Source organism: Zalophus californianus, chromosome X (assembly GCF_009762305.2).
Source record: "Zalophus californianus isolate mZalCal1 chromosome X, mZalCal1.pri.v2, whole genome shotgun sequence".
Classification (NCBI taxonomy): domain Eukaryota; kingdom Metazoa; phylum Chordata; class Mammalia; order Carnivora; family Otariidae; genus Zalophus; species Zalophus californianus.
This window is the reverse complement of record NC_045612.1, coordinates 107,418,603-107,706,960: the sequence shown is the minus strand read 5'-3', so window position 1 is coordinate 107,706,960 and position 288,358 is coordinate 107,418,603. Positions and strand designations below refer to the sequence as shown.

The window sequence follows — 288,358 nt, the reverse complement described above, 5'->3', positions numbered from 1 at the left end:
TATGTCATTCCTACTGCTGAGGTTCCAATTTATCTGGGCATGCTTTGTGATCCGATTGGCTCTGCAGCTATCTGTTGAGAGCAGGACTCTAGTGGACAATTATTACTGCCCAGCTTATTATTTTTTTTTATTTTTTTAGTTTTCGTAAACTATCCTCCTGCTAACTGCTAGGGATGTTAATTACATGGTTTGCCCTGCTTAGTAGCAAGGGTTGGCAACCAGAATTCTCCATCTCTCGGGCCACAGTGGCTGGCTGAGCTATGGGCCCAGTTCCTCAAGCTACAGCAATCAAATGCATACCAATGACTTTTTCTGGAACCAAGAAGGAGGAAGTGCTATCCCCCTTTTTGTTGGGGGAGAGAGGGGCTTACCTGAGACCAAAGCCAACATAAAGAGTAACAGATTGAAAAAAAGAGAGATAACGTCAAAGATATTATTTTTTTAAAAGATTTTATTTATTTATTTGACAGAGAGAGACACAGCGAGAGAGGGAACACAAGCAGCGGGAGAGGGAGAGGGAGAAGCAGGCTTCCCGCCGAGCAGGGAGCCCGATGCGGGGCTCGATCCCAGGACCCTGGGATCATGACCTGAGCCGAAGGCAGATGCTTAATGACTGAGCCACCCAGGTGCCCCAACGTTGAAGATATTATTGAAGTCCTTGGACAAGGCTGTGCCTAAAGACAAAACTACCCCTGGGATTTGAATTTGTTGAGCCAGTAAGTTTTCTCCACCATCCCCTAACAGTTCAATATTGAATTAGATTTCTGTTACTTAAAACCAAGTAATTTCTGACTTAGGGGTTGAGAGGATTTTGAGGAGAGCTAGTTCTAAGAGCTAGTTCTTAGGAGCTAAGTAAGATCAACTTGACACAGTAAGCAAGCCTTGGTTATTAGAAAGAATAGTCTAATAGTAGGCGTGCCTGGGTGGCTCAGTCGGTTAAACGTCTGCCTTCAGCTCAGGTCATGATCTCAGGGTCCTGGGATTGAGCCCCACATTGAGCCCTGTGTCCAACTGCCCGTGTGCTCAGCGGGGGAGTTTGCTTTTCCCTTTCCCTTTGCCCCTGCGCCCCCCCCATGTTCTCTTTCTCTCAAATAAATAAAATAATTTAAAAAAGAAGAGTCAATAGTAAATTAAACATGACATCCCTCTTTGAGATTTGTCATCCAATGCAATTTCTCCACCTTCCCTTCTCCCTGTCGAAGTCCTGTGGAATACTGGCATAAAAATATCAGGGTGGAGGGATTAAATTTAAAAACCAAAACCAGAAGGAACACTTCCAATAAAAATTTTGTAAAGCATTAAGACCTGCAAAGATGTTTTGGGATATGAGGAGAGGGAAGCACTTGGCACACCACTTCACCACACCACTCCTGACTAGCTTTGCCAACAGAAGTGTGCCCATGCTTCATTTGTAGTGTTTGGCAACAGCACTAGATGTCTGACCTAACTGAAGATGGACCCGATGGCACTTAGAGAACGACTAGCAGAGACTGAGATGTCTCTGGATGTCTGGCAGAGTAACAGCGTGTCCAGCCGTGAGTGGAAATGAATAGAAGTTTCCATTGTGCATCCACTGCCTGTGGATATAATGGTACTTAGGCACGTATGTGAACACACATAAGTTAACACCTGCAGACTCTCAGATATAACCGAGTGTGACTTTTGCAAGCAAGTAGAGGTTCTTTGTCAGTACCTGGGATAAGAGCCACTGAAATCTAGGTTTTTCCTTTTAATATGATACCATTTCAACTCATGGTTTCGTGGGGTCTGAGGAAATTCTGATAATAAATAAGAAAGCATATATGAAACTACTTGGTATATTCCTAGTAAGCATTTATTAAATATATGCTTATTGTCAACATCATCAAGAACATTGTCAACAACAATCAAGAAAATTGTGAAGAAATTATAATAGACTATGAAAGAACATGGCTTAAGAAAGCAAATAATTTACATCAAAAACTAATGATGTAATGTATGGTGATTAACGTAACAATAAAAAATTTTTTAAAAAAGCAAATAATTAAAATATTCAACTTTGAATCTTTTGCAGTTTTTTTTTTTAAAGATTTTATTTATTTTAGAGAGAGAGAGAGCACATGCGGGAGAACCGGTGGAGCGGGGGAAGGGCAGAGGGAGAGAGAGAGAATCCCAAGCAGACCCCGAGCTGAGCATGGAGTCCACATGCACCTGGATCTCAGAGCCCTGAGATCATGACCTGAGCCGAAATCAAGAGTCAGCAGGCGCCCCTAATCTTTCGCAGTTCTAAAGGATGATGTTCTAATATACTGATACTTTTGAATATATACTTTTTAAAAAAGATTTTATTTATTTATTTGACAGAGAGAGAGCGAGAGAGGGAACACAAGCAGGGGGAGCGGGAGAGGGAGAAGCAGGCTTCCCGCCGAGCAGGGAGCCCTACGCGGGGCTCAATCCCAGAACCATGGGATCATGACCTGAGTCCAAGAGAGACGCTTAACCAACTGAGCCACCCAGCTGCCCTGAATATATGCTTTTCATCTTCCTGATTCATAAAAAAGTTGTGCCCAGAATATATCACATGACCCTGTAATGTTTGCTTGTATTAGTTCAAGTCTGATTTCCAGTCTGTGGTCTATCTGTATGTATTTCATTAATACTTTTCTGTTAGCCAGTAAGACAAGAAATATTTTATTGCTGTTTGTGCTGCTGCCTTTTTTACTTTCTATTTCTTTCCATGTGAATATCTAATGCCCCATCCCAAATGCCAAGTAGTAGTATTCTCACCTAATAATAAGAGAAATTGTCCAGTTTTGTATCTTTTTAAAAAGTGTTCATCTCATATGAATGAAATGCATTACAAAAGGTTTCTTTTAGCAGCACTCACCTTGTCTTTTTCTTAGTAGTTTTGGGAAAACTTTTTTTTTTTTTTTCTAATAAGATTAAATGGCAAAACCTGCCCCATACTAGTCCTGTCTCAGATAGTAGCCATGATCTTTATCTCCGGTCTGCTCAGACTGGATCCAAGGAGAATTTTTCAGCACAATCAGGAAGTAGTTTTCTTAAATATCAAGTTTCGTCTTTGGTCTGGTCTCTGGCTGATCTGCTTCTGCCTCTGTCTCTTGGATGACCTAGGGTTTCTCCATCCCTACTGTGATTCTAGTGCCTTTGAGAAGCCAAGCACCATGTCTCTGCCCACCTTTCCCAGGAATGGAGCCTGGTGCAGCAGTTCATCGTTGCTTCACGCTAGACCGTTCTTCTGTGCCAGGGGATATCATGAGTGTCTAATTCTCCAGAAGGGGTTAACCCACCCCCTCCCCAGCCTTAGCCCTCATCAGTCAGGCCAGCTCTTTCAGTCACGGACACACCTCCACGGTGGCTCTCCACTGGCATATGCTTCCCATGACTATTGCTTGTAGCTTTTGCTCTTTCCGTTTAAACAGCTTGTCTTTTCATTTTCATCTCCCCTCCCACTTCATTCCCTGGATTAGTCAGGAATCTTGCAAACTTGGCTTAACAGACACCAAATTTGAACAGATTTACTAACTTCTGTTTTTGAAAATTCCAGACTCCAGTTTCTGCCCCCTTTTCATCTTTTGTAATGGCTTTGCTCTCTGCATCCCATGTTCTCGGGCAGGCTTTGTCCATTCGGGGCCTGGCCACTGAGGCTCACCTCAGAAGCGCTAGCGGGATAAGCTAGTGGCTGAGCAAACATACCTCTTTTGAAATAACTCAGGTGAAAATCTAAGGTGACCGTCAGTGGCCTAACTTGAATTAGATGACAATCTTGAATTACTCTCGGGGGCACAAGCCTGCAATGCAAGTCCTACCCTTAGACACAGGGGTGGGCCATCGCCACCAGAACTATGGGAGATTGGGGTAAGAATGGACCTCCCAAAGAAAAACTGGAATACTTACTAGAATAAGGGGGGAAACAGATAACTTAGCGGGCAAAAGGGGCGTTCTTACTACTCTCAGCATATGCTGACTGTCTCAATACTCAGTGGATACTTTAAATTCATCTGGCAGTCTTCGCTTTCATGTATTATTGACAGTACCTTCATTGATAGTGAGACTGTGCAGTAACTGACACAGAATATTACCTTTCTGCTAATTGGAAGACTAACAGGTAACATTTTAGAGCACTTTCTACATGACAGACTGAGTAAGTGAGGTCTGCGTTGATGCAGACCTCACTGAGACTGACACAGGGCTCTGCAGCGTTGTTGCCCTGGAAACAGTAAATAAAAACGAGGAATGTTGGGTCCGCCTCCTTTGTCCGGTGGAACTGCACCCCTGTTAAGGGAGCTTTGCCTTGGTGTGCAGGACTCTGGCCTGTGTGATAAGGACAGTATAAAATAGTAACAGGAGGATGGGTTTGTAGATTCTATATGTTCAGGTGGCCCACAGGTACCTCAGTGCTTATGCTCTGGATGGGTGATGGGGCAAAATAACATGTGTACTTGGGCGGATGCTGGGACTGCTGATGACACACTGCTAATGTCCCTGTTGTCACCCCTGCCTTGAATTGTTCTATAAAGTTAAGTAAATGTAGCACCAGATCGAAGCCTATTTTTGTCTTACAAGTCTTGGTGCCATCTCAAACCCATAACTCCAGCTTTCCTGCAGCATAGACACTGTTCTAAGAGCTTTATATACCACTACTTCTTGACTCTTTCTGGAGAATTCTATTAATTTGGAATGACTTAGACATGAACAAATTGAGACCTGAAAGGCTGCACAATTTACTCATGCATGAGTAAAAACCATGATCATCCTGACAGTCTGACCCAAGATTCTGTACCCTCAGCCCATATACTGTACTGGCCTATCTGTCCCAAATGAACTTTCATCTCTTTCATGGTAATGACCTCAATATTGTTGAAAGTTTTTCCCGCTTCTATCTGAAGAAACAGTGTCATCTCATCTTCAGGTGTGAATTTTACTAACTTAGGTCAGATCACTGGGACATGTTAAAAAGGTGTTTTCTTACTGACTTTTTGATAGGGGCACACAGCCTGTTTGTCCTATAATCTGCTGACACACATTTGTTTATGTCAAGTTTTGGAAGACTACTGCATTTCTCCTTCCTGTAGCATTAAACAAAGTTTGTTCTTTTTAATATTGTTCTTACAAGATTGTTTTTCTCTTGACTGAAGTTTCCACCCACAAAGGATTAGCTAAAATCCTTGGTTGGGCTTTTTTCTTACTACCTGTGAAAGCATTCTGTACTACCTCTTGCTAATTGGAAACCATCCATCTGGAAGTTTTGAGCTCAAATATTTTAATGGTGGAAGCTCCTTTTTAGAGAGTAAGTATGTCTTTGCTGATATAGGTGATTGGTTGTTTGAGGCACAATTTGAAAAGCAAGCAGTAAAAGTAACATTTAACCTATTAAAATGATATTTTTACCTAATACTCAAATTGTACTTAATGAAGTCTAACTTTATGTTGTAATTAAGGTGAAACAGACATTTTGTAATATTGAAGTTTTAAAAAAACTTTTTAAAGTGTATAAGGATGATGACCCTGGAGCGCCTGGGTGGCTCAGTTGGTTAAGTGTCTGCCTTCGGCTCAGGTCATGATCCCAGGGTCCTGGGATCGAGCCCCGCATCGGGCTCCTTGCTCAGCAGGGAGCCTGCTTCTCCCTCTCCCTTGGCCCCCCATTCGTGCTTGTTCTCTCTCTCTAGTGCTCTCTCTCTCTCAAAGAAATAAATAAAATCTTAAAAAAAAAAGATGAAGACCCACATATCAGAGGTCTAAATGGAAGGGCTAGGAATAAAAATAAAAATGTATTCCTTATTGAATTTAAGTTCATAGGAAATCAACCACACCCTCTTTATTTACCTTAGGACCTTATTGGCTGAGTTAATCTGAATTAGATTCCAGCTACAACTGTCAGTCTTAAAGCTAGAAGTTGTAAAGGACCTGCGTAGTTTAACCAAAGTTCTGGGTTACATTAAAATGGCCTCAAATAAAATCAGAAGATTGACTGGATTGAAATTGTTCTTTTGGACATAGGAAAAGTAGTCATGAATGTTGTTTGAAGGCCAAAAAATCAGCATATAAAGTGGTTTGGTTTGGGGATTTTTGTTTATGTGATACTACTCAATATTCAACGAATACTTCTTGAGTAGCTGTACGCGGTCACATGGGAAAGGAGTGACAGCAGAGCAAAGTGAAAAACAGTTCAGAGAAGGGTAGAAAATGGGGAACAGCCAGCCAGGTATTTGCATTAGAATGAACACTAGGAACTATGAATTTACTTAAAACACATAGAAAAATGTAGACTCACATCTATCTCTAGATGTAAGGAAAACACAATGATTGGACCTTCCCTAAGTAGATGGCAAGATCCAACCTATATTCTTTCTTTCTAGGGGTGCATGTCTTTGCCAGTCCAAAGGATGCTAAACCATAAGAAATAATGATGTCTCCAGAGAAATTGTAGTTAGAACATGGGTTCAAGAAGTAATGGTTTGCATTCATGATTAGAAAGACTATCAATATGCTTAGATTTTTATTTGGACTTCAGTAAAATAGTTACAGTACTATAAAGGGTGATTTGTTTTTACTCATAAAACCTTTATCAATGAATTGTTATTCTTCGTAATTGTAATTATTCCTTTTCTTTGTAAGCTGCATTTACAGCATAGAATTGATCCAAGGGACATATTTTGTTGATTGGTGCATTATTTTCTCATGTAGTGTTAGATTAAAAAATGCTTCTACAGGTTTTTCTTTTTTTCTGCATTATTATTTCATGTTCAGTTACTTTGCTTTGGGATTATGTTTCTTAAATGGATAGTTGATATTCAGCATCTCATATGTGCATATAAGAAGTCTCATGCCCAGCAGGACAAAAAGGGAAATCATTTGTGTAGATAAAGGTTGTTAGTTGTCATATACCTGGCCCTGGGTACTGTGATGGAGAGATTGTACATACAGACTCTGGAGCCAGCTTGCCTGGGTTCAAATTCCAGCCCTGACACTAGCTGTGTGATGTCAGGCAAGTTACTTATCTTCTCATGACATTTTTTTCATCTGTAAAATAGGGATAAGAATAGTACTTACCTCATAGGATTGTTTTAAGTAGTTAATAAATGTCAGCATTATCCAGTATTATACTGTTTTCCTCTGGGTCTATATTTTTCCAAGTCAATCCTTAAAATTCAATGGATTAGATAAGAAAAAATTTATTTCTCATTTTATTAGATCTCCTATGTGTCATGACTCTTACACTACTTTTCCTGTTCCTGTTTTCTTTTTAAGGTAAGACAGTCTAACTCTATTTTGATTTAGTATAATACAAAAGTATAGTATTCATATTCCCTAATGTTAGGTATCTGTTTACACTTAATGTCCTGTTGGATGTCAATATGATCTGGTGGGAAAGTAGTCATGGGTGGTTTTTGAGTTAACTTATTCCTCCTTTCACAATATTGTGCAGTGAAATGTGCTAATATTCTGAGGGATTCAAAAAGAGAAAAATGTCTAGAATCTGACTAGTAGGAAGAGATAAAAAATTAGGCAAATAACTACTGAAATTATTCCATAGATGGTAAACAGTAAAGTTATGATTCATGTATTAACACCAGCACTTGGTAAATATTAATTCATTCTAAAATGTAGACAATAATCTTAACTCTTCATGACAGATTGGAGATTCCAGAATTCATTTGGGAGATAGAGATTTTATTCTTATCCCAGGAGACTGAAGTCAATTTAACATGAAGGTTAGATTTAAAGTCAGCGTATACAATATCATTTGAAATCAAAATTACCTTTCATCATTTTTTTAAGTCTTTATTGAAATTCCAGTTAACATGCAGTGTACTATTAGTTTTAGGTGTATAATATAGTGTTTCAACACTTTCATACATCACCTAGTGCTCATTGCAGGTGCCCTCCTTAGTGCCCATCACCTGTTTCCCCATCCCCCCACCCACCTCCCCTCTGGTAACCAGCAGTGTGTTCTCTAGAGTTAAGAGTCTCTTTCGTGGCTTGCCTCTCTGCCTCTCTTTTTGTTCCTTTATTCATTTGTTTTATTTCTTTTTTTAAAAGATTTTATTATTTATTTGACAGAGAGAAAGAAAAAGAGCACGAGAGTGGGGTGAGGGGCAGAGGGAGAAGCAGACTGCCTGCTGAGCAGGGAGCCCGATGCAGGACTCCATCCTGGGACTCCAGGATCATGACCTGAGCCGAAGGCAGATGCTTAATCGACTGAGCCACCCAGGCACCCCATTTGTTTTTTTTTTCTTAATTTCCACATAGGAGGGAAATCATATGGGTGTTGATGAGGGATGTGGAGAAAGGGGAACCCTCCTGCACTGTTGATGAGAATGCAAGCTGGTGCAGCCACTGCAGAAAACAGGTGATGTATGGGAGTGTTGAATAACTATATTGTACACCTGAAACTAATATTGCACTGTATGTTCACTAACTGGAATTCAGATAAAAACTTAAAAAAAAATACAATGAGATAGCACCTCACACCTGTCTGAATGGCTAAAACAACAACAGGAGAAACAACAGGTGTTGGCAAGGATGTGGACAAATGGGAACTCTCTTGCACTGTTGGTGAAAAGGCACTCTGGAGACCAGTATGGAAGTTCCTCAAAAAGTTAAAAATAGAGCTACCCTATGACCCAGCAGTTGTACTACTAGGTATTTACTCAAAGAATACAAAAATACTAATTCAAAGGGATATATGCACCCTGATGTTTATAGCAGCATTATCTGCAGTAGCCAAATTATGGAAATAGTCCAAGTGTCCATCGATTGATGGATGGATAAAGAAGAAGTGGTATATGTGTGTGTGTGTGTGTGTGTATACACACACATATACATATATATGTACACACACACACACACACACACACACACACACACACTGGAATATTACTCAGCCATAAAAAAGAATGAAGTCTTGCCATTTGCAGTGACATTGATGAAGCTAGAGAATATTTTGCTAAGCAAAATAAGTCAGAGAGACTTTTGTTCATTCTTAAGATTACAGGGGTTGGTTTTGTCTGGACACCTCATCTCATTGGCAGCTTTTCCTCCAGCTTGAGAAGAGCTCTCTTTCTTCAGTTTGGCAACAGATTAGGCAGTTGGCTTATGTTTAAAAGTGCTACTGTATGAAAAAGATGTGTATTTTTATTTATTTATTTTTAAAGATTTTATTTATTTATTTGACAGAGAGAGACACAGCGAGAGAGGGAACACAAGCAGGGGGAGTGGGAGAGGGAGAAGCAGGCTTCCCGCGGAGCAGGGAGCCCGATGTGGGGCTCGATCCCAGGACCCTGGGATCATGACCTGAGCCGAAGGCAGTTGCTTAACCGACTGAGCCACCCAGGCACCCAAAGATGTGCATTTTTAAACACTGGAATCACTCTCATAACAGCAAGAAGCTTACACAAATAGAGGAATTCAGAGATGGGGTGAGGTGGATTAAAGGGAGAATAGAATTATAACTCCTAGGGCACCTTTATTTTGTGGCCCATTTGGTGGGATGGAATAACTAACAGAATATTGCCAGTGCCCCACTGGCACTATTTTCATTCTTTTTCTGCCTCTCATTCCTCAATTCTTTTCAGTTAGCCTGAGTGTATATACTTGAATTAGTATGAGTTAAATGCATGTTTGTGGTTCTCCAACGATATCATATAAGGATAGGGATGCATAGCATGGAAGAGGTGCACAGCGTGCTGAGGGATTCATCCATCCCAATTGTATTCCCTCCACTTCATAATTTATTTACATTGCTTCATACACATGAACGTCTTTATTGCTAGACATGTGAGTCAGGTGGAGTGGTAAGCTCTGAAATTTAAATTATTTCGTCCCCTTCATCATGATCCTTCTAAATTCTAGTCCAAGTCTGGAAGAGGCCTATGTCTAGAGGAAGGCTGAGGAATGGCTAGACTAGCCTAGTTCCACTTCGTGGAAGAGGATCCCATCTTCCTTGCATGAAAATTATTAATTTGGGCCTTTCTTAGGAGAACTGTGCCAGTACAGATAGTGAATGGCAGAAACCATTCTTGCCAAACTGTACTGTTAGTTATATCATGCATATGATTTAGATTTGGTTGTGTAATTTGTCTTAGTCATTTCTTTCTTTTTTTTTTTTTGATCAAGGGCTTTTTTTTATTTTTATTTTTTTTGTCTTAGTCATTTCAATTGATCTTTCTATAATCCTGATAGAGAATACATGCAGCAGTCATCCTTCAGTGCACTAGTGTTAATCTATTTCTCTTCTGCGTCATTAGGAAATATAAGAAAAAAAGATGGGCACCTGGGTGGCTCAGTCATTAAGCATATGCCTTTGGCTCAGGTCGTGATCCCAGGGTGCTGGGATGGAGTCCCACATCGGGCTCCTTGCTCAGCGGGAAGCCTGCTTCTCCCTCTCCCACTCCCCCCGCTTGTGTTCCCTCTCTCACTGTGTCTCTGTCGAATAAATAAATAAAATCTTTAAAAAAGAAAAAAAGGATGATATAACTACAATTTATGAAGAAACAGTACATGACTGTTTTGCTAGATTCTTCGGTTATAGCTAGATTCTTTAGTTAGCCAGTTTTGTTCAGTTACTGAAAATGACATCTGAAAGTTAATGCTGAGTTTGCAAATTGAGGTGATGGCTATATGGATGTTCCCTGAACAACTCTTTGAAATTTTCTGTTTTAAAATTTTCATAATAAAATACTGAAAAGAAAAGTCCTTAAAGTTAAGAGTTTCAAAATAGATCTTTTCAAACATTTCATCCCATAGTCATTTATTGGTTGCCTACTATGTATTTGCACTTGGATAAGTGCTATGGACAAACTTGAATTCAATGTGGTGTCTGCCTTTAAGAATTATATCAATCATCTATTGCTACAACAATGCTGAATAACCTGCTTGGTAGCATGTGATCATAAGTGTTTATTTTCACACTCATGAGTATGCAGGTTAACTGCGAATTGGGTGATCTCTCCTGACTGTTTCAAATTGAAAATTCCATTGGGTGTGGTTCCTTGCTGCATTTAGGCAACACAGATTCATTCTGAGACCCTGTGTCTTCTTAAGATGATGGCAGAATTGCAAAACGGTAAACCCTACCAAGGAACTAGATTTCATGCCTTTGGTTACATCACTACTCCTAAAACATACTGGCCAAAGCGAGTCACATGGTTGAACCCAAAGTCAAGGAGAGGGAAAGTACACTTTGCCTCTAGTGGGAAGAACTATAAAGTCATGTGGGGAAAGGCATGGTACCGAAAGGAAAGCATTGGGACCAAACTTAAGTCTGTCCCAAAAGGCTTGGATCTAATTCTTGACAAACCAGACAAAATATTGTACTGCCAGCAGTAAGATGGTCATCTTGAACACAGTGATAATGGATTGCTCCATTTGTTCAAAGGATAAATTAATATTATTGAGTACTAATCTGCAGGTCCATGTTTCATATTCAGTGATCCTCACCTTAGATCATTTGAGAGCTGTATAGATTAGTCTACTTTATTATCAGACTGTTTTTATAACAGAGAATAAAAGCAATTCAAAAAGCACTTGTTAAGCCCTTATTATTTTTAAGATTCTTTTCTAGACCCATGGAAACAGTGATAATTCATGTCCAGTTCCCTTCTTTCAAGGAGGTCTCCAGGAAGTGAAATATAAGGACATTTTAATTCTTGTGCCACCTGCTTCTTTAGCAGTAAATCTATGGGTGATAAATTACAGACTTGACTTAGTTTCTGAACAATTTTTAGGAATAAACTGAATTTTCCTTGTGTTTTGATGAAAGGTTTACATCCACTTAAAATTATACCCTTGTTGTATAGATCAACATGGAAGGAAATCAACCATGACATTTTATAATTAAAAATAATGCAGGGGTATAAGATCTTTATTGCTTGCAGAACTTTAAAAATCTATTAATTTCCCATTAGTTGCAGCATAATAACCCAAATCCTTAAATGGAAAGGAGAATAAACTTCTTGAACCAAAGTTTGTGATAGAGACCCAGCATGTACTATTAATTTAAACTGTTTCTCTGAATAATTTGATTATATTTTATGATACAACCAATTCAGTGAATTGGAAATGTAGAAAATGTTTCATTTGGTTCCCAAATGAGGGATAATGAAAGTCATAAAATGTTTACTAAAATGAATAAATTGCTATTAAGATAAAGTATGTAAATAAGTCCAACCAAAATCAGTCTCTTTCTCTTCATATATGTTGAGAGAGAGAATATATGAATATATATATATATATATAGAGAGAGAGAGAGAGAGAGAGAATATATATGAGGTATGTATATATATATATAACAGAATACTTAAAATTTGCAGTGATCGATTATATTTATTTACTTTATGTAATTAATTCACTGCCCCTAAATGGTAGATAACCTATTCTTACATGCTTAAATGCAAATTTTTTGAGAATTTAAAAGCAAAAAGGGTTAGAAACACATGCCAATCAGAATGCATAAAACTAAGATGCCTGACAGTTTGAAGGATTGTCGAGGATGTGGGAGTAACTGGAACCATCATATCCTACTGGAAGGAGTTTATACTGAGAAAATTGCTTTGGAAATTTCCTTGAAAATATCTTCTAAATCTGAACATATATACACTCTGTGATATAGGAATTCAACTCCTAAGTATATAACCCAAAGTTATGTATGTATGTGCATGCATCAAAAGATAAAAAAGATAATATACAAAGGTGTATATAGCGGCATTATTCATATGATCTCTAAACTGGAGTTTCAGGGGTGCCTGGCTGGCTTAGCAGAAGAGCATGTGGCTCTTTATCTCGAGGACATGAGTTCGGACCCCACATGGGGTGTAGAGTTTACTTAAATAAATAAAACTTTAAAAAATAAAAAATATACTGGAGTTTCAATGCACATCACCTCTAGAAAGAATGAACAAATTAAGAACTATTCACAGTTGAACATTATCCAGCAATGAGAAGGATTAAATTATTGCTATCAACTATAACATGTATGAGCATCAGTATAATATTTAGCCATAGAAGCTAGGAAAAGAGTATACAGTCTACAATTGCATTTATATAAAGTTCAAGACAAGGTAACACTAAGGTATCAGAAATCAGGGTAGTGGTTGCTTTTATGATGGCACTTAGTAGAAGTGGGCCTGATGGGGCCGTAAAGGTGTTGGTAAATATTGTACTTTTTCATCTCGGTGGCGCTTAGATGGGTGTGTCTACTTGATGAAAATGTCATGCTGTATAATTAAGATTTGTGTGCTTTTTTTTGCATGTATGTTTTGAATTGCTTTATTGAAGTAGAACTGATAAAGAATTGCACGCACTTAATGTGGACATAGACAAACACCTGTGATACCATCCCCACAAACATGGGACTACACATACCTAACACCTCCCAGAGGTTTCTTGTGTCCTTTTGTTTTGTTTTTTCAATATGTTTTATTTCTCTAAGACTTAAAAAAAAAAGCCTATGTCTGATTTCTCAATCTGCTGACTTCCTGCCACCCTTATTTTTCACAATTTCTGAAACAGCTGCTTAATGACTAACATATTTTTACAACTTCCTGTTATTTTTCATTCTTCAAATCATAGAGGAATTATTGTAATCTTTTCAAGTCACTCGTTCTGTTCACTTACTATTAATTCCTTTTGTGGGGATCAGACAGGAGAACTTAGAGAATTTTATAGACTCTCTTCATTCTTGTATCTGCCAAAAGAAACTTTATGTTACAAACCTTTATTATTGATTCTCTCCATGACATTTAAAATTATATCTTTCATAGGAATTTTGTCTGCTACCACCTTTCTGCCCAAAGTAATTTACAGCAGCCGTGGAAATTCTGAAATTAGATCGGAGACCTTCTGTCCCAAACCACATGCTTCTTGAAACAGAGGGAGTTTTGAATAGCGTGAGGTTATTCCTAATCCTGGCAATAATACTTGAGAATAACGAAAGACTTAATGGGTTGATCTATTAAATCCATTTTCATATCAAAGGTGAGCGTTTTTTGTTTTGTTTTGTTTTGTTTCCTTGAGAAATCGAGGTTAGGTCTGTCTCCAGACATGCTTTAAGCAATGAACTTGAGTTCCTAGGAAAGGAAGACCTCCTAAGGTAAGCAGAGGGCACACTCATTCAGTTGGAAAGCCCTTTAACAAAGGAATTGCTTCCTTGTGAACAGTATTAAAGCAACCTCCCCATTACTGAGGCATGTTAAACCACCCCTGGGGCATTTGGCCAGATCTTTAAGCTGCATTACAGGCTTTTCATATAAAATGTGTTTTTCTCTGAAATAGCTCAAACACTCTCCTCTCTCTCTCTGTCTCTCTTTTCCTATACCTAACAGACTCTATCAAAGTTCCCCAACTTCAAACCCTAATTTCCTTTATAACTCTCATGAAGTTCCACATAGGGAGCTCTTGAGAAACAAGAAATCTGGTGATGGGACAGAGTTCTTTTGTGAGTAGAAGAGGAGAAACCCTTGTAAAATGTACGACTTGTCAAAATTATTCTTTTTGTCTTATGCTAAAGTATAGCTTGTAGAATAAAGAAAATCGGTACATAGTGAAAGATAAACAGCATGACTTAGGCACTAAGCACATTTAATCATGAATTCCCGGAAATTCCTTCAAGTTTTATTACTGGATGCTGTGGTTTTAAGTGGCCACATGTGCTTTGTAAGGAGATGTATTTGACTGCTAGTTGCCCCTCCAAATCTGTTATACATTTATCCCTAATTATATAGGGCACCCCAACTGGAGACCATAGTCCCCAGCCTCCTTTGCAGCTACATATGGCCATTTAGCCCAATTCTTGCTAATGAAATAAGAGCACAAGCAATTTTTGCTTGATCTGGCTTTCTTTTATTGTCTCCTCACACCAGCTGGACGCCAAATGCGGGAGAGGAGCTGGCTATGACTGTGCAGAGGAGGGCTGTGTGCTGGAGTGGGGGCTGGGGGTGCACCAGTGCCCAAGGTGCCTTCACCATCGAGCATCTTGATGGCTCTGAGCCAGACCACACCTGCGGTCTAGATATGGAACTAGCATGAGAAAGAAATAGACTTCTATCGCTTTTGTATGTTTTTATCTTTGTTATGGAGGTGAATCTTTTTCCTAACTCATCCAGATAGGGTTCTTTTCGTTCTTGATTAATAATTTTTGGTATGCTTTCAATTTTTTTAAGATGATAGAACACATATGTGATGATTTCCGTGATAAAAATGCTTTCTATTTCCGAAGGCTATTGGTTTTCTCAGGACCTTTGTCTGTATTCTGTGATATTCAAAACAATCCTGTGGTGGCACTTAACAGGATTCCTTATCCCTAGTTTACACATAAGGAAACAAGTTTATTGGCATTTGCTCCTTGATCTTTCCAAACGGTCTCAGGAACCTGTACAAGTTTAGAGGAAATGTAAGTGGATGACAATTTATTCAAGTCAATCCAAGATCTTTTATTGAATTAAATTCCACGAGTATAATAAGGTGTCTCAGCATTTTGGATTGCAGTGTATATGGCTTTTTTATTGTATTCATTTGAATGCAGTTTATCTCTTTATCTCTTTAATAAAATAAAAATATAAATTAAGTGACTTTTCAAATGAAGTTTTTAAAATATTAAGAAATTTCCTATTTACTCTTTCTTTTTATAAATATAGCTAATTGGGAAAATACAAAGGAAATGTTATACATTTCTCATAGTCCCCGGTACTCCAAATTAAACACTCTTAATAATCGTCATGGAAATTATTTTAGTCATTTTACAAAAGTCTCCATTTTCATGAGTTTCCAAATGAATTTTTAAATGATGTATTTTATTCTTACGTACTGTAAAATTAAGTAACAGGAAAGAAAAATCTGAAAATTACCTGTAACTCCAAGACTCAGAGATAACTACTTTTTATGTATGTGAATGCTTTTATTTTTTTGTATGTGAATACTTTTTTACAAAAATGAAATATGCTCTTTAAAACATTTTCACTTAATGACAGTGGCTAGTTTTCGTGATCCCCATTAGGGCCAGCCATTGCACTGCCAATGTTGTATCCATTACCTTCTTTAGCATTCAGAAGAAAGCCTGTAAGATAAGTGTTATCATTATCACCATCTTTCCACCAGAAGGCACTGAGACTTGGTTAAACAACTTAAGCATCATAAGGAAGGTAGGAAAGTATTCAGTACAGCCACAGGTTGTCTCTATTGAAAGGCTGTACTGCAAACATTTTACTCTGTCAAGAAACACGAGACTGTGAGATACTCCATCCTATACAGGCACCCCACCTGTCCCAGTCAATGTTTTACTTTGGGATATATGTTTCCTAATATTGACAGCATTGTATTTGTTTTTAAGTCTTTGTACGTGGACATTTAGATGGAGTTCATGTTTTTAATTGGGGAAATTTTATATTCTGTCCAGGAAAGGAGAGAAATGGAAAGAATCTGGTTATGTGGCATCTAAGCCCAGTGAAATATTCAAAAAACATCGTACGTAGAAGCCCCTTGGGAGCATGTTTATCAAAGTTATTCAGTATGGGTGCAAAAATAAAACATTTGAAATTAAATATTTACACCTTGCATTATGAAAAAATGGTCCCTGGAATATGCTCCATTTAGCAGAATTAGCTCAAGCTTAGCAGACACCTCGCCACCTGTACAGAGACACTCTCCTAAGTTAACATTATTAATGCCTGAAGAGAAGAGGCTTTTGAAGTCGTCAACAAGTTAATTAGCCATCAAATGCAACTTTAAGGAAGTTGCAAATGATTTTTTGAAAAAAAAAATTAAAAGCAAGTCAACATTGGAAAAATACCTTCTTTAGGATAATACTAATGGTACATTACTAGAAACGTATATAAATATCTGATAAAAGTATATGGATATATAATAATAATCGTACCTATCTTAAATTTTAATGTTCAGAATATGAATAAAAGGATTGTTTGGTTTGATATATGCAGACACGTGATTTCTTAGAAATTATTTTGGAAGATAATTTTTGAGCAGGACTCTTTCTTAGGTTCACTGACATAAATAAATCAAATGTTTAAAAATTTATATTTTTTGTTATTTTAACATCCCTTTTGAATTTAACATTTTCCCAGTTAGGACAATAAATTATATGGTCTCCCTGCCCATAAACATTTCTTATCCATTTCTCAGTGATATATGCTCCTTTATTAGCTCAGTCACTATCCTTTTATGGTATCTTTTTAACATTTCAAATAATAAGGTAAATCATTAAATACTTTATATATAAACTAGTAAAAGAAGAAGAAGATGAAATCTTTGCTACGACTAGTCATGAAATTGTATATAGTATTGATTTAAGCTTGTTTCATTACACAGTTTATTTTCCCTTTACCTTCAGATAAAACCTCAATTAGTCACAGTAATTTGCTTGGTAGCATAATTCAAAACTTCATTTCTGAGGTTTCTGAGCCTAGTGGTCCTGCTTGTATTCACTTGATGTCTTGTGCTATTAATTTTTACCATCACACAGAATGATGCAAGGCACCTTTGTGTCCTTGATTTTCTCAGGTAGGTAACTGTCCCAGTATCAGTGAGGGATGCAGTCTGTGCCTCTACAGCTAATTATTACCCCACTCCTGGAAGTGAAGTTGCAGTCCTATTCAATCTCTGCTCCTTTCTTCCATCTTGGATAATCCCTTAGCCTTGACTCCACCGATTTTTAGCTACCTTCACTTTACCATATGTTTGTGCCAATATTTTTTCCAGCTTGGGTCATAGTTAATGCCTCTTGGATTATGGGAGTTAAGAGCAATTTTAGTTATTTAAAATAAGCTGACATGCCAAACACATTTGTTTTCCTACTTTGTAAATTTTGAAAAACTGTGTTCAGTTTTAAATTAGAAGTAGACATATTAACAAATTTATAAAATTTAGTTTTGGGAAGGAACTTATTTATATATTCCATAATACAATTTATTACTTGATTTTTGTCTTATATGAATTTCTCAGGGAAAATCATTTTTATTCTTTGTTTGTTTATATTATTTATATTAACCTATCAAAAAGCTGTTTTTTTATCTGTAACTAAGAGAATTGCATCTTAAAATAAACAAAGTTCCAATATTACAAAATAGGAGTTTTGTTAATGAAAACTCATCACAGTGTAATGGCTCTTTTAGGAAATAAGGGCAAACTGTTGTTCATAATTTCACTTGTAGTTTGGAGGAATTTTACCATCTTCTTGAGCATATTAAAAGAAAAAAATCCATCATTGTCTAGCAGCCTTGTAATCTCTATGATGAGCATCATTTCAAGAAAAGACTAAAACTTTGTGAGGTTTTTTTTTTTTTTTTTGAAATTATTTTCTCCTTGCCTTACAGTACATTCAAGGTTTTTTAAATTTTTCTTTTCATTTATAAAGCAACAACAAAACAATACCTAGAGCAGTAAACAATGAAAGACTGAACTTGAAAGAACAATGTGTTCTTCTGTTAAGTTTGCTAGCTTTATCTTGTCACTACAATAACCTCTTAAATTTATTTAGTGCTTTATGGTTTATACTTTCACATGCTGTAATCTTAAATTTGATCCTCATAAATAACTCTGAGATATCTACTGTGGGTAATTTTTTATGAAACAGAGATGCGCTGGCTTATACATAATTTTTCCAGCTCTCCCCAAGACCAGTGATATACACAGCTAAGATTATTGACTGTGTCCCTGAATTAACCCTGAGAAATATTAAACCTATCAGCTCAATCTCATTAGCATCATGGTTGACCACCAACCAATGTTACCCAATTTGTTTAATGCTGTTGTTGCAAAAAATGTTACAAAAACACCACTGAGCTGAATGAATGTAGAACTTAGCAATCACAATCACAGAATTCAATTACCACAATTAAGATGCTTTAAAGTAAATTAAAGGGTTTTGCTATATTTATGCTACAATCCTCAACAGAAAAATAAAGGGATTTTCAAAGAGAACTAGAAGGGCATGAACTCTCTAGAGAACCACACTACAATGAAAGATTTATTACTTTGTGTCATTGGGTAAAAGAATTTGAAGATAGTACTCCGTTTTATGGCTTGGAATGGAGATCGTCCATTCTAGGTTATGTTTTTATGGCTTATGTTGGCCATGACTACTGTCATTTTCAGTTTTGGTGTGCCCGGGTATAGAATCTATTTAAAAATTCAAAGTTTTTTTACATGTTTCATGTAGAGCTTTGGCTTTAGCATTTTTAGGGGTTTTAGGATTGGATCTACATGGCTTGTGTGAACATATAATACAATCAAAATAATTTTTGGCTGAACACAAGGTAATCAATATATTTTGGTTAAAATCATGGTAAAAAATATTAATTAGTCCTGAGTATTTTGGCTATTGGTTATTTTGGTGTAGCCTGCGACCATTTTGTAACCCTTAATATTTTACAGATATATTGTATTTTGTAGAATTTTTCAGGTTTTTTGCACTACCTATTTCCTTTCACTATAATTCATGGTCTGTTGCTCCAGCTTTGTCCTGTCATGGGCAACATAAGAGAATCACTTGAAATAATCAATTGAAATAATGTATCTTACAACTGCATAGATAAATGTACTTTGTATGTTTCTGTTTTTATAGTATTAATATCTCTGTATATGAGGCTGAAATAAGTGTTGTTTTTAGGTCAAAACGATTGGATAGCAGTAGTTTCATAGGGTTTAAACTAATATATATATGTAATATCTATATACATCTGTACAATTTGGAAATATATACATCCAGATGTTGGCAGTGGTTACCTTTGAAAAGATTAGATGATAGTAATATTTGGTTTCCTTTTCTATGTATGTTTTATTTTATTTTATTATTTTATTTATATATTAGACAGGGAGAGAGAGAGCACAAATAGGCAGAGTGAGAGGGAGAAGCAGGCTCCTCGCTGAGCAGGGAGCCCAATGCGGGGCTCGATCCCAGAACCCTGGGATCATGACCTGAGCCAAAGGCAGATGCTTAACAAACTGAGCCATGCAGGTGCCCCTGTATGTTTTATTTTTGAAGAATGAGCAGCCCTTGGAACGCCTGAGTGGCTCATTCAGTTAGGTGTCTGCTTTCAGCTCAGGTCATGATCCTGGAGTCCTGGGGTCAAGAGCCCTCTTGGGCTCCCTGCTCAGCCGGGATTCTGCTTCTCCCTCCCCCTCTGCCCCTCCTCCCACTTGTTCTCTCAATCTCTCTCTCTCTCAAATAAATAAATAAAATATTTTTTTAAGATTTTTATTTATTTGAGAGAGAGAGGGAACACAAGTAGGGGGAGTGGGAGAGGGAGACGCTGGCTCCTCGCTGAGCAGGGAGCCCGACGCAGGGCTCGATCCCAGGCCCCGGGATCATGACCTGAGCCAAAGGCAGACGCTTAACGACTGAGCCACCCAGGTGCCCCATAAATAAATAAAATCTTTTAAAAAAACGAGCAGCCCTTGATTTGTAATATGGACAGTAATATTGAACAACACTGTACAACAAGATGTGTGATTCTAGACAAGAATGTGACTTGAGATAAATGTTTTTAAATCTCCCACCTGAATTGATGACTCCAAAAAATTACTACTTTTTTTTAACTTTGATTTCTAGATATCTGAGAAAGGAAATCCAAAGCTAATCTCTTATTTTCCCCAACCTCATCAACCCCTATCCCCACTGAATTTTCTCTTTGTGGCCTTCCCTTTCTCAGTAAAATGTAATTCCATCTTTAATTCCCTTAGGCCTAAAACCATTGTGTTTATCTTGAGATCCTTCCTTTCTCTCACTCCCCACATTCAGTCTAATAGAAAATACCACCATCTCCACCTCTATCACCCTGGTTCATAACTTCATCAAATCTTACCAGGGTTTATTGCAAATTGTCTCCTAACTGGTCTCCTTGCTTCAATTCCTGGTAATTAGGGTCATCGTTTTAAAATATCAGTCGCAGTATGTCACCTCTCTTCTCAAAACCTTTAAGAGCTTCTCATTTCAATTAAAATAAAATCTATATTCCTTACTATAATCTGCATGGTCCCTGGTGATCTGTACCTGGCTACCTCGGACCTCATTTTCTCCACCCTCTCCACCCCCCCACCCCCGACGCCAAGCTTCCTTACCCTCTCCAGTTACACCAGCCTCCTCTGTTTCCTCAGTTGACTGCAATTGCTATATTGGAACACTGTTTCCTGATGTAGCAATATGGCTTCCTCAATCACTTCATTCATGTCTTTGTCCAAATGTTGCAACATCAGAGGACTTCCTTGACCATTCTGTCTAAAATAGCCAGATAGATGGATAGCTAGATACACATATAGATGGATGTAACTATAGATATAGATACAATGTTTCAAAATTCGTCATTTAATGATAGCAAGCAAAGTCTCTGTTGTTTTTTTTTTTTTAAGATTTTATTTATTTATTTGACAGAGAGAGACACAGCAAGAGAGGGAACACAAGCAGGGGGAGAGGGAGAGGGAGAAGCAGGCTTCCCGCTGAGCAGGGAGCCCGATGCGGGGCTCGATCCCAGGACCCTGGGATCATGACCCGAGCCGAAGGCAAACCGCTTAACGACTGAGCCACCCAGGCGTCCCGGGCAGTGGAGGTTTTTAAAAGAACAGAAACACCACTGTCCACCACTAGTTCGTTTTTCCATTCAGCTCATTTAGGATTACAGGAGCAAGAAGTGCTTGAAATCACTTTAGAAGCTAGAATGACAATTAGCTACTGCGAAAGAATTGGCTTGTTATAGATACGCTAATCCTTTCTGTGTCCCTGAATTTAGAGTCATCCTGTTGAAAGATGATTAGCATCTGAGTTGCTGTAGTGGCAAAGGAATCAAAATGAGAAGGTGAGTGGAAGAGGCTGAGAAAGAATTTGTGGAAGCTGATAACAGATCAGGTGTGGAAGGTGAGGGAAAGAGGGGAAAGTAGCCGCACTTTCTAGCCTGGGCAGTTGGGACAGTAAGGATAAAGTTCTGCCATTAGCCTCATTCGGGAACTCCTACTTCTCCTTTACTAGCAGTCTTCCCTTGGTGTCACAACTAGCAATTCTCCTGACAAATTCGCCTTATCTGGAAGAAATAACACCCACATTGTAAAACCACAGTAGCAACTGTGCTCGTCGAGATGACTAACATAAGATAGGGACAAGGGAACAAAACCCTTCAAGTAAATCAACTCTTTTAAAGATAAAGCAATATCTCAAGAATGAATATAATGGCATTTAAAACTACCGAGTACTTTCTTTCACTGGGAGCCTTTGTTCAAACAAGTACTGCCACCTTTCAGCCGGCATTTCCTCCCTTTTGGATCTACTAAGATAATTAGTCATTTTTGTGCCAAACAGACCTCCATGCTGTGTCATGAAATAAAACATTGATGGAGACCTGTGACCTTGAAATAGTCTGTTTAACTTCTGAAGGTGATGATTTCAGATTTATATTACTAATCACAAATTAAACCTAAGTCTTCTTGTATCACTAAATAATATATTCACCTGCAACAGTGAGGGAGTTGCATATAGACCAATGGTTCTCAAACTTTATCCATCATCAGATTCACTTTGGGGGTTTATTAAAATACAGGTGACTGGGCCCTAGCTCCAAAGATTCTGATTCAGTAAGTCTGGAAGGAGGCTTACTAATTTGCATTTTGAACAAGTTCCTGAATGACAGTGAGGCTACTGATCTGAAGACCACACTTTGAGAGTCACTGTCATAGAATAATATTTCTCTCTTCCCGGAGAAAGTGTTCTTCAAAATACTGCATTTTAAATCCAGATGTAGAGTAATAGCTATGAGACTGGGGTATTTCTTCAACCTTGTCATTGCCAGTAGGGCAATTTCACACTCCTCTGAACCTCTAAGAGATGTAATCCTTGGGTGAAGTGTTAATTAACCAAATCGCTAGCGAAAAAGAGAAAATAGGGAAAGGAGAAACAAAGAAATGCAGTTTCTAGGTCTGTGTCCTGGAAATGTAGTTCTGGCCTTTATGAAAGGAGTATTTTTAGACTCCCCACTAAACTCTTATTTTCCACATCTATTGTTATTCACTAAGATGGTCAGGTCCGGCCTGATTCTTTAACCTTAGGGGAGTCAGGGAAGAGAACAGAAGAACTGTCTGCCAGCAATTTCTCCAAATGTTTATGTAAATCATGAGCTGTTTGCCCTTATATTTAAATATCATTTCAAATTTAACTTTTTTCTAATACCAAGGGCTTTTTTAAAAATACATATTTTTATAGGGAAGCACATCTCAAAATCTAAGACCTCTTTCTGTAATTTACCAGTCCATCATATGATATGAAAGATTGTTCTGGCCTGAGATGCTTTTTCCATGCTAAATGCTTTATACTACAATAATATTTTCACATCAACCTATTAAGGATTATTTTCCACTAAAATAGTTTCTGTAATATATTTGTGAACACCATCTCTGCAAGCAAAACCAAACCAAAAAAGTCCTCTTCTCCAAAGAAGTTTTTTGATGATGAAACTTTCACGAGTCCCTCGTCAATGACAAGAACAGTGCCTGGAACACAGCAGGTGTTTTATATCCTTGCCCAGTGATTGGCTGCATGTTTCAAATGAGTCCATAGTACATGAACCACTGTTGCTCTAACCCTCACGCATTTTGCCTTCCCAGAAGAAATGAATGAATTAATACAAAGTTTGAATTTGGAAAATGGCTACACAAAATGCTCAGGCAATTGGTGAGCATATCTGCAGAGGATGAATTTCAGTGGTATAGGTGATCATCATAAAAGTGGAAACAGAATATAAGATGGGTTTCTACTCACAAAAATATATTGATCAACATCCTTGATAAAATTTCTTTTTTTCTCTTTTATTTAAATTCAATTAATTAACATATAATGTATTATTGGTTTTAGAGGTATAGGTCTGTGATTCACCAGTCTTATATAATACCTAGGGCTCATTACATCACATACCCTCCCCAATGTCCATCCCCCAGTTACCCCATCCCTCCAACCCCCTCCCCTCCAGCAACCCTCAGTTTGTTTCCTATGATTAAGAGTCTCTTATGGTTTGTCTCCCTCTTTGTTTTCATCTTGTTTCATTTTTTCCTCTCTTCCCCTATGATCCTCTGCCTTGTTTCTTAAATTCCACATATCAGTGAGATCATATGATAATTGTCTTTCTCTGATTGACTTACTTTGATTAGCATAATACCCTCTAGTTCCATCCACATTGTTCCAAATGGCAAGATTTCAATTTTTTGATGGTTGTGTAACATTCCAGTGTGTGTGTGTGTGTGTGTGTGTGTGTGTGTGTGTGTGTGTGTGTGTGTATCACATCTTCTTTATACATTTATCTGTTGATGGACATCTGGGCTCTTTCCACAGTTTGGCTATTGTGGACATTGCTGCTATAAACATTGGGGTGCATGTGCCCATTCGGATCACTACATTTGTATCTTTGGGGTAAATAACCAAGAGTGCAATTCCTGGGTCGTAAGGTAGCTCTATTTTCAACTTTTATTTTTTTAAAGATTTTTATTTATTTATTTATTTGACAGGGAGAGAGACAGGGAGAGAGGGAACACAAGCAGGGTGAGTGGGAGAGGGAGAAGCAGGCTTCCCGCTGAGCAGGGATCCCGATGCGGGGCTCGATCCCAGGACTCTGGGATCATGACCTGAGCCGAAGGCAGATGCTTAAACCGAGCCACCCAGGCACCCCTATTTTCAACTTTTTGAGGAACCTCCATACTGTTTTCCAGAGTGGCTGCACCAGCTTGCATTCCCACCAACAGTGTAGGAGGGTCCCCCTTTCTCTGCATCCTTGCCAACATTTGTTGTTTCCTGAGTTGTTCATTTTAGCCATTCTGACTGCTGTGAGGTTGTATCTCATTGTGGTTTTGATTTGTATTTCCCTGATGCCAAGTGATGTGGAGCAATTTTTGTGTGTCTTTTGGACATTTGTATGTCTTCTTTGCAGAAATGTCTGTTCATGTCTTCTGCCCATTTCTTGATTGGATTATTTGTTCTTTGGATGTTGAGTTTGATAAGTTCTTTATAGATCTTGGATACCAGCTCTTTATCTGATATGACATTTGCAGATATCTTCTCCCATTCTGTCTGTTGTCGTTTGGTTTTGTAGATTGTTTCCTTTGCTGTGCAAAAGGGTTTTATCTTGATGAAGTCCCAATAGTTCATTTTTGCTTCTGCTTCCCTTGCCTTTGGAGATGTATCTAGAAAGAAGTTGCTGCAGATGAGGTTGAAGAGGTTGCTGCCTGTGTTCTCCTCTAGGATTTTGATGGATTCCTATCTCACATTGAGATTTTTCATCCATTTTGAGTCTATTTTTGTATATGGTGTAAGGAAATGCTCCAGTTTCATTCTTCTGTGTGTGGCTGTCCAATTTTTGCAACACCATTTGTTGTACAGACTGTCTTTTTCCCATTGGATATTCTTTCCTGCTTTGTCAAAGATGAGTTGACCATAGAGTTGAGGGTCCATTTTTGGGTTCTCTATTCTGTTCCATTGATCTATGTGTCTGTTTTTGTGCCAGTACCATACCGTCTTGATGATTACAGCTTTGTAATAGAGCATGAAGTCCAGGATTGTGATGCCACCAGTTTTGGTTTTCTTTTTCAACATTCCTCTGGCTATTCGGGGTCTTTTCTGGTTCCATACAAATTTTAGGATTAAGTTGATGGTATTTTGATAGGGATTGCATTGAATATATAGATTGCTCTAGGTAGCATAGACATTTCAACAATATTTGATGAGCATGAAATGTTTTTCTATTTCTTAGTGTCTTCCTCAATTTCTTTCATGAGTATTCTATAGTTTTCTGAGTACAGATCCTTTGCCTCGTTGTTAGGTTTTTTCCTAGGTATCTTATGGCTTGGGGTGCAATTGTAAGTGGGATCGACTCCTTAATTTCTCTTTCTTCTGTCTCTTTGTTGGTATATAGAAATGCAACTGATTTCTGTGCATTGACTTTATATCCTGCCACTTTACTGAATTCCTACATGGGTTCTAGCAATTTTGGGGTAGAGTCTTTTGGGTTTTCCACATAAAGTGTCATGTCATCAGCGAAGAGTGAGAGTTGGACTTCTTTGCTGATTCGGATGCCTTTTATTTCTTTTTGTTGTCTGATTGCTGAGGCTAGTACTTCTAGTACCATGTTGAATAGCAGTAGTGATGATGGACACCCCTGCCGTGTTCCTGACCTTAGGGGAAAAGCTCTCAGTTTTTCCCTATTAGGAATGATATTTGCTGTGGGTTTTTCACAGATGGCTTTTATAAGATTGAGATATATTTCCTCTATCCTTACACTCTGAAGAGTTTTAATCAAGAAAGGATGCTGTACTTTGTCAAATGCTTTTTCTGCATCTTTTGAGAGGATTGTATGGTTCTTGTCCTTTCTTTTATTAATGTAGTGTATCATACTGATTTGTACATGTTGAACGAACCTTGCAGCCCAGGGATAAATCCCACTTGGTCGTGGTGAATAACGCTTTAATGTACTGTTGGATCGTATTGGCTAGTATTTTGGTGGGAATTTTTGCATCCATGTTCATCAGGGATATTGGTCTCTAATTCTCCTTTTTGGTGGGGTCTTTGTCTGGTTTGAGGATTAAGTAATGCTGGCCTCGTACAATGACTTTGGAAATTTTCCTTCCATTTCTGTTTTTCTAAGAGATATATTTCTGTAGTTTTAATTTAGCAGGTTAAAGTACAACAAGATACCACCTAAAAATGATCAGTGGACATTTTTCTCTACTGCCTTGGACTTCACTATCCCTTTTAGCATTTTGCATTACCAACTGTAGGGGAGAAAAAAGTTTTCCTCCACCCTTTAAGGGCCTCTGGGTGGGTCTGAAAATTAAACCGACAAAGACTGTTTAACAGGAGAAAAGCATACAATTTTTATTGAATCTTTACATGTACATGGGAGCTTTCACAAGAGAATGAAGACCTGGAGAAGTGACCAGAGCAGAAAGCTTTTACACTTTTTAGACAGAGAAACAGTACATTTGTGAAGAATTGACAAGACAGGCAGTTGGGCTGGGGTAGTAAATGGTGAAATAATAACAAAGGTAAGAATGATGAGAATTAGTTTAACAAGGTTTCCTTATACAGGTTTCTCGGCCCCCAGTTCCCTGTCTCTGGTGATAAGAATGTCTTCTTTCCCCCTGATACAGGGAGGGTGTGTTTCACATGGGAGTTTTATGACCTCTTCCTGAGAAGGGCAAGAGGTGACGTCAGAGATACCTTCCTGCCTGTGCCATTTTCTAGAATTCCTTCAGCTTAAGATCTTTAGTGTGCCTGTGTGCCATATTGGGGGGGATGGGCGCTGGGGGTCATGTCCTGAAGCCCATCACAGTATTTCCTTATTTCACATTTGGTGACTGGGCAGGAGACTACTGCACACTGAAGGCACACTTCATAAGCCTTTTTAGATTTTAAGTAGATGAAGATGAGAAAGATGGAGAGAATGCTAAGGGGCCTGTGCTTCTACTAAGTGACTATTAAAGCTGATTTAGAATTACTATTATCTTAAGACTCCAGAGGTGGACTCCCAGTGTAATTCATGGCATAAAAAAGGCTTTAGCTGAAGACCATGGGGAAAATCTAACTTTTTAGATATAACCAAAGTACAAAATTGGACTTTTGGGTGATAAAAGCTTAAATTAGACTAAATGAGCATAAATATCAAAAAAAATCTTGGAAATTTATGAGAAACCAGGGTAAGATAAGTCAAAAGAATTAATTTGGAGTCTAAATAAGGACGAGCTTGAAATGTTTGTGATATAGGTAACAAGATATAAAAGCATGTGATTGACCAAGATGTATCATGAATCTACTGTATAATTCAGGTTGTTTGGAAATCCTATTAAAATTAACTCCTCATAATTAAAACTGACTTCCTTAGTCACAGAGAAATTTTCACATTATCTTTAATCTGGCTAATTAGTACAGTATTGGTCTTGATATTGGTGTCCAACTAAATTGTGTATGTAAAGTTAGGGAATATATTTATCAAGAAGGTTGTCTAATTTCAATGGGTTTGGCTTTAAATTTTTTTTTCCTATTTACTTGGGATTCTTATAAAGTCTACTCTTGAGACTTCATGTTAGTCACCCCCTCCTGATTGGAAAAGACAGGACTAGAGACTGTCATTCGTATTCACTGCCTTATATTTCAGAAGAGTGCCATGTAGCTTGAATACAGGTAACACACAGTTTGCTCTGTGGGCTTTTTCTCCAAAGATAACTGTGCAAATAAAAAATGAAAAAAAAAAAAAACCCTATCGACTGATCAAACCAGAATTTATTTCTTGTTAAACTATGTTTCCAAGAGGATAGGAAGAACCAAGGGGTGCATGAAAGCAAGATTCACTGTATACCAACATGGTGCCTATGAATCAAAATGACAGATATATAGAACCTCCATAATTATTTGTTCCTGTATTGAATCAATGGTGTGACTTAAGGGGACACTATCCAGTAAGCATCCTGCCTGCTAAAGTCATATTAAAATGGGATTTGTAGTTTCCTCAGTACCCAAAAGTAACACTGTCACTACTTTTTAACTCTGATATTTAAATACAGTATCTTTCTTTCTCTAACCCCTTCCCCCAGTACTGAACAACAAGTACTGAACAAACAGGACTTGTGCTGCCTGCCTTATCACAGTGGTTTCTTTATTTATTTTTGTTTGTTTTAATGTGAGTTCCTCTGCCTCTAAATTGTAAATTTTCCAAGGACAATAACTGTGCCTCAGTACTTGGCATATCATGCACGCTAAATAAATGCTTATTGATTAAAGATATTTTGGGCAGTGTGAGCATAAACATAATTATTCGAATAATCCAGCCAGCCTTTATTGAGTGCGGGCTATGCACAAAATATGTGGCTTGACATTAAGATACAAACATAAAGGGGATACCTCTTTAAGGATCTTACAGTCTAGTTTGGGATGCAGATACATAAAGAGGCACCTTTTGTACAGCATGGTTAGAGAAGGATAAGCTAGACATAAGGCAGTATGGGAACCTGGACTGGGAATACTCATAGTTTGGTTTTAGAAACATTCTTTTGAGGGACACCTGGGTGGCTCAGTCATTAAGCGTCTGCCTTCGGGTCAGGACATGATCTTGGGGTCCTGGGATCGAGCCCCGCATCGGGCTCTCTGCTCGGTGGGAAGCCCGCTTCTCCCTCTCCCACTCCCCCTGCTTGTGTTCCCTCTCTCGCTGTGTCTCTCTCTGTCAAATAAATAAAATCTTAAAAAAAAGAAACATTATTTTGAAATGTGGTTCATATATACAATGGAGTATTATTCAGCCATCAGCCACCATTTGCATCGACATGGATGGGACTGGAGGAGATTATGCTAAGTGAAATAAGTCAAGCAGAGAAAGTCAATTATCGTATGGTTTCACTCATATGAGGAACATAAGGAACAGCATGGAGGACATTAGGAGAAGGAAGGGAAAAATGAAGGGGGGGGAATCGGAGGAAGAGAGGAAACATGAGAGACTTATGGACTATGGGAAACAAACTGAGGGTTTTAGAGGGGAGGAGGGTGGGGGACGGGTTAGCCCGGTGATGGGTATTAAGGAGGGTACGTATTGCAATGAGCACTAGGTGTTCTACACAAATAACGAACCATGGAATAATACATCAAAAACTAATGAAGTACTGTATGGTGAATAACATAACATAATAAAAAAAAAGATTCTTTTGGTAGGAGGTATGCAAAGAATTCAGGGAAAAGGAAGGAGGACATGTGAGTGCTAGTCATGATTTTCCCCAGAACTTTCCATCCTTTACAACTTTTTAAAACTGCTCCCTCTTTCTAGGCCTTATGCCCCTTTCCCAGTTTTCTTTTCAAGGCGATAGATTCAGAACATCTGCTCTATGTTCACATATAGGTATTTGATTCTTTAGTCTGTCGTTTAGTACCTATGAGCCCTGGACAAGTTACAAAATAACATCTTTGAAGATAGAATGTATTGATTCATATGAAAGGTTTCCCGTGCTGCTTGGCATTTTGAATGATCAAATGTTCTTTTTATGAATGATCCTAGCTGGATGATATACATGACTTCTAGTCACCGTCAGAAAGCAGAGGACAGGGCGCCTGGGTGGCTCAGTTGGTTAAGCGACTGCCTTCAGCTCAGGTCATGATCCTGGAGTCCCAGAATCAAGTCCCGCATTGGGCTCCCAGCTCAGCAGGGAGTCTGCTTCTCCTTCTGACCCTCTCCCCTCTCATGCTCTCTCACTCTCACTCTCTCTCAAATAAAATAAAATAAAATAAAATAAAGCAGAGGACAACTCTGGTAATCAGCTCTTCAATAATAGGAAACAAAAGTTTTACATAAAGAAAATGAGGATTTATAGCCTTTTTTGATGCTTTGTTTAGTTTTCTCAAAAATAAATTATTTTATTCATTTTTAGAAAAATGACTTTTTAAAAATTTTGCCACAGTTATACATGTATATGTTTTAAAACCAAGTTATATATGTATATGTTTTAAAACCAATCTGCTGGACAGATAGGTTTATAATATAATCACTGATCTCCTGCCCTCGATCACCCCTTCTTTGTCTTACCCCCTCGCCCCCCCATAAAGAGTTTGAAAAAATTCTGCTTTCATTTCTTTTTATGGCTACTGTACTATTTCTAAATGCTATTATTATATGATAATTTTTTACTTATTAAATGTATGGTTTAGCTACAGCTTTCCTGATTGATGATGCAGTCAGCTTATTATCAATATCTCATTACCTCTTTCTGCTCCTGCCAAGTCAGTTTTATATCAGTAATGTAAATTCTTCCACTTGTTTTTTCCTCCCTCTGAAACATTTTTAACCTCCATTTTTTTTGTTCCATTATTCTAAGTAAATTTTTGGATCACTTGTTGTATTAGGGTTTTTAGAGAAACAGAACCAATAGATATATAATAAAATGTATAATAATATAATAGATTATGTATATATGTGTGTGTGTATGTAAAAGAGATTAATTATAAGGAATAAGCTTATGCCTTATGGAGTCTGGCAAATTCTAAGATCTACAGAGTAAATTGGCAAGCTGGAGATCTAGGAGAGTTAATGGTGCAGTTCCAATCTGAAGGCCTATTAGGCTTAAGACCCCGGAAGAGTCGATGTTTCAGTTTGAGTCTGAAAACAGGAAAAATTTTTTTTTTTTTTTTTAAAGATTTTATTTATTTATTCATGAGAGACAGAGGAGGAGAGAGAGAGAGGGAGAGGGAGAAGCAGGCTCCCAAGGAGCAGGGAGCCCGATGCGGGACTCGATCCCAGGACCCTGGGATCATGACCTGAGCCAAAGGCAGACGCTTAACCATCTGAGCCACCCAGGCGCCCTGAAAACAGGAAAAATTCTAATGTCCAAGTTCAAAAGCTATCAGGCAGGAAGAATTCTCTCTTACTCTGGGAAGGGTCAGCATTTTTGTTCTATTCAGACCTTCAATGGATTGAAAGAGGTACATCCACATTATGGAGGGCAATTTGCTTTACACAGTCTATCAATTGAAGTGTGAATCTCAGCCAAAATCACCGTCATAGACTCGCCCAGGGTAATGTTTGACCAAATTTCTAGGTACCTCATGGCCCAGCCAAGTTGACACATAAAATTAACCACCATAGTTACTCTGGGCAGAAGCCAGGCACCACATCAAGAAGATAGTCAAGCAGCCTTGGAGAGAGGTGCATGTGGGGAGGGACTGAGGCCTCTAGCCATTATTCATACCAGTTTGTCAGCCATGTGAGTGAGTTGTCTTTGAATTGAATTCTCCAACTCCAGTCAAGTTTAGATGACTGTAGCCCTGGCCAACATTTTGATAGCAACTTCATGGCAAACGGCAAGCCAGAACCTCTCACCCAGCTATTCCCAAATTCCAGAGCTGCAGAGACTCTGGGAGATAATCAGTGTTTATTGTTGTTGAAATCACTGATTTTAGGGGTAATTTGTTATGCATCCATAGATGTCTCATACACAGTATTTTGGTTAGGTGATTATTATTTGCTACTGATTCTAGCGGCGTGATAGAATAATAGTTTGTTCTCTAACTGGCTCAGTGTTATGGCCCCTATGACAGTGAGCTAAGTTTCCAATGTCAAATTCAAATGGATTTTTTTTAAATCCGGAAAATTATCTTATCATACTTTCAGTATTGTCTGAAGACTCATTCTTAATGTCTTTTCCTTCCATTGGACTCTCTCCACCGCCTGAGGACCTCTCTTCTTTTGTTCTAGTACAAACTGATTCTTCACTTGCAGGGCTGTTTGGCTATCATGCTGGGTGTTTGGCTGGGGTGTAGTCACTCTTTCCAGGGAAGAAAAGAGTTGGGAAGGTGTGGTAAATACCTGAGTACCATGGTTTGTTTGTTTGTTTGTTCAATGAGAATCAAAAGGAGGCTGCTATAGGAGTAGGGAGAAATACTGGCTACAATTAATCAGTTATCAGCACAAATTCTCATTCTTGCCCTCCTATTTCACTTGGTCTTTCTGAGTTACACGTTTCTTCAGGGTCATTGACTATACCCATTCCGTGGGTATTCTTGGTTGCAAATGGTTTTGCTGAGTTATTAACAATACTCCTGGATATGCTGACCTTTTTACAGATATTTGTTATCATTGTTTGTCTGTTGATAGCACTACTCCCATGGTTTGGGAGCCTTAGGCCTTTCTATTCTATGTATTATAATTTTAATGAAGTGTCCGGAGAACTAAGGAAGACATGTCTGTATTTTTTTTAATTTTTTATTGTTATGTTAATCACCATACATTACATCATTAATTTTTGATGTACTGTTCCATGATTCATTGTTTGTTCATAACACCCAGTGCTCCACGCAGAACGTGCCCTCTTTAATACCCATCACCAGGCTAACCCATCCCCCCACCCCCCTCCCCTCTAGAACCCTCAGTTTGTTTTTCAGAGTTCATCGTCTTTCATGGTTCGTCTCCCCCTCTGATTTCCCCCCTTCATTCTTCCTCTCCTGCTATCTTCTTCTTCTTTTTTTTTTTCTTAACATATATTGCATTATTTGTTTCAGAAGTACAGATCTGTGATTCAACCGTCTTGCACAATTCACAGCATTCACCATAGCACATACCCTACCCAGTGTCTATCACCCAGCCACCTGATCCCTCCCACACCCCCACCACTCCAGCAACCCTCAGTTTGTTTCCTGAGATTAAGAATTCCTCATATCAGTGAGGTCATATGATACATGTCTTTCTCTGATTGACTTATTTCACTCAGCATAACACCCTCCAGTTCCATCCACGTCGTTGCAAATGGCAAGATCTCATTCCTTTTGATGGCTGCATAATATTCCATTGTGTATATATATACCACCTGTTCTTTATCCATTCATCTGTCAATGGACATCTTGGCTCTTTCCACAGTTTGGCTATTGTGGACATTGCTGCTATAAATATCGGGGTGCACGTACCCCTTCGGATCCCTACATTTGTATCTTTGTGGTAAATACCCAGTAGTGCAATTCCTGGATCGTACGGTAGCTCTATTTTCAACTGTTTGAGGAACCTCCATACTGTTTTCCAGAGTGGCTGCACCAGCTTGCATTCCCACCAACAGTGTAGGAGGGTTCCCCTTTCTCCACATCCCCGCCAACATCTGTCGTTTCCTGACTTGTTAATTTCAGCCATTCTGACGGGTGTGAGGTGGCATCTCATTGAGGTTTTGATTTGGATTTCCCTGATGCTGAGCGATGTCGAGCACTTTTTCATGTGTCTGTTGGCCACTTGGATGTCTTCTTTGGAAAAATGTCTGTTCATGTCTTCTGCCCATTTCTTGATTGGATTATTTGTTCTTTGGATGTTGAGTTTGATAAGTTCTTTAGAGATTTTGGATACTAGCCCTTTATCGGATATGTCATTTGCAAATATTTTCTCCCATTCTGTCGGTTGTCTTTTGGTTTTCTGGACTGTTTCTTTTGCTGTGCAAAAGCTTTTTATCTTGAGGAAATCCCAATAGTTCATTTTTGCCCTGGCTTCCCTTGCCTTTGGCGATGTTTCTAGGAAGAAGTTGCTGCGGCTGAGGTGGAAGAGGTTGCTGCCTGTGTTCTCCTTTAGGATGTTGATGGACTCCTGTCGCACGTTTAGGTCTTTCAACCATTTGGAGTCTATTTTTGTGTGTGGTGTAAGGAAATGGTCCGGTTTCATTCTTCTGCATGTGGCTGTCCAATTTTCCCAACACCATTTGTTGAAGAGACCATCTTTTTTCCATTGGACATTCTTCCCTGCTTTGTCAAAGATGAGTTGACCATAGAGTTGAGGGTCCATTTCTGGGCTCTCTATTCTGTTCCATTGATCAATGTGTCTGTTTTTGTGCCAGTACCATACTGTCTTGATGATGACAGCTTTGTAATAGAGCTGGACGTCCGGAATTGTGATGCCACCAGCTTTGCTTTTTTTTTTTTTTCAACATTTCTCTGGCTATTTGGGGTCTCTTCTGGTTCCATACAAATTTTAGGATTATTTGTTCCATTTCTTTGAAAAAAGTGGATGGTATTTTGATGGGGATTGCATTGAATGTGTAGATTGCTCTAGGTAGCATTGACATCTTCACAATGTTTGTTCTTCCAATCCATGAGCATGGAACGTTTTTCCATTTCTTTGTGTCTTCCTCAATTTCTTTCATGAGTATTTTATAGTTTTCTGAGTACAGATCCTTTGCCTCTTTGGTTAGATTTATTCCTAGGTATCTTATGGTTTTGGGTGCAATTGTAGATGGGATCGACTCCTTAATTTTCTCTCTTCTGTCTTGTTGTTGGTGTATAGGAATGCCACTGATTTCTGTGCATTGATTTTATGTCCTGCCACTTTACTGAATTCCTGTATGAGTTCTAGCAGTTTTGGGGGGGAGTCTTTTGGGTTTTCCACATAAAGTATCATATCGTCTGCAGAGAGTGAGTTTGACTTCCTCTTTTCCGATTTGGATGCCTTTGATTTCTTTTTGTTGTCTGATTGCTGTGGCGAGGACTTCTAATACTATGTTGAATAGCAGTGGTGAGAGTGGACCTCCCTGCCGCGTTCCTGACCTTAGGGGGAAAGCTCTCAGCTTTTCCTCATTGAGAATGATATTTGCTGTAGGTTTTTCATAGATGGCTTTTATGATATTGAGGTATGTACCCTCTATCCCTATACTCTGAAGAGTTTTGATCAAGAAGGTTTGCTGTACTTTGTCAAATGGAAAACATGTCTGTATTTAAAGTGCCAGAAGCCCAGCTTATTCTATTTTGAAATATCTATTTTATACTATCTCAGAAGCCATCTGATTGAAAAATATTCCTAGATTTAAACCACAAAGCCTACTTGGATTTGGGGAGCAATAACAGATTTGGAAGAAAATAATGTGGTTCCCTATGAAGCAAAGTCAGTTTGAAAAGTAGTGAATCACAGAACTTAAGTATAAGAGATGCTTTAGAGGATACTGACAATATGCTTTATACTTTCATTCATTCTTTCAGCTGATTCACTCTGTGACTATGTAATAGGTGATGTCTTTTGTTACACAGGGGCCTCTGATGAGGGGATGAAAAAAAAGCAAGGTGTGTTTTCTGGCCCCAAGGAATTGATGAAATGAAAACTGATCATTTGAACAAATAATTCCAATTAAGTATAGAATGTAACATCTAGAAAATTAAATGAAAGAAAGAGACATAGAGGGCAAGAATGACACCATCTAGGCAGGAATATGTTTTTTTTTTTTAAGATTTTATTTATTTGACAGAGAGAGACACAGCGAGAGAGGGAACACAAGCAGGGGGAGTGGGAGAGGGAGAAGCAGGCTCTCCGTGGAGCAGGGAGCCCGATGCAGGGCTTGATCCCAGGACCCTGGGATCATGACCTGAGCCGAAGGCAGACGCTTAACGACTGAGCCACCCAGGTGTCCCTAGGCAGGAATATGTTCTTATTCACTTCAAATATCCTACATCTTAATCCAAGTCTTTGCATAGAGTTGATGCCTGTATTCATTGCATGGATGGATATGTGATTGGGCTGAAGTCAAAAGGATCTACAAAGCTTCATGATAGCAGAATTTGGTCTGGGTCTTAAAGAATTGGCAGGATTTTGGCGGGTGAGGTTTGAAGATAAATAACATTCCCAAAATATCTCTATCAAGCTTTGAAGAGCTGTGATAGCATGGAGTACACTTTAGAAACTCAGTTGAATCCCTTCAGTGACCCTTGAAAAGCATTGTGACATTGGAACATAGAGCCATTTGAATGCATGATTAGAAATAGGAAGTCTGTTTGGCAAAAAACTGGGCAGAGATTGCTAGTCTCCCCCATATCAGTTATAACCTTCTTCCCTTTAGTGATAGAATCCCCTGGGCTTAAGCTGGGTTGGGGACACTTGATAACTTCAGGTCAGTGGGACATGAGTAGAAGTACAGAAGCTGAGGTTAGTTTTCGACATGCTCAGTTTAGAATGCCCATAGTAATCTAAGTACAAAGTTCACTTTGTCATTTGGACTTAAATTTTTCAAACTCCAGAGTGAGATTTGGGCAGGAGACCATTCTAAACACTGCTGCCAAATAAATCTTCCCCAAACTCAATAATGTTCAGCCTCTAATAGAATAATATTCACCATTTAACAGTTTCATATAAAGGTTGGTTTTCATGGGGTACCTGGGTGGCTCCATCATTAAGCGTCTGCCTTCAGCTCAAGTCATGATCCCAGGGTCCTGGGTTTGAGCCCCACCTTAGGCTCCATGCTCAGCGGGAAGCTTGCTTCTCCCTCTCCCATTCCCCTTGCTTGTGTTCCCTCTCTCGCTGTGTCTCTCTCTGTCAAATAAATAAATAAAATCTTAAAAAAAATAAATCAGCTAAAAAAAAAAGGTTGGTTTTCCTAAAAAAAAAGTGCTGGATTGAGCTGTGTTTATCATGGTATTGTTCTCCTGAAAATAACTTTTTCTGTGCATTAGATAAGGCACAGATTAAACTATTCTAACAAAGAGACCTCCTCAAAACCATTGTTATACAGAGAAGTCCAGGAAAAGTAGATGAGAATGGCTCCATGAGGATATCCAGGACTGAGGTTTGTGAGGCATCTCAGCCATCCTAAATCCACATTTTTGAAGGTCCTTAGTGTCACTGTCATTTCCATCTGGTGGGATAGAAGGAAATCCAAGGCAAGTAGCTTAATCGTAGTCGGGAAACCCTTAAGCTGTATAGTTCACTTCCACTCCATGGCATAGACAGGACACATAGGGTATATGAATTAAATGGTGTTGAAAGAAGTAATATTTTAGGAGGAAAAATGGTTGATTGCCACATAAACAGACAAGTATGACTGTCTGTGAGAAAACATATCCTAGCCTGATTTGGAGCAGTAGCAGTGCATAGAAGAAAAAGGCGACCAATTAAAGAAATACTGCATTAGAGGATTTGTTTGTGAAGGAAAAGTCACAAGTCTCTCTGGAATTTTGGAATTGAATGACTGGGACGATAATGTTATTAAAGAGAGAGCAAAGTCAAAATTATAGTGAATTTATGGAGGAAATTAATTAGTATAATATGATGTTGGAATTGAGTGTTCATGAGACATCTAAATGGAGTTCATCTCAAGAGGACAAATCTGATTTTTATAAAGTTCCATGTTTATTTTCTTTTGTCAATAAAAATGATCGAGGAGAGGCTTCTCCCTCCTCCCCCTGTCCTGGCTTCTCTATGAATTAATTCGCAAAGCAAACATATATTGAATATTTGCATTGTTTTTTTTGGGGGGGGGGGAGAAGCAATTTTATTTTAATTTCATGCTTGAAATTCACGTATGTACATTAAGTACTATGTAAACTTGAATTTAGGATAGCATTATTTGACTTGAGCAATATTATTACCTCATCTAAGTTTACTTGGAGAAATACTACTTGGCCATTCTGCTTTAAAATGTCAAAAAGCTGCCAAATTAGAATAGGGCACTTAGAAATTTTAAATTGACTCGCCCACACACGTTTGTAATTTACCGTTGGGTTAGCTGTTATACTTAGGTAAAACATGGTATCAACAAGGTATTATGCAAGAAATTACATCTTTTGCATAAATGGTCCCCTGGGTTGCACTTTGACTAGTAACAAAAAATATATATACTGACATATGCTAAACTATATTTGTTATAGATTACAAAAGTTATTGAAAGCCAAAATGAATCTTTAAGGTTGGAGGGACCCTTTAATAGTTAATCTTTGGGCTTAAGGAAGAAAAATTAAAACAGTCCCACACTGCATTTCACATCTCTTAAAAATAGGAAGTGTTTTAGCAGCTTAAAACCTTTACAGTTATATAAAACTTATTACACTAGGATTTACTTTGAAATATAGTTTACAACCAGATTAATTATACATACACTGGCACTTTAGCACAAGGGCAAACTTTAAAAACAAATTATCTTGGACCTTTAAAATCAGGCCATAGTATAAAAACAGAGTCCATGGTCTTACATTCAGCAAATTCATACTAAAATATTCTATTTTCGTAGGATAAATGCCAACAAAACTTTACATATGCTATAAGTTTATTAATATATTTACATGGCTCTTTCCTAGGTACTTAAAACTTTCACATTATATAGCTCCCCACTTTTAAGCTTTGCAGGGAATGAGTTGAGACCAGATCACTGTCAGAATAGCTTATGCAGTGCTATAATACAAAAATGTATTTTGAAAGCTACCCAGTGACCACCAAATACTGTCTCTAAAAAATTGTTTTGGTGCTTTAGTTGGCAGATACTGCATGAAAGAAAACGGCCACTGGGGTATATGGTCTCATTCTAAATTAGATAGCCCCTAGTGCCCTTTCCACATTCACCAGCACACAGTTTACTAAAATGCAACTATTCTCTTAAGAAAAATTCACATTTTCTTTTTGGCAGTGCATCAGGTTGTTGGTGTATTACTGGTTTGGGTGGTTCTAGGACTTAAAACTCAAATATTCAACTACTTTTCAATCCCTGTATGTCTTTTAACTGGATGCTTATAATCAGATTGACTCATTTTCAACAAGTAAATCTGATCCATGAATGATATTCTTAAATTAGTATTTTTGCCCAACCAATAGGAAAAGCTTATTACCATTCCCCAAATCTAAACTTGACAGGTTTAAGAGTTACTCAGTTGAGAACACAATATCAAGTACAATTACCAATAATTTAGTTAATTTTAAGTTGCACTGATACTACCATTACAACACAGTGCACACAACAGGTAAAACAGGTTAAGATGATGTCTGTATTTTCTACATTAATTAGCAGTTTTACAGATAAATTCCCTAGTGAATTTGGTCTGAACAATGGACAACTACCCTTAAATATAACTAAATTTAAACATTAGTATCTTACTTTATACCTGTACTTTAAGTAAGGTTTTAAGTTGAAATGTCATTATTTCCTTATCAGAAGGATTAAAAGAAACTGGAACCCAGTGGCTTGGTGGTTTAGGAAGAACACTTGGTGATGGTGGCTCACTAAACTTGGCTCCAGCGTAGTTCTGATTAGTCTGAGACTTAAAAAGTAAGCTAGGACTTGATAAGCTAGAGTTCCAGTTTTGATTATTTGGGAAATTTTTGTTTTTCCCCCCATTTTGCATGGCCTGCCGTGCAGCTGCTGATGAGGTATAAGTATGTCCTCTTTCTTTCTTCTTATGAACGATCTTCATTTGGGAATTCTGATCCTTGGTCTTCTGTCTGTTAAGCTGTTGCTGGTTCTTACTAACGTTTCTTGATTGAGGGGCTGGAATGTTATACCTCTCTCCGCCACCCATCTTCAGCTTCTTTGTCACCTTTCAGTCTGCTTTTCGGATTGCAGGATTTCCACTACCTGTCCCCTTCCTTGCTGCCAAGCCCAGGATAATAGGTGTTGCTTTCTGCCGGATCCTTTCCTTTGTCTCAATACAGAAGTTTTCATGGGCCGATCTGCTGAGTTCAGCCTAGGAGCTGAGGCCAACATCTGAGTCTCCTCAGCACACAAGTTTGAGAGAAGTCCTAGCCACTTCAAGCTCGGACGGCGGCGGCGGTGGCTCCTGCTCAGTGTCGAAGCCTCCCTCCCCTTCCAGGGAGAGACGAGGCACGGAACGAACAAAGCGCACGGGCACCGATGAGCTAGCTGCTGGCCACCTTGGCGTCCCGACCCGACCTCCTCCTTCCGCCTCTACCCTGTTTTTTTTTTTAATAACCCCATGTTTTATCTTTATAGCCACAGTAGACCTATACATGAATTGCATTTTTGTATAAATGTTTTCATTTATGAGTTTGATTTTCCTTCTTCCGTTTAATTGAGCAAATGGAATTTTATCGTCTGATTGTGTGTAGAAATCCTTGTGTCTCTGTCTCCCAGTCTTTGTAACTGAGAAGGGACAGGAATTAGATCAGGCCCCTGATTTCCTTTAGGTAGAACAGGCACTGAAGACACCAGGCTGCCCTTCATATAGTTAGTGTGAAAAAGAACAGGGAGAAAACAGGCTCTGCTCTAGCTCCAAGAGTTAATTTAATTCCTCTTGCTGACTTTGTTGACAGTTGGAATCCCATGATTCTGGACCTTGCTGACCTATCCATAACTGTTGATTACTCTGTGTTTATCTGCCTGAGTGGCAGTCTCTGGAATCATCCTCTTTTCCGTCTAGAATTGTTCCCTGCCTGCTAGACTACCCGTTGAAATCTTTACTTTTAAAAAGACAGTTTATTATTGAAATTTTCAAATATCTCCAACCCTGGAAAGAATAATATAATGAGCCCAGGTATCCATCAACCGAATTCAACATCTGTGAATATTAAGCCAATCTTTTATTGCTTCATTTAATCCCCCCATTTTTTTAAAGATTTTATTTGTTTACCGAGAGAGAGAGAATGGTAGAGAGAGAGCACGAGAGGGAAGAGGGTCAGAGGGAGAAGCAGACTCCGTGCCGAGCAGGGAGCCCGACGCGGGACTCGATCCCGGGACTCCAGGATCATGACCTGAGCCGAAGGCAGTCGCCCAACCAACTGAGCCACCCAGGCGCCCTAATCCCCCTTTTTTTATAATTAATTTTGCTGGACTCTTTTAAGGTAAATCTCAGACGTCATATCATTTTACCCAAAAATACTTAAGTATGTATCTCTGATCAGTATATGAATATATACACATAGATGGATACCTGTGTGTATATATATATATCTTCACATATATTATTATTACACTGAATACATTTAACAATAAGTCTTTAATACTTACTCCATACTGGATTTTTTAATTAATTTATTTTTTTAAAGATTTTATTTATTTTTGAGAGAGGGGGGTAGAGAGAGGGAGAGAGACCGAGAGCACCTGCAAATCAGGGGGAGGAGCAGAGGGAGAGGGATAAGCGGACTCCGTGCTGAGCATGGAGCCTGATGTGGGGCTTGAGCCCAGGACCCTGAGTTCATGACCTGAGCTGAAATCAAGAATCAGATGCTTAACTGACTGAGCTACCCAGGCATCCCCATACTGGATTTTTATTAGATTTCCATGATGGTTTCAGAGATGTCTTTTTATAGTTGGGTTTGTTTAAATCAGGATCCATATAAAGCCCACATATTAAATGTGGGTGCTAAATCTCTAGTCTTTTTTATTACCTAATAGTTCCTGTATGCTTTTGTGTCTTTGAGAAAGAAGGTCACACTCATATATATGGTACTTCCGAGCATGTATTTTTCTTTCCAGAACTTTCTGGAACCAACCTCTTTCTTGCCTAGCCATCTAGTAACTATTCTTGCTTTGTCAGATTCTACATACTGCCTCTTTGTGATAAGCCCTGTTCTGTTGCCAACAATAGCCTTGAGGGACAGGAACTCTTTCCCCTAGACGTACTCATCTGCCTCCTGGTAGTTTTGTCTTTGTTTTAAAACAATGCTGATGGGATCTCACATAGACACTCTCTTAGACAAGGATAAATGGTATTTGTATATGCTGTCCCTCACTTCATTATTTTAAGACTTTGTATTAATTTTATTGGAAATCAAAAAATATAACCATTGCATCACTGAAGAAATAACAATATTAAAAACAAAAGACGGTTTTTATTTTAATTTTTAAAAATATTTTATTTATTTATTTGACAGAGCAAGAGAGGGAGAGAGAGACCACAAGTAGGGGGAGCAGCAGAGGGAGAGAGACAAGCAGGCTCCCCACTGAGGAGGGAGCCTGATGTGGGGCTTGATCCCAGGACCCCAAGATCATGACCTGAGCCAAAGGCAGGTGCTTAACCGACCGAGCCACCCAGGTGCCCCAAAAGGTGGTTTTTATGAACAGAGACAGGGAGTAAAAGAGTTATAATATGAAAGAATCACCCATATTTGTCAGATTTGGAACTAGACCACCAGATGTAATTTTTTTTGTGGATTTTTGCTCCTCTCACCAGAATGCTATTTTATAATAGACTCAAATGGTTTACATATTAGTATTCTAAATTATGTCACTGCATATGATGTTGAGCTTTCAAGATCTACATCTATCTAATGAACACAGCCTTCAACTTTTAAGTACAGATCTTTATTTGCTATCAAGTCACTGTTTCATTTCTCTTTATTTCTGTGAAAAAAAATTATATACTTTGATTTGTTCGTTTGTGTCTTGCCACTCTTACAAATTCTGGTGAGGATATAATAGGATGTTAGCACAGTATTTTAAATGCTTTCAAAGATGGGGGCTTGTGCAGTTGTCACCAAAGCAAATGCAGCTGGAAAAAAATGATATGTCTAATATCAAATACAATTAATGTAGTGATTAAGTAGACTGATGGACTATCTGGAATCTACAAAATATAAGAATCTCTAATCAGTAATGTTATAGTGAATTTCAAGAGCACCTAGAGGGCAGTGTCCTAGCATCTGTGTGTGTAGAAGAACACTGATATTTCTAGGTGAAATATAAACTATTATATCAAATCACACCATGAGCAGTGGAGACTGTATGTAAGAGACAACTTCTGTTTTTAGATGGACAGTTTTAGATTAGCAACTGAGAGATTATTTATGCCTTTGAAATATAACTGATTTTTATGGGACAAATTCTCAGAGTCACTTGAATCCATTAGCCTCTATAGCATACTAAAGGAATGGCAACTTAAATCAGAGAGGGAGGCCTAATTAAATTAATGGTTAGATATTCCGTATTTCAGAAATATCAACTCAGGAAGAAACTGCAGTGACTACTCATGGTAGGAAAAGAAGATCAATTTGGAACTTATATTTTTGAGTAAATGAATGAATAATCTCTTTTGAGCCAAGGCATCTTTTCTACAATATCTATATATGGGAACGAGGTCATGCCTCCTCATGGATCTTTGGAAGAAAAATCAATATTAAAAGCTAAGGTAGGGACACCTGGATGGCTCAGTCAGTTAAGCATCCCACTGTTGATTTTGGCTCGGGTCATGATCTCAGGGTCATGGGATTTAGCCCTGCATGGGCATCTGTGCTCTGTGCGGAGTCTGCTTCTCTCTCTCTCTGTCTCTTTCAAATAAATAAATAAACAAATAAATAAAATTATTTAAAAAAAAAAACTAAGGGAATTAGGATATTCTGAAGTTAAGAATGGTACCCACTTGGAGAAACAAATTTTTCCTTTTAACTTGCTGGGCAGACCAGTGACCAATGGATAACACCACTTCTGGTCCTCTCCTCTGGGAAAATGTGCATCCTGGAAGTTGTATGGATTGGGGCTGCACTTACACTTCTCCAACATTGCATTAAAAACTGAAACAATTTTTCAGTCAAGTTCCTTTTCTTAATTGTTTTCATTGCAAAACCCTGCACCTTTTAAGTTTCATTCTAAAATTCTGCTTTATTGACCTGAGGAGTAAGCTGAATTTTCCCACTTGGGATGTAGGAGAGATTCCTTAGTAAAGATATTCCACCATAGTTTCTCACTGTTATTTTACTTCCCTCATTTTGCAGCAAGGAAATTAAAGTAAAACCATTAAATTTTTAAAAACCTATTTTCCAATAAAGATAAATGTACATTTTCATTCTTTTTGTGTTACTGAAGTTCATAAACCTCAACTACTTTTTAGAAGTTATCTATATTGATAGGGATGAGAAATATTTCTCCAGACGAGACACATTTTAAAGATTTATTTATTTATTTTAGAGAGAGAGAGCACACGAGTTGGGGGGAGGGGCGGAGGGAGAGAATCTTCAAGCACACTCCCTGCTGAGCATGTAGACCGATGTGGGGCTCAGTCTCACGACCCATGACATCACAACCTGAGCTGAAACCAAGAGTCAGATGCTTCACTGACTGAGCCACCCAGGTGCCAGAAGAGACCCGTTTTATTTTTTTTTAATAATTTTTTATTGTTATGTTAATCACCATACATTACATCATTAGTTTTTGATGTAGTGTTCCATGATTCATTGTTTGTGCATAACACCCAGTGCTCCACGCAGAATGTGCCCTCTTTAATACCCATCACCAGGCTAACCCATTCCCCCCACCCCCCTCCCCTCTAGAACCCTCAGTTTGTTTTTCAGAGTCCATCGTCTCTAATGCTTCGAGAAGAGACCCATTTTAAATGAAGAGTGGAAAGCCCAATATAATATATGTTGTGATATTTATTATTGCATTTTTGAAAATCACATCTGAATTACAGTACATTAATGTCCCTGCATGTGTTCATTCACTTATGGTGAAATCTGCAAGTGAGTGGGATAAGTTGAGGTAAAACATAATAATTTATGCAACTATTTTCTTCTTGTGAACATATGTATGATAATTTTCCATAGCCCTTACATTATTTTCTGGAATAGCTCTCAGATCTGACATTTTCTGGCCTTGATTCTAATTCCTAATAATAGTTACCTACAGACACAGTAGCTGTGGAAACATCTGGAGATGGTGTGTACATACCTGCGAGTGAGAGAACAAGTTTTCTTTTGATAGATCTTTGAAATACGACAGTACTGCCATATGTAGGTTCGATCTGTTAGGTATATTTTTAAATAACACTAATACATAGTTTGGGAGACCAGTATGTTTGGGGAGGAGGGGTAGGTGGTGAATACATAAGGAAAGCCACTTATTGTATTATCAGGGGACTTTAATTGAAGTTCTTCAAATCAGTTGTCTCTTCCCATTTAATTTTAACTCTTTCCAAATTGTCCTGTTGCTTAATGTTATTTACCATTTCTTAATTGTACAGTTCATGTAATTTTCAAGCATTGCAACATAGAGGGAAAAATAAATTCTAACTAGTCAGTGGTTCCAACTGTTAGTATTTCATGTCTTCCCATGCAAGTTTTGGTACACTTTTCATTAACATTGTTGTCATCTTAACTGTACATGTGTTTTTGGATTTTGTGTTTTTTATAAGTGTAACTTTCTTTTTAAAATAGTTTTACATTAGTTTCGGGTATACAGTATAGTGATTCAGCACTTCCATACATTACCCAGTGCTCATTATGACAAGTGCCCTCCTTAATCCCCATCCTGTATTTCATCCATCTCCCCACCCAGCTCCTCTCTGGTAGCCATCAGTGTGTTCTCTATATTTCAGAGTCTGTTTCTTGGTTTGCCTCTCTCTGTTTTTCCCTTTATTCATTTGTTTTGTTTCTTAAATTCTACAAATGGGTGAAATCATATGGTATTTGTCTTTCTCTGACTTATTTCACTTAGCATCATACCCTCTAGCTCCATCCATGTTGTTGCAAATGGCAAGATTTAATTCTTTTTTATGGCTGAGTAGTATATCTATATCAATATCTATCTCTCTCTATATATCTATATATATGACCTCTTCTTTATCCATTCACCTCTTGATGGACACTTGGGCTGCTTCCATAATTGGCTATTATAAATAATGCTGCTATAAACATAGGGATGCATGTATCCCTTTAAATTAGTTTTCTTGTATTCTTTGGGTAAATACCCAGTAGTATGATTGTTGGATCATAGGGTAGTTCTTTTTTTTTTTTTAAAGATTTTATTTATTTATTTGACAGAGAGAGACAAAGTGAGAGAAGGAACACAAGCAGGGGGAGTGGGAGAGGGAGAAGTAGGCTTCTCGCTGAGCAGGGAGCCCTATGTGGGGCTCGATCCCAGGACCCTGGGATCATGACCTGAGCCTGGGATCATGACCTGAGCCGATGGCAGGCACGTAATGACTGAGCCACACAGGTGCCCTGGTAGTTCTTTTTTTTAACTCCTTGAGGAACCTCCATTCTGTTTTCCACAGTGGCTGCACCAGTTTGCATTCCCACCAACAGTACATGAGTGTTCTTTTTTTTCCATATCCTCACCAACACCTGTTGTTTCCTGTGTCATTGATTTTAGCCATTCTGACAGGTATGAGGTGATATCCCATTACAGTTTTGCATTTCCTTGATGGTAAATGATGTTGAGCATCATTTCATGTGTCTGTTAGCCACCTAGATGTCTTCTCTGGAGAAATGTCTGTTCATGTGTCCTGCCCATTTTTTAATTGGGTTGGTTTTTGGGTGTTGAGTTGTATAAATTCTTTATATGTTTTGGATACTAACCCTTTATCAGTTATGTCATTTGCAAATATCTTCTCCCATTCCATAGGTTGTACATATGTTTTTTGAATCAGCTGTACCTTCTGAACCAAAGAGTATGTCAAAGCACTTCGTTGTGTTATTATTGGCTTCCTAACAGTTGTTTCCAGTGGCTGGGTAATATTCTGTTGAGTTTCTTTATCTATATTTCTATCCTTAGATATTTAAGTAGTTTTTATTTTTCCTATTCCATAACTAACACTAGGAAGTCTATCTTAATGTGTAGAGGTTTTTTATATTTTAAATTTGCCTTAGGATATAACACTAGTATGTATTGAATATGTAAAAGAAAAAACAAACGCAAGTGCTCCTTCTGGTTAGGGCTCTCTGTTCCAGATTTTCTCTTAGTCCATTCCTTGTGTCATTCTTCCCAGGCATACACATTCTTATTTTAGTGTTCCTTCACATCAGGAAAAACCTTTTCCAAATTGAGCTCTCTCTAGAGCATTATTATCTCTCATGCTGGTTCTTGGGGATTGTCCTCGAATATGTTTTATTCTTTGAGGCACTATGCTATGGTGAAAGAGCATGAATGAACTTGTCATTTACTCTTGTGTTATACCCTGCTTTGGTTTTCTCATCTCTAAAATGAGAAGAATATGTATCCATTAGGATTGTTGTGACCCTTGACAAAGAATAACATCTATGAATCCATAATGGAGATACACCCAAGACTCTAATAAAATGTAAGTTGAATCTTGATCAAGGCCCAAGGTCTTAACCAGATACTCTATAGACTTTTTAGAGCAGTACTGTCCAAGAGAACTTTTCACTGTGACAAAATGATGTGCTTTGTTCAGCATGGGAGCCACCAACCACTTGTGGATATTGAACACTTGAAATGGGGATACTACAACTGAAGAACTGAATTTTTTTTAAAGATTTACTTATTTATTTTAGAGAGAGAGTATGCACAAGTGGGAGGGGCAGGGAGAGGGAGAGAGAAGAACCTCAAGCAGACTCCATGCTGAGTGTAGAGCCCCTCATGGGACTCGATCTCATGACCTCGAGCTCATGAGCTGAGTGAAAACCAGGAGTCGGATGCTCAACAGACTTTGCCACCCAGGTGCCCCTAAAGAACTGAATTTTTAATAAGTTCAATGAATTAAAACTTAACCAGCCATATGTGGCTAGCGCCTACTGTAATTCAGTAACACACTTCTGGAGAATATGTCCTTGCTTTTGTTACCAAATAATGAATACTGTCCTAATGATGGGAAATTCTGTGTAGGTAAAGCCAGGACTACACCATGAAAACTGATGAATGAAATACTCTGAGACTTAGAAGACTTTGTGAAATTTTTCAGTCATAGTTCTTCAGGCAGATATGTACTCTTAGCCCTCATAAGGCTGGGACTGGCTTTATGAGGACAGCTAACCAGGCCACATTGATCTTGTTAGAGCCATAATGCATTCCTACAACCAAGAGGATTGTCTGGAAAGATTGTGAGTAATCCATGAGTAGTTTATTGCAGGGTCAAAACTAAATATATTAATGAATCAACTTTGGCTTACTGAATATGAAACCACATTTTCAAAAAATATTAAGCACTAAACAAATTTTAGCAATAATGAGCCTTTCAGTTGGTGCCTTGTTTGCTCAGTGAGGCATTCTCTTGAAGTTAAATTGGTGGGCGAGATTTAGTTTTCATTGTGAAGAATACAAAAAAAGGAACAATTTTTGAACCTGATTGCTAATAAAGTGAATGAATAATGGTTTATAAATGTTAACATGTGATTGTGCAGTATTTAGTGTGTAAATGCTTAAGAGTTCATTTTCAGACATTCACATTTACTAATTAGTAGTGTTGCACTTACAAATGTTGGAAGTTATTCCTTTAAATTTCAGTGGTGTAGTTACTATAGTGCTATCAACTTTATACTTGCAGTTGTCAGAGGCATAGGGAAAAAAAGCAGGCATTACATTTTATATAATTATTATAAAATATTGACTTGGATTTGTGAAATTTATCACAAAGCTTTGTTAACTGTATGTAAACTGCTGATAATGTATATTAAATTATCAATTCTAAACCTATTAATATGACAAATTATAATACAGATTATCAGTGAAAGGGGAAAATGTACCTAATAAGAACACTTTTTAATAGAACTTGAAGTCTGGAATTGTGATGCCACCAGCTTTGCTTTTCTTTTTCAACATTCCTCTGGCTATTTGGGGTCTTTTCTGGTTCCATACAAATTTTAGAATTATTTGTTCCATTTCTTTGAAAAAAGTTGATAGTATTTTGATAGGGATTGCATTAAATGTGTAGATTGCTCTAAGTAGCATTGACATCTTCACAATATCTGTTCTTCCAATCCATGAGCATGGAACATTTTTCCATTTCTTTGTGTCTTCCTCAATTTCTCTCATGAGTATTTTATAGTTTTCTGAGTACAGGTTCTTTGCCTCTTTGGTTAGATTTATTCCTAGGTATCTTATGGTTTTGGGTGCAATTGTAAATGGGATCGACTCCTTAATTTCCCTCTCTTCTGTCTTGTTGTTGGTGTATAGGAATGCCACTGATTTCTGTGCATTGCTTTTATATCCTGCCACTTTACTGAATTCCTGTATGAGTTCCAGCAGTTTTGGGTGGAGTCTTTCGGGTTTTCCACATAAAGTATCATATCATCTGCAAAGAGTGAGAGTTTGACTTTTTCTTTGCTGATTTGGATGCCTTTTGTTTCTTTTTGTTGTCTGATTGCTGTGGCTAGGACTTCCAGTACTATGTGGAATAGCAGTGGTGATAGTGGACATCCCTGCCATGTTCCTGACCTTAGGGGGAAAGCTCTCAGTTTTTTTCCATTGAGAATGATATTCGCTGTGGATTTTTCATAGATGGCTTTTATGATATTGAGGTATGTACCCTCTATCCCTACACTCTGAAGAGTTTTAATCAAGAAAGGATGCTGTACTTTGTCAAATGCTTTTTCTGCATCTATTGAGAGGATCATATGGTTCTTGTTCTTTCTTTTATTAATGTATTATATCACATTGATTATTTGTGGATGTTGAACCAACCTTGCAGCCCAGGAATAAATCCCGCTTGGTCGTGGGGAATAATCCTTTTAGTGTACTGTTGGATCCTATTGGCTAGTGTTTTGGTGAGAATTTTTGCATCCATGTTTATCAGGGCTATTGGTCTGTAATTCTCCTTTTTGATGGGGTCTTTGTCTGATTTTTGGGATCAAGGTAATGGTGGCCTCATAAAATGAGTTTGGAAGTTTTCCTTCCATTTCTATTTTTTTGAACAGTTTCAGAAGAATAGGTATTAATTCTTCTTGAAATGTTTGGTAGAATTCCCCTGGGAAGCCATCTGGCCCTGGGCTCTAGTTTGTTGGGAGATTTTTGATGACTGCTTCAATTTCCTTAGTGGTTATGGGTCTGTTCAGGTTTTCTATTTCTTTCTGGTTCAGATTTGGTAGTTTATACATCTCTAGGAATGTATCCATTTCTTCCAGATTATCTAATTTGCTGGCATATAGTTGTGGGTGATAGACGTTGGGGAGGGTATGTGCTATGGTGAGCGCTGTGAATTGTGTAAGACTGATGAATCACCGACCTGTACCCCTGAAACAAATAATTTATTATATGTAAAAAAAAAAAAAAGATAATAGGAAGGGAAAAAAGAATGGGGGGAATCAGAGGGGGAGATGAACCATGAGAGATTCTGGACTCTGAGAAACAAACTGAAGGTGCTAGAGGGGAGGGGGGTGGGGGGATGGGTTAGCCTGGTGATGGGTATTAAGGAGGGCACATATTGAATGGAGCACTGGGTGTTATACACAAACAATGAATCATGGAACACTACATCAAAAAAAATAAAAAGAAAAACTTTCTGACCGTATTCTAACTTTAGTAACGCATTATAAGAGCAAAAATAAGTCATTTATTTCAGAACAATGACATCCTCAATGGAGTGTTTTCCTTATTAGAGTCACTGTCCTAACGTACTGTTTTACTGTCTGATACTGACTACCCACTGGAGGAATCACGCTTGGACAGAAGTAGCTTGCCTCTAATACCCTGGACATGAATGTCAGTTTTTATGTGTCAAATTGATGAGGTCACAGTACCCAGTTATTCAAACACTAATCTAAGTGTTGCTGTGAAGGTGTTTTGTAGATGTTATCAACATCTACAATCACTTGACTTTCCGTGGGGGAGGTTAGCCTTCATAATGTGGGCGGGCCTCATCGATTCAAGGGATGGGCCTTAAAAGTGGAAATGAGGTTTCCCTGAGGAAGAGGAAATTCTGCCTGTGAACTGTGCCTTCAGCTGGTGCCCAAGAGTTCCATCCTGCCCTTCCTGAGGGCTTGCGCTGTGATTTTGAACTTGCTTAGGCAGCCCACACAGTTGTGTAAACCAGTTCCTGCTGATTATGTTTCTCTGGTGGAACCCTGACTGGTAGACCTGCCATGCTCAGTCGCTGCCAGGGAGCTCCCCAGGGAGATTTTGGCCTTGGCAACAGTGCTGTGCAGGATCCCAAAGCGATGACACCTGGAGGCTATTGTTCCCCTATACTGTTTTCAGCAGCTTCTCTCTTGAAAGGAGGTCAGAGCGGCAGATGCTAATGGTTACCACATACTTTTACAAGGATTACCTAGAATCTACAAAATGTTAAATCCAGGGATTTCATTGCAGGATTTATTTGAATTCTTTCTCAAACTCTTTCATCTTCAGAATCACTACTGTCCCTAGTTCTCTGAGTATTCTTTGCAAATCTCTTAATCATTGTTTTAATCATCATTATATTATATTTTAGTTGCTTTAATCATTGTTTTATTATATTTTAGTTTGGGATCCCCCAGAAGCAGACCATGAGAGAAGGATTTGAGTGCAGGTAGTTTGTTTACAAGGCGAGCACAGATGCTAACCAGTAGCAAGGTGAGAAAGTGAGATTTGGATGGAAGGAAATTTTTAAAGGAACAAAAAGGTAGTTTTTTTTTTTTTAAGCTAATTATCACAGTGGATAAATGAAGTTTAATCTAGCCGGAGAGGTCTGGGGGACTGTGTAACACAACACCTCAGAGTTACCCCATCCAAAGACATTAGGGAAATGGAGTATTTATCCATCAGTTTCCTAGAAGTCATGGTAAATTGCTGCTTTTAGGGTAGGTGCCTGATTATCAGCACCTTATACCTCCATCATTTTTTGCATGCAAACAGAGTGGGCTCCAGGGGTCAGAGAGAGCTCTCAAAATCACAGGCACTGGCAGCTGGAAACCTGTTGATATGCACTGAAATGTCACATGCCATAGGGATATGGGTGGAACACTATCGGCATCTGCTACACCTTACCAACACATGGCCCAGAGTGATGCTGAAGTTTGTTTATTGAATTACTGAATGACTTTGTAGACCTGGAAAATAACTTCCATATTTGTTTGAGGGTTTATCTGATGTCCCATATAGAATGGGAGTTAGCTCTTTGTCATTCTGACTTTCAAGTGGAATGATGGATCCAGACATGGGATTCTCAATCTCCTGGGTTTTGCTAGTTCATAGTCACCCTCACATTTCCCTTACTTTAAAAAATGTACACCTTGAGGAAAATTGTTCCTTCCTGCCCTCAACTTTCTGAAATACTCCAAAGAATGTGCAATAAAGCTCTCACCATTTTATGATAGTGATAAAGTAAAAAGTTATATTCTGTCAATGATCATAGTAAGTGCAAGCTATTTTAAGACAAAGTATAAAAAAGGGCAAACAAAAGTATGCAGTTTTGGTCACTTCTTCCATAAAATTTCCAAAAGGGAGAATAAATGACACCTGGGCCAACTATTCTAAGACTGCAGGGTTCTGGGGCACCTGGGTGGTTCAGTCAGCTGAACATCCAGTTCTTGGTTTCAGCTCAGGTCATGATCTCATGGGTCATGGGATTGAGCCCCTTGTCAGGCTCCATACTCAATGGGGAGTCTGCTTGAAGAGTCTCTCCCTCTGCCCCCTCCCCAACTTGTACCCATGCACATGTGCTTTCTCTAAAATAAATAAGTCTTTAGGGGAAAAAAAAAAAGACTGCAGGGTTCTTCCAGCGCACATTAATACTACCTTGCCATCATGCTGACAAAATTTGCTAAATAAGTACTGCTTAAGAGGATTGCACATTACTAAGAGAAAAGGGCAACCTATAATATAAAACATTAAATTGCCTGTTGGTAATATTTACAAAATTGATTTGTGTTGCTTGATATCCTAGAGGCAATATGGAAACTTTGTAGCACTCAGCTACAAAATAAACATTTTATCTTGATGCTCTGCGTATTTCTTTCCCTACAGTCGACAGAGATTTTTTTTTTGAATAGTTGAATTCTTCATATTTCCCAGCATACAGAGATCTTAGAAGAGTGTGTAAGTCCTTCAATAAATATTATCTGTTATTATTGCAAATTGATTGGATCCATTTCAACCATATAGAATTAATAAGGGTGGTCCTAAGATTGTGTTCATGGTAAATATGGCAGTGAATATACTTTTTGTTCCTGAAACCAGATTGTAGGTATTAAGACAATTACCATGCATGAAACAACAGTGGAGACTTCTAATTTCTAAACAAGTGTGTCCTTTAGCAGTACCTTTCAACAGATCCCCGAAGAAAACACTGATCTTGAAAAAACCGTAATATCCGCTATGTCCTGTTTCCATTTTAGTTGCTTCAGTTTTAGTTAAAGAAATGGCCATAGGCTCTCTCCCCAAATGGGGAGAAAGATACAAGGTTATCTTGTCCAGTACAATCACATGCACATAGGTTAAGGAGAATAAACAAAGAAATTCTGACCAAATAAGAGCTCCCTTCCTTGCCTTTTTTCTGAAAATGGCTGATCAGACTCACAGTGTTTCTGTCCATCAAGTTCCTTTAAAAAGCCTGGTGTATTCACATGACTTTTGCCCTGATGGTCAAGAATGAAGGGTCTGGATATAAGCAGGTCTGATTTCAAACCCTAACTCTGCCAAGTTTATCATCTGAGTCACCAAGAGAATGTAACTGAAGTTCTCTGAGTCTCAGTTTCTTAATCTACAAAATGCACATAATACTAGTATGGAATCAATAATAGGGTTGCTGTTGGGATAAGGGAAGTTACTTATGGTAACATCTGGCTTACATTAAATTTTAACACTGATGATTAATTTTTAAAGCTTTATGTTTTTCCTATTGTCTTCAGTGACTACGTGTGACATCTCTATACCGTGCTTAGGAAAATAATCCTTATTATTTTTAACCATATAATTTAAAAACTTGGAATCTGAAATTCTTTTAAAAAAAAAGACAAAGAATTAGGACAACCCTTCATTAGGAAAATAATGCAAGTCATCTTCCTTTACCTTAATGACCAGTAGTAAAATATTAATTTCCTTCAAGAAAACTTAGATAAAAAAGAAACCCATATTTCTATGACTGCACATATTCTGTTGGGATTTCATATTAAGTTATTAAGTATTTCCTGTTAAGTTGAGAAATTTAAATTGACTATCTGGCAATACTCTTGACTATTCATTTAGTAAAAGCTTTGCTCTATCTCTGTAAAAATATAATTCCATTTCAATGTCAATTGTTGTGAGATATTTAATTTCTTATCCTCCCAAAAGACAACATTATAGATCTAGTGGACAGAAAGCCTCATTAAACTCTGAAATTAAATCTCAGCTGTGAACAAGTCAGCTTAATCCCATCTCTATAGCATTTTCATTTTCAAGGGTTTTATAAATAAGTTTTCATCTTAGCAGTGACTTAAATATACTTAGTGTATGATTATTCAAATGAGAATAAATATTAATGAATGGTATTAACAGAAAATGTGTACCAAATACTAAAGGTGAAAACAATCATTATTTCAAAACAGGGGTTCTCAGAGTCTAACCCATGAAGAGATATAGTTTACTTCCACCAGTAATCATGACTCAACAACAGCATTTATTTTACTTGGCAGGGGCAAGAAGGAAGGGTAGGAAGGTTCCCCGGAAAGGGTGTAACAGAATGTCTGTGGGGTTGTAAATTAAAATCTTTCACTAGGGTCTTCTGGCATGATCTCCTGGGTGGCTGGGTTTGGGCATCATTGTCAAATTCTTCCAACTGTTTTCAATAATTGTAATTGTGTAGCACATTTAGACTTTAAATCACATGATTTGTTCATGTCTCTAGTTATGAGTATTTTTTGTTTTGTTTCATCTGGTTATTATGATCTAGGAGAGGGCATATTTATATTGCTGGAGGGATTAAACAGTACAGAATTGGCTACTGAGATCATTGTTACACATGAATAGAACAGATTAGTGTTTGTGGCGTATGGCTTCTTATATACCTCAAATACCCCCCATTCAGCTCACTGTTGCTTATAAAATATAATCCCTCTAATATTAATCATAATGGCATTTACAGTGATTAACATATGTATTTACTTATTTATTTAGTGCTATGTGATTTACATATATTAACTCAATTAACCCTCAGGTTACCCAGTGAATAGATAATGTTTTTATCCCCATTTTACATATTTGGAGACTGTGTCAAGAAGAGAATCTGCAACTTGCCCAAGGTTGCATTAACGAAAGACAAAAATATATAGTAAAAATAAAGGCAACAGTAATATTAGTAAGACAATATCAATAGCTACCATTTACTGAATTTTTATCTAAGAATTCCCTATTCAGTATTATGCTCCCAATATTGCTCTAAAGCAGACCTTATTTCCTTTTCTTTTCCAGAAAATAAGTTCAGAGAAGCAAATAAATTTTCTCCAGGTCTCACAGCTAAGTTTGTGACATAATTGGAATTAAAATGCATGTTTTTCTGACTCTAAGGCTGGTGCTCTTTCAATTATAAGGCATTATATCTCAAGAAATAATATCAGGAAGGGCAATAACATCTTAACATAATTTACAGCTTAAGTAACCAAAATGGAGTATTTTTTTGGGAATCAGATTTCATAGTAGTGTGGGGAGATAACTCACAGAGTCCTGATACTCTGAATTTTGTGGCCATAAAAAAAAATTTGACCTTTTTTTTCACTAATGTTTAGTTCAACTCTGGTCTACTTTATGCATATTTAGATAGGAAGTGGTTTTTAAAATGAAACACACTGTTGAAGTTTTTGACTTATTCTCCTGCTTGTATTTTTAGATTTCTCATTTATTTTTCTTGACATGAATGAATGTCTTTTGCCTACTTCAAAATCAGTTTATGTTTTCAATTTAATGCTACTAACTGCCATTTGTTGTAGCATTGAACCAGGAGTCAAGAGATGTGTTCATCGATCACTATTGACTTATTGGCTACATGATGCCAAACCCTCCAAATGACAAGTAAATAATAGTTTTTAAATTGTGCCAATATTTTATCCACACTATGACATTTATCTAATTATTTAAGACATGCTAAACAATTGATAGGTTTTCATTTTTATCTGATTGACAATATGTCATTTGAGATAGTGAAAGACTAATTTCCATCTATTTAATCTGCAGTAAACAGGTATGAAATTCACACACAGAATACTTTCAAGAGCTTTGGCTCTAAGATTCCATATAAGTAGAAAAATAGTGAATGTGGTTTACTGTACTAATTCTAAACAGATATATATATTATCATGTAAAAATGCATGCTCTGAAGACCTAACATTTTGTGCTATAAACAATAAAGCAAAAAATAATATTGCCTGGAGTTTTAACTTTCATTCGATATTGATGTGAATTCACTTCCAGTGTTAAAATATCCAATATTTGGTACTCAGCATTTTGCCAGAAGAGAGGGACAAACAATGAGTGAGAAATGTCTAACTTATCAATGAGATGTACTTACTAATTTCACCTCCAAATCTGTCCTTTTTAAACTGCCTAATCTTCCTCCTGTTGTAAGTAACCCTTCCACACCCTAACCCACAAAGTGCTCCAAGTTTTTATTTTATCTGCTTCCTCCAGGAAAGTGTGACAGAATAGCTCTCTTTGAGGGAGGAGTGGCCTTGGCATTTTGTTTACTAATTGATTCACAAATGATCAGTAATCAATTTCTTCCCTCCCTCCCTCGCTCAGTTAAACTAAATCCAGGTAAATTGTATATGCAGACATTAATGTTTGTATTAATAACATGATGGCAAATTTAATTTAAAATTATAAAATAGAGACTTGTCACATTTATCATTGGTGATTTCAAATTTTTGTATAGAACGGTGTTAGGAAAGAAGCCCTTCTCGGTGTTCAAAATAAAAATGCTATGTTGTCTTAAGTAGCTGCTTTTAGGTAGGCATATATCTTGTTAAAGACAAAACAAATAAACAACAAAAAACCAAGGTAAAAAACTTAAAAAGGAAATGCGCCTGCAGAGAAAGAGTAAGGTGATCGTTACTTGGCTAAGTGACAGTGCTTAGCTGCATTTCCTTATAAGTACATCCAGATAAGCTTGAAACAGAACAGGTGACAAAAGAAGGCCAGACAGGTGATTTTGCCAAGCTGATAGTGGAACCAAACCAAAGGGAGTTGGCTCCTTGGTGAGTCAGAAACTGCAACAGGTTGAGTTGTCCCGCAAAGAAACTTTTATTTGCAGCAAATAAGGAGATCACAGGGAATGGCTTCCAAAGCCAGTGACTTCCTGAGAGAGGGGTAATGGATTCCTTTGTTTAGGGTTAAGATGAATATTTGACTAGAGAAGCCTTGTCTTGGAATGTAGAGGCAGGCATAAGACCGTCAGTGCCTTAAGGACACATGCCTATACTTACATTGTATGTTGTAGATGATGCTGAAGCTCCTCTTTGGGTGGAGATTTTCATGTTATTATGAGGTAAAGGTGATTGTAGGTCATACCAGAGGTCGAAATGTTACAGGGTTACAGGGTTCTTGCAGAGCTGAAGAATGAATTTTGCGGACATGGGAGGGTGAAGTGATAGTTTATCAAGTGAAGGTGAGGACAGAAAGAAAGCTCTCTAGAGTGAGAGGGGTCTTGAATGAGTTGCCAGTGAAGGCTTTTATGGTTGATCTTAAGTGACCAGGGAACTTAAATCTTGATGTCACCACTGATAGCACCAAGGTTACTTCTCCTTTGGATATCTCTCTCTGATGTTTAAGACAGACAGGGTGGTCTGGTTATGTTCCCTTATTTCTGGTTTCATTATGCCTCAGCATCTCTGGGATTTTTGGTGAGTGTGATCATGTTGCCCCCTACCCATCTCTCTCCTTACCTAGCCCCTCCTTTCCCTTATTCAATGAGACCCTTCCAATGTATATTGCTGAGTCATATGCTTGGGGATGATTGCCAACATGTATCTTGGGGGGTAGAGGTACAGGAAGTTTCCAAAGGAATTTTTATATGTTAAAGGAGACTTACAGGATCCTGGGAGTTGGGCTAAGCTTGCCTTTTGCCCTTAGCATCTAGGCAGCTGAGTCCCTAGGGGAATGTCACTCTGCCTGTTTCATGGACTAGTAAGTGGGCTGTAGGTAGTAAAGAAATTTAATTTTTCTTTTGCCTTTGTTTCCCACGTGAACTCCAAAGTCCATCTGCACAGACACAAGTTGGGTTTAGTTCAACTGGTCTGGGTGGTCTGGGCCAGCAGAGGTCATGTCAGGGCAGTTGCCATCACCTGAGGCGGGGTGTAGAGTTTCATTTGCCTGAGTCAAGAGGAAAGCCGAAGAAGGAGCTTAGGGGAAAATATAAGATAAAGGTTAGTGAGTACAAGCAGGTGGGCAGTAGATGCCAGGTCTTGGGGTCTTGCTGGTGACAGTGGGACAGTTCAAAAGAAGTTTGGACATTATGCCACACTGAACACAGGATTCGCCTATTTCAGAAGGGAAGTTCTCCACCTCCCAACGGAAAATAAATATTCAGACTTGATTTCATTAAATACTATCACGTTGTTGTCGAAAACCGACCTCCGTCCTTCACAGCCAAAATGTAACAGAGTTTGGGATAAGGAGGAACAACAGGTTTATTGCTTTGCTGGGCAAAAGAGGCTAGAGCAAGCTATGGCCTTCAAAAATTGCAAGCCTGTGCAGGGGAAGGGGCTGGAGGGGGTGGGAGAGGGTGAGTGTTTAATAGGGAAATACAGGATCTAGCTGGTTTTGACAGGAACTGTGTACTTGTTGCCAGCCTCCTTTGTCATGTCTTTAGGCTGGTACGGGTGGTACGGGTGGTACGGGTTCCCGAAACAAAAGGCTAAGAAGGGAGGAGGGGGGTTGCCAAAGAGAGGAAAAGGTTACTTGAAAATTGAGCTTTGCTGAACAAAACCCATTTTGAGTTTTGTTCAACTTTATGCTTTGAAGCAGTTTCCAGATTACCCTTCCAAAAGCCTTTACCACTTAGACGTAACAGGTGCCTGTTTCTCCTCATTCTTGGAAAACCTTGATATTATGAACTTCTGATTTTTTTTTTTTACCTGTTGTTTGTTGAGTATCATCTCCTTCCCCCTCCCCCAAGTTTGAGTATTTTAGTTATTAGCGGTGGTTACCAAATAAACTGAAGATTAATTTCTTCCAAGGAGCTGCTCATAATATGCTTTGTTAAGAAGAGGCAGTGATGTAGTTTTGGAATGCTGGTGAGGCCCGCAGCGGGCAGCCAGGATAGACTTCTTGAGGCATCTTTGGTGCAAAATGGGGATTTGATTAAAGCCGGGGGACAGGAGCCCTGGGCAGAAAGAGCTGCTGCGCTGGGGTTGTGAGGACGGGCTGAGTATATCCTTTGGAGTTGAGGGAGGTAAGGAAAAAGGGAGGAAGGGAGGTGTACAAAAGGACTTTGAGGTGCTAAGGATGACTTTCAGGATACCGGAGGCCTTGCTATTGTCAAGCTAACGTTCTTCCCTCTAGCAAAGCATTAACATTAAGACAGTTGGGAGTTTCCTGGAGGAACGGTGTATTCGGCCTGCCTCAAGTACTAGTCAATGGGCTGCAGGTTCTAAGGAAATTTAATTTTACCCACATTTCCTTCTACCTTTGTTTTTCACATCACTGGGGGGGGGGGCGGGGGAGGATGATGTTAGGGCTCCAGGAAATTGAGTCTGTGGGTCTCTGGAAGTTAGGTTATTGATAAAAATGCTTTTTCTTGTAAATCACTAAGACTTTTTTAAACTGAGGGAGACTCCTGCCCTGCAGGACTGTGATCTCTATAAGTTAACCATTTGTTTTTCCCTTCCCTTAGTTTTAGGGCAACTGGGCACGCCTGAGGAATGTCACAGGTATCCCACCTGGGAGTGTGGGGGCAGGGCAGTGTAGGGTGTCAGCCTGTGCTTTGTCCTCAGCTTACCTTCTGCTCCCTCATCGTTTCCTCCCTGACCAATTTTGACCCTTTAATCTTTGAGGTTGTTGAAGGCACAAGGTCTCATCCTCTGTAACTTCTTCCTGCTGAGTAGGGGTGTAGAGATGTCCCTACCTATGGGTCATTATTGGTCAGTCAGGGAACATAAAGGGGAGTTACGAAAGGTGGACGCAGCTGAATCCAACATGGACAACATATATGAACCTCCTTGAGTAGAAAGGATCATCTGTGAGCTGGAAGTTATGGCAGTGAAGGGGTCTTGGCACCAGGCAGGGAGGTACCGGAAGTGGCAACAAAACGAGGTTACTGCTATTATGAGGGAGAGGAGCCTGAATAAAAAGACTTTTGATAGTTGACCACAATTTTCCTTCACTCCAGGAGTTTAAAGCAATCACTAAAGGAAAGAGAGGGATCATTTAAAGCGCCAATTTGATTATTCATGTCTGTTAGAAGCACGAATGTTCTGTGGTAATCTGGAATGTGTACACAGTATTCTGTTTTTATGATAGCACAAGTTCTACCTCGTACGGCAGTTAAAACATCTAACGCCATTCTATTTTATAGAACTGCTTTACACATTTGTGATACTAAAGTATTTAATGGAGAAATACTATTTTGAGTGTCATTTAGGGCTTTGACTGTGTACTTATTAAGAGTTTCCATGTGCCAAACAACAACCTCCAGTCCCAAAGAGGGAACAAAGATGGATGCTAGGTGGTCAGACCAGTGAAACATAGACCATATCCACCATTGTTTTTAAATTTCGAAGGTTGGTTGGTTTGGTGATGGTTTTAATAATGTGTCTGTGTATGCAGGCAAAACCCAGAGTACAGTGGCCTATATCCGGCCTGGGGGAAGCCATGGCCACAGGTTAGAGCCACATAGGCACTGGGTCCCCTTAGGACCCAGCCGTCTGGTTCTAGGCCTCCTTGAACTGCATTTAGGCTATCAAGGGCTATTCAGTTTTAGAGGGCTACCTTTTGAATTTGTTGATGACTGCATGGCAAGCTTAGTTAAAGGTGGTTACTGTATGCTTGGCTAAAGCCTCTATTTGCAATTTTACATTAATAGAGGTAGTTCCTGGGACAAATATGACTAAGGAATAAAACCATGGAAAAGACCTCTTTGTTTGAAGTCTAACCTTAACAATGTTGTAACTATGAGGAATCATTGGCAAGTGCGAAAAGACTTCTCAGGGGATAAGGGCAACCCCAGCGCAGCAGCTCTTTCGGCCCACGGGTCCTGTCGCTGTGCTTTAAGAAAATCACCTTTTTGCATCAAATACGTGTCAAGAACTCTTTCTTGGCCATTGGCTGCAGGCAACAGCAACATTCCAAAAGTACATCGGGCAGCATCTCTCTCTCTCTCTCTCTCTTTTTAATTTAAATTTTAGGTAGTGAACATAAAATGCAGTATTGGTTTCAGTAGTACAGTTCAGCGATCCAACACTTCCATGCAACCCCCAGGGCTCATCACAAGTGCGCTCCTGCTACCCATCCCCCATCCAGCCCGCCCCCCACCCGCCTCCTTCCATCAACCCTCAGTCTGTTCTCTATCATTAAGAGGGCACTGTGGCTTCTTTCCCTCTCTCCTTTTTTTTTGTTTTCCCCCTTCCCCTATGTTCATCTGTTTTCTTTCTTAAATTCCACGAGTGAGCATCTCCTTTTTTAATATGCATTCTTGTTGATTGGTAACAGTGATGAGCATCTTTTAATATACTAACTGTTCTTTTCCCGTTTTCCTGTTGATACCTAGGCATTGACTGTTCTGCATCTTAACATCTCGATGTCCTGAGCATTGTAAATAACATCATACTGATATATATCGATGTGATTTCAAGTGGGGTTTGGGAGTGAATGGTCGAGAAAAAAATTCTTGAGACATTTTCAGTGTTAAAAAAAAAAAAAGAGGTGCTTTTCTTAAAGCACAGGGACAGTACCCGTGGGCAGAAAGAGCTGCCCCGGGATTGAGAAGCAATTGATTATATACTTGGAATTGGGGGAAGTAAAGCCAAGGGAAGTTGCCAAAAGGATCTTCATATGTTAAAGAGGACCTACAGGATCCGGGAGGCCTGACTATTGTTAAGCGAAGGTTGTTTTTCCCTCTAGCAAGGCATTAACATTAAGACCCCTGGGAGTTCCTGGAGGAATGTCATACTCCTCCTGTCTCAAGTGTTTGCCAGTGGGCTGCAAGTTATAAGGAGATTTAATTTTATCTACATTCCCTTTTGCCCTTGTTCTCCACATCATATATAATGTCGGGGAGGAAGACATTCCTCTGCCCTCTGGTCCTTCTCACTGGACCTAGAATCAAATTGACATGAGACAAATTAACAAGAGAAAATCAAATTTAGTTTTGTACCTATGGGTAATCCACACAGACATGAAATTCCAGGCAGTGAAGCAACAGAAAGCTTCTGTGAGCTAAGGAGAGGGCTAGGGCCTGAGGACACAAAGGGGAGAAGGCCCCTGGCAGGAAGGAAAGGAGATGTGTAGAAACACAAGATTGTTGTCTTATGCAGACGAGTTCCTTCAGTAAAGGGGGCCTCTGTTCATAGCTTTCTTCCTGGGGCAGGCTCTCCTTTCCAATGTAAATTTAGACAATTAGGAGGGAGGCAGAGTGCCTTTCCTGCATCTGCTGGGTTTTTATGACTTTTAACTCAAAATAGTCTTTATGCCAAAGTAGCACGTTTTGGGGTATCTCATCCTGTACCCCTTCAATGCTGTTCTTAGAAAATAAATATTTACTTTTTAAATAATTACATCTATGTTAACTTGATGATGCAAGCTGTGTTTTCATCTTAAGTCTTAATGTTAACACACACCACTCACCGCAACACAAGAGTGATGAGTCACAGACCTGTACCCCGAAACAAATAATACAGTATATGTTAATAATATACAAATAAATAGAAAATAAAAATGCTTTTAGATTAAAAAAAAAAAGTCTTGATGCATTCCCCCAAACAAAAAGTATTCTCTTACAGTTTCTTCTGTTCTTTTCAGAAGTTTAACTTTCACATTTAGGTCTCATATCCATCTAGAGTTGTTTGTATACGCATTTGATTGTCAACATTTCTGGATCCATACTGGTAGACATTTTTGGACCTTTTAAATATTTCAGTCATAGGGCGCTGTGTTTAGAAGTGCTAGTAATGTGGAAATGTTGGGGTTTGGAGCCAACAGTCAAGAAAGAATTCTTGAGATATCTTCATTGCAGAAAGGCGGTTTTATTAAAAGCTTGGGGACAGGACCCATGGGAAAAAGAGCTGCACTGGGGTCCTGAGGGGTGGTGGACTATATACTTTAAAGTTGGGAGGGGGTTAGGGATATTGTAGGTCTCCAAAGAATTCGGAAGCAAGGTTTGCAGGACCTTGAGGGGGCTTAACTATTGTTAGGAAAAGGTCATTTATTACTGTCTAATAAAACCTTAGTCATGAGACCCCTCCGAGGTATATCGGTGGGCCATGTGCCTGGAAGATGATTGCTAACATATGTCTTGGGGAATAAAGAAAAAGCAGGTTTCCAAAGGAACTTTTCTATGTTAAAGTAGACTTACGGAATCCTGGAAGTTGGAATAATGTTAAGCTAAGATTGCCTTTTGCCCTCGATGGGGTTTTGGAATATAGGTGAGGTTCCGTGGGGGTGGAGTCCAGAGCGACGACCAAGAAAGAATTCTTGAGAGGTCTTTGGTGCAAAATGGTGGTTTATTAAAGTACAGGGACGGGACACGTGCTGTAGAGGGAGCTGCTGCCCGGGGATGGTGAGGAGTGGCTGATTATATACTATGGGGTTGGGGGAGGTAAGGAAAGACAGAGGTTTCCAAAGAACTTCCATATGCTAAAGAGGACCTACAAGATACCCGAGGCCTTGCCATTGTCAAGTTAAAGTTGTTTACCCTTCTAGTAAGGCATTAACATTAAAATAGTTGGGAACTTCCTGGAGAAACATTGCGCTCTGCCCGCTTCACTTAAATGTCAATGGGCTGCAGGTTCTAAGGGCATTTAATTGTGTGTACATTTCCTTCTGGAAGCTAGGTTATGATGATAGGATGCTTTGTTCTTGTAGATTGCTAAGACATTTGTAAACTGAGGGAGACTCAAGTCTTGCAGAATTGTGATCTCTACAAGTTAACTATTTGTTTTCCCTTTCCTTCTCTTTAGGGCAGCCAGGAGTGCCTGAGGATGTCACATATATACCATATGGCGCGGGGGGTGGATTGTGGGGTGTCAGCTTCTGCTTTGTTCTCAGCTTGCCTTCTGTTCCCTCATCACCCTTAGAAAGTATAACATCGAGGCAGTTGAGTTCCTAGTGGAAGGTTACTCTGCCTGTTGCAAGCGCTAGTCAGTGGGCTGTAAGTTGTAAAGAAATTTAATTCTTTTCTTTTGCCTTTGTTCCCCACATCACTAGGAAAAAAATATTTACTTTTATTTCAAACACTGTCATATTTGGATTGTTTTGTCATTATTTAATTTTTTTCTGCATTACTTTTCTCATTTTCCTTTAATTGCACAGGTTTACAGAATTACATGCCCTTTCTTAGGTTAATGTCTCTGATTCATCACCGTTGTTTCTGCGGCATATTCTGAGTGGAACTTGGGGTAAGAAGACGTAAGTTAGTTTGCTATGTAGTCAGGAAAAAGGTGTAGTTGGCACCCTTCTGGATCCCCCTTTAGACCTGAAGCTCTCGTCCCCTCGATGGCTGGGAATGTTGGCTCTTGACAGTTTACAACTGAGTTCCTCCATCCCTGGGAATTGTCAGAGGCCAAAGGGAACTGCTTCTCCAAGATCATGTCCCAACAGAGGACAACCTAGTGGCATATCGTAAAAATTAATTTACATGAACGTTACGTACTAAGGTTATCAAAACTTAGTTTTCTCTATTTGTTGTGAGCATTTACTGGCTGGGCGTCTTCTACTTTTAAGATATTTTGGGCAGATTAGAAATATTGAATATGTTTTAAGATATTTGATACATTCAAGAGAATATATACCTGTATGTGCCCGTGTGTTTCTAAGTTTTAATCATAATAATATAATGAATATTCATGAGCTTGAGACCCAAATCCAAAATGAGAATTTGTTGGGAAAATGTAACTAAAAACAAAATCTCCTACCAACCCAGAATACCTCTCCAACAGGGTAGAAGAGAAAGAAAGCAGTTTTACTACCGAATAAGCGTTACACCAGAACGTGATTTGCGTCACAGGCCACCCACTAAAGAGATTGCAAAGACAGAAAGAAATCTCACCCTCTTATATAACCAAGTAGCTACAACCCATTACATCCATGTTCTCAAGTGAAAAATTAACTAGTCCTTAGGTAAGAGGACTTGACAGCAACGTTTGTCACACATAGTTCATCCTAAATTCACTTGGTAGCTGGGAGTAACCATCTGTGTTAGCTAATTGGTTTTATCCAAAGGACAAATAAATTTCTCATATCTTTATTACAGGTAGTTTTGGAGCAAGGCTCCTGCTGAAGTTAGGCTTCTTTCTGTTCTCCCACAGGAAATGGGAGATAGTGACGCTATTTTCTTTGATGATTATATTTCAACCAGGTCTCAGAAGGAAGATATTCCTGGATTGTAAAGCTGTAAAGAAGCTTATTTAGATTTTTAAAAGATTTACATACATCTCAATGAAACAGGGAAAGAATTTACAATGAAAACTTTACTAAAGAAAATGCTTTCAAAGATGATGGGAAGTTATTTTTTTTCTTTTTCGATTAGTATGTACCCTTACAAACATACGTAATGTGATACCTACCAGCAATATACAATTCCATTTTTCATATCCTTTACAATAACTGATGTAGTCAGACTTCTTAATTTCTGCACATACAACAGGTAGCAAATGGTATCTTTTTTCTTTGAAGTAAACTCTACACCCAACGTGGGGCTCAAATTCACAACCCCCAAATCAAGAGTCGCATGCTCTACGGACTGAGCCAGCCAGGTGTCCCTAGCAAATGGTATCTTGTATCTTTAACAGATACTTATTGTGGTGTCTAAGTGGGGTGTCTCTCAATCAGATGGGGGCCCCCAAATGTGGGGCAATGATCAGGTGGAAGCCGGTGAAAGAATTCACCTGAAGCAGAACAAAGGAGATACACTGAATACACTGCAAGGGAGCTGCACGCAGGACAGCAGAGGAGAGGTTGTCTGCAGTGAGGCAGTGGGTGGGGGTGTTTTTAAAGGGGGAAGATGAGGAGGTATGGTAACCTATGGAATCTTCCCTTTTTGTTTGGGAACTGTCTGTGCCTGGCTGTAAGTTGCCCATTGGTTAGTTAGGGCCTATGGCTATTTTGGGGTGGGTCCCCTGATGGGCCTGTCTGTATTTAGCCAGGTGGTCACTGTGGCCCTTTCTGCATTCCATTTCTCAAGCCCATTTGCCTAAAAACGGCCTCTACACTTCTTATAAAGCCACTTGAGATTTTTTTCAACCTCATCATCTTTTTTTTTTCCGTTGCTGCATAACCACTGTAGTCCTGTAGCTTTTTCAAGCAGGCACAAAGTAATAGCACTTGCCTCATGCCCTTGCTGAGCCTGGGGATTCTAAGTTAATGCCAAGATGGGGGATACTCTGAAATTCTGCTCTATGGCCATGCAAATGCCCCATGGGATGTACTTTGATTAGGGGATATGGGAAATGGAGAGTACATTTTTTCACTTCCAGTCCCCTCTCCTCCAAGTTGGATTGACCTAAGATGTGATTAAACACCTTCTCTGAAGATAATCCTAAAGGATAGCTGCAACCAGGTCATCCATACACCCTCATCTGGGCTCTCCTTCCTTCCCCCTTCCATTCTGTTTGTCCTTCACTCCTGCTCCGGGGGATTGTGTTCTCTCATAAAGTAGTAGCTATCTGGGGAACTCAGGTTAAGATAGGATCTTAATTTTCATTTTGCTGATTACATAGTATGTATTGGGCCATAATTATGAAATGGCCATTCATGTGTTTTGTTTTTATTGAGAGGAGGTAGGATGTTTATTGTTTTCTCCTAAAAAAGTCGGATTTCTTCATACATTCTAAAGAATAATGGTTAGTAAGTTATGTGTTAAGGTTTTTCTTCTGTTTGTTGCTTGTATTTTCTTTTTACTTTACTGATTTGATTTCATTGACAGAAATTCTTAATTTTTATTTGGCTGAATTGAGCAAACTTGTTTATCTAAGTAAATTATTTCTTTTTTTTAAAAGATTTTATTTATTTATTTGAGAGAGAGAGAGAATGAAGAGAGAGAAAATGAGAGGGGAGAGGGTCAGAGGGAGAAGCAGACTCCCTGCTGAGCAGGGGAGCCCGATACGGGACTTGATCCCAGGACTCCAGGATCATGACCTGAGCCGAAGGCGGTAGTTTAACCAACTGAGCCAGCCAGGCGCCCCTAAGTAAATTATTTCTTATCCCCAGGTCAGAAATGTATCATTCTGTATTTTCTTCTAAAGACTTACAAGATTGCTTTTTTTTTTCCACATTTACATCTCAGTACATATTTTGCTAGATTTTTTTCCCTATGAATCTCATAGTAATTGTAATTCTTTAAATTATGCTTTCATCTGTTTCTGGATTATGTTGATCTTATAGAAAGCAAACCTGCTAAATTTTTATTATTTATGATATTTGTAACACTTCTGGGTTTTCTAAGTTAACAATACTCATCTCTGCTTAATGACTTTTTTTTTTTACATTCTAGTACACACACACACACACACACACACACACACACACACACACACACACTTAAATTTCTTTTTCTATTGCATTGGCCAGAATCACCAGCACAATGACTGGAATCAGTGCTTAACTGGCTTTCTTACTTGTTTATGAATTTTAAGAGGATGCTTCTAATATTTTTTATTGTAAGGGATGTTTGCTCAAGTGTTTTGGTTGATTCTATTTGTTGGGTTCAGGAAGTTCACTTGTATTCCTGGCTTACTGATTTCTCTAATCAAAGGGTGTCAAATTTTATCACATTTTCTGCATTATGAGGTTGAATTACTGCTTTTCTCCTTCCGTCTACTGTTGTAGAGTATGGTCTTTATATATATTCTAATGTTAAGCTACCATTGTGATCTTGCAATACACTCATTTTGGTTATATTGTATTAGAATTAATTTATTCTCTATACAGTATGGTTTTCTAATATTTTGCTTGTGATTTCTTGCATGTACATTCATGAATGAGCTTCCCTAAATGAATTTTGGTGGGAATGAAAATAAAGCAGTAAATTAATTTATAAAGAATCAATTGCAGTATTCTATCTTTCCACTGAACAGAAGATTTACTCTTTTTTTGTCTATCAGCAGAAGTTTTTCATGTTATTCAAAGATTTCTCCTTTTAGATCCTAATTTTTTTGCTGTCAAAATAATTCTTTAGCATAGCATGTGCTGTTGTGCTTGCTGATGCTGCTAATACTGTTATGATTTTGTTTGGTTTTGTGTTTCCTACTTTGAAGGGAATTTTTTTTCTTTTTATAACTTATAGATTATTGAAATTAAACTCGGAATCTATTTATTATTTAAGCCTTTTGTAAGCATCTTTTCTTGATTAGTTTGTATTTCTAGGTGTGAAACTGTCATTGGCAAGTGATAATGATTTACTGCTTCTTTCCAGCATCGGAAAATATTTTAGCTTTGTGTCTTATGTCTACCAGCACTTAAACCAGCTTTCCATAGTGACTTGGAAGGGTTGCCTTTGTTTTTATTATTTTTGATATTCATGATTTTTAAAATAATATACTTGAATATATTCCTCTAATTATCTAAGTTAAAGTTGAATGATTCCTTTGGGGTTGGGCCTATATAAAACACAAATTGCGATACTCTTTCACCTCCATTTCTTGTTCTGTCCACTTTTTGCCACAGATTATATAATGGGTGATTTGAAACTATATTGTTAACATCATCAAAATTCTGAAATTTGCACTCCATCTGGCAACTATATTTGCTTAACAACTTGATGTGACAACATAGGATGAACAGAGCATTGTGTACACAAAAGTAAATAGCAACGGGCTTAAGTGAATCCCACAAACAAACTAGAAGAAAAAGCAGGGCACCTATAGGGTAACTTCTGAAGTAGAGCTGCAGACAAGAGAGATGACATCTCCTACGTAGAACTAATAATCATGTTAAGGAAATGTAATTGTAGCATTCTAAAACAAAACATTTCTGGAACTAAAAAAGAATAACAATGCAGTTTTCTTAATTTTAAAATTCAGTAGATAAATTGAAGAAGAGAATAGCCACCTTTGAGAAGCTAACTATTGTCCTGAAAAATTAAGGGAATGAAACACAGTACAAAGTATGAATACACATGATTTGCAGAAAAATTAAAAGGAATACAGGAATGATGTCAAGGAAAATTTTCTTGGTATGAAAAAAGATGCTTGCAGATTCAAAGGACTCACTAAATTTTATGGAGAATTGATGGAAAATGACATGTATTTAGATAAAATTCCTAAATTCAATGTGAGAAAAAATTTATAAGTTTTTAGAGAGAAAGACAATTTACTTAAAAGGAAAAAGAATCAGACTGTCACTAAGATTTCTCATATGCAATCTGGAAACTTCAGACAGGGAAAAATAATATGCACAGAAAGTGGAGAAAAAAAAATGATCGTAACGCAGAAAAATTTACCCCTAGCTACAATGTAATTCACTTCCAAAGGGTGAGCAATGGACATTTGTGGTTATACAGAAAATCATGGAACATATTACCCATCTACCTTATCTCAGGAAACTACTCGAGAGACTATTCTAACCAAGGAACAAATAAATCAGAACAGAGCCTTCAAAACAGGGAGTGAGAAATAGGAGAGGAAGCAGTGAAGAGTAAAAAAAAACCATGACCTAGCCATTATTTATATCTAATTGGATTTTGATGTCAGGAATGAAGATTTGAAATATAAATACTAAGTAATGAGACCTAATAGTAATGATTCTTGTAAAAGAGAGAAATGCTGCAAGGAAGAGACTAATCATAGTCAGGTATCAAAAGTACTAAACTATCTCATTAAAACCTAGGAGTGAGTAGAAAAGCAAAGGAATCAAGTGATAGCACTGTAAGTAGGAGCAGTGAAGAAAGTGAAGAAAATAAAGATGTTTAAAATGTTTCCTCACACTGGAGTAGGGAGTAAAGTCAAGAAGCATGGTCAGCATTTTCTTTTGGGGTGTGTGTGTGTGTGTGTGTGTGTGTGTGTGTGTGTGTGTGTATTTATTTATATTTAAAAGTTTTATTTAACTGATCTCTACACCCCACGTGGGGCTCAAACTCACAACCCTGAGATCAAGGGTCACATGCTCTACCAACTGAGCCAACTGAGCATCCCTTCTTTTTGTATATTTTAAGATAAATAGGTGTTTGATTCTGAGTACGGAAGACAGAAAACTAATACTAGTAGAATGATGAAAAGAGCCAGTATAATATACAATTAAGAATGGAAAGAAACAGAATTAATAGTAATGTAGCCAATTCAGCAAAAGTTAAGAAAAGAATAAAGAAAGAGAAGCGAAGAATGTATAAAAATAAAATGAGATGGATGGAACAAAACCCAGAACATAAATTGTTGAACTCTGGGTATGGGGGATAAATTCTCCTATTAAAAGAGAAACTTGAAGTTGGACTGAAAAGCAAGTCCTTAGATGTATGTCATGCTGGACTTAATTTCCTCTTCCATTCATGTGTCTGCCTCTAAACTTATAAAATCATTTTTTGCCTTACTCTTTTTTTTATGTTTCTGCAGCACATTCTTGAATGATAGATTTTCTAGAATAACTTTCTATCATTTTTTTAACTTAATCATTTGGTGGTTTTAATTGTAATATATTTTAATTAAGAAGAATAGAGATATTCACTATTTAGATTTTTACAGGAACTTAGTATTTCTATCAGTTTACCTAAATTTTTTTATATCTTCCAAAAAAAAATTTTTAATGAAATTTAGTTTTTTTATATGTGTTGTACTTCTCTTGATAAATTTATTTCTTGAGGCATTATATTATGGATTGCTATTTATTTGTTTTAAAATTGCATTTTTTTCTTTTTTTATGGCAAAATATGTATGACATAAAACTTAGAATTTTATCCATTTTTAAGTGTACAGTTCAGTGGTCTTAATTACATTAATTACATTGAACCATCACCACCAGTGGTTTGCAACCATCACCACCGATGGATTACTATTTAAAAATTAATCTTAAACAGCTTAACAATAACCCACAACCCTCGGACCAACTTAAAAATTAATCTTTTCAGTTATATTTTTGAATGATCTTTTCGTTGTATGGGTCAAAATTATTGATTCTATATTAATTTAATAACCAGCAGCCATAATTCATTTGGTAAGTTTTTAAGCATTTTTCGTTTGATTCTCATAAATATTCTAAGTACGTACTGAAAATATACAATGTCTCTTTTCCACTACTTAGATTGTTAGGAAAGGCAGTCTCCTCCATGCTGTCTTTCCACTCCCACTCAGCTGCATGAGAATGGGCCTTGGGTCTGAAACATTTCCTTTCCAAGAGATAGAGTCCACAGAACCCGTGCCCAGCTTATCACCTTGTGTGGGGATATTTTATCTTGTTTCAGACTCGATGAGTACTCTTTTGTCTCTTGCTGAAAGTGTGTGCGTCATATGGCACCTGGCCAACCCCACTGTTATATCTAAGAAAAGGGGACAGGGTTCCCTCTCCTGTGGCACCAGAAGTTTGTGCATAGGTGAAATACCTGAATCCGGCCACAGGGAGAGACCTGCTGGCTATGGGGGACTGACACCCACCACTGAAGCTGACCTTGCTCTCTCTCTTCTCCATGTAAGTAAAGTGTTCCATCCAGGGTTTGACTGCAGTGTTTTCCTTGGCAACTCTGAAACCAAGGTGCAATGGGCAGAAGTGTTTAGAGTACTCCCCTGGGATTGCATGGCGGTCTACACCTTTGGGATTGATAACTGGGGCATGGTACTCTGGCGAACAAAGAGCTCTCCTGCATTTTTGAATTAGCTGCATTTGGTGATATTTGGTGATGATAGTAAGCATTGTCCTCTCCACCTGAGAGCAATCGAAAAACATCCAGGATTCCAACCAAGGTTATTGCCTTTGTTTCATTTGCCCTCATTTCTTTTATAGATATTCCATTTATTTATAGATTATTGCTTAGACTCCAGTCTTCACATCAATCATCTCTTTCTCTCTCTTTATTTTTTTGCATCTTTGATTTTTTTCCTGACTTACTTTTTGGGAGAACATCTATGCCTTATCCTCTACATCAATCCTAATTTGCATTTTGTAATATGAGTTTTGATTTTGCTTTTCCCCTTTTTGGTTTTCTCATTGGCTTTCCTTATTTTTATTATTTCATTTTTCTCTTAGAGTATTTTCTCAACTTACTGTCTCTTCATCTTAGTCTGTTAAGATTCCTGGTTCCCCTTTGATGGAGAGTAATGTCAGGTGTAGTAACTTAGGGACTTCTTAAAAATACCCGAACTGAGGCCCCTACATAGACCTCTTAAAATCATAATCCATTCCATAAAGTTCCCCAGTTAATTAATATGCACTTTATTTTTTTTTTAAGATTTTATTTATTTATTTGACAGAGAGAGACAGTGAGAGCAGGAACACAGCAGGGGGAGTGGGAGAGGGAGAAGCAGGCTTCCCGCTGAGCGGGGAGCCCGACGCGGGACTCGATCCCAGGACCCTGGGATCATGACCTGAGCCGAAGGCAGACGCTCAACGACTGAGCCACCCAGGCGCCCTAATATGCACTTTAGAGTTTGAGAGGCACCACCTTCCTATTTTATCCATAGTACATATCATCTTTTAACATATTATGCAACTTACTATTATTTTATTTTCTAGCCTCATTAAGATGAAAACTTCATGAAGGCAGCAATTTTTAAAAATTTTGTTCACTGATGCATCCCTTTTCCCTAGGATGGCACCTGGTTCATAGTAGATACTTGACAACTATCTGATAAATTAATGAACATTTTTAAATAAGCCATAAAACTATTGGGTTTTTTTTTTAAGATCTTATTTATTTATTTTGAGAGAGAGAATGAGAGCATGTGGGCACGTGAGCTGGGGGAGGGTCAGAGGGAGAGAGAGAGAGAATCTCAAGCAGACTCCACATTGAGTGCAGATTCTGACTTGGGGCTTGATCTCACAACCCTGAGATCATGACCTGAGCCGAAATCAAGAGTTGGATGCTTAACTGACTGAGGCACCCAGGTGCCCCTAAAACTCTATTTTTTATAAATATAATTATCTTTATTTCTCATGCTTTCGGTATAAGATGTGGGGGAGGAAAAATTATTTTTCCTCTACCTCTTCTAGGTTCTTGGCTCAGATGCCCCTTAAAATAAAAGACAGATTAACAGGAGAAAGAGAAATAGAAGTTCAAAAACATATATACCTCCTATATACATGGGAGAGCCCGGGAAAACTGAGTTAAGTCCCTGAAATGGCCCAAGTATCACCTTAAATACTATCTCTAGCTAAAGAGAAAAGATATGTGTTGGGGGGGGTCGTATGGGAGGTTACCAGGAAAAGCCCAATAAACAAAAGTAAAGTTGTTATGCAGATTTAAATCTTTGCCTTTTAGGTAGAGAATGGGGTAGATGGCAGAGCAGTAGGGGAACCCTAGGCTCCCCTTGTCCCACGAATACAGCTAGGTAACTATGAAATCATGCTAAATACCCCAGAAATCAACCTAAATCCTTGCCTTTTCCATTGATAAGGTTTCTGGAGATTTAGAGTCATCCTTTCTTCCTATTACAGAGAAAGACATAGCCTTATAAGTGATTTCCTTTATAAATGTAAATGTCTCTTAAAAAGGGTAACTTCTCAGTTTTCAGAGCTTTTTCATTGTCTAATGTATCTTAAAAAGTAATCAGCCTAAAATAATCCTTATGCCAAAGAGGCATACTTTGGGGTGGTATATTCTGCCTCCCTTCAAAGCAATACTTTAAATAGATATTGATAAAATAGAGGGGCACCTGGCTGGCTCAGTTGGTAGAGTGTGCAACTCTTGATCTCAGGGTTGTGAGTTCAAGCCCCACGTTGGGCTTGGAGCCTACTTAAATAAAATAAAAGGAAGTAAAATATAATTAATACTGTATTCAATGGCAAACCAGTTATCAAAATACTCCATTTACCTAAACTTTGACTTCAAATTCATCATTAAGTTCTATGAGTTTTATATTTAGAATATTTCTTGAGTATGGTCACGTCCTACAAAGACACCTCTAATGCTACCACTTTAGTCAAGCCATCATCAATTCCCACAGGAAGTATTGTCATAGTCCCCTACCTAATCTCCCTTGGTCAGTCTTTGCCATGGATAGTTATTCTCCATATGGAAATAAGAATGATCATACCTGATCATGTCTCTTTCCTGATCAAAATCTTGGAATTGTTTCCCACCCACTTACAATTAAAACTCTTTACCTCGACCTACTAAGGTGTATCTCCTGCCTCATTTTTTTTTTAAAGATTTTATTTATTCATGAGAGACAGAGGAGGAGAGAGAGAGAAGCAGAGAGAGAAGCAGGCTCCCCAAAGGAGCAGGGAGCCCAATGCGGGACTCGATCCCAGGATCCCGGGATCATGACCTGAGCTGAAGGCAGACGCTTAACCATCTGAGCCACCCAGGCGCCCCTGCCTCATTTTTCAACCTCACCTTTTGATCTATGATAGTGTATTTTATAGTAAGAAATTTGTTTTTGATCTTTGTCTCTGCTTCTGGCACAGAGCTCCTAATACCCTTGAAATTTCTTGTGATGAGAGCCAGAAAGGTGTCTTTTGTTGTGTTACTGAAGTGACTTTTGGACCAGCACCTAAGGATAGGGGCGAGTTGCCAGGAGAGCCAACCTTGTGATTAGAGGGTTGGAATTTATAGTCCAGGGAGGGGAGAGTGGCTGGAGATTGAACTGCCAATGGCCATTGATCTAATCAATCATGCCTTTGTAACGAAGCCTCTCTAAAAACCCGAAGGACAGTATTCAGAGAGCTTTCAGGTTGCTGAGTATGTGGAGATTGAGGGAGAGTGGTGCACTGTAGGTAGCATGGAAGCTCCTTGCCTTTACCCCATATTTTGCCCTATGTATCTCTTCTATCTGGCCATTCCTGAGTTATATCCTTTTATTATAAACTAGTGATCTATTAAGTAAAAGGTTTCTCTGAGTTCTGTCAACTGCTCTAGCAAATTAATTGGACCAAGGAATGGGTCATGGGAACCTCTGACTTATAGAGCCAGTCATTCAGAAGCATAGGTGACAACCTGGACTTGTGACTGGCATCTCAAGTCCAAGGAGGGAGGGGGTGTGTGTCATTGGAACTTTTAATCTATAGCCAGTTGGTCAGAATCACAGGTGATAATCTGGGTTTATGATTGGTATCTGAAGTGGAGGGGGAGGCAGTCTTATAGGACCGAACCCATAAAATGTGGGATCTGATGCTCTCTCCAGGTGGACAGTGTCTGAGTTGAGTTTAATTCTAGAACACCCAGCTGGTGTCTGGAGAATTGTTGATGGTGTGGGAGGAACCCCCCTTCCTCCATGGTGGAATTGGGTGCAGAACCCTTTACTGCCTCTCTCTTTTGCTCACTCCACTCAAGCCACAGTGGCCTTCTTGCCCATTTGTCATTGCTTATTGGTCAGTCATGCCAAGCTAATTCCAACTAGGAGTTTTACCACTTGATGTTCCCTCTTCTTCACGTATTCTTTCCCTCGGTCTGCATATGGCTTGCTCCTTCCCATTCCTGAAGTTTCTGCTCAAATGTCACATCTTCAGAGAATCCTTCACTGACCATATCTCTAGCACATCCTATTCTTTATCTCTTCATATGACTAATAAAAAACTGAAATTATTTGTTTACATTGCAATGTAAGCTCCAGAAAAGCTGAAATACCATATATCTTGTTCACAATTCTATTTCTGATATCTAGAGTAGTACCTAACATATAATAGGCACTTGGTAAAAAACAAAGACCATATTAAATAAATGATAAAAGGATGAATGAATGAAGTTGTATAAGAATTAAATATCTTTATAGAATATGTCAAATATGATTCCATACAGTTTACCTGCTAAATTATGGAAGATCATACTTTCTGTATAAATACCTGTCCATACCCAGTTGAAGGTAATTGTGTCAAACCTATACACAAGCACAGTAGAGTAAGATTTTACTACCCTTATTTCTAGGTTCTGTTTCCTGTTTTCTTAACCCTAGCAAACAATATCCCCTTCCATAGTCCTCGATTTACTACCTTGCACATAATCAGTTTGAGTCACCTAGGAGACTTCTGTTCTCCCACTGTCCCTTCCTGTCAAAATAAGACTGTTGTTTACATCTTCTGATTGAGATGCCATGCCTATTTTTATGAAAAAACTTACTCATTGGTTTGCCTTTGCTAGATTTTTGTTCATTATTTTTATCTTGCATATAAGACTTGGCTCAGTAAAAATATTTTAGGCAATAAAAACAATGAGAGGACTTCTTTCCGATCCAACACGTAAAGAGCTTAGAAGTCTTCATTCCAAACCTTACTACAAGAAAAATGTGAACAAACTGAAAATCAGTTTTTCTTGGCCTCATCAGAGAAATATCACAGGGAAAACTTCCATCAACAAACTGGAGGCACAAGCATATCAAAAGATTCAAAGTCAAGCTCTGCTTCCCTAGAGCAGAAGTCACTAGAGCCTTAAAATGCTAGGAACACATAAGTGCCAATTTTGAGGAATTGCTGGAGGCTGAGTATAGATCGGTTTGAGAGGGAGAAAGTCCCAGGGACTATAGTCTTGGGGACTTCCCATATTTTTATAGGTTTGACCTGTCAGAATCCCACCGGGTTTTCACAGTAAAAATCCAAGTTAGATACATTCTGGGCTATGGAAAGGGTAGGGGGAGAATAATCAGAGTGACACAATGGGGTTTAGGACAGGCTGCCTGAAAATATGCTACTTTGACATATGGATTATTTTGAATTAAAATTATATGAGGAACAGCTAATATAAGAAGGACACTCTGACCATTCTTTGTTTCCCTAAAAGCAGGAAATAAATCCCCCATATGAAAGGTACCTGCCCTGTACTAGGAGAAAAGGAGACCCCCTAATTGCCAGAGATAGGGAGTTCAAAGCCAAGAAAGCCATGTAAAATCTTGTTACTTAATTACCAGTTTACTATCCCAAGCCCAAACTTGTTTGGCTTGCCAGTTCTTTACAAATTTGTTTCCTTGTCAAAAAGGTATAAAAACTGCCTGCTTTGGTCACTTCTTTGGGTCCCATATCTGTGAGTTTCCCATAGTAAAAAATTTTTTTCTCCTCCTAATCTATCTTATGTCAATTTAATTATGAGACCAAGCAAAAGAATCAGGAGGAATAGATGGAAAATTTCCCTTCCCCAACACATACTTGAAAGCATCTAGAGTAAAAGACTTTTAAGGACCTTATCCCAGATGGGGGGCATTGTATGTCTTTCACTCTGGCCTCTTCTAGACTTCTTTTTTTTATAATTTAAAGATTTTATTTATTTATTTGACAGAGAGAGACACAGCGAGAGAGGGAACACAAGCAGGGGGAGTGGGAGAGGGAGAAGCAGGCTTCCCACTGAGTAGGGAGCCCGATGTGGGGCTCGATCCCAGGACCCTGGGATCATGACCTGAGCCGAAGGCAGATGCTTAACGACTGAGCTGCCCAGGCTGCCCCCCTTCTAGACTTCTTGTCTCACCTAAGGGGAGCATAGAAGCTATACCACCAAGAAACTCTTAGAAGGAACACATCCCAGAGACCCAGTCCCACTAAATGAGGGGGATTTATTTATTTATTTTTATTTTTTTAGATTTTATTTTATTTATTAGAGAGAGAGAGTCAGAGACAGTGACAGAGAGCATGAGTGGAGAGGAGAGGGAGAAACAGACTCCCCGCGAGCAGGGAGCCCAACATGGGGCTGGATCCCAGGACCCTGAGGTCATGACCTGAGCTGAAGGCCGACGCCTAACTGACTGAGCCACACAGATGCCCTAAATTTTAATCATACTATAGAACACTTCTCCTCTCCCATGCCTTGTGAGCATACCAACAGAGCTCCAATATAGTAATAGTGGATTACCAATAAGAAAGTTGCAAGATGCAGATTCTATCTGAGGAGGAGTTATTAAGGAAATTCTAAAGTAAAAAACAAGGGCATTTAGAGGAATTTTAGCCTCTGGTATCTTTGACTCATATTAAATACAGCCTGATTCATAGGTTGATATGTATCCATATACTGAAGTTCTGCTTACCTCAGTTCCTATTACCTGATATAACGTGTCTGGCTATCAAAAAGAATTACAAGGTATGCCAAGAGACAGGGACCAAATAACATAGTCTGAAGAGACAAAGGAAACATTAGCACCAGAATCACATATGACACATAGTTAGAATGATCAGATTGGGAATTTAAATAACTGATTAATATGTTGAGCACCCTAATGAAAACACTAGACATCATACAAAAAAAAAAAAAAAAGATGGGTAATATAAGCACAGAGATGGAAACTAAGAAATAATCAGAAGGAAATATAAAAAATAAAAACACTGTACAGAAATGAAGAATATTCTTGATGGGCTCATCAGTAGAATGGACATGCCTAAGGAAAGAATCAGTGATCTTGAGGATAATTCGGTAGTACTTGCCAAACTAAAATGCAAAGAGAAAAAATAATTTTAAAAAAGAGAATACCCAAGAACTATAGGGGAATTTCTCCTGGTGTAACATAATTTTATGCATAATTTTAATATCAGAAGATGAAAGAAGAAATTTTTGAAGTTATAACAGCTGAGAAGTTTTGAAATTAATGACAGACACCAACTTTCCCGTCCCCAAAAGTACCCTGCATTACATTAGTTTAAAATATATATTGGAAATCCTAGCACAGCTACAAAAAAAAAAAAACAAAAACAAACAACTTTTAGAAGAAGTATAATGGATATACTAAGAGAGGAGATAAAATGGGGTTTATATAAAGGGCTCATTTAAAACCAGACAAGGCAGGGAAAAAAGGCAGGGGATGAGGGTATTATAAAAGAAATGAAAAAAGATGCAGTGAACGGAAAAGTTATAAACATGGTAGATATTAATCCAACTATATGAGTAATTATTTAAAATCTTACTCATCTAAATATGCCAATAAAAAAAAAAGATTCTCAGAGTGGATAAAAAGAAAAGATACAACACAACTGTATGTTGTCTACAGGTATTTTATTTAAAATATAAAGATCCAGGTAAGTTAATGGAATGGAGACATATATACCATTTGAATACTTATCAAAAGAAAGCTGGAGCAGTTATATTAATTTCAAACAAAGTAAACTTCAGACCAAGAAAAATGATCAGAGATAAAGAGTTAGCTTACATAATGACAGAGGGGTCAATTCTCAAAGACCTAACAACCTGAAATGTGAATGTACCTTACAAGAGAGTGCAAAAATATGTGATATAAAAACTGATAGAACTAAAAGGAGAAATAAACAAATCCACTATTAAAGTTGGAGGCTTCAACACCCTTCTTACAATAATTGATAGGTCAGGTAGACAGAAAATCAGTACAAATATAGTTGACCTGAATATCACCAACAATTCACTCAATCTGATATTTATAGGATACTCCATCTAACAACAGCAGAATACATGTTTTTCTTAAGCTGACTTGAAACATTTATTAAGATAAACCACATTCTGGGTCATAAAACTTCCCTTAAGAAATTTAAAAGAATAGAAATCACAGAGAGTATATGTGCTCAGACTACAGTGTAATTAAAATAGAATTCTTTAACAGAAGATAACTGGAAAATGCCCAATTACTTGGAAATTAAACAACATGCTTCTAAATAACACATGGCTCAAAGAAGATGTATCAAGAGAAATTTAAACATATTTTGAACTAAATGAAAATTCAATTTGTGGGATGAAGTGAAAGCTGAACTTACTCTGCCCTCCCCCCCCCCCCCCAGATGGAAACTTACTTCTTACTCCATAGGTGTGGGCTAAGCATAGTGTGTTCCTTTCAAACTTAAGTATAATATGGAAAGGGGAGGAAAAGAGTAATTATTCAGTGGAGAAACCTCAGCAACACTACCTCAACCAGGCAGTCAAGGTTAACATCAATGGTGATAAGTCATGTTGATATGAAGAAAATGACCTTTTATCTTCAGGGTCTTTCTCCCCCAAACATGTAACTCCAGTCTAATCATGAGAAACACATCACACAAATCCCGAATGAATGAAATTCTATGAAATACCTGACCAGTAATCTTGAAACTGTCAAGGTAATAAAAAATGAGAAATGTCTGAGAAACTATCACAGCTGAGAAGAACCTAAAGAGATGACTAAATGTAATCTGACACCCTGCAGCAAAAAAAAAAAAAAAAAAAAAGAAAACAAAAAACAGTGTGAGGTCCTAGGAAATCTGAAAGATTAAAGAACTTTTGTTTATAATAATAATGGGTCACCGTTGGTTAATGAGTTGTAACGAATACACTGCACTAATGTCACCTAAAATACAATAGGAGAGATGTGTGGTATGTGAGAAATCTGTAATTTTTGATAAAAACTGTTCTAAAATTTCAAAAATTATTTATTTATTTTTAAAGATTTTATTTACTTATTTGACAGAGACACAGCGAGAGAGGGCACACAAGCAGGGGGTAGTGGGAGAGGGAGAAGCAGGCTTCCCGCTGAGCAGAGAGCCGATGTGGGGCTCGATCCCAGGACCCTGGGATCCCGACATAAGCTGAAGGCAGACGCTTAAGAACTGAGCCACCCAGGTGCCCCCCCCAAAAAACATTTTTTTTTTTTTAAAGCAGTGGGGAATTGTTTCCATGTATAGGTAAGTCCTGACTTTATCCTCTCAGGATAATGAAGTTCTATAGTCCCCACTTCCACATAAACTCTCTACTCATTTTGAGGTTAGTAGGAAGTCGAACAGCTGAAGACCTATTTTAGGAGGCTCTGTGACTAAAGGGGATTATAAACATCTCCTTCAGGGACCTGGAGTGTGTCCTGCTTTTAACCCAGGTCTGCTCAGCCAAAGCTCTTCTCTGCACTGTCCATCTCACCTCGTCTTCCTGTCACATAACAACTCAAATATATATGGAATTATTAGCACAGTATTTTCCTTGTATATAAAGGAAACTAATGCACACATCGATTTTTATCTATGAAAGGCAAAAATAGGATGTAAGTACGAGAACGAGAAGAAAAAAACTGCAAAGTTGTTTTCCTCTTCTTGAGTCATTTGCTGGTTGCCTGGCAGCCCACACTGGTTGGGGTATTCTGCCCTTTTAATGGGTCATCAAAGGAGGTAGTTGGTTGTTCATGGCTTCTCCAAAAGACCTTGGGGGTGTAACTGCTGTACATGTGACAGGCTGTCTTTCACTGTCCTTCTTAGCACTTCCATCTTAGTTATTCCAAGTCTACATCTTTGCCCTTCCAGAATTTTTCTCCCTTCCCTGTCTCAGCACAACTTTGTGTTTCCTTTCCCTCAAGCCTGAAACCCCATTTCCTTCTTAAGACATTGCAGTCATCAATTCAGGTAGTTGTGTTCCGTCTTCCCATCATCATCCAACTTTCCTGACATCCTGAAGCATTTTTGTATGCCTCCTTTATTTCTTTGCAAATTATTGCAGTGTGTACTCTTAATATCACTGTTACTGTGCTGCAGAAAGTTGTGGCTGCAAGTATTAGTTCTGTCCACTTCCCACTCATTATAAGGCGAGTCCTCTATATGTCATTTCCACATGAATCCTGTGTGTAAAAATACTAGCATTGGTATCACATTGACGGTCTTGGAGCATAATTCTAAGAGTCCATATTTATTCTTTTACACCTTGAGAAGATCCTGATTTTACGTGGTTATTTAATTACAGGTAGATTTTTCTTTGAACCAGAGCAAGCTGAACTAGCGATTTCTCCTTGGAGTAGAAGTTATGGTTGTTGATGTGCTAATGATCCCATTTCCTCTTCCTCAAGGAGGGAAGGAAGACTGTGCATGTGTGCATTTGTGTGTGTGCATGCACGCACATTTATTCTTGTTTAATTTACAATGACTGCTTCCAGTCTGGGATTTTGATTCTTTCTTGCTGGATTTTTGTTGTCTCTGTTTAGAATTTTTCAAAAGTGCTTTGCCCCTCTTAAATGTTAGTTGTATGTTCCTGTTATCTCCTGATTTTCCAGATACTGATTTGTTTTTTGCCAAAGCAGAGAGTCATTATCATTTATGCTCTAGGGTTCTTCTTTAGGCTTTTCTAAGTTAAAAAAAAATGAAATTATAAGCAGTATAAATGTGTTGTCAATTTTAAGATTTCACTGTCCATTCTGGAAAAGGACAGTTGTGTGATATTTTATGGTCAAATTTAAAAAGAAAAAAGATGCTCAGAAACACCATACAAATGGAAATATTCTGTAATCCACATCTTCCACTGTGGTAGCCATTATGCATCCATAGCTACTGAGCCTGTAAGATGTGGCTAGTGCAACTGGGGAATTGAAGTTTGAACTTTACTTAGTTTTTTGTTTGTTTACTTTATTCAGTTTTAATTAATTTAAATTTGAGTGGACATAGCCACATGTGGCTACCAGGTTGGACATCTCAGCTCTGAGGCTGGCAAGTACTCTTGTGTAACTTTATTGTGTGCTTTATTACATTTTAGTATGGCATGATTTAGTTCCTTCATCCAGAAAACAAATTGAAAACAGTAAAAAAACAAAAAAACAAAAAAACAAAAAAAACCCCTGTGTGAATTAATGGTTGTGGTTAATGTATGGTTGACTGCTTTCCAAAGACAGGATATATCAATGCAGATACAATAACTTTCTTCAAAATAATTTAACTACAGTGTCATCTGTCATAAATGATAATGCTGTTTACGAGTTGTATTAGTTTACTATTGTTGCTCTAACAAATATAAAAAACTTAGTGGCATGAAACAACACAGATTTGTTATTCTATAGTTTTGGAAGTCTGAAGTCTGAAATCAGTTTCACTGGGCTAAAATGAAGATGCTGACAGACCTGAAGTCCATCTGGAAACTTTAGGGGAAAATCCATTTCTTTGTCTTTTCCAGCTACTAGAAGCCATCACGCTTATTGACTCGTGGCCCTTTCCTCCATCTTCAAAACCAGAAGTGTAGCATCTTTTCTCCTCTCTAACCTCTGCTTCCATCCTTAACACTTTCTCTTCTGACTCTGTTCCTCCTGCCTCCCTCTTATAAGGATACTTGTGGTTAGATTGAGTCCTAGAATAATCTCCCCCGTCAAGATCCTCAATCATATCTTCAAAGTCCTTTTTGCCATTTAAGGTATCATATTTACAGATATGGAGTATCAGGATATCTTTCAGGGACCATTATTCTGTCTTCCACAGTAGTATAGTAAACGATTTGCCTAGGAGTTAATTGATAATGGATTTTGAGGTTGAATTTTGAAAAGCGATTGTTTCTAGGGTTGCTCAGGCCTAAAATTTATGCTATGGTGGACATGACCCAAATAGCTATTCTGGTCTTTTATCTCACCACATCTAGAAATGCTCCCTAGGTCTCTGCGCTGACATTTAGGACTTTCCTCAGAGTATGAAAACCCAGGTCCTGAGAGTAATATCTCAGCACACACCTCACTGATGAGAAAACTCTGTATCTCTACTAATGAGAATCATATTTCCAGGAATAAACTCTAAATGTTCTAGTACGTTACGATAGAGTAGGCTGGCAGATACTTCTTCCCATGATTTCTACCTCAAGTATACTTAAAGACTTCTGAGAGGCTTCTGCCCTGTATTTGTCCGTATCTGACTGGCATTTTAAACGTTCCTATGACATGTGAACTAGTATTTTTAATGTCAGTGGAGAAGGGAGGAGCAGAGGGAGAAAGTGATGGATGGCCACACTGGATTTTATTAAACTCTATACGTTTAACACTATTTAGAGATTTTTGAGGTGGGTGGGTGCCCTTAAATTTGAAATGAGTTACGTCAGATTGTAACATGCTAAAAACTGAGAGAAGCAGCTTCCCACAGGTAAATGTGTAAATACAGTTCAGATATATGTAGGATAGGGATGGATGTAGACAGCATGTCCTCAGTTTTCATTTCTGAGCTTCCTTCAGTGATCATGTCCTGGGACTGAGTTTGATGCCAAGTGTATTTACCTCATGTTAGTGTATTTTACTGCACATTATAACTGATTGTTTACCTGTACTTCTTAAGTAAACCCAAATCCCCTCCTAAAGTAGTTTCTTTTCCTTTCTCCTGCATATCAGTAACTGTAACTTCTACTGCCTGGTCACTTAAGTCAGAAACCTAGAAGGTCTGAGGCCATTCTCTCCCCCTCATCAATACTTACCATACGTCACTAAATACAAGTAATACTATCTGCGATATGTCTCTAAAACACATCTTCCCATTCCCATTGTCACTTCTCTAGGAAAGTTAACCATTCCGGAAATTATTACAACAGTCTCTAACTAATCTCCTATTGCCTCCCTCACGTGATCTTCCAACAGTCCAGATTCATCCTAATCTTAGCCCCATCCCCACCCCCACCCCCCAAAAAGTTTCTTAAATCATTCTTCTTTCCTTTTACAGAAAAAAATCCCCCACATTATTTAAAGGTTTACAAGGCCAAATTAGTTTTCACTAATTTCTCTACCTAGACTCTTGCTTTTTTTTTTCATTGTGATAGCTGAAAGAAAATATTATGCAATGACTCAAGACTTCAGGGCTCTGGAATTAGAATTCTTGTTGATCTCTGTACAAGTCTGTGTGATTTGACAAGTTGCTTCCTTTCTGTGATTCAGGTATATCATCTGTTAAATTAGGATGATAATAATATCTTCTCAGTTGACTCATGAGAATGCATAAAAAGGGCCTCATTACTGTGTCTCATGTACTTTTAAGTGCTCAATTAATTATGTTATAATTTTTATTATTCATAGTTACAGGTGTTTTAGTTTGCGTTCCTCCAGAATTGAGCTTGAAATAAGGATTCAAATGTAAATACTTTATTTGGGAGGTGATCCCACCCAGTGACCAAGTGGAGAACAGAGAACTCAAATAGGGAAGGGAAGGAAGCCATTAAAAAGTGTGTTAATAGTGGCGCCTGGGTGGCTCAGTCATTAAGCATCTGCCTTCGGCTCAGGTCCTGATTCCAGGGTCCTGGGATCGAGCCCCGCATCGGGCTCCCTGCTCCGCAGGAGGCCTACTTCTCCCTCTCCCACTCCCCCTGCTTGTGTTCCCTCTCTCACTGTGTCTCTCTCTGTCGAATAAATACAATCTTAAAAAAAAAAAAAGTGTGTTAATAAGCTGGTCACCACTATAGGGAACCGAGGCTCAATCTCAGTGTGAATACTCTAAGATTTTGTCGAATATGCCTCATGGTGACTACATCCAAGGAATAAGGAATTCAGGTCTTAGTCTCCAACTTGCATCTAGTATTTTTTTCACGGCTGCTTTCAGGGACTTCAACAACCCAGCTCCTCACACAGGTCAAAGATACTCCTCTAGTCCAAGAAAGCTGTCAGGCACAGAGTTATAGGCACTTGAAATGGGAAGTTGTATGACATGTACATGATCTACCAGTCAGGGATTATGTAGCAGACAGTATCTGCTACAACAGGTAAGGTAGCTGAGGCTCAGTGAGGTGAAATGACTAGTCCAAGATCATTGCTAGAACATGTTTGAGTCAGGATTTGAACCCAGGGACATCATACTCCAAAGCACTTGGAGTTTTCACTAAATGATGGTGATGATCAGGTTAGAAGTAGAGACTATGTGACTAAATATGAGGGAACCAGTGAAAGAGGTTGAAGAGGACTAAAGACAGTGAGCTAGGCTGGTCATTATAATTCAATAGTCTCCCACTGTTGGAAGCAGAGATTCATGAAAATAATCCTAAGCTATCAATTTACCATTTAGTAAATACTTACTGGTGGGAAGCATTACATTAGAGTATAGTGTATTTTAATATAAATTATATATCATAAAATATACTTTATATTAAGGTCATAATTTGTTTTTTTTTTTAAAGATTTTTTGATTTATTTGACAGAGAGACAGTGAAAGAGGGAACACAAGCAGGGCGGGTGGAAGAGGGAGAAGCAGGCTCCCCGCTGAGCAGAAAGCCCGATATGAGGCTCCATCCCAGGACCCTGGGATCACGACCTGAGCTGAAGGCAGCCCCTTAACTGACTGAGCCACCCAGGCACCCCTAAGGTCATAATCTGAGTCAGGAAGTATGACTTTATAATTTGTTCTCTTAGACTAAATTGCTTTTTATACTGCAAGTATTTAAGATTTCACATTAAGAGACCTGCTTCTGAATTTTGATTGTGCCCCTAATTAAATACATACCCTTTGGGAAAATTATTTGGTCTATCAATTCCTTAATTTAATTTTACATCAATGAATCTCATATAAGTACCTACCTCATATGGTAGGTGTAATAACTAATGTAAGGATTCATTGAAAGTGATTAGTATAAAGAACATGAAAAATAGGCTTAAGAAAAATCACACCAAATATATTTGCAAACGGCAGATCTAAAAGGGAGAAAGTAGGGCAGAAATGAAGAGTAAGACACTGCAGAGCAAGCAGGCAAGATTCCCAAAATTCTGAAGGAAAAAAAAAAATTCTAATACAGTAGAGGACAGATATCCTGAAATAAAGGGAGACTTGATTTTGTAGTTTAAAACCATCAGCATGTTTCATGTTCCAGAAATAATGAACAGATTAAGGCATAAATATATTCTGTAAAAATGTCTATAATTGCAGGATAAAGAGAAATTCTTAAAGCATCCTTTTAGAGAAGCAAGGGGAAATAAATCAGGTTTGCCTTTGAATTCTGGCTGTATCATTAAAGACAAGTGGGGCTGTATTAGTTTAAATAATTTCTGCCTGCAAATTACAAGAACCTTCACTTAACTAGTTATAAACAATAAAGAAAATACATAAAATGATAGGAAGTCCATAGATAAATTGGCTTACTCATTGGTTCACTAATCTCATTGAAGACCCACATAATTTTGAATATTCTTCTTTGCTCTTCTCATTGTTGGCTTAATTATTGGTTTAACTGCAAAATGGCTGCATGTTGATGAGTGTACAGACATGATGATATTCAGAGGAATATAAAAGACTGTCTATTACTGGCATTCTATCTTAGTAGTGAAAAAAACTTTCCTAGGAGTCATCAGTAAATTCCATTTATGAATTATTACTTATAGTTGATTCACATGCTGAATCCTGAACCAGTACCTGGCAATGAGGATAAGATAAGCATAGAACAATATGGAACTCAGGATAAGATCAGCATCCCCTGAGTCATTTATGGGGGACAGAGGAAGGAAGATTGAGATAACTGATAACAGGGTTGAGAAGAAAAGAAAGTAACGGATCTTAGGAAGGCAACTGACAATGTACACTGCAAAGACAGTGGATTAAGAGGAGCAAATCCTAAATAAATTAGAAGGAAAAATGCCGTGACTACTACTACATGAAAATAAAATTACAGACCAATACCACTTATGAGTATCAATGCAAAAATCATCAACAGAATACAAGCAAGCCAAATTCAACAGCACATTAACAGAATTACACACCGTGACCCAGTGGGATTTAGTCCTAGAATGCAAGGATGGTACAACACATGAAAATCAATCAATGCAATGCACCACATTCACAGAATTAAGGAGAAACCATGTGATCATCTCCATTGATGCAAAAAAAGCATTTGACAAAATTTAATGCCCTTTTATGATGAAAACATTCAGTAGCTAGAAATACAAGAAAACTACTTCAGCGTAATACAGGGCATACATGAAGAACCCACAGCTAACATCATACTCATTGGTGAGAGACAGAATGCTTTTCCGTCAAGATCAGGAACTGGACGGGGATGTCTGCTTTTACCAATTATATTCAACAATGTATTGAGTGTTACAGTCAGAATCAGGCAAGAAAAATAAATAAAATGCATCTGTTGGGAACGAAGGAGTAAAATTATTTGTTTGCAGATGACATGATCTTACATGTAGAAAACCCTGAGGATTACACACACACACACACACACACACACACACACACACACACACACACACAACTGTTAAAACTAATAAATAAATTCAGGCAGCTTGCTGGACACAAAGTGAACATACAACATTCAGTTTCATTTCCATACACTAACAGTAAAAAATACAAAAAGGAAATGAAGAAAACTGTTTTATTTACAGTAGCCTCAAAAGAAAAAAAGATTTAAGAATAAACTTAATCAGGGAGGTGAAAGACTTGTACACTGAAAGCCAAAGCTGGGGTACCTGGATGACTCAGTCAATTAAGCATCCGACTCTTGGTTTCAGCTCAGGTCATGATCTCAGGGTCATGAGATCAAGCCCCATGGCGGCTCCATGCTCCGTGAGGAGCCTGCTTGGAATTCTCTCCCTCTTCTTCTCCCTCCCTCTGTGCCCCTCGCCCCACTGGCATGCACTCTCTCCCTCTCAAATAAATAAAATCTTTAAAAAGAAAAACTACAAAGCTACACTGCTGAAAGATATTAAAGAAGACACAAACAGATAAAAAGACATCTTGTGTTCATGGATTGGAAGATTTAGCAATGTTAAGTTGTCGGTATTATCCCATGCACTCTAGATTTAATGTAATCCTTATCAATATCCCAATGACTTTTTCTGCAGAAAGAGAAAACTCCATCTTAAAATTCATATGGAATAACAAGAGATCACAAATGGCCAAAACACTCTTGAAAAAGAACAAAGTTGGTAGTTTCCCACTTCCAGATTTCAAAACTTACTGCAAAGCTACAGTAATCAAAACAATGTGGTACTGGCATGAAGACAGACATAACGATCTACAGAATAGAATAGAGAGTCCAGAAATAAACTCTCACATACACAGTAAAATGATTTTTAACAAGGTTGCCAAGACCAGTAATGGGGAAAGGACAGGCTTTTCAACAGATAGTGTTGGGAAGACTGTATATCTACCTAAGAAAAACAAAAACAAAAACAAAAAACAAAAAACTGAGGTCAGACTCTTAATCCATATACAAAAAAGTTAACTCAAAATTGATCAAAGATCTAAATGTGAGAGCTAAAACAATGAAACTCTGAGAGCGAGCATAGGGGGAAATGCTCCATGACCTAGAATTTGGCAATTATTTCCAGGATATCACATCAAGAGCACAAACAGTAAAAGGAATTGGATTTCATCAAGATTGATTAAAGAAAAAAACAACTTTTATACATCACAGGAAAAGACAAAAAAGTGAAAAGGCAACCCATGGAATAGAAGAAAATCTCTGCAAATCATAAAGCTGATAAAGGATTAATATTTAGAATATTTAAAGAACTCTCAAAATTCAGCAACAACAAAAAACCCAACCCAACTGATAAATGAGCAAATGGCTTGAATAGACATTTCTCCAAAAAAGATATACAGAAGGCTAATAAATACATGAAAAGATGCTCAACATTACTAACCATTAGGGAAATCCAGATGAGAACCACAATGAGACACCACTTCACACACATTAGGATGATGGTTATCAAAAGCAGAAAATAACAAGTATTTGGAATCATGGGGATGAAATGGAACTACTATGCGTTGCTGTTAGAAATATTAAATTGTACAGGTGCTATGGAAAATGGTATGGTGATTCCTCAAGAAATTAAACATGGAATTTCCACATGGTTCAGCAGTTCTTCTTCTGAGAATTCCTTATTAAAGAAGGAACTCAAATATTTGTACACTCATGTTTATAACAGCATTATTCACAATAGTCAAAAGGTGGATGTATGCCATCTAAGTGTCCTTGGATGGATGAATGTGTTAACAAAATAAGGTACATATATGGGCAGTGGAATATTATTCTGCCTTAAAAAGGAAGACAATTCTGACATATGCCACAACTTGGGTGAATCTTGTACACATTATTCTCATTGAAATAAGCCAGTCACAGGAGGGCAAATGTCATATGATTCCATTTAAAGGGGTACCCAGCGGTTGAATAAGGATTAAAACTATTCCTAAATTACTGTGTAGGCTTAATGCAATAGCAGTACGAATCTATTAATTTTGTTTTAATTATTGATAACACAATTCTAAAGTTTTTCTGGAAAAAACCCCACCAAAAAATATCTGAGTTTTTGAAAAAGAATAAAATGTGGTGAAATTTTCATATCAATTATTATAATTGCTTGTAAAGTTATAATGTTGAAAAGTTTGGCACTAGAGGCACCTGGGTGTTAAGCGTCTGACTGCTGCTCAGGTCATGATCTCAGGGGCCTGGGATTGAGCCTGGTCTCAGGCTCTGCCCTCAGCGGGGAGTCATCTTCTCCTTCTCCCTCTGTCTTTCCCCCCCCAACTCGTGCTCCCCTCCTCCCCCAAATAAATAAAATAAAATAAAATCATTTAAAAAAGAGCTTGGCACTAATTCCATAACCAAATTAAGAGAACCCAGAGATATATTCGGGCATATATAAAAAAAATAACTCTACGGTTTTTTAAAAAGATTTTATTTAATTTGAGAGAGAGAAAGAGAGATGGGGCAGGAGGGATGGAGCAAAGGGAGAGGGACAAGCAGACTCTGCACTGAGCATGAGCTTCATGCAGGGCTCAGTCTCACAACCCTAAGATCACAACCTGAGCTGAAATCAAGAGTCAGGTGCTCAATCGACGGAGCCACCCAGGCACTCCAACTATATGTTGTTTTTCTTTTTTAAGATTTTTTGGGTCCCCTGGGTGACTTAAGTTGGTTAAGCGTCTGCCTTTGGCTCAGGTCATGATCCCAGGGTCCTGGGATTGAGTCCTGTGTTGGGCTCCTTGCTCCTCAGGGGAGCCTGCTTCTCCCTCTCCCTCTGCCTGCCGCTCCCCCTGCTTGTGCACACGTGCTCTCTCTCTCTCTGTCAAATAAATAAATAAATAAATAAATAAATAAATAAATAAATAAAACCTTTTAAAAAAAGATTTTGTTTATTCATTTTTAGAGAGACAGGGCAAGGGGAGGGGCAGAGGGGGAGGGAGAGGTACAAGCAGACTCTGGTACAGAACCTGACATGGGGCTGGATCTTACAACCTTGAGATCATGACTTGAGCTGATATCAAGAGTCTGACACTTAACTGACTGAGGAACCCAGGTATCCCTCCAAGTATATGGTTTTAAATAACTTAAAAATAAGTTATGACCAGTAACAAAAGTGAATTATTATTGAATAAATATTTTGAGATAAATGGTTACTCTTGAAAAATGCATATATTCAAATAAATGAATACATTTTTCTCATACAATTCTCAAAATTCTCACGCAATTCACAAAAACTAAAAATTAATGAGAAAATGATGAGCATACCAAGAGACATGTGGGAAAAGGAAATGGATACTCCATTAGAAGGAAAAAAATTCTAGAGTATAAAAATTACAGAGCATTATAGAAGTTGCCCAGGTTTCAGTAGTATCGAAAAAAGGTCTTAAGATTCTTATTTCCCCCATGAAATTGGCAGTCATGTTGATGACATGTATATGGTGTGTGTGTGTACATGACAAGAGTCCTGGGATTAATGAAAATGCAGGAAAAAATAATTGTTTTTGGACGTATAAACCTTTACAAAACCTGTCTGTAATTCATTTTAGCAATATGATAACAAATCCTAAAATAGATTCAGTGAAAAAAAATTTCAAAGGCCTTATGCTTAGGAAATCTTCAGTGATGTGTGCAAAGTTTAGTGTGTAAAGATGTTCACCATAGCATTCATTCATTCATTCATTAAACAAATATATATTGAGCATGATCATTTACAAATCACTCTTCTGGACCCTATTTTAATTCCATGTTTCAGAGAGTTTACTTTTTAAAGAAGACACACAATGAAAAAATGCAATGAATAAAAAATGACAACTACATAAAGTGATAAGGGCTATGAAAATCCTAAAATGGGGGTAGTATGTTAGATAGTTAAAAGAAGCAAAGGGCTCCCTAAGGTAATGAAGTTCCAGGTGAGATCTGACTATATTATAAAGGAGTCCCTATTGCTTTGGGGACAGAATACTTTACAAGCAGAGGAACCAGCAAAGACAAGTAGAGAATGAAATTGAAATGTTTGAGCAATAGAAACAAGGGAATGTATAAGTAAGGCCAGCTAGAAGAGAAAGAGAGGAAGAGAGGTAGAAGCCAAAAAAGACAGGTAGGCAGGGAGACGTCTAAACCCTACAAGAGAATTTGGATTTTGTTCTAGGCCCACTGTGAGTTATCGCAGTTTTTGGCAGGGAAGCACTGATACCTGATTTAACTCGTTAGAAGAATCACTTTGGTCAAGGACAGGATGGAGTATAGTATGGGAAAAGAAGTAGTAGAGGGACCAGCTAGGCATCTAATGTGAGAGATGATAGCAGTTTTCACTATATCCGTTCTTCTCCGCCTTTCTTGTCCATATGTTTCTCTTGTGACTCTTGTTGAAGTTCAGATTCTGATTCAGTAAGTTTGAGGTAGGGCCTGAGATCCTCCACCCCATCAGCCTCTGAGGCCCACAGACCACACGTTAAGCAGTAAGGCTGTAGTCTAGATGGTATAGTTTAAAGTCAGGGAAGGAAGAAAGAATACAATTTCCATTTCCATTTGGATTTAAAACTGGTAGGTACTATTGTAGGGATGGATTTGGGGAGTAAGAGAAAGAAATGAATGTTCTGCCTGCTAGAATTCTTTATGGTAGTGAAATATAAAAACAGCTTAATTATCCAATAGTCTAGTGAAAGCAGATAGATAGAATAGTATATGAAATCTGAAAATCATGCTTTTAAACAGTCTTTTTCGTATGAGCAAACAAGATTTACGATATGATCCCAACTGTAGAACAGGTATAGCACACACACGGAGAGATCGATATCAACATAAGACCATCGTTAGGATTTTTCTTCTTGGTATTTTTCTTTTTCTTAAATTTTTAATAACCAACGTGGATTAGTTTTATAATCAGAAATACGTACTATTCCTTTTCTGTAAAGATCTAAAGCTTCTATAGCAAGAGGGCACATCTGTTTAATCTAGAGGGCACACAGATTTCTGTTCTCTCTCTCTCCTATGCTATTGGTATATTTGAGGTATTTTATAATTTAAAGCCACATATAAATAAATCCAAAATTAAATCACTATTTAAAAAGATCTCTTATTCTTATTTTTATAAAAAGTCAAATGTAACCTGTAGCTACACAAACACATCTTTTTGAGGATGTGAGCCATCTCAGTTAGTCTTACGATTTATTTTTATATCTCTACAGTGTGAATTGTTTGCCTAGGGAGTTCATAGTATTTGTGGACCAAGTTTCAGTGTTTTTAGCGTAGAAAATTTATTCTTTAGTCAGGGCATCATCTTTTATATATATATATATATATATATGTTTTAAGGTGTAGCCATGACTTTCAACTTTAGGCTTCTACCTTTCTATCCAGTATTCCTGCTGGAAGTGCCAATGGTCCAAGGTCTGCTGATTCGGAAGTGGTGCCTGGCTGAGCAATGGGTTCTTGGGGGCATGGAGACTGGTGGATCTGACCCTGGTAGGTGGTGTGCAGTGGGGGTGAGAATGAGTGGAGGTGTCTGGCATGGCATTATGGGGGAGCATCTCTGTACCCCTGCAGAGCCAACAGGAGTGAGGAAGCACGATTATGCTAATAAGTGAAAGCCTGATTCCATTGCTGTCAGGATGTGACACAAAAAGAATGGATTTAGGTCTAGACCTGTGCTTTTCAAACAACATCCGCAGACATTAGGAGGCAGCAGCGTCCTTAGTCCTGTGGGAGGCAAAAGCAGATTTTAAGTCCTGTGCCTTACCCTGCAGGAGTTTAAAACCTACAGAAAAGATAACATCTACATATCTAGACTAACTTGAATATATGTGCATTTTTCCCATTTGCGTAAAATACTATGTACATGATTTCACATCATAGCAGGAGTGAATTTTGCATGTGCTGTGTATCTGTGCAGCAGTTTATCACTGTTTCATTTTCAAGTAAAGGCATATTTAATGAACACCTAAAAGAAGGTCAGCAACTTTCCTTTGTTGCATTCTCAGCCTTCGTTTATTTCCTCAATAGAGTGGAATAGGAGGACAGTTAAATCTGGGCAACGGTGTGACAGGAGGGACAATGAGGGTCAAGGTTGTCACAAAAAAGAGACTGAGGCAGAGACTGGAAGAAGAAAAGCAGAGAGTTGCCACTTGCAGTTCCCACTGGTTTCCTAAGTGTTTGGTAGCTCATGGACCCCGGGTGGGGACTAAACATTGGAAGGAAGTTATGGAGGGTTCTTCCACACATTAACCTGTGTGTCTCCATTTGCACAAGCCCACGGTGATCTCCCTTCCCCTGTGACACGTGCACTGTCAATTGTCAACTCTGCAGACTAAGCAAATTAGTTGAAATTCTACAGACCCTACAGATCTAAATCTTCAATTTAGCTGAAGTAGGAATTGGTGGTGCTCTTTCAAGAAAATGTAGCTTCTGAAGGTTTAAATAAAACCTCTTTTACTAGTGTAATAGCTTCACATATAAGGTGAATCTTTACTCCAGAGGATGAAATTCTGGTGAAATAAAAGATCAGTATGGTACTGTTGCTTTCACATAGATGCCAGTCCTGGTTGTTGTTCATGGTTTTATTTATAAATGCAAGATTCCCCCACAAAATTCCCCGGATCACTGCAGTCTACTGTTGGTATTTACTTTCTGGGCTTATTATCTGGGAATGTCCATAAATGATTAACTACAGCTTATTTTGTTTTAGCCATGGCATTGGATAGACGGCATTTCTCACTTTGTCTTCTCAGCAGTTGTGTGGATTATGGAGATGAGCTGTGGTCCTGGCAGAAGATGTATCATTTATATGTGTCAGTTGGATGGCATCTCTGTACATGCCCGCTCTGTACTTTTTCTCAGAGGCTGTGAGATTTATGACCATCATAAAGCTTTTTTTCCCCCATAGATCATGTTGGTAGAATACGTGTACCTTTTCTGGACTTCGCCCTTTCAGAAACTAGCCAGGATCAGAAAGAGTAAGATGATGTTTTGGTAATTTTCACCCCCCGAGTGGGAGAAAATGAACACCCCTCCCTTAAAACTTCCCCTCACACTACTAATTAGAGTAAATAGAGAAATCTAGTGAATTATTTTTCCTTTTCATCATGTTTTGTTTGTGGGAAAAAAGCATATATTTATTTTTATGAAAATGTTTTTAGAGCAAAAGGTATAACTCGCTTAGCTTGGCAGAGATATTAGGGTAAAATCCAGGCATACACAGGACTGTTTTCACTAATGTTTCTCCACAGTTCTCAGCATTGTGTCCCATCCAAATTATTGCCTGTCATTGGTATCATGTAATCAGAAAATAATTTTCGTAATTGGACAGCACTCCTGAAGCAGTCATATGGTTGCAGGCAATGTGAACCTTAACCCTGTAAAGCTCCCATTCATGAAAAGGGAGGACAGTAGTTGATTTCTCCTTCTCTCGGTTTAACCTGCCTCTGTCCCTGCCTCCCAGCAATGCAAAGAGGAATAAAAATTGACTGCTGTCTTCCAGAGTGGCACCAATTAGCGAAAAGAAAAACATAAACAAAAATGATACATACCATAATAGATAATTGATTATGATTATAGCAAAATGATGTGATTATATAAGAAAATGGACATGAACTTCATAGAAGAGGTAATACTTAAACAGGTTTTGGACATATACTTCCCTTCTGGCTGGGATCTTTTCTATCAGTAGGAAAAAGGAAAATCCACAAACTCAAAGTATTAAAAAAATACATAATGGAGCATGTAGAATCAGAATAGTAACATAGTTTTAAAATATATACACACGCATATATATTGTTTGAACCACTCTGTTATATTAACAGGTGCTAATTATATCTACACATCTATATTATATTTATCTATATCTAGAAACACACAAATACACATACAACATACACACGAGCAAAGACAAAGGCCAGGAAGCAAAACTTGTTTTTGAATGAGTGAATCATCCATGAGCAAATACTCCTGTATCATTCATTTTTATTTGTTCTTTCTTGCAACATCCTCGCAATTAAAAAGAAAATCTCTTTCTCTACCAATTTTCATCTTTTTAAAACATTTTCTTCATTGATTTTCCCCCTTTCCTCGCATCAGACCTTGAAATTAGTAAAAATGGGGTTTATTTGCCTTTCTGCATTCATTTCATAAGCATGCATTAAAGGGTTACTGTATGATATGGAAATAAGACTATAAAAGGCTTAAGCTGAATATATTCCAACTCTAGGAAAATCAAAAGTTAGTAACAAACAAAAGTGTTAGTATGAGCTACTTTGTTGGTGATTTATCTCTTTTGCCTAAACATTCAATTCATCAAAGATTTATAATATTTAGTCTTGTTCTCCCTTGGAAAACCAAGATTTGTTTGGGTGTTGCTGAATTATATTCAAGAAAAGGTTATACAATCATCTAAGTTCTGTAGTAGAGAGACCACATGTTATCCTGACAGCTTGTAAAATAGAGCCTGAATTCACAGATTCAAGGAATAGTCAAGATGAGAAGATCATAGAAATGTTGGAATACATCTTAGCCATACAGATGGAGAACTTGAGATATAGGGAAAAATGAGGTCAGAGTTCTCCCTTACATGTTGCTGATTATACCGGTTTAGTAATATGGATCTGGGTATTTTAAAATGGGTTATTTTTTAGCAAGTAAAGCAGCTTTTACTGAGTGTGTGTCTATATGCAGTAAAGCTAACAGTCCGTTTTAGTGAACATTTATATTTTTCAGTGCTGTTAATCCTTTAGTTATTTCAAAAGTTCTTTATGTAATAGCTAATGGAATTTTTCAAATATTTTATTTTTAGCTAAACTCTTTATGATATCTTTGTGAGGAACTGGAGAAGCCTTCTGTATATTCTTGTGTGTCCTGAATTAAACAAGAAGGCCCCAATTTGAGTTTTTCACTTTATAGTGTAATGGGAGTGATCTCTTCTCAGGAAAATTAGCCTTCCACTTAAATGTCTGTCTACCTTTGACAGGAAAGGAAGTGAGGGATGTGTGAGAATAGATATGCACTTTCACAGTCGTGATATTCTCCCATCAGAAGGTGCCAGAATATCTGCAAAGAAAACTCTTTTGTCAAAATCAATTTTATATGAAGCGTGATTTAATGAGCAGTTTTTACAGGGCATAGAAATCTCTGGCACTTTCTTTTTTGTTGCCGACCAGTTTTATTAATCACAGAGCAGCTACCTGTCCATTAGGATTGATTTCCAGGACTTTGGCAGAACTTAACTCCAAAAATTCTTTCAGCAGCAGAGAATCAATTTCTCCAAAAATGTAATGTATTGAACTTAAAATCCTGTAGGGTGAAATGGGCATTCTAATTAAGAGGGGTTGGTGATAGGATACATGTTGTATGTTCTAATATTAACTGGAACAAAATGTCACCCTTCTATCATTCTAGCACAAACCTTACACTAAGTCCTTACTACCTGCTTAGTAGTAGAAGGGGATTAGCCATGAGGTGACCTTAATCACAAAGACTGGACAAATCTACAAAAGCCTCCTCAATTCCGGAGCAAGCGTCAGTCCGAAAGACACAATTATAATCTCCCCAGTCCACATGGTTGATTTCAATTTTGTCAAGGAAGGCTGCCTTGTAGTAATTCCAGTGGTTCCTGGGCTGCTGTGTCTTCTTAGATCGTCAACTTTTACTTTCTGGGTTCTAACTTTCATAAATAGGTCTTTCGTTTTTCTGACTCTCCCTGGAATCAGAAGGGGCATTCATGGTCACAGAAGAGTTGAAACAAGAGATTCTGTTTTCCTGGAGGATTCAGCAATATATTACCTCACTCGTTGCTAGACAAGCTCAAAGCAAATATTTTATAATAGATCCTTTGAGAAGTTATAATTTGTGAATGTTTGTATTTCAAAGTCGAGATAAAAGAGATCTTTGAAGAGATTATATTGGAAATTTTAAATATATCTGCCCCCATTCTCACAGACACAGAGGTTTTCTTCTTTTTTTTTTTAGTTTATAGGCATTTTAATACATAGATTGAAGCAGAAATTAGGGAATATAGAGATGGATGTTACTTAATTATGACAATTTGATCATAATATTTATAAAAATAATATAATTGTCATCTCAAATTATTTTGACTATTCATATAATGTTTAGAAATATGGGTTGCCTTTTTCCTTTATACTTTCTACTTCCTAAGTAATTTTTTATTTATTCATTTGAGAGAGAGCGTGAGTGAGAGCATGAGTGAGAGCATGAGGCAGGGCGGGGAGAGGGCGGTCAGAGGGAGAGGGAGAAGCAGATGCCCTGCTGATCAGGGAAGCCTGACACGGGGCTCCATCCCAGGACCCTGGGATCATGACCTGAGCTGAAGGCAGATGCTTAACTGACTGAGCCACCCAGGTGCCCCTCGGTTTCCTAAGTAATTTGAATTAGGTAACTTTGGAATAAGTTATTTGTTTTAGTAACGTTTTGCTCAGTAACTATGTTACTTTTACTTATTTATTTTTAAAGATCTTATTTATTTTAGAGAGAGAGAGAGAATGAGCAGGGGGAGGGGCAAAGGAAGAGGGGGAGGGAGAAGCAGACTCCATGGTGAGAGCGGAGCCCGATGAGGCTTGATCTCAGGACCCTGAAATCATGACCTGAGCTGAAATTAAAGAGTCAGATGCTTAACCAGCTGTGCCACCCCAGTGTCCCTCTTTTTTTAATTGAACTATAGTTGGCAGACAATGTTACATAGTGATTCAACAAATCTATACATTATGCTCAAATAGTGATTCAACAAGTCTACACATTACACTATGCTCACAAGTATAGCTACTATTTGTCACCATACAACACTATTACAATAGCATGAATTGTATTTTCTATTCTGTACCTTTCATCCCCATGACTTAATCCATTCCCCAACTGAAAGTCTTTATCACCCACTCCTCTTCACCCATTTTGCCCCCTCCCACACTCCTCCCCTCTGGTAACCATCAGTTTGTTCTCTGTATTTATGGGTCTATTTCTGCTTTTTGTTTGTTTGCTTACTTTTTTATTTTTGCTTTTGAGATTCCATGTATAAGTTAAATCATATGATATTTGTCTTTCTCTGACTTATTTCATTTAGCATAATACACTCTAGCTCCATCCATATTGTGACAAATAGCAAAATCCCATTCTTTTTAATGGTGGAGTAACACTCCATTGTGTATGCATGTGTGTGTATATATGTATACACACACACACACACACAACACACCTTCTTTATTCATTCATCTATCAATGGACACTTGGGTTGCTTCCACACCTTGGCTGTTGTAAGTAATGCTTCATTAAACATAAGGAGTACATACATCTTTTTGAATTAGTGTTTTCACTTTCTTTTGGTAAATACTCTGTAGTGGAATTACTGGATCTCATAGTATTTCTCTTTTTAGTTTTTTGAGGAACCTCCATACTGTTTTCCTCAGTGTCTGCACCAAATTGTATTTTCACTGACAGTGCACAAGGGTTTCCTTTTCTCCACATCCTCAACGTTTGTTATTTCTTGTCTTTTTTTTTATTCTAGCCATCTGACAGGTATAAGGGGATATCTCATGGTGGTTTTGATTTCCATTTCCCTGATGATTAGTGATGTTGAGCATCTTTTCATTTGTCTGTTTGCCATTTGTATGTCTTCTTTGGAAATGTCTATTCAAGTTCTCTGCCCATTTCTTTTTTTTTTTTAATTTTATTTATTTATTTGAGAGAGAGAGAATGAGAGATAGAGAGCACGAGAGGGAAGAGGGTCAGCGGGAGAAGCAGACTCCCCGCTGAGCAGGGAGCCCAATGCGGGACTCGATCCCGGGACTCCAGGATCATGACCTGAGCCGAAGGCAGTCGCTTAACCAACTGAGCCACCCAGGCACCCTCTCTGCCCATTTCTAATCATTGTTTTTTGGTGTTGAGTTTAATGAGCTCTTTATTTATTTTGGATATTAAGCCCTTATCAGATAAATCATTTGCAAATATCTTTTCCCATTCAGTAGATTGCTTTGTCATTTTGTTGATGGTTTCCTTCACTGCAAAAGCTTGTTTTGATGTAGTCCCCAAAATTTATTTTTACTTTTGTCTCCTGTGCTTGAGGAGACAAGTCTAGAAAAATGTTGCTAAGGTGGATGTCAAAGAGATTATTGTGGGGTGCCTGGGTGGCTCAGTTGTTAAGCATTTGCCTTTGGCTCAGGTCATGATCCCAGAGTCCTGGGATGGAGCCCTGCATGGGGCTCCCTACTCAGCAGGGAGCCTGCTTCTCCCTCTGCTGCTCCCCCTGCTTGTGCTCTCTCTGTCAAATAAATAAAATCTTAAGAAAAAAAAAAAAGAGAGAGAGATTATTGCCTGTTTTCTTCCAGGAGTTTTATGTTTTCAGGTCTCACATTTGGACCTTTAATTCATTTTGAGTTTATTGTGTGTGGTGTAAGAAAGTGGTGCACGTGTCATTCTTTGCATGTTGCTGTCCAGTTTCCCCAGCACTATTTATTGAAGAAACTGTCCTTTCCCCATTGTATATTCTTGTGTCCTTTGTTTTAGATTGCCCATGTAAGTGTGGGTTTATTTCTAGGCTCTCTATTCTGTTCCATTAATTGGTTTCATTGTGTCTTTTTTTTTTTTTTTTTTTTTGCCAGTATCATACTGTTTGATTACTACCACTTTGTAGTATACCGTGAAATCTTGGGACTGTGATACCTCCAGCTTTATTTTTCTTTATCAAGATTGCTTTGGCTAACCAGGGTCTCTGTGGTGCCCTATAAATTTTAGTATTATTTGTTCTAGTTCTGTGAAAAATGCTGTTGGTATTTTGAGAGGGATTGCACTGAATCTGTAGATTCTAAGCACAGAGATTTAAAAAATTCTTCTGAGGGGCTTTAGTTGCTGCGGATATGATGGGTTAGATAACCTAAACAACTCTGACCAGCTTAAAAAAAATCTGTATGAAATACATGAAAATAATTTAATGCATCCCTGAGCTGGCAAGAAAAAAATTCCAACTTCAAAACAAAGTGCAAACAGAAAAACTGGAAGATGAGTGTTGAAATAAGTTTTTGAGGTGAGGGTAACTGCAGATGCATAGTGAATATGAGCTTTATTTCTGTTGCCTGATCAGGATTAGAAGATAGGAGAAAGAGTTATGGTCTGCTCACACCAGAGTCTAAAAAGAGAGCTACTTCCTCACTCTGTCTGATGTTAAATGAAAAGAAGAGCATGACACCACACAGGCAAAAATGTACCTACCTTGACTTTAAAAGAGATTATTATATAGAGTGTAAATTGTAATCTATTAGAAGAAAATAATTGAATGATAGAAAAGAAAGAAAAAGAACCTTAATCAAAAACAAGACAGAAAGGAAAGGACAAAAAAATGACCCAAGGAAGATATATAGAAAATGTAATAATTAAGAGAAGTAAATTCAATTGAGTAGACAATCATAATAAGTACATATGGACAAAAGTATTCATTTAAAAGTAAAAGAAAATCAATTCTGAATTTATTACATCTAGCCATTTGTTATGTATAAAAGGCATCCTCAAAACATTAGGATACAGAAGTTTGAAAATCAGAGGGTGGAATCATACATACCAGGGCAATGCTAATAAAAGTAAAAGCTAGTTTATATAAACCAATAATAAACAAAATAGACTTGAACACAAAAATGTATGTATTACTTATAATGAAGAGGATCATGTTTTAATGATAAAAGCTTAAATGTACCAAGAAGATATGCAAATTCTAGAATTATGTGCATACAGTACATGGTATCAAACCAACTACACCACAAATTTACAGTCATAAAAGAGGAAATAATCAAATATGTCAACATAGTGGAAGGTTTCAACACATTTTTCTCAATCACGGATAGATCAAGGGTATTAAAAAATGTGTAAATACAAGAGATTAATATGCTTCATCTAATTAACCTATATAGGGCATTAAACCAAAAAAAAATTGTTCTCATTTCTTTTCAAGAACACATGGGATATTTAAGGAAATTGATCATGTGTTAGATGATAAACAAGTCTCAACAAGATTCAAGAGAATGCTATAATTCAGATTATGTTCTTTGACCGCAATCCATTTATATTTTAAGTGAATAAAAATAAAAGTTAATTTTAAATATTTGTATCCTTGGAAATTAAAAAAAATGCAAACAACCATGGATTAAATAAAAATAAAAATAATAGTAGGTATGAGAAAATATTCAGTTGATGTGTGAAATGTTATACCTCAGTAAAGCTGTTCAATACAGTTAAGATCTAAATACAAACCTAAACCATCTTTAGATTCCAATTATTTTTTTTTGTTTTTTTAAGATTTTATTTATTTATTTGAGAGAGAGAGCATGAGAGGGGGGAGGGTCAGAGGGAGAAGCAGACTCCCTGCTGAGCAGGGAGCCCGATGTGGGCCTCGATCCTGGGACTCCGGGATCATGACCTGAGCTGAAGGCAGTCGCTTAACCAACTGAGCCACCCAGGCGCCCAGATTCCAATTATTCTAATCAAAATCCTAATAGTGATCCTCATGGTAATGCTTAAACTGATTCTTACATGTAAATGTAAGAGAAGAAGACAATACTCTGTAGAAGAACAGAACAGAGATTTGGCCCAATCACATGTCAGAACATTAAAAGCAATAGTTGTAATTAAGGCACAGATCTGGTATTGCAACAAACATGCTGACTAAAAGATGGGAAAACATAGAAATTTGGGAGGGGTGGATTATTCAACAAGGCATTGAGACAATTTGTGATCTCTGTGGAAAAGCAAGTCAGATCCCTACCCTCATATAGTATAAAAATTGAGTTGGATTAGATACTTAAGTACAAAAATAAAAAATTAAAACTTTTAGAAGTATAAAAAACTATCTTTATGAACGCTGGGTAGGGAAGAATTTATTAAGACTAAAAATCCAGAAGTATAAATAGAAGAAATTGTTACCTGAAAATTAAGAATATTTGATTAACGAGAGACACTGGGAAAAGAATGAAAATTCAGAGTACATATTTGGAGAAGTCATTTCCAATTTATTTATGTACCAATCATTTATCTAAAGATTGATATATAATCAATAAGAAAAAATAGAAAAATAGATAAGGAAAGAACCATGAAGATTAGTTCCCAGAAGAAGAAAATCCAACAAATATTAAGGAAAAAAACTGCTCAAACTTATTAATAATAAAGGAAAGTTTGAGAAATCAAGTGAAAACCCTGAAAAGGGGAATTGCCTACCACACGAAGTAGGGAGTTCCCCACTATGGTCAGTGTTTGGAAATAAATTTGACTGCAGTCCGAAAGAAGGATGTAAGGGAAATAAATTTAAATGGATAGAGTGATGATTGGTGTTAGGTGATACATAAATCCCTTTAAATGTTGCCATCTTGGGATTTTCAGAGTTGTAGTTTTCAACCTAAAAACAGGAAACCAGTTCAAGAGGCAAAGTGTTTATGTGGGATCAAAGAAATCTAATTTGGGGTACAAGGACTTAGGTGGAAACCCAAATCGTATCCTGATTACAAGAGGTGGACTCAGAGTTTTTATGGGGAAAAGAAGGAAGATTAGGTAAGTTGTTTTTAAGAAGGGTTCATTGGTGCTGACAAGCAGGGCTAGATTTGCCCAGGTGAAGGGGCCATGAGCCAAAGTTCACTTTTATCAGTATTTTATATATAAACATATATACATTATATATATATAACATATAAAACATATATACATATAGTTTTATATATACATATGTGTATCTCTCTATATATTTTTAAGTAATCTCTATGCCTTGTGTGGGGCTTGAACCCATGACCTTGACACCAAGAGTTGTACACTCCACTGACTGAGGTACCCTATGTATGTGTGTGTGTATGTATATATATATATATATATGTGTGTGTGTGTGTGTGTGTGTGTGTGTGTACATATACATATATACACATATATATATAAAATTAGGACCATTTAATTACCAATTAACATTTGTCCCAAATAAGAGTTATCAGTATGTTTTCAATATTGTTAATAGCCAAGGAAAAGGGCGCCTGGGTGGCTCGGTCGGTTAAGCATCTGCCTTCGACTCAGGTCATGATCCCAGGATCCTGGGATCGAGCCCCACGTCGGGCTCCCTGCTCAGCAGGGGGCCTGCTTCTCCCTCTCCCTCAGCCTGCTGCCCCCCCCCGCTTGTGCTCTCTCTCTCTCTCTCTCTCTGTCAAATAAATAAATAAAATCTTTTGAAAAAATAGCCAAGAAAAAACAAAGAAAAATGAAATATAAAGATAATTACCCATATTGTTTGGGCAAAATCATTTACTGAGAAAAACATTCAGATTTTTTTTACAAGAAAAAAACCCAATTATTCAAGTGGTTTACACATCCAAGGGCTTATACTCACATAGTCAGCAAGAATTTAGTGATTAGGGGTGCCTGGGTGGCTCAGTCGGTTAAGCATCTGCCTTCGGCTCAGGTCATGATCCCAGGGTCCTGGGATCGAGCCCCGCAATGGGCTCCCTGCTCGGCGGGGAGCCTGCTTCTCTGTCTCTCTCTGCCTGCCGCTCTGCCTACTTGTATTCTCTCTCTCTGTAAAATAAATAAATAAAATCTTAAAAAATAAAAGAATTCAGTGATTATTTTTATTGAGTTCCTAGATTTATTTTTCTATAAGAGGGACTCAACAAATAGAAAACTCTGTGGAAGTTTCCACAGTTTCAGAAGTACTTTCAAACAAACACTTGTTAAAAAGTCTTATACTCCATGAGGCAAATAAAAGGATGCCCTCCATTTTAGGGATGAATCACTTGAGGCATAGTGATTGAATGACCTGCCTCTGGTCAAACAAGTAATTAAGCCTCAGAGCCATATTTAAAGCCTGGCCTTCTAACTTGAAATCCTGCGCACTATACCACATCTTCCCCGCTAAGTAGTGTTAATCACTGCTATAAAAAATACGTCAGTCAGTGTCTTCCTATTGTGGGTTATTTTGTATTCGTATTTTGTGATATTGGAGATTAAAAAACAATTAAAATCAGCAAATGCCATAAAAAAATCCCTCACTCCACTACTCACCACCTGAGCCTGTGACGCAGAGCACTTCTTTCTCATCCACTCACATTCAGTATTTGAAGCACAGAGAAGCCCACAAGGAAATCCTCTGACTTTGGATGAGAACCGGAGGTGTTCCTAAGACCAGCCGCCCCCTGCTTCCTGTGTCTTCCCTCTCTTGTCCGAACCAGGCTCTAATTAGGGATGCAAACTGTGGCCGAGCCACCAGTGAGCTGATCCATTAAAAGACATTTTGTTGTTAAATATTTCATTGCTATGAGCTCACATTGACATCTAAAGAGCAATTTGTGAAGGAATGAAGTATTCAAAGAATTTATAGCCCATAAAACAACACGGAAATGACTTTTAAGAGAACTACCACATGGAGGCACTGCCTTTTTGCATTTCCCTCTTTCTGGCTGATTTTTTGCCTCTGTTTTTCTCTACACAACCACAGTACATCTGATCTCAACCACAGAGAATTACACACTCTAAGCCACAAGTCAACCCAGGGTATAGGATGATTAAAGACGCAAGATCTTGGGGCACCTGGGTGGCTCAGTCAGTTGAGTGGCTGCCTTCGGCTCGGGTCATGGTCCTGGGGTCCTGGGATCGAGTCCCGCATCGGGCTCCTTGCTTGGCGGGGAGCCTGCTTCTCCCCTGCCTGCTGTTCCCCCTGCTTGTGCTTGCTCTCTGTCTCTCTCTCTCACGCTCTCTCTGTGTCAAATAAATAAATAAAACCTTAAAAAAAAGAAAAAAAGATGCAAGATCTTGCTACTTCACTTGGTTCCCTCCTCCTTTCGGATGGCTCTTTTCCCAGTCTGAACCGCGCTATACCACCACCAGGAGGACTCAGTTCTGCTTCCAGTCACAACAATTAGCGAGTAGTCTCACTGGCATTCCAAAATCATTTTCTCACGTCATGTCCCTGTCCTGGGAAACTAAAGGTGGCAAGAACACACCAAGCAAAAGCCAGGAACTGAGTACCGCTGTGAAATACCAGCAGAGCCAGTGCTCCTGGACCAGGAGAAAGGTAATGTCAAAAGCCAGGAACTGAGTACTGCTGTGAAATACCAGCAGAGCCAGTGCTCCTGGACCAGGAGAAAGGTAATGTTGTGACAGTGAGAGACCGCAGCTTTGCTATCTTTACTTCTGGCTCTGATGCCCGTCGGCCCCAAAGTGCCTTTTCTCCCTTGATGAGTTGCTCTGAGAGCAACACCCTGCCCTCAGGGTCCTAAAGCTGTTTGTGCAGCTGCCCGGGTAACTAAATGGTTTCCCATCACCTCGCTTCTAGGGTGAACGTATTAAGTTGAATCATTGTCTCTTCCAACAAAGATAGCAGAGCTCCTTGTGCACAGAGATAACAGGCATTAAGGAAATACAATCAGTTGAGCTACCACTAATTTAACACTGAACAATAAAATTAAAAAAAAAAGTTCGCTGCTGAGAAGGATAAAAAGGATTTCTCACTAATTCCTTCCCTGTTTGATTTTTAAGCCCTAAATTTTTTAAAAGATTTATTTATTTATTTTAGAGAGAGAGAGAGAGCAAGAGAGTGAGAGCAGGTGGGAGGGGCTGAGGGAGAGGGAGAGAGAGAAAAATCTCAAGCCGACTCCCCGCTGAGAGCAGAGCCCAAATGACCAGGGCTCCAACCCATGACCCTGAGATCACAACCTGAGCTGAAATCCTAAGTCTGATGCCCAACTGAGCCACCCAGGCACACCTAAGCCCTAATTATTTTTTAAAGATTTTATTTATTTATTACAGAGAGAGAGAAAGAGCGAGCATGAATGGGGGAGGGGCAAAGGGAGAGAGAGAAGCAGACACCCCACTGTGCATGGAGCCCAAGGTGGTACTTGATCTCATGACCCTGAGATCATGAGCTGAGCTGAAGTCAGCCATTTAACCCATTGAGCCACCCAGGCGCCTCCCCAAGCCCTAATTTTAAAGATGAAAATATTGAGTTCCAAAAATTATGTGACTTGTCCAAGATGCTTCAACTGATAATTGATAGTGTTAAGTCAGCAAGGTAGTATAATATACTAAAAGTTTCCTAGCCTAACCACACAGTTAATTCTTAAAGTGTTTTTATAATGTTTGGTTTGTAATAAACACACTCAGCCTATGCTCAACACACTCAGAGAGAGACCACTTGTTTCTTGGGCAACCAAAACAATCTGGGCTAGTTTTAAGGAGGGGAAATAAGCTTTTAAGCATAGGAAATGGATGCTCCATTTCTTCATTCCCTTTTGACCTTTCAAAACCAAAGGGAATATTCAGCCTTATTTGGCTTCTGCATGACTTCCCTGTATTTTAATCATGCTTTCAACAACTTTATTTACCCCTGCCTCACCCCCAGTCACTCTTTCTAAATAGACGTATTAGGTCCCTTCTGCATCTCCTTTTCTCTCTGCAAATGGCTCTATGTTCTTCAGTCTCAGTTCCATTAGTATAGGTGTGTACTACTCATATAACCCAGTTGTCCGCTGCTTCATTTATTTTCATGATTAGTATATTATTTTATCAGGACAGTTTTGCAGTGACCATCTGCTTCCATTGCCCACTTGTGCAAATATATCCATAAGATAAAATGTGAGCCTTTGAGATTGCTGGATCAAAGCATTTGTGTATTATTTAGGTGACACTTCAGTATCTTTTTCGGGTCTGTTATCTGCCAATTATATTTGTCCGCTTTTGCTTCCACACGACAATTCATAAGCTATTTGAAAACAGAGTATGCTGTAATGGGAATCAGTATTCTGAATGTCATGAATTGCGTGTGACTTTGACAAGGTATCTAGGGCAGAGTGTTGTCATTTATAAAAAGAAGGGTCGTTCCATCACTGGTATTGTTTCTGCCCTCCCTTCATGGGCACTTCGTAACTCGTACTTCTGTTCACTCTGTATTCATTATCTTGAAATTTTAAAGCGATCTTCATTCTCACGAGTATTTTCATTGTTTTATGTTCTCTCTCTTTTCTATGAGGTATGGCTTTTCGAAGACCCTGTTGAAATGTGGTACTAGAAATAAACACAAAACTTGTGATCCACTCTGACCGATATAAAATAGTGGAGTACCAGTCCCCTTTTTCTTGAGACTGTAGTTGTGCTCCTGTAGCCTTTTGCCATGTTAGATTTTCATTTTTTGTTTTCTTTTTGGTTTAATTTTTTTAACTGTGTTAACTGAACTTCTTTAGAAGTGAAACTTGCTATTCTTTGACTTGTTGACTATTGTCAAACCATGTTTTCCTTTTTATGTTAATTAATTATTGTTTGAAAACCACATTACAGGACAAGACATTTAGCTCAGTTAAGTTTCATTTTGGGGCTCTGGTATATAATCCCAGTATATTTGGTATGTTTTTAATGTTGCTTCTGCTGCCCATTATGTTAGTATTACTCTGAGCTTTCATTCTTGCTAAATGTTATTTCACATTGTAGGGGATGAAAAGTTTTCCTTAACCCTTAGGTCCCCTGGCTGGGTCTGAAAATTAAACTGACAAAGAGTTGCAGAAGAAAGGCATACCAATTCAGGGTGTCTGGGTAGCTCAGTCAGTTAAGTGTCTGCCTATGGCTCAGGTCATGATCCCAGGGTCCTGGGATCCAGCCCCGCATCGGGCACCCTGCTCAGTGGGGAGTCTGCTTCTCCCTCTCTCGCTACCCCTCCCCACTGCTCATGCTTGCTCTCTCTCTCTCTCTGCCTCTCTCAAGTAAATAAATAAAATCTTTAAAAAAAAAAAGAGCATACCAGTTCATTGAATATAAGTTTTATATCACACGGGAGCCCTCATAACAAAATGAAGGTCCATAGAAACAAACTGGAATATTTTTATGCTAGGCTTGATGAAGATTGGAGAGTGATGTAGAAATATTCTAGGTCAAAGAGTATGAGGTAAATGTAGTAAACCGGGGCTACACAGCAAGTGCTGTTTGTTTGGATTCCTTTTGGAGTGTGACTTCAGAGATAAAAGATACTACTCCCCTCTAGGTATAGAGAAGGCACCTCTCACATGAGGGTTTTATGACCTGTTTCAGGAGACAAGGGCCGGGAAGGTCAGAGTGACCTACCTGCCTCTGCTGTTTTCTCAAACTCCTTCAGCTTAAAATATTCAGTATGGCAAGGTATCATATTTGGGGGTAACCTGTCCTGGATCCCATCAGCATGTTTCTCTGCCTTTGCAAACAGAATGCCTTAAGGGAAACAAACCTGGAGCATGTCCTATAGCGTGTAGCACAACTGACAATGAGCTACTCATTTATACTGGGACTGCAAGCCAAGTGTCTACCGTTATTTTAGATCTCATCTGCAAGATCTCATTAGGGATTCTGAAAAATAAAAGTTTTCCTGAAATTTTAGTTATCAATCTAGGAAATTTACCAAAGAAGAATGTTTCCCATAATCCATTTGGCTTCTGTTTCCTACCATTTTTTCTAGCTTAGTTGTTCATTATTAACTAATTAATAATGTTATAATGTACCAATTTTGTTGAGATTTTGTGTTTCCCATTACCGGTTTTTCCTGTTCTGAAAAATCAGCATATGTATTTCCTTCACTCTCATGCATAACTTTGATTATCTCATTTCTCACAAATTTTTTTTACTATGTTTCTGTGATCATATCTAACTTACTTTGGTTGTCTTTGGACATAATTTATTGAAATATGATATCTGACCTCATTTATAGCAGGTAGTTGCTATTCTACTTTTATTATCTTTGGACTTTTATTGATTTTGAGCTTGTACTAAATCATTTGTCATAAATTTCACAAATTGGAAGTAATGTTACTTATTAGAAAGTATAAAATCCTTATTCAGGAAAAGTAACACAAAAATTTACCTTTTGGGGGGCAGGATCTCTAAGAGAGCAACTGAGTTGAATTACTAAGCTTCTTAGTATATTAGGGTTCAAATATTCATTAGATACTATTTTTCTAGATAAATATAAGCATGCTCAGTCATTTACTGCAATCTTTGTTCATTCTTAGTTATCTTAGTTACTATGAGTGGTTACATTAAAAGCAGCCAAATCCTCTAAAATTCTATATTCCACAAATACTTCTGCATTAAAATAATCTACAAAATGGTTTTACATTCAATTATATTTGTAAAGCCCTTTGTTGTGTATCCCAGTATTGGAGATTCGTATTTCACCTTAGTATGGTATTGCTTTTTTTTTTTTCCTTAGCTTTTATTTATTTGTCAGAGAGAGAGAGAGAGAGACAGGCAGAGCACAAGCAGGGGGAGCGGCAGGCAGTGGGAGAAGCAGGCTTCCCGCTGAGCAAGGAGCCCGATGTGGGACTCGATCCCAGGACCCTGGGATCATGACCTGAGCTGAAGGCAGACACTTAACCAACTGAGCCACCCAGGTGTCCCCAGGATACTATTACTTCTAAGAAGTGTTGTTGAACTCAGCATTCCAAAGTGATAAAAACTCCTTGCCTTTGTTTTTCTGTATATTTAACATTCAAAGGATCTACTCTGGGTCGTGCTGCAGAAAGCAAAATTTTGCAGTGCAACTGAAGCTGTATGTCATGTGGAGTCAGGTTCAAATTCCTATTTCTCTGGTTTTTCCATCATACTTCTAGGGACTTCTGAATATTTCTGTTTCTTAATTTCCACCACTGTGTTTATTTTTATTTTTTTTTATTGGGGATTCAGCTCATACAAGTACAGTGAATGAGACACTATCTTATTTGATTTGTGTCCCTCTCAAATCAATTCTTTTTAAAGATATTTACGCAGGTACTCAGTCACAAACCAAACATAATTACCACGTGTCTTGTAAATAAAGTTCTTCCTACTGGAAACTTTTATTTATACTTACCAACTGTTTCACTCATTTATCCTAATAGTGCTCATTATTTTAACTTTGAATTAAAACTTATTTGATTATTCAAGTACATAATTATATAAAAACATTGTTTTCTGAAGTCAGCTTCATGTAGTATAATACTTTTGCCAATATAATTGTAATTAACTTGTGTCTCATAGAAGACAAAAATAGAGTGATGATTAACAGTTCCTGTTCAGCAGGCAGCTTATCCTGGATTCCAATTCTGCCTCTGATGTTATTTAACTTCTTTTTTCTCATTTCTTAAATGACAATGTTTCCTTTCTCAGAAAGTTGCTGCAAGACTTGAAACTGAATGGTAAAACATATAAACTATCAAATAGAGTTACAAGAAAATAGTAAGCGCTTTATTCAGTATAATTTAAATATTAAGAAATGTGCAATTGTTAAATGTATGGTTCAGTGAATTTTGGCAAATGTATACACCCATATAACATACACTGCTATCAAGATATAGAGCATTTCCCTCATCTCAAAAATTTCTCTCGTAGCTCTTTCCAGTCTATTCCACTCTCTCTCCAGACAACCACTGTTCTCATTTCTATCACCATTTACCAATTTTGCCTCTTCTAGAACTTTGTATAAATTGAATCATAATAACTGCCTTCTTTTGCACAAAATACTCTTTGAGAAATTCATCCATGTTTTTGTGTGTTTCAGTAATTTCTTATTATTATTGAACCGTTACCACACATTTTTGTCATTTATTAGCAGTGTAACACTTCCCCCAAATGTATGCAAAAGCATGCAAAATGTCATTTAGTCCCTAAAAATACAGTTTCAAAAAATAACGTATACAGGTGTGTTCTTTTTCAGTTTTGTTTGTATCTCAAAGTTCAAATGTAAATCTGTATTAGTTAATTTTAAAATAGTCTTTTTTTTCTTAATGATATTATTTAGAATTCTCATAATTTTTTTATCCTCTCATTCCTTTTAGACTTTTTGTTTGTTTGGCATTTCTAGCTGTTTTACTATTTTCTCTGAATTTTTAAGCATTCCTGAAGTTTGACCATATCTAAATATGCTCAGTTTCATTTCTTTTACACTTATCTGTCCCAAAACTTCTTGTTAAATTCCTCCAAGATCCCTTCCATGTCCACATTACCAGCTAGTTTTTGTTTGAAATTAAGTTTAGCATTGCAGCTTCCATAGTTCTCAACGTTGCTTTTACTTTTATAATTGCAATTTAGTGTCTAGATTCTACCATATTTTCTACCAGTAAGAACTTTTACACAAGTCTTTACCATTTTGTTATTTGGTTTAAGTTTCTGAAATGGAACATACTTTTTCTTGACTTGTATTTTAATGACTGAATCAGAGTATTATAACTATATTCAAGTTGTTCTTTAAGTTTAAGTAGTGTTTAAATTTTAGCATTTAGGGGTGCCTGGGCAGCTCAGTTGGTTAAGCGTCTGCCTTCAGCTCAGGTCATGATCCTGGGGTCTTGGGATCAAGCCCCATGTTGGGCTCCCTGCTCAGTGAGGAGTCTGCTTCTCCCTCTCCCTCTACCCCTCCCCCTGACTTGTTCTCTCTCTCTCTCACTGTCAAATAAATAAAAATAAAAATCTTTAAATAAATAAATAAATTTTAGCAATGTTATTTTAGAGTATTTAGTGATTTAACTGAAAACAGTTAATGTATTTTAGACTGAATTCCTTTGAAGGCAGTGTTGCATCATATTCATCTTCATATTCCAAGTCTTTAGCAGACAGTAAACCTTTATTGATCAGGTGATGTACACATTGTGTATTGGAATTAATGTAATTAAATTAAGAAGAGATTTTTTTTACATCTCTATTCAGTTCTTATTTTCCAAACTTCTAAATGAGAATATACTATAAATAATGAAGAAGTTTTTGATAGCTCAAGATCGGAATTGGAAAAACTTGAATGGAATAATGAAATGGCCACTGACTTGCTTTGTGCCCTGGGCAAATTAATTCATTTCTCTGGACTTCAAGTATTGGTCTTATTATGTATGCATGTAGGTATGTTTGTTTGTTTTAACTATTTGTTTTAGTGAGGTATAATTGATATACAACATGATATTAGTTTCAGTTATACAATATAACTCAGTTTGTATATATTATGAAATAATCACCACAATAAGTCTAGTTAACATCCATCATCATATATAGTTACAGAATTTCTCTGTTATAAGAATTTGTGAGATTTACTCACTTAGCATATATGCAATACAATATTACTAACTGTAGTCACCATGCTATGTATTACATCTCTGGCCTTACAATTTTTTTTTTTTAAGATTTTATTTATTTGACAGAGAGAGACACGGTGAGAGAGGGAACACAAGCAGGGGGAGTGGGAGAGGGAGAAGCAGGCTTTCCGACCCTGGGATCATGACCTGAGCCGAAGGCAGACGCCCAATGACTGAGCCACCCAGGCGCCCTTGGTCTTACTATTTTTAAGTAAATTGAGAATCATCATAATATCTCTTCATAGGCTTATTATGTAGGATGCAGGTTTCATACGATAATTTATGTAATGTGTGTTAACCTGACAAAAAAGTATTCTATATATGTAATTTATTATTGTCAATATTACTACTACTGCTATCACTGTCAATTAAAAGATGTCTGTTACTTAAAAGATATCTGAGTAAGGGTGATGTCTGGTTGTTTGCATAAATAATTTTAGGATTCAGGGGTAAAGCTTATACAGACCTAAACCCATGCAGACAAATGTCCAGATCATTAGACACTGGGTCCTGTAAATACATTGAATTCTAGTCTTGAAACTTAAATATCTGTTGGGACTGAGCTCAATAGTATTCATGATTCTCACCCACCAGTGTGAAATGTCACACACAGCCGGGTTGGAATAATATATAGCCTGAGACAGTAGTGAATCACTTTAACATTCCAGCAAACAGGTAAGATAGTTGCATGTCTCTTAAAACTTCCGGATGACTAAATCTTACCAAAGGTATATCCTTGTAGAGTAAAAACCATAGCTGTTACCAAGTTGCATGAAATTTAAAAAAACTCACATAGTGATCTTTATGGCAAATCTAATAGACTTTGTAACTTAAACAACAAATATATCTAGGCCCACACTTTTATTCTCTCTTAGAATTTCTACTTATCTGTACATATAGAGATACACATAGTTAGATTATCTACTTCATTCATGAGAGTAATAAAAAAAGGAAATAAAATTTGTAATGAGAAGATTAAGGGGCGCCTGGGTGGCTCAGTCATTGGGTGTCTGCCTTTGGCTCAGGTCATGATCCCAGGGTCCTGGGATCGAGCCCCACATGGGGCTCCCTGCTCCGTGGGAAGCCTGCTTCTCCCTCTCCTGCTCCCCCTGCTTGTGTTCCCTCTCTCTGTCAAATAAATAAATAAAATCTTTAAAAAAAAAGAAAATTAATAATTAAAAATCTATTAAACTAAAAACTTGTTTATTTCAAAAGGAAGACCATGGAATTAATTATGTTTACACTTTATAATCCATCAGAAGAGATTGTGTTGAAAAGAAGCTGAATGGGCATTGTTCTTGCTCTGTGAACTGGCAGTAGATATCTTAAAGTGGTAAGGATTTCTTATAGAAGAGAACAAATACTGAGTTTGCCATGGCAATTCTTCATATACATATTTGACAAGCTGTAGAGAGAGATCCTTTGAACTTGTGAGACTACGAAAGTCTCTAAAATAAAGTCCAGTTAATTACATATTGGGCATTAGGTGGTAACACAGGCTTCATCTATTGAGATTTGGGAGAGAAAAGTGATAATCTGTGTCATTTTAAGCAACTCTCAAGATATAAAGTAATCAAAAAGAGTCTTTGGTCTAAAGTGCCATAATTTCAAAAGGAGGTGGGAGAAGCTGGTTAAGGGCAGACTGAGGATTCTTTTTGCCCAGAATAGAACACACCCAAAACACATTTCACAATTAAGAGAGACTAATGAAGAAAAGCAAAAGTTAGTGAGGTCGAATTTCTTAAATGATATCAAATTTAGGTGAGATCTGAAACACACACACACACACACACACACACACACACACAGACACATTTCCTTGCTGTTAAGACTATGGTAAACCTTGTCCTCTCTAGGTTCATCCCTCCTAAACCTTGGGCACCACTCTCCACTGCAGGGTTTGTAGAACTCCAATCTGGAGAGTCAGCTTCATCTCTCACTTCAGAGCCAGTCTTCCCTGAGTGTGCAAGACCCCTGTCCTCTGAAGAAAGTGAAGTTTGTGGTTGGTTTTACTGTCCTCAAACTAGTATGGTATGATCCTCAGACACCGTATGCACCCAAATCTAGTTCTCAAACTCTCACCTTTATTGGTTTATTCAGTGGGGCTTTTGTCATGGTTTCTTGTCAGGGAACAGTTTGTTCATTTTTTTTGTGATTTTTGAAGAGAACTTTATTTATTTGTTTATTTGTTTAAAGGTTTTATTTATTTGAGAGAGAGAGAGAGAAAGCACGAGAGGGGGGAGGGTCAGAGGGAGAAGCAGCCTCCCTGCTGAACAGAGAGCTCAATGTGGGACTTGGTCCTGGGACTCCAGGATCATGACCTGAGCCGAAAGACTGAGCCAGGCAGGCACCCCTTGAAGAGAACTTTAAAATAAAGGAATTATTTAGAGAGAAAATTGGATTCTGATTTTAGATACCTCTAAGTCACTTGTTTGGAGTCCTGCTTGTTAAAGAGATATCCTGAGGGGCGTCTGGGTGGCCTCAGTCGTTAAGCGTCTGCCTTTGGCTCGGGTCATGATCGCAGGGTCCTGGGATCCCTGCTCAGCGCGGAGCCCGCTTCTCCCTCTCCCACTTTCCCTGCTTGTGTTCCCTCTCTCACTGTGTCTCTCTCTATCAAATAAAGAAATAAAATCTTTAAAAAACAAAAAAAGATCTCCTGAGACATATCAATAGTATCTATCCAACCACCTTCTATAAATGCATGGTACTACTGCCCCTTGGAGCATGCCACTGGGTTTACTGACTATTGCTTCCCCTCCTTTGGTGTTCCTTTCATCACCCCTGCAGCCAGATGAGTAATCCTGTATTTCTTATACTCTTGAAGCATATACTGTATCAGCAGATTAGGAACTGTTGACTCAAGATAACCTAAAAACTGTTTTACTTTAAAAGAACTTCTCAGAATAATCATCCTGGTTCCAACTGTTCAAGTACTCTTTTCCTTTCCCCATACGACTCAGACTCAGATTGCAAGAGACTTTGTGAGATAGGAGAAATTTAGGTAAAACTTAATGTAATATGATTAACTTCCCACTTGCCTCCTCTGTTGGGAAGAATTTATGGGACTCTATCTAGTTTGATACTTAGGTGACTCAGCATTAAATCAAGCCGGCTTTTAGTTATAGATTTTGCCTGACCCTTGAAAGCAGCTTTGTATTTTCTCTTTTCCAGTAACAGGATTCATGTTCTAATAATCTTCCCAGTTATCTCATCTTTCAAAAAATGAGGCCCTCTCTTATTCCCTAAGGCCAACAAATTGAACTTTCATCTGCCCAGTATCAGGCATTTTGGACTAAATAATGCAAAATTACTTCCTGAGTTGTCTTTGGGAAATGCCTAGGAGTAGAATTGCTGATGACTGTTAAGATTTCCTTCGTATCACTGTGTTTCTGAAACTGTATCATGATGTGCTTGTGTCTGCCTTTCTGTCTGCTATGTTTGCACCCCACTTCTGGTTTATTGAGGTTCTTGGATCTATCAATTTTAGTTTCTCAGAGCTGTGAATGTTTTGGTATCATTTCTTTACTTTTTTTTTTTCTCTCTTGCTACACCTTCCTCTTTTGTCTGGGACTTCAATTACACATATTCTAGACCGTTTAATAATATCATGTAGTTTCTTTATCGAGTCCTTTCTTCCCTCTCTATCTGTGCTTCATTTTAGATAGTTTTTATCACTATGCCTTTATCTCCCTTGATCTTTTCTTGTGCAGGTCTGTTCTGCTTTAATTCCTTCCAGTGAAATTTTTATTTCAAATGTTGTAATTTTTTTCTTTCTTTTTTTAAAATTATTTTTATATATTAATTTATTGGGGGATGGGGCAAAAGGAGAGGGAGAGAGAGACTCAAGCAGACTCCGTGCCGAGCCTGGAGCCTACTGTGGGACTACATCTCACGACCCTGCGATCATGACGTGAGCCAGAATCAAGAGTCAAATGCTCAACTGACTGAGCCACCCAGGAACCCCTTTTCTTTCTGTAAATGTAATTTGAATCTTTTTATGTCATCCATTTCCATCCTTATTATGTTTGTTTTTTAAAATTTTGAACATATTTATAATCACAGTAAAGCTGGAGCAAAGGACAATTAGCTTATCAAGTTGATTTAATATAGAACTGAATTTGGGAGGCACTGGAGAGTTTATGTAATAATCTCAGAATAAGGTCTTGTAGCACAAGAATGAGTGGGAGAGAAAAAGAGGGAGTGGTATGGAGAGAGACTGGGAAAGGAGATTCTACATGAGTAGATAACCAGTAGTATAAGGATCAAAGGAGAAGATAAATCACCACCGATTCTAAAGTTTTCAACCCAAGTAACAGCAAAAAAGATTCTTCCTTCTTTCTTTCCTTCCTGCCTGCCTGCCTGCCTATCTATCTGGGAAAGTCAAGAGGAAAATTAACTTTAGTAGGAAAGATAATGAATTTTAACATTTGGAATGCTGCTCATGAAGCAGGAAGATAAAAAAAAAAAAGCCTTTGGAAATTCTAGTCAAGACCTTTAGAGAAAAGAGGTCACAGTTGATGTCAAAGTGGATAAGGTCACCAAAGGAGAGAGTCTAGGCTGAAGGCAGAACCTTTGGTTATACTTAACATTTAGTGTGCAGGAAAATTTCCAGCATACACAAAACAGTTTTTTAAAAATAGTCTCTACACCCAATGTGAGGCTTGAACTCATGACCCCAAGATCAAGAGTTGCACACTCCACTGACTGAGCCTGCCAGGTGCCCCACAAACCAATTTTTTACAAGTAGGAAATAGTTCGTAGACATTTTGGATCAAAATCTGTATATAAAATACTTATAGAGACAGAAGATTTTATATACTTCTAAAAGTTTCCTGAAATTGGGATTAATAACTAAATGGTAACAGTCTCAAGAAAGACAAAAAGGTTGCAGTAAAAACAATGGCAAGCTTATTTGGTTTCCAATTGTGTTAAAGTTAATTATTTGACAGCTGGGTCTATATTCAAACACTCAAGAGTTTATTCTTTCTCCCTGTGGGAGAGAAAACACATGTTAATAAGAAAATAGTATACATATGCTATTTATATTGTTATACCAAATATTCCATTGTTTAATAGGTGATTTAGTTTTTAAGCAAACCTATTTGGCGAGTTGTCAAAAGTGTAATAATATCCTATTATTTTTTAAAGCCCTATTTATACAAAGAACATTTCTATTTTTTATTTTCCCATCTGAGTCTTAATGTAATATAATCTTATGGGAGTGAAAAAAACAACTGCTGCCCGTGGTGTTTACGCAGGAAAGAGGAAGGTGAACCTTCTCTCCACCCCTGGCCAACACACACATACATTTGAGGAAAGAAGCACAGGGGCCTTGACCTTCAATTTTGCCTCAGAAATCTATCTAAGACCAGGGAGGTTCTTCAAGAAAACTGTCATTTCAAAGGATCTGTGTGTTGCTAAAGATGGAGTCTTGAAATCAGTTTTGATGGTAGAAAGCTCTTTTCTTTAGAAAAATATAGTTGAAAGGGCCTGGAGTCAGATCAAGCAAAAGAAAAATCCAAAATGGCAAAGTTCAGAACAATAGGGAGCTTATAATGTTCTGAATACTAATGTAACATGGTTATTTTATTTGAAGAATTTTTTAAAGAATATTTTAGTTTTCCTCGGTGTCTGAAACACCAGTTTGTCTGGAAGTGGATTTAAAGTACATATGAGAGAAATGATTAGCTATCTCTTGATTCCTCGGAAAGGAGCTTTTTTTTTACAGGAAGCCAAGGCTCAGGGAGAAAAAAAAAATAACTGTCAGTTAGGCATGACCTATGCCAGACTTTGGAAACAGTATTATGTGATATGCAAAATATCACGCCCTTCCATTCTATAATTACTCTTTTACCTCCATCCTTTAATAAAATGTGATAATCACTAAAAACTCTAGTATCAGCTTAGTTTAAGCATCACCATAGGAAGTGGAGAGAGGACTATGTTTATGTGGGGATGTGGAAAGCCTGGAGAAAAGCAGAACTACCAATTATATGAAACAACAGTGTTCAAACACTGGACAACAGAGAGCACAGGACTGTGATAACTAAGAATGGAAAACAATGTGTATAGAAATGCAACAGATGTAGAAATGCCAAAATGATTTCCAAAAACGCAAAATGTGGAGGAATCATACTACCTGATAATAAGATCTATAAAGCTGCAGTGATTAAGAACTTATGAAGATAAACACATCAGTGAAACAGAATAGTCTAAAAGGGGATCCACACATTCTTGGTTAATTTATTTTTGACATAAGTGCTAAGGAAATATGATAGAACATAGTCTCTTCCGTAATGGTGCTGAACTATTAGATATCCATGCACAAAAATGTTTTTGAACTTTACCTCATATTAAACACAAAAATTAACACAAATTCAGTGATAAGTATAAATTTAAAACTAAAAGCTATAAGGCTCTTAGAAGAAAACGTTAGAGAAGATACTTAGGACTGAGTTAGGCAAAGATTTCTTGGATAGATTACAAAAAGTATGGTCCATGAAAGAAAAAAAAAGGCTAATTAAATTTGGTACAATTAAATTATAATTAAAAGTTACAATTAAAAATCAAATTTTTAAAACCTAAGTTATTTTTAATTTTTTGATTAAAAAATTCTTCTCTTTGAAAGATACTGTGAGAAAATGAAAAGATAAGCTACAAACTGGGAGAAAATATTTGGAAAATACATACATGATTGTGATGGTCAATTTCATGTGCCAATTTAACTCAGCAATAGTTCCTAGTTATTTAATTAAACACTACTGTGGGTGCCGCTGTGAAGGGTATTTTGTAGATATGGTTAACAACTATAATCAGTTGACTTTAAGTAAAGTAGATTATCCTCAATTATCTGGGTGGGCCACATCTAGTCAGTTGAAAAGCCCTAAAAGCAAAACTGCAATTTCCTTGAAGAAGAAGAAATTCTGCCTGTGGAAGAATAAATTCCACCTCTAACTTTGTTCTCCTTCACAATGTCATTGGCTCTTCTGGGTCTTTTGCCTCTCCATATAAACTTTAGAATCTGATATCTGTCCATATCCACAGAATAACATGCTGGGATTTTGACTGATACTGTATTGAATGTATAGCTTGGGTTTGGACGAGCTGACATCTTGACAGTATTGCATCTTCCCATCAAGGAACACAGGAGTTCTCTCCATTTATATAGTTTCTCTGTTTTAATTCATCAACGTTTTATAGTTTTCCTTATGTTGATCCTGTATATATTTTGTTAGATTTATACCAAAGTATTTCATTTTGGGGGTTATTAATGTAAATGGTATTGGGTTTTAATTTCAAATTACACTTGTTCATTGCTGGTATATAGAAAAGTAACTGACTTTTGTTTATTAACCTTGTATCCTGCAACCTTACTATAACTGCTTATTAGTTCCAGTGTTTTTGTTTTTGTCACTTCTTTCAAATTTTCTACATGGACCATCATGTCATCTGTGAACAAAAACAGTTTTATTTCTTCCATCCAAATGTATATGCCTTTTATTTCCCTTTCTTGTCTTATTGCTTCCAGTATGATGTTGAAAAGGAATGGAGAGGGGATATCTTTGCTTGGTACCTGATCTTAGGAAAACTTCAAGTTTCTTAACATTAGATGTAATGTTAGCTGTGGGTTTTTTGTAGATATTCTTTATCATGTTGAGAAAGTTCTCCTCTGTTCCTAGTTTACTAAGAGTTTTTATCATGAATGGGTGTTGGATTTTGTCGAATGCTTTTTCTACATCTATGATATAATCATGTGACTTTCTTATAGCTTGTTGATGTGATGGTTAACTTAATTGATTTTCAAATGTTAAATCAGCATCACATACTGGGTCCCTGGGAGTTTTTTAAACTCTTTTTTCCACACTGAGCCTCCAGCAGTTCACCACTTACAGTTCTGGTTTTCCTACCCTGGACTTTTATTACAGTATTTCTTTGCATTTCTGTTTATTTTATTTTATTCCTGGCTTATCAGCTGTATGACCTTGGACAGATTCCTTAGCTTTTCTGTCTCTCAGTTTCTTCATCTGCAAAATTGATATAATACTTATCTCATGGAATTGTCACATTGGCTAAATGAATTATTATAAAACCCTTGAAATTATTCCTATTAATATGGTAAGCATTAAACAAATTTAAACATTTTTTTGTTTTTGTTTTAAAGATTTATTTATTTCTTATTTTAGAGGGAATGAGAGAGAGTGAGCAGGGTGGGGAGGGGCAGAGGGAGAGGGAGAGAGAGAGAATCTCAAGCCGACTCCCCACTAAGCACGGAGCCCGCCACGGGGCTCCATCCCACAACCCTGAGATCATAACCCAAGCTGAAATCAAGTTGGATGCTCAACCAACTGAGCCACCTAGGTGCTCCACATTAAACAAATTAATGTTATTACTTACCATCTTCATCTGGTCACTGGACAATCAAATAATTATGATAAATGTAGTTATTTGAAATCTAAGAATAAAAAAATAAATAGAAAGGTAAAAAAAATCCTGTAATAAAATTGGGTGTGACAGAAACAAAATCAACTATTTTAAGGCAAGTTATTACATCTCTTCAACTCAACGTTTTATTTATTCTTTTGCATATTTCAAATTTGTTCTTGGTATAGAAGTATTCTATCCTATTCTAATATTCTTTGCATCTTATATTTTGAAAGGTTTCTTCTAAAGTACCTCCTAGAGACTTGGATATATCAGAGTACAGTTTTCATAGTCAGGAGAGTTCTGCCTCATTAGTCTGAATTAGAGTGAAATATATTTGGATCACAAGTGGGAGGTTTGGAAATCATCTACTAAACTTCTGGGTATCCTAGTGATTTTTTTCTTATCATGAAGACAGAATCTTGAAGACACAATAAATTTCTAGTTTAGACATAAAAGATTTAAGAAAACTGCATTAATATAGAACACAGGGGTTTTAGAATTGTCTTGCCATCACATCATCTTACCAAAAGGGTAAAATATAAATGAACCGATAATGTCCTTTTTTTTTTTTAAATTTTGGGGGCAATACTTTCTGATGTTTCTAATAATACAGAAAATATAGATAATATTTCTTATAAGCTGAATATTAAAAAGGTCTGGGACTTCAAAAATAACTTGTAAAATGATAACAGATTGGATTCTAGGCTATAACTTTTAATTACGGGGGAGTGGAATTATTTTATATCATCACTCTGGCATAATGATATTGTGAAGTTATTTTGTTTCCATAGTACTAGAAAATAAGACCTTTTTCTCCCAGAAAGATATAAACAGAGAAACGGCATGATAGAAGTGAGGAAATGAGTACAAAATGACACTGAAATTCTTCTAAAAAAAATAAGTAAAATTTTTGTAGTCACTCTATCAGTTTGCATTTTATCATTTTATATCTGGTTCTTTAAAATTATAAAGAATGCTGTAGGTGAGCACATCACTCAGGGAGAGATATACAGGTAATATATATATATGTATGTATATATATGCACAAACATATGTTCTGAGAGATATATATTCTGAACCATCCATGAGGATGTCAAGACCATGCTGATATGATCATTTTCATACATATTGATTAGTAAAGTTCATGGATAAAAAAGTTACAGGAGTGGAAAGGGGTTTTGGCGTTTAGTTTCAATACTGTTAAATTCAACTTCTTTTTCATCCTATTGCCTGTTATCTTTGTAATGGCTGGCACTTTAAAGTGATTTTTGTGACCTTTTATTTATTTGTTTATTATTTGTTTACTTTTATTTTTATTTTTTAAAAGATTTTATTTATTTGACAGAGAGAGACACAGTGAGAGAGGGAACACGAGCAGGGGGAGTGGGAGAGGGAGAAGCAGGCTTCCCGCGGAGCAGGGAGCCCAATGTGGGCCTTCATCCCAGGACCCTGGGACCATGACCTGAGCTGAAGGCAGACGCCTAACGACTGAGCCACCCAGATGCCCCTGTGACCTTTTATTTAAAAAGAAAAAAAAAAGATAATCTGCTCTCCGTCTTCGCATTTAGACAATCCATTGTTTAAATGATATAAAATATGAACTGGAAAGCTCTTACTCCATTTGATCACTGAATCCAAAGGAAACAATTACCTACTGACACTATTGCACTTTACACTAACTTATGCAAGGCGTATTTTTGTAAGAGGCTCATAAATCCAGAATGTAGGTTAGAAATATGAAAGTATGTTTAAAACTTCTGACCATTTGTAGGCACCTGGGTGGCTCAGTCAGTTAAGAGTCTGCCCTCAGCTCAGGTCATGATCCCAGGGTGCTGGGATCGAGTCCCACATCGGGCTCCCTGCTTAGCGGGGAGCCTGCTTCTCCCTCTGCCTGCTGCTCCCCCTGCTTGTGCTTGCTCTCTCCCCCTCCTCTCTCTGTGTCAAATAAATAAATGAAATCTTTAAAATAAAAGCTTCTGACCATTTGAAATCGATGTTATACTTTCAATAACCTTAACATAAAGAAAACCTTCTCAGGCCATCAATCATACCTTAGTTTGTCTTTCTTTAAATGTATTTCTATAATATTTGGTTTTCTGATTGTGTTGCTTAGAAATCTTAGGAAAGTAAAAAGCTACAGCTCAAAACTTGGCACGCTGATGATTGTTAGAAATAATAACTGCCAAACTGAAAGAGCATGAGATATCAGAAAACAATTCCAGTATCTGGAGAAAAAAAATACAGAAAAGCAACATGGGTAAATTTAGTATGGGGATAATGAGTTACACATATTTTAAACCCACCTGAGGTTATGGCCACCTTTTAACAATGGTGAAATAATCCTTATAATCTTTTTTATGAACAGCTTACAATTAATTTTGACATATTTTTGAAGTTGTTAGAGTATTGTAGAAATGCATCTTAGAAAGCTTTTTTTTTTTTTGGTCTGACTTTGGTAATTAAAGGGTAAATTTGAATTATCTAGACAATTAACTTGGCTTAGAGTGGAATCACTCCCTTCGTTGTGGGTTTGATACTATAGATAAACATCCCATGTTGCCTGGTTATAGCTGAGAAATCATGTCTATGATAACATCTATAACACGTTACATGTGTTGGATTCAGCACGCTAAAGGAATATTCTATGAAATAGCACCACTGCTGGAAGCAATGTCAGCAGCTTGGAAATGCTTTAATCCTTATATCTTGGTCTTCCAAACAAAGCAAACAGAAATATCTAAGCCTATCAAAACTGGCCTTTGTGTGCATGTTTGCCAAATGGCATATTGTTTGTGTCCTTCACTCTTTGATGTTGTAGATGCTGTAGAATCATTTTTTTTTTTTAAGATTTTATTTATTTGAGAGAGAGAGAGCACAAGCAGGGGGAGTGGCAGGCAGAGGGAGAAGCAGGCTCGCCACTCAGCAAGGAGCCTGATGTGGGTGGGACTCAATCCCAGAACCCTGGGATCATGACCTGAGCTGAAGGCAGACGCTTAATTGACTGAGCCACCCAGGTGCCCCCTGTAGAATCATTTGATCATATTTCTAGTTGCTGTCTAATTTGAATCTCTCATTAGATGAATGAGGAAAAGATCCAGAGAGCTTCGGGTATGTTTTCATTCACTTATCAGCTCTGTATGAAGCTCAGTCTAAATTTCCTCATTTCTGGCTTTTTTAATTTTTTCTCTTTTTTTGTGATTCTAAGTAAAAGTTGAACCTTTGAGGAGGTACATCCAGTTGATAAGGGTCCACAGGACTAAGATGCCCTAGAAACAGACTCTGCTTTTCCTGGAATAAAGGCTTTGTTTCTTCGAACTAAAATAAGTCCTTTTCATCTGTTCCAGACTAGACTGGACTGGACTTTATGGTTTTATTCAATTCAAAGCTGCCTCTCTGAAGCTGTGTGACTAGCCAGAGTTCTTAGTCATTTCTTCATCTGGCCAGGACCAGAGTTGCTAATTTAGGTTGCAGAATTACTTATAATAATAGAGCCAGCAGCATCAGGCCCTGAATATGTGTCCTGAGTAATTTCCATGCATTAACTCATTTAGTCATCTCCTCTGGGGTTATTACCCCCTGTATTTTGCAGGTTAGTAAACTGAAGCCCAGAGAGGAGGTTAAATAAATTGACTGAGCTCACATCACGCGTATGAGCACAAGCTTGGATTCATATCCAGGCAGGCAGTCTTCAGAGGCCACACACATTCACCAGTACCCAAAACTACCACTCCAGGGGGTATGGATGAATCTTTAATAGCCCCACGAGAGCGAGGAGGTAAATTTCTATATTTTATTAGGAATAGATTTAACTAAACTAAGTATTTCAGAAAGGAAGGAAAAGTAATTCTTGTGCAAGTAAAGTCCTTGTCTCTTTTTCGCTCTAGTCATTTGTCAATCTATTTGATCAATATTGGAAAAAGTGGCAGTGACTAACATAAACAAAACACACTTTAGTGGGGCCCAACACACAGAAACAACTAAATAAGCATGCATGCCAGGTGGTAAGAAGCACCCTGAGGGGAAAGGGTCAGTTTTACTTGAATAATCAGGAAAGCCACATCCGTGTTTGATATATTCTATTTAATAATTCTTGGCTGAATGACCATGCTAATAATGGTCTCTGATAGTTACCACAACCCTGATCTACCAGTTGCATTAATTTTATATGGCCATGTTTTGGCCCCAAAAAGGAAATCAGATTGACCTACTTGCCTTTAGATGGTAGTGCCTTGTTCTCCTCGAACTGGCTGGAATCACCTTCTCTTTGGGCAAACCTTACCATCTAGTGCGGCTGACTATGGTCTTACAATCATTCTGTCGTCAGACCTTCAGCTTTGATGTCATTGTGTTTAAAAACCTCAATTCTCTGATGGTTCACCTGTCCTTCCAACTTCTATTGTTTGACAGTAGGTGGGGAGGTGGCACATAGGAGCCTCTGAATCACCCATTTACACAAAAATAAAATAGGGGCACCTGGGGGGCTCAGTCGTTAAGCATCTGCTTTCAGTTCAGGTCATGGTCCCAGGGTCCTGGGATCGAGCCCCGCATCGGGCTCCCTGCTCAGTGGGGAGCCTGCTTCTCCCTCTGCCTGCCGCTCCCCCTGCTTGTGCTCTCTCTCTCCCTGACAAATAAATAAACAAAATCTTAAAAAAAAAAAAAGCCATGTCAGAGAATTTGTGCTATATCTTGACAATAATTTGGGTTACATAAATGTATGCATTTGTCAAAATTTAGTAAGTGTACACTTAAAATTTGTACACTTCATTGTGTGTGATTTGTACCTCAAAAGAAATATTAACAGCAAACAAGAATATTTATGCCAAAATATTCAGGGGGGAGTTGTTCAGAAGTCTGCATTTCAATTTGCATCGCATCAGGAAATAAGATGGGCTATTAAATGGATAAATAGATGATAAATAGAGTCAAGTGTTAATGACAAAATTCATAGAGGGATTATGCAGGTTTTTAAACCTCTTTCAACTTTGCCCTAAATTTGAAATTTTTCATAATAAAATTTTGGAGGGCATGCTAAACCATGGAGAGCCCATGCATTATCTCAGGGATTTTAAACTTGGAATAAATATACCCTAGGGGTCCATGGTTAGAATTCATGGGGTTTGTACACTTGGACTGGAAAAAAAATCGTAAGTCTTCATTTTCACAAATACCCAAATGAAACTTAGCATTTCCTTTGACTTATGAATTTGGGCAATATACCCTAGTAGCTTTAACAGTGCCTACGAGTTTTTCAGCAAAAGACACAATTTGTTTATCACACTATAGTTGTTAAATATAACTGAGTTATTGTTTATACCTATCACTATTTTGAAATTACAGTGATTTTTAGAGTCATCATTAGTTCTTATTATTTAATCTTGTAATTAAAAGGCAACATTGCAGTATCACAATTTGTTGTAAAATTTTTTTAGGCATCCGACTGTAGTTTATTTTTTTCTACAATAATTATTTTTTAATTTTTTTCATCATGATAATCATACTCTTTAATCCCCATCACCTATTTTACCCATTCCCCCTAAAATATTTTGATAAATGTGGTTTCATATAATTGGTTTCTTTTGTAATCCATTATGTCATATTTAGTATATTGAAAAACATTGTTTTGGGAAGTCCGCAAGTACCAGACTGTCTCTGTGGCGCACACACACACACACACACAAAGTTTAAGATACCTGACAGATCATCTCCTATGCTCTGCTATCCTTCCCATGATTTGTCAAATGTGGCACCATATAGGATGTGGGTCTTGCTTTGAAGCTTTGCAACAACCCCTAGTCCAGGCCTGGAAATGATGATCTCAAGCTCTGAGGATCCATTGCCTTACTGTTCCAACTCAGTGGTAGAACTAGTCAAAGATCTTTTCACTTCGTCGCTTTCTCTCTCTCCTCCCCATGCAGTACATGGGGGACAAACTTATACTATAGAAAAGTATTTCTGGTTTTTCTGAAATTCAAATTTAACTAGGCATCCTGTCTTTTATCGGGTCACCTTAGCAATAGGACCCAGAAGTATCCCAATGGTTATTTAAGCGAAAGCATACAGCCCCCACCAGGTAACATCAACATGCAGATGGGATTTAGTGAGGGGTTGATCTTGCAACTGAAATCCAGGAACATCCCACCAGCTAGGTGGGCTGGTTAGTACTGGTTACTATTTTATTAAATTCACAATTACTCCATTCTGTGGATTCAGTGTGGATTGACTTTTTTGGATCTTACTTATTGTATTTTTTTTTTTTTAATTTTTAAGATTTTATTTATTTATTTATTTGACAGAGAGAGAGAGAGAGAGAGAGAGAGAGAGAGAGAGAGAGCCCAAGCAGGGGGATTGGTAGAGGGAGAAGCAGGCTCCCTGCTGAGCAAGGAGCCCGATGCGGGGCTCGATCCCAGGACCCCAGGTTCATGACCTGAGCCAAAGGCAGATACTTAACGACTGAGCCACCCAGGTACCCCACTTATTGTGTTTTATTTTTTTATTTTATTTTATTTTTTATTTTTTTAAGATTTTATTTATTTGACAGAGAGAGAGACAGCGAGAGAGGGAACACAAGCAGGGGGAGTGGGCGAGGGAGAAACAGGCTTCCCGCCAAGCAGGGAGCCCGATGCGGGGCTCGATCCCAGGACCCCGAGATCATGACCTGAGCTGAAGGCAGTCGCTTAACCAACTGAGCCACCCAGGTGCCCCTCCACTTATTGTGTTTTAAAGAAGCTTTACTGTTGCTCAGTTCTTTGTGTTCATTTTCTCATTTAAACATCATAAGATCTCAGAGAGTGGGTATATTTCCCCCAATTCAAAGAGGTTAATAAACTTGTGCTAATTCACACAACTACCCATTGACAGAGGCAAGGATTTAACTTAAATCTGTCTGGTTCAGGATTTTCTACATACTACGTTGCTTCTCATGTTAAGTCGGAAAATGGCAGGAAAGCACATTATGCTAGGTGTGTTAGAGAATTTTCTATTTTAGTGGAGGGAAATAATAGGGCAGATTTTAAGAATATTTACAAATGTATAGTCCTGCTGAAACAGAAAAAAAATTTTATTTTTTTGTAGGTTAGATATATTTTATTTATTTTTTAATTTTTTATTGTTATGTTAATCACCATACATTACATCATTAGTTTTTGATGTAGTGTTCCATGATTCATTGTTTGAAAAAAATTTTTTAAATAAAACCGTGTCTTTTGTTTAAACATCAAGACAGAGTGTATTGACAAAGCAAAGGTTTTTTTTCTCCTAGTTTTAGAAAACGCTGAGAGAGGTGATAAAAATCAACAAAGATAAAAATGTGTACAAGTTTGTTTTTAAATTAAATGTGTTTAAAACATTAAAAGCCACAATATAGTAATAGTGTATGGAAAATACTAATATTTAGCATGCAAAATGATGATAGAGCAGAAAGTAGTGATTCTAATAAGAGAAAAGCAAATAATACACAAAAAGTAAGTAAATGCAGAATATGGTGTGAAAATTTAGTGAAAAACATAGCTGAATGGCTATAAATGTAACATCTTCCTTATATATTAGAAAATATGAGTGCTATCTCCTCTTGTGTATGTCCCTGAGAAAAATCAAAACTGTCAGTGACTTTAAAGGGGATGAGATATAAAAACAAAGGAAAATTACGATTGCTGAGTACAATGACAATTACTTTGTACTTTTAATTGTATCATGCTATTATAGTAAACATGCCACTTTTGTTTAAAAAAAAAAATATTTCGAGATACTAAAAGAATCTTCCAAAAAGGATACTTTGGGAATTCCAGACAAATATCAAAAGATTATCCTTATTTTGTAAAATGTAATTGCTTTTATAAAGGTTGAGTATTGATTGACACGTATGTGTGTGAATGAAAGCATATTTTAAATAGTGGAAGTCTTTTTAAGAAGCACTTATTAGGGGTACCTGGGTGGCTCAGTTGGTTGAGCGTTGGACTCTTGATTTCAGCTCAGGTCATGATCTTTTATTTTTTTTAAATTTTTATTGTTATGTTAATCACCATACATTACATCATCTTAAGGTCTGGAGATCAAGCCCTGCATGAGACTTAGGGCTGGGCCTGCAGCCTCTTGAGATTCTCTCTCTCCCCCTCTCCCTCACTTCCCTGCTCTCTCTCTCTCTCAAAAAACAAAACAAAACAAATACACACACAAAAAAACAAGAACCACTTATTATATTTGTTCAGAAGAATATTGATACTCTATAATGTGAATGAATACCTAATAGTTTGGCTGTACAGATTTTGGATCTTAAAAACTGCCTTTTAAAGTACAAGACAACCCTGTAACAACACAAGCATTTATAGTATTTTTCTTTTGGCTAATTCATGCATGTCCTCTATGTTATATACCATATGTTTTAATTTATACATATTTATCACTATATAACAAAAAATTTGAACAAAACCATTAAGGCGTTTCATGGAATGGGGTGAACTTATATTTATATATTACAACTATATGAATAACTGTTATTATCATATTATATATCATTTGTTACACAGGTAGGAGTAAACAACCAGATGGCCTTATCATTTTAATGTATAACACACCTCCCCATTTTGGAATGGTAGAATCTTTTAGGGAAGTATGGTTGGCACACAATGTTACATAAGTTTTAGGTATGCAACATAGTTACGTGACAAGGCTATATGTTATGCTGCTGTCACCACAAGTATACTATCATCTGTCACCATATAATGCTATTAGAAATGCCATTGACTGTTTTTCCTAGGCTGAAACTTTCATCCACATGACTTACTTATTTCTTAACTGAAAGCCTGTATCTCCCACTCCCCTTCACTCATTTTCCCCACACCTCCCTCCCCTCTGGCAACCAGGGTTTGTTCTCTGTATTTATAGGTCTTTTTCTGCTTTTGTTCATTTGTTCATTTGTTTTATTAGATTCCATATATAAGTGAAATTATATGGTATTTGTCTTTCTCTGACTTATTTCACTTAACATAATACCCTCTTAGGTCCATCCATGTTGTTACAAGTGGTAAGATCTCATTCTTTTCTATGGCTGAGTAATATTCCATAGTATATATACACACCACATCTTCTTTATCCATTCATCTATTGTTGGACACTTGGGTTGCTTTCTTGGCCATTGTAAATAATCCTGCAATAACCATAGGGGTACGTATATCTTTTCCAGCTAGGGTTTTCATTCTCTTGAGTAAATACCCAGTAGTGGAATTACTGGGCCACATGGTATTTCTATTTTTAATTGTTTTTGAAAACCCCCCATACCGTTTTTTCCACAGTGGCTATACCAATTTACATTACCACCAACAGTGCAGAAGGATTCCCTTTTCCCCACATCCTTGCCAGTGCTTGTTATTTTTTGTCTTTTTTTAAAAATAAAGTTTATCTGGTTTTTTTGTTAATCTCTAAACACAACATGAGGCTTGAACCCATGACCCTGAGATCAAGAGTTGCACGCTCTTCTGACTTAGCCAGCCACATATCCCATTACTTGTTTTTTTGATTCTAGCCATCTGACAGGTACAAGGTAATATCTCATTGTGGTTTTGATTTGCATTTCCCTGATGATTAGTGATGTTGAGCATCTTTTCAGGTATCTGTTGGCCATCTGTATGTCTTCTTTGGAAACATGTCTATTCAGGTTCTCTTCCCATTTTTTAATTGAATGATTTATTTTTTTTTGGTGTTGCGTTGTATGAACTCTTTATGTATTTTGGATATTAAGCCCTTACCAGATAAATCACTTGCAAATATCTTTTTCCATTCAGTAGGTTGCCTTTTTGTTTTGGTGGTGTCCTTTGCTGTGTAAAAGGTTTTACTTATAGTCCCAATAGTTTATATAATAATAATAATAATTATTATTATTATTTAAAGATTTTATTTATTTTACAAAGAGAGAGCAAGCATAAGCAGGGGGAGTGGCAGGGAGAGGGAGAAGCAGGCTCCCCACTGAGCAGAGGGCCCAACATGAGGCTTGATCCCAGGACCCAGGGATCATGACCTGAGCCGAAGGCAGACACTTAACTGAGCCACCCAGGTGGGCCCCCCATCTCTGCCAATGGTTTATTACTTTTTTTTGGTTTCTCTTGCCTGAGGAGACAAGTCTAGAAAAATGTTGCAAAGAGTGGTGTCAAAGAGATTACTGCCTATGTTTTTTTCGAGGAGTTTTATGGTTTGAGGTCACATTTAGGTGTTTGATCCATTTTGAGTTTATTTGTGTGGATGGTATAAAAAAGTTGTCCAGTTTCATTCTTTTACATGTAACTGTCCAGTTTTTCCAGCACCATTTATTGTAGAGACTATCTTTTCACCATTGTATATTGCCTTCTTTGTAATAGATTAATTGACCATATTAGGGCGGGTTTTTTTTCTGAGTTTTCTAGTCTGTTTTATTGATCTATGTGTCTATTTTTGTGCCAGTTGAATAGTAGAATTTTCATAGTACATAGTTGTCTTTATATTTGTTTTGCTAAGTTGACTCTTGATATGCCAGAGATTTTCTTAGGTGCTAGATCTAGATAAAGCCAAACAGGTGATTTAAAATGAAAATAAGTCAGGGGTGCCTGCGTAGCTCAGTCAGTTGAGTGGCTGATGCTTGATTTTGGCTCAGGTCATGATCTTAGGGTCCTGGGATTGAGTCCCGCACCGGGCTTCACTCTCAGTGGAGAGGAGTCTGCTTGAGGATTTTCTCTCCCTCTCCCTCTGCCCCTCCCTCCACTCGCACACACACTGTCTCTCTAAATAAGTAAATTTTAAAATCTTAAAAAAAAAATAAGATGAAAATAAGTAAGTCTACCAACTTACTGATTTTTCTCCATGATGTTAAATACTGTCTTTCATCTTTATAATGTTCTATAAACTGATCCTCAGGATGCTTTTCCTTTGCTACTATCACCTGTAACTTGCTGTGCACCTTTTTCCTCAAATATTACTATGCCAACAAGGCCTGTGTGAAACATTAGACAGTCTGAAAAACCACAAGAGGTTTAATTAAGCCCTTATATATTTCATTCCTGTTAATGCTGATTGACATACTTGACTCTTGACTTCTGCATTATTGACTTGGACTCTAAATTTTAAACTATAAATTAATGTAAAAGTTCTCAAGAGAGGCTATACACTGGAATCCCAAGAAACACATTTGCCTCAATTGCTCCCTGACATACAAAAGAGAAGATCCAGGGATGGGGCCATGGTATAAAGCATACTAAGTGTATAAAGTGTACTAAGGGCACTCATGGCTGAAAGCTGGCTCTAGACCTCTATTTTTTATCCCCTTTCCTCTTTTCTCTTCCTATCCTCTGACATTTGACCTTTAACTTTAGATGTAGACCTTGTGTCCAGCATTTGTGAGTTTAGATGGGTAAACCATGTACTTCTTTGGGCCTTAGTTAAATTATTTAATTAACTTATTTTGGTTTTACTTTCTTTTCCCTATGGCCCACATCTGTATGTTCTCCCAATGCCTAGTTCTCTGTCCTTGAAATAAAACAGTGCTTTCATTCATCAGGGTATCTTGCTGCATTTCAAATATAATCATTCCTTTGATGGTCTATGATCTCAAAATTAGGCAAGCAAAGAAAAGCCTGATATTTGTACTGACAATTTGTTATTACTTTAACTTTTACTATTTGTAATTAAGGAATTCTATAAATATGCCAGAATCTCTCAAACAGTATCTTAAAAATTAAATTCTAACTATCAATCCTTGGAGCTAGTGGGCATGACAATGTTGCTAACTCATGCTAGGTGTCATTTAAACATATGAAGGAATTGTAGTTTCAGGTGGAAGTTTTAAGTCAGAATGCTTGGGGCCGGCAAAGAAACTACTGTGCTATTCAGGTGTGACCCTAACACCTTTAAATCCCAAGCCCTTGCTCAGATTATGGAATCATTGTTCCAAAGGCATAAAGGCATTCAATATTAAAAGCATTAATATTTTATTTTTTGCCTCCCAGCTAAAACGTTTCTCCTACCCCTGTGCATCATAAAGTCATGCTGATAAAGGGTGGACAGGTGTAAGCATATTATTCGGTTCACTTATTCGTAGTTAATTACCTTTATGGTTCAAATACCAAGTGATAATAGGAAAGCTTGATAAATAGCTCTCCATTAAAATGCTTGGATTATTATAAAAAATGACTTGCTTTTCTGCCAGCCAATTCTCAGCATATTATTTACCTCATAGTATGTTGTCTCCAAAGCAAGACATATATATTTTTCCCCTACTCAGAGGGATATTTCATAATAGCCTCAAGCTAGTTAGGATATGCCATTAAAATATCTGATACAATATGCACTTTAACTTGTAATTTACTTTTGTTTTTTTTAAGAAAGTTAAGATTAAATTTCTACATGCATTTTAATTTGAATCTTGTATTATAAAAGCATAGAAAACATTTCTGTCCAGTAAAATTTATTAATGTTGCTAAAAAATGATTTTAGGATTTGGGAGTGCTGCTATCTTTGTGCGGTAAATGCATTTTTAAAATGGTCATAATGGTTTCTATGTGAATGAAATTACGGTTAATCATTGTGTAAACATTTCAAGAATTAGAATGGTGTGCTTTTAGAAAGGATGCTAATCAATTTCGGAGAATTCTGAAGGACAAGCAATGAGGAATCTTGTGGTATGCAGAATAAGGTGACCGCCCCCCCCCCACACTCCCCCCACCCCCCCACTCCCCCACACTCCCCCACACTCCCAATATATCTATGACCTGATCCCCAGAACCTGTCAGTATGTTAGATTACAAGGCAGGAAGGAATTAAGGTTGTTAATCAGCTGACCTTAAGGAGAGTAGCCTCTATTGTCCAGGTGGGCGCAATGTAATCACCAGGGTCTTTGTAAGTGGAAGAGGGAGGCAGAAGAGTTAGAGTGAGGGCTGCGGCTGTGTGGAAAAAGGATCAGGGAGGGGCAGCACTGCTGGCTTGGAAAACAGAGGAAGGGGAACACAGGCCAAGAAATAGGGGTTGTGGGGCGACTGGGTGGCTCAGTCGTTAAGCATCTGCCTTCGGCTCAGGTCATGATCCCAGGGTCCTGGGATGGAGCCCCGCATCGGGCTCCTTGCTCAGCGGGAAGCCCGCTTCTCCCTCTCCCACTCCCCCTGCTTGTGTTCCCTCTCTCTATGTCTTAGTCAAATAAATAAATAAAGTCTTTAAAAAAAAAAAAAGGGTTGCCTCTAAAAGTTGGAAAAAGGAAACATAGTCTCCTCTCGAGCCTCCAGAAGGAACATAGATCTGCTGAAACCTTAATTTTAGCTCACTGAGCCCAGTGTCGGGCTTATGACTACAGAACTAGGTTTCTTTTGTTTTTGAGCCAACAAGTTTGTGATAATTTGTTCCAGTGGCAATAGAAAACTAATGCAGGTCTGCTTTTCTTTAAAAAGATAACATTTTCCTTTTTGTTACTACTAACTTGGACATACATCTAAGAAACTGCATTTTAAGATGATGAGCAGAAGACAACCTTGGTCGTTATATGAGTAATAGCTACTGGAATAGGGTATAGCTCTTTGGGAGGAGCGGCGTAAGCTATATTCTACAAGTGTTTTTAAAAAGCATCAGAGACTTCCACTTATGGTTAATATATAAAAACTCAATTATTGCCATTTTAACAATATTAGCAAGCTAAATATATTAGACATGCAAAATTCTTAAGCATGTAGGAGAGCTGAGGATGCAAATAAATCCAAATAGACTAAATTCTAGAAAGCTTCAAGTTCTTAGAAGGGAAGAGGTACACATTTGCTTTTCACTCCAATGGAGCAGTGGTAGGAGAATACATCTGCCACAGATGGAATTAAGGAAAAACCAGCCAGGTATTGAACAAACTTTAATGGCAGTGAATGGGATCACGTGATGGATTAGGATCCTGCTGAGCTCGAGCCCGAGTGTATCTGCCCTGACCTGCCACACCGTTTCTACTGTCTTCCACTAAATGCTCAGGAGTAGCGCAAGCCAGGACAGTTGAGAAAGATGATCCACGAGGTGAGTGGGGCCAGGCAGCAGCCACCTGAAGGCCAAGCTTAGAGCTGGAGAAATGAGTGAATTCGCTCCAAGGCCATAGCGAATCTTTAGCAAGTCAAGTGCTACCAACCTCTGTGAGGGCAAGCACTGGTTAAAAATTCCCTTAAGGCACTGTAGGCCTTTCAGGGCAAATCAGGGGCTGAAGGCTGAGGGCCCAGCAGGAGAGATGAGGGAACTCCCAGTGAGTGCATTGCAGGAAGTCCCTGGAGACTGGCAAAGGGCAGCAGGTCTGAGAGAGAATCTGATGTGCAGAAAGGTTCTCGTGAGTACGGTGAGCAAAGAGAAATTTACAAAGGACTAAACATCGAGCAACAGAGCCACAAAGCAGAAGAGCCATCTCGCCCAGTTTGGAAAGATGGTAGCCCATAGTCCTACCAATGCTCAGATCACAAATGTTGCTGAAGAAAATGCCCCTTCCTTGATGCAAAATATTGAAAGCCCATGATGCTTCACATCAGAGAGACACATAATGTCGGTTTGCCCCATTACTGGGGTTGCTAGGCTGGTAACAATTAAGTTGGGAGTTCTCTACATTTATCTTCGGTAAAGATACCCTTTTCTTTTGCAGTTATACATAGTCAGTGGGGTGACACTTTTCAAGGTAGTGAATATGGAAGTCCCCCAGAACTTGCCCTCATTGGTTTGAGCATACATCGATATCCCTGCCTAAAGCAGTGATCACTTTATTTATTGCTGATTGTGACTTTGGAATTGTTTTATTCCACATATATTTTTAGCTATCATTCCTCTATAAAGAAGAACTTTATCTTCCCTTATCATTCCATCTTTTTGAGTACTACTATGGCCTTAATGGATTCACCCCTCCACCCCCACCGTCCCACCAATTGTTTTCCAGCCTTCACTGTCACTAGCCTTTTTGATGCTCAGTTGAACGGAATTCTGTCATTGGGAGCCCATTCAAGCTGATAGCTATTCCCATTGCTATTGGAGCAAGTCTTTGGCAAGAAGGTCCAAGCTTTTACTTCCTTCCATATCCAGACCTAGAATCAATCTTTTATTCAAGGAGCCGTGACCGTTTTAAAGAGTAGTGGTATTTCAAAACAGGTATATGGGTGTTAAATGTTGTGACCATAAGCTGTCCTCTGGAAGGTTGCCTCCTGCTTGTCTAGTGATTCTAGACCAGCTCTGGCTTTGGGGAATGAGGAAACTTCTCTTGCTGTCAAGGGGGCTGAATTATACCTGTCACCAGTGAGGTCTGAAACCCAGCCCTGGGAAGGAGCTCCCTTCCAAGTTGTCTTTGCTTGGTACTCTCCTTCAGCCAAAGAGCACCGTAGAGAGTTTTGGTATATTTTATAGTCATTCCTGTATCCCAGATTATTAATTATTTTGGATTAAACATCCCCCTCTTTAGCCCACACTGTGATTTCTATCTCCTGATTGGGCCCAGACTGATCCAGGGGTGCTCACTGCTCTGAGTGCGGTTATTTCTAGGTTCTTTCAGTAGACAGAGATGGAATTATTACATGAGGAATTCACATTGATGTTCCTAATTCATATATACCCCCAACAGGCTGTTCCTTATTTTCCCCCATTTAATAGTTTTATCTCCCTTTTTCCACAGGGAAAACATCCATATATTTATCAGTTGCAGTACCCTATGATAAACACAATGTAGTTTAGAATCACTATACCAGTACCACTACCAGCAGCAAACTTACTGTGTAAAATTCAATATTTCTTTGTAGATTTTTGTATCCGAAAATGTATCCATGAAGTATTTAGTTTTAGTCCTGGGTAAAAAAAAATAATTTATTATTTTTTCTGTGTGGTCCTATAATCAACCTCATATAGCCTTAGGTTCATCTATCCATGTTTTCAATGTTAGGGTTTGTTTAATACTCTTTTTGGTCTTTTTGAAATGTAAAATATTCATTGATGTAAAGTGGATGCTGTATTTTAAAGACTTTCTAAGTCTTTCCTCCATGAGACCATCTGCTATGTTGTCAGAGAGGCACTATGACTGCATCCCTAATAGCTCCTTTATTCCCCCAAACATAAATATAATTTTCTACTTTTTAATATTCTCCTCCCTGGGAAGCAAAATATCCAACTTTGTTCAAATCAAAGTTAAACTCTGAGTAAATAAGCTCTACCTGAGAGCCTGAGGTATTCTCCAAATAGTATGTGTTTAAAAACCTATTATTTGTGAAGTAGTTTCTGTAACATAGAAGGTTTTTCAAATATCTTTGTGTCTTCTACAATATTCAGAATTACTGAGATTCCAAGTGATTGTCGGTACATGAAATATTGGCATATCCCAATAAAATGTTAAAGTGACTTGTAAGGGGATTATGATTCTTATTAGGATTATGGTCAAAATCGTGTACAAAGGATTATCTGAAAACCTAGAAAATAATTATTTTAAGAATCACATGGATTAGTTGCTACATATTATAATAAACTGTTGAAATCAGCTAAGTACTACACACACATACACACACACATTTATATAGTAGAGTTTGTCATTTTAGTTGGTGTACATATGTAGTATAAAACATTTTTAACCCTATAAGTATTTTATATATGTCCAAAAATGAGATTAAATAAAAAGGATAAAAATGCCAACCCCAAAATGACTATAAATAGGAACAAATAAATGTAATTTTATATCAAACTGATAACAGTAAATTAAGAAAATTAACTTCCATATAAATGGCTCTTAAATTTGATATAAACATGACATAAAATCCACTAGTCCATATTTTTTATAAAAATGATGAAACTTTATTTGTTTGGAATGAGCGTGTCTGCTCACAAATGAGAATACATTCATACCACTGCATCCATTCATTCTGAAGTAGGACATACATTTGCTGATTTTTCTTAGTGCTAATTTGCAGGATTGGTGAGAGATAAATCCAGAATTGTGTATTTATGGTATGTAATAACTTTCCAGAACTGTGTGTCGTAAAGGAAATAAGAAAAAAAAAGTCATTTTGATGTATGTCTAATCAGGCAAAGAATACAAGTCTACTGGAGGAAGGATAATTGAACAAATTGGATTAATTACACTCATAACGTCTTCAAAATATTATGAGAAGCTCGATTTTTAAGTGTACAAATAATATACATTGTTGATAAACTTCTCAAATTCAGTTCTTTTATTCACTTCTATGTATGCCAGACCATTATTTTATAAAATATAATTTCTAATTATTGGTCAGGTAATTTTTAAATGTAATTATGTAATATTTTGTACATACTACCAAATACATTTGGTCCATATTATGTACTTTATGTATACATAATAATAAAGCATGATAATAAATAAGTACCCAGGAACACATCATCCAACGTAAGAACTAGAGGACAGCATCTTCTTCTAGTTGTGGGCCCATTTTGTATATTCATCCTGCCTTCTCAGAGGTGACTACTGTTCTCAATGCTTAATTTATTATTCTCTTGCCTTTAAAAATATTATCGTAATAGAATGTTCATTAATACCTTTACCTTTCTCCCAATTAAGAAAAAAACCTAGAATACTTTAGTATTATCAAATGATCTTTTGACTTTATTGGGTATTTTAATTTTGTATATTTTAAAATCAGACATTATTACTTTTGTGCAGTTTCTTTTCATTCCTTCAGGAATCTCTGCCTTTCAGAGATTTTCTTCTAATGAGCAACATTTAGTATTTTCTTGAGACCGAGTCTGCTGAGAGCAAATTCTGATTTTAGCTTTGTTTTGTTTCTTTGTGCCCCCAAACTGTTCTTATTTACACTTAATTATGGAAAAATGTCTTCCCTGGATATGGATATAGAATTTAATTTACTTTTTAAAAAAGTAAACTGATCACATCATTTTATTGTCTTCTGAATTCCATTGCGATTTAAAGTCTGTTTCCCTTTTGAGGGTTATCTTACTTTTATTAGATCATTATGAATTTTTCTGTTTTTTTTTTCTGTTTCACTATGTGTCTAATGAGTGTGTGTGCATGCACATGCATTTCATCCTGATGGAGATTTGTTGGGTGAATCCGTGGCGTGTTATCTGTCATTAGTTTGGTAACTGTTTTAACCATAATCTCTTCAAATAGTGCCTCTTCCCCATTATTTCTCTCCTCTCTTTCTAACTGATACTAACAATATATTATAGCTTCTTACTGTGTCATCTATGACTTTTATCCTCTGTTTTGTTGTTTTGGATTTTTGTGTCGTAGTGTTTTATTCTGAGTGATTTTCTGACTTACGTTCACTTAACTAATTCTCTTTGTAAATGTTCTCTGACTTGCTTCCAGTTCAGTAATTTTCTCTTAAACTGTGTTAATCTGTTGTCACACACATTCATTGAATTCTTGGTTTTAATTCTTTTTCTCTTCCAGTGAGTCTGTTTTGTTTTCATATATGCTGTGTCACGTTTATAGTTATTTGTTTCCTACATATATTTTCAAGCCTTTCTTATATTAAAGAAAGGATAGTTATTTTATACCCTGATAATTCCAGTAGCTCTCAGATTTATGTGATCTGTGTGTTCTGCTCTCTACTACTTCTCTATCCCCACAAGGCCACAAAAACTAGTTCAGTTTTATAGCTATTGCTTTCTAAGAAGCAGATGCCCGAGAGGGAAAAAAATTAATTTCAATGCTGAACTTCTCTTGATTCTTGCAACCTCCTCTACCTCTTGGTCTCGTAATTTCTTATTCTATTATGAGCTGTTTGATGCACTGAGGAATTTATTTTTAAAAGTTCATCCAATTCTTTTAATTGTCCTCAACAGGAAAGTTGGTAATAATGCTCCAGCTCTCTTGTCCAGAAGTAGAAGTCACCAAATGGCCTCATTCCTTTACCTTTTAAGAATAGTTTTGTCATATTTGTTTCTATCCCTAAAAATATGATGTTTAGTTTCACATATTTTGGGTCCTTATAAAAATACTATTGTGTAATATAATTCTCTGACCTAATATTTTTACTCTGTTATAATCTATTCTCTTTATTGGTATATTGATTATCCATCTAAAGATACTTTGAAATTCCTGCATGATTAGGAAGAAGCAATAAAATTTCATAAATATCAAACTATTTAAGGTTCACGAGATAAGCTTTTTCTATACCATTTATTTTTAGAAACAATAAAGCTTTTATAATAGGAAATTTATGGTATATATGGTGCTAGAATATCACATTGTGCATGCTCCCCTATTCCTAAAAAGTAAAGCAAAACCATTCTCGACTACAATATGATTAACACTGATATTAAATGTAGTTGTTTTCCGATTTGTAGTTGCACTGACTCAGATACAAAAATGTAAATTTCAAAGTACATTTTTTTGGGAAAGGGAGCATGGTTTGAAACATGGCAGATGACAAGGACCAGCAACAAACTACCAACACTGTAGAAGAGCCCCTGGATCTCATCAGGCTCAGCTTGGATGAGTGTATTTATGTGAAAATGAGAAATGACAGAGAGCTTCAGGGCAGATTACATGCTTATGAACAGCATTTAAATAAGATATTGGGAGATGTGGAGGAAACTGTGTCTCCTACAGAGATTGATGAGGAAAAGATATATAAATCAACAAAACAGAATATTCCGATACCTTTTGTCCAGGGAGATGGTGTTGTACTAGTTACCCCTCCATTAAGAGTTAGCTGAAACAAAGAATTTATCGTGTATAGAATATAGATTTTGTATGATTGCCTCTTTAAATGTAGAAGACATTCAAAAGAGAAACCTGTGTAAATTTTAATATTAAGAAATGGCCAAGGATTCTTCCACTTCTGAAATGAGGTGACTTGCAGATAACTCAAAAATTCTTAAGCTAAAGGGCATTTTAATTTTTTTCCAACCCTTTCAATAAATGTGATCACCAAGATGCAGAGCTCTTTTTTCAGGTATTGATTTGCTCTGTTGTTTTCTCGGACAATTTCTGATTTTTTTTTCCTTTAAATTTGATGTTTCCTTTTTTGATTGAATTTAAAAAATATATTTCTTTAGGGGCACCTGGCTGGCTCAGTTGGTGGAGCATGCAACTCCTGATCTCAGATGTGAGTTCGAGCCCACATTTGGTGTAGAAACTACTTAAAAATAAAATCTTTTAAAAAACAAATAAAATAAAATACATTTCTTTAATACAATTCACTTTGCTCATTAGTTCTTATTTCTTGTAATTGGGAGGGGGGAGTGTAATATTCCCGCTAGCAATTATCTGTGTAAAGCTCTGTGCTTACTTGTGAACCTCAACTTGGACTTCTTTGCCTAAAGGCAACTTTGAGAATTGAGAAAAGCAGATTATTTCTAGAAATTCTAAGGAGCAATATACTGAGGAGATGGTAGGAAATATATTTCATGGACCACCTTAAACTAGAGGTGACCAAGTAAAAAAAAAATTGTAGGAATGATGTATGACCGCTTCTCAATCATTGAACTTGGTCTCCTCCTGCTTAATCTCACTGGTTCTGCCCTGTAAGAATACCAGGTAAATTTCGATCAAGGAATTACTTTCTTTTGCTTAAAATTCTTGTCCTCACCTCTAACTTATCTTGATTTCTGCTTTTACATTTTAATTCCCTTATACTTACATGTGAGCCTCTTTTAAGGTTACTGTGGTCTCTGTTGTTTCCCAAGGTCATATCTGAGACAGTGGGAAGCTTATTATGGCAACAGGGGTGACCAGTCTGAGATTTGTTCCACAGTGGCTTCCCAGTGAAAAGCCTTGTGCCACTTCGTCTTTGGATCTTGACTTCCATAAAAGCTACAACTGCTCCTGCATAGCACTGGGACATGGGGCAGTACCCACTTTGGATATTCCTGATCCCTGCCATGATTTCTGGTTTAGAGGCCATCCTTATGCCAATCTTTGGTTCCCTGCTATCGACTAACCTTCACAGCACCTGTGTACTCAAATGGGGCATGTGGAAAGTTTTCTACAAACAGGTGACATTCTCTGCTTGAGGGCACCATTTCCCCTTTCCAAATCAATCCAATCTTGACCTTAGAAATGGAACCTTGTATAGTCTCAGAGTTCAATTTTGGAAATTAGTCACAGGCCCCCACTGGCTTAGGTTCCATCTTCAACCTAGCTGGGGTTTCTACTTTACTCTCTCAAGTGCTTGGCTCTTGAAAAATGAAAACCTGGTTTTCAGAACTCTTATTTCTAAAAATTGGCTTTGTGAAACTCTTTTAGATTTCAAGAGGTGAACAATGACACTTTCTTGCACTCTCTAGGTATAACATAGGACTCCTTGAGGAATGGAGCACTCTGGCAACATAAGAAAATATTCAAAGAAAAGCACATTAATAGATTTTGAAATATTATCTTGGCATAGATATTATGACTTAAAAAATGTTTTTTAAACTGAACTTTCCTTAAAGCTCTTAAAGTAAAGATATAATGACAGACAATGTAATAAAATTAGAGCATTAATTTACAGGGGCGTCTGGGTGGCTCAGTCGTTAAGCATCTGCCTTCGGCTCAGGTCATGGTCCCACGGTCCTGGGATGGAGCCCCGCATTGGGCTCCCTGCTCAGCGGGAAGACTGCTTCTCCCTCTCCCACTCCCCCTGCTTGTGTTCCCTCTCTCACTATGTCTCTCTCTGTTAAATAAATAAATATATATATTTTTTAAAAAGAGCATTAATTTACATGTATTTTCATCCTTATATTCTTAAGTTGTTTGTTTAGTTTCATAGTTCTGGAGGCTAGGAAGTCTAAGATCAGGGTCCCAGTATGGCCAAGTTCTGGTGAGAGCCCTCTTTCTGGTTCGAAGATGGTCATCTTCTTGCTAGGTCCTCTCATACGGTAGAAAAGAGAGAGAAAGAGAGAGGAGGCAAGCTTTCTTCTGTCTCATAAGGACACTGCTGTCATCCTGAGGGTTCTACCTTCATGACCTAATTACCTCTTGAAGATCCCGTGTCCAAATACACTGGGGATAAGGGTTTCAACATAGATTTTGGGGATGACATAAACATTTAGTCTACAGTATTTACTTAGTTTAGTTTTAAAGACATAGTATATCAGTTACTTAATTTTGAAGTCAAAACCCCTGCACGGCCTGGATTTACTTTTGTATTGGTAATTACTTCCTCTACCATATTGAATTAGTCAAAGGAAAACATGTTCCAATTCAGTTAGTGAGACTTCCTCATTAGTTGTCCTGATGTTGCTTTAGCATTTACTTACCTTGGCTATACATCATTTTTTAAAGCCACCAAGTAGCATTAAGGAACCTTGTGTAGGGTACAGAGCATAGAAAGTTATTTAATACTTGTGCCTCCGTTTTATAATTTGCAAACTGTGAAATTAACAACACAATCAATCCAGAATTCTTTTGAAGATTAAATGAGATGATTTAAGTATCAAGGACATAGTACAGTAGGTGTTTGATTTGTTAATGATTCTTACCCTAGTTTAAAATTTTCTAATCAGTATTTTTTTCTTTATATTTGCTGATTAGATCTAATAGTTTTTTGGTGGACTCTTTAGAATTTTCTTTGTATAACATCATGCCATCTGCAAACAGAGTCAATTTTATTTCCTCCTTTGCAGTTCTGATGACTTTTATTTCTTTTTCTTGAGTGAATGCTCTGGCTAGGACTTTCAGTATTTTGTTTAATATGAAGAGTGAGGGTGGGCACTGTTGTCTTGTTCTTGACCTTAGAGGAACAACTTTCTTTATTTTTTAAAAAGGATTTATTTATTTATTTGAGACAGAGCAGGGGCAGGGGCAGAGGGAGGGGGAGAGAGAGAATCTCAAGCAAGCAGACTCCCCACTGAGTGCAGAGCCCAACACAGGGCTTGATCTCAAGACCCTGAGATCATGACCTGAGCTGAAAACGAAGAGCCAGGTGTTTAACCAACTGAGCCATGCAGGCTCCCTGAGAGGAACAGCTTTCAACCTTCCATCAGCAAGTATGATGTTAGCTGTGGACGTATCATATATGGCCTTTGTCATATTGAGGTATGTTCCTTCTATACCTAATTTGTTAAGAGTTTTTATCATGAACTGTTGTTAAATTTTGTTAAATGCTTTTTCTGCATCTATTGAGATAATCATGTGGGGGGTTTTAAATTCTATTAATGTGATGTCTTACATTTATTGATTTGTATGTGTTGAACTATCCTTTTATGCGAGGGATAAATTCCAGTTGCTCATGGTGAATGATCCTTTTAATGTGCTGTTGAATTCAATTTGCTAGGATTTTATTGAGAATTTTTGCATCTATATTCACCAGGGATCTTGGCCTGTAGTTCTCTTTTCTTGTAGTGTCCTTTTCTGGCTTTGGTGTCAAGGTAATGCTGACCACATAAAATGAGTTTGGGAGTGTTACCTACTCTTCAGTTTTTTGGAAGAGTTTGAGAAAGACTGGCATTAATTCTTTTAAATATTTGCTAAAATTCACCACCATCGAAGCCATGTGGTCCTGGGCTTTCCTTTGTAGGGAGATTTTTTGATTACTGATTCAATCTCCTTACTGGTAATTGGGCTGCTCAGATTATCTCTTTTTTCTGTCTTGGTAGGTTGTATGTTTCTGAGAGTTTTTCCATTTTTTCCAGGCTGTCTAGTTTTTTGGTGTATGGTTGTTCCATTCAGTGTTTTTCTAGCTTGCCTAAGGAAAATTACAATTCTAATTCCCATTTTTCTCATTGACTGTGGGATTCTTCTCTTCTTATTCTTTTTTTTTTAAGATTTCATTTCATTTATTTGAGACAGAGAGAGAGAGATCACAAGCAGGGGGGAAGGGTAGAGGGAGAAGCAGACTCCCCACTGAGCACGGAGCCTGATGTGGAACTTGATCCCAGGACCCTGGCATCATGACCTGAGCCGAAGGCAGACACTTAACTGACTGAGCCACCCTGGCACCCCTCTCTTCTTATTATAAGGAAAATTATAAAGCTCCCTTTTGTTTTGTTTCTGAATCCTCATAAAATATGTTGGTCTAGGTTTCAGGTTTAGTATGTATTCAGTTGGTCTGTAAGTCGTTTTCTTAAAGCACAATTCCTTTTTTTTTTTAAAGATTTTTTTTTTTTAATTTGTCTATTTGACAGAGAGAGAGATAGAGCATGAACACAAGCAGGGGGAGTGGGAGAGGGAGAAGCAGGCTTCCTGCCGAGCAGGGTGCCTGATGCGGGGCTCGATCCCAGGACTCTGGGATCACGACCTGAGCCGAAGGCTTAATGACTGAGCCACCCAGGCACCCCTTAAAGCACAATTTCAAACAAAAATGACTTTACTCTCTGCAACAATAGATAACTGGCTTCTTATATTTTTAGGTGGTTTAAATACAAAAAAAAGATTTTGTCTTAAGAGATATATTTGTTGAAAGTAAGAATTACATAAAGAAAAACTATATCCAAAGTCACAGGACACATGTTTCCAAATACATAAAGTATTAAACCGGTCATTCAGGTATCCACTCTGACTTGGTAAGAAATATTACTCACCTAACCTTCATGCTTTTCCTAAAAATGGACAAATGTGTAATATTTGCATATATTTATAGGCAAATATGCCATTATCTACCCAATAGGACAGTTTCTATTAGTAGTTTCTATTAGGCAACCCAGGTAGTGGTATCTGAGCTGAATAAGTCAAAATCCCATGGATAGCTGGAGTGAGCACAGATCCTCCAGATACCAGCTTCTAAGTAGAGAAGTGTCAAACAACACAAACTCCCACAGATCTACATAATTTTTCCAATTTACCTGAAATCCTTCCAACTTAGCACTCTTCTCCAATTTAAGTAATTTTCTCATAACTCTTTTAAAATTGCAATGTCTAATTCAGAGGGATAACACATTATGACATTGTCTGCCATTAACCTACTTTCTCTGATTAGTTTTGGACTAATTCCCAGGCCTACCTCCCTCAATGTCTCATCCAATAAAACTGAAAATTGGCCAAGGAATCTGTATATTGTAACAAGCATCCCTATTGAGCCTCTGGCTGTTGGTCTTGAAAAATATTTTTAGAAATGCTGCTTGGGAAATTAGGGCTGCTGCAAAAAGTTAATAAACAGCTGGGGGAGACTTCAAATAGCAAAGTGATTACAAGATAGGCAGCAAGATCTTTGAGAGCAAGTCATCTATTTTGTAGTTTAAAACCAAGAGTGACCTCTGATGGCATTTCTTTTTACTCTGTGTGGCTATCCTTCAAGATGTCTGAACTCTGAAAATATATATAAAAGTAAAAAAAATCACTATAAAGTACAGCATATTAAGGCAAATTATAAAAATATGATTTAATTAAAATGTTTATACCCATATTTAAATTTTTCTTTGCATCTTCATTCATTTTAATCATTAGTGCAACTATGAAGGGTCAGAGAAATTGCTATAGAAAGTTTTGCGAAAGTTGAAAACTCAGTTTTGTCAACCTAGATTTGGTACCCCCTCTGTAGCATTCAGCTCTTCTTCAAAACCCTTACTTATGAAGACCAGTTTAGGATCTGTTTTTAATTCTTCGTTGTTATAGGTCTAAGGGAGCAGCCATTGAGTCTACTGTTTTCATCACCATATCACTGGAACATATCATGGAAGAACCCCAACCTCAATGGAAAGAAAATCACATGCTAGTGTAGGTTGGTAGCTCATTATGAAATACATGTGTCTCTCAGTGAAATAAAAACAGTCCATTGTAATTTTGAAACTGAAACTGGAAATCATCATTTATGATCTTTTATTTTAGTTTTTAACAGTTAGATGGGAAGACCTTAGATAATGAAGAATAATTTCCTACTTCGTAATGGTCCTAGCAACTAGAGCGTATTTGCCCTTAATGGGGCTAATCTGTCTTTTCAGATAGTCATTTGATAAGAATGGCTTATACCATTATATTTTGTTTTAGATATTATTAAAATAATAAAATCTCACATGCAATTTTAATACTTATGATAAAAATGGAAATTAGGCACCTCAGTATGCTCCATTTAGATTGGAATGTGTGATGCATTATTTATTGCACAAATAGGTTTGAGGATACAAAGCCTTGCTTTAGCAACTCCTTACAGGCCTACTATTTAAAACATGCCCCAGGTAGCTGTAAGATTTATGCCACATTTTACTGCCCCTTTATACCGGTTTTTCACACTATCTACAAATATTAAAACTGATATCACTGTGATATGAAATATCTGAGACTAAAAACTAATTTTAGAGACAATTTGTCTTTGTGTTCGTATATTTATAAATGAAAGACGACTATAAAATACATTCAAAACTGGCCGCCACAGGCAGGAAAATCATTACAAAGAACTGTTGTTCAATAAGGTTTCCCAGGGTTCCTTAATTCAATTTCAGTTTGAACCTTTTTGAAGCTAAACAACCGACATTGTTAACCAGGTGTTAGAGTTGGATCTTAATAGCTTTGACTTTGTTTTCTGTGGGATGAAAATGGAAGCTAAGCAATTGTAAAAGGAAACTCGATGATCTCTCCTTATGGGTTTAAAGCAGGGGTGGGCAAATGTGTAATGGCAAAGTCCAGATAGTAGGTATTTTCAGCTCGGTGGACCACATAACTATCTGTCACACTGCTCAACTCTACCATTTGAGCTTGAAATCGGCCACGGACAGCACGTAAACAAATGGGTACGACTATACACCATATTTTCAAAACCAGGCAGAGTGCTGACCCCTGACTCCCAACAGAGAATGCAAACATACACAAGTAAAGGGTTCTCTGTTTCCTATGGAAGCTGAGCCCTGAGCCAGAGGTGCGAATTCCACATCTCACAGCCACTGTGACATCGTCCACTACCATTTCAGCACCCCTTCGTTCACACAAACTCTGTTAAGTGAAAGAAGAGATACCACTTATCTTTCATCTTCTGCTACTTCACGCTTTGAGCACACGGCCTGTGTATCACCAAGATACCTATTTGCTATTAGATAAAATTGAGTAACAAACCATCAAACACAGTCATTTTCAGAGTGAATAACCATTAGTCCAAAATAATAAAAATAAAAAGCTCTATAAATACATGGTATAGTTTATCATAGGAAATGCCATGTTATTATTGTAAAGAAGGCCCATGGATAGACAGTGGTGGAGGACTTTTTCCCTATTTTCAGTGCGAGAGATTTAGGACAAAGATTGTACTCAGGGTTAAGTTTATGAAAGGATTGGCATGAAGTCTAGCTATGTGTTTGATAAGATTCAAGTTGTCTAAGTAAAAACCATTGTTTGTCTTGTTGTACTCCTGAGGGAGATAACAAAATCCAGTTCTGTGATTTGGCCAGTCTCATAAGTATGATGTGTATACATCCTGTGGTAGAAAACCTTTTTAAAAATACCGTGGCAGAGAATGTTTTTTTCTCAACAATATTGGTGTTATTTCTCTTCTTTTGAGACCCATACATTTCGTAGGCCCTTGGCAGTTTTGTAGGGCCATATGGTTGTGTTCTGGCCAATGGAACATGGACAGAAGTGATAGACGTTACTTCCAAGACTGGTTTTTTAAAAGTTCTGCAGAAATTTCCATGCTCTGTTTCTTAGTTTATTTACTGGCTACAGACAGAGAATACATTAGACCTGTCTAAGGCCCAAGAGTGACTGGGACATGGAATCATTAGATTAAAGAGTGTTCTGGATGGAAGTGGGTTTAAGAGTCAAGGTTGTAATGTCTTAAGAGAATTACATGAATGAAAGATAAATAAAAGTTCAAGCATATGATTTTGCTAGTTCTAATTTATCATAACATAAAATACTTATATGTATAAAAATAAGAATTTTAAAAATTTGAATCTTAAAGTTCTCTTTAAAACAAGTTTCAAGTAGCTCAGAAAATAGATACCAATTTCTACTAAATATCCTTTCACATAGAATGTTTACATCTAAACTTTTCAATACTACCCGTACAATCTTGTTTGTAGTAAATGTGTGGTCTTTCGTCAGTCTTTTCTCTTCCTAAGTGCCATTGTATATGATGTGAGGCATACTTGTTGCCTTTTAATAGTTGATATCAGAAATGCAGACATAAATAATTTGCCTTGTGGCATTTTTTAGAATAATGTTTGTCCTTTGCATTCTATGGCAGTTTTGAAAAAAAATAAAATGGACCTAAATAAAATGGATTAACTGATCAATCTTAAATTTAAAAAACAAGTAATATAGTCACATTTTGAAATCTGATTTAAAATTTGTGATAATTAATTGTATTGGTTTTGTATATTTTGCTACAATATAAAGAGGGAAATGAAAAGAATTCAGTAATAAGTTAAATTGTAGATTATTTCTTATGCCATAGATTCCTATTTTATATTTTTAAACTCTACTAAAAGCATGCTTTTTAAAATCTAATATGCTTTAAAAATCATCTGGTATTGATCCTATATATTATGCTTAATAACTAAATTCAAAAATAAATTTCAATAAAAAAGACAAATTACATTGAAAATTCAGGAAAAAATGGCAAGCTCTTATTTTAGCACTCTTGGGTATTCAACTCTGTCATTTTTCTTAGGGTAGGCAGAAGTACTGAGAAGTTTCAGGCAGAAAGCCTGCTGAATAACCAAAATGATAGCACATATGCTTTGGGAGTTTAATGCAATTCAGTGAAATTGCTGATTGAAGAAATTTCTCATGTTATTAGTAAATGAATTTAGAGTTACAAGAGACAAGTTGTAAAAATGGCAAACATTAGTAATTGTCAGATGCTTACAGTGCATTACAGTGTACCTGCATCGTGTAAACAGTAAATCATCACCTTTTAGCATATTAAAACAATTAATAAGAGTTACGAGATTACAGAAAAACATGAAAAAGATTAAAAGAAAAATTATTAAACACAGTGTCGAGTCAGAAAAGTGGCTGTGGGTTACAGAAAAATAACAGAATTATGACATTTAAACCTCTTCCTTAAATTTCAATTCCAGTATAGTTAACATACAGCGTTACATTGGTTTCAGGTGTACAATATAATGATTCAGCGATTCTATGCATTACTCAGTGCTGATTGCGATAAGTGTACTCTCAATCCCCACCACCTGTTTCACCCTTTCCCCCCCACCCACCTTTTCTCTGGTAACCATCCATTTGTTCTCTATGGTTAAGAGACTGTTTTTGTGGTTTGTCTCTCTCTTTCCCTTTGTTCGTTTGTTTTTTTCTTAAATTCCACATATGAGTGAAATCATATGGTATCTGTCTTCCTCTGACTGACTTATTTCATTTAGCATTATACTCTCTAGCTCTGTCCATGTTGTTGCAAATGGCAAGATACCATTCTTTGTGCAGGCTGAATAATATTCCATTGTGTGCGTGTGTGTGTGTGTGTGTGTGTGTACCACATCTTTATACATTCATCTATTGATGAATACTTGGGCTGCTTCCATAGTGTGGCTGTAATACATATTGCTACAGTAAACATAAAGATGCATATATCCCTTCGAATTTAAGCCTATTTTTTGTCTGGGTTTTTGTTAACATAGCGTGGAATCTAAACCTATTTATTATATTATTTTACTTGGTACATTTCCTTTTTTGAGATTTAAGATACTTGTTTTTAATTGTACATATGCAGTCCTATTCAGATTTATGTTTAAATGATTTAATGTTCATTTCTTATCTGTTATGGACTGAATGCTTGTGTCTCCCCACCCAAATTCATATGCTAAAACCCTAACGTGCCTGTATTTGGAGATGGGGTCTTTATGGAAGTAATTAAAGTTAAATGAGGCCATTAGAATGGGGACATGATCCGATAGGAATAGTGTCCTAATAAGAAGAGACACTGGCGAACTCTCTCCCCATGTGCTTACCCCAAGGAAAGGTCATGCGAGGGCACAGTGGGAAGGTGGCCATCTGCTCACCAGGAAGAGGGCTTTCACCAGAAACCAACCAGGCTGGCAACTTGAACTGGGACTTCTAGTCTCCAGAACCATGAGGGAATAAATGTCTTTTGTTTAAGCCACTCAGGGTATGGGATTTCCTTATGGCATCCTGAACAGACTTCTATGCTGTCTTCGAAAAACAAAATTTCATGCCTGAGTCTGAGTCTCCGTTCTCACCACTGGAGTGGATTTATCAGGAAGAGTGCTCTGGTAATATATGCCAAAAGAGAATTTTGTGTGCGTGCTTACACGTTAACATATGATGAATTCTTATGTGTTTATAAGAAATACAGAGTCACAAATATTTTTCTCTCAAAATTTAGTGCTTATAGTATTTAGCATCATGGAAAAGGATAGTGAAAGGATTCAGATTGGTTTCTCTTTGTATGTAGCTTCATATCTCTGCTGAACGCTTGTATGATCTTTTTTTGTCCTTGCAGTCAAAAAAATATATATATGTGTATGTATATATGGGGGAGGGTTAGTAAAATTCCAATAATTTTGAATTTTGCCAGGTACAATTTGTGCACTTTTTCATACTGCATATTTTTATTACTCGGGTTATTTTTGGTTTTGTTTGAGGTCATGTAGATTTCTAAATCTTTCACCACTGCTTCTGCTGGTTACTATTTGTTTGTTTGTTTGTTAGTTTAGGAGCACCAGTCATCAGTTTGTTTGGGTCCATTCTCTCTTCTCACCATCTGTAATACCTCTTGTTGGTATTACTTATGTGTCCATTTCCTCTGTATTTTGGAGGAGTTTCTCATATTTTTTTTATATTTGCACTTGTTCAGTTAGATGGAGACGTCCTCAGGAAAGTTCTTTTCTCTTTATGTTAAAATGCTGGTGGACTCTTCAACAACTTTTATCGATCTGTCCCTGTTTGACCTTGAATATTGTTTTGTCTCTTATTTGTATTGCTACTATTGCCTTCTCTTTCTTATTGTATGTCTATTATAGGATTTTCTCTTCATTTTCAGTCTTTACCACTATTTTATCTTATATGTCCTCATAAATAGAATATAACGGGGTTTTGCTTGTTTTTTTTTTTGTTTTTTTTTTTTTGAGAGAGAGAGAGTGGGCATGGGGGAGGGGCAGAGGGAAAGGGAGGGAGAAAATTTTAAGCAGACTCCATGCCCAGCACGGAACCTGATGTGGGGCTCAATCTCAGGACCCTGAGATCATGGCCTGAGCCAAATTCTAGAGTTGGATGCTTAACTGGCTGAGCCACCCAGGTGCCCCAGGTTTTGCTTGCTTTAAATACCAATCTAAGAATCTATCTTTTAAATAGTCAAATTAGTTTATGCATATTCACAGTAATCACTGATATTTTTGCCATCCTATTTTTTCCTACTTTACATGATTTCTTATTCTTTAGCTTCTTTCCTGCCATTCACTGGTTTGGTCAAGTTTTATTTTTGTCCTGTTTATGTTTCTTTACTTTTTGTACCATTTTACATGAATGCCCTTAAGTTTTAGTGATGATTATTTTATTTTATCTAATGAAATATTTCACTGTGGAAAGATGGTATACAAAAATATCATTAAAAAATACCTAGGCTCCTCCAACCAAGTTCAGAAACAAACCATTACAAATATGCTTCAAGGTCCCTACATACGTTTCCCTTATCATAGCCCTCTTCTAGCCAGAGATAACCTCTTTGCTGATATTGATGTTTATCATCCTATTATTTTCTTTATACTTGAACAGCATATGCATTTATTTAAAATGTTACTTTATTTTGCTGCTTTAAACTTTGGTATTTTATGGTTAGTTTTCCAGCTTTTTTTTTTTCAAAATAAAGAATGTAGAGAAATTTATTGCCATTTCAAAGTATAACTCAGGTGAATCAGAACAAAAAAATCATTAAGTTGACATTAAAATATGTTATTTGACCAGACTTGTCTTTAGGAGATTTCTCTTTTGATAGGCAGTTCGGCCCCTAATATAGTGTAATTTGGTATAAACATATTGTGGATATATTTTTTTAAAGATTTCATTTGACAGAGAGAGATGCAGCGAGAGAGGGAACACAAGCAGGGGGAGTGGGAGAGGGAGAAGCAGGCTTCCCGCTGAACAGGGAGCCTGATGTGGGGCTCGATCCCAGGACCCTGGGGTCATGATCTGAGTTCAAGGCAGACGCTTAATGACTAAGCCACCCAGTCGCCCCTATACTGTGGATATTTTTAAAGTCCTATAAAAACATGTTTTATGATGGTCCATCATAAATAAACAATAATATATATTAATATAAATTAATTGGTGGATGCATTTTTGAGTTTGTACAGTGTTCTAGAAAGACCCTACTTTCTCCACCATATTGTATATCAAATTGGATATTCCTCTAGTGTTGTATTTGTCAAAATGAGCTCAGTAGGATCTGTTTCTTTTATATATGTCAAGTTGTATCCATTCAAACTATGGCATTCCCACACAAAACCCACATGAGAATATGTTAGGAAAATTCAAAATATTTTACAGCCACATTAGCAAGTGTTTCAGCAAAACATACTCTCCAGCTTTATTTTTGGACTCAAAATTAAGGTTTTTCAGTTTGCACCATGTCGATATATAGTATTGGACATGTGATTGGTGAGCCCCCCTGACGAGATTCCCTTTACTACCTCCTTCCTTCCAGTTGTGTCCCAGGCTTTCTGTCCACACCCCATCGGACTGGAGCCAATTGGTCCTTTGTCTCTGCTAGACTCTTCCCCTTGCTTCCTGTCACACAGCCAGGTAGACCAACCCCATATGCAGAGTTTCCAGTTCTTCTCACTGCTTCTATACTTGAATGGGACAGTATACTACAAGGGTAAGTGACACATACTCCACTCATGGCCCATCTGCAGAAATCTTAGATGCCGAGCGGACCCACTTGCTGAGCAGCCTTCAGTGTCTCTTCTTGGTTCACCATGACAAGTTAACCAGCAGGGTAAAATGGACTTTGTTACTCATCTTTACTTGCCTTTTTTCTCATGCATGCTGCCTTGGATTTCCATCTCCTCAGTAAATTACCAGTTCTTTAACCCATGTCTCAGGTTCTGTTTATTAGAGACTCTGTCAAAGAATAATATAGCCCTGTTTGTTTTCCCTTTGATGTATCAGTTTACATTTCTACCTATAAGACCACAGCTTAGGATGCCACGATGAAACACTCAAATTGAATAGAATTTGGGCGCCTCCTTCAACTTAGATCATCTTCATGACATCTAAGATGACCTTTATATTCTATTAATAGAAAACTGAGTTCATGGCACCCTCTTCTACTTTTTTCTTCCTGCCTCAACCTAGGCCTGCTTCCTCTCAGGTATGCTGTCTATCTCAGTGAATGATCCCATGAACTTGGGGACCATTTGTTCCCACTCCTTACCCAAATTCATTTTATTCGCCAGGTCTTTGACTTCTATTCCTAAATATTTCCCGAAGCCGCTTCTCTCTTCACTCTCCCACTTTCATGGCTTAAACATGGCAGCCACCATTTCTTACTCAGACCATTTCAGTCTCTCCCAGTCAGGTTCTCTTCTTTCAGTCTCTGCAGTCTCTAGTCTATCCTTGAACCTGCTGCCATCATATTCATTTTAAAGTGATACCAACTAGGGCACCTGGGTGGCTCAGTTGGTTGAGCAACTGCCTTCGGCTCAGTTCATGATCCTGGAGTCCCGGGATCGAGTCCTACATCGGGCTCCCAGCTCAGCGGGGAGTCTGCTTCTCCCTCTGACCCTCTTCCCTCTCGTGCTTTCTATCTCTCATTCTCTCTCTCTCAAATAAATAAAATCTTTAAAAAAAAATAAAAAAATAAAGTGATACCAACTAACACTTGCTAAAAATCTCTTCAGTAACCCCCCATTGCCAGAATTATAACATATAATACAAACTCCTAGCATGCCATACATTGACTTTTGTGCTCAGATGGTCCCTATCCAGCTATTTGAGTTTTTTAAACATGCCAAGTTTTTTCACACCTGAGAGGTTTTTTTTTCTTTTTAACATGTCATTTCTCCCACCTGATATATCCTTCTGCTCCACAGTCTCTGATAAATTCCTAGTAATCTCTAAGAGACAGCCCAGTGGTCATATCATTTCTTCTCTTAGGCCTTTCCTGATGTCCACATCACTCCTTCTTGAGTGATGATGTAATTCTCTCCATGTTTGTCTTTCACGCTTCTTGTAGGAATGGTCTCAAGGCAAAGGCAGATGAGCAAGAGAAGAAGTAGAAACATGTAGGTACTTTTTCAAGCCTCTGCTTGGGTCAAGTTTGCTAACATCCTAATGGCCAAAGCAAGTAACAGGGAAGAGTCCAGAATCAAGGATGGAAGCAGAACGACCTGCCAGAGTAAGAAGGAACTGCACAATTCTATGGAAAGGGACAAGGATAAAGGAAGGGTGAACAGTTAGGGCCATTAGCACAACTGATCTACCACACACTGTGAATGTTTATTCCTGAAAACCTGGGTCTCCACAGAACCTTTTTCTTGAAGCATACTCAGAGGTTATGTATAGTGATGAGATTAACCAAATGTCTGCTTGACAATGCACTGTAGAGGAGTAAAAGACATAGTGGGTGACTGAAAACCATGAGCTTTTGGAAGGGATGCTCAGTTTAAATATTACAAGCACATCTTGCCAGTTAATGTCATGGCTTTAGTGGTTTTACTTGTCACTACTTTTTTTTTTTAATGTTTTATTTATTTATTCATGAGAGTCAGAGAGAGAGAGGCAGAGGGAGGGGGAGAAGCAGGCCTCCCGCGGAGCAGGGAGCCTGATGCGGGACTCGATCCCAGGACCCTGGGATCATGACCTGAGCTGAAGGCAGATGCTTAACCATCTGAGCCACCCAGGCGCCCCACTTGTCACTACTTTTAAGAGGTGTGATTTTAGAGAGCTGGATGTTGAGTGAGATTGACAGGAAGAATTCAGGAAAAAATAATATGAAGATGAGTATTATAAAATAAATTCAACACAGTAATTGTTGCCACAAACTGAAAAGTAAATGTGTTATGCTCTTTTTGTGATTCTGTTGAATTAATAGATCCTGAGTTCCAGACAGATCAAAATGCACCTTAGGGACTCTGTTTTTCTTTTTCAAATATGAAAGAATGAGAGAGAGAAAACATCTTCAAAAAGCTGTATTAGGTTGTCCATGAGAACTTCAGTGAGTATGTAATGAATATGTATTGACATTAGACCAATAACTGAGTGACAGCCAAAATTGTTTACCCAGTCTCTTTGCTTGTGGTCTATTTAAGCAGATGGCTCTGCATGCTTTTGAAAGAAATTTTTTTGAACCTAAGCTTGAATAAAGAAATATACCAAATGAACCCCATGGGAATTGAAAAGCTGAGTCTTGGACGTGAAAGGACTTGGCACTGAATGAGAATTTTAAGCTAATCATAAATTACTGTGGCTATAACAAAGGATTGGATTGAATGAATCCATGATTTTACGTTTTCTTTCCTTAGATGGTATTATATTACCATTATTACCTCCACTCTTTATTCCTCTTAGTGGTTGTCATATATACATAGATATTTGTGAGGGATGGCCTAACTCTTAATGGATGGAGGGGCCCATTATATAAACAGAGCCATATGGGGCCAAAGAGAAGTCAAACTGGACAGCCCAGTAAGTGAGCAGAGGGTAACACTATAGCTGACATCTAGGCAATCAGCGTAAGGACAATTCACTGGAAAAATTTAATAGTCTATTCTCTTGGATAATAACTAAATACTGTATTAATGATACTAACAGTATTAATGGTAATAGCATTAAGTACTATTTCTTGACCTCTGGCCATATGTTAGGTACCTGGTAAGTGTATTTTATGTGTTATCTCTTATGGAAGTCAGTCTTATTGCCCCCCCGTTCTGAAAAAGGAAACTAAAACTCAGAAAAGATAATATTCATGGTCACACAGTTAGTTATGGGGACAACTCACTTGTAAAGTCAGGTTAGTAGGACTTCAGGTTTCCTGCTTTTTTTATGACTAAGGTTGTCACTTCATAGAAGGACCTGATTACTAGATAGGTTACCAAGAAAATGAGCCCCTCTCCCCTGACAAAAATAAGTGATTACCAGAATTTGGATACAGGGTTCTTCTCGGGATCACTTGTCAGTAATGAGGCTCAGAGTAGGACAAGTAAAGAATATCTTCACGCTGAGTCCCGTAGTGTTGGATAAGACTGGAGGCATTCAAGTATTAAAGTTTCTTTTGCTTATTTTAAAAACAGGTAATAAGATCAGAAGCCCACCCATACTGGTTATTCTGTTTCTTCCCTTAAATCCATTTTCCCCCATTTTCTGCTCTGTTCTAGGTCCTCGGAGGCTGAAGTGCACAGAGGGCATTAGTCAGCTTGTTCTGTGGATTCTGGTGGGATTCCATCAGTGCGAAGCACCAGTTGAAGACTAAAGTGTGAGACAGAGAGACTAGGGTAAGTGTTCCTGCCTACCGCAGTCCTGGTGGCGACTGTCTGCTTTCACCCCTACAGTTCTCAAAGGCAGCGCCTCTTTCCTGCCAGAGGCCCTGGCTCCCACAGGGTTCTAGCCAGCACTGCTCTGCTCTTTGCTCCTCAAGCCTGCTGTTGCTAGCTAATTGGGTCCTGCCATCCATACTGGATGCTTTACACTTGCCACATCTCTGCATTTTATTCCTTTGTTGAATTATTATCAGTGAAACCTTTCCCAGTGTGCCATCTACTTCCTGCCTGAAACTTTAATACAAAAGGGACCCTATGCCACAGGTTACACCTACTGCCTTGGGGTAATTTTTAAGCTACTTTCTATAAGCTTTATTGAGGTATAATTGATAAACAAAAATGTGTATAATTTGATGTTCGATGAGTTGGGACATACACAAACACCTGTGATACCATCACCACAATCGACGTAATAGATGTATCTAACACTTCCCAAAGTTTCCTTGTGTCTCTTTGTTTTTTTATTTTATGTGTTTAGGGTAAGAACACTTCACATCTACCCTCTTAACAAATTCTGAGGTGCACAGTACCATATTGCTAACTCTAGGCACTATGTTGTACCTAGAACAACATGGATCTCTAGAACATACTCATCTAGTATTAACAGAAACTTTATACTCATTGAACAATAACTCCCCGTGGTGATTTTTCGTATTCCTCTTTTACTCTCAAAAGTATCCTGGGTTGGAGGATAATTTATATGGTCATCCTGTTGATATACCATTTAAGTGTTAATCTTATATTCTTATTTTTCTTAATCCAAAAACCATGGAGGAATTGGGAACTGAATTCATAAAGGCACGATAGCAAAATACATAATGCTTCAGAGTCAGAAAGAGGAGGATTTTACTCCCACTTGTTACTCATGAGCTCTGTGCACTTGGGTCATTTAGTTAATTTCTCTGAACATGTGATATTATCTGTAAAAGGAGAAGAAGCAAACCCACAGTGAAGGATTGTTTTAAACAACAGAGAATATGTAAAGTGTCCTGCACATAGTAGGTGCTTAGTAATATTTTATCAAAATGATTATGACTGATATACACATATTTATCTTTGAACTCTTACAACAATCCTTGATAGAGAGCAGGTATTCAGAAATATTGAATGGAATTATTTAATGGATGATTTTCAAATGTGAATCACTTATAAACCAAAACTGGATTCTTAGCTATCTTCAGTTTTGAAATAATTTTTCATAATGATCCTCTTTAACACTGTAATTTTCCTTACACTTATTTTTTTTTAAGATTTTATTTTTCAGTAATCTCCAATTCCAACATGGGGCTCGAACTCATGACTCTGACATCAAGAGTCACATGCTCTACCTACTGAGCCAGCGAGGCACCCCTCTGATTTTCCTTAAATGAGTTTCTAAAAAGTATAGAATTATTACTTCCAATTTCAATTGCAATTATGAATGTAGCCTGTTAGCTTGCTTGGTGTTAATATGGGCAGTCAGGTCTAGCCCACTAGCTGATCTGTTCTGAGCAATAAGTAAAGGGGACTGGATAAAAATCTCAGTACCTACTTTCAGGCTATTGATTGTAGGCTGAAGCAGAGTGAAGAGGGCTTCTTCTTACTCTTAGACCAAAATACTGAGGAACTAAGGTGGAATGGTACTTGCATATGACCCTTAATAACTAATGTGGGCTCATAAAAATTCCGACTGGCCCAGGCATGGCCTATCGGAACAGGGCTGAAGGCTACTTGGCTGTTCCCAGAGCCACTTTACCATTGTTATGGAGGATCTCTACATCCCTTTGTGAATACTCTCTGAACCGTGGGGCCATGTTATGGCTAGTGTAGTACCTTGACAACTTTAGCTTTTCATCAAAGTTCTATCTAAAGCCACTTCAAGAAATGCAAATGAAATTATTTATGTCCAAAGATGATGTATACAAACTGTGTCTAGTACATGATACATAGGTAAAATTTCTTTGTTGCATAAACATGAATTTCCTTTCTCTCTTTATTACTCTGAACAGGATAGCTACCATAAGGGATATAATATTGGTCTGATAGGATGGTGTCCTATCCTATCACACATAACAACTAGTAGAGAAGAAATCAATGCTGTTAACTTTATCATGCATTCATATGTCAACATTTATTTACATCTGACTCACAGGCATTAGGCAACACATTGGGGACATAAAGACAAATAAACCATAATCTACTATTTTCAAGAAGTTCAACCTCTCTTGTAATTTTTGTCTGCTTCCTCACCCATTGTAATCAATTACTCTCCATAGAGTCCCCTTGGACTTTGTTCAGACATAAGTTATAATTTTTATAATTAAGAATACACAAACCAATCTTCATCGTTGTTATAAAGTACACTACCCATGTTATATTATTTACTCATCACTCAGTGACCTGTCAAGGGGTCTTGCTAAATATTTAATGTTAAAATATCCCTATCAAAGAGCGATCTTGTGGCTTATGGTGAGTTATAAGCCTTGTTTTATAACGGGCACAAATGATCCCTTAAGGATCACAAAACTCAGTGTAAAATACGAAACTTTTAAAACTCTCAGAACACAGGAGAAAATCTAGATTGCCTTGGGTATGGTGGTGGTTTCTCAGATACATTTTTATTTTATTTTATTTTTTAAAATAATTTTTTATTGTTATGTTAATCACCATACATTACATCATTAGTTTTTGATGTAGTGTTCCATGATTCATTGTTTGTGCATAACACCCAGTGCTCCACACAGAATGTGCCCTCTTTAATACCCAACACCAGGCTAACCCATCTCCCCACCTCCCTCCCCTCTAGAACCCTCAGTTTGTTTTTCAGAGTCCATCGTCTCTAATGGTTCGTCTCCCCCTCCGACTTACTCCCCTTCATTCTTCCCCTCCTGCTATCTTCTTCTTCTTTTTTTTCTTAACATATATTGCATTATTTGTTTCAGAAGTACAGATCTGTGATTCAACAGTCTTGCACAATTCACAGCATTCACCATAGCACATACCCTACCCAGTGTCTATCACCCAGCCACCTGATCCCTCCCACACCCCCACCACTCCAGCAACCCTCAGTTTGTTTCCTGAGATTAAGAATTCCTCATATCAGTGAGGTCATATGATACATGTCTTTCTCTGATTGACTTATTTCACTCAGCATAACACGCTCCAGTTCCATCCACGTCGTTGCAAATGGCAAGATCTCATTCCTTTTGATGGCTGCATAATATTCCATTGTGTATATATACCACCTGTTCTTTATCCATTCATCTGTCGATGGACATCTTGGCTCTTTCCACAGTTTGGCTATTGTGGACATTGCTGCTATAAACATAGGGGTGCATGTACCCCTTCGGATCCCTATATTTATATCTTTGGGGTAAATACCCAGTAGTGCAAATGCTGGATTGTATGGTAGCTCTATTTTCAACTGTTTGAGGAACCTCCATACTGTTTTCCAGAGTGGTTGCACCAGCTCGCATTCCCACCAACAGTGTAGGAGGGTTCCCCTTTCTCCACATGCCCACCAACATCTGTCGTTTCCTGACTTGTTAATTTTAGCCATTCTGATGGGTGTGAGGTGGTATCTCATGGAGGTTTTGATTTGGATTTCCCTGATGCCGAGCGACGTTGAGCACTTTTTCATGTGTCTGTTGGCCACTTGGATGTCTTCTTTGGAAAAATGTCTGTTCATGTCTTCTGCCCATTTCTTGATTGGATTATTTGTTCTTTGGGTGTTGAGTTTGATAAGTTCTTTATAGATTTTGGATACTAGCCCTTTATCTGATATGTCATTTGCAAATATTTTCTCCCATTCTGTCGGTTGTCTTTTGGTTTTGTGGACTGTTTCTTTTGCTGTGCAAAAGCTTTTTATCTTGAGGAAATCCCAATAGTTCATTTTTGCCCTGGCTTCCCTTGCCTTTGGCGATGTTTCTAGGAGAAGTTGCTGTGGCTGAGGTGGAAGAGGTTGCTGCTTGTGTTCTCCTTTAGGATGTTGATGGACTCCTGTCTTCGTTTAGGTGTTTCAACCATTTTGAGTGTATTTTTGTGTGTGGTATAAGGAAATGGTCCGGTTTCATTCTTCTGCATGTGGCTGTCCAATTTTCCCAACACCATTTGTTGAAGAGACTGTCTTTTTGCCATTGGACATTCTTTCCTGCTTTGTCAAAGATGAGTTGACCATAGAGTTGAGGGTCCATTTCTGGGCTCTCTATTCTGTTCCATTGATCTATGTGTCTGTTTTTGCGCCAGTACCATGTTGTCTTGATGATTACAGCTTTGTAATAGAGCTGGAAGTCCGGAATTGTGATGCCGCCAGCTTTGCTTTTCTTTTTCAATATTCCTCTGGCTATTCGGGGTCTCTTCTGGTTCCATACAAATTTTAGGATTATTTGTTCCATTTCTTTGAAAAAGGTGGATGGTATTTTGATGGGGATTGCACTGAATGTGTAGATTGCCCTAGGTAGCATTGACATCTTCACAATGTTTGTTCTTCCAATCCATGAGCATGGAACGTTTTTCCATTTCTTTGTGTCTTCTTCAAATTCTTTCATGAGTATTTTATAGTTTTCTGAGTACAGATCCTTTGCCTCTTTGGTTAAATTTATTCCTAGGTATCTTATGGTTTTGGGTGCGATTGTAAATGGGATCGACTCCTTGATTTGTCTCTCTTCTGTCTTGTTGTTGGTGTATAGGAATGCCACTGATTTTTGTGCATTGATTTTATATCCTGCTACTTTACTGAATTCCTGTGTGAGTTCTAGCAGTTTTGGGGTGGAGTCTTTTAGGTTTTCCACATACAGTATCATATCATCTGCAAAGAGTGAGAGTTTGACTTCCTCTTTGCCGATTTGGATGCCTTTGATTTCTTTTTGTTGTCTGATTGCTGTGGCTAGGACTTCTAATACTGTGTTGAATAGCAGTGGTGAGAGTGGACCTCCCTGCCGCGTTCCTGACCTTAGGGGAAAAGCTCTCACCTTTTCCCCATTGAGAGTGATATTCGCTGGAGATTTTTCATAGATGGCTTTTATGATATTGAGGTATGTACCCTCTATCCCTATACTCTGAAGAGTTTTGATCAAGAAAGGATGCTGTACTTTGTGAAATGCTTTTTCTGCATCTATTGAGAGCATCATATGATTCTTGTTCTTTCTTTTGTTAATGGATTGTATCACGTTGATTGATTTGCGGATGTTGAACCAGCCTTGCAGCCCAGGGATAAATCCCACTTGGTCATGGTGAATAATCCTTTTAATGTACTGTTGGATCCTATTGGCTAGTATTTTGGTGAGAATTTTTGCATCCATGTTCATCAAGGATATTGGTCTGTAATTCTCCTTTTGGATGGGGTCTTTGTCTGGTTTTGGGATCAAGGTAATGGTGGCCTCATAAAACGAGTTTGGAAGTTTTCCTTGCACTTCTATTTTTTGGAACAGTTTCCGGAGAATAGGTATTAATTCTTCTTTAAATGTTTGGTAGAATTCCCCTGGGAAGCCATCTGGCCCTGGGCTTTTGTTTCTTGGGAGATTTTTGATGACTGCGTCAATATCCTTAGTGGTTATAGGTCTGTTCAGGTTTTCTATTTCTTCCTGGTTCAGTGTTGGTAGTTGATACATCTCTAGGAATGCATCCATTTCTTCCAGGTTATCTAATTTGCTGGCATAGAGTTGCTCATAATATGTTCTTATAATTGTTTGTATTTCTTTGGTGTTGTTTGTGATCTCTCCTCTTTCATTCATGATTTTGTGGATTTGGGTCATTTCTCTTTTCTTTTTGATAAGTCTGGCCAGGGGTTTATCAATCTTGTTAATTCTTTCAAAGAACCAGCTCCTAGTTTCGTTGATCTGTTCTACTGTTCTTTTGGTTTCTATTTCATTGATTTCTGCTCTGACCTTTATTATTTCTCTTCTCCTGCTGGGTTTAGGCTTTATTTGCTGTTCTTTCTTCAGCTCCTTTAGGTGTAGGGTTAGGTTGTGTATTTGAGACCTTTCTTGTTTCTTGAGAAAGGCTTGTATTGCTATATACTTTCCTCTCAGGACAGCCTTTGCTGTATCCCAAAGATTTTGAACAGTTGTGTTTTCATTTTCATTGGTTTCCATGAATTTTTTTAATTCTTCTTTAATTTCCTGGTTGACCCATTCATTCTTTAGTAGGATGCTCTTTAGCCTCCATGTATTTGAGTTCTTTCCGACTTTCCTCTTGTGATTGAATTCTAGTTTCAAAGCATTGTGGTCTGAAGATATGCAGGGAATAATCCCAATCTTTTGGTACCGGTTGAGACCTGATTTGTGACCTAGGATGTGATCAGTTCTGGAGAATGTTCCATGGGCACTAGAGAAGAATGTGTATTCTGTTGCTTTAGGATGGAATGTTCTGAATATGTCTGTGAAGTCCATTTGGTCCAGTGTGTCATTTAAAGTCTTTATTTCCTTGTTGATCTTTTGCTTAGATGATCTGTCCATTTCAGTCAGGGGATGTTAAAGTCCCCCACTATTATTGTATTGTTGTCAATGTGTTTCTTCGCTTTGGTTATTAATTGCCTTTTAAAATTGGCTGCTCCCATGTTAGGGGCATAGATATTTACAATTGTTAGATCCTCTTGTTGGATAGACCCTTTAAGTAGGATATAGTGTCCTTCTTCATCTCCTATTACAGTCGTTGTTTTAAAATCTAATTTGTCTGATATAAGGATTGCCACCCCAGCTTTCTTTTGGTGTCCATTAGCATGGTAAATGGTTTTCCACCCCCTCACTTTCAATCTGGGGGTGTCTTTGGGTCTAAAATGAGTCTCTTGCAGACAGCATATCAATGGGTCTTGTTTTTTAATCCAATCCGATAGCCCGTGTCTTTTGATTGGGGCATTGAGCCCATTTACATTCAGGGTAACTATTGAAAGGTATGAATTTAGTGCCATTGTATTGCCTGTAAGGTGATTGTTACTGTATATTGTCTGTGTTCCTTTCTGATCTATGCTGCTTTTAGGCTCTCTTTTTGCTTAGAGGACCTCTTTCAATATTTCTTTTAAGGCTGGTTTTGTGTTTGCAAATTCCTTTAGTTGTTGTTTGTCCTGGAAGCTTTTTATCTCTCCTTCTATTTTCAATGAGAGCCTAGCTGGATATAGTATTCTTGGCTGCATATTTTTCTCATTTAGTGCTCTGAATCTATCATGCCAGTCCTTTCTGGCCTGCCAGGTCTCTGTGGATAGATCTGTTGCCAATCTAATGTTTCTACCATTGTAGGTTACATATCTCTTCTCCCGAGCTGCTTTCAGGATTTTCTCTTTGTCTCTGAGACTCGTAAGTTTTAGTATTAGATGTCGGGGTGTTGACTTATTTTTATTGATTTTGAGAGGGGTTCTCTGTGCCTCCTGGATTTTGATGCCTGTTTCCTTCCCCACATTAGGGAAGTTCTCTGCTATTATTTGCTCCAATATACCTTCTGCCCCTCTCTGTCTTTCTTCTTCTTCTGGGATCCCAGTTATTCTAATGTTGTTTAATCTTATCGTATCGCTTATCTCTCGAATTCTGCCCTCGTGATCCTGTGGTTCTTTCTCTCTCTTTTCTCAGCCTGTTTATTTTCCATCATTTGGTCTTCTATATCGCTGATTCTTTCTTCTGCCTCATTTATCCTAGCAGTTAGTGCCCCCATTTTTGATTGCACCTCATTAATAGCCTTTTTGATTTCGACTTGGTTAGATTTTAGTTCTTTTATTTCTCCAGAAAGCGTTTCTCTAATAACTTCCAACCTTTTTTCAAGCCCAGCTAGTATCTTTAAAGTCATGATTCTGAACTCTAGGTCCGACATCGTACTAATGTCAGTATTGAGTAGGTCCCTGGCAGACGGTACTACCTCTTGTTCTTTTTGCTGAGGTGATTTTTTTCATCTTGTCATTTTGTCCAGAGGAGAACAGATGAATGAGAGAACAGAATGCTAACAGGTTAACAACGTCTCCAGCAAATATACTCTATACAAATCGGAAAAGACCTGAAACCAGGGGACAAGAAAGGGAAAGGAAGAAGAGAAAAAAAAAAAAAGGAAAAAGAAAAAGATAGAAACAAACAAGAACAGAACAAAAAAAAAACAGAATATGATCAAATCTGATCAGGCTAGTGCATAGATCAGTGCCACACACTAGATTTTGGGCATATTTTGGTCTGTTAGAAGAAAGTGCCTACTAAAATTTTAAAGGAAGAAAGTCTTATATATGTACAAAATCAGGGTTGATACAATGAAGGGATCGTAGATGACTGTAAAGATGAAAATTATAAAAGATTTTATAAAAGGAATTGATAAGATAAGAAGTTGTTTTTAAAAAGAAAGAAGATTTAAAAAGAAAAAAGAAAAAAAAAAAGGAGAGAATGTGATCAGGCAAGATACTAGAACAAAGCCATACACTAGTGATTTAGGGTATATTTTGATCTGTTAGAAGAAATTGTATCTCAAAATTTTAAAGAGAGAACAACATATATATATGCCAAAAATAAGGGTAACTACTATGAAGGGATAAAAATATGACTCTAAAAATGAAAAATAAAAAATGTTTTTTTAAAAAAAGAGATTGATAAGATGTTTGAAAAAGGGAAAAAGAGAAATTAAAAAAAAAAACAGTTAAAAAATTAATTTTGAAAAACTAATGAATTATGGTAAAAAAGCCATGAATTCTATGTGCAGTATTCCCCTAGCGCTGGAGTTCTCCTGTTCTCTTTGGTCGGTAAACTTGTTCTTTGCTTGCTGGCTGTTCCTGCTGATCTTCTGGGGGAGGGGCCTGTTGCCGTGGTTCCCATATGTCTTTGCCGGAGGCGGAATTGCCCTGTCCTTGTGAGTCCAGGCTAAGGAAGCTGCTCCGGTTTGCTCTCAGGAGATTTTGTTCCCTGCAAGCTCTCGGTACAGCTTTGGAGGACCAGGGCGAAAATGGGGGCCTCCCAATCTCCACCCGGAGGAGCCGAGAACTCCGGGCCCCACTCCTCAGTGTGCCCCCAGAGAAAAGCAGTCACTCCCATCTCCCCAGTCTCCGGCCCCACTCTGCGCTCCCCCGGCCTGTGACCGAGCGTTTCTATCTCTGGCACCCGACCCCGTGTGGAGTCTCCAAACCCAGCAGATCCCTGCAGTGCGCTTCCGCGCCACTCCTCCCGGGGGAGGAAGGGGAGTCTCCCCGGCTCTGCTGCTTGTTGGGTCCCTGCTGGAGGAGCAGTAGCCCGACTGGGCTGTGGATCACAGTTTATGGCAACCCCGAGCTGAGAGCCCGCGCCTCGACTCCGTCTCTGCAGCTGACTTCCCCGCTCCGATACCTGGGAGCTCTGCCGTACTCAGGCACCCCCGGTCTTTCTGTGACCCCGAGGGTCCTGAGAACACACTGTCCCGCGAGGGTTCCAACCCCCGCTTAGCCACTGGAGCGACGTCCCTCAGCGGAGCCGACTTCTAAAAGTTCCAATTTTGTGCTCCACGGCTTTATCGCTTGCCAGAAGCGACCGACGGAGGCCCCCTCCCCTGCCGTCTATCCTCCCAAATATCGCCTCGGATTCACTTCTCCGCACGTCCTACCTTCCAGAAAGTGGTCCCTTTTCTGTTCAGAGTGTTGTTACTCTTCTTATCTTTGATCTCTTGTTGAGTTCATAGGTGTTCTGAATGGTTTGATCCCTATTCAGCTGAATTCCTGAGACCAGACGAAATCCAGGTCTCCTATTCCTCCGCCATCTTCTATTTCTCTGATACAACACCAAAGGCATGATCCATCAAAGAAATAATTGATAAGCTTGACTTCATTAAAATTTAAAACTTGTGCTTTGAGAAAGTGTCAAGAGAATGAAAAGACAAGCCACAGAATAGGAGAAAATATTTATAAAAGACATGTTGGATAAAGGACTGTTAACCAAAATATACAAAGAACTCTTGTATGTGCAAGGAATTCTCCACTGGAGATCTGGAACATATGTCAACATAGAGACCAGAGTAAACAAAAATTTTGGGTTTGGAGTAAGAGTTCTTATTTCCTTTCTTTATTCTTTGCCAGGTGTAATTTGTACACAATTTTTTTTTTTTTAAGAAAGCATAGCATCAGATGCCGAATTACCTTCTGTAGTAGTCACTGGCTCATCTGTAATCACTAGGTATGTGTAGAGATGGCTTAAAAATAAAATCTTTTACAAAAAATATATATGGATATAAACTAGATACAGTGAAAGCTGAATATTGCTACTAGAGAGCTGATGGCTATAAACTTTGAAAGAAAGGACAAAAACAGGTCATTGAGCTTTTTATAAAAAGAAGGAGTAATTCTCTAGTTTCCACTGTTTCCTTTTGAAGTTCTAGAAATCAAGAACCCTATTCAGAGAATATAGGTAAGAATGTTTTAGTTCAAATCTACTGGGCTCTGAACACTTAATTTCAAAGTTAGATATATGCAATACCAACCATTAAAAAGTCTACATTTCATACTACCTGGGGAAAAAAGTGACAGAATGGCCAGCTATGAAGTTGGTTTAGTTTGCCTTTAGCATGACACCTTCTTTCTGAGCTTAACCCCCACTTCAATCTTTTGCTCTTCTCTCCCTCACAATCCTTGCCCTACCCAGTGCTTTCAAGCTTTATCCAGTCCTTCTCATGAAGGAAGTATTCATACTAAGAGACTACAGTTCTTTGTTTCTCAGAGTCTGTTCCCCAGAGCGGAGAAATTGGCATCACCACGTTTACTGAGTAAGAATCTGTGTTTTCATAGGGTCCCCATGTGTTTTGTATACATTTTAATAAGATAACCAGGCGATTCATATGCACGTTCAACTTTGAGAACACTGGCAGGAATGTGGCTATTTTCCAGTGTGATCCCCAGAGGGGAGCAACATTAGCATCAGCATGGAATCTCTTCGAAATGTAAATTCTCAGGCCCCAATCCAGACCTTCCACATCAGGAGCTCTGGCAGTGGGGCCCAGCCATCAACATTTTAAGAAGCTCTCCAGGGGATTCTGCTGCTTAAAGAAAAAATGTGAAGACCACTGTTGCAGAGCATCTACACGTAAGGAATTACTCATTTCAGAATTGTAGAGCTCAGTGCAACATGAAACATGGAAAGGGCAAGTAATTTTATCTCATAGAACCTGGCCTTCCTCCAACTTGCCTAATCCTGAAATTCAACACTTTTGCAAAAACGCCCTATGTATGCTTTTCAGGTTAGCCTATTAACTTGTCTCATACCTTCTGAGAGTGCATCCCTTGATACCACTTGGTTTAATTCAAGAATTCTCCATTACTTGAGCTATACCAGCCTGTGAAATTTCAAAATAGCAGGACATTGGGCTGTATACCCATCTTAATTAGCTGCCAATGACATGGAGATCACGGACTTACTGGAATTACTTCAGCAACTTAAAAACCTCTGCAGAATTGAACTCTATCTTTTCTTTTTCTCCCTTAGCTCATTGCCCAGATGCCCCTTGTTTAAATTTCTTAGCACTGCTTTTTAATCTAAACTGGTGTCTGTGCATTTCTGTGTTTGTAAGTCGATTAACTAATGTTTCAGATCAGAGGCTGTTGCTAGTAAATATTATTGCAAGGAGCCATTCTTCGCTGGTTTTAATGTGCTTTTCAACTGAAGGAGTGGTGATTAATGCTGCTTAAACTCCAAAGTAAACAAGAAGTGTATGAAAGTATGAATGATTGCCCTTAATAGTGATCACACTGTAGAATAGGGCACTTTCCTACAGTGAAAGTAGTTACAATACTTTCATTATTTTAAGATAGCCTCTAGTGTTCTTCCAAGACTAGACAATGGATTAATGGAATGGCTAGGCAAAAATATTCTATACTATTCAAATAACTTGTCTGCTGTTATTTAAAGCCTTTTTCCCGATGTTAAGCAAAGCAAAATTGCTCTCTGCGGAAAGACTTTTCTAGTGGTATGGCTCTTAGTTCATTTCACCATTATGGCATTGAATGAGTTGCTTTTACCTCCAATAATGCTTACTTTGTTACAAACTATGAAATACTTGTTCTACCTTATATGGAGGTGTAAAGAAGTTAGTCTTCATGCCCAAGACAATTGAAGTGATTCCTCCTTTGGCATATTTATCAAAGTGTTAAGCAGATTCAGTCTCACTAGCCCACAACAACCATCTATTAGTTATGACATATTTGATGTCTTTAACAGGGGAGCACATTAGTGTAAGTGCTACAGACTTACAGCTTTATATGTGCCCCGGAGATGTTATGAGACTTTCCTGTAAATTGTTAAAACTAAGTGAGAATCATAGATAACAAAGAAAACCATCTCTCAGGGAACTTCTCTGTGTCACATTAAAAATTCTTTTTGGCACTTTCTCAGAGTCCAACAACAATACATTCATACTGAGGTTGGAATTAATAGGTAGAAAGAGATAAGCGCTATTAATTAATATCCTTTCACAACATTCAAGAGGAGAGAATCGTTAAGCCAGCCAAGATTTTACCTTTTAAGAAACTTGTGCAGAGTGGGAATATTGACAAGGTGGAGGAGTTTACTGGAAATGAAAGGAGGGGCGCCATTCCCTTCTAACGGAGCTGGGAAATGAAGTCAGTTTGTCAGGCATGTGGTAATGATCGTCATCAACTGAGAAACATTCACTTTGTATAGAAATGGAAGTATACACATAACTCTAATGAATGATTAGCTTAGTCACTATTTTAAAAGTTTGATTTTTTGGTATTAAATTGGCAAATATAAATTTTAACTTCATACATACAGGCTTCTGCCTCCATCATCTGTCAATCAAACTATGCTGGATTCCAGTTTTATTTCATTGACAGAGTGAAGTCTTGTGTTTTAAAAAGTAGTATAGATAATGAGATTGGCACTTATGCTTTCCTTTTATATATTCTAACTTTTTACTTAAGCGTGGTTTACATATGGTAAAGGCGCGAGTGATAAGTGTATATAATTCGTTTAATTTTTACTACCTGAATGCGATCATGGAATGAGCACTCAGATCAAAAAACAGTACCTTGCTACCCTAGAAGCCTCTTTTTGCCCCCTTGGGGTTTCTGCTCACCTCCTGCTCAAGAGTAATCACTACTTGTCTTCTAATAGCAAATAGTTTTACTTTTATAGAAGATTAATAGAAGATCAAAGCAGATAATCAACTAACCTTTTCTTGAACACCTTGCTCCTTTCCACCAGTGGCAATATCTTTGTTTCGGGGTCTGGCATGGCTACTAAAAGGTATCACACGTAAATATCTAGATTTCTTCTATTCCAGCCGTTCTCAAAGTGTGATCCTGGGACCCTGGGGACATACCTGAGAAACTTTCTGGGGGGTGGTGGCAGCCTCAAGGTCAAAACTATTATCATAATAATACTAAAACACTGTTCACATTTTTCACTCAATCATAAATGTATACTAGAGTTTTCCAGAGGCCTCAAGATGTGATGTCACAGCAGACTGAGTGCAGAAACAAATAGAGGAGAATCCATTTACATTCTATTAAGCCAGGTACTTAAAGAGATTTACAACAATGTAAAATGGTGCCACTCTTCCCCTTTTTGTTTTGGAAAATCATGTTTCCTGTAGTATGTTATTTAGCAGTGAGTTTATTGTTACTTCAGAATGAATTAGTAAGTAAATACTTGTTTTAAAAATTAGTGTTGGGCGCCTGGGTGGCTCAGCTGGTTAAGCGACTGCCTTCGGCTCGGGTCATGATCCTGGAGTCCCGGGGTCGAGTCCCACGTCGGGCTCCCTGCTCGGCGGGGAGTCCGCTTCTCCCTCTGACCCTCTTCCCTCTCGTGCTCTCTCTCTCTCTCACTCTCTCTCTCTCAAATAAATAAATCTTAAAAAAATAAAAAAAATAAAAATTAGTGTTAATTTCTATTACCTAAATATCAATAGATATATCCAACATTTACAAAGGTTCTTGGGAGTCCTCAATAATTTATGAGTTTAAGAGTCCTGAGACCAACGTGACTGAGAACCACTGTTCTAGTTAATTCCGAAGTTTACTTCCCATACCATTCCTCTGAACTGGCTTCCATTCAGATCCCAAATAACTTAATTGTCGAGTTCACTTATCATTGTTCAGTCTTTGTTTACTTGAACTTCATAAATTTGGGGGATTACCTTCTCTTCTGTTTTTTTTTTTCTTTATACCTCCCATATCCTTTATTTCCATAAAATCACTCTTACATTTTATCCCTTCTCAGGTTTACATATAGGCTCAAATTTAATTTCTTACCTGTGTTAGTCAAACTTTTACAAACCACATCATGATCCATTATCAGGTGTGAAATTTCATTTCACCTTACATAAAAGCTAATAAATTATTAAGCTAGCCTTGTGACTCTTTTATGGATGCTCACAAAAGACATACGACTCCTGAATCAAAGACGAAGGACTTTATTATTCATAGCACAACAGGCCCTATGAACATCAGGGCGTTTGTTTTGGTTCCCTTTTCCCCAGAGTCCCATGGGGCCAAGAATGTTCCACATGTAGTGGGTTTGCTTTGCAGCTGAAGAATACTGAGCTTGCGATATCTTCCTTTTTAGAGCAAGCAGTATATAAGCCTACCCATTTCTCAGGATTGCTCCTGCTAACCCAACCCTAACAAATGGCTGAGTAAAGAGCCACTGTGGCCTTGCATTCTCGGCACACCTAGCAAGAACATGCAGAAACAACACTCAGGTTCATGGGTTGTTTCTCTCAATACCCATTTGAGAAACTTATTAATCTGGGAACACTATTTACAAAATGGCAGACAATCCCCCTCACACATACAAATGTTAAAAACTTCAAGGGGTTTCAACATCCTTCAAAGTACATTCATGGACTTCTGCCTTAAATACTCATGTTTGTCAGGGTACTGCTATGACCATCTTCTCATCTCAATTTACATACACTCTGTGTGTGATCAGTTACCACCCTTATAAGGGCTTAGACCTTTGTTACCGGCTTTAGATACTTTTACCCAATTTCATGGTAGATGTCTTTACTTGATTGTCAAATGGGCACGTCAAATTCAACACAAACAGGGGCACCTGGGTAGCTTGTTGGTTAAGCGTCTCTTGATTTTGGCTCAGGTCATGATCTCAGGGTCGTGAAATCGAGTCCTGAGTTGGGCTCCACGATCAGTTCAAAGTCTGCTTGAGATTCTCTCTCTCCCTCTCCTGCTGCCCCTCCCTTTCACATGCACTCTCTAAAATAAATAAATAATTCTATTCTATTTTATTTTATTTTATTTATTTATTTGACAGAGAGAGAGAGACAGCGAGAGAGGGAACACAAGCAGGGGGAGTGGGAGAGGGTGAAGCAGGCTTCCCGCCGAGCAGGGAGCCGGATGTGGGGCTTGATCCCAGGACCCTGGGATCATGACCTGAGCCGAAAGCAGACGCTTAACCGACTGAGCCACCCAGGCGCCCCAATAAATAATTCTTAAAAGAAAATTCAACACAAACAACATTAATCCAGTCATTATTTCCCCCTCCTAAAGTGGGGCGGGGGGTGGGGGTGGGGAGGAGAGGGAGGAGCATTTTTCTGCATTGTTTAAAATCTTTATAAAAATCACCTGTCATTCCATCACCCCAAAGCTGAAATATAATGCCAGTTTTTCTTTTCTCTCTGTTCTCCAATATGTCTGGTATTTTTCTCTTAGATATTATTTGGATCTGTTCTCTCCTCTCATTATCTACCTCTAGAGCCTATGTTCAAGAGCTCAGCATCCCCTGCTATCATCTATAGAAATAGTCCTGGAATAATTCTGTATTCTCTATGTATTATTCTCTGTATGTTTAGTTTCACTCTCATCCCCTACATCCTCCCCACCAATCCCAAATGACAGGGAGGGAAAGGGGATAGGTTTTGGTATCAGACCAACTCTGACTCTGGGTGTACTATGTGGGGCAATATATTGTTTCTAATACCACTCCTTATTTGTAACATCAGGGCAATGCCTTCTCCATTTTGAAGTAAATTGTTAGGATTACATAGTATGATATATGTATATTACAAGTACAATTTAGGGTTGATTCTTAGGAATACTACTCCTTTTCTGGTCTTTCTCTAAAAACAATTTCAAGGCTTTCAGTCACCATAAAAATAAATTTATACTCTTACCATCAAATACAACCCATTTCTTGACCTGCCAGGCACCCAGTTTCATTTTCCCACAGCTTTTGACAGTTTTTCCACATGGTTATATATCTTAAGTGAAATACCAATCCTTACTGCAGGAGTATAGTATTAAAATTTGCTTCTACTAGAAAAAAATTGCTTCTAGTACTGCATTGTAAAACATACAGGAAACACATCTTTTAATACTAAATTAACAATAACAGAAATACATACAGACTTATTAAGTATTTTTACTGAAATGACCAGTAAGTAATTGATAATTGAAGTTCTGCCGCAAACATCACAGAGGCCACAAAGAAATATGTGTAGGGATTGTTAACCTTAACCAAATAAAAACTGCCTGTTATTTTAGCAGCAAAAGATGGGTTTGTTCAGGAATAAAAGAGAATTGCAATGTGGAACCGACAAGCTGTGGCAAAACCATAGGCAAGTCTGGGGAACAAGGGAGAGGTACGGTTTTCAAAAAGAAAGGGGGTGAGTTGGGAGGACTGTTATGAACTAAATGTCCATTGGAGTAAACTGGGAGTTTGAAGTATGGTGGCTTTTCATTGAGGTTTTGGGGGGTTGGGTAAGCATTTCTGCCTTGGGCTGGAACACCAGCAACTTGGAACATCCAAGTGCAAGGTCAGTCTCTTTCTTTTGGGTCTGCAATTGACAATGAGTGGTAGGGTGTGAGAATCCCCCCTGCTAAAGCCTCCTGACTCCATTTTAGTGAGGTTTCTTACTACCAATTTTCACAAGATTGTAGGCAAGAAAAAATAATTTTCCCTCTACCCTTCTAGATGGTTAGTCGAGACGACCCCTGCCCCCAGTAATAAAAAAGACAGATGAACATGAAAAAAACAAACAGAAGTTTAATACCATGTATACTTCTTCCTGTATATGTGAGGGACACCTCCTGTAGACATGTGGGACACCCAGGAAAAACTGAGTAACTCTTTAAAATGGCCCAAGCCATCATCTTAAATATCATCTTCAGCTAAAGATAAAACATGTTTGATGGCGGTGGGGAGGGGACAGCCAGTTTTCAGGAAAGGCACAGTATACAAAGGGTAAGGTTGTTATAGAGATTTAAGTCCATGCTTTATCAACTGATAAGAGTTTCTAGATATTTAGTCATTCTCCCCTTTCTGGTACAGGGAGTAAGATATCTGTACAAATGGAGACTTCTCTTACAAATGTAAATATCTCTTAAAGAAGGGTAACTCCTACTTGGTTTTCAGAGCTTTTCCTATGTCTACTGTTTTTTAAACATAATCAACCTTTATGCCAAAGAGGCATATTTTGGGGTGGCATATTCTACTCCCCTTCATGATCTTTCATTTATATAAGACGTATAGTGATGGGGTCCAAATCAGAAGAAAAGAGTAAAAAAAAAAAAAAAAAAAACCACACCAAAAAAACACCCAATTTTGAAACTAACAACCGATTACGTCCTTGCTGTAGAAGATTACAGGAGAAGAGAAAGTTGGAACCTGAAATAGTTCCTGCATTAGTGAAGAGTACTGGAGTAGATGACCCCAGCTTCTCTTTGGCCCATTTCCCCCCCCAATTCTGCTCTATACAGAATTGCCTGTATTCTCTCTGAGTATTTATTATTTTAACCATCCTTTAATGAAAGCTTTCAGCTTTACACAATGCAATTATCCAATTATTTCTCATATGGCAAAGGATTGTTTTAAGGAAGCAAATAGAAGAGTACTGTTTTGTTTTAAAAGAATAATTTTTAGGGCCGCCTGGGTGGCTCAGATAGTTGGGTGTCCACCTTTGGCTCAGGTCCTGATCCCGGGGTCCTGGGATCGAGTCCCACATCCGGCTCCTGGCTCAGCAGGGAGCCTGCTTCTCCCTTTCCCTCTGCCTCTCCCCCTGCTCATGCTCTCTCTCTCTCTCTCTCTCTCTCTGTATCTCTCTGTCTCAAATGAATAAAGAAAATCTTGAAAAAAAAGAACCTTGTTTTAAAAAAAAGAATAATTTTTATATGATACATAGAGACAAATACCCACATATATGTCAGAGTAGCCTGTTTCAAAATATACTTTGGGTTTGTGATCATCAAAAGTTAATATCCACTTAGTGTATTAACAGTTTTTATGCATTTTATTGTCACAACCAGAAGCAAAAATAACATTTCTTCTGTCCAGTAAGATCCATAGTCAACAAACATTTACTAATGTGTATCTCGGGGGATCTTTTGAAAGAATAACGTTAAGGCTGACTAATGATTGTGTTGGGTTGTTGTCTTTACTTTTTTATGGCACTCCATCTTACACAGTTCTGTAAAAGGATTATTAGAATCCTGCTTCAGTAAAGATATTAAGTTAACAAAAGGGGAACTTCTAGGCCCTTGAGATTTCCTTTACATCTTAGAGGACTAGCTCTAATTCCTAATTCTGATGAATAATTTTCTCTCTGCCTTTGGTGCCCTTTAAGGGACTGCTTCTGTGGACCCAGAGTACTTTCTCCTCTTACTTTTCTATTCCATGTGCATAATTGAGCCAAGTGATTCTTAGGTCACATCATTTTGGGAGCCATAAAATAAGGCATTACAGAACCTACCCAAAGGACTAATGAACTTAAATGCAGCTAGAAATAAATGCAAAATCACGTGTAGTTAATGGATAGTATATTCACAGTAGTAAATTTATTTCTTTGATTGGTTTTACAAATAGCTGTATCTCTATCAGCAGTAATAGTGAGTACGATATCAATTACCAGCGACAATTTATCAGATCTTGATAATTTAGTTCTAGGTTGTTTGATAGGGGATGCCTGGGAGCTTTCCCCTTCATCACTAGTTATTACGCTGTTACTGTAATATTGATTTGGAGAGATTATGTATTACCAGTATATCAACCTTCAAACTGGTAGAATTAATGAAGCTTTTATTTTTTTAAACCTTTTTTTAAAAGATTTTATTTGTTCATTTGAGAGAGAGAGAGAGACAGAGAGAGCATTATCTGAGGGAGAGGCAGAAGCAGACTCCCCACTGAGCAGGGAGCCTGAGGCGGGGCTCAAGCCCGGGACCCTGGGATCATGACCTGAGCCAAAGGCAGACACTTAAGCGACTGAGCCACCCGGTGCCCCATAGTGAAGCTTTTAATGAGTGTTTCAAGTCCGAGGCATCAGAACTGCTGCACACGGTTGTGCATTTTTGCTCTGCACACAGTCACCTGGCTATGGGGGTGAGTTGGGGTACAAATTCAGCCCATGCTTGCCTAGCTAAGCCCTGCACCCTTGAGTGGAATTGAAGCTTACAGAAGATGGGATACTTTTTTCCTAACAAAAAAAGTACTGTTTGTACCCAAGCCATAGGGAACGGCCCAGAGGGAGGCTTTAAAAATTTCTCAAAGGGTGCAGAGTAGAGTGGAGGTGGCTCTAAGAGTAGCTTCTCTTCACAATCATACTCGCGTGTGAACTGTTATGCCTTTAATATAAAATCAGGGTTTCATAAAATCTGCTTTTTTTGCATTTTAAGTCTTAATGTAGTAAAAAGGATGCTGGGTATCAGAAACCAGTTTTCATTAATGCCATTATCAGAATTACATTGAATTTTCTAACATTCCAAATGAATAGGTGACTAATTTTATTCACAGAACACACATTTTTACCATTAAAAGTGACATTACAGGGGCACCTGGGTGGCTCGGTTGGTTAAGCATCTGACTTTTGATTTTGGCTCAGGTCATGATCTCAGGGTCGGGAGATCGAGCCCCATGTCCAGCTCCTTGCTTAGCATGGAGTCGGCTTGTCCTTATGCCTCTCTCTCTGCTCCTCCCCCGACTCATGCATTCTTTCTCTCTCTCTCTCTCTGTCAAATAAATAAATAAAATCCATAACAAAAAAGTGACATTACATGTGCATACATCAGAGCTCTTAGGTTTGTTATTCTGAGAGCGTAAATGTGTGTGTTTAAGAGAGAGAGAGACAGAGAACTATTACCCATATATCACTGAAAAATAATTGTGCCCATGGGCGAATTTTTGCTTGGGCTTTGTGATTATTTTTCTCTCAGTATGCACCCCGTCTCTCACTCTCTTGTTCTTTCCATTTCTTAGTATGTTTATCCTTGGATATTGATAACAATAATAATAGAAATTTAAAATGTAGCTACTCTGATAATCAGGGTTAATGGAAGGGAACAACGTTTCAGATGATCTGATACGACAGTAGATTTGCCTAAATTTGTAAATATATAATTCGATTGAAATTAGATGGAATTTATGGCATATATGGGAGTTTACATACATATAATGAAACCACCTTCCTTTATATCATATACAAAAATAAAATCCATATCAATTAATATAGTAACTTTTAAAATATCTATAAAGTTATTAAAATAGCATATACCTTAAGAAATATCATCTTAAGTGAAACATTAGATCTAGAACCCATAAAGTAAAATATTAATGTTAGTAAATTTTATTATATAAAGATTACCATGTTCAAAGTTTTTTTAAAAAGCACTCTAAAGTTAATATTCAGGTATAAGACAGAGAAAATATTGCAGTGCATATGACATATAAAGAGTTAACTTCTAGAATATATGACAAATCACACAAATCAACAAGAAACACAGATCCTAATAGAAAAATGTGCAAAGGATATGACCTGACAGTTGACAGAAGGAAAAATGCAGATGGCCAATAAACTCTTAAATCTTTATTATTTATTTATTTATTTATTTATTTTTAAGTAAGCTCTATGCCCAACCTGGGGCTTAAACTCATGACCCTGAGATAAAGAGTCACGTGCTCTACTGACTGAGCCAGACAGGCACCCCGAGATGGCCAATAAACTTTTAAAAGAATGCATTATTGTAGTAGTAATCAGGGATATTTGAGTTTTAAAAACTAAGGGACATCATTTTTTATCTATCTCCTAGGCAAGACTAAAAACCGTTGTTAACAATCCACTATGAGAGAGGACATAGGAAAATGAATATTCTAATTCATATTAGTGTATTATTTGGTAGAAAAATTTGATTGTGCCAGTCATAATTTAAAATGTAACTATCTTGGGGAACCTGGGTGGCTCAGATGGTTAAACGTCTGCCTTTGGCTCAGGTCATGATCCCAGGGTCCTGGGATTGAGCCCCGCATCAGGCTCCCTGCTCCGCGGGAGGCCTGCTTCTCCCCCTCCCTCTGCCACTCCCCTTGCTTGTGTTCACTCTCTCGCTGTGTCTCTCTCTGTCAAATAAATAAATAAAATCTTTAAAAAAAATTAAAAAAATAAAATGTAACTTTTTATCCCTTAATTCCATTTCTATGTCTCTGATCCAGAAGAAATAATGAATATTCCCACAAATATTCAAGTACAAGAATATTTGTCACCTCTCTTTTTTTAACATAGCAAATATCATATGCTATAATCTGTCCAAAGTATGTAGCCCATGCTTGCTCACCTACCTCTTGCAAGGAACTTATAAGTTGGTATGGATATTATCCCCAATTTATGTTTGAGAAACATCTTTCAAGGATAGTAAGGAGACACAATGACTAAATACAGCATGGGATCCTGAATTGGACCCTGGAACAGAAAAGGCCATTAATGGAAAAACTGGCAAAAAAAAACGAATAAAGTCGGGGCACCTGGGTGGCTCAGTCATTAAGCATCTACCTTCAGGATTGAGCCCCACATCGGGCTCCCTGCTTGGCGGGAGGCCTGCTTCTCTCTCTCCCACTCCCCCTGCTTGTGTTCCCTCTCTCTCTGAGTCTCTCTCTGTCAAATAAATAAATAAAATCTTAAAAAAAAAGAGTGAAGTCTAGAGTGAATAATATTGTACCACTGTAAATTTCTTAGTGTTAATAAATGTACCATAGTTATGTAAGATAATATTAGAGGAAGCTGGGTGAAGGGTATATAGGAACTATATGTACTATCTTTTCAACTTTTCTGTAAATCTGCATTCTTTTTTTTTTTTTTAAGATTATTTGAGAGAGAGAGAGAGCATCCATGAGTGGGGGGGGCAGAGGGAGAGAGAGAATCTCAAGCAGACTCTCTCCTGAGCAGGACCCTGAGTTCATGACTTGAGCAGAAATCAAGAGTTAGACATTCAATCAGCTGAGCCAGCCAGGTGCCCCTGCATTCATTTTTTAAACAAGTTTTTAAAGATATTCTCAATATCCCACAGTTAGCAAGTGGCAGAGCTTGTTGGGACAGAGGGAGAGAAAAGCCATGGAGTAAAAGACCCTTTACTATAGGCAGGCAAATGGACCCATATAGAGACAGAATTTGAGAGTACCGATTCTGTTATTTGCTTTTGACCAACCTATCTGACTGCAGTCTGCAAACACTACATGATAATTTTCTCCTTCAGGTAAAAGAAGCTGTGAAGGCAATAAAACTAAATGAGGCAATACTTAACACTCAGGTAAATCAGTAGGCTAGACAGCCACATAAACACCTACGACATGAAGAATGTTCCTTGAAGTTCATAGACACTACTGTGGAGATGTTACCAGGAACATCATATCAAGGGTTTATGAGCTTCTGAGTTTTGAACGTATATCTTGACTAGAAAATCAAAATTCAGAACAGTAATGCTAGAATTTAACATTTTAAAGTGTTCTCTCTCTGTATAGATGTATCCCTATTTCCTTGCCTATCTTTGTCTCTGTCTATAAAAAACTCTTCTGATAATTTTTCCAAAGTCAAGAATTCACTTTGTTTACTAGGTGTTGGAAATAATCTTCTTAAAGTTTCTTCTATGGAGCACATACTTCAATCTACTTGTAATATGCAGTGCCAGAGTCTGTGGCTTTAACAACTGCTATCTTTATGTAATAATTCAAAATTCAACACTGAAATCCCCATCAACAGGAAATTGATTAAATAGACTTTGTTACATGTAGAATATGAAATATTATATGCCAGTTAAAATGGGAATATCGCTAAGATATTTTGTGAGTGGGGAAAAAATGACAGTTGGAGAATGGTGTATATTGTGAGCCAATGAGCCTGTGTCAAGCAGAATTTCTAATATACCTTGCAAAGCTATTCTGCTCTAATCTGCAGATCCTGTGAAGATGATGAAATTGTACTTCTGCAGTTATGTTGTGTTATATGACACAATTACGCTTGAGTAAGATAAAGAGATGATCTAGATGCATCTGCTAATCACTTGAGAACTTTGGCTGGCTGATGGCAGATGTGAAAGATATCTGAATCATGAGAAGGACTTAAAGTACCACTGCTGATTTGCAGTTCAAGTGACAATATGAGATGGAATACAGGCAGCCTTGAAGAGCTGAGAACGGTCCACAGTCTATAGCCAGCCGGTAAACAGGGATCTCAGTCCTACAATCACAAGGAACTAAATTCTGCTAATGACAGAAATGAGCTTGGAAGAAGACTCTAAGCTCCAGGTGAGAACACAGCCAGCCAAAACCTTGACTTTGGACTTGGGAAGCCCTAAGTAGAGAATCTATGCATGCAGAAATGTGAGCTAATGCATGGGTATTGCTTTAAGCCACTAAGTTTGTAGTAATTTATTATGGCAGCAATATAAAGCTAATACAGAGCCAATCCATGTATAATGCACACAAAGCTGCTTTTCACATAAGGCTGATACAGGTGGTTACTCTGAATTGGAGAAGTATTGAGGAGGAGGAGAGGGGTTTTTTTTTTTTCTTTATTTATTTGTATATTATTTTGTTGTACAATGGGGATGAATTTTTTTTTAAGATTTTACTTATTTGATAGAGAGAGCGCACACAAGTAGGCAGAGTGGCAGGCAGAGGGAGAGGGAGAAGCAGGCTCCCCAGTGAGCAGAGAATTCAACATGGGGCTCGATCCCAGAACCCTGGGATCATGACCTGAGCTGAAGGCAGATGCTTAACTGACCGAGCCACCCAGGCGCCCCAGGGGATGAATTCTTTTATCAGCTTAGTATTTAACAAAGCAATTTTAAAGTATAAAGCCATTTATGAAGATCTGATTGTAAAGAAGTTGGAATTTTCCCATTCAGATTTTCCATATATTTTATGAATGCTTATATTGGGCCAGGTGGGGTTAGGCACTGGGTATAGAGTAGTCAATGAGATATATCTCCAGCCTGGTGGAGGTCAGAGTCTGGTGGAGGAGATAAGATAAAGCCAAGTCTGTGAAGTTCTTTTTGTTAAAGGGCAATGTGCAAGGTGCTAGGCATATGGCAAGGTCCCTTCTGAGACAGAACAAGAGAAGTTGACCAGAGCAGGATTCAAGAAGTGCATCAAAAGGAGTATTACAGAGTTTGAATTTTATTCTGAGCCCAAGTGGGAAGCTTCTGAAACATTAAAATAGGCAGTGGCATAATCTTACTCATAGTATAGAAATACTACTGTGGTAACCTCATAAAGAATACACTGGAGGAGGGAATGGGAGACGGGTATTTGCTTCCTAAGAAAGTACTATGTTGCCCATGTATTTATACACTCTCCTCTGTGTATTAATTATATTTTATGTTTTAAAAAATACAGTGAAATATTCCAAAATAAGATAGCAGAAGTAGGGCTGAGGAGACAAATGTCAAGGATATTTTGGAGGCACTATCAACAGTCCTTACTGAACTTGACGTGGGAGTGAGAAAGCAGGAGTGAGCCAGCAAGAAAACCACCAAAGTTTCTGTGCCATTCATTAATGAGAGGAGACCAGAGGAAAGGCAGTTTTGCAGGGAGAATGTGATGATACCCATTCTGGGCTTGCGTGGTGTGAGGCATTCTGAGATATCCAAAGGCACATGCTGGGTAGACAGCTCAGTTCTGGAGTTCAGGGCAGTGATTAGGATTGTGTATCTTTCCCCCCTTGCTTTATTGAGGTGTAATTGGTATATAAAAACTGCACCTAATTAAAACATACAATTTTGTGAGTCTGGACATGTGTATACATTCGTGTTACCTTCACCACAGTCAAGGCAATAAACGCTGGATTTTATATCTTACGAAGGCTTTTAACACCACAGAGCAGAAAATATGACTAATAGTGGCTTGTAAAACATGGGTTTATTTTTCTTATACAAAAATAATTTGAGGGAGGCAGTTTTAGGCATTGTTTTTGTTGCTCAAAAATGCCATAAAAATCTTGCCACTTTTTAGATTTCTGTTCTTCTGTAACCTAGAGTGTTCTGGGTTTTTGTTTGATTGTTTTTGTTTTTGTTTAATGTCTCCTCTTACTGGCATTTTCCTGCCCCAGATCCAGGCATTATGTCTGAGTTCAAAGGATGAGAAGAGATGGGATGAACCCAACAAGTTCTCCTCTCCTTTGATCAGAAAGTTCCCTGGCAGACAGCCCTCATAGTTTGTTGTCTGAAAGTGGGAGATGGCAAGAAATAAAGGAGATTGATAGTAGTACCCGTGTTAGTGAAACAATACAATCAGGCCCCCAAATGTAGATGGTAATTCAGTCTATGGCACTAGGTCCAGGGCAAGTGTGTAGAGTTAAAAAAAAATATTTTCAAAAGAGACATTTGATAAAGGACTGTTATCCAAAACATCCAAAGAACTTGCAAAACTCAGGAAAAAGAAAACATACAACACGATTAATAATGGACGACCATAGACGGGCGCCTGGCTGGCTCATTCGGTAGAGCATGCGACTCTTAATCTCAGGGTCTTGAGTTCAAATCCCATGTTGGGCGTGGAACCTACTTAAAAATAAATAAATAAATAAATAAATAGGCCATAGATTTGACCAGACACCTCACCACAGAAGATATACAGATGGCAAATAAGCATATGAAAAGATGCTTTACATCATGAATGCAAATTAAAATAACGAGACACCACCACACACCTATTAGAATGGCCAGAGTCCTGAACACTAACAGCACCAAATGCTGGTGAAGATTTGGTCAAGAGGAACTTGCATGGCTGGTGGGAATGCAAAATGGTACAGCCACTTTGGAAGACACTCTGGCGATTTCTTATGAAACTAAACATATTCTTTCCATACAGTCAAGCACTTGCACTCCTTGGTATTGCCCTAAGGAGTTGAAAACTTATGTCCACAAAAAAACTTGCCCATGCATATTTATAGCAGCTTTATTCATAATTGCCAAAACTTGGAAACGCTCATAATGTCCTTCAGCAGGTGAATGGATAGACTGTGGTATATCCTGACAATGGAATATTATTCTCTGCTAAAAAGAAACGAGCTATCAAGCCATGAAAAGATATGGAAGAACCTTAAATGCGTATTGCTAAGTGAAAGAAGCTAATCTAAAAAGGCTACATACTGTATGATTTCAACTATATAACATTCTGGCAAAAGCAAAACTCTGGAGACAGTAAAAAGATCAGTGGTTGCCAGAGGTGGGGGCAGAAAGAATGAATAGGTAGAGGCCAGTAAATTTTTAGGGCATTGAAAATACTCTATATGATACTATTTATGATAGATACATGCCATTATACATTTGACTAAACCCATAGAATGTATAACACTAAGAGTTTCTTAATGTGAAATCCTGGCTTTGGGTGATTATGATGTGTCAATGTCAGTACATCATTTGTAACAAAGGTACCACCCTGGTGAAGATGTTGATAATAGAAGATGCTATGTATGTGTGGGGTCAGAGGGTATATGAGAAATATCTGTATCTTCTTCTCACTTTTGATATGAACCTAATACTTTTACTATATCAAGTCTTTTGAAAGATTCAAATCATAATAACTTATTTGGGAAAAATGAAATCACTAAAAGGGAATTCACTAGTTCATTCATGGCGATAACAATGCGCACATTTGTTCCAGGCACTGTACTAATCATTGAAGAGCCAGCCTGCGTTATAAGGGAAGGTGATAGGAACCCAAACAAATGCCTAGATGTGTCCTGCAGTGCTCATAAAAGACATGACCAACTAATGTCAAACATGACTTCAGAATCATTATGAACACAACCCAACAGGTAACCACTAGCCATTGATCAGAATTTGGCATGCAGGATATAAACTTTTTATCATCCCTTATCTAGTATTTTGTATACATGCTAGAATTGAACTTTAATATAAGTGTGAAGAATAATACAGAATTTTCTAAAAATAAGTCAGAGCTCTACTTAAAATTTAGAAATATATGTTTTAATTGAAGCACAGTAATCACGTGTTACTGTATTCTCGTACTCCTCTGTCTCCTGATTTATAGGTTGTATGCCAAATGTGTACATATTTTTCTTTCCTTTACATCCATGTCATATATTTACAAAAATGCAGACTGCAAAGTTATCAACGTGACTAATGCAGTTTAAAAATTTCCCAGAATATATGCTCTCTCTTTTATATATTCAAATAGATAAAAATCTAGGAATATATTAAGCTTTGAAAATTACTGGAAAATATTTCTCAAATGCGACCATCTTTACTATCTATGAAATATACCAATGGCTGGCACATTTGGTTCTGCAACTAGTAACTAATGTGTGAGTTAGTTTTTTTGCACTGGTTTGAGGAACTTAATCCCCAACCTTCCACTAAACCTAGCAAGTCAAAAAGTACAAGTTTTGTCATGCTACACAGTTGATTTTGCATAGGAACGGTCTTAAAATAAGGATATCTAGTAAACATTTTAAAAGATGATAATGAAATGTGACCATCTACAAATAATAGCTACCATTTTTGAGCACAGAATCTATGAGAAGCAACTTATATTCATTATCATACGTAACTGTCACAATAAATTATCTCGTTTAATTATCACAGTTGTCACAAAGTCTTGAAAGGTGTCAGTGTAACTGTTTAAGGATGAAAAACAACTGAAGTTCAGATTCAAGGTCAACACAATTAGTATGTGGTAGAGCTAGGAAGTGAATTCAAATATAGCCTCATAGAAAAGTGAGTAATCAATACACTTGATTGATTTTCAGATGTTATAGACAAATGCATAGCTGTGTGTTATTACATGTCTCTTGAGAATCTACAGAATGTAAGCTGGGCATAATGTCTGCAGCACAGCCTACATTTCCTAGACTCCCTTGCCACTAACTAGGCTCAAGACACGGCATGAAACCACTCATGTCGTCTTCTTGGAGGCAAAGCTGCTGGTCCTAGACGTTATTTTTTTTCTCTGTCTGTAAGCTAGAATTTGGCTATGGCAGTGGCCAAACTCTACCATGCAGAGGAGGAAACCAGCCCAGCAGGTGGCGGAACAAGAGGGAAGGAACCTGGTCCCAGCTTGTGGCAATTCCATCCTCCCAGCCTGGAAAACTCACTACTGGACACGTGTCTACATGTGACAGAGAAATCACTTCCCATCTTATTTAATTCAGTGTAAACTACTGTCACTCTGTTAGAAAATTTAGCCTTAACAAATACAATTTAGTTATCTGATTTTCTTTACTGTCGCTCCACCTGCACCCTCTACTTAAACCTTAACCCTGACCTCAACCCTACACACTTTCTTTCAGCTCTTAGTCTCAAAAAACCTAAGAAACAAGCTAATTAACATATAAAATGGGAGGCAAAAATCACATCATAATATGGGACTACAGGACACAGGTGTGTATTCTATATGTTTATACAGTATTTGACTCTTCTTGTTCTTGCTCGTTCATGCTTTCATTCAGGTTTACTTCATTAGTATTTCTCAACAGAATTTTATTAGTACCTGCTATAGAGTAAATGTCTGTGTTCTCCCCAAATTCATATGTTAAAATTCTGTCCCACAAGGTGATGGTATTAAGAGATGGGGCCTTTGAGGAGTGATCATCAGGTCGTAAGGGCAGAGCCTCATGAATGGGATTAGTGCTCACATCAAAGAGGCCCCAGGGAGAACCCTAGTCTCTTTTGCCATGTGAAGTTATAGCAAAAAGACAGCCTTCTAGGACGTGGGCTCTCATGACACACCAAATCTGCCGGTGCCTGATCTTGGACTTCCCAGCCTCCACAGCTATGAGAAATAAATTTCTGTTATTTATAAGCCACCCAGTTTGTGGTGTTTTGTTATAGCAGCCTGAACAGACTAAGACAGTATCTACCCATTCCAGGCATGCCATATCATGGGGGGAGAGGAAGATAAGTAGAATCCTCTCTTATTCGCAACCCAGTGGGATATCAGACATGTAAGGAAATGAATACCATCTCACGGTATTCAGTAGTAAAGAATCAAAATCTTATGGGAGAATAAATAAAAAGTCACTTATTTATGCTAGGGATTTCAGGAGGGTTTTCCAGACTGTGTTTGTTCAGGCTGCCATAACAAAATACCATAGACTGGGTGGCATAAACTGCAGGTATTTATTTCTCACGGTTCTGGAGGCTGGGAGTCCAAAATCAAGGTGATGGCAGCTTTGGTTCCCTAGGGAGGGCCCTTTCCCTGGCTTGCAGATGGCTGCCTTCTTGCTGTGTCCTCACTTGGCAGAGAGAGAAACAGAGAGGGGCAGCAAAAGCATGAGCAAGCTTTGGTCTCTCTTCCTCTTTTTATAAGGATGCTAACCCCATCATGGGAGCTCCACCCTCATGACCTCATCTAAACCTAAGTACCTCCCCTGGGCCCTACCTCCAAATACCATCGGTTAGCATTTCAGTGTATAAATTTTGAGGTACACAAACATTCAGTCCAAACACAGAAGATGTAAAAAGTGCACTGAATATTGGAGGTTCACTGACTTCTAGTCTTCAAGTCCAGTTTGTTTTTAAGGCATACAGGGTACAGGAAAACTGAAGACCTCAGTGCTTTCTCTTCATTCTGCGGATACTGTCATATTTGGTTTACTTTCTGCCTCTGACTGTGTAGAAAAACCATCCCTTCACATTTATAAAGCTGGAAATAACTTACTCCAAATACCATCTTTTATTAGAAAGGGCTTTGTGTTAGTTTTGTGTTTGTTTGTTTGTTTGTTTGTTTTGAAATAATTATAGGGTCATAGGAAGTTGCAAAAATAGTACAGAGAGATTGCCTGTACCTTACGTCCAGCTGCCTCCAACAATAAAACCATGGAGATTTATAGTACAGTATCAAAACCAGGACTACAGAGATTACTCAGATGTCACCACTTTTTACAAGCACTTTGTGTGTGTGTGTGTGTAGTTCTGTGAATCTTACCACACATGTAGGTTCATGTAACTACAGCCACAATCAATATACCAAACTGTTCCATTGTGAGAAAGGAATGCCCCTGTGCTTCCCTTCTATAGTAGCATACTTCCCAGCCCTGAACCGTGATAACAACTAATACGTTTTCCATCTCTGTAATTTTGTTAAGAATGCTATGTAAATGGAGTACTACAATATAAACCGCCCCCCCTTTTTTTTGAACAGCAAGGATACAGTACAATGCATGTGACCAATCTCAAGCAGATACTTGAGGGCTAATTGTGGAGGCTTTCCCTGGATCTTCCCTTGTAATATCTGCTCTTGCTACCTCTTCTGTTTATGTCTGGGAACAGAAGCCAGACCGTAGCTGGCCACCTAGTCCTGATTAAGAGGCATGTAGGACCATATTCTTAACCAGAAATACTCTGAAAGGGCTTGACAGGGCTCAGTCACCTAGTTTATATGTGAAGGGACACTTTTTCCATAGTGTATTTAGAGGGATGATGCAACGTGCTCACTAGAAGGTTGGGGCAGCAGTTGGGGTTATTTCTCCACAGAAGGCCAACAATATCCATTGACATCAGTGACCACTGTTGCATCTTTGGATGAAATTAGAGGGAGGGAAAGAAAGCCAACCAGCAACAAATACCAAGCATCAACAGCCTGGTCCTTCACTGGCTGGACCATTGCGAGAGGTCAGAATAGAACACAGAGACTGGGTTGCCAGTGAGCATTGTTGCACCAGGGCACGTGGTGAGTTGGCAGCAGGTGTTTGTCTTACCTTTGGTGCACAAAACAAGCCGACTTCTTTGCTGCTAATAGTCTGCATGCTCCTCAGGGCCAAGGCACAGGTGTGCTCTTGCTGTGGAAAGGAAAAAGACAAAGGGTGAGTTTTTCTTGACTAACTCTAAACCCTCCTCACATCTTAGAACAGTAGCAGATGGGTTTTATTAAATGTAAAAGGTTAAATTGTACCATTACTAGAAAAAAACGTAGACACATATGTATATAATTTGGGGTTGGAGAAAACTTCCAAAGCATCATAATAATATAAAAGAGTGACATTTTCAGAAAGTTTATATAAAATAATTTTGGCACAATCCTAATATATAAGGTGAAAGACAAGTGACAAATGGACAAGCATTATATATTTTGTAGTGTAACAGGTATATAGTAGAGTTGGCGTATATTTTATATGTGTGTATACACACGCAAAGGAAAGGGTTACTATATTTTGTATATATTTATATAATGTTATATATGTTTCATTTATTAATGCCTCTTGATAATTAAAGAAAAAAACTGTAAATTCTCCAATAGAATAAAAATGACCTAAACAAATATTTTTTTGAGGATAGTTGACACACAATGTTACATTAGTTTCAGGTGTACAACATAGTGACTCAACAAGTTTATACATCATGCTGTGCTCACCAAGAGTGTAGCTACCATCTGTCACCGTACAACGCTATTACAGTACCATTAACTATATTCCCTGTGCTGTTCCCTGTATTCCTGTGACTTATTCAGTCCATAACTGGAAGCCTGTATCTCCCACTTCCCTTCACCCATTTTGTCCATCCCCCACCCCCCTCCCCTCTGGCAACTATCAGTCTGTTCTCTGTATTTATAGGTGTGGTTCTGCTTTTTGTTTCCCTAAACAAACATTTTAGAAAACAAATATAAGTATCTATTGATTGCTACTTTGTGCTTGGTGTAGTGCTATGTAATGGGAAAAGAGCAGAATGTCAGAAATTTCACAATTTATTGGAAGCTTACAGGAAATTTATAGTTTAATAGGAATAACACTAATGGTCAATAAATATAAAAAATAAATACAGCCTTACACTTAGCCAAAGAAGTGCAATCCAAACAACCATAAAATGTAATTTTCAAGCGATTAAATTGCCGATGATTAAAAAAGGAGAAGAGTCAGTGTTGATTTGAATGTTGGGAAGTAGGCATTCTGCAGTCTACTAACTTTTTGGATGTAACTATCAAATATATTAAAATTATTTATTATATGTATGTGTGTATGTGTATATATATACATATATATATACACATACACACACAAAGTTTATACAATTGCTTAGAAGTGTGAAAAATTTGAAAACGTAAATATTGCACAAAGGGGGATGGGGCAAGAACATTGTTACACTTCTATAATGGAGTACTATGCACCATTACAAATCATGATGTAAAACTATGTTATCTATGTACAAGTTTTCAGACAAATGTGCATAGCATTTTTGTGTGTGTGTAAAACTAAATACACAAATGCCATGAAAACTGGTGTTTTTCTCTAGGTGGTGAGTTTTCATTAGAAAGAAATTACTTTTACTCCTACTCCGTATTTTCTTCTTCTTTTAAACGTAGAATTAACACTTATTACCTGTAAAAACAAAGCACTGAAGAAAAAGAAGCAGATTAAAACATAGGCATTATAACACATTTAATGTCAGTACATTAGCATTTTCTTGAACTCTATTTTGTGTTTTTAAGGCTGTTCAGGAGTAGTAGCTAGTTTGACCCTCAAAACAACTCTGTGAGTTAAGTGTTATTTCAGCTGAGCAAAAAGACCCTTTAGAACACACTCACAGTAGGAGTGTCAAATCAAAGATTTATCACCAATGAATTAAAAGAAAATTGTACACATTAATCAGTGTTGGAAGCACAAGATGAGCCAGACATTGTAGAGATACCCTCCCACCTTGTTTTCTTTTCCCCAGGAGATGCACTGGAGGCCTGTGTGCTCACTTCTTAAACCCAGTGGGGTAACTGTGAGCAGGTGGAAACTGCCAGAATCAGGTTCTGTGCACAAAGCATACTAAACAGGCCACATGGGGAAAACTGTTTCTTCCATAATAAAAGTTGGACTAGTATTATGTGGCCACATGATTTCTTCCACCTGCAGTTTGCTATATAATGCTTCCAAGCGAGGCTCCTCGCAGACTTAAATATCTTCCTCCAAATTTCAGAACAATCCCTGCCATCTATGACAGGCATTGCCTGGGTGCATATGCACATACACATACAAACAAAATACATTTATTTTAATTTTTTAAGATTTTATTTATTTGACAGAGAAAGAGCACAAGTAGGCATAGCGACAGGCAAAGGGAGAGGGAGAAGCAGGCTCCCCACTGAGCAGGGAACCAAATGCGAGGCTCAATCCCAGGACCCTGGGATCATGACCTGAGCCGAAGGCAGCCACTTAACCAACTGGGCCACCCAGGTGCCCCAAACAAAATACATTTTAAAAAGCAATGTTTTTACTTTTTAAAATTTTAATCTCCAGTGACAGCTAATAATATTCTTATTTTATAAATGATAAAATCAAGACCATGTAAATGTGGTTGACTAGATTGACATACTGCTGGTGAGTTGCCCAGCCTGGACTTAAAACCAAGTTTCTTGGGGCGCCTGGGTGGCTCAGTGGGTTAAGCGTCTGCCTCCGGCTCAGGTTATGATCCCAGGGTCCTGGGATTGAGCCCTGCATCAGGCTCCCTGCTCAGCGGGAAGCCAGCTTCTCCCTCTCCCACTCCCTCTGCTTGTGTTCCCTCTCGCTGTGTCTCTCTCTGTCAAATAAAGAAAATCTTTAAATAATAATAAAATAATATAAAAATAAAACAAGTTTGTTGGTTGCAAAGACCATACCCTCCCCATTAATGTCTTGCCACCTCAGGAGTCCCCAAAGTATTTTTGGCTCTGAAATTCTAAAACTTTGATTCCTTGTAAGAGGAGAGCTTTAAATTATGTAGCATGTTGCTTTCTCAGAGTGAGGAGTCAAGGCACGGTAAGAAGAAAGTGATTGGTCTGCCACGGTGTAATCACTAAGGATGCTATCAACCTTAAGAAGTTGTAGGATCAAGACCAGTGTCATTACATTATGGGAGCTATGTTTATCTGTTCACCATTGTATCTGCCTTAGCAGTCCCATAAGTGAAAAACTTATTTTCCAGCTCCTTAAAACATGGGTAGCATGACTCTCTCTCTCTCTCTCTCTCTCCTTAAAACATGGTTAGCATGACTCTCTCTCTCTCTCTCTCTCTCTGTATATGTATTCAAATGTGCTCAAATGCCTGTTGTTTTCACTTTTGACAAGTCTCATGTTGCTCCACCGATAGAAACTGACAAAAGGACCTAAGTTTAGACTTCGCAAAAAGCACAGTATTCCTAATAGATAAACTTTAAGTTGCAAAGTTCTTTTTTCCGTGGCAATTTTGAGTTATTCAGGCACTGGAACTTCTGAAAATTCCTTTTCAGTAGAGCACCATAGCAATTCTGTTGCCCCCAAATTCTTGATAACTTACTTAATATAGTACAGAGGTTTTTTTGAGGTAAAGCTTGGTTTCCAAATTCTCGCTATCCCTGTGTTTTCTACTGTGAAGCTCTGAGTGGATATAGAACACTTTACTGGTGCTGTAGTGCTCTTCTGGGGAGCCAGGGACCTTCTGAAACTTGCAGGTTTCATCATAAAGAGGATTACAATAGATTTATTGTACATAGGAAGTGAGTTATGAAGTGTTTTCTGTTAGGCATCGTTTTAACAGAGAATCTTTCTTGAAAATTTGGTGTTGGCAGAAAAGAACACTCTCACCTGAATGAACAAATTATTTTCTTGAGCAGAGATTTTCCCATAAACTCAGTCTTCCTTGAAGAGTTATCGATTTACTTCTTGGCTTATGAATCACTAGTAAGACTAAAGAAATCAAAAGGAAAATTAAAAACATATACTTCCAAGTGAGCAAAGAGTTGAATCTTTTTTTTTTTTTTTTATCCCATTTGATGTGACCGTGGTTAGAGAAAGCTCGGGAGCAGCTAGGTAGCCATTTTCCCAGTAGTTCTTGGCGTAATCAGAGCCCACCCAAAAAATAACCATTATCGATTAAAAGACCAAATGTGGGCAATATATAATAGACACTGATGCCTGCAGTATTTCTCGGATCTTCAACTTCTGTATTTAAATGTTAGTCATAATCAAATCAGGTAAGAGATATGTTTAGTCGCAAGGTCATGGTTGCTAACTGTGCCGCCCAGAACGGTTTTCACCAACTTGAAGAACTGAAGAAGATGACACGTTCTCACATCTCCTATTTAGAAAGCTTCAGTAATGGGTTTTATTTTTGAAACACAATGGGAAACACACTGGTTGTTCTGTTTCTTGAATACCGCATGCCCCTTCCAGCTTCAGGATGTTTCCGTACATGCTTGTTCTTTGCCAGGAATGTTTTTACCCACCTGTTTCTTGTCCTCAGGTCTTGACTTAAATGGTTCTTAGAGAGGGAGGCTTTCTCTGATTCACTTTTGTCAGCCCCCCATTGTTCTCACGGTATTCATACTTGCCCTTATATTCTAATATTTGTATGTATTCTACTTATTTGTGTACTTGTTAAATTTTGTGGTTCCCTTTGGGATGTAAGGTCTTCTAAAGTTATTGCATCTCAAGTGTAGACTGACTGACCATGAAGTCAGTGAAATGTAAGCTTCAGAGGTACTTACTTGTATTAGTAAATTTATATTATTTTCTTCAAGAGGGCTGCCAAATTTAATGAGTACTGGCCCCCCCCCCCAAATCTGCATTTGTCTTGACTACGGTAGCAGATGCACTTTAAGAACTCAAAAATAATTTTAAAAGGGTGATATTCAGCCTCTTCTGGGCCCATTATTGGATTTCGGGGTTCATTTAAAGAAGGGATCTACTGCATTGAAGCAACTTAACTTAAAACTTTTCCTTAATTACATTGTTTCATTTTGTCTCATTCAACTAAAAATGTCCTGAGTTTGGCTTTTTATTCATCTAGAAGACTTCAGTCCATTCATATCTATCACAATACTCATGGTTTGGGGTGGTTTTTTTTTTCCCCCCTCTTTTTTCTGTTACCCGGTTGTCCCTTACCAATGTTACTTCTGATTTCGGAACCACATCCTGCTTATGTCTTCTGTGTGGTTTGGAAGACAGAAGAGCAGAGTCCCACCCAAATGGCAGAGGGACTAGGACAGGCAGGTCATCAGTACCTGGTCTAGGGAAAAATCTGAAGTCGTTGAGTTAAAATACAGTGACCCTGAGCTGCAGGAAACACCATTTTTGCCCAGGTTGTTCCCTTGTCCCACAATGACCTCACCTAGCTTCTCTGCTTGGCTGATTTTTCAGTTCTCACAATAGCAAAGGGTCTCCCAAGAGTTACATCTGCCCCCTCTTCCCACTCCATGAGTTAGGTACTTCTAATATGTACTGCTCTAGTTCTCTGTAAAAAACTTCCTCCGAGCCCTCTCCCCAACCATTCTTCCTTTTGTTTACTTACTTGTCCCCGTGGAGAGATGGTCAGCAACCTGAGAAGTGGAAGAGTATGTCCCATTTCTCTAGCGTCAGCACTATGCAGAATGTCTGGCAGCTTGGACGGCTCAGTATGTACTTGATGACTGCATGGTGAAGTACATGAACTATGACTAGACTCCAGTGGAGGATGCAGTGGGCAGGGAAGGCTGCAGGGAATGTAAGGCTTGATCTGAAACCACCCAGTAAGTTGCCATTGACTTAGTGGATGGGCAGCACAGCGTGCAGAGGAAACAGTGGGAGAACAGGCACAGAGGTGGGAGTTAAGCACGTGGCAGGGGTATTTGGACCGGTGAGATTATGTTGGCCAGTAGGAGACTGTGTAGGAGGGTCGATATTTAAGGTCTTAAATAGCAAATAGAGCTGTTTCTCTTGGGTGCACTATGCAAAAGGGGAGCTATTGATGTTAGAATCCAAAGGCCAGAGGAGGTTGAAATTGTTTTCACTGAATTTGCTGAGTCTTGCTATTCTTGTTGTTTATTTATTTATTTTTCCTGAGACTGTCAGGCTGTAATTTCTTTCTGGTCTTGTTCTGTATGACATAACTAATATGGCTCATTCAGACAGAACGGTTGGGAACATTAATTAAAATTATTATGTTATACAAGCATTTAAAGCCAGAGTAAAACTTTGGTAATTGGAAAACCTTGGAAGACATAAGCTTCAAACCATTCTTTATGCTTTAGTATCACATGAAGATACGAAGTGAGAAAACCAAGAACTGATGTGATTAATGTCAAATAATATCTAGTTCAGTTTAGGGGCAACTATTATATGAATGACAAAATGTGATGTTTTGCAGGAAAAAAAACTCTCACTTTCAAAGAAATTTATTTTTTTCCCTTTATGATACTAATGCAAACTTTAGTTGTCAACTAAAATATATGAGAGGAAAGGTTCTTTAAAACTTTTAAATGCTTTCTAGCATTAGAGAGTGTATTTAGTGGGGGGAAGAAAAAGAAAGAGAAATCTTGTACTTAGCTGTCAGTCTTAAAACCACGACTTAGGAACCTGAGGCTTCCAACTATATTTTCAGAATGAAGTTCTCAACTCGATACAACAGGAAAAGCTGATTGCATCTACTGAAAATAGTTGGATTTTATTTAATCAAATGTGCCTGCTTTCATCACAGAATTTCCCATTAAGTGAAATTAATATTAAAAACATTTTTCAAGGGGCACCTGGGTGGCTCAGTCGTTAAGCATCTGCCTTCGGCTCAGGTCATGATCCCAGGGTCCTGGCATTGAGCCCCTCATCGGGCTCCCTGCTCCGAGGGAAGCCTGCTTCTCCCTCTCCCACTCCCCCTGCTTGTGTTTCCTCTCTCGCTGTCTCTCTCTCTGTCAAATAAATAAATAAAATCTTTTAAAATTTTTTTTTTCAAGATGATTTTATTTTGCCTTTTATGTCAAAGTTTGGGGCCATATTAAAATTATCAAGTACTCATCCCCAAGTGCTCTGTGGTAGAGGCCAGTATATGATCAAAGAGGACTATCAAGCAAGTAAACTTAGAAATCTGAAAAAGCCATGCATAGGCCTGAATTTCGGAAGTATCCTCCATGGAAAGTTTATTTTTTATACAAAGTATCTTAAATTGTTTTCTTCTCACAAGAGCAGAAACCATGACTAAGAGAGCAGAATACCAGACATATCATGACTCTGACATCTTGGGAAGGAAACAGCGATGTTGGATTTAGCCATAAGGCAGGCAAGATATTCTTCCTTAAGTATTTCATTCCTCTAACAATTAAGGGTATTCATGGCTTGTTCTGATGGGAAGGTAAAGTCACATCAAAACTTCTACAGATGGGTTTTCTCCCAAAGGAGACCTAAGCAACTATACTGGAACTCCCATGGAGTCTCAGAACACGTCTTTGCCCAAACATGCGTGTATTTAAGATAGTCAGCCAGGGCTTCGTATCTGCTGAAATCACCAGCTTTGCTAAAACACAATAGTCCCAGGTTTCCCTGTGTTTGAGTATCTGCTGCTACCAAACAAATCACTTAGTTGCTTAAAACAACAGCAATGTATTGTTTCTTAGAATTCTCTAGGTCATGAATTGACGCAGGGCTTGGCTGGGCACTTCGTCTGCTCCAAGTTACAGTGGTGGTAGTCACACTCAACCGCATTTGGCTGGTGGCTGAGCTAGGCTGGGAGATACAAAGCTTAACTCCTATGTCTGGTGCCTCAGTGCTCTTCCACAAGGCCTCTCTCTCCTCACGTGTTGGTTCATCCTCTGGTTGTATGGCCTGAGCTTCCTTTATATCAGGGAGGCCAGCTTCCTGTCCAGAGAAAGCAGAAGATGCCTCTTCCAAGTTAGGCCTGGGACTCACAGTGTCAAATCTGCTCTATCCTCTGGTCAGAGTAAATCACACAGCTGGCTCAGATTCAAGAGGAGAGGAAATTGACTCCATCTCTTCATGATGTGTGTTCAAAAAGGGAAAGAATTGATGTGGTCACCGTTGGAGATGAAACACTGTATCTCTATGTGGGTGACTTAGAGTACCAGACTGGCCTTTGTCCTGTTCCCAGACTAGCTCTGAGCTCATCTTCCAGCCATGTGTACAAGCAAATATAGGGTAATGTGGGAATTTATAGTTGAATCATGGTTCTTCCTCTTCTCAATTAGATAATGCAATATAATAAAAGCCCACCTGAGCAATGCCTTCTATACCTATGAAATTGGGATACTGCTACTACCTTGGGTAGTTATGAGAATTAGAGACTTATATAAAGAGATTGGCATATATCAGGTGCTTAAGAATGTCTGTCGTCATCTTTATTATTTTTATTATTAGATGAATGTTGGGGAATGGCTTCCTAGCATACTTCTTCCTAGAATCCTTTCTATTCAGAAGGCAAATTGAAAGACTAGAAGAAAATTGTGATGCTCTTCTGAGCCATTCCTGTGAGATGCTCTAGCCTTCTCATGTCAGGAGCCTCTTAAATGAAAGGAAATCTTAGAGAATTAAGGCTAAACCACCCATTCAGAATTTTAGGCTGATTGTGAAAGAGGTGAGGATTGCTGATTTTCACCCCAACATACAAATGGAATATGATCCTCCGAGGAAAGTTATATGACAATATATCACAGTTGCTTTGGTTACATAATTCAAATGTATAATAGTAACATAATTATATGAAGTAGACTCTCCATATTGAAATATTATATGTGATATAAATATATAACACAAATGTATATTTTTGTCTAATTTCTTATATATATATTTGCACATACATATGCTAAAAGAGATTCATTCTGTTAATCTTCCCAAAGACAGTAATTTATTATTTTTGTTTCATGAAAGAAACCGCGTTCTACACATGTAGCACATACTTTGGTCAGGACTAGCTTCATGGGCACACGACCTGTGCAGATGAACAGGGGCCCATGCTTAGAAGTCCTCCTGTTTGTCAACATCTTGAAATCCTTAGTAATTTTTGATGAAGGGGCCCTGCATTTTCATTTTTCACTGGGCCTGCTAAATTGCTTAGCTGGCCCTGACTTCAATATGCTGTTAATTATGAAATCATCTAATTTTGATGAAAAACTTAAAAAAAATTTTAATGTTTATTTGTATGTGCATATCAGTAAGTAGATACATGTATAAAATATTCATAGATAAAATGTCCATCATTCAGCAAATAGCTATTGAGGGCAAACTTTTATGTATGTGAAGAATATACTACTTTATCATTTATCGCTATATTATTTGATATATTTTTATCAGAAAGACAGAAAGATCAAGAAGTTTTACAATTCCTGAGACAGATGTTCCAAAGAATGTTACCTGAAAGCTCTTTATTAACTATTCAGAGGACACCAGTTACAGGTACATCCCTTCTCCCTAAGTGTCAACCCAGAGGTGTCTTGTGTGGCCCACTCAGTTTCCATGTGCTCAGCCAAGAGTAGTAACCTTACTGCCACAAAAATCATTTTCATTGTGCAAAATAAAGTGACTCAACTGCCAAAAGCAATGTTCATGACAAAAAACAACAGTAATTTTTTCTCTTTTTACAAATAAAATTAAGTATGATAACGGCATGTTGAGCTTGAGGAACGATGGAGCGCGCTCTCTCTTTTTTCTGTATGTGGTTTTAGAATTCCTTTGGCTATGAATTGGTCATTCCTTGATGTAGAAACAGTCTGATATAAAACATCAGACAATTTCCAGAAACTGTGATATTTTGAAACTTAAAGAGATAAAAAATAAGCAAATGGTCAAATTAAGTAAGTCAATAAAAGCTGTGAGAGGGAGGGAGCTCTCCTGGCTTCTAATGGCTTTGAAAATATGAAGTAGTAAATCAAATTTCATTTTATCCTCACAGAAGGCATCATGAGAGCTCAGTCTCCACCACAGAACTGAGATTACCAAATGTTTGCTTCTTAGTAATGATAGCCCTGGTAAGAAAATTGCCAATCTTCAGCTTATTCAAAAATCCCAAGTCTTTATAAAGCCCAATCAACAAATGTGCAGTTTGAAATTCTATTTTTGCATCTCCCTGACAAATCTCTAATTAAAAATACAATGATTTTAAGTATCACACTAAAGCAGTGGATTACAGTTTATGCCTTCTTATTTTTAAATGTTAATATGAAATTCCGGTATCTAGAGAGTCCTCCCCACCTTTTATAAATGTTAAAGAATTTTGGAAAAACTAAGACAATAAGCAAAATCTCTGTATATATGTGAGAGCTTTGATGACAAAGCCTGTGGTATACACATACACTCAAGTTTTTGCATTATTTATGAACAAAAGAAGTCTTAACTGCTGACCTTAAAACACTTTTAGCTACCTTACTATTTTCTTAGTGTAACAAGTAGAAAATAGTTTGTGTCTTGGGGAATCCATAATAAAACCTCAAAGGCACATTGCATTTTGGTTAAGGTATGGATGGTAGATTAGATCACTGTTGAGCAAATATTCACTCCCAACCTCCCCCGCCCCCACCTACGTGGGAAGGCTGTACATCCATGATCCACCGATGTTGTGTTTGGCCATGTAACTTGCCTCTGCCAAATGGATGTTAGCGGGCATGACATAACCCAAGACTCGAAATGTGCTTGTGTGATTCTGGGCTTGGGCTCATTCTGTTCCCACTGTATCACTGTCATGAGAAGAGGGTACAGGTAGCCCCTGGTGCAAAGAGGATGAGAGATACATAGAGCGGACTTGGATCCTAGCTTCAGCTTGGAGCCACGCCCAAACAAAGTCAGCCAAGATCATAAAACCTCAGCCAACCTGCAGAAACATGAGCGAGAAATAAATTCTTGCTGTATGCACTGAATTTGAGTTTCTTCCTTTCTACACAATATAACTGTGACAACAGCAAACTGATTCAACCCAGTATTCAAAGAACTACACAGGTATTTTTAAGCTCTTCCAGGGCAAACTCTGGTTCGATACGTACCCAGGCAAGGTACATTAGATTCATTGCTAGAATTGTTAAGCTGAGACATCAAACAATATGAGATTAGTTGAAAACAATATTCTCTACAAAAATTGTTTATGAAAAATCACCAAGCGTTTATATTAAAATACACGTACATTTCAGTTATCTTATACTTCAACAATATGTTCATCCTGACATTCACCAAATATCTTTTAATGTCTATTATGCACTACCAGGCACACGTGAGGATCATTTAGACTCCTAACCAGGGGTGCACAAGGAGTGGCCCAGAGTTTAATAAGCACAGGAAATAAGATCCATCTAGGAACTTTCTGACACGTTCTCCCCATCACCTTCATCCCATGTTGTCTCAGTTGGTGTCTAACCTCTTTCCTGCTGACTTGGCTATTTTCAGAAGTTTTACTACTATTACTGTTTGGTACATTTCTCTACCTCTTTTTTTCGACTTTCTGTTTTTACAGCATTTTAAATAAAATGTTGCCAAGAAGAAAATGCTCCTAGAAAACCTACCTTCCTAGTTTAGAGCAATTTGTTTCTTGGGAATAGGAGAGAAGAATGGTAAACTACTCAAATTTTTACCACGATGCTCTGTGAAATGTATGTTCTATCGGCTTCAAGCAAATCACTTAGCTGCACTGTGCCTCAGTTTCCTTTCTCATCTATCAAATGTGGAAAAGAATAATATATATCCATGCTCCTCAGCATTGACACGATCACATGGTGTGGCTGAAAACACTAATGTAAGTCATTTGTTTCTCTTTATTTAGAGGCAGTTTTCAGCCATATCAAGTTTTCTTCTTATAAAAAAAAAAAACCTGCCTTTCACTATTGCAGTAATATATCTCTTGTACAGCATCTACCACTAAATGAAAATGCATTTCCTTTTCATAAAAGCAAAGAAACAATTTCACACGGAAGAACTTTTTTTCTAAATCTTGCTTCGAGCATCACTATTATGGATATACCTGTTTGTGAGTTTACTGCTTCACAGTGGTCCAAATGGCCCAAAATAGATCTTGTCAATGAACAGTTTGCTATTATGATTGATATGTTCACACTACAGTTGTGTTTCATAAAATATGTATGTTGTTTTGTTTTATTTGGTTTCATTCTTTCTTATTTATCCATGATGTTTTTGTTTGAAGTTGATGTGTCTGATTCAGCTATAGCTTGGTCATTGCCATATGACCTTTCTTGGTGTTTGTCTTTGGGCTCCTTATCTAGTCATCAGTCCAAGAACCAGAAAAAGGAAACAAAATCTGGTTTCATTCAAATAGTAAATGGTTTGGCTCAGTAGAAGTATAAAAGGGAACTGTTGGTTAGAACCATTATTGAGGGGTGCGTGGCTGGCTCAGTTGGTCAAGTGGCTGTCTTTCGCTCTGGTCATGATCCCAGAGTCCTGGGATCGAGTCCCTCATTGGGCTCCCTGCTCAGCGCGGAGTCTGCTTCTCCCTCTCCCTCTGCTCCTACCCCCCCGACTTGTGCTCTCTTGCTCACTCTCTCAAATAAATAAAATCTTAAAAAAAAACATTATTGAAATTTTCAAATATAATTTCTATATTATATACTTCTCTCTATTTTATTATCTCTATATCCTATACCTCATTGCTATGGATATTTCAGAGCTTTCTTACTCTTTAAATTCCTCTACAGTTTTAAAAATGTGAAATCATGAAAACAGAGTTTAAAAAAAAACTATCCGGGTGCTAAGATAAAACTCATATTGAAAGACCTAGATTAAAACTAAAATTTAATAGGAAATACTTGATTTAAAAGTTGTGTTCTTTTATGAATAATTTTCTTAAAGTGACAAAAAATGTACACGTCTTAATAGTTACCACAACATTAAGTGTAGGTACAGTAGAACTTGAAATTTAATAATTCTGGAGAGAGATTCTTCAATTTTGGAAAGGCATGATTCTAAGCAGTGAAGAAGTTAATTACTTCATAGCATGTTGATTCATTCTAAGAAAATAAATTTTTAAATGTCACACTCATCCTAAGGTTCAGCTCAGTGTCTTACATTGTACATAATATGGTTGCGACAGACCCCATAAACCATGTACCACTGAAAATAGGAAAGGACCTCCCTTATGCAAATACCAAATATTACACATTAATCACAATATGCTTTTCCATCAGTTTCACATTTACATATAAGTGCAATGCACACAGCCATTTTCTTTTGAATGAATTTTAGGTGCATTTAAAAAACACATTATACTTATAGACACTGATATTTTTAAAAGCTGTTGAAGTTGAAATCAAATTAGAACAAACCAGTTAATATTCATTTTAATAGGAGCACAAATGACTCAGTGTAGGGAAAGCCAATAATGAGTTGTTCTACTTTGCCATCATAATGCACACTTAATGTGTTGTCCCTCACACAGCAACACGATGCCACCATTAACAGAACATCTGCTTTCTGCTGTTTTTCAAATGTGACAGTGAGTTTTTTTCTGAAGCAACTACACTATAGAACTTAATTTCACCAAATTCTCTGGATGCCTTAACTAGAGGTACTGAGTATATAAATTTAACTCTTTACAGAATGTATTTATTTATTCATTACTTTATTATGCTTGTAGTTTAATAATATTCTGAGTGGATTAATTAATTCATTGACACTGAATGAGAACTTACTATCTCTGCTAATTGAGAGTAAAAATATTTTGGGTAGTCATAGGAATTGTAAGCTCTGGTACCAAAATGTTAACAATTTTTATGTATATTCAAGAGAATTATGGGTGCTTAAATTATTTTCTCTATATTCTAAGTTTTCTGTAATGGGTAAGCTTCTCTACCCATTCTTGAAATGCTGGCTTGCCTTCATATTTATCTTACTCTGTACTCTTTTTCTTGCCAATCTCATTCATGTTCATTGCTTCCATTTTCAAATACCTGCTTATGACTTCAGATGTGGATCTCAAGGTCAGACCTCTCTGACCGTTCAGCTTCATATATATTTCGGCTTGCCTGATACCTTCCCTTTAGTGTTTATGAAAGGTGCTTCACATGCAACCTTTTTTTAAATTGAACTCACAACCATACCCCCAAATTACATCCATTCTGATGCCCAATGTTGGTAAACTGTACACTTGCAGATTCCCCAATCTCAGCAAGTGATGCAAGTGTGCGTGCACGCACCCATACCACGGATATAAGCAGGCATTTGGGACACTGTTTTCTCCTACACCGTCCATATGCGAACTAGCTTGTGAGTCACGCAGATTCTGTTCATATGTGGCTTTGTCCTATGCAGGTTTCTCCATCTCCAGGGTCATAATCCTGCAATACTGTGCAAGTATCCAGAATTCTTTTTCTACATTTTTGTTTTGTTTTCTTTGTTTCTCTTAATCTGTTTTCTACATTGCAGCCACAGAGATCTTTAGAAAATACATACCTGATCAGGTCATGCCCCTGCTTTAACACCTTCAGTGGTTTTATTTTGCACCTGAAAAGAAACTCAAACTCCTTACTGCTCTTCCCATAGATTTTCACACTCAGACCAAAGTGGTCTTCTTCCAGTCTGTTGAGTGCACTAAACTTATTCTTCTATCAGACCCTTGCACAGGCAGGTCCCTTAAGGAACAGTCTTCAAACCCTACCTCACCTTTGTTATTCTAACTCGCATCTGTCCTTTCCCTAGGTTAAAATACTGATTCTTCAGGACAACCTTCTCAAACTTACTGAATCAAATATTATTGTACTATTTTATCTCCCTATCCTTTACCTTCATAACCTCGAGCAGTTTGTGATAAATATGTGTGTGTGTCTACTGGATTTATACCTGTCTCTCCCACTAGATGATAAGCTCCATGAAGGCAGGGTCTGCTCATAGTTTGTTCACCATTTTATCCTCAGTTCCCAGCACAGCACATGGCCAAACTCTTTACCAGTAAATAACTACTGAATGGAGGATTGTGATATTTTGTATTCAGGAAAATATTAAAGTGGGGGGTGAAATATATGAAGTCTGGTTGGTATTCAAAGTGCACAGAATCAGACCATTTTCACTTGCTTTGAGAATGCATGGAATCTTACTTTGAGATTCCACTTCTGACTTGAGTAAAAAAGACAACTAACTGTCCATCAGATGAAAAGAACATAGTTTCTCCTAAATAAGAGTGCTAAGCTAAGAGCATATTTCCAAAGGGTGTTCTCAACTGAATGCTCAGGGCGATTCTATCATGAGCAATGTCCTTGCAATAAATATCACATTAATTTTTTTCCTTATAATGACTTTAATGCTAGTTTATAGCTGAGACCACTCATTTTGATTATCAAAATTTTGAATAATATGAAAGAGGAAGTATTGCCCAGAGCTGATTACAATACATGATACCGAAGAAGGTTGCTTATCCACTGGTCAAGGAGTCTTTGCCTCTTCTGAGCAGAAAAAGAACTCTTCCAACACCTCTCTCTGTCTCTTGTTCAGTCTAGGCCGTTGCTATTTTTATAACTTTGGTCCAGTTCCTGGCTATAGTAAATAGAAACTAAATACATAAGTGAAAGCTTTTTAATCTCACGAGCCTCCCTCTCTTTGCCTATGTAATCCAGTGACTAAAAGCGACAGCAGAGGCTGCATATGATGAGGCATAGAGCACAGGTGTAATGTTGGGGGTCCTCAGTAATTAAGTAGTTCTGATGATTCTCATCTTACAGTATTTGTTCTGCCTCCTTCGTTTTCTCCCTCCCATCCCCATGACCCCACGGCAGACAGGTATTGTAGAGAACGGGGTGGGAAAACCTGTGCGCCCCATCCCACAACTCAGTCACACCTTAGATGTAAAAAGCGGTCTGGGGAGCTAAGCGAATGACATTTTCCAGTCACAACCACTTCTCTCTTAGGACACATCTGACTTGTCTGTAGTGGTTGAGAATCGGCTTTTCTGTCCTGTCCCTTCTTACCTGCCCCGTGAGTGCACAGGCATGCACTGAGATGCTTGGTTTGACCATGCCACTAAGAGTGAGCGTATAAAGAACACAAATGAATAACAAACCCAAACCCCTCTTAACCCATCAGATTTTAAATGTTTGAAATATGCCAGTATCCCTTCATAACTTCCAATCAGTGTTTTCTTTGCAGGTAAAAATATACTCTCTTGATATATAACTCACATGACTGCTAATGTCTAAAATATCCAAACTTTTCTCCTTGTTTGGCAAGCATCCTTTACTTTTTCCCCTTCATTTCGAAAAGAGATTCCCAACAATCCTTCTTTTAAAGATATAAATATACAGGCCCCTAGTCTTTAGGTTGACTAAACTTGTGTGTCTTTGTAGGCATCTTTTTTTCCCTGCCCTCCTTAAATCCTTGTACTTTTCCCACTTTCAGCCAAGGAAAATCTTATCAACTACCTGGTCAGAACTTACATGATTATTATTATGTATATGTTGTTATTATATTTGTTTGGCAGTTTACTCCTTTCCAAGTAAATTAATGGCATTTCATTTGAAACTTATATTACCTACACGTTTTCTGTAGAATCTAAAATTCTTTTCCATTTATAGTAAGCACCAGTAACAAACAGTAAATACTTGCGATAGGCTAGTCCACCAACCTCTCAGAATAGAATCTGAAGCCTAGACAGGCAAAGGTATGTTCCAGTTGAGTGGTCCACGCGTCACTCCTCATTTTGTTATAGGACCATGGCTACACCTTCGAAAATAGTAGGATGTAAGAGTAATTTATCGCTGCTTACACTTAAAGTTACTCTGATGGAAAGAAGAATGAGTGAGTTGTAAACCTTGTGGATTTCCATTTAGTACCATGAAGACACACAGGATTCATTACTGCACACTCCACTCTTGGCATGGTGCTTAGCCGTATATGTATTTGTTAAATAAATGACAAGCAGAGAGTAGCTGCTGAGTTGATAAAACACGAAGACATTAACGATGAAACAGCAGACCCCTTAAAGTTTACTGTTTGAATGCAACCTTTCAGTATGGGAATTAGAAGCCTCAATTTTGCCTCTTGTGGCACATATCCCATTTAAGCAGTTGCCTGATGGATGCTAACAACTGTTGAAGCACAGTTGTTTCGAAGAAGGTAAAAAAAACAAAAAACACCAAAACAAACCACAGCATTAGAGACTTTAAGACCTTTTGTTCTAAATTTAGTACAGCATATGCAACTTGGGAGTTCCAGCTACAGTTATGGTCAGAAATTCCTTAATCATTTATTTTTTCTAGGTGTGAGAGTCGGAATTCTAATATTACCCTCAGTAGTTCACAGCCACATATAATCACCTCCTGTTGAATGCAGGAGGGACCTGTGAATATGATGGGATATCACTCCCGTGATTAATTTGTTATATAGCACAGCTGACTTTAAGGAAGGGAGATTATCTTTAGTGGACTGGACCTAATCAGGTGAGCCCTCAAAAGGGGCAAGTTTCCTTCTTCCCGGAGAAAGGGATTCAGGTACTGGGGATTCTACATAAGGGAGATTCTCCACTGATGGTTCTGAAAATGGAGAGGGCTAAATGGCAAGGAATGCAGTCAATTTCTAGGAGCCAAGAATGGCCCCTGCCTGACAGCTAGCAAAGAAATGGAGACCCCAGGCCTACAGTGACAGGTTAACTCGATTCTGCCAACAACCTGAATCTTTCAGGGAGACCCTTCCTAAGAGCCTCCTGATAAGAATGCAGCCCAGCCACAGGACACCTTGAGAGTGAGGACCCGAGCAGAGAACACAAATGAGTTGCATCTACACTACTCACCAACAGAAATGTGAGATAGTAGATGGGTGTTATTTTAAGCCACTGAGTTTGACATAATTTGTTATGCAACGATGGAACACTAAGGTACTGGGTATCTCAAAGGATGGATCCAGACTGATTTTTAGGACTTTCTCAAAGTTTCAATCCAAGAAATATTTCTAAATAACTAGTAATTTGTGAAACTTACAGAGTGTCTTCTCATATGTACTTTTATTTCATCATCCCACCAATTCAGTAAAAAGAATATCCTTATTCTCCACTCTAAATTTTTTTTAACATAATCTCATATAGGGTAATTTTATTGCTCAAGATCACAAAGGCAGACAGTGGAATGAGGCGTAGAATTTAAAACAAGGCCAGGTATACTTAAGTATTACTGCTCTTAGTGTGTGAGGACAGGATCAGTATTAAACACTGAAGACTCACCAGGACTGGGGCTAGGGTGAGGCAAGTGAGGCACTGACTTTGAGCTCAAAATTTAAGGTCAGGGGTAGACCAAACAATCTCAGTAATCAAAATAAATTATGCTTTCATTCAATATTAAATAAAATAAAGTTAATGCCAAAGATCCATTATGAGAAAATATCACACTTTTAAATAAAGACACCATCCATGGGCTGAAAATAGGGTTAGACAAGTGAGGCACACACTGTTGGGGTCATGCAAGTGCAGGGTCAGATCCCATCTCTTTAAAACTTAGTATTTTATTCCCCACTCCCCTCACCTTAATCCTGATCCTAACTCAATAACATGTACCCTTGACACTTCCTTGTCTTCCAGTTACTAGGAAGTATTAACATACTCTCTTATTTCTGAAGTTTATTCAGAAACTTTCTTTTTATTTAATTTAATTTATTCATTTATTTACTTGAGAGAGGGAGAGATCATGAGCAGGGGGAAAGTGTAAAGGGAGAAGCAAACTCCCCGCTGAACAGGGAGCCCAACATGGGACCTGATCCCCGAAACCTGGGATCTGACCTGAGCTGAAGGCAGCTGCCCGACCAAGTGAACCACCCAGGTGCCTCTATTCAGAAACTTTCTACTCAGTTATTTTGGTTGCTTGGCAAGTGGCAAAGTTATGTGTTCAAAAATAGTTCTCCTTATCAAACTCAACACTCAAAAAAACAAATAATCCAGTTAAGAAATAGGCAGAAGACATGAAAAGACGCTTTTCCAAAGAAGACATCCAGATGGCTAAGACACATGAAAAGATGCTCAACATCACTCATCATCAGGGAAATACAAATCAAAACTATGATGAGATACCACCTCATACCTGTCAGAATGGCTAAAATCAACAACACAAGAAACGACAGGTGTTGTCGAGGATGCGGAGAAATGGGAACCCTCTTGTACTCTTGGTGGGAAGGCAAACTGGTGCAGCCTCTCTGGAAAACAGTATGGAGGTTCCTCAGAAAGTTAAAAAATAGAACTACCCTATGATCCAGCAATTGCACTACTAGGTATTTACGCAAAGGATACAAAAATACAGATTCAAAGGGGTACATGCTCCCTGATGTTTATAGCAGCATAATCAACGATAGCCAAACTGGGGAAAGAGCCCAAATGTCCATCAACTGATGAATGGATAAAGTAGATGTGGAATATTACTCAGCCATCAAAAAGAATGAAATCTTGCCATTTGCAATGATGTGGATGGAGCTAGTGTATTATGCCAAGTGTAATAAATCAGAGAAAAACAAATACCATATGATCTCACTCATATGTGGAATTTAAGAAAGAAAACAGGTGAACATATGGGAAAGGGGAAAAGAAAAAAAGGAGAGAGCAAAACAAACCATAAGAGATGCTTAATGATAGAGAACAAACTAAGGGTTGATGGAGGGAGGCTGGTGGGGGATGGGCTAGATGGGTGATGGGTATTAAAGAGGGCGCCTGTTGTGATGAGTGCTGGGTATTGTATATAAGTGATGAATCACTGAATTCTACTCCAGAAACCAGTATAGCACTGTATGTTAACTAACTAAAACTTAAAAACCAAAAAAAAAAAAAAAAACCAAAAAAAAAAAAAAACCCAAAATAGAGTTCTCTTGATCTGCCAAATTGGCTCCTGGCTATGTTAATCTGAGCATGGTGTCACAGGTATTGTACTCCTCAAAGACAGTGCATCCATTCCTCTGAATTAGCCTGGATCATTAACAGATATGTCCTGTGTCTCCTAAATATTGTTATCTTGGCTGGAATTGATGTCCAAGAGAATAAGGCATGGGAATGAAGAAGCCTTCAGAAATTCGGTCCTTCACTGGCAGTGTAGCCACTGAAATGGATGAAATGGTATTGGAAGCAGCAGGTTTAAGAGTGGACAGTTTGTCTAAGTTGGACTGGAGCAGAAGGTAAAGGTGAAAAAGGTCTTCAGCCACTGAAAGGCTAAAATTGTTGTCAGGAGCCAAATCATTCTAGGTAACTTCTGCTTGAGAACATGTTATTACATCACTCACAGAGGAGCAGGATGGATGAAGGCACAGGGGAATACAGTTCTAACAGCTGAATGGTGACAAACCTGGTTTTATAACCTGACTCCTTATCCATAGTTTCAGTGTCTTTGCTCGGCAACATTTTGTATTACCAGGCTTATTAACCTAGAAACGTGTCTAAAAAGTGACCTTCTCAAGAAGTAAACAGTCATTCAAAAATCTAAGTATTTTATTTACTAACAAGTAAAATGAGAAGTTGGAAAATCTTTTTTAATAAATGGAGAGTACATATTAGCATATTTATTCAAACAAGTCAGATATTTTTGCATTGGCTACATTAATGAATAGAGTCCTGAGTCTATTAGGACAGCCCTATATTGAATAAATTTGTGAACCCAGAGGAGGGAGTCCACAATTTTATCTTTTATGTACATACATACAAGCTAAGATAGTAATAACATTAAAACTAGTTGCCATGTCCACATTAGAATTTATAAAGAAAAAAATAAAACTCAATTGAGTTGACACTGACTGGTTAGCTATATAGAAAGAACATAGAAAGTATATTCCTTCAAAGAAAACTAGCTTTGAATAAATTATAGTAAAATTTTCTATTTTCCAAAATTATAACTATCTGTAGGCACAAATAATGTCATGTGACAAAGACTAGGGCCTGAACATGGATTATTCCAGTGCTGCTCATTAATAATTATTATTAACAGATGAATTATTCATCCAGTTACTAACTGATATAGTTCTCGAGCAAGATTTGTTATTTAAAATTACAAAAAATACAATTTTGAGCTAAAGAGTTTACTGATATTGATTAGACAAAAAAATCTAGCTTTCTTTATCTATATATCTAGCTCTCTAGGCAGTAAAATGGGGCAACTGTAAGGCTTACCTCAAAAAAACAGAATGGAAGATAACAGAAGGTTCTACCTATAGATATATTTCAGCTAATAATCTCAGAAGAAATGACAGAACTCCAGAATTACAATTCAGCAGCCCCTAATGGATTAATGGATGACACTGATGATCCTCAATGACCGCCAACATTACCACAAAGGAAACAACAGATGTTTTGTGCCTCCTAATGGAATTAACACAATGTCATTTCAGGAGTGATTTTGCCAACAAAGAGACAAATATTTAAATAAACCCTAATCTGAACAAGCTTCCTATAACTACTGAAGATAAATGATACTGAGCATCAGGTATATTGAGTTACTTTATCCTTTGTAATGTTATATGTGATGGGGAATTTTCTATAATAAAATGATTTTATTATAAATATGTCTTTACATTTGAAAACCCAAGTAAAATGGAAGCATTTGTAGCAAAATATAAATCACTAAACAGGTCCATAAAGAAATATAAAACTTTCATTGACCGATAGAACCTGAAACTCAATCCTGATATCTTTTCAGGGCACATTTTGCCCTCAAACTGTACCAGGATCAGCCAGGTTGAAAGGTCCGTTACACCAAATGATGAAGGAAAAGCTAATCAGCACTTTAAGTAAGCTCTTACAAGCTGTACAAGAAGATGGGAAATTACTCAACCACTTTAACAGGCTAACTGTCCTTGATACAGAAACCAGATGAGTGTGCCCCAAGAAAAAAATACTTGAGTCAAGCTTACTCATATACATATTCTAAATAAATTCATAGCATATCCAGTACAGCAGCGAATTGAATGAAGAAAGAGGCTGTGTCCAAGGAACGCAAAGATCATATGACATTAGAAAAAACTGTGAATTAGTTAACAGAGAGAGAAGAGAAAGCATTTTATCATGTTCTGAGAGTAGAGAAAAAGACCTTTGATAAAAATTCAACACCAGTTCGTGCCAGTAACTGTTAACAAACATATTAGAATAGAATTTCCATATTCTAAAATCAACAGCACACATACGTAAGTGTGAAATGTTAAAACATTCCCCCTGAAGTCAAAACAGGATATGGAGGTGTGGTACCATTTCTACCGTTCAAACCTGGACTGGTTTGTGGAGCCAGCATATAGCCATACATAGGAATACCAAAATAAAAGTTATGGATTATGAAAAGAGATAATAAGATCCCCTAATTAAAAACTCCAAAGAAATTGGCTGTCAAATATTCAAATTGTATAAGGAACTTCAGGAAACTGATGTAGAACACTACAGCAAAATCAGAAGTCTAGCCACACAAAATAAATAAAAGAATATATCATGGAAAATATACCATTCAAAACAGTGCAATATCCAAAATATACCTAAAAAAAGAACTAAGAAATATGTACATGATCTTTATGAAAGCAAATATTTAAAAAAGTTACTAATAGACTTAGGTAAAAGAAGTCTCAAATAGAGCAATACACCACGCTCATTTTTTTTTTAAGGTTTTTTATTTATTTATTTATTTATTTATTTGAGAGACAGAGAATGAGAGATCGAGAGCACAAGAGGGAAGAGGGTCAGAGGGAGAAGCAGACTCCCTGCTGAGCAGGGAGCCCGATGTGGGACTCGATAGTGGGACTCCAGGATCATGACCTGAGCAGAAGGCAGTTGCTTAACCAACTGAGCCACCCAGGTGCCCTACACCACGCTCATTTACAGTAAGCAGAATATTGTACGGATGTCAATTCTCCTTAAATTATTTACAGATTTCTGCCTTACCTGATGGATTTGGCTTCGGATCAGCAGAAGAGACATAGCCCAGCACCAAGTCGTCAAGGTATGACCCTGAATAAAGACTGAGATGAGAACCCACCCGAAAAGAAGGGGCAACAGAGAGGTGGTTCCCGGTCCCAGTCCCGGTCTGTCCCCATCAGTCTTGGAAGGTCTCAGTCATGGCTGCTCGGCTCTGCTCCCGCTTTACTCCCTACTGGGGGTTCTGAGGGAAATGAAAGCCATGGTCTGATGTGAGCTAACTTCACTGGAGGAAGAAGTCCCAGGCCCTGCCTGACAGGAGTCAGGAAGGACCCCTATTTGACTTCCACATAATTCCTCTGCTACCACGAGGGAGAGGAGTCCTCCAGAAACCCACGCGAGCTTTCACGTTGGGAAGTCCAGGTGGGCGTGGCCGGAAGTGCTCACCCTGATTTCCGCTCTAGGTGCCGCGGAGCCTGAGTTCTCGGTGTGAGAGGTGTAGAGGTGTGTGGTCTCACGCCAGCAAAAGGAGGAGTGCCAGGACTGGACAGGTGTCGAGGTGAGTAACTTGCTAGAACTGAAGAGATGCATTCCTTTCAGAACTGAGGTGGCTCAAAGAGCCCCGCGCTGTTCTGGCATGCCCCACCCCCACTGCCCCGACCTCGTGGCTGCAGTGTGGCTGTTAAGCTTAACGGCCCCTCACTTCCGCGTTGGGTATTTGTGGGATGGGAGGTCTTTTTCTGAAGGGGCAGCCTCAAGTCAGCAGGGGGAGGTTTCAAAAGACCAATCAGGAGTCCAGTTTAGTATGCGGAGTTAGAACTGAGGTGACAAGCCCCCACAGAAGAGAGGAGGTGTATGGAGTCCTGTTCACCCCTCTTTTATGGGTTCCTAAAACAGTACCCTTAAGGGAATAAGCAGAGGCACCTTTTCTTGGAGCCCAAGTAGAATATCCTTATCGAGGCTATGCCCACCATCTCCTCTTCCATATTCTAGGGTGACCTCTTTATCAGACTAACTGCTTGCACCTAACTCCTGCCTGCTATCCCCGACCAGAGTCACCATGCCTAGAGGTCAGAAGAGTAAGCTCCGTGCCCGTGAGAAACGCCGCCAGGCCCGTGGTGAGACCCAGGCTCTGAAGGATGCTCAGGCTACTGCAGCAGCAGCAGGAGAGTCCCCCTCCGCCGCCTGTCCTCCCTCTGGGGGTAGACCTGCTGCTGCGACTCCTAGCCATCCTCAGGGAACCGCATCTTCCACCAGTGCTGATGCAGCTCTTTCATGCATCAATTCAGATGAAGATGCCAGAAGCCAAGATGGGGGAAGCCCCAGATCGTCTGATGGCACTCAGGTCTCACGCAGAGACCCATTAAACAAGAAGGTAGTTTTGTTGGTGCACTTCCTGCTGGAGAAGTATCAAAAGAAAGAGCCAATTACGAAGGCAGACATGCTGAAGCTTGTCCTCAAAAAGTACAAGTATCATTTCAATGAGATCCTCAAGAGAGCCTCTGAGCACATGGAGCTGGCCTTCGGGATTGATTTGAAGGAAGTGGATCCCATCCGGCACTGCTACACCCTCATCAGCAAACTCGACCTCACCGTCGATGGCACGATGCATGAAGAAGAGAACATGCCCAAGACCGGCATCCTGATGATTGTGCTGGGTGTGATCTTCATTAGAGGCAACTGCGCCCCTGAGGAGCAAGTCTGGGAAGTCCTGAATATGATGGGCGTCTATGCTGAAAGGAGGCACTTAATCTATGGGGAGCCCAGGAAGATCGTCACCCAAGATTTGGTGCAGCTAAAGTACCTGGAGTACCGCCAGGTGGCCAACAGTGATCCTCCACGCTACGAGTTCCTGTGGGGCCCGCGAGCCTATGCCGAGACCAGCAAGATGAGAGTCCTGGAGTTTTTAGCCAAGATTCATGATACCGTCCCCAGTGCCTTCCCGCCGTGGTACGAAGAGGCTTTGAAAGATGAGGAAGAGCGAGCCCGAGCCCGAGCCGCAGCCAGGGCTCAGACCGCTGCCATGGCCAGGGCACGCTCCAGGGCCTTGACCAGCAGCTTCTCCCACCCTAAGTGACGTGGGCGGCTGGTTGAACAGGTGCGTCACCGTTCTAAGAGCGGAGGGCCAGGGCGGGGCTGGAGAAGTGTGTGTCATCTTTGCGTTCCTCCTGTATGTCAGTAACGTGGAGTTTCACTCTTTGTTTTTTGTAGGTTTTATATCAAATGTTGAAGCTTGAAGCAGATTGTTTTCTTTGTGGAAGGAAAAAGCAGTCAACATTCTAAGGAATAGATGGCCAGAGTGGGTCTGGAAGGAACACAGTGAATATCGTCTTTGTGGTCCTGCTATATCTCATAAACTTAAAGGTTTTGTTCCTTTTCTTGTTTCTTTCTCTTTTTTTTTTCTTTCTCTCTTCCTTTTGCTTTCTTTTTCTTTTATGTTTCAAATGTTATTTCTTTAACAGAAAGTTTATATAATTTTCGAATCTAAATTTATTAATGATTTTCGTTGTTTGTGGCTGTTTAATAGATGTAAGATTAGGTGTTTTATTATTTAGTAAAACAAATTGGGAAACCTTTCATATTTACCAAAACAGAACAATGAAACATGGCGTTGTAACAGGCATTCCCTAGGAAATGCGAAAGAATTTCGCAGTAAAATTGCTGGGATCAAAAAAAGGAGGGGGGAGAAGTAAAAGAAGTTCTGTTCTTGGTTTCCCTTATACTTTTTAGTCTGTTGTTCTGTAAGGATAGAAGATGCATACATGGATTTGTTTGGCTTATTAAAGAATGGAGGAGAAATAAAATGCTTAAATAGTAGAATTCATGCTTGCTGGGTCATTTGTTTTCCAGATACTAATTGAGTGTCTGCTCTGTAAAAGTTAGTGTTAGAAATGGGGAAGCTAGGATATAAAACACTCCTGGCCTTAGACTGTGCAGTCCAGGGACAGTAATCATATAGAGAAGATGGAGAAGGACCCTCTGAGACCTAAAGGACCAGTAAGAAGGAGTAAAGAGGTAAGGAGGCAGGGAGACGGTTGGGAGAAGGGGGACGGGGAGGGTGTCTGGCTGAGCAAGGAGGTGTCAATTCCCTGAAGAAAGGCAGCTTGGGATTTTTAGGCCACTCTGAGCCCCTCGGCGGGATAGACTGTTCATTTAAGCTCCATGGTGGGCCACATGGGACTGTGGGACTGGTGAGCTGAGGCCAGACAGACTGATGGTTTCCCAGTGTTGGAGGGCATGAAATGCACGCCTGCTTCTATGTTTCTTTGGTACCCTCGGCAAACCCGAGGGCAACCTCCTCCACAGGCAGAAATGGAAGGTATCCTGTGTTCTTGTTCACGGCCAGTTGGACAAAGAGCACAATCTCATTGTTTTAGGCAGAGCATCTTCAGGGAATATCTAATAAAGGTGCTACTCCTTTGAGGTGGGATGTTGAGAGGTTTCTCTTTGCTCTGAATTGGTTGGAGAACCAGGTCCCAGTGCATTTATAGGGCATTTTAATTAGATTATCGGGACTGATTTGGCAAATTCTAAGGGATGATGAGATTTTTGGTGGTGGTGAAATGAGTGAAAACAGGGGTGCTTTGGCTGGAAAGGCACCTGGGAGCGAAGGTCTTGGTCCTTGACACATTCTGGGACATCGGAGTTGCCTCTGGCTGGGGGAGACTCTTCTACCCCCAAGTTAAGTAACTTATCCTGAACTGGGAAAACCTTCTTTTGTTTTACTTGCTAAGCAGCATTATGGGTTAATTTGGTATTATTTGTCCTAGAAAGCTGCATATTCTGTGATCTCTCCTGAATTAAAAAATAAATCTCAAAAAATTAAAATAAATCTCCCCAGAGGGGAGGATGGTATCGTCTGCAGGTTAAAACAAAACAAAACAAAAAACCCTCTGATAACTACCATTCATTGAAGGCCTACTATTTTCCAGTTACTCTGCCAAGTGCCTCGTACCCGTTACATTTATTCCAGTAGTCCCACAGGATGGGGCTTATCAGACATACTTCGCAGCTGAAGAACTTGTAATTTTTCAAGTTCACATGGCTGATAAATAGCAGAGCTAGGACTCGATCCCTGGTTATATTTGACTGGGGCCCACACCTTTCCATTCCTCCAGCCTGAGGCGACATTCTGTCTCTTCATTTTCTATTCTGCTCACTAGTCCAAGGTGTGTCACAGGTCATTAAAAACCCAGACGCGCTAGCCACGGTGCGAGAAGTAGTCCTGGGGAAGGAAGGCGAAGGTGAGAAGAAAGCACGATTTGGGAGCTGTCTGTGCGCTTCGTTGAGCGAGGCTCCATCTTGTCCCAGCACTTGCCTGCAGTGCAGCCCTTGTGCCCTAAGTGTTCTCCAGTGTGCCCTCCTGTCCGAAAAGGAACCTCATTTGCTGACCAGCTCTCCACTGTGTCTGCTGGAGGCTGCGCCCAGCTGCCGGTGATACAGACAGTCCTGAATCACCTGCCCTCCCCTTAGAGCCTTCCACCTCCCTGCAAGTGGACCTCGGAGGTTCCATCCCTCAGTGGAGCCATAGACCGTGAAGTTTAGATACTGGATTACCACCCCTCCCATCCCTACAACAGTCTCGAAGTGTATTCCAAATGAGCTGGTGGTTAGAGTCTTGCTTACAGAAGATCCTGGTTCTTGGAGTGTAACTGAAGTTAGATAGAGGGTTCTGTAAACACAGATATTGTCAGTAGGATTTTGCAGGAGTGTGGTGTTTGAGACTGGCCACTGAACACACACACCAATGACTGAGCTTACATAGACGGTCAGTACTCAAAGCCTCCCTTGTAATTTGTTAACCGTGGAAATCACTGTGCAGCAAACATCTACTGAGGCTGAATTCCTCAGAACCCAGTTTTTCTAAGGGGAAAAAAATGGTTTCTTGACAGACATCCTATCTTGGAACAGCAAAGACTAAAATAATTTGCCCTTCTTCTGCCTCTTATCTCGGTACTTGCCCCAGAGGAAAATGCTGGTTTGTCTTTGGGCCTCCTGGCATCTGTCAAAGTGTCCTGCACGTTCAGTCATGCTAAGGATTGCCCAGTCTCACAAGTGTTAACCATGCTTCCATAGAAGGAGACAATTCTCATCCTATAGAGATTCTAGAATTCATTTAGGAGGTGAGTTCAGAAAGGTGCCGTTGAGTGCAAAAGGTGAGCCCTCTTTTCTCAGATTTTACAGGATCCTTTTGAAAATTAAATGTGATCCAGTCTTTTGAAAGCACCTGCCACATAGCAGGATTGGAAAAAAATGGAAGAATTGCAAGGCAAACTGGCCTCCAGGAAGAGGGTTATTTTCATAACAAATTCTAACAGTTGCTCTTTATCGAGCACCTACCGTGTGACAATTTATGAGAGGGGCTGCAAGTGCTCACGGGCATTGTGTCTTGGTCTTCTTCCTGGGCTGACGGGGAGACTACATGCCTACCCTACTTAGGAAGGGTCATGCGACTACCCTTGACACTGAAATAAGAACAGACACAGTGTTTGTTGCCTCCAGGCCAAGATATTTGAGAGCCAGTATGCCTCCTCCAGGCTTTCTGTTTCATTCAGCAGTGAACCCGGAGACCCTTGTTGAGAAGTGGAGCCATTTGATGGGAGCCACCTGGAGCCCTGCGTCATATGACAGAGGAGGCTCCCGCCAACCCACATCAGGCTATGCGTATGACAAACAAACTTCTGTTGTTTTAAGCCTTGGCAGGTTTGCTGTTGGATCAGCCATCAGTCTCTCTGATTAATGCACAGCTACTCCCTTTGTGGTGAGATGCATTTAAATATTTTAATAACAAAGGTAATAGTACATATGTTCTTCTAAAAACTTCGAACAATACACATAAATTACAATCTCCCCTTTCCTCAAAATTCAGCCCCCTCCTCAGAGGTAATCACAATGAACAATCTGATGTGTGTCATTTTTAAGCTGACCTGAGGCTTTTTCTTACGTAGATGAAGCCTGCATTATGTAGATGAAGCCTATATTTTAGAAGGTGAGTAAAATATCTTGAATATATTTAATAATATATTAAAAATAAATATATTGAATTTTTAAGATTTGTCATTAACAGTGTACATATTGTTCTGCCTCTTAACCTTGACTTAATAAAATGAACCCAAGATATTTCCATGACAGGACATGTAGATCCACCACCCTCTATTAACTGATCCCTAGATTTCTTTTTGCTTTTAAAATAGCCTTATTGAGATATACAAAAGCCAGCTCATACTTTATAGTTTGATGAATTTGGACATATGTATACGTCCGTGGAATCATCGTCACGATCAAGGTAACAGACACATCCATCACCTCCAAAAGTTTCCTTGTGTCCCTTTGGTTATTTGTTTTTCTAAAAACACGTCACATGAAATCCCTCAAAAAAATTCTAAGTGTGTAATAGATTACTGTTAACTGTAGGCCCAGTGTTGTACAGCAGATTTCTAGAATTAATTCATCCTGCATACCTGAAACTTTCTATCAATGGAACAACTCCCCGTGTCCCAGGCCCTGGTAACCACAGTTCTATTTTCTGATTCTACAAGTAGGACGACTTTCGGTGCCCCATGTAAGTAGAACCACGCAGCAGCTGTCCTCCTGTCACTGGCTCATTTCACTTAGCATGGTGTCCTTCAGGCTTACCCGTGCTGTCACAAATGGCAGGATTTCCACTTTTAAGGTGGAATAATACTCTTACTGTGTTGACCCAAAATGAACAAATCTTTTTTTCTTTTTAATTTTAAAGGAAAAGGAAAAGAGTTTTATTAGAGCCCAAGTTGGGACAGCTGCCCTGGATACACAGTCTTCAAAAAGAAGAGAGCACTTCAGGGAAAGAACATTTGGTGCAGGGTTAGATACGGTTTTTTTTACATAAAGAGTTAGAAATCATCACGACAAAGGACATTACAGAAAGTTATAGACTTTATCTTATGTTTTTAGTATGTGCAAGGCTATATGACTTTCATCTTATGGGAACCAGGGAGGTTTTGTTTTGTTTTTTTCCTTTATGTTTGGAATGTTCCTTTCCTCATTGTTTTAGTGAAGCAGATGTACAGTGTGCTCAGGGCAGAAATAGAGCTCATGTTTCAAGGTTTTGCTGAGTCATTTTGACCTTGGTGAATGTTGAAGTAAAGCTTCTGAGGGAGCCTAGGAGCAGGGCCCACAAACAAGACAAGTTGAAAATTTCCTTTATCAACTGTGTGTGTGTGTGTGTGTGTGTGTGTGTCAATGTGTGTATATTTACTGAAACATATGGGGCGCCTGGGTGACTCAGTCAGTAAAGTGTCCGGCTCTTGGTTTTGACTCAGGTCATGATCCCTGGGGTTGTGGGACTGAGCCCTGCATGGGGCTCCGTGCTCAGCGGGGAGTCTGCCCGAGATTCTCTCTTCCTTTGCACGTTCCCTGACTTCTGAACATGCTCTCTCTAAAATAAATAAATCTTAAAGATATATAGAAATATATATATATTTATATTTATCACATTTTCTTTATCCATTTCTCTTCAATGGACATTTAGGTTCTTTCCATAACTTGGCAATTATTGTGAATAGTACTACCAGGAGGGTAAAAATATAGGTATCTCTTTGAGGATCCTGAATTCCATTCTTTTGAGTATTTATACCCAGGAATGACATTGCTGGATCACATGGTAGTTCTATTTTTAATTTTTTGAGGAACTTCCATGCTGTTTTCTATAGTGGCTGCACCATTTTACATTCCTACCAACAGTGTGCGAGGGTTCAATTTCTCCACATTCTTGCCAACACTTTCTTAAATATAATAACCATCCTGATATGAGGTGATATTTCATTATGGTTTTGATTTGCATTTCCCTCATAATTAATGATGTTGAGCATCTTTTCATAGACCTTTTGGCCTATTGAAGGAGACCTCGTCAGGAAGAAGATAGGAGCAATCAGGGCATTGCAAGTCTTGATTACACAGAGACGTTAATCATGTATTGTTGGAAACTCCAATCATCTAGTTCCAAGCCAAGAGAAAGACCACGTAAGGATCATCCTACTTATGTTTGTGCAATAATTAATTTAACCATTCTCCTCCTAATGGACATATAAATTGTTTCCCATTTGTTGCTATGATTAACAGGACTGAAATCAACATCTCTGAACATGAAATCTTGGGCAAATGTGCCCGCTCTCTCATAGGAAAGATGTAGCAAAGTGCAAGCCTGATTAAAGCGGGTGAGTATGAAGATTGGGAAGTTTTACAAGTATTGTTGCCCCTCTGTTCCAAAAATGCTCTACCACTTCATAGTCTGTCCAGTTAATGTGTGTGAATGCCTTACATCCTCCTAGGCGTTTTATTCATCATACTTTGAAATCATGGTCAAACTTTGGGGTGAAAGATGGTCTCCATATTGTTTTACTTTTTATTTCCTTTTTTCCAAACAGGTTGAATATAAAACTCAATGAATCCCTTACCCCTATAGAGTGGGATTTCTGCATTAATGTCTTGAGTGCCTGGATTTTTCTCGGTATACTTTATTTTGAAAAAGACATTCCTCCTTTACTTGTAAAAGCAAGGACTTGACAGAAGGATCAGTTGCTGAGCAGTGGAGCCAGGCAGGACACCCTGAGCTAGTGAAGGTTGGAGGTCAGAGCAATTGCCAGAGCCCATGAGTGAGAGACCACCTGTAAAACCTCATCTAGAAGAGCCCAGGGCAGGTTGGTGGTCCGCATTCTGGATTGAGGGTTGAGCATAAAGCCGACAAAGAACCGTAAGAAGAGCTGGGAATGTGGGTAGAGGGTCCAGGAACTGTTAATAGGCTTGGCAAATCTTCAAATTGCCACCACCAGCTGAAGTTGTGAGGTGGTCTCAGTGGGCAGGTCTACTGGATGAAAGGACTAGAGGTGTGCCAGATACCCCACCCTGCCTCTGAAATCTCCTTGCCCAAAGTCAGGCAGACCACAGACGGCTTTCCTGCATCAGGTGGCAATGCTGCATGCTGGATCCTGGCAGGGCTGTAGCCCTTGGCTGCTGTGGGGCTCACTGCATCCCCACCAGTGTCGCAGGCAGGGCAGGTTTGCTAAGTGATGACAGCTGAGATGGGCCAAGAGTACCAGTGAGCAGTGGGAGGGGCCTACCACTGCAGGGAGGTGGAAATTGAGGGGGGACGTGCTTAGGCCAATTGCCTCAGTGATTCTACAGATAAAGGGCCGAGTGTGGACATGTCTGGAAAAAATGATCTGGATGGTATCTGCAACTCGGGCTGTCCTCCATGGTTCCCGAGCTCCTGGCACACCAGAGGCTGCATTTGGTGGCCTCTATTGCCACCAGCTATTTCCTAGGGTAAGAGGTTGACTCAGAATGCAGACATTTGTAGGGTGGCTGGAGAATCTGTGACGATGGGACTGTTTATTAAAATAACCACAGATAACAGGGATACATGGAGTCCAGAGCTATATCTTTATGGTTATAATAACCTAGACTGGATGTCCTTGAGAAAAAATAATCTGTACTAGCCATCTCCAGGTTATCACATGGACTGTAGCACAATGTAAATCACTACTCACTGTTGTAGTGTGGGGAGGATTTGTGTTTCTAAGAAAGTTGCATTTATTGCCTAAGTGGCAACTGAGTGAGAGTAATGTACAGTGAAGGGGACAGGAAATAAGGTTTATTTCCCTGTATTAGAAATTTAATAGAAGTTGTATAGTCTCCCTTTAGCAGGTTTCCCCTTTTATTTGTGTCTGCTGCTTTATCTTTTTCACCAATCATAACACAGATTACTCCTTGCCTCTCCTTCCACATTTGCATAAGTAGGTCTCATATCCCTCAATCTTTGTATAGCTCTGCATTTTATTTGAAATCACTGCATCTATCAGAAGCATATTATCATCATTTGGCTCCATAAACTGCAGTTAGACCCCAGAAATTGTGTCCTAGAAGGACAGAAAACTGGATATTGGCAAACACTAATAATTGCGCACGTTACAGCCTCCCTATTTAAAATCTTTCATTTTGAAATAATTTTATACTTACGTAGAAATTGTAAAAATAGTGCAGAGAGTTCCTGTGGCTCTTACAACCAGTTCAGCCAAACAAATCTGTTTACATTGTGATAGTTCATTTACCAGAACTCATAGATTGACATTGGTAGAGTTATATTTAACTGCAATCAAATCTGGATTTCACCAGACTCAAGTAGACAGGCAATCAGTGCTTTTTGTTATGTTTCGTTTTCTTTGGTATATAGCTAAAGACATTTTTATCCCATGTATAAATCTGTATGAATTCTACCAGAATACAGACACAGAAATTTCCCCAAACCCCAAAGAAACGCCCTATGTTCCTTCTCTTTTGGGGTTTATTTTTTTTTTCATCGTAAGTGTACTCTTTAATCCCTATCCCCCATTTCACCCATTCCCCCCACTCAGCTCCCCTCTGGTAACCATCAGTTTCTTCTCTCTAGTTCAGAGTCGGTTTCTTGGTTCGTCTTGTTTATCCCCCTTGCTCATTTGTTTCTAAATTCCCCATGAGTGAGATCATAAGGCATTTGTCTTTCCCTGATTGATTTCATTTAGCATTATACTCTAGCTCCATCCACATCATTACAAATGGCAAGCTTTCATTCCTTTTTGATGACTAATATTCCGTTGTGGGTATGTATGTATGCATGTATATATAATCTATCTACATACACCACGTCTTCTTTAGCCACTAAACAATCAGTGGACACTTGGGCTGCTTCCATAGTGTGGCTGTTGTAAATAATGCTGGCATGAACATTGGGGTGCATGTATCGTATTTGAATTATTGTATTTGTATATTTTGGTAAATACCCAGTAGCGTGATTACTGGATCATAGGGTAGTTCTATTTTTAGTGTTCCTTCCTTATTATAATCACAGCAAATGTAATCCTTGGCAACCACTGATCTATTCCCTATTAGTGTAATTTTTCTTTTCTGAAAATGTTATACAAATGGCATTAAAAATTACATAATTTTATGAAATGGGCTTTTTCAGTTGGCCTAATGCACTTGGGATCCATCCAAGTGTGAGGATAAATAGTATAGCCCTTTTGACTGCTGAATAGTATTCCCAGTACAACAGTTTATCCATTTATTCACTGAAGGAGATTGGGGTTACCTCTGGTTTGGGGCTATTACAAATACAGTCGTTATGTACATTTGTGTATGGTGTTTTGTGTGAACATCTATTTTCATTTCTCTAGGGTAAATTTTCGGAAGGGGCTTGTTCCCTCATATGTTTAATTTTGTAAGAAACAAGTAAGTTGATTTCCAGAGATCCTGGACCATGTTACACTCTCACCATCAGTGAATGTCAGCTCTACTTGTTCAATACCCACATCAGCACTTGCTATTTTCAGTAATTTCTACTTTACCTATCCTAGTAGGTAAGTGGCAGTGTGTTGTTGTGGCTTAAAATTACATTATACTAATGGATAATGGTGTGAATATTTTGTCATCTCCTTATTTACTATCCATATGTCCTCTCTGGTGAACTGTGTGTTCAAGCCTTATGCTCATTTTCTAATTAGATTGTTTCTTGCTGTTAAATATAGGGAACTCTCTTGGGGGTGGGGGGTGGCGGACGAGATGCATGTGATGAAAGTGTCTTTAGCTATATGCCAAAGAAAACAAAACGCAAATCTTTGATCAGATAGGTGATTGGCAAGTATTTTCCCCCAGCACGTGGTGGAGGTGAGCTGTGTGCTTTAAAGTTGGGGTGGTTGTGTAGCCTGCAATAAATGCATAGGACATCATCAGTGGAGGAAAAATTTTAAAATTCTGCCCCTGTATCTTCCCAGTGTGTCTTGGGACAAACGGTTTCTCTTGCCTCATTATGTGAATCTGAGAGGGTGCCAGAGACCACGGCTGTCGGTATCCATGGGTTCGCATAAGAAGAGCACATCCGAAACCTCCTTAGAGGTAAGTATGGCCTTTATCATTATTTTAATATAGTGTATGGGTTAGAATTAGCAAACGTCACAGTAAATCACACTTAGTAAGGCTAGTGTTTTTTTTTTTTTCAGCCAACTTTTGTATACAGATATGCACGCATACTCACAGACACACATAACTGGTAGATACTCATGCTGAGACTTTCTCATCAAGAAGGTAACTTTGTTGGTACAGTTCCTTTTGCTCAAATATAAAATGAACACGTGTTACGAAGGCAGACATGCTGAAAAGAATACAAGGAGCTCTTCCTTGTGACCTTCTGGAATGCCTCTGAACACTTGGGAGCTAGTCTTTTGCCTTAACTTCAAAGACGTGTACTCCACCAAGCATTTCTATGGCCTTGTCAGCAAACCGGACATCACTAGCGATGGGAGCTTGAATGGTGGCAGCAACTGCCCGAGACTGGGCTCCAGATGACTCTCCTGGGCGTGACCTTCATGAAGGGCAACTGCTGTGCTGAGGAGCAGATCTCAGAATTCCCGAATATAATGGCGATGCAGGCCGGGAGGAAGCACTTCCATCTGTGGGAGCCCAGGATGCTCATGACCAGCGATTTGGTGCAGCAAAAGTACCCCGAGTACCACCAGGTGCCAGACAGAGAGCCTCCATGCTCTGAGATCCTGTGGGTCCCGAGAGCCCATGGGGAGACCAGAAAGAGTAAAGTCCTGGAGGTTTGAGAAAGGTCACTTAGAATGTCCACAGTTCCTTCCCATACCAATCTGAGAAGGCTTTCGGAAGTGAGGAAGAGAGAGCAAAAGAGACTTGTAGCAAGGGTTGGCTAGTTTCTTTAGTTTTTTTAGTTTGTGGTTGAAGACCACAGTCTCAGGATTCCCTTCGCCCCACACAGACACCACTACACACTCCTTTCCCTTCTTCTCCCGCCCCCTCCCCCCATTCCCATCCCTTCAGCGTGCGTGCACATGCACACGCACACTCTGCACTCTCCCCTCCTACACATAGAGTATGTCCCTTCCCTTCACCACACACACACACACACACACACACACAGAATAGACTACCGTCTTTTTTCATCTCTCGTGCCATTCTTTTCATGGTCTGTCTTTTGTTGTGCAGAAGCTGTTCAGTCAGCCCTTAGTTCTCCTTCAGAAGGAATTGTTCTATAAATAGGTGTAGCTTTGGCATCTCCATGGAGGAGGTGAGTTCAGGGTCTTCATACAGCGCCTTCTTGGACAAGAACTCTTTTATTGCTGGGTGGCAGGTTTAAGAGTAAGAGATACGTAATTTCAAAAGAAATTTGGCAACTCTTCCCTCTTATTTTATGATCTGGAACAGGCTATCACTGCACTGAGTAGGTGCTTCTTTGGAAAGTTGTTGGGCTTCAGAGATAGGTGACTTGTGGCTTTCCTAATACTTTCAGTCCGTCACTCTGTAAAATTAAAAGATGCATATGTGAATTTGCTTAACGTATCCAAGAACGCAGGGGAAATTAAAACTTAACTTAGGTAACCTTGAGGTCGCTTGGGACTCTGTGTCTTGGGCCAGCTGGAAGCTACGAGGTGTCAGGGTCCTAGAAGACGGTGGAAAGTTGCAAGTCCAGGTGAGAGCAGGTAAGTGTCCATTTGGACACTTGGGAAAGCAGCTTGTCAGTGGAAAGGAAGGTGAGGCAAGGCTGTGGGAGACCCTCAGATGCTGTGTCTCAGTGTTGAGAGACTAAAGCACAGGATGTAGGAGGGCTCTTCACAGTTACTCTTGAATCCTGGATAAACTAGAAATAAAGTTTCCACTGGGAGAGGCAAGGTAGGTGTTAGAAGTACCTGCCTCTGTGCATTCCATCATGGTTAACTCCAAATACAAATGCTGTCTTCCATAAAGAAAAAAAAAGAAAGATGAGGGGCACCTGGCTGGTTCAGTCGGTAGCGTGTATGACTCTTGATCCTCGGGGTCATGAGTTAGAGCCCCACGTTGGGGGTAGAGATTCCTTAAAAATGAAGGATGACTCAGAGGATGGATACAAGAACCCCGAGATGGAGGTGAGAGCCTGGGGAATTATGCTGAGGCTTTGAAATCTAATCAAGGAACTGACAGCAGTTGCTCAGTGGTATTTCAGAAGTGCTACTGTCCACTGACTCTTGGACGTCCCATTTGCCTGTTTCTAAACAACAGTGTCTACAGATGTGATCCTATTCCTATGCTGCCGTTGTACAGGGGATGTGTGAGGACAGATGACCTAGCTCCTCGCTTCACAGGTCCACAGAGAGAGATTTACCCTGCCCCAACTGGTATGCTTAAGAAACTTCCCCCCAAGAGCCTCATCATCTGCAGCTAGACTTAGGGATTTAGAGGATGAGGCTTGGATTTTGAGCTGATGCTGTAGTGGGATAAGATGTTTTGGGATCTGGGGAGAGGGTGAATGAATTTTACATAAAGGAGGAACATGAGACATTGGGGCCCGGCGGGTGGACTGTGGCAGTCAGAGTCTCATGGCGCTATGATCCCCATCTCCTGGTAATGGTGCTTTTGTGTACTCCTATCCTTAAGGTCAGGTAGGGCCTGAGACTTGCTTCTAACCAAGACATTCTAGCAAAGGTGAGGAGACGTCACCCCCATGATTACATGACATTTTATGTGCTGGGGAAATAATGAGAAGCAAACTTTCGTGCTGACTCAAAAATTCATCTCCACACAAAGAAGAGGAAAATAAAAAACAAATCAAACTTAACTTAGTAAGGAGAGACATTCCTTCATAAGGGATAACTGCAAAGGTAGAAAGGGAACTATTATAGTAGGGAGAACCCACACCCATAAGATCTGCACGGATGTCAGGCATGAGGTGGGCCAAAAGAGTTTTCCATTTGGAGAGAGGATACACCAAGCTGTGTGTGTGTGGAAGCAGGATAAACGATGGTGTGATTGGACAGAAGATCAGAGAGTGTTTTACCCTGAGGCCAGCCTGTTTGCAAAAACGGGTTGTAGGCTGGCTCAGTTGAGGGTGGGCCTGCAGGAGGAAGAGAAGCTTAACCAAAGTTGGGCTAACCATTTATGAGGCCAAGAGTGGGATTTCTGAGGATCTAAGAGCAGCCATGTGTCTTACCTAACTCATACGGAGGATGGAGCTTTGAGGCAAGCTGTTCCCGGGAACACAGAGGCGGTGGACTGCCTAACCTTCACTGTTGTCCCGGATCACAGGGCTCAGGTAGTATTCAACATTATCATGGAGGAAAGAACAAAGTTTTATTACTAAATAAGCATTAAACTGGACTATCGTGTACATCCCAGGCAAGCAACTGAAGAAAAAGCAAAGTCAAAAAGAAACCTTACTCTTCCATGTGTCCAAGCAGCTACGACCCATTCTATACGTTTCCTCAAGAGGAAAGATAACTAGTCCACAAGGAAGAGGACTTGATGGGTCCACCTGTCACACCTCTTTCTTCCTAAATGCACATGGTCACTGGGGTGGTCCTCTGTGATAGCCTTTATCCAAAGGAAAACATTCCTGGCATGTAAAATTGGTAAGAAGCTTCTTCAGCTTTTCCAAGAGAAAGGTCTTCTATTTACACTTTTTCTAAAGTAAATGCTATTTAAAGAGGAGCAGGGGCGGGCGCCTGGGTGGCTCAGTTGGTTAAGCGACTGCCTTCGGCTCAGGTCATGATCGCAGGGTCCTGGGATCGAGCCCCACATCGGGCTCCCTGCTCGGCGGGAAGCCTGCATCTCCCTCTCCCACTCCCCCTGCTTGTGTTCCCTCTCTCTCTCTCTCTCTGTGTCAATTAAATAAATAAAAATCTTTAATAAAAAAAAAAAAGCAGGGGCGGGCATCTGGGTGGCTCAGTTGGTTAAGCGACTGCCTTCGGCTCAGGTCATGATCCTGGAGTCCCTGGATCGAGTCCCGCATCAGGCTCCCTGCTCGAGCAGGGAGTCTGCTTCTCCATCTGGCCCTCCCCCCTCTCATGTGCTCTCTCTCAAGTAAATAAATAAAATCTTTAAAAAAAAAAAAAGGAGGGGGGATACACCCTCCCCCCCTTTTTGTGGCACCAGAAGAATAAAACTTTTTTTTAATTTTTAACTTATTTATCCTTATAATACCCTACCTTTGTTACTACAAAGTAGTAACAGTACAGTTTTACAAATTCTCTCCACTGCCACTTCTACCTTTCTCTGGGCACATTGCAGCCATCTAAATAGCCAGTAAGTCCACAGTAAATTATAATGCAAGGCAATTACAAAAATAAAGTAGGATAAATTCAGTACATTATTTGCCTTGGGGGAAAAAACCTTTAAATATATCATACTAATAGCAGATGGTTAAAGCAGATTCTTGATTATCACATGCAAAACTTCTCCATCATATATTAATTTTATAAATTGTTGTGATGCTTTATTGCCTAAGTTAACTGTCTGAGTACTATTTTGTAATTCCTTATAAAATATTACCCAACTCTAGAGCCTGGTAATCTAAATTTTTAACTAAGAGTTGTATTTCTCCTGAGTTTCCCTTAGTCATGTAAGTAACATCTACATTATGGCTTACGCCCTTCAGTAACTGCTCCATCTCCCCAAATAATTTTTCCCACATGTGAACACAGACACCCATGGCCATTATCTAGTATCAAAATCTGATTAGGAGATGCCTGTCAAAGGGTACAGTTTGAGTCTTTGGTGTTTACTTACTGTACATGACTATTTTTAAGCCTTGAGGATAAGCCTCTAGGAGTAAATAGAGAGCCTTCGTTTATCTCTGTATACTGGGGCTGGAGAGAACTTGCATCCTAAAGTGAATGGAGTGACACTTGGTCTGTCCTCCTAAGTAACAGATTTGTTCCAGGCCAGGGCCTGCTGGCTGGACCACGAGGCCCCGCCTCTCAGACCAGGTCCACCTGCTTGGGGGCCGGGTGGTCCACAGGGCGCCCGAGGGGCAGGGAAGGATATTACTTCAGCTTGTAGCCCAGCTCCCACGCTGCTCACAGCCACTAAATGTCTGGTCAATAAACAGGCTGCCCCACCTGAAAAAAAAACAAAACACAAAAAAACAAATGCTGGTGGTCCCAATAGGAAGGGCTGGTTTTTCTCATATTGAAGTAAGAAAAATGTAAGTTATGTGGTCTTTTGGTTAACCTTCTCATACTGACATTTATCAGCTTAACACCTTTTTTTTGTTTGCTTTGTCCCAAGTGACTAGTTCAACTACTCTTGATCCTGTTGCCTTCATATGAGGGCATCATCTTTTATTCAAGCTCTCAATTATTCTGTAATCATTTTTCTTTATCATACTGCTTTCCTATCTACTGGGTGTGTGGATGACATGGGAATCTTGTAGGTCGAATCTTGGCTAAGACATAAAGTGGACCCAGGCTAGAGCATGACCTACACAAACCTGTGTCCTCAAACAGCGCAGGTAATTCATTAGCAGTTAACAAAGTTATGCCTCAGTCCCTCTGTGCAGGGAAATCTACTAACGAAGGCAACAACGCAGCTAAAAGGTCACTGCCTCCTTCCTTCCAGGATTTGATTTAATGTGGGGAAAAATAAAGAGAAGCAGGGGAGCAGAGAGTGCGAATAGCCAAGAAAAGGGCCTTTAATTCCTCTTTTGTTTTTTTTCCTTCTGGCTATTCAAGTCATATTTAACTTTCCCATATGAATGATATGAATCCCATGCATACCAATAACTCATTTGGTTGAGATGAGGCCCTCTTGAGAACATCTGTGTATACGTTAATTTATACAAATTAAAAGAAGTGTCAGGCTACTGCAAGACTAGATTCTTAGCGGTATACCATTCCTAATGTGACAGAGAGAGGACATGTTAAAGACAAAGAACTGTAGGTAACATTCCCAGCTTCCCATATTTTTCCATAATCAAAGCTAATGGTGATCCTAATGTGATTTTAGAGCCCATTTTTTCTATAAAATAAGCATTCTCATGCTTATTTTATAGAAAAATCTTGAATTCAGAGAGGTTGGTTTTTCTGACAAGTGTTCCAAAAGAGCAGAGAGCTAGTAGGGAGACACTATGAGTTAAGGTCTCTTACCTGACTATTGGGTGTCCGCAGAACTTATTCATGCGATTCAGGAACTTCCAGAAGTCTTATCCTCATTGCCAAATTTGTTGGGGTAGTTAATTGAAAACAAAATCTCCTGCCAACTCAGAAATGCCTCTCCACAAAACATAGGAAAGAGAGAAAACGGTTTTATTATTTAATAAGCATTGAACCAGAATGTGACACCCATCACATTGCTAAAGATATTGCTAAGACAGAAAGCTATCTCACCCTATTATATAGCCAAATAGATATAACCCATTACATCCATGATCTTAAGCTAACAGTAACTATTCCTCAAGTAAGAGGACTTGGCAGCATCATTTACTACACATAGTTCATCCTAAAATCGCCTGGTAATTTGGGGCAGGGGAGAGCATCTTTGTTAGCTAATTGCCTTTATCCAAATGGAAAAAAAGAAAAACAACTTCTCATTTCTTTATGACAGGAGACAGTTTTTTACAACTTGGAAACAGGCGCTGAAGTTAAACTTTCATGGAGACTGGAAGATAGGGGTGCTATTTTACTTAATGTTCACATTTCAAGGGCCTGACTTCCAGTTACTTGAGAAAAAATTGCTAGGCTGTAAACTGGCAAGAAGCGTAATCAGCTCTTAAGAGTTACAAAGATCTCAGTGAAGCAGAGCAAGTATTTACAAGTATTCTAAAATAACTGCTCTAAAAGGAGTCGCATTTCTTGATTCACACGAGGAAGACATGAATTTTTTCTTATTTTTTTACTGAGGTATAATCGACATAGTATTTTATTAGTTTTAGGTGTACATGATTCAGTATTTGTACTTTTTACTTATTTTAAATTTTTATTTGTCCTTATGTATGTCAAAGGGGATATGGGACTCCCCTGACTCTCGGTATTAACACTCCATTTTGTTAACAGAAATGCTCTTGCTATGCGGGTGGCCCTCAAGAAAAAGCCTGTCACGCTGTCAAGTGCCTGTGGAGGGGGCCAGTGTGGGATGGGTCACGTGTCAAGGAACTGCAGCCTGGCCTCTAACCAACAGCCAGCAGCAACAACCAAAACAACAAAACCACAAAAACTTCTGAGCGCCATTGCCAACAATGTGAGTGAGCTCAGATTCATCTCTAGGTTAGCCTTCAGATGACCACGCAGCTCACATGACACCTTGAATGCAGCTAGGTGAGACTCTAAAGCAGAGACCACAGTTGACTTTTACCTGGACATCTTACACCTAGAAACTGTGAGATAATAAATTTGTGTTTATCCTGCTAAATCAGTGCTGATTTGTTATGCAGCAGCAGTAGAAAATGAAGACAAGGGACACCTGGGTGGCTCAGTCCGTTAAGCATCTGCCTTCGGCTCGGGTCATGATCTCAGGGTCCTGGGATTGGGTCCCAGGCTCCCTGCTCAGTGGGGACCCTGCTTCTCCCTATGCCTGCCACTCCCCCTGCTTGTGCGTGTGCACTCTCTTGCTCTCTCTCTGGCAAATAAAAATCTTAAAAAAAAAAAAAGAAGACAATAGTCAACCATATTTACCTGAATATTAACTCTTTCTTTCAGTCTTTCTTCATCCCTTGTATACCAAGGTTCTAAGCCTAAAGTAGTTACCTGGACAGGTAAAAATAGGTTCATGAAACATTTGAGTAAGTATGTAGGAACTGTTCACTCTGTCAAGGTTGAGGGTACCTGGAAGAATGTAAAGCCAAGGTAAAGGCAGGCTGTGTTCTGGGCTGAGAGCTGCCCGTGATCATGAGTATATCAATGAGATAAGCAAGACAGCACCATCTTCCTGCATTTCCCCTCAACTTCAGACCCTGTGGACTTATTTCTGGATGACTCTTTCCACATTTAAGGACAGACTGTCAGACTTTAGTCTTTCTCACTAGAATTCCAGATACCATTTAGACTGTGGAGAGTCCACATTTACACGCCTCCAGGGCACAACCCACCCTGACTGGTAGGTCACTTGCTAGAGGAGGAAGTGCTCACAATGAACTCAGTCAAAGCTGTCTGCCCACTGTGGAATCTCGGTCACTCCCTGCTTCCTGATCCCCCTCTGCTCAGAGTAGCCCTGATGACAACAAGGAGAGAGAGAGATCCTCCTTGCTCCCTAAGTACTCTAAACCCCAGAATGGGTCTCTACATGAGACCTGATAAGTGGTAGAATCTGCAGGACAATTCCACATGTGCAAAAAAAGGCGAGAGGCCCAAAAAGATCTGAATAGACATTTTGCCAAAGCAGACATCCACATGGCCAACAGACACATGAAAAGATGCTCAACATCATTAATCATCAGGGAAACTAAAAAAGACACAAGGTTAAAAAAAAAAGTATGGAATGCCTCAAAGCATGAAAAATAGAAATACCAAAGGGTCCAATAATTCATTGGCTATTTACCCAAAGAAAACAAAAACTAATTCAGAAAGATCTATGCACCTCTATGTTAATAGCATTATTTACAATAGCCAAGATATGGAAGCAACCTAAGTGTCCATCAATAGACAAATGGATAAGGAAAATATTTTACACACATACACACACACAGGAATATTAGCCATACAAAAGGATGAGATTGTGTCATTTGAGACAACACGGATGGACCTAGAGAGAATTATGCTACTGAAATAAGTGAGACTGAGAATGACAAATACCATAGGATTCCATTCATAAGTAGAGTCTAAAAAAACAAAACAACCAACCAAAAGCAACTCCAAATGAACAAACAAAAAGCAGAATCAGACCTATAAAAACAGAGAACAAACTGATGGTTGCCAGAGGGGAGGGAGGTGGGGGATGGGGGGATGGGCAAAATGAATGAAGGGGAGATACTGGATTCCAGTTGTGGAATGAATAAATCATGCGGGGAAAAATGCACAGCATAAGAAATACAGTCAGTGACACTGTAATAGTGATATAATAGGACAGATGGTAGCTACACTTGTGGCAAACAGAATACATAAACTTGTCAAATCAGTAAGTTGTACACCTGAATCTAATGTAACATTATGGGACAACTCTACTCAAATTAAAAAAAAAAAAAAGGTTAAAAGAAAAAAGCAACTGGGGGTGGGGTGGGGGTGGAGAGTCCCAGGCTCCCAGTTTCCTCACCCCATAGCAGGAGTACTTATTCTGGTGGAGAGGGAGGTGGGACATTGCTCCTATCACATCTGCACAAGCTGGGACCGTCTCTACGTTGCTCACATCTATCTCCTTGGTTCTCTTCAGTGTGTCTGTAATCAGTGCTATACCCCTGGTCACTACTGTCTATAACGCTAGTGTCCCGGTTATGCTTTCTTACAGTCTAGAGACTGACAGGTCAGTCAGGGACTCATGCAGAGGTGGATGGGATGAACGGATCACTGGCCCAGGGAGTTTTCTCCCAAGCTAGCGCTAAGTACACAAGCGCTCCTTTCTGCAAGTGAAGGCCCATAATGGTATCGAGGCCAAATACGCAGGGGACAAGGGGGCTGAAAGAGTTGCCATTTCTTCTCTTCCTCTCCCGCTCACATCATCCCCAGGCCTGTTTTGCAGGTGACTGATGTCCCCAAGTTCTTTGATCTCTTTCCCTCCAAATCTCCTACTTGACCCATGCTGGTGTCTTTCTAGTTGACAGACTACGCAGTCTTTTTGCTCTTCTTGCCTGTGATGTAAGGTTGAAAATTGTTATATGTAATGGAAGGTGTTTAATCCCTTCTAGAATTGAATTTTGTGTCTAGCTTGAGGGAAATGGATTTCCAGGTGCTCCACTGTCCTTAGTAAAAACAAAAAAAACAAAAAAAAACAAAAAAAAACACCTGTTCTTTCTCTACTTCTCTACAATGACAGTTTTAATAATCAGAAGTTCATGTGTAAGTGGGTGTTGTGGGACACTCTCTTCAGTTCTACTGGTCTCTTTGTTCGTATTGGCAAATAGAGCACACATTTTTAATTATGGTTTTTAAAAAATAATTCTTAATATCTGGTAGAATAAGTCCTATTTTTCTTTATCAAGAGCTCTTTCACTGTTCTTGGTAATTTGTATATAAATTTATTTTTTTAATTTTTTTAAAGATTTTATTTATTTGAGAGAGAGAATGAGATAGCATGAGGCGGGGAGGGTCAGAGGGAGAAGCAGACTCCCCGCTGAGCAGGGAGCCCGATGCAGGACTCGATCCCGGGACTCCAGGAACATGACCTGAGCCGAAGGCAGTCGCTTAACCAACTGAGCCACCCAGGCGCCCTGTAAATAAAGTTTAGAATCAGCTTGTCAAATTTCATATACAAAAGCTATGTAGTTTCTTTTGGGGAGACTGGGTATTTATCTACACTGTAGATTACATTTGGGCAGAATTAACATGTTTACAGTATTGAGTACTCCTTTCCACGAATAGGATAATCCTCTAGTTACTCAGTAGCTGTATGTGTTTCATTTTTATTATGTCTTTTATATCTAAATACATATATTAAATGCCCGGTATTCATTATGGTACTTTAGAAGTTATAGTTTCTTAATATGGTCAAACTGCTGTTGCTGCAGAAATAAAGTGTATGTTTTTATACTGATCTCTTAAGAACTCTTACAAATACTATTGATTTAATAGTTTATCTTTATTATTTGTGATTTTTGTAGGTATCCTTTACTTGTAACATATGTGCTTTTATCATGAATGAGTGATAAATTTCCTAAAACGCTATGATTGATTTTTTTTCTTGTGAAATCCTCCTTTCATTCTTAGGAAAAACTTGGATCTATCACATATGTGTGTGTATAGACACGCACACTACAAAATTCCAGGAGTATAATGGAGAGACTTCTTCGACTTTAAAAAATTTTCAAGCACTACACAGAAAGGTCTACAGTATTACCTGTGGGAAACAGCCCAAATGCTACTCGGATATGATAGCACTAAACGGATTTATCAGAAAAATATTTAAAGCATCCCAATGATTCAAGAGTTACCAAAACAGCAGCATATTACACCCAGATAATTAGACGGCAGAAATAATGAAGACAAATGCAGAAATGATGAATTAGATGACAGCAGAGCCAACTAATGAACGTCAGTTCTTTACAAATATTTCTGTAACACCTTCTGTAGGTCTTACCAGTTACAAAAGAAAGAAGCAGAAACAAGTGATATTAAATAAAATTCTACAAAGTGTACATGTAGAAGAGATTTACAGGCTGTAATTAACACTATAAATACTTTCACCATTCTGTCAGGGTAACAAATGGTAGATAAGGAAAAGGGTCTACCTAGAGAATTATTTTAGTTAATAGAAACAAAGGAATGAAAGAATTACCATTCGGCAGCCCCTAATGGATTAATGGATGAGGGTGATGATCCTCAGTGATTGCTAACACCACCAAAAAGGGGATCCCAAACATTATGTATCTGCTAATGTAAGTGCACAGTGGCCCCTCTGGAGTAGTGTTACCAATAAACAAAGTGTGATCTGATTAAGCTTCTTCCTGTTACTGCTGAGTATTGTTGATGCTGAGTGCCACAGACACGGGGTTCAATATTCTGTTCTCTGTACAGTGTTGTACATGTTTGAGAATTTCAATGATAATGTGATTTTATTTTAAATAGCATGCCTTTAAATTTAAAAATCCAAGAGAAATGGACTATTTTTCAGCAAAATAGAAATGATTGAATAGGTTCATACAGAAATAGAAAACTTATTTTAGCCATAAAAACTAAAATTGTAGGTAAAACACAAGGTGCCCTCAAAATGTTCCCGGACCAGCCAAATTTGGTCTCCTTACACCAAATGGTGAAGGAGAAACGAACAAAACTTCTACATAAACTCTTTCAAACCATACAAAAAGAAGGGAAATGACTCACCCACTCTAACACCTTAGCTCTCCTTGATACAAAGACCAAATAAAGATACCCTGAAAAAAAAGAGCACTTCACCTGGGCTCACTCCTACTCAGACAAATAACATAAACAACTCCATAGCATATGCAATACAGGGGCCAATAAAGACATAAGTTGCATCAGAGGAATGTAAAGATGGTATCAATTTAGAAAATATGAATCAGAATTCACTACACTAAGGGGAGGAAAAGCATCTGACAACATGTAGGGGTAAACAAAAAGCTGCTGACAGACATTCCACACAATTTCATGGTAATAACTTTTAGCAAACTTTCAAGAATGGAATTTCCATATCGTAAAAGCATCAGCAAATATACATAAATGTGAAATATTAGAAGCATTCCCAATGAAGTTTGGAAAAACACAGAATTACGGTCCCACAAACTTAGATGTGAATGTACAGCAGGGCACAGCCATGCACAAGAATAAAAAAAAGAGGTATGGATAATACAGAGAAACATAACAACAGGACTAATCTCATAACTAAAATATCTCAAGTAATAAGCAAACACAATATTCAAATATATAAGGATCGTCAAATTGCTAGTATATAGAAAGTCCCTGTAGTAAAATCTGATGCCTGGTCACACAAAATCAATACCGAATTAGAACACATATGGACGATGTACCATTTACAACAGCAACAGTATCTAAAATGTACCTAAAATGAAACCTCACACAACCGCAGATCTTTATGGAGGCAACTAAAAAATTTACTGACAGAGAAATGTCCCAGATGGAGCTGTAAAATATGTTTATTCAGGGGAAGAGAATATTGTAAAGATATAAACTGTTAAATTATTTAAAGGTTCAGAGCCTTACTTGTAGCTTTGAAGATGAACACTGATCGCAGGCTGCTGTTCCCTGTGCCCAGAATCAACGCTTGGAAAAACTAAAGGAATAAACAAAACAGTATCAACAACAATGATACTGCGAAACACCTGAGGGGCACTAGGTGTGCACTGAACTAGGACTTGTATGCGGGCAGGCCCTGAAGTTGAGACAGGACTGTAGAAGACAGCATTGGTGGTTGGAAAGGCTTTAGGTTTAGCCTTGATTTTTCAGGCATGCCCTGGGATAGTCGATTTCTGCTACTTCACTGAAGGCAGCTCCTCAGGGCCCATGTGCCAGGACTACAGGGTAATATCAGGGCAGGACCAAAGTCTGGATTGCTTGAGGTGGGTCTGAGTCAATGAGTCCTAATAACTAGCTGAAATTTCTTTTGTTGGTGAGGACTGGGCTGTTAATTTTTATAGTCATCTTAATAGATTGTAAGGCATGAATAAAAACAGAATAGAAAGAACACATAGGATCTAGTCTCTTAACAAATTTCAGGTAAATAATACATTATTATTAACTATAGTCAATGTGCTGTACAGGTTTCCAGAACTTACTCATACCTGAAAGACTGTACCCTATCATCAGTATCTCCCCCTCTTCTGTCACCCCCGCCCCCGCCTCTGGTAACCACCATTCTCCTCTGTTACTGTGAGTTATGTCTCTGTTTCCTCTATAGATATCACATGTAATAAGATCATATAATATTTGTCTTTCTGGGTCTGGCCAGTTTCACTTAGCATAATGTCCTCCTCATTCATCCATGTTGTTGAAAATAGCAGGATTTCTTACAACACACATGAAAATGGTAACTATGGAAGGTGATAGGTTGAATAGTTTGTGATAATCATTTCACAATGTATACATACATGAAAACATCACACTGTATGTGTGTCCATAAAATTTTTATATGTCAAAAACATAAATCTTGAAATAGAATAGCAAGTATCATAGCAATTATGCATAGGGCAAAAAACTTATCCCAGAAGCTTTCAGAAATGACAGTGATGTCAGCCAGGAGAGGCTCCAGGGTAAGCTATCAGAATAAGAAGTACCTCAGTTTCTCCATAGGGTTCTTGAGGACCATGGTGGGGCCGGAGGCGGGGGGGGGGGGGGGGGGGAGAGGTTGCATTTACAAAAGGGAGGAACTCTAGGACTGTAAAGAACTCAGTGCAAGATCCCTACCCCAGAACCCTAGACCCCAGAGGATTCTCATTTTCCTGAAGCCATCTCTGGAAGACCTTAGGCAGGAGTAGCCCAAAAAGGTATACCTTCAGGTCACATCAGGAGTCACAGGGAGCTGATAGCATTTATCTGAGGCATTGACCTCAAATCAGCAGAACGAGTTTGCCCAGCACCCACACGGGATCAAAGAAACACACTGAGAGACGACTGAGGGAGTCCCCACCAAAGTGCAAAGGTCCCCCCAAAAGCAACCACCTGCTGTCAGATTGGGGAAGCACCAGCCATGGCACCTAAGCTCACACCCCCGAATACTTCCTACTGGAGGTTGGGAACGAAATGAGACCCTTGGTCTGAGGCCAGCACACGCAGCAGAGCAGAGGGAGAATTCACACAACCTGCTGAGAGGCAGTGACAACACCCTTGCTAATCCAGCGGCACCCTCCCCTACAATCCAGCACACCACACACTACCCCCCCCCACTCCCCACCCCGCCCACAGAGCCCACCCCCACCCTCCAGGGTCCTCCTGGGGGCCCAGACCCACATGACCGGAAGTGGACCCGTGGCCCTTGAGAACGTCCTCCGAACCACGCCGTGGGCGCTGGGGCCTGGTCGGACAGCTCCTGCCTGGGGTGAGCACAGACAGCGGTCCCACGGGCGGTTAGGGGTCGACGTCCCAGGAGTCCCGGGTTACAACCGTGGGGACAAGCCCCCGACAGCCCCCCAGCCCCCCAGCCCCATCTCCCCTGGAAAGAGGGGCCCAACAGACCCTGTCCCGCTCCGCCCCCGCACTCGCGGCTCGGAGGCCCCAATATGGCCGTTAAGCCCCAAGGCCCTTCACTTACCTCGCGGGGTCTCGGGGATCGCAGGCCTTGGCCGGGGGATGCGGGACTCTGGCTCGGCTCAGCACAGGCAGAGATCCCAGGCCGACTGGCGGGAAGGAGAGGTCCTTCGTGAGGACTGGGGAGACTCCCTACCCCAGAACAGGGGCCACGCAGGGTCCCCGCTCCTGGCCTTGGCCTGGGAGGGTCCGGGCGGCTCTGAGGACTGAGGTGCTCCCTCACGTTGTGCTGCGGAGACTCGGAGAGGTAGGGGCCTTGGTCTAAGGGGCTGGCAGCAGGTGAGCTGAGGGAGGATTTCCAGGTCCTGCCCGGACTCAGGCTGAGGACTGTCAGGCTCCTAATGAGTCTCCAGGCCCTGCTGCCATTAGCGTGAGTGGCCAGCCGCAGGGCAAGAGACAGCAGCTCCGGGCTCTACCAGCAGTCAAGGGAGGACCCTGAGTGAGGACCGGGGGAACCACCCCCCTGAAGGGAGGGGGACCAGAGACAATATGGCCTGTCCCCTCCTGCGGACCCTTAAGATCCCAAGAAAGGAATGTCAGGCTGAGACATCCCATCATTTCTCCTATCAGGTCTCAGGCAGGTTAGAGCTTTGATCTGCACGTGCAGCCCCAGTCAGAGGAAGGGAGGGTCCCAGGTCCTACACGGAGTCCAAGTGGGGATTCTGCATCACTCTGAGGACCCCACGAACTCTGGGCAGAGAGGCCCTCCCATAAGTGTCCATCAGTAGGTGCCCCCCGGACTCGAGGGGTGGGCTGAAGTGCTCCCTGCTTTCCTCCTCCAGGGTACCCTGGAAGATCACAGGGTCTCCTTCAGAGCAGGGGAGGGGGGTGGGGGCACGGGTCTTGACAACAGTTATTAACAGGACGATCTTGAATGTGAACTGCGAGGACCCCCCACCCACACTCCCCCCCCCAACCCGGACACTGGGATCTTCCCTGTCAGGAACACTGGCGTCACCCCAGTAACCCCGGGGCAGGGCTGTCTGCCTGGGGACCCGAGGCTCACACCCCCTTCCTCCACCGGGTGCTCAGGGCCCAGGCTGACCAGGGTAAAGGGAGGCCTGTGGGGTTCCTAGAGCAGTGCCCTGGGGGACCCTGCAGGGGCGGCCGTGGTCAAAGCCAAGGCGGGATCTCTCCGCTGAAGGGGCTCCCCCACCTCACCGTCCCCCTCTCCAGGTGCCCTCGCCACCTACCAGCCCTGCCCAGTGTCGCCATGCCTCGGGGCCAGAAGAGCAAGGTCCCTGCCCGGGAGAAACGCCACCAGGGCCGTGGTGAGGCTCAGAGTGTCGGGGGTGCTCCTGCTGCCGCAGCAGCAGCCGCCGCAGCAGAGGAGCCCCCCCGCTGCCCCCCACCCGATGCGGGGGCGATGCCCCCGGGCTCCCCCGAGGCGGGTCCCGCCCCGCAGCCCCAGGGCGCCCCGGCCCCTGGGTCTCCTGGCGCGGGCCCTCCAGGCCCACCACGTGACCAGGGCGCCGAGAACGCGGCCGCCCCCGCGGCCCCCCCGGCCGCCCGCAAAGACCCCCTCACCCGCAAGGCCAGCTTGCTGGTGCAATTCCTGCTGGAGAAGCACAGCAGCGGGGAGCCCATCACGCGGGCCGTGATGCTGAAGATGGTCAGCAGGAAGTACCGCGAGCACTTCCCCGAGATCTTCAGGCTCGCCTCGGAGCGCATGGATCTGGTCTTCGGGCTCGAGCTCAGGGAGGTCGACGCCCGCAGCCAGTCCTACGCCCTGGTCAGCAAGCTGGCCCTCCCGAGCGACGGCACCCTGGGCGGCGGCAACAAGGGGCTGCCCAAGACCGGCCTCCTAATGGCGCTCCTGGGCCTGATCTTCATGAAGGGCAACCGCGCCACCGAGGAGGAGGTCTGGGAGTTCCTCAACATGCTGGGCATGCACCAGGGCAGGAGGCACCTGATCTTCGGCGAGCCCCGGAAGCTCATCACCCAAGACCTGGTGCGCCAGGGCTACCTGGAGTACCGCGCGGTGCCCGCCAGCGACCCTCCGCGCCACGAGTTCCTGTGGGGCCCGCGAGCCCGCGCGGAGACCAGCAAGATGCAGGTGCTGCAGGTGCTGGCCAAGATCAACGACACCGTGCCCAGCAGCTTCCCCGCGCTGTACGAGGAGGCGCTGCAAGAGCAGCAGGAGCGCGCAGCGGCCCGTGGCTGGCGCCGCATCTAGTCAAATCAGCTGGGGCGGCTGCTTTTCCTTGCGGTGGAAGAGGGCAGTCGACCTTCCAGGTCGTGCAGAGTCCTAGGGGTTGGAGGGGACAAAGCACAGATCTTCTTCCTATTTGTTCAAAACGGCTAGCTTCTATAAACACATACACAGTTATATTTATTTAGGTGTTTTCCAATGTTTTTTCTTGGAATAGCTCATTTAGTTCTAGAATATAAACTTAAGAATGTCATGGCTCTCATTTATCGCTGTTTCACAAATGAGAGTTACAGCGTTGGTGTCTATCACAAAGAAAGTCACAAACCATCTATATTGTATTCGTGATCCAAAAGCAGGTAACATGGCACTGCAATAGGGATTTTCATGGAAATGTGGAAGAACCACACAGTAAAACAGTTAGGAACACAAAATGGAGAAAAAAATAGTTAAAAAAAAATAAAAGGTGTTTAATTCATGGTTTGCCTTTTCCTTTTAGTCTTAGTAAAAATATAAGATACTTTAATTTTTTTTAGCTTAAGAACATTTGTTTTTGTCCCTGTGCACTGTATATTCTCTGCTATCTACTGGAGTAAAAATGAACTTAAATGGGAGGGTGGTATTTTGGGGGGTTCATAATAATAACTGCCATTCATTCAGACCCAGTATTTCTTAATGAGTATGCCAAGTGCTTTACATAGTACATAAATGCCAACATTCCTATAGGATAGAGCTTAGCGAACTTCACTTACAGATAAACGGCTTGTAAATATCTCAAGTTCACAGGAGTGGTGAGTGACCTCACTGGGACTGGATCCCTGGTCTGGATTGGTCCGGATCAGTCTAGAGACCCATGCTCTTCCTTTCTTCCCAGCCTGAGCCAGACCTTGTAGCTTCTATTTCGTTTTTCTTCTCATTACTCCAAGATATATGTCATGGGATAAACAAAACCCTGACCCAAAGCAGTGTTTTGGAATACACAGCCGCAGTAATAGTAATGCTGAGTAAATGTGTGAAGAAAGAAAAGAAAAAAATTATATTCAGTGACAATATGATCATCTATATAGGCAATATCAGATAAGCTGAAAAGATCGGGGGCTCTCCAATTTATCCTGCTCTGCCCTTTCTGTGTAGGAAGGAAATCTGTCAGGAGTGAAACTGCATAAGATGCTGTCTAGCTGGCGCAGAGAAGGAAGAGATCAGGGTGAATCCTCTCTGACAGCTTAACACCCGGGCAGCCCCCGGCCTTGTGTCACAGCTTCCCCATCTCACATCTTCCTAGGGACAGTGTCCCAGTGTCTGCAAGGTTTGCAGTCAGGAACCTGCTCAAGTGTTTGCAGGGATGAGGATTTGCCAGCAGCCTTTCATCAAAGAGACAGAAGACAAAATGAGAACCCTGTATGAATGGGGGGCTAGGCACCAACGGCACAGAATACAGGGAGTGCTGAGAGACCATGCCTTAGCTACTCTCAGACCTAGAGGGCCTCAGGTAGAGCTGCAGCCCGAGCATCCCCTAACTCATTCTTCAAGGTTCTCAGGGATATAAGAACCATGGTTTAAGGGTTGTGTCCTCGGGTCAGTGGGCGGGGGGGGGGGGGGGGGGGAGGGGGGGGGGGAAGGGTCCCAGCCTAACAGGTATCATGGTGAGGACCCTGAATGAAGAATGAGGAACTGCCCATCCCAGAACAGTCGGGGCTCCACAACACATACCCTACTTTCTGCCTTGTGTGGCTATGGTCACCCCTCATTTCCTCTGGTGGGGAGCAGAGGAAGTGAATTCAGAGGGAGGTGAGGTCCTTGGGCCTGTGCAGCAGCTCTGATTCTGCCCAAGTACGAGACCCTCATAGGCCTTCATTGTATTTAAGGTGAGGACAATGAGTGCTGGTGAGTGGACCCCCATAACAGAGCAGGGCACACAGAGGCCTCGGGCAGGGGTAAGCCAGGGAACAGCAGCCTGACTTCTCCCTCCAGTGTCCCCGGAAGGTGACGACCTCGGTGTAAGGCTGGCTGACTTAGTGGAGGAAGGAGCCCCATATGCTACCCAGAGTCAAGGTCAAAAACCTGAGCAAGGACTGAGGGGCTACTAACTCCAGACGAGTGGGATGTCATAAAATTCTGCCCCTACTATCATCTTTCAGAAGATCCCAACAGCCCTGGACAGACAGGATTCATCCTGACACTTCCAGTCTGGAGCTTCCAGGCCAGTAAAGGCCTTAGTCTGAGGAGTACGGGTTTTTTAGGTGAGTGGAGGGTAGATTCCCAGGTCCGGTCATGAGTCATGATGAGGACCGCGAATGAAGCAAGGGGACCACTCACCCCAGAATCGAGGAGAATGCCCAGAGTTCCACCCTTGCTGTCAGCCCTAGGAGGCCCAGGGCAAAGCTCCCCAGCTGAGGTGTCCCTCTTTCCACAGGAAGTGGTCTCCCGGAGGAGAGGGCCTTTGTCTAATGGGAGCAGCCTCACTCAGTAGAGGGAGGAAACCTACTTCCTAACTGGTGTCAAGCTGATCATTCCAAAGGAGGATAAGGGGACCCCAACCAGAACAGAACGGGCCACACAGAGCCCTGCCACTGATGTCTTCCCTCAGTAAAGCCAGGAATGGGGGCATGATGAGTCCCACTCATTTCCTTCTAGGGCCATCTCAGGGAGGTGAGGCACTTGGTCTAAAGAGTAAGCATCAGATTAGCAGAGGGAGAAATTCCAGGTCATGCCAGAATCAAGCACAGGGCCCTAAGTACAGAGGGAACCAGCCAGATCATAAAAGTGGAGACACCATAGAATACGTCTCCTACTGTCAGCCACGTGACCACAGGAAGTTTTGCCACGTAAGGCAATCCTAGGTGGTCGGAGGGAATTAATAGGAGTTAGTGTGAGAGAACAGGCCTCCAAGTCATAGAAAGGACCAGAGTGAAAACTAGGGGAAACACCCAACCAGAAAGTGAGAGGAACAGTCTCACCATCCTCTCAGACCTGAGGAGCTCTAGGAAGGAGTATTCAAATGTGTCACCCACTGGCTTCCAGCCCCGGGGGGACTTTGGTCAGAAGGAGGCATCGTAGAATCTTAACAGAGAGGATTATAGGTGTCACCAACCTCACAACAGTAGAGTACCATAGAGTTTTGTCCCCTGCTATTAGCTCTCAAAACCTCCAAACAGCTGTGACTAGATGCAACTTACCTGACTTCCACTTCTGGGGACTCAGGGCAGTGGTCTGAAGCCAGCATAGGGACAATTTCTAGGTTGTGCCAGAGTGAAGGGTAAGGACCCTGAAAATGGAGCAGTGCATGAAAACCGTTAACAATGGGGGCAGTGCATAATCTCTCTCCTGCTGTCAGTCCTGGGAGACATTTGGATAGCTGTCAGGCAGAGCAAAGGTAACCCTCAATTCCTGTCGGGGTGACAGAGAAATGAGGACAGTAATAGGTCAAGAGACGAAGGAATGAGGCCATCTCAGAGTCAAACTGAGGAACCTGAGTGAGGACCAGTGAGGTGAACCATCACAAGGTCCAGATTTGCCTACCACAGGCTGGTGTGGCCAAATATGGCTATCCTCACTCTTTCTAGTGGGTCTCAGAGAGTTGTGGCCTCATTCTGAGGAGATGTCTTCAGGTAAAGGTAGAGAGGAGCCACCAGCCTTCCCAAGATTCAATTTGAGAACCCTGACTGAAGACTGAGGGGGCGACATCCCATCCCCTGAATAAAAGAGACAACAAAGAGTCTAGCTTTGCCCCTGCTTTCAGCACTTCAACGCTCAGGGCAGGGGTGACAGGCAGAGGATCCCCTATTGCTCCTTTATATCATGTCATTAAGGGAGGTAAAATCCTTAGTCTGAAGGTGAAGCCACTAGAGGACAGAAGGGTGGGCCCCAGCACCTAGGTGGCACACTGAGTAGACTCCCTATGCTAGAACACAGGAGGCCCCACTGCCGGCCCCTGCCATCACCTCAGTAACCCCCGGGCAGGGCTGTCTGGCTGGGGCCCAAGGCTCACACCCCCTTCCCCCAGAGGGTGCTCAGGGCCCAGGCTCACTAGCGTAACAGAAGCCCTGTGGGGGGGGGGTGTCCTAGAGCAGTGCCCTGGGGGACCTTGTAGAGGCAGCCGTGGTCAAAGCGTAGGTGGGCTCCCCCCACCTCACCGTCCCCCCTCTCTAGGTGCCCTCGCCACCTGCCAGCCCTGCCCAGTGTTGCCATGCCTCAGGGCCAGAAGAGCAAGCTTTGCGTCCATGAGCAATGCCCCTAGGGTCTTGATGGTGGTTGGTCTACTGCAGCAGCAGCGAGAGAGTCCCCCACCCTCCTCCTCTCTTGTTTTGGGGGTACTCCCCAGAGGCCCCCTGTTGCTGGCACTCCCCAGGAGCTACAGAGAGCCCCATCCACCAGTATGGCTACTGTGGGGGGTTTCATGCCCAAGACCGGGTGAGAGTGCCAAGAACCAAGTTGAGGATAGGAAGAGCATGTCACTGAGAACACCGCCCCCATCCCCGGGAGCTAACACACAACTCCTCTAACCAGGTAGGTAAACCTATTGGCACAATTTCTGCTGCACATCTATAAAATGGAAGACCCATTACAAAAACAGTCATGCTCAAAGCACAAGAATCACTTCCCTGAGATCCTGAGGAGAACCTCTGAGTGGCCGGAACTGGTTTTCAGCCTTGAATTAAACGACGTGAATCCCCACCATCACTTTGATACTTGTTTGTGTACTAGACCTCCTAACAATGGGAGTTTGAGTGATAAGGGCCTGTTCAAGACCCATCTCCTGGTGACACTCCTGAGCATGAGCTTCATGAAGGGTGACAGAAGAGAAGACCTGAGAAGTTCTGAGTAAGATTTGGGTATATGTTGGGAGAACAACTTCATTTATGCAGAGTCCAGGAAGCTCACCACCAAAGATTTGGTGAGGGTCAAGGACCTGGAGTACTGATAGGAGCCGAACAGTGATCCTCCATGCTATGAACTCCTGTGGGGTCCAAGAGGCCACGCTGAAATGGCAAGAGAAAACTCTGGTATTTTTTGGCCAAAGTCAATGTCACCATCCTCAGTGCCTTCCCATCCAATTATGAAAAGGCTTTGAGAGATGAGGAAGAGAGACTATGGAATAGATGCAGCCAGGTTTAACACCAAGACCAGCACGCAGTCCTGGGCCATTACCAATAACGACTCCTGCATCAGGTAAAGTCTGAGGGAGATTCTTTATCTTTTCCCTGAAGAATGTAGTTAGTGTTTTAAGCAGTGGAGGACACAGGTAGGACTGGAAGAAACCCAGTGCATGTTTTCTTTGTGTTCCTATTCTACCAAATTTTTGGTCTGTTTTGCTCTTTTAGTACTTTCTGTAAAACTAAAAGATACATATCTAGAATTTCTTGGATCGTTCAAGATTGTGGGAGGAATTAAACAATAATAGAGTAGACATTCTGCTCACTCTCTTTCTCCCCAACCGTTAACTGAGCACCTCTTCTTCGGGAGGCCTCATGCTAGTACTGGGGATGGTAAGAAAAAGAAGACCAGGCCACTGTCCAGAGAATTCTAGTCTAGGGGCTGCTGCCACATAAGGAAGACCACTCTATGACCCACATAAATGACAAATTAAAAGAAGGGGTAAGGGAGAGAGGAGGTTCCTGATGAGAGCAGCCACGAGCAAATGCTCTGAAGCAAGGCACTTTGGAGCTTTGCGACACTGCACTTGCCTTAGAGGAGGTCATTTTACATTAAGCAGGATAGCGGACTAGATGAAGTTGTGAGAATTGTGAGCAAGGAACTGACCCTCAGATGGTGGGTCTCAGAGTTGAGAGACTAAAGACTAGAATGAAAAACTGCCCTTAGTAGTTACTTTGGGATGGTGGGTAAACCAGAGAGCATCTCCACCTGGGGCAGGAATAGAAGGGGTCCTGTGCTCTGGCCCCAGTACATTTTATGGACCTGATCGCTAGGAAAATTCTAAGAAACAAAGGTGACACTCCTCTGAAGTGAGATGTCACTTCACTGTCTTTATACTGGGCTGGGAGGGCCAGAGGCTACTCCGTTAAAGAGGCATTCTATTAATTAAATTATTTTGAGTGTAATCTGGCAACCTCTAAATGAAGGCGTGATTTTTAGTGGTTGTGAAATGAATAAAAATAGGGGTAGTTTGGATGCAAAGGCATCTGGGAGGGAAACTGTTGGTCCCTGACACAAATACTAGGACCTCTGAATTACACCTAGTCGGGGGAGACTCTTTCACACTCAAATTAAATAACGTATTTTCAAATGGGGAAAATTTACATAGTTTTACTGGCTAAGCAGTATTTCATTCCCTCCAAAGGGGGTGCATATTTTCTGACATCTCACAAAATTAAAAAAAAAAAAAAAATCCCAAAGGAGTTGGTATTATTGCCTGGGGTCATAATCATCAGAGCAATAAATGCCATTCTTTAAAGATCATTGTATTGGGTGCTTTGCAAACATCACATCTATTCCAACAGTCCTACCAGATAAGACACATCAGACTCACTTTGCAGATGATGAACTTGCAATTTTCTCAAGTTCACCTGGCTTGTAAGTGACAGAGCTGGGACTAGAGCCTTGGTCTGAATGTGTCCAGAGGCCACACTGTGCCACTCCTCCCAGCTGAAGACACACGTAGTGTCCCTTAATTCACTTTTCTTCCCACTACTCCAAAACAGAGCTCAGGCAGTAAGAAAGAGGAACTTGTAGCTAAAATGTTAAAAGCAGGCGTAAAGGAGCATGGTTAATATGAGAAGAAACCACAATTTGGGGATCCTCTATGGGCTGCATTTACCAAAGAGCCAGCTACCACTAGCCCTATGGATTCTGGAGAGCAGACTCTGCCCTGGCTCCCAAAACATGTGTCCAGTTCCAACGCTTTCCTGCATTACAGCATCTTTGCCCTGGGCCTTCCCTACTGTGCCCTCATGTCCAACTCTGGAATCTGTTAATGGTGTGGTATTTGAGACTGGCCTCTGAATAAATACACTGATGAGTGAGTTTAACTAAGTGGTCAGTAACCAAAGCTTCCCTCGCAATTTGGGGATGAGCAACGACCAGGGATTTCACTATGTAGCAAACACCTAGTGAGGCTGAATTCCTCAGACCCCCAGAGTACTTCTATGAGAGGAAAATGGTTCCTTGGTAGACATGCTATCTTTGAACAGCAAAGATTAAAATAGTTCACCATCCGTGCCCCGGAGGAATACCTTGGTTTTTCGTTGGGCCTCATGGCACTTGTAACGTGTCCTGCACATTCAGTCATGCTGAGGGTTGCCCGGACTCATGAGCAAAGCTTCTGACCATGCTTCAGGAGGAGAACTTTCTCATCATCCTATTGAGACTCTAGACTCTATTTAAGAGGTGAGTGCAGAAAGGATGAGTGAGAATGTTCTTTTATAGATTCCATGTCTATATTCAACATGTTTCATCTTTCCTCTCGTGTTTTGAACAAATGGAACAGAGTAATCATAAACCTTGTGATGCCTCATCTCATCACTCTAGCATGTTTCACTTCTAGATCAGTTTTGATCAATTAATTTTTATCCACACTGCTGGACATATTTCCCACTTCTTTGCATGCCTACTGACTTTCAGTTGGATGCTGAAGCTTGCGAATTCTGCCTTGTTCACACTTATCCAGCATAAATGACCTCAACAGTTTTTTTCAATACATCCATCTTGAGCTTTGTTCTGGTACTCAACTAAGTTACCTGGAAACACTATGATCGTTTTGGTTCTTGATTTTAAGCTCTGTTAGGTGAGACCAGAAAGCAAAAATCTAGGGCTAATTTTTTATCACTAGAGACATAAAACCCTTCTATGGGCTCTCTGTGACGCTCTGAGCATGATACGGGTTGACACTTTGACTAAAGGGAATAAGAAGTATTCTGAGCCGTGTATGGATTCCAAAATTTTCTATAGAATTCTCTCCTCTCTGCTACTTTGTCCTGTGGACACTAGCCCCATGGTCCTCTTTGGACCCTTAGCCTCTTGCCCTCAACTCCAGAAGACCACCAGGTTTCACCTGAACTACTCAAGGTGACAAGCCGGGCCAATTCTAGACTCGCTTCATTTCTTTTCAATCTCTTAGGAGTCACTGTTTTCCTTGCCTGGTGCCCAATATACTGAAAATGGCTTTCATATGTATTTGATCATCTGGTCCTTTTTTTTTGTAGATATTTCAGGCAAGTGGTTAAATCTGCTCCCTGTTATTCCATCTTTGCCAGAAGTAGTAAGACTACAAATATAAAACCCAAGTTACTATGGCATGCAAATGTCCCAAGGTGAAAGCTAACATTTCAAACACATTCAAATTAAAACGAGGATCAAAAGACTGTGGGACACACACACACACACACACACTAATATATATATATGTCCATATGGGCATATTCACACATAAGTAGGAGAGTATAAACCTGTAAAACAAAAAATAAGCAGGGTTCCTATCTTGATGGTAAAAATTATAGGATTTTAAAAATCTCATTTATATTCAATATTTCCCAACACTGCTGAAACACCTAGGAATTACATTTAAATTATAAAATAATATAAATATCAAAATGTGATTCAGAGACCAAAAATAAACATAGGTCCTCTAGGTCTTTTTTGGTCAATATTGATTAACCTCTTGCCTGATTCTATTCAGCATCTAATTTACTTACCCCTTTCTTAACTAGGGAAAAAAATGAATCACCAGTAGTAGCATATGTATACTCAACCAACTGAAGAACCTCCCTCCAGAGAAAGTATTTTCAAAGCAGAAATTATATTTATATCTAAAACACAGTCGCCCTGAGATGACTGTATCCTCAGTTACATGAAGGACCATATGCAGGTGATGTAGGCAGCAATAAATAACACTAACTACTTTCAGTGTTGTAAATTTTTAAGTTTATATATTTGTTGGAAAAGCTCAGTATTAATAAATGGCGTTATTTAAAAATATGCTGTTTCCTTATAGCTGCCATTAATTCTACATAGGGAGACGGCAAATGCACCTTTATTTTAATATTCCTTAATTTTCCTAACAACAATGCAAAGGAAATCAGCATTTTCTTTCATAGGCTATTATCCCACAACAAAGTGTTTCTTAAGGAAACATGTGACAATATTTCACAATGTATCGTGTAAACAGAATTGGAATTCATGACTTCCTTAATTTGTTCTTCTCTCCCATAAACGTTGTTACCTTCCAAGTTAGCCACATCCCACATACTTTTTTCTGCATTCAAAATTCCTCTTTATAAAAGTTTTCTATCACAAACCGCTAACAAAGTCATCAATGATTTCACTCTTACTAATATAAATCTCTATTTCTTTGTGCCTAAGACATTTTATCCTCACAGTATTATCTACTGCATGTTCTTTTCTTTTCCTTTTAAAAAGCAATATATTCTCTCTGCTCCAGGGAGCATTTTTATCTCTTTATTTTTTTGTAAACCATGCCCTCCTTCCAAGATTCATTAATCCCTGAGCTTTCCTCAAATGTTTTTGATCCAAAGGTGATGCTGCACACTTTCCATTAGAGAAGGTATGTACAGTTATTTGTTTACAGTGCAATTGTCTTCTAACAGTTTTATCTTTCCTTTTCGAAATAGAGATTGACGTACTCCAACAAGGCTAAAAAGAAAGGAATAAACACCACTATTTATCCCAATACTGTTTTATACCTCAACCCGTACTTCAGCCTTACAAATAAAACACGTTTCTTATTTTGACACTTTATCATTTTGCTTCTTGAATATGCCCTTGCTGAAGGTCTAAATGACTGGCTGGAGCTTATATATGTTTAAACAGTTATACAGTACTACTGGATCACCAGGCAGTTATCGTTATTTTGCTTTATCATGTATTCTGTCATTTTTGCCCTCTCTGCAAATCCTGTATTTTACATTCCTTGCTGAACACAGTTTCCTATACATAGAGCTTGTGTGCAAAGCGACTGCTGCTCAACATTCTTTTTTTTTTTTTTTTTTTAATTTCTCAGACTGGCATCAGATACTCAGCTTCTGTGTCCCTGAACATCCATCTCTCAACAGGAAAATTCCTTAACTCTTCTGCATTTTATTGTGATTTGAACTTCAAGGTTTGGAAACACTCACACCACCGAAGACTACATCTTCCTCCAAGTCCTCTGTAGCCTGTGTTTTTGAAAAACGTTTCTGTACTTTTTCACATCGCCCTTTACCTATTTCTTCCCTTTGTAATACTACTGGAGTTATTCACTGATGTGGCTGGGCCCCTTTAGTCCCAGAAACACTTTAAGGGGATTTACATAACAACATACTGTATAGTGATATACCTTTTTCAAAATACGATTAAAAACAGGATAAAAAAATGAGAGGAGAAATAGCCAGTAACTCAAGGAGGTAGCATGAAAAACGTTTTAAGTGTAGTCCCCTTCGTTTGGGCCTATCCTTTCTAACATCCAACCCAAAAAGGAAATACAAATATAATAAGCAATTTATAATGTCCATAGGATAGAAACTGAGGGCACTGTCTTTTACCTCCTACAAGGAGAGAGAGCACCAGAGAGGGAGACAGCTATATATAGAAATAAATAATATATATAGAAATAATTATATACATAAATTACTAATATATATATTATTATATAATATTATACATTATATATATATATATATATGTTTCCTTTCTGTCCATCAACATGTGAGGAGGAAACAGGGTAGGTGGCTGCTGGAGTTTGTGCACAGACCCATTTTCATCACCTTTGAGGGACCCACGTGCAATCCCGCACACCCCGCACTCCACCTGCTGTACCAGCACCGCCACCCGGTGACGCTGTTGTTCTGGAGGCCCGGCTCCATGAAGCCTTTTTTGGATTTTCAAAAAGAGCTCCAGCTGGCATTGCCATGGAAGGTGTGGTGCAGAGTGATGGAGGGAGACCCCCAGGCCTGGCTGCAGGATGACAAGGACCCCATGCTGATTATGCCGAGGCCACATCCCAGAGGGTCAGACCCTACAAGGCAAGCCGGACCCCACTCCTGACGGAGACCTGGGTGTTCAGGGTCCCATCTTACCTAGATAACAGCCACATTGGTGCACTCAACCCAGAAAACAACCTGAAGACTGGCAGAACAGACTTTCCACAGTCAATCACAGAAAAGGGGCTGCATCGGAAAGGGTACAAGAGGCAGAGACACAGTTGGGGACCAAACTCCCTGCAAGATTAACCACAAATGGGAAGGATGCCACAGGTATGGAGAAGGGAGAGGAACAGACCCCATACCAGGCATCCCAAACATGGGGCCCCTGCAGTGGGAGGATGAGTCCCCATAACATTTGGCTTTGAAAACACTGGGGCTTAATTTGGGGTTTTATAACCAGTGGGGCTTCACTCCAGGCACTTTAAAAATCAATGGGCTTAGCTCTGGGAAACCCAAAGGGCCTGAGAAAACTGAGTCCCTGCCCCTGAGGCGAGAGCTTAACAAACACCACCACTGAGATAAAAACAGAGGCAGCAGTTTGAAAAACACCTAGAATATCTGTGAAGAAGAGTTATTTACAAATCCCAGAGCTGCATGAGAGGGGCAGGGGTCTGTAGAAGACTTCTCCAAGAAAGAAAGAGTTGGTGGGTGCCACTTCTCTCCTTGCCCCCTGCCTGGCTGGCTGGACATTTGTAAAAACCAACATGAACACTCTTCACCTACCTTGCTGACAATGCCAGCCCCCACGTTCTTCTGTGGATTAGCTCCACCAAAAAAGCTCTCACCACAACACATCCTGCAAGCAGCCCCAGCAGGGACAAGCGCTCCAAAGTTACTCAGGTCCAAAGGAGAGAAGGTAACACACAACAGTGTGACTGCAGCCCCAGCAGATGGACAGAGGGCAGGCATCTGGTTTGACGGTAGGCTCACCCACCAACAAAAGTCTCTCAGGGGACAATGCAGGGAGATTGCCCTGCAGTTTGGTGCAACCAGAACCCCAGTGGACAGCTGGTCTGACTCTGACCACCCAACTACAAAGCTACGGCAGCCACAGACTGGCTCCTGAACAACAAAGGGACCAAATCCTGCCCAGTGCATGCACAATAGGCAATGTGGGCCACCATAGCAGACTGTGCTGAAGGCAAATGTGGCTCAGCCCCAACAGCAGGGTCCATGCAACTTACATAGGAGACAACCCTGAGGCACCTAATTCTGGTTAACAGGGGACATTGTGTTATAGGCAATCACAGGACCGCTTATCCATAATACCACTACTTTCAAAATCAGGACATGTAGCTGACTTTCCTAATACTTAGAAACACAGAGAGTTAGACAAAATGAGGAGTCAGAGGAACACATCTCAAATCAAAGAACCAGATAAAATCACAACAAAACAGCTAATGAAACAGAAATATGCAATATACCTGATAAAGAATTCAAATGCTCAAAAAGATACTCACTGGACTTGAGAAAAGAGTGGAGGATCTCAGTGAGACCTTCAGCAAAAGAAAGAATATGTAAAAAAGAAGAAAGAATATGTAAAAAAGAACCAAACAGAGACGAAGAATTTGTTAACTGAAATTTAAAATACACTAGAGGTGGGGGGCGGAGCAAGACGGTGGAGGAGTAGGAGACCTGGATTTCGTCTGGTCTCAGGAATTCAGCTGGATAGGGATCAAACCATTCTGAACACCTACGAATTCAACAGGGGATCGAAGAAAAGAATAGCAGCAACTCTCTGAACAGAAAAGCGACCACTTTCTGGAAGGTAGGATGTGCGGAGAAGTGAATCCAAGGCGATATTCGGGAGGAGAGACGGCGGGGGAGGGGGCCTCCATTGGCCGCTCCTGGCAAGTGATAGAGCCGCGGAGCACAAAATCGGAACTTTTAGAAGTCGGCTCTGCTGAGGGACGTCGCTCCAGTGGCTAAGCGGAGGGTGGAACCCTGGCTGGGACAGTGTGGTCTCAGGACCCTCGGGGTCACAGGAAGACCAGGGGTGCCTGAGTGCGGCAGAGCTCCCAGGTATTGGAGCAGGGAAGCCGGCTGCAGAGACGGAGCCGAGGCGCGGGCTCTCAGCTTGGGGTTGCCATAAACTGGGATCCATGGCACAGTCAGGCCACTGCTCCTCCAGCAGGGACCCAACAAGCTGCAGATCCGGGGAGACTCCCTTTCCTCCCCTGGGAGGAGCGGGAGGAGTGCGCCGCCGGAATCTGCTGGGTTTGGAGACTCCGCACCGAGTTGGATGCTGGAGATAGAAACCCTCGGTCGCGGGCCAGATGAGCATGGAGTGCGGCCAGAGACCGGGTAGACAGGAGTGATTGAATGCTTTTCTCTGGGGGTGCACTGAGGAGCAGGGCCCCAAGTTCTCGGCTCCTCCAGCGCAGAGGCGGCCATTTTCACTCTCGTCCTCCAAAGCTGTACCCAAAGCTTGCAGGGAACAAAAGCTCCGAGAGCAAACCCGAGCAGATTACTTAGCCCGGACTGGCAAGGGTGGGGCAATTCCGTCCCCGGCAAAGACATCTGGGAACCACAGCAACAGGCCCCTCTCCCAGAAGATCAGCAAGAACAGCCAGCCAAGACCAAGTTTACTGATCAATGAGAATGGCAGAACTCCAGTGCTAGGAGAATACTGCACATAGAATTCGTGGCTTTTTTACCATGATTCTTTAGTCTTTCAAAGTTAATTTTTTTTGAACTTTTTTTTTTGAATTTTTCTTTTTCCCTTTTTCAACCCACATTTTATTGATACCTTTTTTTAAAAAAAAACATTTTTATTTTTCATTTTTAGGGTCATATTCAATCCCTTCATAGTAGCTACCCTTATTTTTGGCGCATATATATATATATATATATGTTGTTCTCTCTTTAAAATTTTGAGATACAGTTTCTTCTAACAGATCAAAATATACCCTAAATCTCTAGTGTATGGCTTTGATCTAGTCTCCTGCCTGATCACTTTCTCTCCCCCCACTTTTTTTTAAATCCTGTTATTTCTTTTTTCAAACAACTTATCAATTCCTTTTATAAAATTATTTATAATTTTCATCTTTACAGTCATATTCCATCCCTTCATCGTATCAACCCTTATTTTGTACATATATGTCTTTCTTTCTTTAAAATTTTGGGAGGCACTCTCTTCTAACAGACCAAAATACACCCAAAATCTAGTGTGTGGCACTGATCTATGCACCAGTCTGATCATACTTGATCATATTCTGGTTTTTTGATGTTATTGTTCGTTTTTATCTTTATCTTTTTCTTTTTTTTCTCTTTCTTTTCCCCTGGTTTCAGGTCTTTTCTGATTTGTTTAGAGTATATTTTCTGGGGATGTTGTTACCCTGTTAGCATTTTGTTCTCTCATTCATCTATTCTCCTCTGGACAAAGTGACAAGACAGAAAAAAAATCACCTCAACAAACAGAACAAAAGGTACGACCATCTGCCAGGGACCTACTCAATACAGACATTAGTACGATGTCGGACCTAGAGTTCAGAATGATGATTTTAAAGATACAAGCTGGGCTTGAAAAGAGCATGGACAATATTAGAGAAACCCTTTCTGGAGAAATAAAAGAACTAAAATCTAACCAAGTTGAAAACAAAAAGGCTATTCATGAGGTGCAATCAAAAATGGGGGCAATAACTGCTAGGATAAATGAGGCAGAAGAGAGAATCAGCGATATAGAAGACCAAATGATGGGAAATAAAGAAGCTGAGAAAAAGAGAGATAAACAACTACTGGATCACGAGGGAAGAATTCGAGAGATAAGCGATACGATAAGACGAAACAACATTAGAATAATTGGGATCCCAGAAGAAGAAGAAAGAGAGAGGGGGGCAGAAGGTATACTGGAGCAAATTATAACAGAGAAATTCCATAATGTGGGGAAGGAAACAGGCATCAAAATCCAGGAGGCACAGAGAACCCCGCTCAAAATCAATAAAAATATGTCAACACCCCGACATCTAATAGTAAAACTTAAAAGTCTCAGAGACAAAGAGAAAATCCTGAAAGCAGCTCAGGAGAAGAGATATGTAACCTACAATGGTAGAAACATTAGATTGGCAACAGACCTATCCACAGAGACCTGGCAGGCCAGAAAGGGCTGGCATGATAGATTCAGAGCACTAAACGAGAAAAATATGCAGCCAAGAATACTATATCCAGCTAGTCTGTCATTGAAAATAGAAGGAGAGATAAAAAGCTTCCAGGACAAACAAAGCTAAAGGAACTTGCAAACACGAAACCAGCCCTCCAAGAAATATTGAAAGGGGTCCTCTAAGCAAAGAGAGAGCCTAAAAGCAGCATAGACCAGAAAGGAACAGAGACAATATACAGTCACAGTCACCTTACAGGCAATACAATGGCACTAAATTCATATCTTTCAATAGTTACCCTGAATGTAAATGGGCTAAATGCCTCAATCAAAAGACACAGGCTATCAGATGGGATTAAGAAACAAGACCTATCGATATGCTGTCTGCAAGAGACTCATTTTAGACCCAAAGATACCCCCAGATTGAAAGTGAGTGTGTGGAAAACCATTTACCATGCTAATGGACATCGAAAGAAAGCTGGGGTGGCAATCCTTATATGAGACAAATTAGATTTTAAATCAAAAGCTGTAATAAGAGATGAGGAAGGACACTATATCCTACTTAAAGGGTCTAACTACAAGAAGATCTAACAATTGTAAATATCCATGGCCCTAACATGGGAGCAGCCAATTATATAAGGCAATTAATAACAAAAGCAAAGAAACACATTGACAACAATACAATAATAGTGGGGGACTTTAACACCTCCCTCACTGAAATGGACAGATCATCTAAGCAAAAGATCAACAAGGAAATAAAGACTTTAAATGATACACTGGACCAAATGGACTTCACAGACATATTCAGAACATTCGACCCCAAAGCAACAGAATACACATTCTTCTCTAGTGCCCACGGATTATTCTCAAGAATAGACCAAATCCTAGGTCACAAATCAGGACTCAACTACTACCAAAAGATTGGGATCATTCCCTGCATATTTTCAGACCACAATGATTTGAAACTAGAACTCAATCACAAGAGGAAAGTTGGAAAGAACTCAAATACATGGAGGCTAAAGAGCATCCTACTAAAGAATGAATCGGTCCACCAGGAAATTAAAGAAGAATTAAAAAAATTCATGGAAACAAATGAAAATGAAAACACAATGTTCAAAACCTTTGGGATGCAGCAAAGGCAATCCTAAGAGGAAAGGATATAGCAATACCAGCCTTTCTCAAAAAACAAGAAAGGTCTCAAATACACAACCTAACCCTACACCTAAAGGAGCTAGAGAAAAAACAGCAAATAAAGCCTAAAACCAGCAGGAGAAGAGAAATAAAAAAGATCAGAGCAGAAATCAATGAAATAGAAACCAAAGGAACAGTAGACCAGATCAACGAAACTAGGAGGTGGTGCTTTGAAAGAATGAACAAAATTGATAAACCCCTGGCCAGACTTATCAAAAAGAAAAGAGAAATGACCCAAATCCACAAAATCATGAATGAAAGAGGAGAGATCACAACCAATACCAAAGAAATACAAACAATTATAAGAACATATTATGAGCAACTCTATGCCAGCAAATTAGATAACCTGGAAGAAATGGATGCATTCCTAGAGATGTATCAACTACCAACACTGAACCAGGAAGAAATAGAAAACCTGAACAGACCTATAACCACTAAGGATATTGACGCAGTCATCAAAAATCTCCCAAGAAACAAAAGCCCAGGGCCAGATGGCTTCCCAGGGGAATTCTACCAAACATTTAAAGAAGAATTAATACCTATTCTCCGGAAACTGTTCCAAAAAATAGAAGTGCAAGGAAAACTTCCAAACTTGCTTTATGAGGCCACCATTACCTTGATCCCCAAACCAGATAAAGACCCCATCAAAAAGGAGAATTACAGACCAATATCCTTGATGAACATGGATGCAAAAATTCTCACCAAAATACTAGCCAATAGGATCCAACAGTACATTAAAAGGATTATTCACCACGACCAAGTGGGATTTATCCCTTAGGTGCAAGGTTGGTTCAACATCAGTAAATCAATCAACGTGATACAATCCATTAACAAAAGAAAGAACAAGAATCATATGATCCTCTCAATAGATGCAGAAAAAGCATTTCACAAAGTACAGCATCCTTTTTTGATCAAAAGTCTTCAGAGTATAGGGATATACCTCAATATCATAAAAGCCATCTATGAGAAACCTCCAGCGAATATCATTCTCAATGGGGAAAAGGTGAGAACTTTACCCCTAAGTTCAGGAACGCGGCAGGTATGTCCACTCTTACCACTGCTATTCAACATAGTATTAGAAGTCCTAGCCACAGCAATCAGACAACAAAAAGAAATCAAAGGCTTCCAAATCGGCAAAAAAGAAGTCAAACTCTCACTGTTTTCATATGATATGATACTTTATGTGGAAAACCCAAAAGACTCCACCCCAAAACTGCTAGAACTCATACAGGAATTCAGTAAAGTGCCAGCATATAAAATCAATGCACAGTGGCATTCCTATACACCAACAATAAGACAGAAGAGAGAGAAATGAAGGCGTCGATCCCATTTACAATTGCACTCAAACCCATAAGATACCTAGGAATAAATCTAACCAAAGAGGCAAAGGATCTGTACTCATAAAACTATAAAATACTCATGAAAGAAATTGAGGAAGACACAAAGAAATGGAAAAACGTTCCATGCTCATGGATTGGAAGAACAAATATTGTGAAGATGTCAATGCTACCTAGAGCAATCTACACATTCAATGCAATCCCCATCAAAATAACATCCACTTTTTCCAAAGAAATGCGACAAATAATCCTAAAATTTGTATGGAACCAGAAAAGACCCCGAATAGCCAGAGGAATGTTGAAAAAGAAAAGCAAAGCTGGCGGCATCACAATTCTGCACTTCCAGCTCTGTTACAAAGCTGTCATCATCAAGACAGTATGGTACTGGCACAAAAACAGACACATAGATCAATGGAACAGAATCGAGAGCCCAGAAATGGACCCTCAACTCTATGGTCAACTCATCTTTGACAACGTAGGAAAGAATGTCCAATGGAAAAAAAGACAGTCTCTTCAACAAATGGTGTGGGGAAAATTGGACAGCCACATGCAGAAGAATTGAACTGGCTCATTTCCTTATACCACACAGAAAAATACACTCAAAATGGATGAAACACCTAAATGTGAGACAGGACTCCATCAAAATCCTAAAGGAGAACACAGGCAGCAACCTCTTCGACCTCAGCTGCAGGAACTTCTTCCTAGAAAGATCTCCAAAGGCAAGGGAAGCAAGGGCAAAAATGAACTCTTGGGATTTCATCAAGATAAAAGGCTTTTGCACAGCAAAAGAAATAGTCCACAAAACAAAATGACAACGGACAGAATGGGAGAAGATATTTGCAAATGACATATCAGATAAAGGGCTAGTACCCAAAATCTATAAAGAGCTTATCAATCTCAACACCCAAAGAACAAATAATCCAATCAAGAAATGGGCAGAAGACATGAACAGACATTTTTCCAAAGAAGACATCCAAATGGCCAACAGATACATGAAAAAGTGCTCGACATCGCTCGGCATCAGGGAAATCCAAATCAAAACCTCCATGAGATACCACCTCACACCAGTCAGAATGCCTAAAATTAACAAGTCAGGAAACGTCAGATGTTGGCGGGGATGCGGAGAAAGGGGAACCCTCCTACGCAGTTGGTGGGAGTGGAAGCTGGTGCAACCACTCTGGAAAACAGTATGGAGGTTCCTCAAACAGTTGAAAATAGAGCTAACCTACGATCCAGCAATTGCACTACTGGGTATTTACTCCAAAGATACAAATGTAGGGATCCGAAGGGGTACGTGCACCCCAATGTTTATAGCAGCAATGTCCACAATAGCCAAACTATGGAAAGAGCCAAGATGTCCATCGACAGATGAATGGATAAAGAAGATCTGGTGTATATATAGAGTGGAATATTATGCAGCCCTCAAAAGGAATGAGATCTTGCCATTTGCAAAGACGTGGATGGAACTGGAGGGTGTTATGCTGAGTGAAATAAGTCAATCAGAGAAAGACATGTATCATATGACCTCACGGATATGAGGAATTCTTAATCTCAGGAAACAAACTGAGGGTTGCTGGAGTGGGGGTGGGGTGGGAGGGATGGGGTGGCTGGGTGACACACATTGGGGAGGGTATGTGCTATGGCGAGTGCTGTGAATTGTGCAAGAGGGTTGAATCTCAGATCTGTACCTCTGAAACAAATAATGCAATAAATGTTAAGAAAAAAAAAAAGACTGCAGAAGAGGAAGAATGAAGAGGGGGAAATCGGAGGGGGAGACAAACTATCAGAGATGAGGGACCCTGAAAGACAAACTGAGGGTTCTAGAGTGGAGGGGGCTGGGGGGAGTGGTTAGCCTGGTGATGGGTATTAAGGAGGGCACATTCTGCGTGGAGCACTGGGTGTTATGCACAAACAATGAATCCTGGAACACTACATCAAAAACTAATGATGATTAAACTATGGTGATTAACATAACAATAAAAATTTAAGGAAAAAAAAGAGGTATTACAGGTGCCCAAGGGGAAAAAATAAATAAATAATTAAAAAATACCCTAGAGGAAGTAAACAGCAGATTAGAGGAATCCAAAGAACAAATCAGCAACATGGGAAAAAGAGTAATGGAAAAGAACCAAGCTGAACAGCTAAAATAAATAAATAAATAAACAAACTAACTAAACTAAAAGAATTAAAAATTGAGAATAGGTTAAGGGAATTCAGTGACATCATTAAGCATAACAACATTTGCATTACAGGGATCCCAGAAGAAGACAGAGGAAAGGGTGCAGAAAATTTATTTCAAGAAATAATAACTGAAACGTCCCTAATCTATGGAAGGAAACAAACATCCACATCCAATAAGCAGGGAGCCCCCAACAAAGTCAACCTGAGGAGGTATAAATCAAGACACATAATGATTAAAATGGCAAAATCAGCAAGAGGTAACAGTTATATGCAAGGGAAACCCAATATGGCTATCAGCTGATTTGTCAGCAGAAACCTTGCAAGCCATAAGAGAGTGGCATGATATATTCAAAGCACTGACAGGAGAAAACCTGCAACCAAGAACACTCTTCCTAGCAAGATTATCATTCAGAATAGAAGGAAAGATGGAGTTTCCAGGGCAAACAAAAGTTATAGGAGTTCATCAGCACTAAGCCAGCTTTACAAAAAACATTAAAGGAAATTCTTTGAGTGGAAAGAAAAGGCCATAATCAAGAGTAAGAAAATTATAGAAGGCCAAGAAACAGACTCTTTAACTATTATAAACAAACTGATGGTTACCAGAGGGGCGAGCGGTGGGGGGGGTGATGGGTGAAACAGGTGATGGGGATTAAGACGTGCCCTTGTGATGAGCACCAGGTGTTGTGTGGACGTGCTGAATCACTATACAGTACACCTGAAACTAATATAACTCTGTGTTAACTAACTGGAATTCAAATGAAAACTTAAAAAAAATTACTGAAGGAAAACATTTCACAGGTAAATGTAAAATAAAAGTAGATTAATCACTTATAAAACCAGTATGGAGGATAAAGCACAAAAGCAGAAAAATAAAAAAAAAAATGTATAAAAATCAGTCAAGGGATTCACAAATAAAAGGATATAAAGTATTACATCACATATACAAAACATGAAAGGGAGGGAGTAAAAATTTAGTGGTTTAGGATGGGTTCAAACTTAACCTAATATAGATAGCTATATGCATCAGATCTCCAAATGGACCTACTGGCAACCATAAATCAAAAGGAATCCAAGTATATCACTAACGGAAATCATCAAACCACAAGGGAAGGGAGCAAGGTAAGAAAAAAGGACAGAAAAGAACTAAAAAAACAAATGTAAAACAACTAAATGGCAATAAGTACATATCTATCAATAATTGCTTTCAATGTAAATGGACTAAATGCTCCAATTAAAAGACCTAGGGTGACAGAATGGGTAAGAAAGCAAGATGCCTCTATATGCTGCCTACAAGAGACTCATTGCAGACCTAAAGGCACATGCAGGCTGAAAGTGAAGGGATGAAAAAAACATTTATCATGCAAATGGAAGTGAAAAGAATGCTGGGGTAGCAATTCTTACATCATGCAAAATAGACTTTAAAACAGACTGTAACGAACAAAGAAGGAAACTACATAATGTTAAAGGGAACAATTCAATAAGAGTATCTAACAACTGTATATATTTATGCAACCAACACTGGGGCACCTAAATACATAAAGCAACTATTAACAAACATAAAGGAAAAAACTGACAGTAATACGATAAAAGTAGGGAACTTTAGCACCCCCTTACATCAATGGATAGATAATCCAGACAGAAAATCAATAAGGAAACTGTGGCTTTCAATGACTTACTGAACCAGATGGATCTAACAGCTATATTTAGAACATTTCATCTGGAAACTGCAGAACATTCTTTTCAAGAGCACATGGAACATTCTCCAGAATAGATCGCATGTTAGGCCATAAAACAAGTCTCAACAAATTCAAAAAGATTATCATATCATGTATATTCTCTGACCACAACTTTATCAAACTAGAGATCAATCACAAGAAAAACCTGGAAAGAACACGATACATGGAAAGCTAAATAACATACTACTAAACAATGAACGGGTAAACCGAGAAATCAAAGAGGAAATTAAAAAAATACATGAAGACAAATGAAAAATGACACCACAATGTTTTAAAATCTTTGGGATGCAGCAAAAACTGTTCTAAGAGGGAAGATTATAGCAGTGCAGGCCTACCTGAAGAAACAAACAAAAATCTCAAATGAACAAACTAACCTCACACCTAAAGGAGCTACAAAAAGAAGAACAAAGCCCCAAACTAATAGAAAGAAGGAAATAATGAAGATTAGAGCAGAAAGAAATGAAAAAATGACTTAAAAAACAATAGAACAGATCCATGAAACCAGGAACTGGTTCTCTGAAAAGATTAGTAAAAATGACATGCCTTTAGCCACACTCATCATCAAAAAGAGAGGCGGGGGGGGGGACTCAAATAAAATTAGAAATGGAGGAGGAGAAATAACAACCATCACCAAAGAAATACAAAGGATTATAAAACAATATTATGAAAAATTACATGCTAATAGATTGGACAAACTAGAAAAAATACATTCCCAGACACACATAACCTTCTAAAAATGAATCAGGAAGAAAGAGAGAATTTGAACAGACTGATCAGTAGCTCTGCAACTCAATCAGTAATCAAACAATTAACAAAAATCCCAGAAGAGATTGCATCACAGGTGAATTCTACCAAACATTTAAAGAAGACGTAATACCTATTCTTCTGAAACTATTCCAAAAAAATAGAAGAGGAAGGAAAGCTTTCAAAATCATTCTATGAGGCCAGCATTATCCTGATACTAAAACCAGATAAAGACATTACAACAAAAAACTTACAAGCTGATATCTCTGATGAAAATCCACGCAAAAATTCTCAACAAAATGCTAGTAAACCAAGTTCAACAATACATTAAAAATATCATTCATCATGATCAAGTGGGATTTATTCCTGGGATGCCAGGGTGGTTCAATATTGGCAAATGAATTAAAGTGATACATCATATCAATAAGAGTAAAGGATACAAAACATATGATCATTTCAAGAGATGAAGAAAAAGCATCTGACAAAGTACAACATGCACTTATGATAAAAGGTCTCAACAAAGTAGTTTTAAAGGGAACAGACCTCAACTGAAAAAAGCTATCTATGAAAAGCCCACAGGTATCATGGTACTCAATGGTGAAAAACTTGAGAGCTATTCATTTAAGATCAGGAACAAGACAAGGATGTCCACTCTCACCACTTTTATTCAACATAATACTGGGAGTCCTAGCCACAGCGACTGGACAACAAAAAGAAATCAAAGGCATTCAAATCGGTAAGGGAAAAGTAAAACCTACATTATTTGCAGATGACATGATATTATATATAGAAAACCCAAAAGACTCCACCAAAAACCCGCTAACTGATGACTTCAGTAAAGTCACAGGATACAAAATAAATTTATAGAAATCTGTTAATTTCTATAAACTAATAATGAATTAGTAGAAAGAGAAGTTAAGAAAACAATCCTATTTAAAATTGCACCGGGCGCCTGGGTGGCTCAGTTGGTTAAGCGACTGCCTTCGGCTCAGGTCATGATCCTGGAGTCCCGGGATCGAGTCCCGCATCGGGCTTCCTGCTCAGCAGGGAGTCTGCTTCTCCCTCTGACCCTCTTCCCTCTCGTGCTTTCTATCTCTCATTCTCTCTCTCTCTCAAATAAATAAAATAAAATCTTTAAAAAAAAAAAATAAATAAAATTGCACCAAAAGGAATAAAATGCCTAGGAATAAACTTAACCAAGGGGATGAAAGGCCTGTACTCTGAAAACTAAAAAAACAACGATGAAAGAAATGGAAGAGAACACAAACAAATGGAAAGATACTCCATGTGCATGGATTGGAGGAACCAATGTTGTTAAAATATCCATACTACATAAAGCAATATGTAGATTCAATGCAATCCCTATAAAGGTAGCAATGGCATTTTTCACAGAACTACAAAAAAAAATACCCAAAGTTTTATGGAATCACAGAAAACCCCAAACAGGCACAGCAATCTTGAGAAAGAATAACAAAACTGGAGGTATCACAATCCCAGATTTCAAGATAGACTACAAAGCTGTAGTAATCCAAACAGTATGGTATGGGCACACAAATAGACATGTAGATCAATGGAACAGGATAGAGAGCCCAGAAATAAACCCACACTTACATGGCCAATCAGTCTATGACAAAGAAGGCAAGAATATACAACGGGGAAAGGACAACCTCTTCAACAAATGGTGCTGGGAAAACTGGACAGCTACATGCAAAAGAATGAAATTGGACGACCTTCTTACATCATACACAAAAGTAAACTCAAAATGTGAGACTTGAAACCACAAAATTCCCAGAAGAAAACATCAGCAGTAATTTCTTTGACGTTCGCCATAAAAACATCTTTCTAGACTTGCCTCCTCAGGCAAGGGAAACAAAAGCAAAATTAAACTGTTGGGACTACATCAAAATAAGCTTTTGCAGCATAGTACAGGAAACCAGCAACAAAACGAAAAGGCAACCAACTGAAAGGGAGAAGATATCTGCAAATGATATATCTGATAAGGGGTTAATACTGAAAATATGCAAAGAATTTAACAACACACACAAAAAAACAATCTGGTTAAGAAATGGGCAGAGGATCTGCATACACATTTTCTCAGAAAAGACATTCAGATGGCTGACACATGAAAAGATGCTCAACATCACTGATCAGCAGAGAAATGCAAATTAAAATCACAATGAGATATCACTTTACACCTGTCAGAATGGCTTAAATAAAAAACACAAGAAATAAGTGTTGACGAGGATGTAGAGAAAAAGGAACCCTCGTGCACTACTGGTGGGAATGCAAATTCCTGCATCCAACGTGGAAAAAGGTTCCTCCAAAAATTAAAAATATATGGGGCGCCTGGATGGCTCAATCGGCTGAGCATCAGACTCTTGATTTTGGCTCAGGTCATGATTTCAGGGTCATGGGATCGAGCCCCATGTCAGGCTCCAGGCTCAGTGGGGAGTCTGCTTGAGGATTCTCTCTCCTCTGTCCCCCTCCCCCCCAGCCTCTCTCTCTCAAATAAGTAAATAAATCTTAGAAAAAAAACAACCAAAAAACGGAAATACCATAGGATCCAATTATTCCACTACTACATATTTACCCAAAGAAAACGAAAACACTAATTTGAAAACATATATTGACCCCTATGTTTACTGCAGCATTATTTACAATAGCCAAGATATGGAAGCAACTCAAGTGTCCACTGATAGCTGAATGGGTAAAGATGTGGCACGCATATATATATGATATATATATATGTGCAAACACACACACACACTCACACACACACACACACACACACACACACACATAAAATAAATTACTCAGCCACAAAAAAGAATATCTTGCCTCTGCGACAACATGGATGGACCTAGAGGGTGTAATGCTAAGTGAAATAACTCAAAGAAAGCACCATATGATTTCACTCATATGTAGAATTTAAGAAACAAAACAAAGAAAGAGACCAAAAAAAGAGACTCATCTACAGAGAACTGGTGGTTGCCAGAGGGTAGATGGGTAGGGGGATGGGGGAAATAGATAAAAGGGATTAAGAAGACACTTTTCTTAACGAACACTGAGAAATGTACAGAACTGTTGAATCATTATATTGTCTATCTGAAAATAGAAGTGTGTTAATTATATATCAATAAAAATCTTTTAAATGTTAAAAAATAGAAGCTATGCTGTTTTGTAAATCAAACTAAGAATGCTTACATCTTATTTTGTGATTAGTAACGTGATAATGTGGGGTGCCTCAGTGGCTCAGTCATTAAGCGTCTGCCTTCAGCTCAGGTCATGATCCCAGGGTTCTGGGATTGAGCCCCAACTGGAATTGGGCTCCCTGCTCAGCGGGGAGCCTGCTTCTCCCTCTCCAGCTCGCCCTGTTTGTGTTCCCTCTCTCGCTGTTTCTCTCTGTCGAATAAATAAAGAAAAGCTTTAAAAAAAAAAGGAATGTGATAATGTGGCCTTCTAATAGAAATACTAAACTCAGCAGTAAAACTATCGCGCTCATAAAATAGAGAAAAATAAAATCAAAGATTGTCAACTCATCGATTCCCTAATACTCTGTCATTCTGTAAAATTTCAAAATGCATACTTGTATTTGTCTAACTTACCCAAGAATGTAGGCTACCGTAAATCTTAATAAATGGCATACCATATTCACTGGTTCATTTATTCCCTTAACATTAATTGAGTATCTATTTGGAAAACACCACGGTATTGCTGATGTTAGGATTTAGGATAGGAGCAATTTCCAGTTGGTGGCATATCATGGTAGCCCAGAGGGACAAGGAACAAAAAGAACTGAGGAAGTGGATTTCTAGTGTAAACACCCTGAGACACGTCTATTTGGGCATTTGGAAAACTACATTTCTTTAGTGGTACCAAAGTTCAAGAGTAGCTAGCTATACAGTGGTTGGTAAGGTTGTGGGAGGGGTAGACAGGTGAAAGAACCTTAGATGATGGCGCTTGCATATTTGAGAGACTAGAGCCTGGAATATAAAAGTGAATCTTAGCAGTTACTAAGGAATTCCAGATAAACTAGAAAGGAAGTTTCCATTGGAGAAGGCAAGGGAGGTGTTTTGAGTACTAATCCCAGTGCATTTGATCACTATCTGCAAAGTAATTGCTTTACAATGAACACATGTTACTTTTCATTAAAAAAGAAGGATAACAGAGAAGTTGAAACTAGGAACTCACAGAATGAAGCTGACAGCCAGAATTATTCTCGAGCTTCAAATCTTATCAAGAAACCGACAACTTTTGCCTAGTCGAATTTCAAAACAACTATTTGACTCTTCTGTACCTCCCAAGACACCTGTTTTACACAGGAATTTCTGTAGCTGTTATCCCATTCCTGTCCTAGCATTGTACACTGAGTATGTTAGAACACGTGACTTTTTGTTTAACAGGTTCACCAACTAGAGAGATATGGTGTTGAGTTGGTGAGTAGATAAACTACACAGCAAAAGCTTCATTATCTGCAGCTGGACTTTATTTATACACTGAGGTTTGAATATTGAATTCATGTTGTCATGGGATCAGGCCTTTTGGGGTCTTGGGATGGTGTGGAATAATTCTGTATAAGGCAGGGATATGAAATAATGGGGCCTAGGAGATAGAACGCGGCAGACACAACTGTCCTGGGCCCTCATCAAGTACATCTCCTATAGTCATAGCTTTGTGTACTTCTAAGCTGAAGCGGGGGTAGGGCCTGGTGGCTTGTTTCTAATCAACAGATGATGTTGAGGTGATGGGTGTCATTCCACTTACTACATTACAGTATATGCTAAAAGTATGACATCACTCCTTTAATTACAGGCATTACATAAGATACTGTTTTGCTAGCAAATAAATTCTTGCTTCCCTACCTGCCTTGAATAAAGAAACCTGCCAAGTTTTAAGCTGCTTATGGACAGGGTTATGTGGCATGCAGTTGGAGAGTTTGGGAACCAAGTACTGCAAAATCTGCTGGCATGAATGACTGTCTAAACCCCTGCACTAAGAAACTTGACTGAACTAAAGCATGGCTTTTAGCAGCCTAAGGCTACATCTTAGTATATGTGCTGCCGAAGTGAGCACGAGCCTAAGGCTACATCTTAGGACAACCCAGCTGCCCTTGAGTTCCTATTTGGAAAATATCAAGTCTACCAGAAGAATTACCATTTGTTCCAGCCAACATCTGATGATAGGCCCCCCGATCTTCCTTTAGAGAATCTATTTAAAAAACAAAGGAACAACAACAATAAAACTTTTAATTATAAATCCATCCTTCATCCCGTTGAGGTGTACATGTATCTCAAACAACCCAGGAGTATCTTTCTCAAAGATCCGAAAGGCTTTCCATTGAAATGTAAAAAACAAAACAAAACAAAACAAACAAACAAAAACTAATAATGTAATGTATGGTGATTAACATAATAAAATAAAATTAAAAAAAAAAGAAGAAATGTAGTCGACAGGAAGGATAGGGCATGTCTCTCAGTCACTGTGGGAGGAAAAAAGCCAAAAAACAAAGACCAACAACTCAGCTAAAAAAAAAAAAAGCAAAGAAACTGAATACACATTTCTCCAAAGAAGATCTACAAATGGCTAACATGAAAAGATGCTCAATACCATTAGTCATTAGGAAAATGTGAAACAAAGACACAATGGGATAGCATTTTACTAGGGTGGTTACAAAAATGGAAAAAAAAGTGCTTGCAAAAATGTGGAGAAATTGGGGCCCACATACGATGCTGGTCGGAATATAAAATAGTTCAGGCTCTTTGCAAAACAGTTTGGCAGTCTCTCAAATTTAAACAAAGAATTACCAGATGACTCAGTAATTCTACTCCTAGGTATATAAATAACCAACATAACTTTCAGAGTATTCAAAGAAATATTTGTGTACAAATATTCATAGAAGCATTATTATTCATAAAGCCCCAAAATGCAGACAACCCAAAATTTCCATCAAAAGATGAATAAACAAAACAGAGTATATCCTTGCAATGCAATATTATTTGGTCATTAAAAGGAATGAAATACCAATACATGATAGACCATGGATGAACCTTGAAAATTTTAGGATGGGTGAAAGAAGCCAGACAAAAAAGGTCACATACTGTATGACAACACGTATAGGACTTACCCAGTCTAAGCAAATTTACAGAGAGGGAAAACAGAATGATGACTGCCAGGGGCTAGGGAGAGCAGTGAACAGAAAGTAACTTTTTGAAGGTTAAGAAGTTACTTTTTGGAATGATGATTGTGTTTGGAACTAGACAGAGGTGGTAGTTGCACAATGTTATGAATGTACCAATGTCACTGAATTGTTCACTTTAAATGTTATACACACACACACACACACGCACACATATATATAAAATACACACACACACACAATCAGTGGAAAGATAGAGGATACCATTCTGTATCCCCTAATGGATTTATAGAAAAGGATGAAGATCTCAACAACTGTCAACATCACCACAAAGCAGAAAACAGACATTAGGTATCTTTGAATGGTATAGCTTTGTCTCAGAAATGGCCATGCCAATAAACTGATAAATAAATAAATCTTAATTTGAACAATATTTGTCCTGTAACTATTTAGGATTATTAATGCTACGTTTCAGGTACATTGGGTTCATTATTCTCTGTAATGTTGTGCATGATTGCTTTAATTATAAGTATCATGCCTTTAAATTTGATAATCTGCATAAAACAAAACAAATTCTACAAAACATAAATCACTATACTGAAGATAGAGTCAAAACCTATAGCACATCGAAATTTTCCAGGACAAGTCAGGTTTGGAGGCCAATTATGCCAAATGGTTAGGGAAAAACTAATCACCATCTTATTTAAATTCTTCCAAATCATACAAAATGATGGGAAATGGATCAACCATTTTAACAGAGTAGCTCTCCTTGATACAAATGCCAGGTAAGAATGCCCAATAAAAGAATACTTGAGCAAAGATCACTCACATGGAGACAAATAATCTTTAAATTTACAGATATTCAATATAAGCATGAATTAAATGAATAAACAGGGTGACTAAGAAACACAATGATTATATCATAGAAGAAAATACTGACAAATGGAAATCACTACATTCACAGAAAAAGAAAATGCATTTGTAAAAGTAAAGAATATTTTTCTCTACACTTCTACAATCAGCACTGTTGACACCAAACGTATGGGTTTTTAGGTTTTTATCCCCCACACCAGCTAGGTATCCTATGATTCAATTCCATTCTGACAATATTTACCTGATATTAGCATCAAATCTCACGAGTTAAGGGCTCATTCCCATAAGACTATCCTTACTTAATCACAAATCTGGGCCTCCCAATACTTCTGACTGGGTATAAATCAGGGGTTCCCACAAACCCCTCCTTGGGTTTCAAAATTTTCTAAAATGGCTCATAGAACTCAGGAAAATGATTTACTTACTAAGTTACTAACTTATTATAAAAATGGAATGACCCAGTGACACCCAAACGTAAGAAATTCATAAAGCGTGGTGTGGGGAAGGGGCACAGAGCTTCCCTGCCCTCTTTACAGTGGCACCACCCTCCCAGTACCTCCACGAGTTCAGCAAACTGGAAGCTCTCCAAAACACTTTGGTTAGGTTGCCTTTTTTTTTTTTTTAAAGAGAGAGAGAGAATGCGGCGGCGGGGGGGGGGGGCGGGGGGGGGGGTGGGGGGGTGGGCAGAGGGAGAGAGGGAATCTTAAACTGGCTCCAAGCTCAGCACGGAGCCCAGTGCCGGCTTGATCTCACGACCCCGAGATCACAACCTCAGCAGAAATCAAGAATCTGAGGCTTAACCGACTGAGCCACCCAGGTGCCCCCGGTTAGGATATTTATTGAGAATTCATTACATAAGCACAATTAATTAAATCACTGGCCACTAGTGATTAAGTCAATCCCCAGCCTTTCTCCCCTCCCTGGAGGTCAGGAGGTGGGGCTGAAGCTTCCAACCCTTTAAATATGCAGCTCGTTCCCCTGGCAGCCAATGCCGGTATTTAGTGGCTTTCCAAAGTTACCTCATTAACATAAAGTCAGGTATGGTTGAAAGGCACTTGTTTTGATGATACAAAAAACACTCCTGTCACCTTTACTGCTCTTATTACTTAGGAAATTTCAAGAATTTAGATGCTCTGTGTCAGGAAAGGGGACGAAGACACAACACGTATTTCCTATAATAAATCACGATGTCACAATTTATTTATATGCAGGAGTAAGGAAAAGGCCTTTGATAAAAATTCAGCACCAGTTCAGGTTAGGGAGTTTTAGCAAACTTACATTAGAAGGTAATTTCCACTTTGTATAATCTATAGTAAACATATGTAAATGTGGCATGCTATAAAAATTTCCAATAAAGAATCAAGATATGGATGTTTGGTACCAACTCTACTATTTGAAATTAAACAATTTTCCTGCTCTGACATGTAAAGATGTTAGAAGTCATCACTACCATCCTCACAAGAAAAAAAGCTGAACTGAAAAGTCAGTAATTCTTTAGACCTATTAAGAGAATTGAAGTTACAGGGCAAACTAATGCCCCCCAAACTGAAGAGACAGGCAAATACAGGGAATCACAGCTTCCTGGGAGCAGAAGCCCCTGGATTCAGGAAGGGGTAGGAAAACTTAAACTGTATACATCACCCGGCATCAGGGAAATACAAATCAAAACCACAATGAGATACCACCTCACACCTGTCAGAATGACTAAAATGAACAAGTCAGGAAATGACAGATGTTGGTGAGGATGCGGAGAAAGGGGAACCCTCTTACCCTGTTGATGGGAATGCAAACTGGTATAGCCACTCTGGAAAACAGTATGGAGGTTCCTCAAAAAGTTGAAAATAGAGCTACCCTACGACCCAGCAATTGTACTACTAGGTATTTATCCAAAGGATACAAAAACAGTGATTCGAAGGGGCACATGCACCCCAATGTTTATAGCAGCAATGTCCCCAACAGCCAAACTATGGAAAGAGCCCAGATGTTCACTGACAGATGAATGGATAAAGACGATGTGGTATATATATACAATGGAACTCAGCCACCAAAAAGAATGAAATCTTGCCATTTGCAATGATGTGGATGGAGCGAGGGGGTATTATGCTAAGTGAAATAGTCAATCAGAGAAAGACAATTATCATATGATCTCACTCGTTTGTGGAATTTAAGAAACAAAACAGAGAAGCACAGGGGAAGGGAGGGAAAAATAAAATAAGACGAAATCAGAGAGGAAGACAAACCATAAGAGACCTCTTAAGTATAGGAAACAAACTGAGGGTCGCTGGAGGGGAGGGGTGTGGGGGGATGGGGTAACTGGGTGATGGGCATTAGGGAGGGCACGTGAGGTAATGAGCACCAGGTGTTATATGCAACTGATGAATCACTAAATTCTACCCTTGAAACTAGTAATACACTATATGTTAACTAAATTAAATTTACAGAAAAAAATTGAAATTAAAAATAACTTAAACTGTAATTGAGGCAATACTAGAAGGAAGCTGTACATGGCAAGCTTCAGAACTAAAAACTCCTAGGTACCTAATCATAGGGGATCCCCCACACTTTTCTAAGTTTTACCTTCTAGAGCTACACCAAGTTCTCATAGTAAAGATCCGTGAAAAATTTCCTCATGTTTCTGACAGGAAGAGGGGGAAAACCCTTTTGAAATACACCTAGGAAAAAGTTACCATTTTCAAAGACGGGCACAGACAGTTTTTTTCTACTTTCTGAAACCAACAAATCTGGGTCAAGTAAAAATCCTAAGTCCAGCCCCCTCTTGCCACCCTGTCTCATATAAGAGGGGGGTGGAGGGAGAGCTGAGAAGCATTTGTGACGCTAACAGCCCAGAGGCACAGAATCAGTAAAATATGACGAACTAATAATAGGAATACAGAACACTTCTCCCCGCACACCTTAGCACCACATCAGCAAGGTTCCAATATAATACAAGAGAATTATGGCTAAAAACTGCAAGGCTCAGACTATTTACGAAGGAGTTTCTAGAGAGAACCAAACACAACACTCATGGAAATGGAAACCTCAGATACCAACAGTAACAGCAAACAGTAAACACAGTGTAACTCTTATTCAGATAAACATATACTCTCACACTAAGGACCAATTTCACTCAGTTCCTATTATCTAATAAATCATGTCTAGTTTCAACAAAAAATTACAAGGTATGCTAAGTGGCAGGAAAAACAAGTCTGATGAGACAAAGCAAGCAAATTAACCACACTGAGATATGGAAGATAATTTGGAATTATCAGACTAGAATCTTAGACTAGCTATAATTGAGATGCTAGGTCTCTAATGGTAAAAATGAGCGACATTCAATAAGAGTGGGTAATGTAAGTACAGAGATGGAAACTCTAGGAAAGCATCAACAGGAAAGGTGAGAAACCAAAACCAGTGTAACAGAAATGAAGAATGCCTATGATAGGCTCACCAGTGGACTAGACATGACCAAGGAAAGTACCAGGAAAATTAAAGGTATGTCAAGGTAAACTCCCCAAAGTAAGAGTCAAAGAGAAAATAGGGGAAAAAAGAAAAGCAGAAGAAAATAATCAAGAATAGTGGGACGATTATAAAAGACATAACCTTTGCCTAGCAGTAATAAGACAAGGAGAAGAAACAATATTTAAACAAATAATGAATGAGAATTTTCAAAATTAATGAGAGAAAATAAGCCACAGAACTAAGAAGATCAGAGAAAACCATGCAGGATAAATACCAACCAACCAACCAACCAACCAACAAACAAAAAACAGAAAACTACACCCAGATATATCAAACACTGCAGAAAATCAAAGAGAAAGAATTCTTGGGAGAAGCTGGGCACCGGTGGGACTTAAAGACACAAAGGTAACAGTTACATCCTATTTTTCTTCACAAACCACGCAAGCCAAAAGAGAGTAAGTTTTTAAAACATCAAAAACAAAACAAAAAACCTAATACCTACCGCCCAACTAGAATTCTGTAGCCAGTGAAAAAACCTTAGAAGTTAATGAGAAACAAAGACCGTTTTGGCCAAACAAAAACCAAGGGAATTTGTCACAAGTAGATGTACTATATAAGAAATGTTAAAAGAAGTTCTCAGAGAAAAAAAATGATATAGATCAGAAGTTTGGAAGGAGCTGGGGAAGGAAAACATGAAGATAATAAAAAGCCTTTAGTTTTCTCCTTTTTTCATTTGTTCAAAACCATATCTATGAGTTCAAAATAACATTAAAACAACAATGCAACCAGTGACTATAACTTATGGATAAGCAAAATAAATGGCATCAATGGTATGACCTACAGGAAGGGAGAAATTGGGAATACTCTGCTATGAGACACATGTACTAACAATGACAGTATGGTGTTATTTGAACAGGACTTGAATAAGGTGTAAATGTCTAATAAAAGCTCTGGAAGGAGTGGCCAGATGAGGAGTACCTGCACTATTTATCAGGAGGAGTCTCAGGGAGTTTAAGTCATTGGAGTGAGGCCTTAAGTCAGCACAGGGGAGGTATCACAACTCCTACAAGGAGTCAAGGAAAGACACTGATAGACGATGGAGGGAGTTGAGTCCCCACCAAAGTGCACAGGTCACCTGGTGACTGACAGATTGGGGAAGCCCCAGCCATGGCACCTAAGCTCACACCCCCGAATACTTCCTACTGGAGGTTGGGAACGAAATGAGACCCTTGGTCTGAGGCCAGCACACGCAGCAGAGCAGAGGGAGAATTCACACAACCTGCTGAGAGGCAGTGACAACACCCTTGCTAATCCAGCGGCACCCTCCCCTACAATCCAGCACACCACACACTACCCCCCCCACTCCCCACCCCGCCCACAGAGCCCACCCCCACCCTCCAGGGTCCTCCTGGGGGCCCAGACCCACATGACCGGAAGTGGACCCGTGGCCCTTGAGAACGTCCTCCGAACCACGCCGTGGGCGCTGGGGCCTGGTCGGACAGCTCCTGCCTGGGGTGAGCACAGACAGCGGTCCCACGGGCGGTTAGGGGTCGACGTCCCAGGAGTCCCGGGTTACAACCGTGGGGACAAGCCCCCGACAGCCCCCCAGCCCCCCAGCCCCATCTCCCCTGGAAAGAGGGGCCCAACAGACCCTGTCCCGCTCCGCCCCTGCACTCGTGGCTTGGAGGCCCCAATATGGCCATTAAACCCCAAGGCCCTTCACTTACCTCACGGGGTCTCGGGGATGGCAGGCCTTGGCCGGGGGATGCGGGACTCTGGCTCGGCTCAGCACAGGCAGAGATCCCAGGCCGACTGGCGGGAAGGAGAGGTCCTTCGTGAGGACTGGGGAGACTCCCTACCCCAGAACAGGGGCCACGCAGGGTCCCCGCTCCTGGCCTTGGCCTGGGAGGGTCCGGGCGGCTCTGAGGACTGAGGTGCTCCCTCACGTTGTGCTGCGGAGACTCGGAGAGGTAGGGGCCTTGGTCTAAGGGGCTGGCAGCAGGTGAGCTGAGGGAGGATTTCCAGGTCCTGCCCGGACTCAGGCTGAGGACTGTCAGGCTCCTAATGAGTCTCCAGGCCCTGCTGCCATTAGCGTGAGTGGCCAGCCGCAGGGCAAGAGATAGCAGCTCCGGGCTCTACCAGCAGTCAAGGGAGGACCCTGAGTGAGGACCGGGGGAACCACCCCCCTGAAGGGAGGGGGACCAGAGACAATATGGCCTGTCCCCTCCTGCGGACCCTTAAGATCCCAAGAAAGGAATGTCAGGCTGAGACATCCCATCATTTCTCCTATCAGGTCTCAGGCAGGTTAGAGCTTTGATCTGCAGGTGCAGCCCCAGTCAGAGGAAGGGAGGGTCCCAGGTCCTACACGGAGTCCAAGTGGGGATTCTGCATCACTCTGAGGACCCCACGAACTCTGGGCAGAGAGGCCCTCCCATAAGTGTCCATCAGTAGGTGCCCCCCGGACTCGAGGGGTGGGCTGAAGTGCTCCCTGCTTTCCTCCTCCAGGGTACCCTGGAAGATCACAGGGTCTCCTTCAGAGCAGGGGAGGGGGGTGGGGGCACGGGTCTTGACAACAGTTATTAACAGGACGATCCTGAATGTGAACTGCTAGGACCCCCCACCCACACTCCCCCCCAACCCGGACACTGGGATCTTCCCTGTCAGGAACACTGGCGTCACCCCAGTAACCCCGGGGCAGGGCTGTCTGCTTGGGGACCCGAGGCTCACACCCCCTTCCTCCACCAGGTGCTCAGGGCCCAGGCTGACCAGAGTAAAGGGAGGCCTGTGGGGTTCCTAGAGCAGTGCCCTGGGGGACCCTGCAGGGGCAGCCGTGGTCAAAGCCAAGGCGGGATCTCTCCGCTGAAGGGGCTCCCCCACCTCACCGTCCCCCTCTCCAGGTGCCCTCGCCACCTACCAGCCCTGCCCAGTGTCGCCATGCCTCGGGGCCAGAAGAGCAAGGTCCCTGCCCGGGAGAAACGCCACCAGGGCCGTGGTGAGGCTCAGAGTGTCGGGGGTGCTCCTGCTGCGGCAGCACCAGCCGCCGCAGCAGAGGAGCCCCCCCGCTGCCCCCCACCCGATGTGGGGGCGATGCCCCCGGGCTCCCCCGAGGCGGGTTCGGCCCCACAGCCCCAGGGCGCCCCGGCCCCTGGGTCTCCTGGCGCGGGCCCTCCAGGCCCGCCACGTGACCAGGGCGCCGAGGACGCGGCCGCTCGCAAAGACCCCCTCACCTGCAAGGCCAGCTTGCTGGTGCAGTTCCTGCTGCAGAAGCACAGCAGCGGGGAGCCCAACACGCGGGCCGTGATGCTGAAGATGGTCAGCAGGAAGTACCGCGAGCACTTCCCCGAGATCTTCAGGCTCGCCTCGGAGCGCATGGATCTGGTCTTCGGGCTCGAGCTCAGGGAGGTCGACGCCCGCAGCCAGTCCTACGCCCTGGTCAGCAAGCTGGCCCTCCCGAGCGACGGCAACAAGGGGCTGCCCAAGACCGGCCTCCTGATGGCGCTCCTGGGCGTGATCTTCATGAAGGGCAACCGCACCACCGAGGAGGAGGTCTGGGAGTTCCTCAGTGTGCTGGGCGTGCACGAGGGCAGGAGGCACCTGATCTTCGGCGAGCCCCGGAAGCTCATCACCCAAGACCTGGTGCGCCAGGGCTACCTGGAGTACCGCGCGGTGCCCGCCAGCGACCCTCCGCGCCACGAGTTCCTGTGGGGCCCGCGAGCCCGCGCGGAGACCAGCAAGATGCAGGTGCTGCAGGTGCTGGCCAAGATCAACGACACCGTGCCCAGCAGCTTCCCCGCGCTGTACGAGGAGGCGCTGCAAGAGCAGCAGGAGCGCGCGGCGGCCCATGGCTGGCGCCGCGTCTAGTCAAATCAGCTGGGGCGGCTGCTTTTCCTTGCGGTGGAAGAGGGCAGTCGACCTTCCAGGTCGTGCAGAGTCCTAGGGGTTGGAGGGAACAAAGCACAGGTCTTCTTCCTATTTGTTCGAAACGGCTATTCTATAAAATATACACAGTTATATTTATTTAGGTGTTTTCCAATGTTTTTTCTTGGAATAGCTCATTTAGTTCTAGAATATAAACTTAAGAATGACATGGCTCTCATTTATCGCTGTTTCACAAATGAGAGTTACAGTGTTGGTGTCTATCACAAAGAAAGTCACAAACCATCTATATTGTATTCGTGATCCAAAAGCAGGTAACATGGCACTGCAATAGGGATTTTCATGGAAATGTGGAAGAACCACACAGTAAAACAGTTAGGAACACAAAATGGAGAAAAAAATAGTTAAAAAAAAATAAAAGGTGTTTAATTCATGGTTTGCCTTTTCCTTTTAGTCTTAGTAAAAATATAAGATACTTTAATTTTTTTTAGCTTAAGAACATTTGTTTTTGTCCCTGTGCACTGTATATTCTCTGCTATCTACTGGAGTAAAAATGAACTTAAATGGGAGGGTGGTATTTTGGGGGGTTCATAATAATAACTGCCATTCATTCAGACCCAGTATTTCTTAATGAGTATGCCAAGTGCTTTACATAGTACATAAATGCCAACATTCCTATAGGATAGAGCTTAGCGAACTTCACTTACAGATAAACGGCTTGTAAATATCTCAAGTTCACAGGAGTGGTGAGTGACCTCACTGGGACTGGATCCCTGGTCTGGATTGGTCCGGATCAGTCTAGAGACCCATGCTCTTCCTTTCTTCCCAGCCTGAGCCAGACCTTGTAGCTTCTATTTCGTTTTTCTTCTCATTACTCCAAGATATATGTCATGGGATAAACAAAACCCTGACCCAAAGCAGTGTTTTGGAATACACAGCCGCAGTAATAGTAATGCTGAGTAAATGTGTGAAGAAAGAAAAGAAAAAAATTATATTCAGTGACAATATGATCATCTATATAGGCAATATCAGATAAGCTGAAAAGATCGGGGGCTCTCCAATTTATCCTGCTCTGCCCTTTCTGTGTAGGAAGGAAATCTGTCAGGAGTGAAACTGCATAAGATGCTGTCTAGCTGGCGCAGAGAAGGAAGAGATCAGGGTGAATCCTCTCTGACAGCTTAACACCCGGGCAGCCCCCGGCCTTGTGTCACAGCTTCCCCATCTCACATCTTCCTAGGGACAGTGTCCCAGTGTCTGCAAGGTTTGCAGTCAGGAACCTGCTCAAGTGTTTGCAGGGATGAGGATTTGCCAGCAGCCTTTCATCAAAGAGACAGAAGACAAAATGAGAACCCTGTATGAATGGGGGGCTAGGCACCAACGGCACAGAATACAGGGAGTGCTGAGAGACCATGCCTTAGCTACTCTCAGACCTAGAGGGCCTCAGGTAGAGCTGCAGCCCGAGCATCCCCTAACTCATTCTTCAAGGTTCTCAGGGATATAAGAACCATGGTTTAAGGGTTGTGTCCTCGGGTCAGTGGGCGGGGGGGGGGGGGGGGGAGGGAGGGGGGGAAGGGTCCCAGCCTAACAGGTATCATGGTGAGGACCCTGAATGAAGAATGAGGAACTGCCCATCCCAGAACAGTCGGGGCTCCACAACACATACCCTACTTTCTGCCTTGTGTGGCTATGGTCACCCCTCATTTCCTCTGGTGGGGAGCAGAGGAAGTGAATTCAGAGGGAGGTGAGGTCCTTGGGCCTGTGCAGCAGCTCTGATTCTGCCCAAGTACGAGACCCTCATAGGCCTTCATTGTATTTAAGGTGAGGACAATGAGTGCTGGTGAGTGGACCCCCATAACAGAGCAGGGCACACAGAGGCCTCGGGCAGGGGTAAGCCAGGGAACAGCAGCCTGACTTCTCCCTCCAGTGTCCCCGGAAGGTGACGACCTCGGTGTAAGGCTGGCTGACTTAGTGGAGGAAGGAGCCCCATATGCTACCCAGAGTCAAGGTCAAAAACCTGAGCAAGGACTGAGGGGCTACTAACTCCAGACGAGTGGGATGTCATAAAATTCTGCCCCTACTATCATCTTTCAGAAGATCCCAACAGCCCTGGACAGACAGGATTCATCCTGACACTTCCAGTCTGGAGCTTCCAGGCCAGTAAAGGCCTTAGTCTGAGGAGTACGGGTTTTTTAGGTGAGTGGAGGGTAGATTCCCAGGTCCGGTCATGAGTCATGATGAGGACCGCGAATGAAGCAAGGGGACCACTCACCCCAGAATCGAGGAGAATGCCCAGAGTTCCACCCTTGCTGTCAGCCCTAGGAGGCCCAGGGCAAAGCTCCCCAGCTGAGGTGTCCCTCTTTCCACAGGAAGTGGTCTCCCGGAGGAGAGGGCCTTTGTCTAATGGGAGCAGCCTCACTCAGTAGAGGGAGGAAACCTACTTCCTAACTGGTGTCAAGCTGATCATTCCAAAGGAGGATAAGGGGACCCCAACCAGAACAGAACGGGCCACACAGAGCCCTGCCACTGATGTCTTCCCTCAGTAAAGCCAGGAATGGGGGCATGATGAGTCCCACTCATTTCCTTCTAGGGCCATCTCAGGGAGGTGAGGCACTTGGTCTAAAGAGTAAGCGTCAGATTAGCAGAGGGAGAAATTCCAGGTCATGCCAAGAATCAAGCACAGGGCCCTAAGTACAGAGGGAACCACCCAGATCATAAAAGTGAAGATGCCACAGAATACGTCTCCTACTGTCAGCCACGTGACCACAGGAAGTTTTGCCACGTAAGGCAATCCTAGGTGGTCGGAGGGAATTAATAGGAGTTAGTGTGAGAGAACAGGCCTCCAGGTCATAGAAAGGACCAGAGTGAAGCCTGAGGACTAAGGAAAACACCCAACGGAAAAGAGAGGAATAAACAGTCTCACCATCCTCTCAGACCTGAGAGACCCATGTGTGGTAACAGGATGAATCATACTCACTTCATCCCATGGCGTCTCATGGAGGTGAGGGACCTCATCAAAGGCGGTGACCTCAAGTATGCAGAGGGAGAATTTCTAGATTGTATTAGGAGTCAGGGTGAGGACCCTGAAGACTGAGGCGACCACCAACCCCTTAACAGTGGGGGCTGAGGCAACCGTCCAGATCCCGACCAAGTGAGATCTGAGGGGGCCACCAACCTCCGAACAATGCAGTTCCACAGGGCCTCACCCCTTCCACCAGTCTGGAAAGAATATGGATGGGGGGGGGCAGATGTGGCTCTTGCTTGCTTCAGCTTCTGAAGTCTGGAGTGTGAGCTTCTTAATGTGATGTGAAGTATCTCAGGGGTAGCATTAGCAAGTTGTACAAGGAGTCCAGTTTTTTTTTTTAACCTTCTATATTTTCTATTAAGCAGAACATGATAACATGTTATTGGCATAGGGACTGTCGGAAATGTGTAATAACTCCACGGGAAAATTACTTGGGAATTACGAAAAAGAGAAACAGGACAGTAAATGGTTAAATTCTCGGTGAGGCTGATTCTTTTAGTCTTTGATATGTATCTGTATCTATATATCTGTCTATATCTGTATAGAAGATGTATATGTAGATATTATATGTATATATATCTGGATTTTTCTCTGCTTATTCAGGAATGTGGGAGAAATGAAATCATAATACATTAGAAATCCCGCTTACTGTCTAATGCCCAAGCACTAATTCAGCATCTGCTCTTTGGAAGACTCCATGGTAGTATGAGGGAGTAGTAAGAAAAAGAAGACTGAGCCACTGCCCATAGAATTACAAGTCTAGGAGCAGCTACCATCAAAGGAAGATGGTGAGATACACTCTAAGACCTAAAGGTCAACAAAAAAGAAGGGCTGAGGAAGTTCCAGCTGAGAGCAGTCAAGTGTAAATTACCTGAGGCCAGGCGGTTCGGGGCTGGGACTGTGCAAGCCCTCAGAGGCAGAATGCTGGGTTAAGTGAGGCTAAGCAAATCATAAAAAAAGGGGCAGACATCAGATTGTGTGTCTGGGAGTGGACAGACTGAAGCCTGGAATGAAACCTGCTCTAAACAGCTACCTTGGGAGTGTGGGAAAACCAGAGACCTCTCCACCTGAAGCAGGAACAGATGGGGTCCTATGCTCCTATCCTACTGCAGGTGAGCACAGTGTACAAACTAGGCATTTCATGTACATCATAGCTAAGAAACCTCAAAGAAACAGGGTGATACTCCCTTGAAGTGTGGTCAAGACGCCACCAAGTTCACACTCTGCTTTGGATGAGGAGAGCCAGAGCCCACTCCATTGAAATGGCATTGTAATTAGGTTTTCTTGAGTACAATTCTGTAAATTCTAAGCTGGGCACCACTGAGTTACCTCTAACTGGGTAAGACTCATAGTGAAATTAAACAACATATGCTCAAATAGGGACAATTTTCTTGCCAGGCAACATATTGGCTATTTTGGTGTTCTCTGTCCTGCAGTGCATATTCCCTGACATATGCTGGATCAAAGCAAACAAACAAAAATATTACAAAGGTGTGGGTGGTATCATCTGGGACCAAAATGATCAGAGTAATAATTGTCATTCATAAGAGACCCAATGTTTGCTAATCACTGTACTAGGTGCTTTATATACATTTCATACAGTTCCAAAAGTCCTGCAGGCTGGGGCTTATCCAATGCATTTAACAGAGGAAGAACTTGAAATACTCTCAAGTTCAGATGGTTAATGAAGTGACCAAACCAGGAATAGAGCCTGGTCTGATCTCTCTGGAGCCCACACTGTGCTACTTCTCCCAGCCTGAGACTGATCTTGTGTCTCTTGATTCATTTCTCTTCTCACTGTTCCACAATGGCTCCTAGGTGGTAAGTATGAGGACCCTGCAGCCAAAACATTACAAGCAGGGCCTAGGGAAGGAAGGTGAGTGTGATAATAAACCACAACTGGGGGATTATCTGTGGGATTCTTCTACTTAGGATCCTGCTGTCCCTCACCCCAGGGTTTCTTGAGAGCCCAGTGCTGGCTTTTGTTCAATTCCAGCATTTTCCCACATTACAGTATCCTTCCCCCAGGTCATTCCTACTGTGACCTACTATCCAACTCTGGAAGCTCACCTGCTGGCCAATTCTTCACCGTCTTTTTCTCTGAAGGACATTCCTTGTTGCCAATGTAAAGACAGTCCAGAATCACCTGCCTTCCTCCCGACTTAGAACATTCCAGCTCCCTGGCAATCATTTTCTTCATGTGGAATGTCTATGACAGCAACAGGCCCTGGGATATAAAAGGTGGTTAAAGACAGGTTTGACACATCCATGTAAAAGATCACTTCAGAAACAGAAGTTTAGAACCCATGTGTGTTTTCACTACATTCTCAAAATATGTCCCAAGTGGGCTCATAAGTAGAGTTTGCTTTGGCACAGCTACTAGTTTGGGGATATGATCCTGCAAGCAGAGAAGGTTTTTGAAATCATCCTGAGGTATGCAGTATAATTTTAACAGTGTGGTATTTGAGACTGGCCTCTGAACAAATACACTGATGAGTGAGCTTAACTAAGTGGTCAATAACCAAAGCCTCCCTCGCAATTTGGGGATGAGGAATGACCAGGGATTTCACTATGAAGCAAACATCTAGTGAGGCTGAAATCCTCAAAACCCAAAGTACTTCTATGAGAGGAAAATGGTTCCTTGGTAGACATGCTATCTTTGAACAGCAAAGATTAAAATAGTTCCCCATCTTTCTGCTTCCTCTTACCTCAGTCCTTGCCACAGAATACCTTGGTTTTTCCTTGGGCCTAATGGCACTTGTAAACTGTCCTGCACATTCAATCATGCTGAGGGTTGCCTGGACTCATAAGTTAAGGTTTTGACCATGCTTCAGTAGAAAGAGAACATTCTTTTCCTATTGAGAATCTGGAATCTACTGCAATGGTTAGTCCAGAAAGAAGCTTTCATGAGAAGAAAATGATCCCTCCCTGCTGAAGTTTTATAGAATCCTTTGGATAAACCTGATGTGATCTTGTATTGTGAAGCTCACCTATCACAGGGTAGGCTCTCAAAAATGTAGAATTTCAAGGCAGACTTAGCCTTGCCAGAAACTCCACCAGGAATAGAGGAGATTGTTTTCATAACAATTTCTTTTTTTCTTTTTAGATTTATTTGAGAGAGAGAGAGAGGGTGAGCAAGGCAAGGGGCAGAGGGAGAGGGAGAGAGACTTAAGCAGATTCCCAGCTGAGTGTGGAGTCAACGTGGGGCTCAGTCTCACGGCCCTGAGATCATGACCTGAGCTGAAATCAGGAGTCTGGGTGCTTAATTGACTGAGCCCCCCAGGTATCCTGTGTTTTCATAAATTCTAATAATAGCTCTTTCCCTGAGTATCTACTATGTAAGTTTGTGGGACAGACTAGAGCTACTCATCCACAGGTGCCTTGCCCTCCTCTTTGGCACACCAGTAGACTCTTCAGCCCAGTTCACTTGTAGTTAGAAAGGGTCATGTGACTACCCTTGCCACTGAAAAGTAAGTGGAAGCATTTTTTCTCATTTCTGAGCCTACTGACAGACAGTATTCCACCTCCACACTTTCTTCTTCTACTCTATAGCAAACACTGAAACCCGCGTTTAGATGATGGATGGAGCCTGAATCCCTGAGTCACGTGACAGCACAGACCCCCTTCCAACCCACATCCAGAAATGAGTCTTCATTCTGTGAAGCTGTTCAGATTTCACATTGGGTCTATTGCATCAGCTAGCAGTTACTTTAATACACAGCTGCTATTTCTGTTGTTAGACTTATTTAAATATTTTAATTACCAAGATAATGGTGCATATATTCTTGCAGCAAAATAATTCAAACAATACAGAGAAATCACAACTGTCTGTTTAAATCATGCCTAATAAATTCAGCAACATCTTCTGTGGCGAATAAAATTAGCCCATGACAGGTATTATTTTAAAACTGATTCTGTAATTTTCTTTTTCTACCAGGACTTACTTTATAAACTGGGAGTTTGTACCTTTTGACCACATTCACCCACTTCACCCACCCCACTTTCTACCTCTGGCAACAACCAATCGGTTCTCTGTATTTATTCACTGGGAATTTTTTTTTTTTTTTTTTGGTGGTGGTGGTGTTTTTTAAAGATTCTCACATATTAGTGAGATCATATGGTGTTTGTCTTTGAATTATTTCACTTACCACAATGCCCTCAAGGTCCATCCACGTTGTTGCAAATGGCAGGATTTCCTTCTTTTTATGAGTGTATAATACTTTATAGGTATTACATTTAATTTATCCATTCATCCATCAATGGAAACTTAGGTTGCTTCCATGTCTTGGTTACTGAAAGAACGCTGCAATGATGGTGGAAGTACAGATATATTTTTGGCTTAGTGTTTTCATTTCCTTTGGATACACAGGTGTACTATAAAAATTTACTGTGACTTCAACATAGACTAATCTTTTCTTCTGTCATATCTAATCTGTCATTAGTCCAAAAGAGTGTGTATTTTTATCTCAGACATTGCACTTGGTACCACAAAGTTCATTTGTGTTTCTTTATATCTTAGGTGTCTCTATTTAACATGTTTTATTTTTATTCTTATTTTTTCAAAAAAATCAGATAGTTATAACTCTTTTGAGGTCATTGTCTACTCATCCTATTATATCATTTCTAGATAAATTTTGATCAGTTAATTTTTATTCCTGCTAGTGGACATATTCTTCTGCTTCTTTGCATGCTTGGCAATTTTTTTAAATTAATTTTATTTTATTATGTTATGTTGGTAATCATACATTACATCATTAGTTTTTGATGTAGTGATCCATGATTCATTGTTTGCATATAACACCCAGTGCTCCATTCAGTACGTGCCCTCTTTAATACCCATCACCGGGCTAACCCATCCCCCCACCCCCCTCCCCTCTAAAACCCTCAGTTTGTTTCTCAGAGTCCATAGTCTCTCATGGTTCATCTCCCCCTCTGATTCCCCCCTCATTTTTCCCTTTCTATTACCTTTTTCTTTTTTTAACATATAATGTATTATTTGTTTCAGAGGTACAGGTCTGTGATTCAACAGTCTTACACAATTCACAGCGCTCACCATAGCACATACCCTCCCCAATGTCCATCATCCAGCTCCCCCATCCCTCCCACCCCCCACCACTCCAACAAACCTCAGTTTGTTTCGTGAGATTAATAGTCTCTTATGGTTTGTCTCCCTCTCTGGTTTCATCCTGTTTCATTTTTTCCTCCCTTCCCCTATGATCCTCTGTCTTGTTTCTCAAATTCCTCATATCAGTGAGATCATATGATACTTGTCTTTCTCTGATTGACTTATTTGGCTTAGCATGATACCCTCTAGTTCCAACCATGTCATTGCAAATGGCAAGATTTCGGTTTTTTTCTGATGTGCATGCCTGGCAATTTTTGATTGGATGCCAAACATTGTAAATTTGGCCTTGTTCACACTTATCAAGCCCAAGTGTGTCAGATACTGTTTCTCTCTCTCTCTCTCTCTACACACACACATATATATTTAATACCTATATGTTCTTGGGCTTTATTGTGTAACTCAGGTAAGATTCTTAGAAACACTGTGTTTTTTCAATTTTTGTTTTAAAGGTTTGTTGGGTGTTGCCAAACCCAGATAAATATAGGACTAAGCCTGCATCATGACAGAAACAACTTTCTGAGTACTCTCTCTGATGCCCTGGGCATGGTATGGTTTTCCATTCTGACTTGTGCAAGTAGGAAATGCCCCATGTGGAGTCTGAAATTCTCCCCCCTGTGCAGCTCTCTCACTCTGGTACTTTGTCCTGTGAATTCTTAACTTCCTGGTCCTCCTCTGACCCTCAGTTTCATCTTCTCAACTCCTGAGCTGCAGGTTTTATGTTGACTACCAGTCTCTGCACTATGGACTCAAGGCAACAAGCTGGTGCAATTCTAGGCTTACTTTTTTTCTTTTCAATGCTTTGGGAGTCACTGTCTTTCCTTGCTTGATGACCAATATATTGAAAATGGTTGTCATATATATTTTGGCACTTTTCCTGTTTTCTTAGTTGCTTCTGGCAGGTGGCTAGATCCATTTCCTATTATTCCATCTTCTCCAGAAGTGTAAGTAGTATAATCCAAATTTAAAACCTAAATTTTTATGACAAATAAATGCTTTCAAACTGCAAGCCATCCAACATTTGAAACACATTAGAATAAAAACTTGGATGGAAAGACTATGGAACACACACAAGTATGTTTGTGTATATATGTATGTGTATACATATATATATTCATAGACACACATTTATAAATAAGTATTAGAGTACAAACATGCAGGGCAAAATATCAAAAATGTTCCTCTCCTCCTTGTGGAAAGGTATATGATTACTTAATTATTTATGGTTTCTATATTTTCTAACACTGATAAAACACATATGCATTTCTTTTATGTTTATAAAATTCTATAAATATTTAAAATATGATTTACATACCCTGCAGAGAAACTGAACCAATAGGATGCTTGTGTGTGTGTGTGTGTGTGTGTGTGTGTGTGTGTGTGTGTGTGTATACATCTTCATGTATCTATGTACCTATTGATCGATCTAGAGAGATTTATTGTAAGTAATTGACTCACATGATTATGGAGGCTGACAACTGCCAAGATCTGCAGAATGAGTTGACAAGCTGGAGACCCAGGACAGCTGAAGGTTTAGTTCTGGTATGAAGGCCAGCAGACTTGAAACCCCAGAAGAGCTAATACTTCGAGTCTAAAGATAGGGGGAAAAAATGTCCGATCTCAAAGGCAATTAGGCGGGAGGAATTCTCTCTTAGACCTTGTTCTATTCAGGTCTTCAAGTGATTATAAGAGGAGTACCCACCTTAGGGAGGACAATCTATGAATTTAAATGTTAATCTCATACAAAAACACCCTCACAGAAGCACCCAGAATCATGTTTGACCATGGCACCCCATGGCCCAGTTAGACTGACACATAAATCTAACTATCCTGACACTGAAAGAAAACACACATTCTCTAACTTAACCCTTTAATAATTAGGAAAAATATTTAAAATCTAAGTATTAGGCTATGTGCACTCAACCAGCTTAACGGGCTCCCTCCAGAAAGTTTTAAGTTATATTTTAAAAGCAGAAATATATACATACACACACACACACACACACACACACACACACACACACACACACACACTCCTCCCTGACATGATTGGATTCATTCACTATTTTCAACATTTATATGAAGTGCTCTTATGCAACTAATAGTGGCAACAACAAAAGACATTGATTGCTTTCAGTATTACACGTTGTATTTCTATGTTTGTTACCCAAGCTCATATAAAGAAACTGTGCTATTTAAAATACGTAGTATTTTCACTGCTGCCATTAATTCTGAGTAGTAACTGAAAATGTACTTCTTTTTTTACTTATTGATTTTCATGAGAACAATGTCAGATAAAGCAGATATTCCCTCACAGACTATTATTTAACACATTTCCTAAATTAACATGTGAGTATCTTTCACAAAGTAAAAACCACATAAACAGAACTGGGATTCATGACTTCCTTAATTCTTCTCCCCTACTGTCAGTGTTGCTAACTTCCCAGTTGTTAGTTACACATCACATACTTATTTTCTGGTAAAGACATTTTTCTATTACAAAGTTTGCATTCATAAATTGTCCTGATAACAAAGGCACTAATAATTTTGTTCACATTGATATAAATTTGTATTATTTCATGCCTAAGTAATTTTCTCCCCATGGTATTACCTGCTCCATGTTATTTTCTTTTCCTTTATTAAAGAATTATATTCTCTCTTCTCCAGTGAGCATGTTTTATTTCTTTGCTTTTGAACCATGGCCCTCTTTCCAGAACTCATCAATTCCCAAGTTTTCCCACATGCTTTTGATCTGAAGGTGATTCTGCAGATTTTCCATTACACAGGGCATATACATATTAGTTGGCAGTGCAATTCTCATACTACTTTACTTTTTCTTTTTAAAAAATCTGCCCGTATTCTCCAAAAAAGGTAAAAAAGAATGACTAGACACCAGTATTTTCCCTAATACCATTTTATAGTCAGAGCAGCACCTCAATATTGCAAATCGAAACTCTTCCTTCTTTTTCCACTTTATCATCTTGTTTCTTTAGTATGCCTATGCTGCAGATCTAAATGATTTGCTGCCCCATTCTTGCTTTTAAGTAGTTACAAATTCCCACTGGATCATAAAGCAGTTGCTATTATTTTTAAAAAAGATTTATTTATTATTTGAGGGGGAGGAGAGAAGGCAGAGGGAGTTGGGCTGAGCGTGGAGCCTGACCTGAGGCTCAATCTCTCCACCCTGAGATCACAACCTGAGCCAAAACCAAGAGTTGGACACTTAACTGTCTGTGCCTCCCAGGCATCCCAGCAGTTGCTATTATTTTACATGATTATAACATATGCTCTGTCATTTTTACTCTCTCTGCAACTCTTGTGTTCTATATTCCTTACTGAACATGGACAGTTTCCTATACTTTCGCTGTACTGAAAACCACTTCTGCTCAATAATCTGCTTTGTCGGGGCCCCTGGGTGGCTCAGTCAGCTGAGCGTCTGCCTTCGGCTCAGATCATGATCCCCGGGCCCCGGGATGGAGCCCCACGTTGGGTTCCCTGCTCAGCGGGGAGCCTGCTTCTCCCTCTCCCTCTGCCTGCCGTTCTGCCTACTTGTGCTCTCTTTCTGTCAAATAAATAAATAAAATCTTTAAAAAATATATTCT

At 39.4% G+C, this 288,358-nt stretch overlaps 6 protein-coding genes and 1 non-coding gene across 11 annotated transcripts; 5 read left to right on the top strand and 2 right to left on the bottom strand.

Moving 5' to 3' along the window:
* Positions 1-39,275: 39,275 nt before the first annotated feature.
* LOC113931574 (proline-rich nuclear receptor coactivator 2) lies at positions 39,276-40,120 on the bottom strand. The gene has a single exon (XM_027609704.2). It carries the CDS (start codon positions 39,740-39,742, stop codon positions 39,323-39,325), a length of 420 nt encoding a protein of 139 aa, XP_027465505.2. The 5' UTR covers positions 39,743-40,120; the 3' UTR covers positions 39,276-39,322.
* A 31,326-nt stretch (positions 40,121-71,446) lies between these two features.
* LOC113931573 (melanoma-associated antigen B18-like) lies at positions 71,447-214,198 on the top strand. Of its 4 annotated transcripts, XM_027609701.2 has the most exons (7): positions 71,447-71,556; positions 157,486-157,602; positions 209,755-209,849; positions 211,276-211,346; positions 211,726-211,820; positions 212,315-213,359; positions 213,473-214,196. In XM_027609701.2, exon 6 carries the CDS (start codon positions 212,322-212,324, stop codon positions 213,336-213,338), a length of 1,017 nt encoding a protein of 338 aa, XP_027465502.1. In that variant the 5' UTR covers positions 71,447-71,556; positions 157,486-157,602; positions 209,755-209,849; positions 211,276-211,346; positions 211,726-211,820; positions 212,315-212,321; the 3' UTR covers positions 213,339-213,359; positions 213,473-214,196. The 4 variants fall into 4 exon arrangements, with proteins under 4 accessions (XP_027465502.1, XP_027465503.1, XP_027465501.1 ...); XM_027609702.2 differs by lacking the exon at positions 209,755-209,849 and having other exon boundaries at positions 212,255-213,359; positions 213,473-214,198; XM_027609700.2 differs by lacking the exon at positions 209,755-209,849.
* Positions 140,704-141,003, top strand: LOC113930334 (U6 snRNA-associated Sm-like protein LSm3). Its single transcript, XM_035725456.1, has one exon. The coding sequence runs from the start codon at positions 140,704-140,706 to the stop codon at positions 141,001-141,003; it is 300 nt and encodes a 99-aa protein (XP_035581349.1).
* A 4,957-nt stretch (positions 214,199-219,155) lies between the features above and the next one.
* LOC113931662 lies at positions 219,156-219,284 on the bottom strand. Its single transcript, XR_003522815.1, has one exon. It is a non-coding gene; the product is annotated as a U8 small nucleolar RNA (small nucleolar RNA).
* Positions 219,285-223,192: 3,908 nt separating this feature from the next.
* On the top strand, positions 223,193-230,325 carry LOC113931020 (melanoma-associated antigen B3-like). The gene is made up of 2 exons (XM_027608736.1): positions 223,193-223,788; positions 230,092-230,325. Exons 1-2 carry the CDS (start codon positions 223,615-223,617, stop codon positions 230,206-230,208), a joined length of 291 nt encoding a protein of 96 aa, XP_027464537.1. The 5' UTR covers positions 223,193-223,614; the 3' UTR covers positions 230,209-230,325.
* Positions 230,326-237,633: 7,308 nt separating this feature from the next.
* On the top strand, positions 237,634-240,527 carry LOC118356485 (melanoma-associated antigen B17-like). Of its 2 annotated transcripts, none has more exons than XM_035725378.1 (2): positions 237,634-237,691; positions 239,077-240,527. In XM_035725378.1, the coding sequence occupies exon 2, from the start codon at positions 239,114-239,116 to the stop codon at positions 240,074-240,076; it is 963 nt and encodes a 320-aa protein (XP_035581271.1). In that variant the 5' UTR covers positions 237,634-237,691; positions 239,077-239,113; the 3' UTR covers positions 240,077-240,527. The 2 variants fall into 2 exon arrangements, with proteins under 2 accessions (XP_035581271.1, XP_035581272.1); XM_035725379.1 differs by lacking the exon at positions 237,634-237,691 and adding an exon at positions 238,035-238,147.
* Positions 240,528-274,192: 33,665 nt separating this feature from the next.
* On the top strand, positions 274,193-277,045 carry LOC118356539 (melanoma-associated antigen B4-like). Its single transcript, XM_035725652.1, has 2 exons — positions 274,193-274,250; positions 275,634-277,045. Exon 2 carries the CDS (start codon positions 275,671-275,673, stop codon positions 276,595-276,597), a length of 927 nt encoding a protein of 308 aa, XP_035581545.1. The 5' UTR covers positions 274,193-274,250; positions 275,634-275,670; the 3' UTR covers positions 276,598-277,045.
* Positions 277,046-288,358: the final 11,313 nt, after the last annotated feature.

Bases quoted from the DNA above. Each gene is read 5' to 3' on its own strand.
- LOC113930334 (XM_035725456.1), top strand. From the start codon at position 140,704: ATGGCAGATGACAAGGACCAGCAACAAACTACCAACACTGTAGAAGAG.
- LOC113931573 (XM_027609702.2), top strand. From the start codon at position 212,322: ATGCCTAGAGGTCAGAAGAGTAAGCTCCGTGCCCGTGAGAAACGCCGC.
- LOC118356485 (XM_035725378.1), top strand. From the start codon at position 239,114: ATGCCTCGGGGCCAGAAGAGCAAGGTCCCTGCCCGGGAGAAACGCCAC.
- LOC113931020 (XM_027608736.1), top strand. From the start codon at position 223,615: ATGACTCTCCTGGGCGTGACCTTCATGAAGGGCAACTGCTGTGCTGAG. The intron at 223,789-230,091 runs GTGCCAGACAGA...TTTTGTTAACAG, and splicing joins AGTACCCCGAGTACCACCAG to AAATGCTCTTGCTATGCGGG.
- LOC118356539 (XM_035725652.1), top strand. From the start codon at position 275,671: ATGCCTCGGGGCCAGAAGAGCAAGGTCCCTGCCCGGGAGAAACGCCAC.
- LOC113931574 (XM_027609704.2), bottom strand. From the start codon at position 39,742: ATGGGTGGCGGAGAGAGGTATAACATTCCAGCCCCTCAATCAAGAAAC.